Source organism: Nansenia antarctica (genome assembly GCF_963989245.1).
Source record: "Nansenia antarctica genome assembly, chromosome: 6".
Classification (NCBI taxonomy): Eukaryota; Metazoa; Chordata; class Actinopteri; order Argentiniformes; family Microstomatidae; genus Nansenia; species Nansenia antarctica.
The window spans coordinates 29,119,549-29,387,649 of record NC_137676.1 but is presented as its reverse complement, the minus strand read 5'-3'; the positions used below and the strand labels follow the sequence as shown (position 1 = coordinate 29,387,649).

At 45.4% G+C, this 268,101-nt stretch overlaps 7 protein-coding genes across 7 annotated transcripts; 2 read left to right on the top strand and 5 right to left on the bottom strand.

The window, feature by feature from the left end:
• Positions 1-1,780: 1,780 nt before the first annotated feature.
• On the top strand, positions 1,781-20,354 carry pcmtd2a (protein-L-isoaspartate (D-aspartate) O-methyltransferase domain containing 2a). Its single transcript, XM_080533163.1, has 6 exons — positions 1,781-1,953; positions 2,656-2,969; positions 4,727-4,829; positions 5,209-5,380; positions 6,009-6,132; positions 18,340-20,354. Exons 2-6 carry the CDS (start codon positions 2,663-2,665, stop codon positions 18,840-18,842), a joined length of 1,209 nt encoding a protein of 402 aa, XP_080389289.1. The 5' UTR covers positions 1,781-1,953; positions 2,656-2,662; the 3' UTR covers positions 18,843-20,354.
• Positions 20,355-24,546: 4,192 nt separating this feature from the next.
• Positions 24,547-70,433, bottom strand: asxl1 (ASXL transcriptional regulator 1). Its single transcript, XM_080533159.1, has 12 exons — positions 70,332-70,433; positions 57,161-57,243; positions 56,546-56,663; positions 55,448-55,604; positions 50,074-50,195; positions 49,555-49,639; positions 33,374-33,484; positions 30,242-30,408; positions 29,861-29,957; positions 29,238-29,343; positions 28,095-29,109; positions 24,547-27,807 (listed from the first exon to the last, which is right to left on the bottom strand). The coding sequence occupies exons 1-12, from the start codon at positions 70,386-70,388 to the stop codon at positions 24,694-24,696; spliced, it is 5,232 nt and encodes a 1,743-aa protein (XP_080389285.1). The 5' UTR covers positions 70,389-70,433; the 3' UTR covers positions 24,547-24,693.
• A 7,068-nt stretch (positions 70,434-77,501) lies between these two features.
• On the top strand, positions 77,502-78,968 carry LOC308159382 (zinc finger protein PLAGL2-like; the record flags this gene model as incomplete). Its single annotated transcript, XM_080533161.1, has 1 exon — positions 77,502-78,968. The coding sequence occupies one exon, from the start codon at positions 77,502-77,504 to the stop codon at positions 78,966-78,968; it is 1,467 nt and encodes a 488-aa protein (XP_080389287.1).
• Positions 78,969-85,435: 6,467 nt separating this feature from the next.
• LOC308160421 (myosin light chain kinase 2, skeletal/cardiac muscle-like) lies at positions 85,436-125,462 on the bottom strand (the record flags this gene model as incomplete). Its single annotated transcript, XM_080534336.1, has 15 exons — positions 85,436-85,516; positions 85,769-85,901; positions 92,960-93,112; positions 93,957-94,085; positions 96,701-96,771; positions 97,682-97,823; positions 98,259-98,368; positions 101,036-101,129; positions 101,871-101,976; positions 115,485-115,568; positions 116,237-116,375; positions 116,563-116,794; positions 122,402-122,525; positions 124,643-124,794; positions 125,437-125,462. The coding sequence occupies 15 exons, from the start codon at positions 125,460-125,462 to the stop codon at positions 85,436-85,438; spliced, it is 1,776 nt and encodes a 591-aa protein (XP_080390462.1).
• An 872-nt stretch (positions 125,463-126,334) lies between these two features.
• Positions 126,335-141,259, bottom strand: LOC308160420 (targeting protein for Xklp2-B-like; the record flags this gene model as incomplete). The annotated part of the gene is made up of 14 exons (XM_080534335.1): positions 126,335-126,445; positions 126,755-126,942; positions 127,418-127,529; positions 128,120-128,266; positions 134,611-134,784; positions 134,998-135,093; positions 135,329-135,548; positions 136,054-136,192; positions 136,322-136,490; positions 136,915-137,063; positions 137,300-137,409; positions 137,746-137,859; positions 140,607-140,724; positions 141,166-141,259. The coding sequence occupies 14 exons, from the start codon at positions 141,257-141,259 to the stop codon at positions 126,335-126,337; spliced, it is 1,941 nt and encodes a 646-aa protein (XP_080390461.1).
• A 1,564-nt stretch (positions 141,260-142,823) lies between these two features.
• LOC308159526 (trafficking protein particle complex subunit 6b) lies at positions 142,824-145,460 on the bottom strand. Its single transcript, XM_080533332.1, has 6 exons — positions 145,121-145,460; positions 144,883-144,950; positions 144,623-144,740; positions 144,435-144,518; positions 144,225-144,318; positions 142,824-143,094 (listed from the first exon to the last, which is right to left on the bottom strand). The coding sequence occupies exons 1-6, from the start codon at positions 145,199-145,201 to the stop codon at positions 143,063-143,065; spliced, it is 477 nt and encodes a 158-aa protein (XP_080389458.1). The 5' UTR covers positions 145,202-145,460; the 3' UTR covers positions 142,824-143,062.
• Positions 145,461-152,765: 7,305 nt separating this feature from the next.
• On the bottom strand, positions 152,766-178,664 carry LOC308160419 (solute carrier family 2, facilitated glucose transporter member 1-like; the record flags this gene model as incomplete). The annotated part of the gene is made up of 10 exons (XM_080534334.1): positions 152,766-152,987; positions 153,936-154,139; positions 154,765-154,866; positions 156,499-156,603; positions 162,696-162,883; positions 163,515-163,677; positions 165,129-165,369; positions 169,784-169,944; positions 174,450-174,542; positions 178,599-178,664. 10 exons carry the CDS (start codon positions 178,662-178,664, stop codon positions 152,766-152,768), a joined length of 1,545 nt encoding a protein of 514 aa, XP_080390460.1.
• Between the last annotated feature and the right edge of the window lie 89,437 nt (positions 178,665-268,101).

The following is a 268,101-nucleotide window of genomic DNA, read 5'->3' as shown; positions in this document are numbered from 1 at the left end:
ATGGAAATATGTCAATGCGCGGCTGACAAATCAGCTTGTAACGTTAGACACACAGCACATCGGCATAATAACGTTTTGTTGTTGTTGTGCTTGTTATAAAGAAAAGGTCTACAATGCATTGAAATGACATTAGTACATCAGACATTAGACATCAGACATGGAAATATGTCAATGCGCGGCTGTCATGCACAAATCAGCTTGTAACGTTAGACACACAGCACATCGGCATGATAACGTTTTGTTGTTGTTGTGCTTGTTATAAAGAAAAGGTCTATAATGCATTGAAATGAATGATACAACCCATTAATAATATTACATAATAACAACTGCTCGGATTAGATTGCGGGTGGAAATAGGTCAAAATGCGCATCATGTACAAGTCAGCCGAACGTTTGATAGATAACTTTACATATGTGTACCATCATCCGCTGTCAAACGCCACAGGTAATAATTGATTTATGACTGTACATCTCTGAAATGCTCGACTGTCATGCAGCGTTGCGTTACTGTAACGTTAGACACAGCACCGACATAAAAGCGATTTTTGGGTTATGCGTGTTATAAATAAAAGGTCTATAATGCATTGTAATGACATTAAACTAAGACAATAAGATGGTTATCATAATTTTTCAAATCTTTATTAATAAGTAATTACAGAGAATTAAAATGACATTTCCGCATTGAATAGAGCGACATAAGATTTCTGTAGATGATTCGCAATGCATCCTGGTATCAAGGGGTAGCGTACACCTAGCCCTTCGAAGCTAGTGTGGTCCTGGAATCGCTCGAAACGAAGTAATAGTTAGCCCTCCCCCTTACCCCTAGCCCTCGATGAAATATGAATTGGGACAGCCCTCGCCCTAAACGTGAACGCGCAAATCGAGCCAAAGGGGTGAAAACGAAGGGCTAGGGGTGAATTGGGATTGGCCCTTGGTACATGCTGACATGTTTAACCCTAACCCTACCCCTACCCCTACCCCTAACCCTAACCCTAGTTTTCCCACATGTACTGTATTCCCACATGTCCCGTAACATATACACATATTAAAAATAAGGATAGCATACCTATGTACAATGATAATAAATATTGACATGTTTGTACAAGAGAAATAAGTTACTGAACATCCTTTAAAAAACAAACATGAAAGAGCAAAAACAAACAAAGGAACTTTTGCAACTTAAAGCAAAAAAGGAGCAACTGAAAACTCATGACTCCTAACCTGTTCTTGCTGTATATATTTCAGATGTCTATTTTATAATTGTATTCTGTTGTATTCACTTTATTTTGTTGTTGCTGTTTGTCATGCTGCTTTCCCCATGGGGAACAATACATTATCTATCTATCTATCTATCTATCTATCTATCTATCTATCTATCTATCTATCTATCTATCTATCTATCTATCTATCTATCTATTGGCTTTTGAATACTTTTTTTGCTACGGAGCAGGTTAGTTCAGTGGTATAAATGACCTTAGTTACTGAGCAGGGATTCCTTTAAACCACACTCTCACTGGAATTCTCGAGATTTATCCAAATAAGCCTGGATTTTCCTTTAATGACATTGACGGAACACCCCCCAGGTCTGCGAGGAAACAACGCACACTTTGGTGTGTTTTGGTGAATGACGTCAGGCTGTCAGCTGGTCATTGTTTACATCCTCAACTCTGGTGACATGTCCTGAATGTTTATGGTGGGGGGGGAGAGAGACCGCCGAGGAACCAGAAGGGAACACCGACACGATTTCAACATCATATTTTTTTGCGAAATGGACAGTTGCTCTTACTCTTACGCACCGTCGATAAGACGTCACTTCCATTAGGTAGAAAAGCTGCTTCATGTTTGGATCTTCAGCGATCGTCTTTGTTTGATGCGGCCAGATCATTGAGCTGTTCTCTCTCTAATGTGCACCTCTGCAGAGCCCTCTATAGACGGCATATCAAGAGAGACGAAGGTAAATGGGGTTATTCTGAGTGACTGGCATCGCCGCCGGCTGTTTGTTGATTATTGATGTTGTGGAAGAGAAGTGGAAAAAGCGGGTTTTTTATAACGAAGCCTTCTAAACAAACTGTTGCAAAGAAGGTGTATAAAAACACCTGACATGCGTGTCAACTGCTGGAACTTGTGAACGACGCGTATGTCGCAGCAGTTTGATAGACATCGGACATGTTTATGTAATATGAGACATAAAAAAAATGCTCTTGTTATTCAGTGGCGCAGCTGTATTTTCTGTGTGCGTTGATTGGTGGGAAACATGACTTCTGCAGTTCCCCCCAGGAGTGACTGGTGGAGGCGCCGGTGTGGTAGCGCCACCGCTCGGTGGTTCATGAAAACGCGGTACTAAAGCTTGTTTTTCCACCAATGAATGTTGTATAATTATGACGAACAGCATATTATGAAAGACATGACATAAATGGTTTGTATAAGACCTGTACTTTTCCCCCTCATATGCGCGAAAATAGGACAAGAACGTCTTAGCCTCAACATGTGTCTTACTTGATTGGAGTGAGATGGTAGAATGTGAAAAGAAGGAAGATGAATTCAAATCTAGGAACTTGAACACTTATACCTTTAAAATCCTAAACCTGTATCCCCTTTATTAGTAGGTAGCAGTGTGTGTGTGTGCCTCAATCTTTGTCTCTCCCTCCCCTCTCAGTGAGAGGATGGGAGGTGCCGTGAGTGCCGGGGAGGACAACGATGAGTTGATTGACAACCTGAAGGAGGCTCAGTACATCCGCTCGGAACTGGTGGAGCGGGCCTTCCGGGCCATCGACCGGGCCGACTACTACCTGGACGAGTTCAGGGACAGCGCCTACAAGGACCTGGCCTGGCGCCACGGCAACATCCACCTGTCGGCCCCGTGCATCTACTCTGAGGTGATGGAGGCTCTGGACCTGCAGCCCGGCCTCTCCTTCCTCAACCTGGGCAGCGGGACGGGCTACCTGAGCACCATGGTGGGGCTGATCCTGGGTGAGTTAACCTGCCTCAACCCACTGTACTTCAACACTACCTCAGCACCATAGTGGACCTCACACTGGGTGAGAGGAAGGGAGACGTAAAGCTTCATGTTTTACTCGTACCACCGCCTTCATCACTTCAATGCATTCGTATAAACTCCCACTAAGTTGGCTCCCAAATGTATTGGTGCATTATTAACTCATAATAGTTTGAATTGTGTGAAGCGTGATGGTTATTTTTTTGCTACCAGCAGAAAACATCCTGTCTGTACTGACCCCCCCCCCCCCCCCCCCCCCCCCCCCCTGCGGTTGGGCATCGTGCTGTGAGAAAGCAGCTGCTGAACCAGCACCGTGGCCTGTCAGCCTCTCTGTTGTTGGGGATGTGCTGTTTCCATAGCCTTCTACATCGGCAGGGTTGAATTCAACATAGTATTATTATTCCACCTCGCAGAATTCTCCCACTTTATGGACCCCCGAACAGCTTGCGAGGTTATCTAGTGGGCAGTGTACCTGTCTCTGTAATCAGGAAGTTAGGAGTGTTGTGTTTAATGACGTCATCTTGCTTTAGTCCTTTTAAGACGTAGGGCTCCAGTTTGCTTCCGCAGCACTAAAATCCATGTGCTAATACCGTTTTGGTAATATGGTGACACATCACAAAACGTCCGCTAGGACCAGATTTAGCAGGGCAGTAAAGTGGGAGTGTCGGTGGCCTTGTCAAGGAGAGTTGGCCAACCGGTCCACGTCCAATAGCCAAAAATAGACCCTCATTCAATCATGTCGGGCACAGCAATTGTAGCCTGTTAAGGATAGTCCCCCCCGTTCCACCACTCTATAAATACAGTGCCCTGCGTAAGTCGTTTGCTCTATACTGCTACTACTGAATTTGAAATCAAACAAATTACTGTCAGATTTTCCCATTTCATTTGAGGGTATTTATATACTGGTTTCACCATTTACAAATGACAACCCTTTTTTATACCTAGTCCTTTTATTTCAGGCCACCGAATGTAAATGAGACATTTTGGCAATCAATTCCTTTTTTCCTTTATTACCCAGAGTCAGGTGAACTCATGGATACCATTTTGAATGTCTCGTCTACATGCAGTTTGAAGGTCGTTTCAGAACCATGGCTCAAAGCTGTTGTGCAATGACTGGACGTCTGCCTGGTTTAGTGTCATGTTTTTATTGCTGGTTCCAACCAGGCTAATATGTCATAGATGATACACAAACACACGCAAACACACACACACACACACACACACACACACACACACACACACACACACACACACAGTATTGTCTCCCCTCATCTGTGATCCCTGTCATTAGGAAGAACACAACAGTGATAAGAGCTGTGTGTTTATTCCCATTGTTCATCAACATTGTTATGGACATGAGAAAGCAGACTTAACAATAGTGGTCACATAACACAGTGACTCAGGTTAACATGAAGTTATATCTGACACCAGATATGATGATGATATGAATAATATGACCAATCATGATTTGGTCATCTCTGCATGACAGAAAATCAGATCTGAGCTTATGCGACAGACCAAAAAAAAAACACTGTCATTGTCATCAGCCTGAAGTCAAAACTTCAGTTCACACACACACACACACACACACACACACAAGCGCATGAGTCTCCCCCTCCTTTCATGACTTTTCCTAGATATGTGCGTTCTACCACCCAGTATCCTTACATTTTCAAAATCACATCAGGAGCGGCCTATCGTATTATTGACAAAACACTCCCTCTCCCCGTAGGTCCGTTTGGTGCGAACCATGGGGTTGAGCTGCATGCAGATGTCATCGAGTACGCCTATCAGAAACTGGAGTTCTTCATCAAGAGCAGTGACAGCTTTGACAGGTGAGAGAGAGAGAGAGAGAGAGAGAGAGAGAGAGAGAGAGAGAGAGAGAGAGAGAGAGAGAGAGAGAGAGAGAGAGAGAGAGAGAGAGAGAGAGAGAGAGAGAGAGAGAGAGAGAGAGAGAGAGAGAGAGAGAGAGAGAGAGAGAGAGAGAGAGAGAGAGAGAGAGAGAGAGAGAGAGAGAGAGAGAGAGAGAGAGAGAGAGAGAGAGAGAGAGAGAGAGAGAGAGAGAGAGAGAGAGAGAGATCGAGATCGAGATCTCTCTCTTCTGGATGGTTCAGATCAAACAGCTGTGAGTGTTGAGACCAGACGGTTTTAGAAACATTGTATTGACCTGAAGACTTTAAAGCTTTAGAATGATTCAGCATGGTGTGTGTTTAGGTTTGAGTTCTGTGAGCCCTCTTTCGTGTTGGGGAACTGCCTGGAGATCGGCCCAGAGAGCAGACAGTATGACAGGGTTTACTGCGGGGCGGGGGTGCAGAGAGAGCACGAGGACTACATGAAGAACCTGCTGAAGGTGGGAGGGGTCCTGGTGCTGCCCCTGGAGGAGAAGGTCAGCACACACACACACACACACACACACACACACACACACACACACACACACACTGTTCAGGTTCAGCATCAAACGTTAAGCAATCTGGTGAAAGGGCTAACAAAGTCGGCAACCAATCAAAATGTTTTTTTGACTCAGAATTTTATTTTGAAACACGTAAATACATTTCAACGTTGTTGAGAATCACAACACAAACTCGCTAGTCAAGCCAAAATACTGCAACGCAATGGATTGGGTGAGTAATCCCCCACTGCTACCTAGTTCACTATAACACTACTTTACATTGTTATCAGGCTCACAAAACAAGCTGTGTTAGTTGACTAGCAAGTGTGTCATTAATTTTCAACAACGCCGAAATGTATTTACATTTTCTTCTACAACAAAGTCTGAACATTTAATCAGCCCAATTGACCAGATTGTGTCACATTTAACTTAAAAAGCTCACCCCCCCCCCTCCCCTGCCACCCCCTAACTGAGAGTCATACACTTTGGTAAAATTGTTTCTCTCCACCCAAAGAGCAAGGCACTCTCTTAAAAACACAAACTGTTTCTATGCTACACAAACATCACAGGTACACACACACAACACACGAAACCTGTTCTTTTCCTACGACTTCCTTTTCAGTTGACCAGGATCACTCGGACGAGCTACAACAGCTGGGAGACCAAGAAGATCATCGCTGTGTCCTTCGCCCCGCTGGTGTTACCCAAACATCGAGACAACGGCAAACCCAGAGCGGTGCCTTTACGTAAGCCCCATCGATCACGCTCCAGACAACACTGTGCGACTCTATAGGAAAGGAATGGCGAGTTAGAATCCAGGGAATAGAGGGAGTTCTGTCACCCTTGTGGATGTTAGCGGAGGTGGTTCACTAAGCTAGCCTTGTGTGATGCGTATAGATTTGAGTTGGCTCATACTTGAGCTCAGTAGGCTAATGCGGTTATCATAGGAGGCTTTGTCAAGGTATTTTGTATAGCTTCAAATCATGTTTAGAAGATAATGCTAACTAATATTACTAGGGTTGCCACGCTACCTGGAAAACATGGAAAACATGGAAATTATTGAGCCCTGTTCCATACCTGGAAAAAGCATGGAAACTGAGCAAAATGTAAAATTAACATGGAAATCTTGTGTTGTCCTGGAAAATTGTATAGGCTTTCTAAAACCTTTAATAATGTAGCGAACAGGAACTGGTAGTGTAACTCGCCCCATGCGGGAGTCGAACCCCGTTCTCCCGCACAACCGCCGGCCGCGCTAACCACAACACCAAGAGAGTTAACTTGCTTGGTGGAGCTGCTAACGGACCTCACACAGGTTCGTTACACTATCCTCACCGTTCGGGAGAGCGTGCCCTCACGCTTCAGTATGCCAAGTACCTCATGTGGACACGGCTGGTTGTGCGGGAGATCGGAGTTCGACTCCCGCATGGGGCGAGTTACACTACCAGTTCCCGTTCGCTACACTGGTGTCAGAAGTGGGATGGGAGGAACACCATCGGAGAGCCGTGTCCACGTGAGGGACTTGGCATAGTGAAGCGTGAGGCCACGCTCTCCCGAACGGTGAGGATAGTGTAACGAACCTGTGTGAGGTCCGTTAGCAGCTCCACCAAGCAAGTTAACTCTCTTGGTGTTGTGGTTAGCACGGCCGGCGGTTGTGCGGGAGTTGGCTTGGAACTGTCTGTGGCCGTTCTAAATGGGTTTATCAATGTTGGTTGGCAAGCACATGGTTCATTGTTGCAAACAAACATCGATGTGCTTGCTAGCTAGCGCTTGGAATGTGTTGCTAATGGTAACGGCCAATAGCGCTATAGCTCTAATACTACCTGATATCCGCGAGTGGGGGGCGCGAGTTAAAGCGGTCATATCTCAGCGTAGGAACGTCGGATTTACTCAGGAAGTGGTAGAAGTTTGACTGGCGGTCAATGCAAATGTATGGGCTTTGCTACTTTAATAGGATAAAATAAGAAAACAATATTGCTTTTTAGCTATTAGGAGCCCAAATCTGATCTGACCTGGCCAGTCAGGCAAACAATTATATAGTGTTGTTGCCGATCAATGATCGACGTTGTTATATAGAAAACAATTTTATGAAATAGGGGTTGATTCATCAGAGCAGTCATACGTCATCTCCCTGTCATCAGCGATTTGTAGTTCTTCATTTGACTTGCCGTGTAAATCCCTAGATGAGAGTGTTACATTAGTTTTCTTAAGATAGGATAATGAATAAATCTGTTCAATTTAGCCTGTACAGTGACTGGTACTGTGAAATGCCCAAAATCTTTGCACAACATAAGATGCCGGTTAATAGAAGCAACATCCCACGGCAGCAAGACCTAGAAAAATGGCCTCATCTGAAACATGTCTACCTGCCACAGATAGACGCAGACGTGGAGATTTTGATAGGCATGAATGTTCCTAGAGCCTTGGAACCCCTGGAAGTCATCCGGAGTGTGGATGGAGGGCCTTATGCAGTCAAGACGATGCTTGGGTGGACTGTAAACGGACCTGTCAATAAAATGAGTACCAACAAGATGTTGAAACATGGGCAGAAGTCCTCTGAGAACATCCAGAGCTTCTTTACTGAAAACACTGTACCCATGAGGAAAAACCCCCTGCAAGTCCTTCAGCCATCTGCTGTTAACAAGAACCTGGGAAAAGTAATAAGTATGAGGAAGGCTGTCCCTAAGAGGAAACAGTGGGACCCTGAGCAGGTGAAGGGATCCAAGAGGGTAAAGGTTGAGGTCAAATCTACCCAGACTGAGAATGTACTAGAAGGACTCACACAGGAGGCCTATGAGCTCATGGTTAGAGAAAGTATCAAAAAATAAATAAATAAAGTGCATAGTCAATACAAAAATGTTATTTTTGTATTGACTGATGCACTTTATTTATTTATTTTTTGATATTTTATTTATGCATTTTCAATTTACAGGGATAGACAAGATGCACTTTATTTTTGACACTCTAAAAAAAGCATTTATGTGCACTGTCTATAACAGATTCTGTTTGTTAGAGGAAATAATAAATGAACATTTGAAGAGTCAGAAGTGTTCTCTTTGTTGTGTTAACAATAGTGAGATTTGGTGAGATCACTATGGAATATTAAATCATCAATCTTTGCTCACTACATAGCCTTTCTTACCTTCAGGTGTGCATGAACTACAGGTTATCAACTGTGAAATTATATCTGTTCTCATATCGGTTATCGGCCACGAGAAGCGGGTAAACATCGGTATCGGTATCAGTTGGAAAAAAATGCATATCGTGCATCCCTAGACATATATGTTGTATTGACTATTAAATAGTATTAATGCATTTAAACATTGAGACAAGAAGCTGTCTTCTGTACCCGCTCTCCCAATATCTCAAACTGTGACCCCCCCTCCCCAAGAAAAAGTTTCAGGCACAGGATTTTTTCCCACTTTAAGCCCTGAAAGTGTGTTCTGAGAAGGAAGAGGTTGAAGCTGCAAGAGCTTCCATGAAAGAGAAAAGACTGAATTACAAGAACAGTTCCAGAAGCATTACTCTAGGATTAAGACCCGGACCAGCTGTCTGCAGGCCTGTGACCAAGATTTGCCTTCTTCAGGAGTCGGCGGAGCTGTGAAGGCTGCACTTTTGGCGTAACTTCAGATTGATTTTATTTATTTGACATGACTTGGTTCACTCTGAAAGGATAAGTGCTAGTAACCTCTGTCCTAGACTTGACTTGACTCGACTCAAGAAGATCGGATCAAGATCTACAATGGACTAACGGACTATGAACTCCTTGCGCAAAAGAAAATTGTAATGTATTGTTCTCCTACATGGGTAATGTATTGTTAATTATTAATGTGTAATAACTGTAATAATTAGGGGCCGGAATGTAGGCGCCAGGTATGGGTTGTACTATTGTCTGTTGTTGTTTGTTGTTCGCTGTTGGATTGTGGGTCACGTGCAGGGATTCGAGTCACGTGGTGTTGGTGGTGCGTCAGTGTTGCGTCAGTGGTAGTATTGAAATCAGCTGTTCACCTGGTGGAATTGTGTGAATGGAAGGAGAGTGGGTGAGGTGGGGAAGTCCTACTTTTGCTGACCGCTTTTAACAAGTCACTGTTTGATCATCTTGAGACGCTGTTTTTAATGTTTTGTGATACCGTTTCACCCTTTGTTTTTATCTACAATAAATATACCAAACGTACCTTCGGAAACAGTGATTCATTGACAGCCAGCGCGTCGGGCAGGTATTTTTCCCCTACTTAGCCTCTCTGCGACAAAGTTCGTTTTTTGATAGTCGCCCAACATTGTCAGCCATTCTCCGTATAGTGGATGTGAAGTATGCTAGGGTGTCTTGAACCACATGTTTTGCAAGTAGGGGTGGGCAAACGATCAACATTTTTTGTTCGATAATCGTAACGAATTAACGATCAATTATCGATTAATCAATAAGGTTTTTTTTCATAAAAAAAAATAAAAAAAAACTAGGGCAGAAATAACAAACATGTTTTCCTTGGGGAAAAAACTTTATTTGTGTTGCTATTGCAGAATTGCACAATGCACACATTCATTCATTCACATTAACTAGACACTACAGTCAGATAACAATCCTCTTAAACAAGGCAGTGAGTAGCCTAAATTGTTTAACTTAAAAACACATGTTACATTATAAATAAAAATATAGAAAATAAGTAACTCACCATAGGAGCAGTAAAAAAAACTGTTACTCACAAATAGGAGGATGACTGAAAACGTTAGTGTCCTTAAGAGCGTCCAGCTTAACTTAAATTTAAACTCCAGCGAGAGACTGTAGGCGGCAGGCCTACTGGTTCTTGTTCAAAAAGATGATCATGTTAACATGTTCAGGGGTGAGAGACGAACGCAAAACGAACGCAAAACCTCCCGCGTATAAGATGAGGCATGATGGAGGGCTGAGAAGTACAAGGTAGCGATAGCGAAGGAGCAGTCAGGGTCGGGTGTGCGGCTTGCAGGTGGTATTTCATCGGGGTCGTCGTATTATATTTATAGGTCACTGCGCAGTGTTTGCAATGAACGAGGTCGCCTTTCAGATCAAAATGCTCCCACACCAAGCTTCGTTTCGCTCGCTTCGCCATTTTCCAAGCAGTGTGTGTTTTACCGCACAGCTGATTAATCAATTGAACATGCAAGGTGCCTTTCAGGAAGTAGTGGAGATCGCGCACCTATTACTGGAGGTCAGGTTACACTAACGTACGGGAACTTCCGTCATGCCGTATTGCGACAAAGACCTTATCGATCAATTAATCGATCATCGATCATCGATGCCCACCCCTATTTGCAAGAGAGACGATTCCTGCACTCTTTGCTGATGTGCCCAGTGCACAAGCAGCCAAAACAGACTCCATTCCTTTTCAGGAACTCCATCTTCTCACTATGAACTTTCCTCTCCAATAGAGTGCACGACTCCAGCGTGTGTCTGCCCTTGTTGCGGTAAAGGCAAGCCTTCTCAGGACCATCCTTAACCTTGTTTTTATGTTGACGACTGTCTCGCTTCTGTAGCCTCAGAACAGGAAGCCATATCCCTCCATCAGGACTTGGGGACCATCTGTGCCAAGGGAGGCTTTCATTTAACAAAATGGATAAGCAACAGTCGCCGTGTGCTGGCAGCAATACCGGAGGATGAAAGAGCAAAGGAGGTTAAAGACCTGGATCTGGACCACGATATCCTACCGGTTGAGAGAGCACTGGGGGTGCGTTGGTGTATCCAGTCTGATACCTTTAGGTTCAGTGTAACCTTTCAGGACAGACCATTGACCCGTAGAGGAATCCTTTCTACCGTCAGCTCTTTCTATGACCCTCTGGGAATTGTGGCCCCTGTGGTTTTCACAGCTAAAAAGATCCTTCAAGACCTGTGCCGGAAAGGGCTAGGATGGGACGACGTCATACCAGCGTCTGTTGTGCAGGAGTGGGTTGACTGGGTCAAAGAACTACATCTTTTGGAGGGCTTCAGCATCAGACGATGTTTAAAACCCCCTAACTTTGGAGAAGTAACCAGCGCCCAGCTGCATCATTTTGCTGACACAAGTGAGGAGGGATATGGTACTGTCACTTATCTGTTGTTGCACAATGACCATTCTCAGACACACAGCGCCTTCATAATGGGAAAATCCAGGGTGGCACCTTTAAAGCCTGTGACAATCCCACGTATGGAGTTGACCGCAGCAGTTGTGGCAGTTCGCATGGATAAACTGTGGAGGAAAGAGTTAAGACTGCAGCTGCAAGACTCTGTTTTCTGGTCAGACAGTACCGCTGTACTGAAATACATCAAGAACGAAACATCAAGGTTTCGCATCTTTGTAGCGAACAGAGTCACAGAGATTCTCAAGATGTCTGCATCACAGTGGAGGTACGTGAGTACTGTGCACAATCCTGCGGACCTTGCCTCCAGAGGTGTGAAGGCGGAGCTATTCCTCAAAAACGAAACATGGATATCTGGTCCTTCATTTCTCAGGCAAACAGAGGAAGCTTGGCCTGTCAACCCAGACAACTTGGGAGAACTTCCATCTGGAGACCCGGAGGTCAAGGGGTCAGCTGCCATTGTTTCTGTGGAACAAGAGGAGAATGATGCTGTGACGGGTTTGATCAACCGCAGCTCATCTTGGACACGTCTCACAAGAGTGATGGGATGGATCCTGAGGCTCAGAAACGTATTTTTGAATAACAGAAAGAGGAGAGAAGTCACGGCAAGTCTTGCTCAGTCTGCGTCAAATGCAACTCGACACAAAGATGTTCTCAACAAGGAGATGCATAATAAGCTCTGTCGTGGTTGTCTCTCGTTGGAAGAGATCAAAGAAGCTGAACTGGAGATAATCAAGTTCTGTCAAAGGAGAAGGTTCTCTGAAGAGTTCTCTTGCCTCCAAAAGGGAGAGTGCGTGAAAGGAAACAGTCACATTTACAAGCTCAACCCAATACTGGAAGATGGTGTGTTGAGAGTCGGAGGACGACTTAGTAAGGCTGCCATGCCCGAAGAGTCTAAACATCCAGCCATAATTGCTAAAGATCTCCATATCTCAGACCTCATCCTACGACAGATTCATCAAGAGGTTGGCCATGGTGGTAGGAACCACATGTTGTCAAGGCTGCGCCAGCGCTACTGGATTCCTGCTGCCAGTGTTGCCATAAGGAAGATCATATCCAAGTGTGTAGTCTGTCGTCGGTTACATGGAGCTGCAGGTCAACAGCAAATGGCAGACTTGCCTGGTGACAGAGTTTCAGCAGAAGAACCTCCCTTCAGTTATGTCGGAGTAGACTATTTTGGTCCCTTTGACATCAAGCGTGGTAGGAGTCTCGTGAAAAGATATGGAGTGATCTTCACATGTTTGACAATGAGAGCAGTACACCTTGAAGTCGCCTCATCTCTGGACACAGATTCATTTATTAACGCCTTGCGGCGCTTCATTGCGAGAAGAGGACAGATCAAAGAGCTACGCTCCGACAATGGCACCAACTTCATCGGTGCAGAGCGTGAGCTGAAACGAGCAATTGAAGGATGGAACCTGGAACAAATCAATGATGTGCTCTCGTTGAAGGGAATCAAGTGGACTTTTAACCCTCCTACCGGATCACATCACGGCGGAGCATGGGAGAGGTTAATTCGTTCCATTAGAAAGATTCTTAATTTCACTTTGAGGACACAGAGTCTGGATGAGGAGGGACTCCATACAGTACTCTGCGAAGTGGAATCAATTCTCAATAGTAGACCCCTCACCAAGGAATCCACAGATCCAAATGATTTGGAAGCATTAACACCCAATCACCTTCTGCTTCTCAAAGCCAAACCCTGCTTACCACCTGGTCTGTTTCACAAGGAGGACAGCTATGCACGCCGGAGATGGAAGCAAGTCCAATACATGTCTGATCTGTTTTGGAAAAGGTGGATTAGGGAGTACTTGCCACAATTACAGGAACGACAGAAATGGACAAAGGCCAAGCGGAATTTCATCCCCGGTGACATAGTGCTCATAGTGGATGATTCTGCACCTCGGAATTCCTGGATCATTGGGAGGATCACCGAAACAATTCCAGATAGAAGAGGACTTGTGCGACAAGTCCGGATTAAGACCCGGACCAGCTGTCTCTGCAGGCCTGTGACCAAGATTTGCCTTTGAGTCGGCGGAGCTGTGAAGGCTAATCTTTTGACATGACTTGGTTCATTCTGAAAGGATAAGTGCTAGTAACCTCTGTCCTAGACTTGACTTGACTCGACTCAAGAAGATCGGATCAAGATCTACAATGGACTAACGGACTATGAACTCCTTGCGCAAAAGAAATTGCAAAGAAAATTGTAATGTATTGTTAATTATTAATGTGTAGTAATTGTAATTATTAGGGGCCGGAATGTAGGCGCCAGGTATGGGTTGTACTGTTGTTCGCTGTTGGATTGTGGGTCACGTGCAGGGATTCGAGTCACGTGGTGTTGGTGGTGCGTCAGTGTTGCGTCAGTGGTAGTATTGAAATCAGCTGTTCACCTGTCGGAATTGTGTGAATGGCAGGAGAGGGGGTGAGTTGGGAAGTCCTACTTTTGCTGAACGCTTTAACAAGTCACTGTTTGAATATCTTGGAACGCTGTTTTTAATGCTACCACTGACGCAACACTGACGCACCACCAACACCACGTGACTCGAATCCCTGCACGTGACCCACAATCCAACAGCGAACAACAGTACAACCCATACCTGGCGCCTACAATATGTATGTGTGTGTATGTATATATATATGAAGATGTTATAGCTAGCTAGCTACGATTTATTATCAAATAATGAACAGCAAGCTAGATCCAAAACTAGGGCCGGCGGAGGAGGGCAAGTGTCACATTGGACAGACTACCAAAACAGAAAAATATCTTAACGACAGCAAGTGATGGATGTCAGAAATACATTATCTGGAGATTCAATAAGGTAGTTGTATATGTCAGGATATGGGTTAGGGTTATATGACACCTCAGGCCATTGGGTTGGGTCGTTCATCCACATGGATGGAGGCAGACTGAAAGGACACACATCAACCTCTATTTCATGATTTTTAAAATATATAACGACGTCGATCATTGATCGGCAACGACACTATATAATTGTTTGCCTGACTGACCATCGGATTTGGGCTCCTTATAGCTAAAAAGCAATACTGTTTTCTTATTTTATTGTATAAAAGTAGCAAAAACCATAAATTTGCATTGACCTCCAGTCAAACTTCTAACAATTCTACCATCCAAAAGGGGGCGTGATCATTCTGATGACAGGGAGATGACCTATGACTGCTCTGATGAATTGGAATCACCACCATCACCTATACGTTTTAGGGAACTAAGTTTTTCAGCCCAGTGGTGTTCTAGGCTGGAAATGAGTTCTAGTTTAATACATCTATAGCTACACTGAGCGATCAAAACACTGGTTAGACAGGTAACTATCTCTAAGCATTTAAGAGATGATCGCACATCTAGACTAGACTGCACATCTAGACGGCACATCTTTTAAATCAAGTAATGGCGCTTTTCCACTACAGGGCCGACCCGGGTACGGCACGGCTCGCCTCGGCACGCTTTTGAAAAGTTCCGGGTACAAGACGTTTTCCACTATACAGAAACGACCCGGGACTGTAGGAGGAGTTACGTGTCATAAGATTCCCCCCGCTATACAGATCAGCGGGGGGAAATGCAATAAGAATTATGTCAAAATGCAGCACTATCGTGCACAGATCAGCCTTACAACATGTAACGTTAAGTGCCTGTTACTTGCCGCTTTCAGTTCTAGTAGACTAGTTTAGATCTCGCAACCAGGGAAATGTCGACATGTGTTAAACCCCCGATTCTATTTTTATTTCTCCTGACACGTTGAGCACTGTGCTTTTTTTTTTGGTGAACTACCGTAATAAGCCTAAAAAAGTTCAACTGTTCAAAAAGTGCAACTTCTCTGCTTTCAGAAACTTTTTAGATTGGGCATATAGTTCATGAATTACGATTGTTTGAAGGAACGCTGTAAAATCCTGTCTGCGCCGGCAGCTCCGGTTTCGGAGCAAGACGCGAATCTATCGGCATTAGTCAAATACATGCTCACATCCAGTCATCCGCTCACTGCTCTCCATCAAAAATGGCACATCCATCAATAATATCAGATAATAACAACTGCTCTGATTAGATTGCTTAGATTGTTTAATACATCAACGGGGGGAAAAGCGAGATGAACTCGCGAGTATCATGCTTCCTCCATTGGACTGAGGAACAGCATAGGCACAGGACATCGCCATAATAGCGATTTTTTTTGTTTTGCTTGTTGTAAATAAAAGTTATATGATGCATTGAAATGACATTAAACTAAGATAATACGATGGTTAGCATAATTTTTCTAATCTTTATTAATAAGTTATTACAGAAACAGTAAGTGATATTTTCCGAGAGCGAAATCTGTTGTGTTATTTAAAGATGGCAGTTAGCGAAGAAATCTATTAACATGGGATGACGATTTCCATTGACCAATCAACGGTGTGCAGCGTCACACGTCACACGCAGCCTGGCAAAAAAGTACCTTTGGTACCTTTCGCTACCCATCCCGAACAATAACTATTTTAGTTCTTGTTCGGCACGGGTACCAGAAATGGCACGGGTACTTTTGGCAGTGGAGAAAGGCTAAAGACCAGGGCCGACCCGGGTCGACCCGGGTCGGCCCTGTAGTGGAAAAGCGCCATAAGTTGTCAGGTGTCCTGGGGATGGGAGTGGGCCGGTGTGGTGGACGGGCAGGGACGGAAAGTTTTAACGGGCTAGATATCATCACAAAACATGGTACCTGGAAAATCAAGAGGTGGTATGGAAAATGATTTCAAGGCAAGCGTGGCAACCAAGCTGCATTATATTTAATTTAATTTATATATATATATACAGTTAGGTCCGTAAATATTTGGACAGTAACACAATTTCCATAATTCTGGCTCTGTATGCCACCACAATGTATTTGAAATGAAACAATCGAGATGTAATTAAAGTGCAGACTTTCAGCTTTAATTCAAGGGGTTGAACAAAAATATTGTATGATATGTTTAGGAACATTTGAGCTCCTTAGAATAGAGGACTGTGTATAAAAATGTTTGTAAAATGTTTATACACAGTATTTTCAGGAGCTCAAAAGTAATTGGACAAATTAACATAATCATAAATAAAATGTTATTATTATTATATGTTTTTCAGATTTTTATCCCTTTTTCACCCAATTTGGTAGCCAATTGAACCCAACCTAGCATCCAATTATCCCCTGCCTATTGCGAAGGATCCGCCGCACGACCCCGTGGCCGGCAGTCCCAGAGGAGGCCGCCAGGCAGACTAGCTGACTGGCTCCTCGAGCCCAGCACCGTTATTCCGGCACCCAGGGGGCGGTGTTGTGCGACGGATCCTTGTCCGGAAATACTCCTATACCGCCCTCGGGAGCGGCCACCCAATATGCCGCTCCCCGTGTGTGCCCCAGCCATATCCGGATCTGGCGAGCTGGGATTCGATCCCAGTCCCCGGTGGGCAGCTTGCACTAGTGGCCAGTGCTTAGACCGCTACACCACCGCGGGGCACTAAAATGTAAATTTTTAATACTTTGTCGAGAATCCTTTGCAGGCAATGACTGCCTGAAGTCTGGAACCCATGGACATCACCAAATGCTGGGTTTCCTCCTTTGTGATGCTTTGCCAGGCCTTTACTGCAGCTGTCTTCAGTTGTTTGTTCGTGGGTCTTTCTGCCTTTAGTTTTGTCTTCAGCAAGTGAAATGCATGCTTAATCGGGTTGGGATCAGGTGATTGACTCGGCCATTGCAAAATATTCCACTTATTTGCCTTAAAAACTCCTGGGTTGCTTACGCAGTATGTTTTGGGTCATTGTCCATCTGTATTGTGAAGCGCCATCCAATCAACTTTGCTGAATTTGTTTGAATCTGAGCAGACAAAATCCCTAAACACTTAAGAATTAATCCGTCTGCTTCTGTCACATCATCAGTAAACACTAGTGACCCAGTGCCATTGGAAGCCAGGCATGCCCATGTCATCACACTGCCTCCACTTTTTTTTTACAGATGATGTAGTAAGCGTCGGATCATGAGCCGTTCCAAGACTTATCCATACTTTTTTCTTCCCATCATTCTGGTACAGGTTGATCTTAGCTTCATCTGTCCAAAGAATGCTCTTCCAGAACAGGGCTGGCGTTTTTAGATGTTTTTTGGCAAAGTCTAATCTGGCCTTTCTATTCTTGAGGCTGCACCTTGTGGTGAACCCTCTGTATTTGTTCATGTGAAGTCTTCCCTTTATGGTACAGTTGGATAATGATATGTCTACCTTCTGGAGACTGTTATTCACTTGGCTGGATGTTGTGAAGGGGTTTTTCTTTACCATGTAAAGGATCCTGTGATCATCCACCACTCTTGTCTTCCATGGACGTTCACACCTTTTTGTGGTGCCGAGCTCACCAGTGCGTTCTTTTTTTCTCAGAATGTACCAAACAGTTAATTTGGCCACTCCTAATGTTCCCGCTATCTCTCTGATGGATTTTTTGGTTGTTTTTGCAGCCTAAGGATGGCTCTGTTGACTGCATGTTGTGCGTATACACAGCAACATCTTCTTCCAAATGCCAATCAACTCAGACCTTTTACCTACTTAAATGATAAAGAAATAATGAAGGAATAGCCCACACTGGCCCATGAAAGAGCTTTTGAGTCCAATTACTTTTGGTCCCTTGAAAAAGAGGGAGCTACATATTAAAGAGCTGTAATTCCTAAACCCTTCCTTCAATTTGGATGTGAATACCCTTACCCTAAAGCTGAGAGTCTGCACTTTAAGCGCATACTCATTATATAACTGTAACTTGAAGATGTTTTGGTAAACAGCTAAAATTACGAGAATTCTGTCTGTGTCCAAATATATATGGACCTGTATATATATATATATTATATATATATTATTTTTTTTCACCTGTACCTCCTCAGTGGCCATGTTTGAGGTGCGGACTCTGCAGGACTTGGCTCGCATCGCCATCCGCCACACTCTGAAGAAGACGGTGGCGAGCACGGGGCCGCTACCCAGGAAGAGACCGGTCCGTCGCGGTGGCGGCGGCGGGGGGGGGGGGCAGCGAATCAGACTGAGGCGGCCCCCGCGGGGCTCGGCCCTGCTGTCCAACCGCTACGTCTTCATGAGCCGCATGATCCCCGGGCCCACGGACGACAACAACAACCGCTCCGGCTCCGACACCGAGGAAGAAGAAGAGGAGGTGGTGGAGGAGGAGGAGGGGGACGACTGCAGGGCGCAGGGGGGGGGGGGGGAGCCTGAGGAAGGGAGGGAGGAGCGAGAGAGGGAGGGAGAGGAAGAGAGGAGGAGGGAGGGTGGAGCCCTGCTGCACGAGGCTCCGGTCAACCTGCTCCGAGAACGGATCCTGAGCCTGCCCCTGCCCGAGCCTCTGAAGATGTACCTGCTGCACTACAGGGAGAAGTAGGGTAGGACCAGAGGCTGTGTGCTGTCTCCTTCCTCTAGCCCCTATCGCCCCCCCCCTTGGATCTAGAAGCATTGGTGATGCATAAGATATTAGGATAATGGCTCAGCTGAGTTTACACGATGTTATTTAAACGTAAACCAATCCTTTCCAATTTCGGAGGGAGAGTAGAATGAGGAAGGCAGCGAGTTAGCGAATGAAAGCAGAGCTAGGGAATGTATCCCCCATAGCCCTCATAACCACATCCACTGAACACTGGTTACCCAACCTTGCTCTCCAACACCCATTCACTCTTTATATCCCTCTTTACGCCCTTTGGGTGTGTGTCTATGGGTGTGTGTCCTCTGTCTTGAGCCAGAAAACTGACCCTTTTATGGTTCTACTCATAGTTCTCCCTATTTGATATTTTGTCTTGGATTTTTTTGTTTCTCTAAGAATCTAATCATGTGGATTGACAGGCAAAATGATTCGGTGTAGCTAATTGACCTGCACTTGCTTCAAGGCTTCAAGTCCTGGTGTATTGACATTTGCTCATGGACATTGTTCATAATGTCATTGTCTTCATATCCTCTTGTGATCTGCATTGAAAGTACAGTAGGCTATTTGTTGAGAGCAGGGTTGCATCATTCATTTTGCTGAAGGGGTCATTCCTGTAATGGGAAACGTCAGGAAGGCTACAGATCGGTGAGAAAAAAACTGTACTACATAATTCAGACCTGTTTGGTGAATTCTTAGTTCCCTAACATTAAACCCCCAATCTGGGATTTGTTCGTCCGCAAAACGGCATCCTTGCCACTTCTGTTGGGGTAGGTTTGGGGCTGGGGAAATGCAAACGCTCTTAATTACACAGTCCATGACAGCCACATGACATATTTTAAACATGTTGTATCTATACATTGTTTGTTTATGTCTTGTGTTTGTGAACAATGGAGAAATAAAACGTTAAATAAAACAATTTTGGATTACATGAATAGACTAGTTGTGCTTAGCTCATAAGGCTAAATTATATTTCTTCATCACTATACAGTGCCTTGCAAAAGTATTCAAACCCCTGCAGTTTTTTCACATTATGTTGCCTCAAAGACTGAAATCAAAATACAATTTAAATGTGTTTTTCCTGCTACATTGATAAACAGCTTACTGGACACTTGCATGGAAATGTACACTTGTCTCAGAAATTGATCTAAAAAACAAGCAAAAAACCTATTTGCAAGTATTGTGTTGATAATGTTGAAAACTAAAGTCTTCAGAGTTTTGCATTTTTAATACATTTCTGAAATGTTAAGATTTGTTTTACTTTCTAGGTCCTGTTGGTTAAATTCCAACTTGAGACGGAACTTAACAGGCTTGTTTGACTTCAAAATGAATCAGGCTAGGCTAGGCTAGGAAAGAACAGGTGAGGTACCTCCCACAATGAAGCCCTGGCTGCAATCTGAGAGAATTAACTGTGGGATTCACCGCGCCTCGCTCTAAAAACTACATGAGCAGCTGACATTTTTTTAGCAGGTGAGGCAGATTTTATCCACATCATGTAACAGGTATTGAAAGGCACTGATAGGCAACTCCTCAAAATGGATCCTTTCAAACATGCTCAATAACCCATCCCACACTTTCTTCTCCTAGTTCTTCTCCTAACATTGGATTTAAACATTAGGACATGTAGGTGCCAGCCAGATATTTGCGTGGGGAGGAGATGGATAGAGATGGATGTGTGAGAGGTGTCCAATAGAGGACACAGACCTAGGCATTCTGAGGTTGGCATCATTCCATCAACCTTAGGTGTGAGAACCTAGAATACAATTAGCCAACCTGTCGACTGTAAGTGGTTGGGTTTTCGGGGGTTGTATTAAATGTATCTAGCCATCCACAAAGGGTATGCGCTGAAGCAAACTGGGTCTGATGACCAAAATCTCCAAAGTGCGTAAATCAATCTGCAGAAAAAAAAGGGTTAGGGTTTAGAAATTCCAGAACTGTATGTATTGTACTGCAGTTAAATGTTGTTGCGATGCAATTTAAATGTTTATTTTAAAGACATTCTTTAAAGTTTATTCATAAAGACAGTTTATTGCAGGTGTATTCATATATGATATAGATATCATGTGATAATCATGTTCTTAAAGGTACAGTACGTAGGCCTGATAGGGCTAAAAAGCCATGATAAATTGGTAGCAATCAAGGAATGAGATCGCATCAGGTTGTTAGTAAATAGCACTGACAGCACGAACAAAGCCCTTTCTTAAGTTCTAGCATCGAGGTTGACCACTGGCCGTTACATACCGATTTGACGTGTTTGTTTTCAAGGATACACACATTTGCGCTTTTAGAAAATGTAGTATTTTACGTTTTCAATTTCTTTGGGTGGCCACAAAACACAAAACTACATGCTTGGTTATTACAATGTTTGAATGGCAAATGGAACATATTCATCTTGAGTGAAATGTTCAGTAGGGAGAACTGTAATCAAAGAAAAGGAATGCACATGTATTCACTAGTGAAAAGCCCAAAAAAAAAAAAACTTTGTCGGTGACGCTTTTCCCCATGTTTCAGTTATAAAACAGGAGCTCACCGTTTTGCAAGGACCATGCATCAAACTGTATGCCTTGATATTTAGCTGTGCCCTTCAACTGCTTCTTCATGTGTTGGAGCTGCCTCCATTGCCCCCATTCCAAATCAACTCCTTGCTCCAAAGGCAGTTGTTGATCTGAAAAGAAAGCATAGGTGTTCGCTCTACCGTGCTCTCTGATAGGTTGTTATTTATATCTATCCAATCATTTCAGATCTACAAGTAGGGGCTGTAGCTGGATTTGTTATTAGGCTTATGATATGATGGTATTGCTAATATGCTGTCATAGGGTAAGCCAGCAAATGTATTCACTTGTATGAGGCTGGGTGGTTTTAGAGAAACTATCAGTTTTGGTATTGTACTTCACACTATCATGGTAACATGATTTCAAATGTGCACTCTGCCAGATTTGAGGTTTTCTCAAAAGTTATTGGTACAGATGAATTTCGGGTGTGGTTTTAAACAGGTAAAAACGTCTGTGAAGACTTGGTGTTGTCTTGTTGATGCTGTAGTGTTGATGTATTTTCTTTTAATGTTCTGTCTGTTTTCAGTGCCAAATGTATCCAGCACCGGACGGGTCCAAATAGATGTTTGGTTCTTCAATGTGTCGATTTGTTAAGCGAATGTAAAAATGATCTGCATATAGAATAAATATGTACTATGTGTGATGAAAAAAAGACTGTAGCATTGAAGAAAAAAAACAAACAAAAAAAACCCACTAACCTTGACAGGTGTTGATTTTAAATAAACTGTATTTTGAGGTGTAAAACCAACAGACTACACTTGTTTCTGACTTCTGCGGCTTTGAAAATGTGATTGTGGCTAATTGTGAAATGAAAGGGCCACTTCATCACATTGTAACCTCATAAATAACAAGCACCTTACAAGTGCCCACATAATGTGAAAACAATAGTTTCTTATGTGATGCTGTCTAAAAGATAAGAAAGGGCCATAGGAAAACAACCACCTATGATGGGTAATTTAAAAACAAACAGCCAGGGATTCCCAAGGGGTTTCACCCCCAATGGTAGCTTCTGTCTCTGATGTTAGACATGCTGAAATGTGTATTAATCCATGTTCAGAGGCTTTCTTCTTAAATGTCACTGGCGGTAACCGAAACCTTATACTGTCTACTAAAAGTATCTACGACAAACGAACCACACAACTGTACATTCAATTTAGAGTAAAGTAAACATTTAGCTTAGCATGTAGCTTACAAGCTTAGTATAGCTTGTAGCTTATACTACCCCATTCATACTCAGAAACAGGACTCGACAGAATGGTCATACTGCGATCTATTTATAGGCGTGTTCAGTGTGCAAGATCAAGATACAGATAATTCAGGGGTGTGGATTAAGTAAATCTGACTCTTATTTCTCTGTGTTTAGCGAATTCAGCCTTATGTATGCAACAGCTAGCAACCTACCAAGAGGAATACAGGTGGTAAAGATGGCAGCACCTAAGGGTGAGCAAACATGACATCAGGTTACTGTCAAATTATTTACATTTATCTGATTAAGCCTGATTTTCATGTTTCCATGTAGGATGAATTCCCTGCACATTACCCGGGAAGCCCTTTCCGATTTTAGTCTCACAATTCAACAGAGAAGGTCAGGGAGGCCGGCAGTCGCGAAAGGGAACGAATTTACATTTCCAACCATGAACCACGTGGTTGAGCTACATATGAACCACATGGTCGACCCACATATGAACCACATGGTTGAGCTACATATGATGGCTTCAGTATGAATAGGATTCAGGACATTGACGTGTTGCTTACTGCATACATTTTACATAACAGTACGCTCTAAATGGTATGTAGTATGGTTAGTATGTAGCAGATACTTTTAGTTAACAGTAGACAGTGTGAGCTTTGGGTCAAAGCCAATATTATCTGTAGCTCGACCATGTTGTTCATGCTAATTGTTTCATTTTCACTCCTGCCCACCTCCCTTACCTGCTTCTTTGAATTGTGGGACTAGAATCGGAGAGGACTTCCTAAATAGTGTGCCGTGAATGAATACATGGAATTTGGCATAAAGAAAACAGCAAAGAAATATGTCATGGCATTTGAAAGACTTACTTACTTACTATTACATCACCCAGACAAATGCTGGCACCCGGACAGTATTTGGCATGACAGCATCATTGGACTCAACATCAGAACATTTGTCGCATTTCTTTAGATTCCTTTTTTTTCTTCTAATTTGCTATGAGCCATTTCTGGAATACCCACCTACGCAGGTCATTCAGCATATGCCACGAGGCTCAAAAACATGAAATTTAGTGTTAACTGTCTGGCAGAATCAGACTACCCCCAGGTTGACAATGTGCCCATTCAATTAAATGTTGAAATCTGTCAGCAGAAAGTTGCCCTGCTGTGTGGGTAATGTGAGACGCCTAGTAATTTATTTTACGGACAGATGGTAACTTTACAATACTAGCAAAAGATAGGTGTTACAGTAGCTAATTAACTGTAGGCCGAAACAAGTAAATTACTAGTTATTTAGCTGTCAAACTTATGTACTGTTAATTAACTGCCAGTCCAACTCACTTTTGCTAGCAATCGTATCCATGCCTTGAAGGGGTTTCAAGTTCTTTTTACATTCTACAGCGTATGAAGTACGGACTTTCACAGCATATTAGCATACCGGTATCTAAAACTAATGCCATAGTACAGAATTGACTTTGGTGAGAAAACGACTAAATAAAAGTAAGTATGAGAGAACAAAGCCACGTCATTTGCTTGCTTTAATGATTAAAAAAATATTTCTTTGCGAGAAAGAGACAAGAACAACAAGTTCTCTCCATGCCGGGCAGGAGAGGAAATCAAAACAAACAATAACAGCCACCATTTTCACACTGAACATGATGACGAGTGTGTCAAGATAAGATGAGGTAAATGTTTATATATATAAAATAAAAAAAGCACAATTCACAATCAACTGTGCCCAGTAAATTCACATAATATTAATAATAATAATAATAATAATAAACATCATCATCATAACGGCATTAGAAAAAATATGCAACAAAAAATACAGACCAATTTTATAATACAAGGCAACATCTTGCCCTTGTGACCCTGCCCCCCCCCCCCCAAACCTCCCCCTCCCACCCCCCTTCCCCAAGGGTCCCTGTACACGTCAAAGCCCAACGTTCCAACACCCTCGTCTTTCTCACTAACAAGTCCTGGGTGTGCGTAACACTATACACTGAGCAGGTATACTTGGAGGTGGTTTGTGGGTGTTCTATGACTTTCACTGTTGTTGGTGCAGAAAAACATCTCAACTATCTGACCACCAGGCAGGAGACACACAGTTTGGAGGGGCCGATGCAGTCGTCATGGCAGAAAGCGCCGCAGCCCTGACACATGATCATGGCTTTGAGGCGGCACGAGCACTTGAGGGCCACTTCCTCTGCCGCGCTGTCCGCGAACGCCTGGATGCTGAGCGCCGCGCTCTGGCCGTCCGCGCCATGCCGCTGGCGGAGCTGCAGGACGCCGTCGGCGATGCTGCGCGAGAAGCCGCTGCCGTCCACCACCGACACGTTGGCCGTGTAGCTGAACCCCGGGGTCCCCCCCCCGCCACCGCCTCCTCCTCCCAGCCCGCTGCCCGCCTTACCGGGCCTCCCGTACAGCTGGAAGGGAACCGAGGAGGAGGCCGGGGAGGAAGAGGAAGGGGAAGAGGAGGACGAAGGGGAGGCAGAGGAATAGGGAGGTTTGTTGTTTTGCTCCTTCTTGGCCATCATGTTCAGCAGTCCCACCATCGCCCCCCCTCCTCCTCCTCCCATCCCGCTCAGGTAACCGTCCACCGAGTTGATGGGCTCCTTTTTGGCCAGGACGACCCCGGCTGTCCCGCCCCCTCCCGTCAGGCCGCTGGAGGGGGAGGCTTTGGCGAGAGCTTGGCAAGAGGAGCGTGAGGTGGTGACCTCGCTCTTCACGCCGGGCGTGGCGGGCGAGGGCGAGAGGGGGTGATGGGGATGGTGCTGCTGCTGCTGCTGGGCTTTGGAGGGGTGCCAGTTGATCTTGACGGTGGGCACCACCTCGGAGGGACAGAGATCTCCGTGTAGGGGCGAGGGGGCATCAGGCGCGGCGGTCCGGCAGGGGGGCTGAGGAGGAGGGTGGTGGTGGTTGTTGAGGTGCTGCTGGAGGCCAGCTGGCCGGTCCGGAACGGCGGCGGCTCCCCGGGAGGGCTGAGGCCCCGGGGACTCTCTTATCACGGCCGAGGACTCGAAGGCCAAGGCCGCGGCGTTCTGAGAGTTGAAGTCCAAGCTCCGTCTGGAGGAAGCAGAGGAGGAGGAGGAAGAGGAGGAGGAGGAAGAGAGGGAGGTGATGACCGGCACGGCCCCCGGCGGCACGGTGGCGCCGCCCGGTTGCTGGGAGAGGTACTGCTGCATGGCCGTGGCGCGGGAGGAGGCCTCCTCGATCAGGCAGGCCATGCGGGAGGGCAGGCCCGCTCCGGGGGAGACCCCCCGGCCCACGGCAGACTTCTGCTGGTCGGGGGGGACAGAGGACTCCCCTGCTGCCGTGGTCTCAGAGGACCCCCTGAAGCGGGGGGGACCTGGGTTTCGGACCAGAGCGCCGGTCGTCTGGGGAGCTGCTCCCCTGGGTTGGGGATGAGGCTGTTGGGGGCCCCCAGGGAGTCTGTTGATCTCCAGCTTGCTGGCTGTGTGCGTCTGGGGCAGGACCTTCTCCAGAGAGAGGCTTCCCTGGAGCAGCTGGGTGACCAGGGGGTTGTTGGCCTCCACAGTGGAGACGGGCCGGGCTGCGCTGCTGGAAAGCCTTTTGGAGCATGCAGCGAGCATCGCAGAGGAGGAGGGGGGCGCCTGAGAGAGTTGTTTCGGTCCCCCTCTGCCGCACTCCTCCTCGGCCGCTTTGGAGTCGTCGTGGGCGTCCGTTTTGGCCAGCGCGCTGCCACCGTCTGTGGGCCTGCGGCCCCTCGGAGGCTGGCCGTCCGCGGGGTGGAGGTGAGCGCGACCGGGGTGGAGCGCCGTGGTCGGGCTGGGCAGGCCTCCGTTGGGGAAACGGGGCTGGATGACCGTGGGGCCGTGGTGGCCATGGTGGTTGGACACATGCGCCTGGATGACTGGCTGCTGGTTCTGCGCGGGAGGGGGGCTGCGGATGACCGGCTGGAGGCTGTGGGCTGGCAACGACGAGCTCCCCCCGCGGTGGCGGGGGTGGTGTTGGTGCGAGTCGCCGTTGCGCTGGGCGGCGGCCAGGGGGTGGTGGCACCAGTTGCTCGGATGGTGGTCCTCCTCCTGGCTCTCGTTCTCGCAATCCGAGGCCGTCTCGGTGGAGTCGCTGTGCGCCCCGGCCTCGTCCGTCTCGCCCCCCCGGCCCCCCAGGGAGGGGAGCTGGGAGAGGGAGGAGGGCGTCTCGGCGGGATCCGTCTGCTGTCTCTCCCCTTGGCTGCCCTCGCGGTGCTCCCTGGCCGAGGCCGAGGGGGGTGTCTCCTGTGGTCCCGCCACGTGGTGGGAACCGTGCTGGATGACCCCGCCGCCTCCGCCTCCTCCTCCCCCCCCCGCGCCCCGGTGCTCTCCCCTGGTCTGCTCTCCCTCCCACAGCTGAGAGGAGGGCGCCTGGGCCAGGGTCCTGATGACGTCCACGCCCTGGGCCCCGAATCTGGGCATAGAGTCTGGGATGGAGGTGGGGGCCAGGGGGGGCACGCTTTCGCCCCCTGCCCCTGCTGCCTGAGAGACAGCGCTGTTCAGGAAAGGAGCCCTGTCGTCACGGCGGTCCTCCCCCTGGCCCCGCCTGTGGAGGCTACCTACCGTGGCCTCCAGGGCCAGCGACCCTGACCCTGCTTTGTCTGAGAGCCCGTTGCAGGTGCCTTTGGCTGGCCCCTCCTCATCTCCACTGACCTCGCCGCTCTCTGTTCTGTCCTGGGTGCCGGGGAGTGGAGGGGTGGGGGTTTGCGGGGGCTCGGAGGAGGACAGGGAGGGGTTGGAGGAGGTGGACAGGGAGGGGGAGGGTGCCGTCTGGGGGTTGGGCACCGAGGCCCTTTCCGAGGGCACTACATTGGGCAACTGTAGTTGTGCTCCAGACGGATGAGCGCCCGCAGGCGATTCCTGCTCCTCCATTCCTCCTCCTCCTCCTCCTCTTCCTCTTCCTCCTCCGGGCTCGATAGGTCCTGGGTGCTCTCGCGTTCGTCTTCCACTGCTGCGATCCGGTACCCCAGCAGCAAGCCTGCCCCCGCCCGGCCCTGCCCCGTCCCCAGTGGCTGCAACAGCAGCAGCGGCCTCGCGCTGGGCCCGGGCCTGCTGGGCGCGGGCTTTGATGTCCGCGAGGGTCCGCGCCCCCGTCCCCGAGCGCCGCGACCCCTCGCCGGGGGGCACGATGCGGGGACAGATCTGGTAGGTGGGCGGCCCTTTGACCCAAGGCGGTTTGATTCGGGAGAGTTGAATCTGGGGGAGAGACCAAAAGAAAAAGGCATGTCAAATTCCTCATTGCAACTTGCTGTGACACTTGCCTTGGTTCCATACATAAGCCAAATTCTACGATATTAAGCCTCAGAGTAAGAATGTAGTATTAGTTGAGAAAAAACGAAAGACACAATCAATCAATTAATTAATTAATTAATTACAACTTGCATTACAGATGGTGGATCCCTGGTCTTAGGATAAAGGCTTGCCAGGCCATTTGCCTGCCACTGTTACAGCTACAGCAAGAACAAAAAACTCAAAGCTCATACCCGGATAGGTGGGACCTTGGGCTCCTCTGCTGTCGGCTGCGGCTTTTCCGAGTGGACACCGTCGATTGTGGTACGAAAGGACTGACGGTCGTCAAGCCGCGGCCTCTTCTCGGGGAAGCTGGCGAAGGCCTGGGGCTGGTCCGGCCTTCTCTTCTGCTCCTTGGGCTGGGCGGGGGCGGGGCTGGCGGCGGGGCTGCTCTCTCGGCTGCTGGTGGCCGTCCCCCCGGTGACGGAGGTGACGGCGGAGGCCCCGTCGTCCAGGGGGTCGGCGGTGGCGGCAGCGGTGGAGGAAGAGGAGGAGGAGGAGGAGGAGGACGAGTCCAGGCCGGCCGCGAAGGCCCCTCGCCTCTCGGAGGTGGAGGAGGGGGACGAGGATGGGGAGGAGGAGGAGGAAGAGGAAGAGGAGGAAGAGGAAGGAGAGGAGGTGGAGACGACGGCAGGGGCGGGTTCTTCGGGGAGCAGGCGGGCGGTGACTTCGGGCTCGTCGGTGGCGCTGATGGAAGCGGGGCTGGGCGGGCTGGGTGTCGGGCTGGGGCTGGGCGTAGGGCTGGGGACGAGGGTGGCCGCAGTGGGCCTGGGCTCTGGCACGGCGGCGGCGGCGGCGGCGGCAGGCATAGAGGCGGGGGAGGGCGCGTGCACTGGGGAGACGCACTCGGCCAGGACCTCCAGTTCAGAGTCTGCTTGGAGCACCACTTCTCCCTGCACGGCGGCAGCCTCCGCCAGGGGCGAGGCGGAGGAGATGGAGGCTGGGGCGCCGTCCGACACCAGCGTGCCCTCCGGCTGCTCCGGCGACTGCAGGGCCGGGGCTGTGGCCTTGCAGAGAGTCCGCCGGGCCCTGCGCCTGAGGTCGGCCCGCGAGCGCCGCCTCATCCTGCCGTCGCGCCGTCTGCGGCCCGCGCTGCGGCGCTTGGGGGTTCCGGACGCGGCGGTCACGTCACCGTCCAGCACGCTGGCGGCGGCATCTGCGGCTTCGCCCATCGTCAGCTTCAGAGACTCTTCTCTGGTCAGGCCAGACCTACAGGTCACAGAAGACAGCGTTAATGCCCCCTCACTACACACGCGACGATATGGAATAAGTGCATTTTAAACATCTCAAAATATTCTTCAAAACGGGTCAGTGAAATCACAAAGCCACAGTCGTACTTTTGCCCGTGATACTCCTCGAAGAACTTCTCCTTCCAGGCCTCTACCTTCTTCTCCTTCTCCATCTCCTGGCGGAAGCGGACCTGCATCTCGTGGGTGAACTCACCTAGGTTGAACATGTTTAGTCCAGATTAGTCCACACACACCTTTACATCAATAAGTAATAAGAACACCTACATCAAAAGAGAAGGAGAGAGAATCAAAATACACATTTGAATATTTGAGTCAACTTTCCCTTGAACTATCCTTGTTAAACATTTCTCTAACTGGGTGAAAAGTAACTTTATATAACTTTATACTGTGCTATAATGAATTGTGACATGTTGCTGACATCACAACATCAAAATTCAATGCTGGATTTTCTAACTGAAAAAGTGATTTGGGATTCAGAAATGCAGTGTTGGGTTGGCGTGTTTGAAAGGTGTTTCCAACATACCGTCAGAATGACTGTGGCCCTTTTGTGATGATGACAAAATAAGTTTGTTAGAAATCCCCACATTGCCTTGGTGAATTGACTGCAGCCAAAGTAGTCTAAATTGGTAATCATTGGAAGAAAATCTAAGAAAACTATCCCCATGTTCCTTGAGTTTGTGAGGTAATTTCAAGTGGAGCTTGGTACTCACCCTCAGCCAGCCTCTCTTTCCAGCTCTGGGAGGCATGAGTGAAAAACTCATTGTTGAGAGCTGAGCCACTGAGACGGGCCAGACCATCAGTACCAACCTGGAGTGGGAACACACACACACACACACACACACACACACACACACCACACACACAATGGGTGAGCTATAGATGATAGAGAAACCATGACAGCATATGGTCTGACAGATTGAGTGAGGAAGAGCTTAAAAGATTCATGTGTGTGCTTTTGACCGTCCCTATTGAAAAACTCCTGCATTAATGAGTGACCAATGATGAGACTGCATGCATGCGGGAGGCTGGTGCAGACAGAATGGGAATCAGACTTGTGTTTGGTACTGTTCCTTATCCAGACACACACTGACCTGGCGGTCCACCTCAGGGAGGAGCTGAAGGAGCTGCTGCTGAGAATGCTGCGGAAAGGCAGAGAAGGTGCGCATGTTGATGAGTGCGCGGATGTTGGTGTTGACCAGGATGGAACCAGGAGTCTCAAAGTCCACCTCCACCCCTCCTCTGCTCCTCTTCATTGGCCCTGCAGAAAAAAAAGAAGAAAAATACCTTTTAGCTCAGCAAGTGTCTAACGCTACAAAACGCCAGCTCTCCGTTCATTTGACCTAATAGCAAGCACAACCAGGCATTCCCATTGCCGGCCAACATAAACTCAAGCATTCAGTCAAGTACCCAGCAGTGAGCGCAGGCAGGCGTTTTAGTTAGGGCAGCCAACACCCTCGCAGCCAGTGACAGAACAGCCAGTGTTCACATGTTCACCTGTAACCTGATGCCAGCGTCAGTTTGCAACCCGTGGAGCATTGGCGTTCAGTTGGCATTAGAGACCAACACAGACTGCCGGCAATGTTGTCAACCAGCAGAAGGGCACTGGTTAGCGGTGGAAGGTTGGGCCTATTTTGTTTCTGCTCTGTGTGACTGTCTGGGTCAAAGTTGAGGTTTTGCACTCACGACATGTACACTACAGATGAGTTGACTGCACAGCATCTAGGCATTATGCCCAGTAGTTGTCTTCTACATGTGTACTACAACCACCCCGGTTACGCAGTTTGGCCTCTTAATTTGTGACAGATTCCAGTCAGTATAGTATATACCGTGTATATATACAGTGGCAAGAAAAAGTAAGTGAACCCTTTGGAATTATCTGCATTTATGTTTAAATTTGTCTTAAAATATGGTCTGATCATCTAAGTTACAATAATGAACAAATACAATCTGTTTTAACTAAAACACAAACGATTGTATTGTTCTTGTCCATACTGAATACATCATTCAAACATTCACAGTGTCGGTTGGAAAAAGTATGTGAACCCATAGGCTAATGACTTATACAAAAGCTAATTGGAGGCAGGAGTTAGCAAACATAGTCCAATCAATGAAACGAGATTGGAGAGGTGGGTTAGAGATACTTTGACTTGTAAAAAACACTAACATTTTGAGTTTGCTATTCACAAGAAGCATCTGCTGATGTAAGCTATGCCTTGCAAAAAAAGAGATCTGAGAAGATGTACGATCAAGCATTGTTGATTTGCATAAAGCTGGAAAGGGTTACAAAGCAATCTCAGGTCTGATCCGCAGCCACCGGAAGCACTTTTTTGAGGTTATTGCTGCCAAAGGAGGTTAGACCCGTTATTAAATCCAAGGGTTCACTTACTTTTTCCACTAGCACTGTGAATGCTGAATGGGTGTGTTCAATAAAGACATGAAAGATTAGAATTGTTATTAGCTTAAGATCATTGTGTTTGTCTTTGGAGGTGTGAGTTAGAGATAATATGACTTAAAAAAACACTTGGAGTTTGCTATTCACAAGAAGCATCTGCTGATGTGAGCCATGCCTCGCAAAAAGGAGATCTCAGAAGACCTACGATCAAGCATTGTTGATTTGCATAAAGCTGCAAAGAGTTAAAGTACCGTTATGTCAAAGAGTTTAGATATTAATCAGCCCATAGTTAGACAAATTGTCTACAAACGGAGATGATTTAGTACTGTGGCTACTCTCCCTAGAAGTGGGCGCCCAGCCAAGATGACTAAAAACACACAACACAGAATGATCAATGAGATAGAAAAAGAAGCCTAGAGCAACAGCTAAAGGCTTGAAGGAATCATTGGAACTAGCTAACATCTCTGTTCATGAGTCTACCGTACGGAAAACATTGAACAGGCAAGGTGTCCATGTCAGGACACCACGGAGGAAGCCGCTGCTCTCCCAAAAAAAACGTTTCTGCGTGCCTGAAGTCTGCCAAAGAGCACCTTGACACTTCACAACTCTACTGGGAAAATGTTTTGTGGACTGATGAAACTGAGGTTGAATTGTTCGGGAAGAACACGCAGCACTACGTATGGCGTAAAAAGGGCATCGCATACCAACATGAAAACATCATTCCAACAGGGAAGTACGGTGGAGGGAGCATCATGTTTTGGGGGCTGCTTTGCTATCTCCGGGCCGAGACAGCTTGCCATCATCAAGGGCAAATGAATTCCCAAGTATATCAAGGTATCCTACAGGATAACGTCAGGGTGGCTGTCTGCCGGCTGAAGCTCAGGGGAAGTTGGGTGATGCAGCAGGACAAGGACCCCAAACATGGAAGTAAATCTACTGAATTGGAGCGGTCCAGTCAGAGCCCAGACCTTAACCCAATAGAGATGCTGCAGAATGACCTCAAGAGAGCCGCTTACTCCAGACCTCCTAAGAATATGGCTGAGCTGCCAAAGGAGGTTTGACCAGTTATTAAATCCAAGGGTTCACTTACTTTTTCCACTAGCACTGTGAATGCTGAATGGGTGTGTTCAATAGACATGAATGATTAGAACTGTTTGTGTGTTATTAGCTTAAGCACATTGTGTTTGTATAGACTTGTGATTTGGATGAAGATTTTATGACCAATTAATCCAGAAAACCAGGTAATTCCTAAGAGTTCACATACTTGTTCTTGCTGCTGTTTCCCACTTGGGCATTAAGTGTCCTTGGAGGGCGTCTAAGCCTATACAGTCAAAAACCGCTTAACTAGCTAGATGGCAGCTGCATGAACTTTAATAGTCCCTGCATCTAGCCCTCTGTCACACAGTGACTGCAAGAAGCACAGGAACATTTAAACCCAGCAACTACAACAGATATTGATCTGCCTGTGCTTTAGTCTCAAACTTCTGCCCCTTCTCCACACCTAAAAAAAAAGGTGTCTGATAAATTACTGACAACATTGGTTTCCAGCTGAGCCACCCTCATAAATGTTCAATCTCTGAATTAGAGGAAGAGACTCTTGATACATCATCTGGAACACTAGGCTTCCATCACGTGATGTGAGAACGTTGCATTTTGTAGTTTATTCACTCCCAAAGCAGATCCAGTGGACTCAACGGGTTAATGGAGGTATTCCAACACCATCCTGATGCTAACTGATTAGACTTAGTGATAAGGAGAGGGTGGAGTTGGTGTTTTAGGGGTTACTGGGGGGTGGGGGGGCGGTTGGTGTTGGTGGGTCTCAGCCCTGTACCTGAGAGGAGGCCACGCATGCTCTTGAAGTGCTGCAGTTTCCAGCCCAGGTCGGGGCGGGCACGGAGTGTGGGGCCCCCCCTAGAGCCTTCCCTGCGCCTCCCAGCTGCTCCTGAGGGGGAGAGGTGGGAGGGTGGGAGGGGGGTTGATGGGGGGCTGGTCAGACACTCTTGCTCATGTGTGGGTGGAGACTGACAGACAGGGTGGGGGCGGGTCAGGAAGACAGGCCATGGGCGGGCGGGCGGGGAGAGTCAGCAGGTCCACAGATTAAGGAAAGCAAGGGGGAGCAGGCCAGGTGCCGAGGCTCGGTACACACAGGGAGAAGAGGGAATGGGGTAGGCAGTCATCCCAGCTGTGCATCTTGGACTGGGCCTTCAGGACGTATGCCGCCACACCATACCACCTCCAAAGCGTGAAAACACAGAGCAGAGTTGGGGGGGGGGGGGGGGGGCTCTAAGGGAGTGAGTGAAAGAGAGATATGTCTTGCACGCACAGTGACAGGCAAGAAACCAGGAGGAGGGAAAGTATTAAGAATAGCTCTACAGAGGTTACATAGGAAAGAGTGCGCACTGTTAGCATCGCCCACACACACAAGGAACAAGTTGTTTTTTTGGACTAGCTTGGCTAGTAACTCATAGATACGGTGTACAAGCTTGTATATGTATATATTAGGGATGCACGATATTATCGGCACCGATATTTATCGGCCCGATATTGAGGAATTAATGTTTATCGGTATCGGTATTTATTATAAAATTTAGCCGATATTTAACCGATAATATGAAGCCGGAAATATTTCTGCTTCCGGTTTCCGGTTTCCGCGCTCTGCTTCCGGTTTCCGCGCTCAGGCACGCAGTTTGTTTTGACGAGACGCGAGCGAAACATGCCTTCCCCGGTGTGGACATTCTTCACAATTTCTAAGGCAGATATTGCGTTTGCAATTTGCAATACATGTTCAACAAAAGTTCGGAGAGGAGGGCAAAGGTCTACGAGTTACAACACAACGAATCTAATAAGTCACCTGAAGAATCACCATTGCAAGCACGCTGTATGGAAGGAATATCAAGCACTCGTTGTAGCAGAACACGTTAGCCTAGCCGCGAAAAAAAAGCCATTGTGGATTTCATGAACTTACATGTAATGAATATACATGTAAACATACTGTATACTGTCTAAAGCTATGGTTAACATATACATGTAAACATGCAGTATACTGTCTAAAGCTATGGTTAACATGTACATGACATGTAAACATACAGTATACTGTCTAAAGCTATGGTTAACATGTACATGGCATGTAAACATACAGTATACTGTCTAAAGCTATGGTTAACATATACATGTAAACATACAGTATACTGTCTAAAGCTATGGTTAACATGTACATGTAAACATACAGTATACTGTCTAAAGCTATGGTTAACATGTACATGACATGTAAACATACAGTATACTGTCTAAAGCTATGGTTAACATGTACATGTAAACATACAGTATACTGTCTAAAGCTATGGTTAACATGTACATGACATGTAAACATACAGTATACTGTCTAAAGCTATGGTTAACATATACATGTAAACATACAGTATACTGTCTAAAGCTATGGTTAACATGTACATGACATGTAAACATACAGTATACTGTCTAAAGCTATGGTTAACATATACATGTAAACATGCAGTATACTGTCTAAAGCTATGGTTAACATGTACATGTAAACATACAGTATACTGTCTAAAGCTATGGTTAACATATACATGTAAACATACAGTATACTGTCTAAAGCTACGGTTAACATAAGATCTTTATGAACTTTGGCTAAAAAAAGCATTGTGCACTGTCTATAACAGATTCTGTTTGTTAGAGGAAATAATAAATGAACATTTGAAGACTCAGAAGTGTTCTCTTTGTTGTGTTAACAATAGTGATGTAAGTTAGATTTGGTGAGATCACTATGGAATATTAAATCATCAATCTTTGCTCACTACATAGCCTTTCTTACCTTCAGGTGTGCATGAACTACAGGTTATCAACTGTGAAATTATATCTGAATGGTCTTTATTGTCATTGATATAGTACAGGTACCAAACAATGACATTTGGGAGGGGGGCTCCCCTGGTGCTAGGAAAGAAAAAATAAAATAATAATAATAATATCGGTATCGGTATCGGTTATCGGCCACGAGAAGCGGGTAAATATCGGTATCGGTATCGGTTGGAAAAAATGCATATCGTGCATCCCTAGTATATATGTATATATATATATATATATATATATATATATATATATATATATATATATATATATATGTATCAGGGGAGGCTCCTCCATAGAGGTGGAGGAGGCCTGGCCTCCCCAATAATTTGAGAGAAGAGAGAGAGATTTAAAAAAGCAATAATTATATTTTTTATCAGACACACAACATACAATTCAGAACAATACTTCATCCATTTCTAATATTTATCCTGCAGAACAGCACTCATACACGCGTGTGGCGGAAAAAGGTACTACACGGAGGCCAGGCCTCCTGTCGGAAAGTGGTTTCTCATAGAAGTCAATGTAATGCAATTTTTTTCATGGCAATATGTGATTGGCCAAATCACTGAAAATGGGTGGGCACAGGAGGCCTGGCCTCCGTGTAGTACCTTTTTCCGCCACACGCGTATGAGTGCTGTTCTGCAGGATAAATATTAGAAATGGATGCAGTATTGTTCTGAATTGTATGTTGTGTGTCTGATTGACATAGTGTTTGAGTGCTTTTGACATGTCATTGATTGTATGTAGTATGTTGTGGTGAATGTTGTGAGCCTGAGCAGAAGGGACAATAGCTGCTGCAGGCGGACCAGAGATTCATGCCAATTGTTTTGTTTATTTGATGACCCATTGTGCAGGCAATAAAAGCTGCTTCATCCACCATCCTGAGAGTGTCCCAATCCCTTCAGTACCGCCAAACACAAATTAATAATTTTTAACAAAGACAGATAAGAAGAACAGGGAACATTCCATCGCGAGTGAAGCGAGCAAGCGGAAAAAAATTTGGCCTCCTCAATTCTGGAAGTCACCAGCCTCCACTGATATGTATGTATGTATGGATATATATATATATATATATATATATATATATATATATATATATATATATATACTGTATATAGATAGTGTGTGTGTATTTTATAGCCTCACCTCTGATTCACGATAGTTGAAGTAGGGCAAAGGATATATTGTTTTGGGGTGAAGTGCTGTGGTTTTTTAGTGAGTGCCATACATTGCTGCAACGCCGACTACTCCTGAACATGTGCGCTTCCTGCATTTAAACTCACTTTCCTGCTAAACAGAAGGTTGTTTACAAAACTCCCCAGAATGACCACTTAGTGTAATTCATTCATTTTCATTGGCCTAATAAGAATCTTTTCTCCTTGTATACCACGATGCACTCCAATGCTAGGTGTAAGCAGCCGTAACACTCACTTACACACTTTGCAGCCACAAATGCTAATATAGTTGAAGTCTGAAGTTTACATGCACCGTAGCCAAATACATTTAAACTCAGTTTTTCATAATTCTTGACATTTAATCCTAGTAAACATTCCCTGTCTTAAGAATAATAGTAAAGAGAATTACTTATTTCTGCTTACATTCATTACATTCCCAGTGGGTCAGAAGTTTACATACACTTAGTTAGTATTTGGTAGCATTGCCTTTAACTTGAGTCAAATGTTTCGGGTGGCCTTCCACATGATGCCATCTATTTAGTGAAGTGCACCAGTCCCTCCTGCAGCAAAGCCCCCCCAACAACATGATGCTGCCACCCCCGTGTTTCACAGTTGGGATGGTGTTCTTCGGCTTGCAGGCCTCCCCCTTTTTCCTCCAAACATAACGATGGTCATAATGGCCAAACGGTTACATTTTTGTTTCATCAGACCAAAGGACATTTCTCCAAAAACTAAGATCTTTGTCCCCATGTACAGTTGCAAACCATGGTCTGGCTTTTTTAAATGGCGGTTATGGAGCAGTGTCTTCTTCCTTGGTGAGCGGCCTTTCAGGTTATGTAGGACTTGTTTTACTGTGGATACTTTTGTACTTGTTTCCTCCAGCATCTTCACAATGTCCATTGCTGTTGTTCTAGGATTGATTTTAACTTTTCAGACCAAAGTACGTTCATCTCTAGTAGACACGTCTCCTTCCTGAGTGGTATGACGGCTGCATGGTCCCATGGTGTTTATACTTGCATACTATTGTTTGTACAGATGAACGTGCGTCCTTTCAGGCATTTGGAAAATGGTCCCAAGGATGAACCAGACATGTGGAGGTGTTTTTTTCATCAAGTTAATCACAATAATATTCTGTGATCAGATTAATCATGATTAATCATAAGTTTAAAATACTAGTATTTGCCCCGCGGTGGCGCAGCGGTCTAAGCATCAGTCTCTGGTGCAAGCTGCCCACCGGGGACTGGGATCGAATCCCGGTCTCGCCAGACCCGGATATGGCCGGGGCCCACAGGGAGCGGCATATTGAGCGGCCGCTCCCAAGGGGGGTATAGGACTATTTCCGTATTTCCGGACAAGGATCCGTCGCGCAACACCGCCCCCGGGGTGCCGGAATAACGGTGTTGGGCTCGAGGAGCCAGACAGCTAGTCTGCCTGGCTCTCTCCTCTGGGGCTGCCGGCCACGGGGTCGTGCAGCCGATAACGACAACCGATCAATGATGCGAACAACGTGAGCCAATTCATTGTCGCCTGCTCATTAGCCTAAACGAGCCACTCTCGCATGCTTGTTAACTCATTGACTGCCAAAGACGCCAATTGGCGTCTTATAGAATAGTAACGTTGACTGCCAAAGACGCCAATTGGCGTCTTCTAGAAGAAAAAAAAAAAAAATCGCGGGGATCGCGTTATTGACATGTTCTACACCTAGCGAGTGAATTTCAGACTTGGGTGTAATGTATTTCGGTCCCAGATGGGGGCAGTAGTTCGATAAAAGCCTGGAGAAGGAAGTGGCTTGCTGTGGGTTGTAGTAATGGCGAAACGGATCAGGGTATGTGCCAAACGCGGCGCTGAGCATTGCGGCGCGGAGCATTGCGGCCATCGCGCGACTCTTCAAACAGTTCAGAGTCGGATGATACAGAAAAAGTGCAGAAAAAAAATAAAATAAAAAAGTTCTGCAGAAAAAGCTCGTTTTCTCTGTTTATTGGTCAAAATCAGGTGTTTTTGCTGAAACCACCCTATGTTCTACGGCCGATTTCTAAACACTCAAAGAGGCTAGAAACAAACTTTCTTTTTCTGATGAAAGAAGAGAGTCTAAAGTTTTGGTAGATATGTTCAATGTTTATGTAGTCCGAAAAGTCAATATTTGGTGGGTCTTCAAAGTTCAGCGAAAATGCCCCAAAAGTCTGGCAGTGTGGAGCTCTCCGCTCTGAACATGGCTGGCAGTCAAAGAGTTAAACTAAAATATGTCGGCGGTATGTGTGGTGTTGTGTGCTTATAACATTAGGACTCCAGTTCCCAGTATGCACCGGGAGAGTTGAGCATGTGCAGTAGTCGCAGATACACAAATTGTTACCCATGTAGCCTAACCGGCAAGTTGGCATTTTGTAAATAAAAACAAGGTTTAAACCTACGCCTAGTTTAGAATAGAAATACAAACATAACAGTGTGGAAGTACTATAAAGTGTGAGTAATAATAAGGCAATTGAAGTTGCATCACGTTGCGGAGCATGGGCGAGTTTGAAAAGTTGACCGCAGAGAATGAGAAGAAAATGGCAGAGAAACGCCCACTAAGACAAACCACGATAGAGTGCTACGCATGTGCATGTCATACTCAGAGATAATGCCCGAAACATGCTCAAATCAATGGAAGACGCAGGATTACCAAGTCTGGGATGTATGGCCCACACGCTTCAGCTGGCTGTCCACGATGTAGTGCTGTCACAGCGCAGCGTAAGCTACATGGAAACACGCCGTGGGCCAGTTCAAGCATTCTGCCCTAGCAGAATATTCTAGATTGCAGAATGTCCAGTAACAACTCGGCCAGCCTATCAGAAGGTTTGTGGGGATTTTTAAAAATGGCTGTTAAAACACTCAGGCCTAGGCCTCGCTTTATCGGCTTTTATCAGTATTATTTTACGTGTTAAAGTTTCCAGATTAATCGCGAGTGTTACCGCGTTAACATTGACAGCCCTAAAAAAAAACTTGTGTTATGCACAAAGTAGACGTCCTAACCGACTTGCCAAAACTATAGTTTGTTAGCATGAAATCTGTGGAGTGGATAAAAAAAATAGTTTGAATGACTTCAACCTAAGTGTACGTAAACTTCCGACTTCAGCTGTCCAGCATCTTGCTTTGCATCATCCTTAGCTCTGAGGGCAAGACGAAACAAGATTTCTGTATCCGTAAAAAACTTCTCCTCAAAATCATTTAAGAATTGCCAATGGGGCTTACACGTTGACGGACATCACTCAAAATAAAGCGCACACACACACGCACACAAACCTCCGCTACACATTCAATTCGGAGAGCATATCCGAACACTACCAGTTTCTACCCGGGTCGGCCCTGTTCTTTGGCGCTTTTCCATTGACCGGCTCGGCACGGCTCGGCACGGCACAGTTTTATAGTTCTTGTTCGGGATGGGTAGCGAAAGGTACCTTTTTGCCAGGCTGCGTGTGACGTGTGACGCTGCACACCGTTGATTGGTCAATGGAAATCGTCATCCCATGTTCATAGATTTCTTCGCTAACCGCCATCTTTAAATACCACCAGATTTCACTCTCGGAAAATGTCACTTACTGTTTCTGTAATAACTTATTAATAAAGATTAGAAAAATGATGCTAATCATCGTATTATCTTAGTTTAATGTCATTTCAATGCATCATATAACTTTTATTTACAACAAGCATAACAAAAAAATCGCTATTATGGCGATGTCCTGTGCCTCTGCTGTTCCTCAGTCCAGCGGCAGTCAAATGCCGGTAGATTCACGTCTTGCTCCCTTTAACACATGTCGGCGTTTCCCTGGTTGCGAGATCTAAACTACTAGAACTGAAAGCGGCAGGTAACAGGCACGTAACATCCATATGCTGCATATAAAAATAAATATATTTGACTACCAGCAAGACACCGGAGCACTCGTATCTATAACGAACGCGGAGATTGTATGAGCCCCGCGTCAGTCAGCCTTTCCGTAGAAATACATCGCACCGTTATATATCTAACATTACATGTTTTAAGGCTGATCTGTGCATGACAGTGCTGCATTATGTTGATCTATTTATATCGATCTATTCTTGCCAATTCCTTATTACCAGTGGAAAGGGGGAAGGCTAAAACACTTTGAATGGAATAGATAGGACTTTCCGTTCAATGGAGGAAGCATGATACTCGCTCAGAGTTCATCTCCTTTTCCCCCCGTTGATGTATTAAACAATCTAAGCAATCTAATCAGAGCAGTTGTTATTGTGTAATATTATTGATGGATGTGCCATTTTTGATGGAGAGCAGTGAGCGGATGACTGGATGTGAGCATGTATTTGACTAATGCCGATAGATTCGCGTCTTGCTCCGAAACCGGAGCTGTCTACAGCGGATTCTACAGCGTTCCTTCAAACTATCGTAATTCATGAACTACACTGCGTTCAAAATTATTATGCAAATGATATTTTTCTCAGATTTTCCTAAATAGTCGATGCAAATGACAATCAGTATAATTTTCAAGTCATCAACCGTTAGAGTATAATTCAAATTGTATTGAACAAACCTCCCAATGATGACAGTATTTTTTTTTTAAATAAAAAACTCAAAATGCACTGTTCCAAATTATTATGCACAACAGAGTTTCAAAACATTTTATAGGTTGTAAAGAACTAAAAATGGTAATTTGATGAATTTAGGGTTAGGAGGTCATATTAGGAGGTCATATTTACTGAAATCAAAAGCTATTTCAAACAAAAACATCTTAACAGGTCAAGTTACATGTTAACATAGGACCCCTTCTTTGATATCACCTTCACAATTCTTGCATCCATTGAACTTGTGAGTTTTTGGACAGTTTCTGCTTGAATTTCTTTGCAGGATGCCAGAATAGCCTCCCAGAGCTGCTGTTTTGATGTGAACTGCCTCCCACCCTCATATATATTTTGCTTGAGGATGCTCCAAAGGTTCTCAATAGGGTTGAGATCAGGGGAAGATGGGGGCCACACCATGAGTTTCTCTCCTTTTATGCCTATAGCAGCCAATGACACAGAGGTATTCTTTGCAGCATGACAGTGGGCTCAGAAATACATGAAGACTAATTTCCAAACAGTCTTGTTTACTGATGAGCGACTCGTCGCTAAAAGGAAAAACAACACCAAGGGACTTCACGTTTCTTTTCTCTGAAGCTTTCAAACGTTCAGACGTTTGTTTTACAGCTTCATTATCGCACATAGACCCCTGACCCAGGGAATATGGTTGGGAATTCTATTAGAAGAAAAAAAAAAAACTAATAATAAACTAATAATAAACAAAATAATGAGCTATTTAAAGTGATAGCCTACAACATCGTCTACCATGGTTGAAATTGAGGACAGTGATAACAGCAGTCAAGAGAGCAGTGATGATGATGATTAAGCTTGTAGCATAAGTAAATGCTTAGGCTGTAACTTTTTGTTGAAAAGTTGATTTCAGTGTTTACAGAACAGAGCAGTGCTTAAAGAGATGTCAGTTGATTTCAGTGTTTCCTCTATATGCATTTATTGGTGGCGGGCCGCCACGAATGAATTTCCTCCGCCACGAATTGATTCAGTCCACAAAAAAAAAAAAAAAAGATAAAAAAAAAAAAAAAAAGATTAAATTGATTAAAATATATCTGATCCTAGATCAGCGCTATAATGGATGTTGACTAAAAGTGCACCTAAATCCACGCCCATCTCTCTCTAACCGCTGATCCAAAATCAGATTAATGACATTAGGGCTACTCCTGATTGGTCTAAATGTGAACCGGCATGAGAACCGTGCAGACTCAACCATCCCCGCTCAGCTTCCGAAATGCTCGGGCGCCTGTGTTTTCTCCTCGCAAATAACGGGCTAAAAGTCACCGGTAGTACCATCTAAAAGATACAAAAAGCTGATCTAGCTAGCTAGGTGCACAAATAAGATATCACGTTAAATAACAGCGACAGATGGATGGATTTTTCAAGAAAAAAGATGTCCCAGACACTTCAAACATTGCTGAAGCTAGCAGTGGCTATGAGCGATACGAAACTGCATGGCTGGGTGTCGTATTGCAGGATTTAAGTTTCTCTATATATTTCGGGACGAGGAGCAGCATGGCATGGTCGGACCTTCCCAGCGGTGCCCTCGGGAACGAACGGTAAGCCTCGTTGATAGTAACGTAGAAGTGGTCTAGTATGTTAGCTCCTCTGCTGGGGCATGACACCTGTTGTTTGTAATTGGGAAGTTCTGTTGGTGTGATTAAAATCGCCGAGCACAATAACTGCTGCGTCGGGATTAGAGTTTTCCACAGAGGAGATGTAGGTAATACTTGGGACATTGCAATTGAAATTGCGTTCAAAGTAAAACACACACACACGCAAATATTGACAGTAGAGCTTGGCTTGATAGTGTATATCCCCACTGTGCTGGGTCGCCTCCACACCTGGCACCACAGAGGCCCGTTAATAAGACTGCTGTCTGTGGATTAGTTCGAAAAAAATGTGTCCAATACAACGTTGTAGTTGTTTAGTACAAATGGGTCTAAAAATGTGTCCAATACAACGTTGTAGTTGTTTAGTACAAATGGGTCTATAGCAGCTAGGTAACATTAGTCCTGTATCAGAGTTGTGTTGTTGGGTCTTGTAGCAGGGTTAGCTATAGCAGCTAGGTAACATTTGTCCTGTATCAGAGTTGTGTTGTTGGGTCTTGTAGCAGGGTTAGCTATAGCAGCTAGGTAACATTAGTCCTGTATCAGAGTTGTGTTGTTGGGTCTTGTAGCAGAGTTAGCTATAGCAGCTAGGTAACATTAGTCCTGTATCAGAGGTGTGTTGTTGGGTCTTGTAGCAGGGTTAGCTATAGCAGCTAGGTAACATTAGTCCTGTATCAGAGTTGTGTTGTTGGGTCTTGTACAGTTGCTCAAAATGCAGATAAGAGAAAGTATAGGCTAATATCAAACAACAATCCTAGAGATGACTAACTCAAACGTACGCATAACTAAATAAAAGCAGGCCAACTAACGACAGCTACACGCCCTCAACTGGGAACATAAAGGATAAATGAATTTTGCAATCGAACGTGTCCTACAGCGACAGCTGGTCGTGCAAATGAGGATCTGGGAAGATTTTTGTAGCTTTTTTTAATTTTTTGCCATCCTCCCTCTAGTTTGAAATTCGGTCGTTGTTTTGAGCGCGCGTGCACAGGAAAAAACATTTGAGCGCTGCGCGCGCGCGGACAGACCTATCCGCCACCAATGGAAAAATTCCTGGAGGAAACACTGGATTTCATTGTGTTTAAAGAACAGACATTCAGTTAGTGCTTAAAGAGATGTCAGTTGATTTCATTGTGTTTAAAGGAGTCTGACAGACTTTCATGCTTAAAGAGCAGTCATTTGATTTTGCATTTGTTTCTTTTGTTTTGCACACAATCATTTGTTCGTTCATCTTTATTTATGAACAAATGTCGTTTTGCTAATATAAGTTATCCATGTATCCCTTTTTCATCCATCCTGTGGGACGGGTCGTGACTCGCGAGCTCGGGGAGCACCAAGCAGCATCCCTAGGTGCTCCTCTGAGCACTGGCTCCAAAAAGTTATGTGCACCCCTGGTTATCACAGTTGTTTACGTTTTGCAAGAGAGGACACTTTTCATCCTATCTAAACATTGACATCCTATATATGTTTTTTTGTGCCGTTATGGTACCGTCGGAGGGGTTACTTTCATGTATCGTAACGCTGGATATATATAACTGTGATGTCTATGTTGTAGCATAACCTCTTTTGTACAAGCTCTCTTTATGAGACGAGAAGGAACTTCATTACCCATAATCCTTAGTTGTGACGGCAACACATCACGTTGTTTTTTTTGGGGGGGGGGTCCTTCTCATCGTGTTCAACGTGGCTTTCTTTATGAGGATACGAGAAGGAACGTTTAAACTCCATTACCCATAACCCTCAGTTGTGACGTCAGCACGTCACGGTTTCTTTTGGGTCCGTATCGTCGTGTACGAAAAATCTAGGTTATTGTATTCTGGTTTTATGTTGAGTTTTTTCCATGGGATTTTAATCCTTTTTTGCTGTTTTATTTTTCTAAAGCCATTAGTAATGTGTCCCTCTTTACAAGAAGGAGAAGGCAGTGGAACTATTTGTTCCAACCTGTCCCTCCTGAATAGCACTGATAGAAACATCATTTTGAAGCCTTAGATAGGGTAAAAAATAAATAAAAATAAATAAAAACTGCTGTTATTATTTTTCTTATAATATCTCCCTTATGTTGTGCTGGATCTAGGTGAGTTAGGAGAACATTTTTCTGAAGGCTATCATTATTGCTATGGTTGTTCTCACATGTTTGTTATTTATTTATTTATTTGCTTTATTATCTTTTTCATTTGGTAATGCTAAGTTAAAGTTAGTTTGCTTGCATCTTTTGGTTAGGTCTAGGGTCCTCCAACCTCAGAGACACTCTGAGTATTGGTCCATTCTTTAGTGTTTTATGTTTTTTACTTTTTCAGGACCTAGTAATGGTAAAGGTAGTTTTTACAGGGGTATGGCCATGATTTCACTCTATATAGAAATTGCAATGGATGTCCAAACACAATTTTCACAGGGCAAATTTCTTCCCAACTGGGATAATGGATGAAGTGACAAATGAGAGAGACAGCGGCAGCACAACTTATAGCACCAGGCTTAGACTAAACCTGACACATGGCGGGAGTTGACACTAAATTCTGTTCATGGAACGTGCGGGGGGTAAATCACCCAATTAAAAGGAAGAAAATACTGACGCTTTTGAAAAAGGAAGGGGTTAAAATTGCACTATTACAAGAAACTCATCTCAAAGATATAGAACATATTAAACTTAAACGTGAATGGGTGGGACAGGTCTTTTTTTCATCTTTCACATCTAATAGCAGAGGCGTGTGTATCTTAATCCATAAATCGTTACCATTTAAGGTGGAAAAGTGTATCAGAGATGAAGGTGGTAAAAGGTCTGTTATTTGGTGAGCGTATTTCTATAATGAATATATACTACCCTCCCAATCATCCAACAGAGTTAATCACAAAGGCGTTTACTGAGTTTGCTGATATAGAATGTGAACAGTCGATAATAGGAGGGGACTTTAATTGTTTGTTGGACCCCAAATGGATAAATCACCATCAGAACAGTCCATCAGATTTGCTAGACAGAAGCTTTACGAATTTGGCAACAAACCAAGTAAATACCTGGCTAGATTGGTAAGTAAGAAAGCTGATTCCCAATGTATTTCGGCCATTAAGGATGCTGATGGTAAAAGGAGAACAGAAGCAGAGAATATCAACAAGGCGTTTGAGAAATTTTACAGTCAGCTATATAAAAGTGAGCAACCCGTGTGTAGTCAGAGGTTCTCTGAGCTTTTCTTTTCTAACTTGAATCGACCCAAATTTACAGATCTACAGAAGGAAACGCTTAATAAACCAATAACAGAACAGGAGATCAGGGAAGCTCTGGGTTCCCTACAATCAGGCAAAGCACCAGGCCCTGATGGACTGGGTTGTGAATTTTATAAAGAATTCAAATCATTACTTATACAACCCTTGCTTAATATGTATCACCACTCAATGGAGAATGGCTTCCTTCCCAGGTCACTAACAGAAGCCAATTCTTATTCTTATTCTTAAAAAGGGGAAGGCTGATGACGACTGCGCCTCCTTCAGGCCTATAAGCTTACTGAATACTGACCTTAAATTGCTTTCCAAGATCCTCGCTTTGCGTCTAGAAACAGTCCTGCCCTCCATTATAAATAAGGACCAAACAGGATTTATTACTGGCAGAAACTCATGTAATAATATGAGGAGGCTTCTCAACGTGATCCAGCTCTCCCAATCTGGCAATGTAGACTGTGTCGTAGTTAGCCTGGACGTGGAGAAGGCCTTCGACAGGGTCGCCTTTTGATACTAAGGGAGACACTAAGGGAGACATTGGACATTATAGAACTAGGATCACTAGGCCATTACACCATACTCGTGTTTTGAGATTTGTGTTGACAGGAAAATGGACCCGGGTGCTGATGAGGCACTGTCAGCTCCAAATAGCACCTAGAGCAGTACTGGAACCGGTACAAGGGTGTACCAGGACCACCATCAGGTTGTATTGCTGTCATCTTTATTGTCTCTATTGTGTTGTTGCATCATAACTGTGCTTAAGTTTCTCTTTGGCAGGACCTGTGACCATACTGGATGCAGAACGATGCAAATACAACACAAAATGTATGGACAGTGTGTACGCCGATAATATGCAAGGAATTTTTCCTGGATACATGGTGTACAGGTTTTTGCCCTTGCTTGCTTGCTTTGTGCCGGTGGTCCTGGCCTCCCCTGGTACTGGTAAGCAAACTGGCTAGTAGTCGCTCTATTGGTAGAGGGCTGAAAGGGAATTTTTCCTGGCTACATAGTATACAGGTTTTTTACTTTTGCCTGCTCGCGGCTCTGTCAGTATTGATTGATTGATTGACTGATTGACTGAACATTTTCATTGTGTGAAGCGCATTGAGTTGCATCTTGTAAGAAATGCGCTATACAAATAAAATTTGATTTGATTTGATTTTGATTTATCTCTTTTCCACTCTGGAGACACTGGGCTTAGGGGAGGCATTCATTGGCTGGGTAAAGCTACTATATAACAACCCGTTATCTGCCGTCTTAACAAATGGTAGACGGTCATCTTATTTTCGCCTGGGCCGTGGAACAAGACAGGGGTGCCCTTTGTCCCCCCTATTATTTGCGATTGCCATCGAACCCTTGGCGGAAGCTATTAGACACGCCCCTTCTATTTCAGGTATATCAGCTGGGGACAAGACTCATAAAATGTCCTTGTATGCCGACGACGTACTACTGTTTCTTACTAAACCTGAGGTCTCAATACCTGCAGTTCTTGATTTGATCAGTTGCTTTAGTGAATTTTCGGGCTACAAAATTAATTTCTCTAAATCAGAGGCTCTTCCTTTGGGTGGTCTCCGTGATATTCCCCCCCCAGTATCTTGCCCGTTTAGATGGGCAGTGCAAGGCTTCACATATCTGGGAATAGTGATAACCCCACTGATCCAGCAATTATATAAAGCTAATTTTACACCCCTGCTGAAGCGTATATATGATGATCTTAAAAGATGGATTTCCTTGCCACTATCTATGTTGGGTAGGATCTCACTAATTAAAATGAATATTCTCCCTAAACTTCTCTATGTATTTCAGATGTTGCCGATTATATTTTCTAGAAAAGTGATTAAAGAAATAAATAGTAGGCTTAGTACTTTTATCTGGAGAGGGAAAAAAACCTCGTATGAGTCTGGCTAGACTTATGAAGCCACAGGAAAGAGGTGGTCTATCGGTTCCTGATGTCAGGCTTTACCAACTGGCCTCACAGTTACGCTACATTTCTGATTGGATTCAGAATGACAGCGACTCTGTTTGGCTTGACCTGGAATCCTCCCAGGTCAATTGGCCATTAAGGGGTCTTTTGTTTACTTCAGATCAAAAAAAGAGTAAAACTTTTATTAGTGACAATATGATTATAAACGCAACTATTAAAGAATGGCGGAACATAAGAAAACTAGAAGGTCTAGAGGGACAACTATCCTCCCTCTCGCCAGTTTGGGGCAATATAGACTTCTCCCCTGGTGCCACGGATAGGGGTTTCAAGCGGTGGGACAGCAAAGGGATGGTTACTATCGGACATTTATATGATACGGAAATACTACTTTCATTTGACCAATTATGTAAGAAATATGACCTACCACGAAATGAGTTTTTCAGATACCTTCAGATACAAAGTTTTTTAAATAGCCAAAAAGACACTGGCCTCTGTCACCAACCCTCTCCGCTGGAGGAGATAGTCTCTGCTGGAAAGACGAGAGGCATTCTGGGGGTTGGGTATAGAGCACTTTCGAAATATGATAAAGGCAAACCTGCATTTACGCCCAAAGACTGGAATAATGACCTGAACATTAATACTGATGAAGCAACTTGGTCACTAATATGGCATTTTTTGTTATTGTTTATGGACAATGTACTGCATAACAAAGTGCAAAACTAGTTTTCTACTATTAATGGGACAATAACCTCCCCCACGGATACTAGTTGTTGTTGTTGTTATGTCCTGTTGTGTACATGTCTCTGTGAAACTAAATAAAAATATAAAAAAAAAAAGAAAAAAAAGAAGCACAGTGCTCAAAGTGTCAGGAGAAATAAAAATAGAATCGTGTCGACATTTCATGTCGGCATTTCCCTGGTTGCGAGATCTAAACTAGTCTACTAGAACTGAAAGCGGCAAGTAACAGGCACTTAACTTTACATGTTGTAAGGCTGATCTGTGCACGATAGTGCTGCATTTTGACATAATTCTTATCGCATTTCCCCCCGCTGATCTGTATAGCGGGGGGAATCTTATGACACGTAACTCCTCCTACAGTCCCGGGTCGTTCCTGTATAGTGGAAAACGTCTCGTACCCAGAACTGTTCAAAAGCGTGCTGAGGCGAGCCGTGCCGAGCCGGTCAATGGAAAAGCTTCATAACAAAGGGACATCCCAGGAACCTTCCCATACTACTACACCCAAATACAAAGGAGACAATTCAGGGGGCATTCTGAGATAAGCAGAAATGACTGAGGAACAGAAAAGCAACACAGCAACATCAACTCAGCATTAACACGGCATTACAGACTTCAACAACGAGAAAGGCTTTTGAATGGCGGGGTTGGGAAGGGCCAATACTGGCAGTCTAGACCGATTTTAATTCAGTTTTTGCTGATGTCTGTAAGCAGGAAGTTGCCCCGGTGTTTAAGACCATATTGTGTTGCAGTCTACCTTTACAGAGAGGTGGTTCAGGCAGGTCACTGTCTAAGACTGCAGCTGTGACAGGGTAGCGGCAAGACACCAATGAAAGGAAAATAGACGTTTGCTGAGGCAAATGATTGTGTGTGTGTAGGGGGGGTAGAGGAGGTAGTTAACAGTGACCCTAACCTGATGGAACGTGTTCACCGTTGACCTTCAGTGGCGTGAGGACCACGCGTGGCATCATCACAGCCTTCTTCCTCTGTCTCCCCGACTGCAGCAAATGGGGGAGAAGGACCCGGTGAGAGACACAGCAGTGGAACAACAGCCTCTTAATGCAACGTTACAGGAAACATAGGAACTGCCGACTATCTATGACCACAAACAACTGCAACAAACGGGTGATAAAGTTTGAGATGTATTAGGTCCAACAAATCTCTCTCTCAACATTGAGAAGTTTACGCTGAGTCCTTGAGTTATGGGCACATCTAGATAACTAAGAATTAAACCAGGGGTAGAAAAACACTCTGGCCAGCAATACAGCTTAAATCACGCCAAGAATACATGTGAGACATCAATGACACGACACTGGAGAAATAAAAGGTTAAATAAATAAAAACACAGACAGACAAACAAACAACTCTTAAAAACACCCAACGACCCAAAATTCTCAAATGAAAGCTTTGAAGTTGAGGTGCAGTACTGTACCTGTCTGGACCTGCTGAGCCGGGTCTGGGCCTGGGCCTCTGAGCGGGCCTGTCCTGACCTGCTGAGGCGGGGCTGGGGCTCTGTGGAGCAGGAGGCGCTGGAGGAGGTCTCATCCACCGACGCTGTGGGGGGTGACAGAAACCATATTACCATCTTGTTACATCATTTCCCCAGGCTTAGTTGTGGAGAAATAGTCTGCGGACCATTTTTGCGCAAGTACGGCAGTCGATTTTGGACTTTGGACTCTCTACCTGGTTTGGATATAAAGCTCAACGACCATGTCGTACCCTTCTTTGTGCGAAAGCACAACGCCACGCAAACAATGAAATGCCAAGGGTTATGGGTTCAGACTGCGTGTTTGGGACAGGTTGTTCTGCTAGCGTTATACTCTTCTAACGGTGGAGAGCCCCAATGGCAGGAAACACCCTTCTGATGGGACAATAAAGTTGCCTTTAAATGACATCTCCCCCCAAAGGGAGATTAAAACCACTATCTAGATAATGTTTGTTTGATAATGTTTGTGTCAACATACGGTACATAGACCGGTGTACAAAACATACCAAATACACCCACGGCGCTGTGCCACGCGGTGAACTTGCTGTGCCACTACGGTGCTCCTCAGTGAATTCAGCGTTTTAGCAGTATTTCTTGGCGCATTTGGACACGATAAATGCAAGTCGGGGTTTGGAGAATGCAATCCGGCGGCACCCTGTTCCAAACATCCTAGGGAGGAACCTGACACACACACACAGGTCTGTAACTGCCACCCTGTTGTCTCATATGATTCTTCATATTTCACAAGTTGGGCTTCTCCCTATCATATGCCTACATATGGTGTAGAAGTATTGGACGATGCGTTTCGGTTGGAATCCTCCTCTTATCAGGTGTGGCCAGAGGGCGTGCGTGGCCCTCCCTCCTGTGGGAAGAAGCGCTCCTCGTTCACAAATGAGGGTTGAGAACACGACAGGAGGGTTTAGAACACGTCAGGAGGGTTTAGAACACGACAGGAGGGTTTAGAACACGACAGGAGGGTTTAGAACACGTCAGGAGGGTTTAGAACACGTCAGGAGGGTTTAGAACACATCAAGCGGGTTTAGAACACGACAGGAGGGTTTAGAACATGACAGGAGGGTTTAGAACACGACAGGAGGGTTTAGAACACGTCAGGAGGGTTTAGAACACGACAGGATGGTTTAGAACACGTCAGGAGGGTTTAGAACACGACAGGAGGGTTTAGAACACATCAGGAGGGTTTAGAACACGACAGGAGGGTTTAGAACACGTCAGGAGGGTTTAGAACACGACAGGAGAGTTTAGAACACGTCAGGAGGGTTTAGAACACGTCAGGAGGGTTTAGAACATGACAGGAGGGTTTAGAACATATCAGGAGGGTTTAGAACACATCAGGAGGGTTTAGAACACGTCAGGAGGGTTTAGAACACGACAGGAGAGTTTAGAACACGTCAGGAGGGTTTAGAACATGACAGGAGGGTTTAGAACATATCAGGAGGGTTTAGAACACATCAGGAGGGTTTAGAACACATCAGGAGGGTTTAGAACACATCAGGAGGGTTTAGAACACATCAGGAGGAGGGTTTAGAACACGTCAGGAGGGTTTAGAACACATCAGGAGGGTATAGAACACGTCAGGAGGGTTTAGAACACGTCAGGAGGGTTTAGAACACATTAGGAGGGTTTAGAACACGTCAGAAGGAGGGTTTCGATCGATCGGAATGACGGACGGAGGTTGTATGAGACTCTCCCTTCTGGGGGGGGGCCACCCCTGGCTTGTGACCATCCATCGTCCTCTTGATCACATTCCAGAGGTTTTCAATGGGGTTCAGGTCTGGAGATTGGGCTGGCCATGACAGGGTCTTGGTCTGGTGGTCCTCCATCCACACCTTGATTCCAGCCTTGCTGAAACACCCCCAGATCATCACCGATCCTCCACCAATTGTCACAGTGGGTGTGACACTGTGTCTTTTAGGCCTCTCCAGGGGGGATATCCAATCAACGTCGCTTAAGGAAAATCCAGGCTTATCAAAATAAGCCTGCATTTTCCTTTAGTGACGTTGATGGAATACCCCCCAGGTCTCAGTCTAACCACTAGACTACCAGGTGTTGTGCAAAGGTGAACATTTAAATCAGAGAGATTGACCTTACTCCAGTCCTCTACGGTCCAATCCTTAGGGTCTTTTGCAAACCTCAGCCTGGCTCTTCTTTGCTTCTCATTGATGAAGGGCTTTTTTCTAGCTTTGCACGGCTTCTGCCCTGCCCCTGTCCTGCTACCGTCCTCGCCGTGCACTTCACCCCAGCTGCCGTTTGCCATTGTTTTTGTAGGTCACTTGATGTCATCTTACAGTGACATTTTAATGAGTTGGTGGACATCCCTGTCAGTGGAGTCGTTTTCACCCTCTGGCAGTCTGTAGCTTTGTTTTCCCCAATGTCTGCTGCTTGTCCTTGTTCTTAGTATGAACTACCATCTTTGAAATGTTAAGGATTGAAGTAACCTGACGCTCACTGTATCCCTTTGCCAGTAAAGGCAGAATTGAACCCTTCTTTTCAACTCGTTAGCATAGTCAATAGATATGTTTTTATTCCAATTACTTTTGGAATATCACAGTTTTTTTCCATCCAGCTGGTCCTATACTAGAAGATAGTGATGACCACAGCAGTTGTTTTTATACTTTCCCTTGTTAAATAAGATTACGTTCAGTTGATCACCTAATCAGTACTTCACTAAGTAGAATGTATGCCTGTGTTGGAATCAATACACTGGAATGGCTGCCATACATATAGAGATACTGATTTAAGATTAATTTGGAATGGTCTCTTAATTTCTTTCCAGGGCTGTATATGATAAACTTAATTTGTGGTAAATGTCTGTCTCTGTCTATCGTATGTTACGTTGAAAAATGTGCGAACTAATGCAACCTGGGTGTGCAATAAAACATCACTGTAAAACCCCCAAAAATGAAACACACAAAATGTACACACTGAAATGTACACACAAAAATGTACACACTGAAATGTACACACTGAAATGCGCACACCAACACCCAATCACTGATCTAGGCCACAGCTAACAGTGTCATGCTCACATGCAACCATGGCAACAAACACAACAAAAAAGCCATGTTGTTCAAGTTCAGGACACGTAGCTGAATTCTCTCAAGGGCATTCTGCCTTTATCTGAGACGAGCATTTGGTATGCTTCTCTTGTGGCAGGGGATGCAGACTAGGGATGGACGGTTTTTCGGTTATACCGAAAACCGGGGTTTATAAAAATAGAAACGGTTTTTTATCAAAACCGTCTGAAACCGTTTTTTTTTTTTTTTTTTTTTAGAAGAATAAAATAGAATAAGAATAAAACTGGAACATGTCACATGTTTGTCGTGTGTGAAAATAACAATGATACAGTCTGAATCTGCCGCGCAATGAGTGAGAGGTTTGGTCAGTTGTGAAGAATAACTGAGGATTAATATCTAATTGGGATTATATTTAAGGGTAACGAATCACTCTATGGGAAAGATAGTTGCCTTCAGTTATTGGTAGATAGGAAAGGTTTTTTTACAATTACTCGCTTACATTTAATAAGATCATTTTCGCTGCTCTCTGTAAAGCGCATTGGGTCACTTTTGTGAGAAATGCGCTATAGAAATAAAATGTGATTTGATTTGATATCAATCAATCAAACTTTATTTATGTTCTATAGCCCAAATCATGCATTGAATGTAACTCCAAGTGCAGTATTTACTAAACCACAATATAATAAAACAAGAGCTATACGGATCAAGAGTGTTTGTGCACAGCGCCACTGTGTGTGAAGGCGCTACTGAAAGTGATGACAGAACGCATGTCTCAGAAGATACGCGGTCACTTAGTGACGCAAAGGTAGTTCTGTATTTATCTCTATCTGTATTAGTACATTTATTTTGAAAGCTCTATTTTGACAGCTCTACCATGGGCACTTTTATTTTGATGGGGCATTCTTTGTTGATTGACTTACGACAGTTCAGGACGAGTCAGTCTCGCGGCATGTGGTTTTTATGAAAAGCTTTAAGTATGTTCACTGCATAATTCTAAGTCTAATATTTCAGTGATTATTGAGCAGTATTCAAATATTTAAATACATTGAGCAGCAGCTGAAACTTTGTCTAAGAACCAAGATATTGAGAAAGCAGTTCATTCAATGAAGACGCTGTTCCAAGAGATGATCTTCCGTGCAGGCGTGCACCCTGGATCAGCGGAGCTGGTGTGTTAAGTGTTCATGTGTTTTCATGTACTGTATGGTGTAGCTTACAAAAGTCTGCCTTTCCACTTATATTTGTGAAACTAAGTAGCCTAAATGTGTTGCGACTGTGCTTACGGTGTTTTAATGGTGTTCGACATGAGTGTATTGTAGCAGTAGGGCTCAATTATTTGAAATTGGCGCTCCTTTTATTTTATTTTATTATTATTATTTATTTTTCGGTTAACCGGAAAACCCCGGTTTTAGTCTTTGACGGTTTTTCGGTTTCAATAATTGGAAACCGTCCATCCCTAATGCAGACACAGACAAAACTAATACTCGTTACAGATTTGGGGCATTTTGCGAATACGATCAACATCGTTATCCATTAGCAGAGAGAATTTCTGTTCTATTTCAAAAGAATGACACCATCGGCCAGTTTAGCTGTAAACATGGGTGTGTGTGATGGGCCTGATTGACAGAAGGGCAGCAGCTCTGACCAGTAAGCATTTAAATGGCACTTCCAGTTGAAAGATCACGAGAATCAATCAACTACAGGTGAGTTCGTAAATACGCTCTGGAAATCTGCTCTTGTTTCAATGTCAGAGCGCTCTGAAATGAGTCGATTTATGAACGGCAAGTTAAAAAAGTCTTTACAAAGTAACTGGAACTACTAACTGTAAACATGGCGGACACCGACGATAACATTACCATCATTTCGCTGGCGGCCAACAATTTCATGTTATGGTGTTAGCATTAACCAGCATTGACAGTAGATACTCCAGACCTGGTAGAGACCGTTTTAATACACACCATCATTCTCTCCTAGTCCAGACCTGGTACAGACCTGGTACAGACCAGCTCCAGACCTGGTCCAGACCCTGGTACAGACCTGGTACAGACCCTGGTACAGACCTGATACAGACTCCAGACCTGGTCAAGACCTGGTCCAGACCCGGTACAGACCCGGTACAGACCTGGTCCAGACCTGGTCCAGTCTTAATACACACCATCATTCTCTCCTAGTCCAGACCTGGTCCAGACCAGTCCAAACCTAGTCCAGACCTGGTCCAGTCTTAATACACACCATCATTCTCTCCTTGTCCAGACCTGGTCCAGACCTGGTCCAGTCTTAATACACACCATCATTCTCTCCGCTGGCAGCTGCCGTCTCGGAGGAGTCGCCACTCTCTTGCTCCGCCCCTTCTGCTGGCCCTGCAGTTGCCGTGGTAGCGGTGGCGGCCGTGGGGGGGGCGGTCTCTGGCTCTCCAGACGCCTTGGTCCACTGGGGGGCGTTCTTCTGCAACGGGACAGAGGACACACAGCTGACAGGGAGACACGGTGACATGGGTGGGTGTGTGTGTGTTGGGTATGAGGTGTGTGTGTGTGTTGGGTATGAGGTGTGTGTGTGTGTGTGTGTGTGTGTGTGTGTGTGTGTGTGTGTGTGTGTTGGGTAAGGGGGTGTGTGTGTTTCATTTTTGGCAGCCTGGGTCATGTTCACAAGCTGGTGGTTAGGGGCCTTCAGATGGCCCACATCTCCAAGAAAAAGGCTAAACAGTTAGCAAGGTGTTGCTCCATATCTGCTATTATCGGTAGCCGCTCAATATGGAGACAGTGTTGCTTTTTGTACCCTTAGAGTAGATACTGTTTTACAGTAATGCTATTGTATCTGTTAACCCACATTTGAAACATCCTCTGTGTTAATATTATATGTGTCCGATGGTTGCTGTACAGTCACAAACGTAAATGAATGTCTCCCAATGAACTGATTGCACTGATAGTGTTTGTCCTTAATGTACTTTGTATTTATGTGGACATAATTAAAGCATTTCAAATGTGTGTGTGTGTGTGTGTGTGTTGGGTAAGGAGTGGGAGGTAGAGCAGTGCAGAGAGGGGTGATGTTTGTAATGTATTATTCCCACCGCTCGGGCTTCCAGTGCCTTCCTGTCTCTTCCTGTCCCTTCCTGTCTCTTCCTGTCTCTTCCTGTCCCTTCCTGTCTCTTCCTGTCTCTTCCTGTCCCTTCCCGTCCTTCCTGTCTCTACCTGTCCCTTCCTGTCCCTTCCTGTCTCTTCCCGTCCTTCCTGTCTTAACGGCCACGCATCACTTTACTGAGACAATCAGGTGATGACAACATGATGACATTTTACAAGTCAGGAACTTCTTCTGTCCCTTGCTGGGTAGGAATGTGAAGGGTGTGTGTGTGTGTGTGTGCGTGCGTGCGTGCGGTGTGCCCCCGGTACCTTGAGTGTGAACAGACTCATCCTGCCCGGCAGCTTGAAGAAGATGCTGTTCTTGACGCGGTCTCCTCTGACCTGGGAGTGCAGCATGGTCACCAGGCAGGCCAGGGGCGCCGTACCACTGAGGGGGGGGGGCGCAGGGAGGACGGGGGGAGAAAGAGGGGGAGAAAGCAGGGGGGTGGGCGCAGGGAGGACAGGGGGAGAAAGAGGGGGAGAAAGCAGGGGGGTGGGGGATATTGATATTCAGAGAAAACCCCAAAACACTTGTAATCCAAAGTTGTGTGTTCCGTTAGTGACCTCAGCCGTCTTACCTTCTGTTGTAATGGTGAACGGTGTTCAGATGGATCCAGGTGGAGATGTTGGAGGAAAGGGAAGAAAATTACATTGATTTATATACAAAATGTATAATAATCTAAAAAAAAAAAAAAATCCTTCGTCCCAGATATCCCCACAACTCTACTTCTACTGACTTATCCCAAAACACATTATGGGTAATATGCTTTGTATGCCATTACTGCTGGTAGGCTACATTTCTGTAGAGAGGCAGCAGGTGGGTAGGCGAATATTGAATGCTTGGCTTGTGTGTGTGTGTGTGTGTGTACTGCACTGTTTGGTTACCTCATTTCCTTGAGCCCCTTGGTCTGTATAACATGCAGGATCTGTTTGGGTGTCATTGGGGCGTCTGAGAAGTTCTCTAGGACCTGCAACACCAAACACTCAGTTACCAAACACCTCACTTTAACAGCACATGTCAAGGTACACTTGTACTAACCCTAACCCTTTTTTTTTCAGAACAGAATGGTAAAGACCAGCACCATGATAGCTCCATTCACTCCATTCATTCTCAAAACCGGTCCAGTTGTCCGTTGTGTACTCGTTTTGTAAAGGCGATACACTAAGCAAACAATACATGGCAACTTGTCCATTCTAAACACGGTGTTTCAGTCAAATAACATGTCAGCATTAGTAGCTAGCTAGAGGCTACTAGCCGGTAACCTAGCCCTATCAGTTCCTATAGGAAAATGGGACTTGTGAAGTTTCAAATGATGTGTCTCGATATGTAATACTTGCTGCAATACTGTACCCTGCACACAGGCTAACGACAGAGCACTTGGAAGGTAAACAGTTGTGTGAACAATTGCCAAAGTAGAAAGGAAAAAAAAAGTGAAATGTTCCTTTAACATTCGGTGTACGCTTGGCCTAGTAGGTCAAAAAAACAACCGAATGAAAATATTTGTACTCCGAGAGTGGAAGACGGTGCCTAAAACAAGCACACACTTATTAAAATGCTTCAAACACTTAAGCTAACCACCAACGCGTTGCCAGCAGAAAAGCATATGGCTTCAATCTCCCACTAAAGAAAAATAAGAAAACAGAACGCCCACAACACCAGAACGCCACAACCAGACCAAAAGTAGCACTCCAGGACGCAACATTCCGAAACCTAGAGCGGCAGGGGACGGCTAACCCTAACGAGCCAGGAAGCATCAACCATGTAGCATCCTTTACTCTAGTGGGAGGATAGCTGGTATCATGCTAACATGTAGCATCCTCGACTTTAGTGGGAGGATAGCTGGCATCATGCTAACATGTAGCATCAGGATAGCTGGCATCATGCTAACATGTAGCATCCTTGACTCTAGTGGGAGGATAGCTGGTATCATGCTAACATGTAGCATCCTTGACTAGTGGGAGGATAGCTGGTATCATGCTACATGTAGCATCCTTGACTAGTGGGAGGATAGCTGGAGTCATGTAGCATCCTTGACTCTAGTGGGAGGATAGCTGGTGTCATGCTATCGCGCTGCACTGGCGTGTTCTGAGCACAGGCTGGACCGCTGAGTGGGTGAAACGTCTCGCTTAGATGGATCTGAAACACCCCTGAAGTCCAACATCACGTCACCCAGCTGAGTCTACCTTTTAAGCTGGACACCACTAGCATCCGTCAACTGGGCCAGACCCCCTTAGGCTGGTGGGATAGCTATGCCACCTACACCACGGCTTACTAGCTCACCATAAGCAGCACCATTGTTCCATATACACACACATATATATATATACCGTATATACACACGCTCACACTATTAACGCAGAAACAATCCTTGTGGAGAAAAAAATCTTCAATTTCATTTTGCATGTGAACTGACATGTGATCTGACAACCGACGACAATACAGAATGCACTCTGGGCACTGTTTTCAATTCAACTGGACACACACCCTGCTTCAAGCATCGTTATTACAATGTGGGAAACCATAGCATTGCGCGTAGTGAAAGTAACCAGGGAGGCCGTTTTAAAGATATAGGCTTGGAACCCAATTGCTAGGAGATACAAACGGTATGCCTGAGAGCATTAAGCTTGGTTTTGGTTCCTTTCACCCACGCTTTTCACATTGCCGAACTAGTGAAATAGTATGTAAAGACCCATGTGTGTATTTTGAGGGAATTGTTTGGGTATTTGATATGCAAGTCTATGCACTACATGTTGACACAAACCATCACTAAGAGTGATTTTAATCTCTTTTTTTTCAGATGGGGCTCCAACATTAGCCTTCTGGGCTGTCACCATAGGAAGAGTATAATGCTAGGAATGTGGTATGTAGTAGGCCTACATTTAGCAGAGCAACCTGTCCCAAACACAGTCTGGTACACATAGCTGGCATGGGGATGGAGCGAGCCCTACTGCGTATGTGGAGATCATCAAATTCAGAGGATTTGCTCTTCGCTCTGAATCAAACATGTTCACAACTCGAGACATTATGCCATTACTGCGAACAGTGCCTATACTTAGGGGTACACACATCTTCATCTGTGGATTTAAAACCTACCCCCACTCACTTGAATATCCAGTGAGTGTATTTTCATTGCAATACTGCAAATGAAAAAAGACAGATAGGGTGCTTGACGTTCTGACAACCATCAGGCCTCTCTCCGTGTGTCATGACAGGATAGTCTACTCCAGCAACAACAATACAGAATGCACACTGGGCACTGTTTCAATTCAACTGCACACACACACACACACACACACAATATGGGACTGAGAGGAAGGGTATTTCAGTCAGGGAGAGAAGCATGCAGACAAAGCTTATTCGTGTGTGCGCGCTCACACACACACACACAAAGCTGTGTGATGTACAAACTGACTATTGACAGAACTGTCAGTGTCTCGTGACAAAAAATGAGGTTGTTCCCATAAAGAAGGGAAAGTTAACAACAGAATCCAGAGGGAAATCAAGGGGAAGTTAGGCCTGTCGGGGGCTCTCCTAGATCTCTGGGGAGGAGCAGTAACACAGACTAACTCATGAACACCATCACACGCCCGCCCACAGCACGAGAGCACACGCTCTCTGCCTGTCTCCATGTCGGAGGAGTGTACTCTATGTAAGCTCCAATGAAAACTAGCATACAATGGATTGAAGAGAGAATATCAACAGTAACATCCCATCCTAACGCGTAACATTCGAGGACCTTTGGGTGATACAAAAAAGCAGTTGACATTTTAAAAGTACGTCTAGAATCGCAATGTATTGTTGTACTATTGTATCGTGAGCCATGTGCCGTGACACGTATCCCATGGGTGAGATCCTTGAACCAGCCTTAATACACACCTGGGATCTCTGCGAGGGTTGGGTGTCGAGGGTGATGGGGGGGGGTTGTTTCTGGTCAGGGCCTACCAGTCTCTGAACCCAAATAAGACACTCATTGTTTACCATTCCCTTCCAAGTCTCCTCAACGCCTGCCTGGGTCGCTTTCAGGAGGAGGTGGCGGCAACGTGCGGAGCTAAAATTTACTGACAAAGTTGATTGCATGGCGATAAATCAGTAAGTAAGTAAGTAAAACTTGCTGATCGATAAGCTGTGAGTAGATTACTTACTCTACATGTCAGATAAGGAATGCCTGTTCTACCCAATAGATTTCTTTCTGAATTTCTTATATTTATCTAGAGCAGCTCTGGAGTTCCAGAGTGAGTAGTTGGGCCCCTCCTCTCCCTTCAAAAAGCTGCAATTAGCAAGATCTGACTCTCGTCGCCTACAGCCAGACACAGGCAACCTTCCCCACTCTGAAGGGAGGTGCTTTAAAAAACACGAGTTCAAAGACCTTCCTGTCCCGTATGTTTTAAACATTCAACTCCATACACAATGGCCACGTTTCCCTGGAAAACGTCACCAGAGTCCTGCATTTCTCTAATAACAAACCTGGAGTCTTGAAGTTGAAAACAACGGTCAACTCTAAGTTCAGTTGTCTCCACGAGAGCACACATCGATGCACAATAAGAGAGCTGCTATTTCTGGTTCTCCTCATTATCAATCCGTCTCTGGCTCGATGGAATTGGCAGGCTGTGAGAGATTGTGGTGATTTGTTGGAAGACACATGTGGCGTGGCGATCCATATTTCATGAAATCCACAGACATGCAATGTGGTTTTTTTGGGGGGTGCTTGTTTCAAGTGATGTGCGGTGTGTGCACCCCCCCAACTGATGCACAAGTCCACACATGCCCGTCTCTCCCTCACGCATCATCTCCCTTTGATGCAGAAGGGAATTCATGTGTATCTGTAGTTCAAGTAGACACAAGTCAACGCAGTCCAATCTGTGACGGTGACAAGGGCCCACACACTGTCGTTCGCAGAGACAACCTGAACATGGATTGAGTGAAAAAAATAAAATTAAACAGTTAGGACCAAAAAACTAGCTAGGGCTGCCACGATTAGTCGACTAGTCGCGACGACGTCGATTACCAAAATCGTCGCCGACATATTTGGTAATCGACGTCGTCGCATGTTTTTTTGGAGCTGTTTTTTTTGGGTTTTTTACCTTTATTTTACCAGGCGAGACAATTAAGAACAAAATTCTTATTTACAATGCCAATGCCTTATAAGCGATAAGCATTCGTTTTTCTTCCCTGAAGCTGCCACTGGCTAGCGTCTCCCAGTGTCTTTGATGTACATGCGCAGTGTCGGTCATCCGGGGCACATGTGACATCCCCGGAAAAACAAACAGAGAGAAATGTCTTCCCGTCCTCGTACCTCTAAAGTATGGGAGCATTTCAACCACAACGTTGAAAAAAGAATGTAAAATATACAATTTGCAAAGCTGAACTCGCTTATCATGGCAGCACGTCTATGATGCGCGAGCATCTCAAAAGGAAGCACGTTGTGGCAGATGACGAGGAAGACGATGGCTCGTCTCGGTAAGCTAGTTAGCTTGTTATTGGCTAACGATATCGTTACGTTAAAAGCCTTCTTACATTATTTTACGTTATGTGCTGTAACGTTGTCATCAAAGCGATACTTATCAAATAGCAAAAAATGTTGTCTTAACGTTACAGTGCTAAGAAGGCGCGTTCTACTATGGAAAGCAAAACTTTTGTACTCTGTACAAGTATTTATTTTTGTTTTTGTATTCTTTTGGTTGCCTAGTGCCTAGCCTACCTCATTTTACTCAGCAGTTTGCACTCTCTACTACTCTTTACATTACATTACATGCAAGTGATGCCAGAAATAAATCTGCAAAGTTCATTAAAATATCTATTTTTGAGTGAACAATCATTTTAATTGTCTTTATTTTTAGTTAGCACATGCCTACAACAACAACTAGGGTTAGCTAAATTTAGAAGATGATTTAGAAGATGATAGCTAAATAAGAGCGATTGAGTAATTGTGCGATAAGCTGTCATTTATGATCCGATTAGTCGACTAATCGTTAAAATAATCGGTGACTAGTCGACTATGAAAATAATCGTTTGTGGCAGCCCTAAAACTAGCATGGCCAAGCATTAACAGAACAAATGTTCGGAAATGTTGTTGAAGGCTTCCAAAAAGATTCTCACCATTTCATTTACATGTTAGACGTTTAGCATACGCCTATATCCAAAGCGATTATGCTAGTAGCACGGACATTGGCAGTTACAAAGCTAAAAAATACTTTTTAATACCTTTTAAAACATTTTGGACGGTGATGTGAGCTGCTACCGGGAGCCAGTGAAGGGTGCGAAGGAGGAGGCTGACATGAGAGAATTTGGGGAGATTGAACACCAGACGGGCGGCGGACATTCTGGATTAGCTGCAGAAGTCTGATGCGTTGCAATAGTCAAGGGTGATCACAAGTGTCTGGACCAAGAGTTGTGCTGCTTCTCTTGTGAGGAATGGACACATCCTTCTGATGTTGTAGAGGAAGAATCTACAGTCTTGGAGAAGGCAGTAGTGGTGGGCTGTGGTGGGCTGACATTAGGGCTGCACGATTAATCGATATCGCGATTTGAGATGATGCGATTAGCAAATCGCAAAGCCTGCGATTTTGGATACGTTATACAGCGCGCCGGATTCAACGTCAATGAAAACACACGCCCAACAACAACAACAACACTGCACGTGAAACGCCCACGTGTGAATCTGTGAAGACATTTCAGTAGCTAGCAACATTAATGGTGCGGATAAATCGCTTCAAAAACAACATCTCTGTTGTAGGGAAGTATTTCGGGTTTAGGATGACAGATGTGCAACAACAGCAGGTGTTGCGCACAACCTGTCGTGGAACAGTCGCTACATCCAGAGGCAAGGAGAGTTAAGTGAAAGTCCCGTAGCCCAGTCTAACGTTAAGCAAACTAGTGTTTTAGAGTCGTTTGCGGCTGTTACGCCGTATGAAAAGGGCTCATGAAGGCACCGTGAAATAAACAATTCCATCACGCACTACCTCGCTAAAGACATGGTGTCTATTAACACTGTGAGCAACGAAGGGTTTAAAAAACTCATCCAAACGCTGGATAAAAGATATGCGGTTCCCTCCCGCACGTACTTTAGTCATGTGGCCATCCCAGAAACGTATGCGGAATGTAGGAAGATACTTGAGACGGAGCTGAAAAATGTCGAGTACTATGCAACAACAACCGATCTGTCGGGCAGGACGACCGAACCGGATCTTAGTCTCAACGTGCACTTTATACATTACGACTTTGAGTTGAAGAGTTGCCTGCAAACGGTATACTGTCCTGCTTTATCTATTTCAATGTTTACAGAAAGGACCTATTATTCTTTACTGGACATTTTTATTATCACTTTATTTAACTTGATTGCAGTATGTGCAATATTTAGATGCTGCTCCAGAGCCATAATTGAGTAACCTTGTTTGTAGAAAGGTCCTATTTTATTTTCATATTGGAATTGTTAAAACATTTGGACACTTGTTGAGAGAAACAAAATCACAGCTGTTTAAAAAAAACATAAAATAAACATGTTGTTCCAATTCATATCTTTCAAGTTCTCATCCTTGCATTAGAATTAGAGCAGTTAACAGTTTGATGGTATCATGTGGTAATGCTCTCTGAAATTAGTCCATGATAGACAGATTCATCCAATGCAAAGTATTTTTGAAAGTGCCCGCCCTTTTCCAAACAGCTTCCAATGAAGCTTTCCTAGATGGTTGTGTGAAACAAACCATCTGAGTCAGGTTAGTAATGCTCCATCACATCTATTACACAGTGAATCTTAAACTGAAGCTTGACTTTAAAGCAACCCAACGTAAGTTTCATGTAAGTTTAGTTCTTTCACTCGTAACTCGGGCTGTGGGGCTGCTAGAGACGGGAGCCAATTTGTGCTCCTAAGTCCCCTGAAGACGTACAAACAAACTGCAAGTTGATACGACCTTCCTAGCCGGAGATATGGCCGCACTTTACAAAAACTTCTTTAAAAAAATTATAATCGCAAATTAAATCGCAATCGCAATATCTGTCAGAATAATCGCAATTAGATTTTTTTGCCCAAATCGTGCAGCCCAAGCTGACATCCAAGCAGAAATGTCTGCAAGACACGCAGAGAGACGTGTATTGCCACCTGTGAGTCGGGGGGTGGGGGAGAGAGGAAGAGTTGAGTGTCATCTGCGTAACAGTGGTAGTGTGACGAAATTACAGAGCCAAGAGATTTGGTATAGAGGGAGAACAGGAAAGGCCCTAGGACGGAGCCCTGGTGGACCCCAGTGGTGAGGGCTTGTGGAGAGGACAGTGATCCTCTCCACGTCACCTGGTAAGAGCGATCGGCCAGATAGGATGCTAACCCAGAGAGTGCAGAGCCAGAGATGCCCAGTTCTGAGAGGGCGGAGAAAAGCAGCAGGTTGAATGAAGCAGACAAGTCCAGAAGAATGAGAACAGAAGAGAGGGAGGAAGCTCAAGCAGAATGGAGGGCCTCCCTGACAGCAAGGACAGCAGTCTCAGTAGAGTGCCCAGCCTTAGAGCCAGATTGGTTAGGGTCAAGGAAGTTGTATTGAAAGGAGATAGGGAGACAGTTGATATGAGGAAGCATGTTCAAGGGTTTTAGATAAGGAGATAAGGGATACTGGTCTGTAGTTATGGAGAACAGATGGGTTAAGAGTTGGTTTCTTGAGAAGAGGCTTGACTCTGGATGTAGAGTAGAGAGGAATAGATTATAGTGGTATGGAACAGAAGGAGGTCTTTGAAAATGGTTTGGAGAAAGGGGGAGGGGACAGGATTAAGAGGACAGGTGGTTCAGAATATTTAACAGGGGAGAGGGGGAGAGAGCTGATAAACCAGAGATCGAGTGTAGACCAGTGGGTTTGGGAGGAGTGATCGCAGTGTTGGTGAGAGGTACAGAAAAAGAGCTCCTAATCATCAACCTCCTTTTCAAAGTACGGGACAAAGTCATCTGAAGACAGAAAGGAGGGAGGAAGGGGGGGAGGTGATTGGAGGAATGAGGAGAATAGTTTCCTTGGGTCCGAGGCAGAGGGTTGAATTTTGGAATGGTAGTAAGAAGCTGTAGCAGTTGATGCAGAGGCTGTGTAGTAGAGGAGGAGAGGGATATGGTTTTAGGTCATCAGGGAGGCCGGTTTTACTCCATTTCCTCTCAGCTGCCCGGAGCCCTATTCTACAAGCTTGCAGAATTTACTAAGGAGCGTGTGGAGATGATTGTGTTAGCCTTGAGGTCAGTGGACAGAAAGAGTCTAAGTATGAGGTAAGAGTGGACCGGAGAGTGGAGGAGGCTGCGTCAGCGGATAGAATGGAGATGGATTCAACAGAGGGTAGTGAGGATAAGACAGAGGGAGAGAGAGCCGTGAGGGAGAGGGTGCGCAGGGTGTGACGAAAGGATAGTGGGTAGAGTCTCACTGGGAAGTAGTGTTGTTCCGATACCGATACTAGTATCGGCATGGCCACCGATACGCACAAAAATGCTGGTATCGGTATCGGCGAGTACTAACAAATAATAACACCCGATACCAAACTCTTGTTCAAACGCAGCACGTTGCGCAGCACGAAGCCTGACACAGCCTTCCTAACACAGACATGCCCAGACATGCCCCTCTGCTGGAACGCTATTGGCCCAGAGCAGCTGCTCTCAACCAATGGCGTGGCAGCTTTTCACTATCGCGGAAAAACAAACACGCATGGAGATATTTCAAGGTGGATAGTCCGGTGTGTACAACGGCTAAATGCACAATTTGCGGTCTCAATGTGTTGAGGGGTGGCACTAAAGCTGCCAGTTTCAATACTAGCAACTTAATTAAGCATTTAAAGGCAAAACATATTAAAGAGCACGAAGAGTTTCTGTCATCTACTGCAGCTGCGACAGCAAGCAAGAGAACGGATGGACCAAAACAACAAACGCTGAGTAGCTCATTCCATAAAAAGGACCAGTGGGATGCGACGAGTGAAATGGCAAGAAAGATGACTGAGAAAATGGCTGAAATGATTGTGCTCTGTGACCTGCCCCTCTCCTTTGTTGACAATGTGGGATTCCGCCTTTTTATGGCTCACGCTGTACCTAAATACAAAATACCAGGTCGCAAATACATCACGGAGACGGCCGTCCCTGCCCTCAATAAGAAGGTGACTGAGCATGTTTCAGATAAGCTAGGAAAGGTGCAGGCCATCAGCTTCACTACGGATATTTGGACCAGCGACGTCTCCCCACTGTCCCTGCTTAGTTTAACTGCTCACTGGGTGGACTCCGATTCATACAACCGGGAAAGCGTTGTGCTGCATGCAAACGAGTTCAAGGGGTCCCACACTGGTGAAGCAATTGCAGAAGCAATTGAGAGTATGCTGCTTAACTGGAACATCTTCAGGTTTTGAGCAGTGCCAGACTAAGTGTTAGCAATAATTTTACATCGAGGTGAGTATGCGGCTCAAAAAACATGTTTTTTTGTTTTGTTTTTTCAAACGCCGTGGTATCGGATCGGTACTCGGTATCGGCAAGTACTGCACGGTCCGGTATCGGTATCAAAAAATGGTATCGGAACAACACTACTGGGAAGGGGTGGATTTGAGGGGAAGGGAGAAGGATACAAAGGATGATCAGAAACTGGAAGAAGGGTAACAGTAAAGGCCGATTTAGACTTCTGCGTAAAATCAACGGCGTAGCCTTGCGTAGTCCCGCCTTGCCTACGGCGTAGGTTGACGTGCACATCTCCAAAAATGTAAGAACGCGTCAGTTTCTACGCAACCGTAAGCTCTGTGATTGGTCCACTTGGTAGCACATGATTCCGACTCTCTCGTAGACCAAAATGCGGAAGCCATGACAGAAATGTCATTTACCTTTTCTGTAATTACTCATTAATAAAGATTTGAAAAATTATGATAACCATCGTATTATCTTAGTTTAATGTCATTTCAATCCATCATAGAACTTTTATTTACAACAAGCATAACAACAAAAAGATCGCTATTATGCCGCTTTGAGCTTTGAGCTCCGTTGAGTTCTAACCGGAAGAGGCACATGCGATGCCTAGCGATGTGACGGTGTAATTGCAGCGCGGGCTACGCAGAAGTGTAAAGTGCGAGATCTACGTAAGAGACCTACGTAAGCTACGCACGTAAATTCGACGCAGAACTTTAAATCGGCCTTAAGGTTGGAGGTATGGAAAGATTCGGTGAAGACAAGGTCGAGCCGATTGCCCGCCTTTTGAGTCGGAGGAGAGTGAGACAGGGTATGGTCGAAGCAGTGTGCCGTCCTGAGGGGATGAAGCTGAGAAGGACATCCATCTCTTCTAAGAAGTCGCCAAGCTGACCTGGGGGACGATAGATAACGACAATGTGAAGTGTTGACAGGGGCAGAAACAGCATGGAATTCGAGGGTGGATATGGACAGGTGTGAAAGAGGAAGGACGTTATGTGACCACTTAGGTGAGATGAGGAGTCCTGTGCCTCCCCCTCGACCAGAGAGTCTACGGGAAAGAGTAGGCATCAGAGAGGGCTGCGGAGTGGCTGTGTTTCCGGTGTCGTCCATGTCTCTGTAAGAGCAAGGAAGTGGAGGGACATGAAGCGGGCGTAAACTGAGATTGCCTCTGCTTTCCGGACCACTGGCTGGCTCCAAAGTCCCCCCGCGACAGTGAGGTCGAGGACAGTTGAGCATGGTGGGTAGATTAGAAGGGTTGCGAGGGGAGGTGTAGCATCTATGTGTCCTCCTGAGGGATGAAATAACAAACAAACAGAACAAACAAAAAGAATGGGGAGAAAGCACATTGTGATATTTCCCAGTATAGAGACAGAAGGTTTGTGGGCATTACAAGGTGTAGGTAGCGCTCAATACACTCAAGAGTAGTGAAAAATATTCAAATAGAATAAAAATACTTATAGTTTGGCCTTCCTCGATGCACTCCACAGATTGACTCCTTCGTCTTCGTGTCAGGAGGCTGTCACAGAGGCTGTCGCTCTTTGACCATCAGGATATAAGTGCATATTCCGTAATTGCTGATGCAGAGTTGCAACCCCTTCCACCTACCAATCAGTTAACGAACAGACAGACTTCACCACTCAGTTCAAATGTAGCCTATTTAGTTCTAGTCAAAGCTGAGTAGGGAACGCAAATACCTTGCAGAAGAGACGTTTCAGCCCCACCCACTGGAGATTGACAGCAATTGGTTTCAAGCAGATTGTTCTGAACAAAAACGAGGTCTCAGGGCTTCAGACAGGATAGCCACACTAGCAACACACTACCAGCAACACACTGAGTTAAACATGATTAAATTAATTGGACTCAGTCTGGAGACAGACTCCACCACTCAGTCCAAATGTATTTACCACAAGACTTTGCAGTGACATATGGGCCCCAGTTTATAAATACATGCATTGGCCACAGTCAAACCCATAAATGGCACATGGCTTTGTAGCACCGGATGCTGATACAGGCAGGGAACAGTCAAGTAGGGCCTGGCTCCTGAACCCGGCCCCGCCCTGAACTGGATCAATTAAATTCAAATGTCATCTATATAGCACATTTTGTACATTAATGCAATGTGCCTCACTTTCTGCATATGCAGTTTTATATAACTGCCAACAACCTATATGATGCTAAGTTCGGTTAACCGTGTCAATAGGTTAGGGACTGGTATCCGTGGTTTTACATTAAAACAAAATCACCTCAACCTCAACGAACTGGCTAATCAGCAATTACTCATAAAAAAAACATCCCCCTACCCTAATTAGCTTTACCCAGTTTTAGATCTGGAGGAAACACTATTGATACTGTGGTGTGAATTGCATACCTGATGCAGTCACCGTTGTCATATTCAAAGACACTTGGTTCCACTGATCACCCTGCTCGATTCACATCTTGGGGTTAGTGCTATACGCACTCCCTGGCTTTCTTCTCCATCCTGTATCTCTTACATATAAATGCTCTTATCCCTGTACCGAGAGAATGTCTCTGGGCGTCTGAATGCTCTCTGAAACATTATCAATCCGCCTAGACCCTCACAAAGAATAGGATGATCAGGGACCATCATCATACTACTCTGCCATGCATAGTGGGGGGGGGGGGGTGACCGTGTGAGAGAGGAAATATCTGATGTGAAAAAAGAAGAAGAATCTAAAGGAGGATGCGCATGGACTTACAATGATGCATTAGTAAACCTGTAACTACCGTAAACAACACCTAGTCACTGGAACAACCAGCTAGGGCGCGTTTGTAGTGGTGCTTATCCCAATCAGTTAGCGCGTCACTATGTCCACCAAAACACACCGACATCCATGCATCTCTATCTAAAGCAAGAACCACGTTAAGGTCGTTAAGATGGCTTTTTGCTACAGTGACTATGGGAGTTTCACTGTCAAACAATGGCAACAGCTCGCCTTGTATGTGGTGGTGTGGGGGACGTTAGCTAGCTACTAGCCACCTAGCTGACTCGCTAGCAAACAAAGGGTCAAACGGGGAAGGAAGGCGGGTCCGTGTGCTCCTAGTCAGCTCTACTACTACTACTACTACTACTACTACTACTACTACTACTACTACTACTAGTCAGCTCTACTACTGACTAGTAAGCTCTGGTCTGTCTGACTGTGGCTGCGTTCGTAAATGCGCCCTGAGAGCGCCGGAGCGCACACTGGGTTAAACGTCATAAAGGGTCCAGGTTATTTGATTGGACAAGAGGCATTCCACGAGTGCTGAGCAGATTACCAGAGCGAATTTACGAACGCACCCACTGTCAACAACGAACGTTAGCTTTGCTAGCCACCAGCCATGGGAATGGGCTGGTCAGAAGAATATAGATTACTAACGTAGGTGTGTGGCTCTCATATGGTGCATATGAGCATGCAGTTATTAAAATGAATCATGTTATTGAAAGCCTGCCTTGGTAGTGAACATCTCAAACACAACCCTTGCGTGCAGGACGTACAACCTAGCTAGCATAGCCACCTAGCGCGCTGCGAGCCGCGGTCGGCTAGCTCAGGTTAGCTTAGGCTCCGACACATCTTTGTTCGACTGCTGTGGTCGTTTCCCCTGACTAGTACCCCGCCGGTGCCTCACACGCAGATTAAAGACGGGTTAGAGAAGTCGATTATTACCATGCGAGCCGCCTCAGCCCACGTGCGCTCCTTCTTTCTCTTCTGTTTGTCCTTCATTTCCTCCCTTCTTCTTCGCGGTTAGCTTAGCTGTCCTCTCGGGGGCTGGGTGTCCGTCCGTGTCTCAGCTGGTTCAGGGCAAACTGAAGCTAAGCAACACGATCGGTGTGTCAGGAAACCGTGTGTGCGCTAGTGAGCTAGCTGTTGTTTCTTCCCCCGTGTTCACAAGCCTTTACTAGCTGGCTACCGCTGGCTATAAATGATCAATCATGTGTTGTGTCTCTACTCTAATGCAGTCGACCAGTGTGGTACGTGACTGCAGGGTGGCTAACCTAGTGAACACGCCGAGGGCAGGAACAGTGACCAGCTGAAAGCCCTGCTGTATGTGTGTACGACGGAGCGCCGCTTGTGTAGCCAGCTAGCAGACTGCAGGAAGCCCTCACTCTGGAATGCAAGGCGGAGAGATACACAACAACGAGGTCAAAGGTCAAACTCACTGCAGGAATGCAACACAAAACAACTCCCCCCTCTCTCTCTCTCTCTCTCTCTCTCTCCCTCAGTCGTCCTACAAATCATGCGATGCTATTAGGGGAGACAGAGAACAAGCCTTTGTGGCTCTTTTGCGCTTATTTTTTGAAGGGGCCCATAATGAGCCACAATGGCGTGAACTGAATATATGTCAAATGAATTATTTTGAGATTAGATTTCTTTCTGAGTGGATGGCTCTTCAATTGGGGGAAATACTTCTACTGGACAGTTGCCATGTCGGACTGAGCACATTTCTTAGGAGATTGTAAATGTTTTAAACATTTTTTTAAAACACTTTTCTGTCACACACACGCACAGTAATTAATTAGCATTCTTCTAAATATTGCTTGTATAAAATAATATTACACCAAGATAGGACAGGACACAGAGGGCAGGAGGTAGCACAAGGAAGGTTAGCAAGAAGGCCTGGCAGACAGGGCAGGACATTACAGTGAATAGGCATGTTTACATAAGTATGTTGTTAGATGTTTCTTGAAGGTGGCTAGGGTGTCACTATGTCTAATGTGTTGGGGGAGAGGATTCCAGAGCTTGGGTGCTGAGCAACTGAATGCTCAAACAACCATGGGGGTGGTAAGGCTGGGAGGGGGAGGTGAGGAGACCCTCTGAGGTTGTCGGCATACAGGGGGTCAGAGAGGTAGGATGGTGCCTGGTTGTGGAGAGCCTTATATGTGAGGAGGAGAGTTTTTAAGTCAATGCTGTATTTTACAGGCAGCCAGTGAAGTTTGATGAGGTTGATAATCCTAGACTAAAAAGCAATAGTTTTTCTATTGACAGTGATTGAGTCCAAGCCTGGGGAACTGAGAGTTGAATGCCAATTTCAGTGTGGTATCAATTCTAACACTCACAGGGAACCTAAAGCAGACCAATGTTTATTACAACGGTGTGTAAAACCGAATACACCTGTGTGCCCTGCGTGCATTAGATTGTATGAGTACCTAGTAAATTCTTGACCACCTGACCTGTCATATTATCAACATGTAATGCAAAGCTTATCCTCAAGGTGGCACTGCATGTGCCGCCACACTCCAGACAGTTAGCAACAGATTGGTTTACATTTGCTCTTTTAAAGCTGTTAATCCTCCTTTAAACTTTGTTAAAAGTTAAGTTTATATGGATGCTGGTTAAAGTACTGTGAGTATTATGGATTTACAACTTGTGTAGCACCACATGGTTTGAGAGAGTGTTATGTTGTCCTCCTGATGCTGGGGGATGGAACTACAAGAGAGAAAAACAAGCCAACAACTCCTCAGTATGTATGAGTTAAATGGAGGGTAAATCCCATATAATAATAATAATAATAATAATAATAATAATAATAATAATAATAATAATAAACACAAACAAGACACTTAAAACTAAAACTAAAATACAGGAAGGCCTGTCAAAAGAGGAGAATTTGTAAGCCTGATTTGAAGGAGGAGAGCGTCAGGGCTGTCTTGTGGTCCTCCGGAAGCTCATTCCAGAGGCAAGAGGCGGCAGAACAGAAATATATATTCTGATTCATAATTTATTGTCTATGCGAAGCACCTCTTTATGCCTGAGGGTGGGCCTTCGGAGTGCAAGTTCAAGTTGTCTACTATGCTGAGTAACCAGGGGTCCACAGGACTACAGATAGCAGAGACATGGTGTGAAATAGATATTATAGAATTTAGCATGCTAGTACTGGCTGTACACACACACACACACACACACACACACACACACACGCACACGCACACGCACACGCACACACACACACACACACACACACACACACACACACACACGCACACACACACACACACACACACACACACACACACACACACACACACACACACACTTCCCTATCTCAGCCCCCCCCATACTCCTCTTTTGTTGTTTGAATAACAGTGGGTCTACTGGGAATAATGTTAATAATGAATAATGTTAAAAGTGACACCTATACATCTCACCAGCCTTTATAAAAAATACATTTTGGTAGTGTGTACCTGATGCCTGTTGTACAAAGTGAAGTTATCTCTGAGCGCTGATCGTGGGTCAGTTTTGAGGCCAAAAGTTTGTCAAAGTGGTGTGACGTCACGCTCCCACAATGCACGCGCTCTACAACTTCAGCGCCGCGCAGGAGAGCCAGGCCCGAAAAAGAATAGGATTTAAAAAAAATTGGTAAAATTATTTTACCAAAGATCTGAGAGAAAGGGACCAATGAAGCCGTTCTGAAAGTTCTCAAGGTACGTTTTCGCCAGGTTTTGAGGTAAAGTTATCATATTATGGGCTGCCAACTTGATAGTAAAATCGACTCATGCTGCCAGACTTGTGAGCCCAAGTTCGATGACATAAACTTGCTGAATTGCCTTAAATTTTAAAACAGCAGTGATCTTGATTGTGTTTTTGTTTTCACTACTGTTGAAACTAATAAGCACATTTACGCAGCGTCATAGGCTATGATTCTTTCAAGAAGGCAGAAATGTAAATCGCGTTTTTATGCGATCACGCGTATTGTGAACGCTGCCTGCCTCATTTTCAAACATAATATGAATACGTCAGGTTTAATTAAGCTGATGTTGTGTGTATTCAAAATAACTACACTTCTTGTCACGTACAACTTCGGGTTTCATCGTTCATGTGTTCTGATGAACATATTTTCATAAACGACCAGATGAATGAAACGAATTAATTTGTAGTAGGATGTGATCATAGTTTTGGGGCACACTTGATTTGGTTCCCACTTACACAAACCCTTCGAACTACATTTATATTCTCGGAATTTGATGGGTTTTTTTGTTTAGTTTTTTTGTAGAATGGCCCTATAAATTAAACGAACAGCCTCAATACCAAATGTAGTCTCACCATTCCAGGTCCCACAAGATGGCACTGTCTATCCTGAATATTAGAGGTATTGTAGTGCAATACCCGAAGAGCTTCTATCTAATAGCCGAATGACACATTCGTCATATCAGTCTCATCTGTCCAAAAACATTTGTTCCAGAACTCATCTTTGTATTTACAGCAACCTCGGTTCCCCACCCTTTTGGTTTTGAATTAGGAGTGGTTATCTTTTGGTAGCTAGCTATAGCCTCTGTAGACTGTAACTTATTGGGCCAGTTTCACAGACAAGGCTTAAGCCTAATCCTGGACTAAAAAGCATCTTCAATGGAGATTTTACATTGAAAGTGTGATTTAGTCCAGGACTAGGCTTAAGCCTTGTCTGTGAAACCGGCCCATTGTGTTCTATTCTTATATTATTCACTCATTATTCAACATCAGAATGAATTTACAAGTAACAGAAACATCTTCTCTGACTGTTCACTTATATTAACAGAAACACAAAAATCTCTCTCTCTGTCTCTGTCTCTGTCTCTCTCTCTCTCTCTCTCTCTCTCTCTCTCTCTCTCTCTCTCTCTCTCTCTCTCTCTCTCTCTCTCTCTCTCTCTCTCTCTCTCTCTCTCTCTCTCTCTCTCTCTCTCTCTCTCTCTCTCTCTCTCACACACACACACACACACACACACAGCCGGGCAAAAGGTTTAGAGCACCTCTCCATTTTTCCAGTTTTTATTGTCATCAACACATTTTATGTCATCAACAAATCACTCAAATAAGTTGAATTGAGTCTGTCTTAATACAAGATCATAGTTTTATAATGTCATTTTGGAATTAATATCTTTGTTTGCATAGAAATCAATTACACACTGTGTGGATCAGGTTGTCATTACAAAGGAACAAAACTGCTCAGGAATGCGATCCTGAAACTGAGAACAGAAAAATGTACAACGTTGAATGGTGGAGAGGAAAAAGCACAGTTGATGGGACATCATTTCAGTCACTCTACAAAATTGATCTATAATTTTAATTAATACATAATAATAATTAATACATTTTAAAACAACAACAACTAAAAACTGGAAAAATTGAGGTGTTATAAAACCTTTGACCGGAAGTGAATCTCTATCTCATACAAGCCTTGTAGACATCTTAATAACAAGCATATATTTAATTCCTGGAAAAGTGAGATGATGATGATGATGATGATGATGATGATGATGCATTTTGACACGTCAATATATACAATACAGTACTAGCATCCTAATATGACATTGAAACTCAGACTGACAGTTTGACAGTTTGTGCAGTGAGATAACCTGTGCTGTTTGGTTCATTAACCAGAATGAAGGTGGGGGTCAGGACAGTGGGTTGAGAGGGGGCTGGAGGGTGGGGGTCAGGACAGTGGGTTGAGAGGGGGCTGGAGGGTGGGGGTCAGGACAGAGGGCTGGAGGGTGGGGGTCAGGACAGAGGGTTGAGAGGGCTGGAGGGTGGGGGTCAGGACAGAGGGCTGGAGGGTGGGGGTCAGGACAGAGGGTTGAGAGGGCTGGAGGGTGGGGGTCAGGACAGAGGGTTGAGAGGGGGCAGGAGGGTGGGGGTCAGGACAGAGGGTTGAGAGGGCTGGAGGGTGGGGGTCAGGACAGAGGGTTGAGAGGGCTGGAGGGTGGGGGTCAGGACAGAGGGTTGAGAGGGGTCAGGAGGGTGGGGGTCAGGACAGAGGGCTGGAGGGTGGGGGTCAGGACAGAGGGTTGAGAGGGCAGGAGGGTGGGGGTCAGGACAGAGGGTTGAGAGGGCAGGAGGGTGGGGGTCAGGACAGAGGGTTGAGAGGGGTCAGGAGGGTGGGGGTCAGGACAGAGGGCTGGAGGGTGGGGGTCAGGACAGAGGGTTGAGAGGGCAGGAGGGTGGGGGTCAGGACAGAGGGTTGAGAGGGCTGGAGGGTGGGGGTCAGGACAGAGGGTTGAGAGGGGGCAGGAGGGTGGGGGTCAGGACAGAGGGCTGGAGGGTGGGGGTCAGGACAGAGGGTTGAGAGGGCTGGAGGGTGGGGGTCAGGACAGAGGGTTGAGAGGGGGCTGGAGGGTGGGGGTCAGGACAGAGGGTTGAGAGGGCTGGAGGGTGGGGGTCAGGACAGAGGGCTGGAGGGTGGGGGTCAGGACAGAGGGCTGGAGGGTGGGGGTCAGGACAGAGGGCTGGAGGGTGGGGGTCAGGACAGAGGGCTGGAGGGTGGGGGTCAGGACAGAGGGTTGAGAGGGCTGGAGGGTGGGGGTCAGGACAGAGGGTTGAGAGGGCTGGAGGGTGGGGGTCAGGACAGAGGGTTGAGAGGGGGCAGGAGGGTGGGGGTCAGGACAGAGGGCTGGAGGGTGGGGGTCAGGACAGAGGGTTGAGAGGGCTGGAGGGTGGGGGTCAGGACAGAGGGTTGAGAGGGCTGGAGGGTGGGGGTCAGGACAGAGGGTTGAGAGGGGGCAGGAGGGTGGGGGTCAGGACAGAGGGTTGAGAGGGCTGGAGGGTGGGGGGCAGGACAGAGGGCTGGAGGGTGGGGGTCAGGGCAGAGGGTTGAGAGGGCTGGAGGGTGGGGTCAGGACAGAGGGTTGAGAGGGCTGGAGGGTGGGGTCAGGACAGAGGGTTGAGAGGGCTGGAGGGTGGGGGTCAGGACAGAGGGTTGAGAGGGCTGGAGGGTGGGGGTCAGGACAGAGGGCTGGAGGGTGGGGGTCAGGACAGAGGGTTGAGAGGGCTGGAGGGTGGGGGTCAGGACAGAGGGTTGAGAGGGCTGGAGGGTGGGGGTCAGGACAGAGGGTTGAGAGGGCTGGAGGGTCTCCCCAGCCATTAAAGAGTTGTTTGATGACTGTCAAATCTCAAGCATTAAGTCAAGTAAAATGTACTGTATGAAATAAATAGCCTACTCTTTACCTGCCAAGTACTTGAGCCTTATTCATGTAGCTACCCTGTTACAGTACTTCACCATAAAATGTGTTTGCTTAAAGAAGATCAGTAAATGAAGTCAGTTATTGACATTTCACTTTGTGCTTATGGTGAGAGTGAGTGACAGAGTGGTTAGGGTAAGGGTGTAGGTTAGGTGTTTGTACTACCAAGCGGTTAGGCTTAGTTACCTAAGCTTAAAGGTTAGGGCTAGCTATTGACAAAGAGTGGTTGTTGTGAGTCATTAACATCAAGTGGTAGACTGCATCTGTTAGCAATCAAATACTCCCAGAAGGTTCTACCCCAGAGTCGCTTATCATAATGTTGCACTTTGTCTTTTTCTCTTGTTTTTTCTTTTTTATAGGGCTGTGATCATGGAAGACCGCCACTCATATTCAACTTCTGCTCTGGCTGTCGTGGCGAGGTGAGACAGAGAACCCAGGCCACTCCTTTGGAAACACACACACACACACACACACACACACACACACACACACACACACACACACACACACACACACACACACTGGGACACACACATCCAGTCAGAGCCTTGGGAAGGCTGATTGTGTGACTCCTCTCCTCCCATCTGTTCGGCCCCTTCGGGGTTGCTATGGCAGCTGCTGCCGCGGAAACCTCCTGCCGGATAGAAGAAGAAGCTTGCGCTGCTGGAAAGGGAGCACGGACTGTCCGTCGTCGCCTTGAGAGAACACACAACGCTCAACAAGCCGCCCCAGGCGCTCCACACACCTCTCCTCTCCAGTGACGGGGGTCCCAAAGAAGGCCTCGAAAGTCGGGACGGTTCCACTCGTCATTCAATTACCCCATGAGTGTTCTGTCCGTCTGGTCAGGCTTATGGCCAGTCGCCTTCTGCAGAAGTGCCCGAGCTGCTGTCCCCCCCACCGCTAGAGGATGTTCCAACAGAAGGACCACCTAAAGAGTCACCTGCCCGCCAACCACCCCAACAACAACAACAACAACAACAGACCAGTTTTCCAGTGCCAGGAGTGCGGCAAGCAGTACAACACCCAGCTGGGCTACCGCCGCCACCTGCTGGCCGCCCACGGCCCCGCCGCCACCCGCACCTCCGACGAGCTCCCCCCCTGTCTGGAGGGCGTGGGGGGGGGGGTGGTGCCCTCCTCCCTACTGCTGGAGCAGCTGGGCGGCCACGCCTCGGACAGGCCTCTGCCCCCGCCGGAGGGCGCCGCCCCCCCTCCCCCGGTACGCGAGAGGAAGTACTCGTGCGAGCGCTGCGACCGGCGCTTCTACACGCGCAAGGACGTGCGCCGGCACGCCGTGGTGCACACGGGCCGGCGGGACTTCCTTTGCCCGCGCTGCGCCCAACGCTTCGGCCGCCGCGACCACCTGACCCGCCACCTGAAGAAGAGCCACGCCCAGGAAGCGGCGGCGCTGACGCCCTTGGCCGCGGACCACGCCCTCCCCCCCGCGGCCACGCCCAGCCACCCCGCCGTGAAGGAGGAGCCCAGCCCGGTGACGTGCGACATGGGGACCCCCTCCTCCAAGGAGCCCCTCCCCCCCGAGGCGGCCACCTTCCCCCCGCTGGACATGTACAACTCGTACCCGCTCCAGCCCGTCATGTCCAACCCGGGCCTCGGCCCCCACCACCACCACTCCTTCATGCAGGGCTCCCTGTCCACGTCCATGGGGGTGGGGGTGGGGGTGGGCCGGCACATGCCGCCGCCCCCCTCGCCCCACCACCACCACCCCCTCCCCCACCCCCATCACCACCTCCAGCCCCCGCCCCAGGCCCAGCAGCAGCAGCAGCCCTCCTACGCCTCCCACATGCCCAGGTACCAGCACGCCGCATCTACCTCGTACCCTCACCGCACTGACATCGAGAGCTTCCTCATGGACCTGCAGAGTGGCCTCCCCCCGCACCTGACCTCCTCCTCCGCCTCCTCCTCAGCCGCCTCCCCCCAGAGAGAGGTGCTGCAGCAGGAGGGCCAGGCCGGGGGGCCGGGGGGGGACCCCCCCCACCTGCTGTCCAGGAGCCCCACCCTCACCTCGGCCGAGCTGTCGTGCGCCGCCAACATGGACCTGGGCCCCCTCCTGGGCTTCCTGCCCTTCGGCCTGCCCCCCTACAGCGCTCACATGAGCATGGGGGGGCTGGTGATGGGCTACCCGGCTACCTCCACCTCGGCCTCGGCCGCCCCCTCCCCTTCCTCCTCCTCCTCCTCCTCCACCCCCCTGCACTCTCAGGCCCCCGGACCCTTCACCCTCCTGCAGCCTCCACAAGCCCACCCCACCCCCCAGGGCCTGGGACCCCACCACCACAACCAGCTACCTCAGGGGTTCAGCAGCCCTGGCATGAGCACTTCCTCCTCCCTACCTCGATACTATCAGGCCTTCCAGCAGTGAGCAGCTTGAGACTGTAGACTGACCGTTACCGCAACACGTCACCCCCCCCCCACACACACACACACACACACACACACGAGAGGAACGTCTCCAGAAAGACTTGGAATACATGACTGACAAAATGCATTCTCTTCTTTTGAAATGGGGGGGAGCGGGGGGGTGAATGGGAATGGTATTTTGCATGAGCCTTTAGTCCTTTAAGAATGATGCTAATTTAGCGTTTGGTGCTATTAATGCTAATTTGAGCACATTTTCTTGACGTGGAACACAACAAATCACCTCATCAGTATTACCTCATCAATTAAAAAAAAAAAAAAAAACTTGAGAGTAGGGAAAATATCTTTAAGCAACCAAAATCGAAGATGTTTTTTCCGGAACTTGTTAATAATGGTTGCACTTAGGAAAGGAACGTCCACATGTTTTTCTCTTTTTTTTTTTGACAATGATGGACACAAGTGCTACGTGACACCTGCCACTCATATCTTATTTGCAATAATGTGCATGAGAGTCACTTTCTTATGACAATGTTCAATGCTAGATATTTCACAACAGTTTCCATATAAGTTTACTGATGTGTCACGTAATACTTATATTTACACAGATACCAGAAATGCCTAATTTGTTACTGGATTGGGTTACACCATACTGCATAGAATTGACTATATCCTGTGTTCAGAGTTGTTACCTAAACATTGTCATAAGCCTTGAAATGTTGCACCTATGTCTTAAAATGCTACTGCTGTGCCTCTCTAGGGTGACTAATCTCTTGACTGGGTTTAAGCACTTATGACATTATGAAAGGACAGAACTGATGTCTTATGAAATAAGAAAAAATAGTTATTTTACCTCAACAAACAAGCGCTCCTACAACTTTGTGGGTTATGATATTTTTTGTAATCTTCTTTTCTAGTTACTTTCTTTGGCTCTTAAGTGCCATTAGGTCTAAAGTGAAAAATGTAGATTTTATGAATCTAAAGGTTGTTGTTGTTTTGCTACAACAGACAGTGACCCATAAACTTGCTACCTCTATCGTCTCCTATTAAAGTACATGGATATGTAACAATTTAGCAGTTTGACAAATGAAGGTATGGTAGATGACTTGGAAACCACCTCTCATCCTTCAACATTGCTGTTTTTACTCATTTACCAGTAGTTGTGTAACCTAACCTGATATATATCAGTTTATCCATGCCCATGATATTTTTATACTTGTTGACTACCTCAGAGAAGTGCAACTGGTTACTCTCCATGTAATTACAGAGAAAACAGTTTTATTTTTTTTTCAGTCGAACAAACGCACATTCTTTATAGCTATAGTTTTGTATTGAGGTTAGCCTAGTACATTGATGAAGGGATGCTAGCACAACAGCCATGTTCCCATCAAACATGATAAATGATGATTCTATCCAATTGCATTGTGGGGTTTGTTTGCTTGGAGCACTTCTGATGTGCAGGCATCACTTCCTCAATCTTGTTAACTTAGGACAATGTTCTAGCTGTTTGTACTATCACCCTATAGTGTAGAAGAAAGGAGAATGGCCGAACTGCTCTTTTCAACATTATCATTGAAGCGTTTTCCTATTGTTGTCAGAATGTAAAATAATAAAGTACTCTTTAGATTTGATTGATTTCTCTTTATTTCACAATGAACACCTTTACTTTAATCCAGAAATGCTAACTGGTTTTATGTTTACGCATAGATTATTTGTATTGAATGACTGGATCCAAAGATTGAGTAAACACAAGGATTCTTAATAGGACTGGTTGTTAAAATCCCTAAATATTCAGCACAACAATTGAGTGGAGTTGGAGATGTCCTCTTGGGTGGAGTGGAATTTGGCAATGATCACGTGGTGCCACCAGTACGACACATCTTCAGTTGTGGTCCCCGACCTCATTGGGTGTTTCGGCCAGTTATCACAAGACACCCTCTGCCGAGGTTGGCCCACCACAGGCTGATCAGGCCTGGGTGTGTGTCGCACGGTGGCACCACGTGGTCATTTGGGAGCCCATGTTGGGTCCCTACGTTTCAGCCACAGCCAGTGACTGCTCCGTTCTGCTGCAGTGGACAGTTCTCTGATTGCCTTCCGTTGGGCCTGTCCTCTGATCCCTACTGCCCTCAGGAGCCTTGTGGTGGAGCTGGCTACAAAGCCTCTGCAGCCCACCTCCACTGGCCACACCTTCACGTTCCAGCCCCGCCCCTCTGCTTCGACTGCTAAGTTGGCATACCGCAGCCTCTTCCGTTCGAATGCCTCATCGATGGCCTCCTCCCATGGGACCGTCAGTTCTACGATGAAGACACGCCGGCAGGACTTGGACCAGAGGACTAGGTCTGGGCGCAGGTTGGTCGCTGCAATTTCGGGTGGGAAGGTGAGCCTCTGGCTGAGGTCTACCCTAATATTATTCTGGAATGTGAGACAAATGTTCAAATAATAGTGAACTGGATTTTTACATGTTGAAAGACACCACTGCATCAACACCTCTTAGTCATGTTGAGCAATTTTAAATGAATTCTCTGCCAAGCAAAGTGTGCCACATCATTGAAGGTGACCCTCTCTGTCGTCAGATGATCTGGGTTGGAAGTTGCCTGATATCTAATATCCAAGCAAAACGGCCTGGCTCTGACCATGACTCCAGAATGTTTCGAGCATCATCACTGTCACAGAGGTTTGCACAAGGCAAGACAATGTTATTACTATTGTTAGATCTTGGTGGGATTGTCTAGAAACATATATGCTTATGTCACTCACACACACATACATACACACACATACGGTACACTCTATTCTCATGTCACTCAGACACATGCATACCCACTCACATACACACACACACATTCTGCTTCTTCCAGGTCAGCCTGATCTTCACGGTTAGCAGTGACGCCACAAATAGATAGATTCGGGGTTGTTATCTTAAGACCTTGGGCGGGGGGGGGGGGGGTGGTAGGCACCAGGGATGGTGAGCTCATTCACAACGTAACATCTGAGATAACATGAAAAGTATTTAAACCTGTCTGTATTTCATGATGTTCAAATGCTTGTACTGTACTGACAAAGTTATTCTGCTGTTGTCTTAATAAAATCTGTTAGTACTCATTGGACCCGTGTTGGAACATTCTATTCCTTGTCAAATCGTGTATGCTGCACACCTGATCTATCCTGAGATGACACAACGCATTTAAGATCACGAATCCTCAATAGATTGATCTATTCCATAATTTTACCGACAAGAAGATTCTTCACTATCCAAGGTTCACTTAATGTACTTGAAGCTTAAGAATGTCATGTCTATTTAACCAACACCTTTATTCTGAAGGGGAGTTTAATGGAGTTCTGCTTGGGGACAGAGGCTATCCCTGTATGCCATACTTGCTGACTCCCTACCCAGAACCAGCAACACAAGCAGAGATGGCCTTCAACCAAAACCAGGGCAAGAATTGAGATGTGCTTTGGGCAACTGAAGTCTAGGTTTCAGTGCCTGAAAAGCCTCCCGACAGGGCCTGTGACATCACTGTAGCCTGAGCAGTCTTGCAGCCTTTACCTTTATAAAGCTACCTATTTCACTTAATCCCCATGTCATTGATAGTCACGTTGTTTTTGAATTAACCCTTTTATTTAATAGCTTAGCATTTATCATTTAAGATTGTTTTGGTGTCAAAGTTGTTCTTTATTCATTCAGTCAAATCCTTTTGAAAAAAAGCTGTGAAGACAAGGTCATCGATGAAACCCCTCCTTCCTCTCCGGTCTTGTGCTGTCCGATCCAGTTGTTGCCATGACAGCCCTTCCGCCTTCATCTCCTGTTCTGTGGTTCTTCTCCAGGTGGTTCTAGGTCTTCCTCCTGCCTTGTGGGTTCCATGTTAAAGCCTGCTTTGCCATTGATTTGAATTGTTTTGTTTTCTGAGTGTGTGGCCAATCCAGTTCCATTTTCTCCTCCTGATTTGGATTTCTATTGTTTCTTGTTTGGTGAGTTCCCTCAGGTTGCTGTTTGAGACGGTGTTGGGCCAGTAGATGTTTGAGATGGTGTTGGATTAGTAGATGTTTAGATGGTGTTGGGCCAGTAGATGTTTAGATGGTGTTGGACCAGTAGATGTTTAGATGGTGTTGGGCCAGTAGATGTTTGAGATGGTGTTGGACTAGTAGATGTTTAGATGGTGTTGGGCCAGTAGATGTTTGAGATGGTGTTGGACTAGTAGATGTTTAGATGGTGTTGGACCAGTAGATGTTTGAGATGGTGTTGGGCCAGTAGATGTTTGAGATGGTGTTGGACTAGTAGATGTTTAGATGGTGTTGGACCAGTAGATGTTTGAGATGGTGTTGGGCCAGTAGATGTTTGAGATGGTGTTGGGCCAGTAGATGTTTAGATGGTGTTGGACCAGTAGATGTTTGAGATGGTGTTGGGCCAGTAGATTCCAAGGAGGCGTCGGAGGCAGTGGTTAATGAAGGTCTGTACTTTGGTTTTTGATGCGGCGATTTTGAGCCCAAATGAAGCAGCTGTTATCTCTAGTTTGTGTGATTTTTCCTGCATCTATTGGTGTGTGTGTGTGTGTGTGTTTGCTAGTATTTCCAAATCATCAGCAAAATCCAGATCTTCTAGCTGTTCGGTCAGGCTCCACTGTATGCCAGTTCGGCTGTTGCTGGTTACCTGTTTCATAGTCCAGTCTATGCAGAGGAGGAGGAGGAAGGGCGAGAGCAAGCATCCCACCACAGTCAGGTCCTCAAAGGCCTCTGATATGCATCCTTCATGGAGAACTTGGCATTGCATCCCTTGGTGCTCTTGATGATGCTGATAAATGTTGGTGGTAGTGCGCCATCAATTTCCACAGCATCTCTCGATCCACACTGTCAAAAGCCTTTTCAAAATCTATGAAATTGAGATAAACAGGAGAGTTCCATTAGATGGATTGCTCAATGATACCTTCTCTCTACCACTTTTTCACATCGTCTCTTTCCATATGGTTTCCACGTACATTCACCAGCCACCTCATTAGGCACAACTTGCTAGTACTGGGTTGAACCCCCTCTGTTGCCTTCAGAACTGCCTTAATTCATTGTGGCATAGATTCAACAAGGTGCTGGAAAGATTCCTCAGAGATGGAATGGTCCATATTGACATTATAATATTATGCAGTTGCTGAATATATTTGTGCCAAGAAAATATCCCCCATACCATTAATTAATTAGTTATGCCATTTAGCAGACGCTTTTAATCCAAAGCGACTTACAATTACGAATTACAGGGACATTCCCCCTTAAGTAACTGAGGGCTAAGTGCCTTACTCAAGGGCACACTAGTGGTGTGGTTTCAGGCGGGATTTGAACTCACAACCTTCCGATCACAAGTCCAACTCACTATCCACTAGACCACCACTACCATTACACAACCATTACCATATTTTCTCTTTTTCTGACCATTCTCTGTTACCTCTAGAGATGGTTGTGTGGGAAAATCCCAGTCTTTCTGAAATACTCAAAACAGCCCGTCTGGCATGAACACGTTCAAAGTCACTTAAATCACCTTTTTCCCATTCTGATGCTTGGTTTGAAATTCAGCAGATCGTCTTAACTATGTCTACATGCCTAAATGCATTGAGTTGCTGCCACATGATTGGCTGATTAGGTATTTGCGTTAATGTGCAGTATGTGATACAGTTGGTTGTAGAAGTGTTCCTTGGTTTCATCGTCTGCATTGTTGGTGGGGGCATAGCATTGTACTACTTGGAGGTTTATTTTCTAATGCGTAGTAGGAATTTAGCATCATCATTTAGATGATTCTTGAGTTGATCCCAGCTGATACAACGAATGGAATTGCAAATTGTGATCTCTTTTACAAGTACATACAAGTACAAATATGAACGTTTTTTATTGTTGCTGATTTTGACACAAGTGACACATCCCCAAATTATTCACACACATTGGCCAATTTATTGTAGATCATAATAATAGTAATATTATATAATCATGATAATGATCATAATAATAATAATAACATATTTTATTTCTATAGCACTCTCTCATAAACCTCACTAAAGTAAAAACATAACATTTAAGGGGGAAAAAACACAAAAAACTGAACATGCATCAAAAAGGCAACATCTGTTCTCATCACTGGTAGATTGTGGATGTGGGAGTCTCAGACGTCCAGAGAGGTCAGACGTCCAGAGAGGTCAGACACCCAGAGAGGTCAGACACCCAGAGAGGTCAGACGCCCAGAGAGGTCAGACGTCCAGAGAGGTCAGACGTCCAGAGAGGTCAGACGTCCAGAGAGGTCAGACGTCCAGAGAGGTCAGACACCCAGAGAGGTCAGACACCCAGAGAGGTCAGACGCCCAGAGAGGTCAGACGTCCAGAGAGGTCAGACGTCCAGAGAGGTCAGACGTCCAGAGGTCAGACGTCCAGAGAGGTCAGACGTCCAGAGAGGTCAGACACCCAGAGAGGTCAGACACCCAGAGAGGTCAGACACCCAGAGAGGTCAGACGTCCAGAGAGGTCAGACACCCGGTGCTGCTGATCTTCTTGAATCTGTTGGCTGCCGCTATTGCAATGTAGTTTTTCTGCCAGAAAAAAAAACATTTGACAATGTTCAATGTTCAAATGTACTCTACAACCCAGAGTGAGTAAGGAAGGTACTCTACAACCCAGAGTGAGTAAGGAAGGTACTCTACAACCCAGAGTGAGTAAGGAAGGTACTCTACAACCCAGAGTGAGTAAGGAAGGTATTCTACAAGTCCAAGCCTTCTTCAGTGTTTGTGGCTGAGATTCAAATAAACAAATGTGTGTGTGGCTGTCTGGCTGAGGACTCTGACCTTCCACAGTCTCTTGGCCATGTATTTCTTCAGCAGGACCTGGGACTTGAGCACAATGGCGCTGTGCTTAGCTTTCTCTGAGATGTTGTTGAGCCACGGGTGATTGAGACACTGTGCAGCGCTGAGTCGTCCACTGGCCAAACAAGACAACAGGGAGAACATGGATCTTAGACTTTACAGACATGGCCAGCATGGAACACTGGATAGCTAACAGGCATCAGATGATGCCTAGGATCAATCTCTGATAATGTTACATGCTGGGATCAAACCATTACCATTCTCAAGACGTTACTATAGGCTAATATCTAATGGGATCCTGGGGGTGGGGGTGGGGGCTGTGATTGGGCGGGTGGGTTGGAGATATGTGGCGGGAGGGACATTTGTGGGAGAAGGGGGAGGTGGGGGACTGTTAGGGCAAAGGGAGATTGGGAAGGGTGGAACGTTTATGGGCATTTTGCATTTGTACTGGATTTTTGCCATTCTATTTCTCTTTTGTTTAATTATATGTTACCACTCCCTTGTATTATTCCCTGAAATAATAATAAAAAATTGATCACAAAAAAAAGGGAGAACATGTTACTGTGGTACATGTTAACAGAGAACATGTTACTGTGGTACATGTTAACAGAGAACATGCTACTGTGGTACATGCTACTGTGGTACATGTTACTGTGGTACATGTTAACAGAGAACATGCTACTGGGGTACATGTTAACAGAGAACATGTTACTGTGGTACATGTTAACAGAGAACATGCTACTGGGGTACATGTTAACAGAGAACATGTTACTGTGGTACATGTTAACAGAGAACATGTTACTGTGGTACATGTTAACAGAGAACATGCTACTGGGGTACATGTTAACAGAGAACATGTTACTGTGGTACATGTTAACAGAGAACATGTTACTGTGGTACATGTTAACAGAGAACATGCTACTGTGGTACATGTTAACAGAGAACATGCTACTGTGGTACATGTTAACAGAGAACATGCTACTGTGGTACATGTTAACAGAGAACATGTTACTGTGGTACATGTTAACAGAGAACATGTTACTGTGGTACATGTTAACAGAGAACATGCTACTGTGGTACATGTTAACAGAGAACATGCTACTGTGGTACATGTTAACAGAGAACATGTTACTGTGGTACATGTTAATAGAGAACATGTTACTGTGGTACATGTTAAGAACCCATAGGACATGACAGAGCAAGTAACACAGTGAGACAGTGCCTATTCCACATGGGGTCGCCTGACCTGATGACTATGATTTTAGCTCCCATTAGCCCCTATTGGTTTCATCCTTTAGTAGAGATTTGTAAAGTGGGCCGTCAGTCCAAAAAGGTTGGGAACCGCTGCTTTAGACTATTAAAGTGTGTACATGGGCGAGGGGGAAAATAAATCATGATTATGGAAGAATAATTATTACCTTTTATTTTTCAAAGATTGTGGCTTTTTAAAGATGCTTTCAGTATTGGGGTCTGACTAGACGGCTGTGGGTTAGCCTCATGTAGCTATACCTCAAATCACATTGTTCTCAGGCCTCCTTTGGAGATCAGGCTTGGATTGAACTGGATGGAGAGATAGGAGAATATGCTTGCAGTTTTGTTGGATGTTATATTCCAAGAACCCTCCCCCAAACGCCCGTAGAATGATTGCTTGGTATTACTGTACATGTGTTGTCTTTTCCGACTCCGGTAAGGAGTTGTTGCCTATGCTAGATTGCAAAATTGAAGAAAATGGAAGATGGCTTGAATTTGAAGGAAGTTTTGGAGCTCTGCCTAAGCAAGGTATTTGAGTGGTTGAACGTGTCAAGAGGCGTCATTTCGAACAGGTTTCCATACCTTTGTAACTACTTTCTGCAAAGGGTTTCCTCAGGCTTTCCCAACTAGGAAATCAATGAGGTTGTCTGTTGGTAAACAATGTATGTGAAATATGTTGGTAGTTTGATGGTTAAGCCAATTAGGTGGTGGGCCGAACGCGTTTTTCGTGAAGTTTATCTTTTTCCATCTACAGAGTACACAATCTCTTACATACAATATTAAGTAATTCTCTGAAGTCTACAACAATTTGTTGGCAGCTGTAGTTATGACAGAGATTTTCACAAACTTATTTTTTAATCGTCTGTCTGCTCAGGGACATCGCTGGTCGCTCTAGTTGATAAACCAATCAGAATTCGAGTATGGCTTCATTAGCACCCCGAAATGTACCCTAGCAACTGACTGGATGTTAACCCTAGCAACCACGGGGAAATAAAGAGATGTGATGAATTATGGAGTGTTGTATGCATTTAACAAACCGAACGGACAATATTATAGCATTTTCAGATGCAAGTTGGACCAAATTTGTACATTGTTCTCTACAGTGGGTGAATCTTCACACTGCAGAAAGCCAAATTGCAGAAAGGGCTGTAAAAATATATAACCTAGTAGACAGTTACATTCCAGATGTGCCAGCTAATATTGGCTACCATAGACAATGCTATATAATAATAATAACTTTATTTGTATAGCGCTTTTCCTGCAAACGTTGCAGCTCAAAGTGCTTTAATCATTATATCATCTTAATTTAATTATTTTGTAACTTAAATGCAATATTAAAAGCATGGGTTTTTATAATCTTAATTTAATGATTTAGTCATTTAAAGGCAATATTAAAAAGATGGGTTTTTAGTCTTGACTTGAACATATTATCTGAGGTTGCATCCCTAATGTATATAGTATGCCAACATACGAAACATTGAAAGAGCCCACAAGAGAAGGGAAAAATCAGTACAGGAGGCTGCAGGTTTTTTATAGCAATATAAATTATTTATAAGAACAAGATGATATAAACAAGCTAAGATATGACATGAACATTATTAACAATATGATATAAACAAGCTAAGATATGACATGAACAAGATATGAACAAGGCATCAATGGGTCAGGGTCAGCCCTGCCAGGTCAGGTCCAGAAGATGTGCAGTGCAGTCCAGGGCTGAGCATCTGGGGTTACCTGGGTAAACAGATTAGGAGAGTTTTAAATAAACTAGGCTATAACGTTGGAAGCATTACTACTTTTACTATTGTTGTGGGAACAGTGAGGAAGATAGACATAGGGGAAATGCTGGTCTATAGTCTGGGACCCTTTCCTGCAGCAATTGCGAACATAGAAGGCTCTCTTGTGAAAACTGACAAAGCCAAATTAATGCACTTTCTAGAAGGATCAGTAAATCCACCAGCCACAGTTGAAATCCCTGATGGCTCAACCTGGGTGTGGGATGCAATGGCACTAGTACAGGCTATGAAACTCCAAGATACATTTGGAAGATTTGCCAACAGTGCACTAATGTACCTGATCAATGCAGCCAAAGTGAGTAAATCTAAAGTAGTGTCCCTGACACCTACAAAACACTGAGTATAAAGAACGCAGAACGAGGTCGACGAGCAACAAAAGGATGTCAGTTGACAACAATATATTCAGCTGACCAGAAGACTTTGGTCCAAGTTCTTGACTTGTGGCCAAAACAAAGAAAACCTACAACAGTTTCTTTTTGAGACATGGTCCAAGTCCAGGAAAGACCAAATTCAAGACATCACTTTGATTGTTGGACATGGGTCTGAGTGTCATGTGATCAGAGTCAACAGCAGTGGCACAGAACTTGAGGTTTTACCACTGCTCACACTGTTCTCAATACAGGAGGAGGCAGACACCTTGCTGTTGCTTCACTGTGAACATGCCTCACAGTATAGCTCACATGTTGTGATCAGCAGTCCTGACACAGATGTGTTTGTACTGGCTATCGCTTTCTGTAAGGAAATAGGAGCAAACCTGTACTTCCACAAAAGGGAAAGGGACAAACAAACACCATACACGTACAGAGAATACACAGCCATCTTGGTGATGAAGTCTCTGATGCGCTCATTGGATTTCACTGTTTCACCGGCTGTGATACAGTGAGTGCACTGCACGGCAATGGAAAAGTGAAGGCCGTAAAAACACTCCTGTACAACAAAGAGCATTGTGCTACTTTCCAAAAGTTGGGAACAGCTTTTCAACTGCCAACAGAGCTGTATGAGGAAATTGAGGCATTTACATGCGACCTCTACGACCACAAAGGCTGTAGGGATGTAAATTTAGATAGTTGTCAATGTTTAAGAGTGGGAAGTGCAATGACCGAAGTCTACCACTAAATAAGGATGCCTTGCACAAACATAGTCAGCGGGCAAACTACCAGGCAGCCATATACAGGAGGTCCCTTAAGAGCCAGCCAGACATCCCTCCGCCAATGAGCCATGGCTGGAAGACAGAGGGAGATTTCTTTGGGATTGACTGGATGTCACTTCCCCCAGCCCCAGTTTTAGAGCTTGTATACTGCTCCTGCAAAAAAACAAAATGTGTGAAAGGGAGATGCACATGCAAATCTAACAACCTACCATGTACAGACATGTGTCTGTGTTTGCACTGCGAAAACACATAACACGTTATAAATGTTCTCTAAACACTTGAATCTTTGTCTAGTCTCGTCAATTATAGGCAAGGCAAGTGAAGATACACTTAGTCTTGGGTTTTGTCTTACCAGCTCACCTCGTAAAAGTGAGACGATTGACAATATCAAAAACATGCTTGCACACACATATAACGTACTCACACACAAGTTAATGTTACTGGTCCCAATTTGGCACAATTATTACTGAAATAATTGAGAATAGACATAGTTGACATCATTGGTAACTAGCTTGTTAATTAATTAGCTTCACAATCGCGGGTGACGTTAGGTCGGGTTTTTCAGTAAAATAGCATATAGAACATGTTTGTATTGACACAACATGACATGGACTTGTTCATTAATATGTGATATGAATTAGTATGACATGCAAATCTTACCTGAAACATTACTTGACAGTAAAGTTATCCGAAACAACTCAGTCTTCTCGTCTTTCCGTTGTTTACTTCATAGTTCCGTATTTTGTAGGAATATCATTGGCAGACGTCAAGTCAGGTGACGCTTTAACAGGTTTTGATTGGTTAGCGGCATAGTAGCCCCAAGCATTCTCCTTATTAACTTATGAATCGTAAGTTTAGTTTTCATAAAACGTCATTCGAAAATAGGCTGCCAACAAACGGAACCATGTTCCAAAAAAAACATTTAGCTTATATGAAAAAATCAACTAGTCTGCAGTTGCAGATCGATCATTTCAAAAACTAAAGCAGATAGACAGCTTCGGCCCACCGCCTAGCCCTAAATGGTCATCTATCTAGCCGCTAATTGTTTCTTTATTATGCTGTGCATTTTGTCATTCTATGTTGTTTTTCATGCATTTTGTTTTAGTTAATGCATAGATCCAAAAGTTAAGAAGGGTTTTCAAATTATTATCATGAACATTTGTTTAAAGTTTGTGGCAGACGGCAAGGAGTGGTGAGGGGATATGTGTGATTACCTTCCTGTGTGACCTGGGGGGCATTCCATCAACATTGCTAAAGGAAAATCCAAGCTTATTTTTGATAAGTCTGATGAGACTTATCAAAATAAGGCAGGATTTTTTAATAAATCTCGCAAAATTGATCAAAATAAGCCAGGATTTCCCTTTAGCAACGTTGATGGAATTACGCCACTGCACTGTGGGATTACCCCCCTTCACTGTGGCATTACCCCCCCTTCCTATCCAACTGTTTTGGCTGAGGACCCGCTTTTGGAATACCCCTAGATCAGGGGTCGGCAATAGGCGGCCCGTGGGCCATTGCTGGCCCGTCACCAATAATATTTGGCCCAGCAGATTATTTTGAGAATCCACTTTTATTTTATTTTTTTACAATATCGGACCGACAGTCCCACACCGCGCCTATAATGTCCGAATAGAGAATCTACCTCCACCTGAATAATGCTTATTGTACTTTTATTCATGTTGAGAGTGAATGACACAGGGACAGACAATCAGGCAGCGGGGTGCACCGAAGCGCACTGACCCTGAACCCCTCAGAGTGAATCATAAGTAGGTGGACAAGGCGTGGTGCTGAAATAGCCAACATGCGGTGTGTGGTTTGAAAAAAATAACATCAGCTCATTAAATCATTCAAACGTAATGTTTACGTATGTGACTGCAACACACATATGAACAGTAACAAAGCAAATTCTGTTTAATTTTCTGAAAAACATTGACAACAAAATCGGCGCAAAGTGGTGGTAGGCCTATGCTCCTGAAACGACAGAGCAAACGCGCTATTAGGGATAATAAGTACAATGAGCCATAAGCCATTCATTCAAAATATACAAAATACAATTAGGTTATTAAATACAATAACGACAGGCTTGGTACTCACTTAATGTGAAAAGTGGCATCTCCCATCGGTCACTATTTGCTTGATATCTGGTGATATTGACGTCACTTTAATCCGCAGGCAGTTTATTTGTATTTTTATGCATCAATCGATTCCTCTCGTGCGTCTTTATCGCATTCATTGACGAAAAGGACGACTCGCATGTATAGAAAGGGAACATTGTGAGCACTGAAGATGTGAGTCTCACAACGGCAACTTTCCTCTTTAGACCTTTGGAGAGTGACATTATGTTTCTCTTGCTAGCTAGCAGGTTAAATGTTTAGCTAACTTCACCCGACACGCAAACAACCAATCCAATAATAAATAATGTGACCATGTCTGGGAGGAGGGGGGAATCATTCAGAATAAAAATATGTTAAATAATTATTAGAATAAGTTAGGCTGCGATACATCGTCAGTCCACATATTTATTATTCAAAAATATGGAAAAGGGTGAAACTACGTTTCAACGTTGTTGAGAATCACAACACAAACTCGCTAGTCAAGCCTAATACTGCAACGTAATGGATTGGACTGCTACCTAGTTAACTTTAAGACTACTTTACATTGTTAGCAGGCTCACAAAACAAGCTGTGTTAGTTGACTAGCGATGTGTACATTTTTCGAAAGAAAAGTCAAAGCATTAGAACGTGTCACATTTTTTAACAATCAATTACTTAAATTAGCCTTTGATTATGTTCGGGCCCGCTATCTAGTGGCTCAAATTTGTTTGGGCCCGAGGCCAAACCTAATTGCCGACCCCTGCCCTAGATAATGGACAAAGGCAAAAGACTCTGACTCCCCCCCCCCTCTCCACCGTCAACCAAACCTGAGACATTGATTGCTTCTAAGCCAGGCTAGCGACCCTCACCCCTTCTCCCTCACCCCTTCTCCCGGATCAGCAGGTTGGATATGAAGTCCCTGGCCTCAGCTGAGATGTGCTCAAACGCCTCCTCCTCGAAGTACCAGTTGACAGCCAGGACGTTGTTGAGGGTCTGGCTGTCATCATCGCCCAGGAAGGGGGAGAGGCCACTCAGCCTGCCGATGGGGCAGAGGAAACAACATCCACATACAGCCCAGTACCCAGTACACAGTGTTGGACAAGACACTGGCCTCCACACACCAGCATGGTGGGCCACAGCATTTAGAACTGATATGAAAGTGAAGGGAACATGTAGATCAGGCTCGTCCTGGGCCCTATCCACAAACACCCCAAGCTCCCATTCCCTGGACACTGTGGCCCTGAAAGGCTTTGATAGCTAGAAACTATGGCAATGATTTGAACTAGCCCACTATGGGCAGAGTGGAGCAACTACCATCTTTCTTATACAATCCCTTGCAAAGTATTCCCCCTCCCCAGCACTATTAGCCTTACATTTACGTATATACATTCAATTCAGATTTTCCCCACAGATCTACAGCTTGCTGGACACTTTCAAAGTTGTATAAATACAGTATAACATAAAAAAAAAAAAAAAAAATGCCTGGTTGCATAAGTATTCACCTCCTTTGTTGGCACCCGTAGAATTAGCTCAAATGATATGATACGATATCTTCAGCAAGTTAGACAACCACATTCATCTGAGTGCAGTGATGATAGTTCATGCAATTTCTGAATGAAATGAATACCCTTGTCTTAAAGTTTGTAGAGTCACTTCACAGGGAATCAGAAACTGTGTCTGGTCCTTCTAGGCTGACTCACAGCATATAGGTGACCACCCCCTCTAGGCTGACTCACAGCATATAGGTGACCACCCCCTCTAGGCTGACTCACAGCATATAGGTGACCACCCCCTCTAGGCTGACTCACAGCATATAGGTGACCACCCCCTCTAGGCTGACTCACAGCATATAGGTGACCACCCCCTCTAGGCTGACTCACAGCATATAGGTGACCACCCCCAGGGTCCACATGTCCGTTGGGAAGGACACAAAGTCATAGTTCACCACCTCTGGGGCCAGAAACTCAGGTGTTCCAAAGTTGACCCTCTGCTTGTCCCGTGGTCTGTATCTGGTGGGCAGAGAGGAAGGGCATCGATCAATAAGGTGTTCTTTGAGGGAAAACCGACAGCACAGCCAATAAATAAGCAACCAGGATATACAGATGTGTTATCTTTGCTTTTTTTTTTTTACACTCAGACCTGGGTTTAGTATTTCATAAAGGGCATATTTCGGTGTTGTTACTAGTGCCGGTAAGATTCAACACCAAGCTAATTCATGACAAAAGTGTGGCCCAATCCCATTTCTTATTTTCACCCCTACCCCTCTTTTTCGCATGCCCCTCGGAACAGAGTTACAAGGGGTAGTGGTTGAAATCTTCCCCTATGAAATGGGACGACCATGGCTGCCCTTTGCCCCCCCTTGAGGCCCTGTTTAAAAGTAGGGCTTTGGGGAGGGCCAGGAAGATCATGGCTGACCCCGCACACCCAGGACACGGTCTCTTCGGCCCGCTCCCCTCAGGCAGGAGGGTGCGGTCCCTAAAAACTGTGAAGGCCCGACATGCACACAGCTTTTTCCCCACAGCCATCCGGCTCCTAAATGCTGCTGGCCCCCCCCCCTGACCTGACCCCTATCTATCTACCCTCCCTCCACCCCCACCCAGAGAGCTTTGGACTGTCTGGATATGAACACTTGAACACTTGATCTCTGCACTTTATATTTATATTAATTATGACTCTTGCACTATGATGTTGGTTTGCACTGTCTTGTCCTGTCTTGCACCTGTCCTGCTGTAAACCGTGCTCTACTGTCCCAAACCAAATTCCTAACATGTTTACATGTCATGGCAATAAAGTCTTCTGATTCTGATTCTGACCCTTCAAGACCCTGATACGTCATCAGTGGTATCATAGAAAAGCATGGACGCTTGTGATTCATTCCCAACTTATACATTTCATGCTATCAATCAATCAAACAAGTCATCAAATAAAAAAGAACAATGCTTCATTATCAGGCCAGTTCATGACAGAATAGCGGTGCTCTGTAGGCTAGCAACCCTGCTCCTACCCTGCCAGTCTGCACTGATATTAGAGGAGCGGTAACAAATGTAACAACTTTGCTGCTGGACTGACATTTTGGGCGTCATATGCCATCAAAGGGGGGAAATGTGTCAAAATACGGGACTGTCATTCACAAATCAGCCTTAAAACAATGATGTAACATTAGCTAGGTAGCTATCAGCATACTAAGATAATCTGATGGTTATCACCATTTATATATCTTTATTAACGAAGGAAATAATTCTATTTGTGGTTTTCTTTTGTTGCTTGTGCGTTCGCCACTATCTTGCCGATGATTTGTAGGGCATTCTGGGAGATTTCTCATAACACTCAGTTTGGAGTGTGTGAAAAAAACTGGAGGGCTATGTAGCCCTACCACTTCGCCCTACTCCTTTATCCCAACAAGAATCAGGACACCCTACCCCTATGCGTGAACGTGCTAAACGGAGGGGTAGGGCTACATTGTAAGGACACAGGGTGTGATGGGACTGGGCCTTAGGCTGCATTATCAGTTATTGTTATTGTTATCAGTTATTATTAATTCAATGATCAACCTTTTCACAAGGCATTCTAGGATATTTCTCATAACATTCCATTTTGAGTGTGCCTCTGAAAACCTCAGTAGCACTACCAGTTCGCCTTAAGCCCAATTTATACTTCTGCGTCGAATTTACGCGCGACTACGCCGTAGCCTACGCAAGGGCTCTCCCAATTTATACTTCTGTGTTGGTCGGTCTGCGTCGCGTTGGTCGGTGTACCGTGTACTCATAGCGGCATAATATCGATTTTTTTTAATGCTTGTTGTAAAGAAAATGTATATAATGCATTGAAATGACATTAAACTAAGATGATACGATGTTTATCATAATTTTTCAAATCTTTATTAAGTAATTACAGAAAAAGTAAATGACATTTCTGTCATGGCTTCCGCATTTACGAGAGTCGGAATGTGACGCTACCCAGCGGACCAATCACAGTTCTTTACATTAAATATGTCTTATCATCATCCGCTGTCAAACGCCACAGGTAATCATTTATTTCTAAATAAACAGGATTGTACATCTCGTAAATGTGAATCGCGCTCCTTATGGGAAGGCTGTGCTTGACGCTTCCATGGGGCGCTCCGTTGGAACGGTGTACTCATAGCGGCATAATAGCGATTTTTTTATCGCAGTTTATCGAAGTTCTATGATGCATTGAAATGACATTAAACTAAGATAATACGATGGTTATCATAATCTTTCAAATCTTTATTAATAAGTAATTACAGAAAAAGTAAATGACATTTCTGTCATGGCTTCCGCATTTTGGCCTAAGAGAGAGTCGGAATCATGTCGGAATCATGTGCTACCAATCACAGTGCTTACAGTCTGCGTAGGCACTGCCGCGTAGTTACACTTTTGGAGAGGTGCGTGTCAACCTACGGCGTAGGCTACGCCGTAGGTTTTACGCAGAAGTATAAATTGGGCTTTACCCCTCTAAAACGGAGGGGTAGGGCTGAATTGTAGGGGCAATGGGGTGTATTGGGATTGGGCCTGTCTGTACCTTTGTACATCAAAAATAGAGATTCGGTTAAAAATCCCACCCAGGTCTTACACACACACACATGCACACGCACACGCATTACCTTCTGGCCAATCCAAAGTCAATAATCTTCACCTGATGTCCGTTGCGATTCACACAAAGGATATTCTCGGGCTGTGAACAGAGCATCAACTCATTTGAACAACTATGACAGCAAAGTTCTAAAGCTGCACTCTGGGTTTTCAAATACTGACCCAACAAGACTGAGGGCAAGGGGATTTGCAATTGTGTACCACTGTCTTCAATGAAACTGTGTGTGTGTGTTGTGTGTGTGCACATTTTTGTGTTTTGGTTGAAAACTTAACACATTTTGGCCGTTTGGCAGTTATAGATTTTGCTTTGTGATGATTGAAGTGTACCTGGCATTTGTGTGTGTTAGTGTGTGTGTTCCTGGTATTCTATGTGTTAGTGTGTGTGTGTGTGTGTGTGTGTGTGTGTGTGTGTGTGAGTGCCTGGTATTTGTGTGTGTTAGTGTGTGTGTGTGTGTGTGTGTGTGTGTGCGCCTGGTATTTGTGTGTGTGTGTGTGTGTGTGTGTGTGCCTGGTATTTGTGTGTGTTAGTGTGTTAGTGTGTGTGTGTGTGTGTGTGTGTGTGTGTGTGTTAGTGTGTGTTAGTGTGTGTGTGTGTGTGTGTGTGTGTGTGTGTTAGTGTGTGTGTTAGTGTGTGTGTTAGTGTGTGTGTTAGTGTGTTAGTGTGTGTGTGCCTGGTATTTGTGTGTGTGTGTGTGTTTGTGTGTGTGTTAGTGTGTGTGTGTGTGTGTGCCTGGTATTTGTGTGTGTTAGTGTGTGTGTGTTAGTGTGTGTGTGTGTCTGGTATTTGTGTGTGTTAGTGTGTGTGTGTGTGTGTGTGTGTGTTAGTGTGTGTGTGTGTGTGTGTGTGCCTGGTATTTGTGTGTGTGTTAGTGTGTGTGTGTGTTAGTGTGTGTGTGTTAGTGTGTGTGTTAGTGTGTGTGTTAGTGTGTGTGTGTTAGTGTGTGTGTGCCTGGTATGTGTTGCTAGGTAACCCAGATGGCCAGCAGCCTCACCTTCAGGTCCAGGTGCAGGATGTACATCTGGTGCAGGTAGTGAACCCCCTCACACACCTGCCTGAGGAACAGCATGGCGTCCACCTCCGTGAGCGGTGCGCTCTCGTCCACGATCCTATCAAACAGCTCCCCACCCTCAACACTGACACAAACACAGACACACACACACACACACACACACACACACACAAAACAGCTCTGTCAACACCGCTTCACCTACACACAGACCAGGGAGTTCAACACTGACGCATTTTAAGACTTTATTAGGGTTTACACTGTAAAGAGGGAGGGTTTGTGATGGTCTTCTCCTGTGTGGCTGTGTGACAGAGAGAGAGAAAGTGTGTTGTGAGTTTACTATGCAGGCTGGGAACTGTGAGTTTGTGTGTGTGTGTGTGTGTGTGTTTGTAGTACGTGCGTGTACGTTTGCGATGTTGAAACTAGACTGTTAGATCTGGGCAGACTGGCTACTTGAAAAGTAGATCTTGGTTAAAAAAAAGTCACCCCTGGTTTACAGTAAAGAATTTACATCAAAGAACCCAGAGTAAGGTTGGAGAAAGTAGAAACTGTAGTCATTTACTATTCCAGGATCAACACCACTTGGTTGTTTGTCTCAAAGGCGTCGTAGAGCTGGAGGATGTTAGCGTGACTCAGCTGGTTCATCACCTGCACCTCGGTAACGGCCATTTCCTGTCAGACACAGTGCACTGCAGGGAATATGAACACACCAGGGACGTGCCGTCCATATAAGCAGAGGTAAGCAGTGCTTACCCAACGAAAAAAGGAAAGGAAAGAAAATATTAAAATAAAAGTGCATGTAAACCGTTTGTTTGTTTTCATTAAAAGAGTCGTATTTTAGGTCCCAGGGCAGCAGGAGTCATTCATTTTGACGTTGCATTTTTAGCGCCACCTGCAGGAGTAAGCACTTCCTACTCTGCATTGCGTTGCATATAAGCACTCCTCTCTCTGCTTTCCCTTGCGTACATTCGAATGCGTGAAAATGTCTTTTTTATTTTTTTCCGATGCCTCAGCCCGCTGTTTAATGTGGCCATGGTAAGCATGCTTACAGCCAATAAGTAGGTATTTCATTCCGATAAGAGCTACTGATTGGCTATCATTTTCAAGTTCACATAACATTTCACACTACTTTCTCTCGCCCGGCAGAATAGTTTATGCTACCTAGCTCAAACGATCTAATCAATAAGGATAACTTGCTTTTTTAATTTTGTGAATATGGACATTACTGTCAGTGTCATCACTGGCCCTGATCTCAATTGAAAAAGAGAGACTTTCCAAACTGCAACAGGCGAGTGACTTCTACACTAAAGTGACAGAGGTGTTCCTTCGCAAGGAGAGGCGCATGGACCTCGTTTTCAAGTAAAGGTAAGATATCATTTTTAAATTTACGTCATGGCTTCTTTGCTGGTTTATATGATTGGCGAGGCTGGTGGCGATCTGTGCTTGTTTAGCTATATGGTTTGGGTACTACTGTGCTGCTGGCTATGGCTTCTTATTTAAGACTTCCTCTGCTTTTACCTTTGAATAGTCATGTGCCGTTGTGTTTGGAGAGAGAGCTGCTTAATCAATCAATCAGAGAGCTGGTTAATCAATCGCTGAGATAGGCCTAATGTCGCTCTCCGTGCCAGTGGTTCTGGACCAAAAGTGTTTGAGAGAGATAGAGAGGGAGGGTTTGTTTGTTGAGATTGAACGGCCCCACGGTGGTGTAGCGGTCTAAGCTCTGGCCACTAGTGCAAGCTGCCCACCGGGGACTGGGATCGTATCCCAGCTCGCCAGATCCGGATATGGCTGGGGCACACACAGGGAGCGGCATATTGGGCGGCCGCTCCCGAGGGCAGTATAGGAGTATTTCCGGACAAGGATCCGTCGCGCAACAGCGCCCCCGGGGTGCCGGAATAACAGGTGCTGGGCTCGAGGAGCCAGTCAGCTAGTCTGCCTGGCGGCCTCTTCTGGGACTGCCGGCCACGGGGTCGTGCGGCGGATCCTTCGCAATAGGCAGGGGATAATTGGATGCTAGGTTGGGTTCAATTGGCTACCAAATTGGGTGAAAAAGGGATAAAATAAAAAAAATAAAAAAAAAATAAAAAAGAACAATGAGCACCCCTGATATAGTCGAAACTGGCAACTGTTTTTTTTGTTTTTGGTAATCTGATCACAAAGTGACACTACAGTTTATTAGCGGGTTCTAGGGCATCAAAATTGCATTTCCTTGAAACTGCATTCACTGATAGCGTGTATGTGTAATTATGTGTATTTCTATATTTTATGCTTACCCAATCTAAAAGCTCACGGCACGTGCCTGGAACACACACAACACAAATGGACATAGTATCAGTGGCGGCTGGCCGATAGAGGGCGCTGGGGCGCCGCCCCCACCTTCACTTCCTAGTTCCCCACCTTCACTTCCTAGTTGCGATTTGTAAAAAAAAAATGTTTAAATAAACATTGTTTATTCACAAAATGCGGCTGATATTCTGTCGGCGCCTATCAGCATTCATTAAAAATCCTCCAATACAATAAACATTTTATCTGTGTGTGTGTAAAATTCACTGTTAAAATACATAGGGGGAGGCGTCGGGGCGCCGGTCAATGCAAGTCTATGGCAGGCCGAATACTTTTCGCTTACACGTGAGCTGTAGCAGCGCTCCAATTGGCTGTCTCCTATTTCTAGGCCGGGGCGCAAAAATGTGCGTCCTGAATATCCGGTTGTTAAGTCTGACGTCAAACGTGACGTTTTGCAATTTCCGGCTTTTACAAAAAAAGAAAACAATGTGGTGGTCTGTAAACTGTGCAGAAATGAAATGGCCTATCACAGGAGTACATCTGCAATGAACGAGCACCTCAAGAGAAAGCATCCTGGAGCTCTTTGTGAAGACAGCCGCAAGATAGCACCACCATAAGTCAGCGTTGTATTTCTGTTCACTTTTCCGGCCGTGTATGAGTGAAAAATGGATAGCTACTAGCTAATGTTACACAAGCAATGTAGCTCACCACAGTTTATATGTCTTGTCTTCTGGTGTTAGTAATAATATAAAAAAAAAAATCTATTGCCTCTAAAATCACCACGAACAGAACGGCGGAGGTACGGGTAAACGTGCGCGAGCACGCGGAAAAAAAATCGTGCACGCGGAAAAAAAATCACACGTGCTGTGCGAGCGAAAGAGGACCCCCCCGCCACTAATGTGAAAAATCCTGGAGGAAACACTGCTGTGCCCCACCCAAAATGTTTAGCACCAGCCGCCACTGCGTAGTATATTGTATGTATGTACGTGAATGGATGTCATTGTACCATGTGGAAATAAACGCCATTTCCAGACACGCACACACACACACGCAAACCTTTTCTTTGGCGTTTCGCGTCTTGATGATCTTTGCGGCCAGTCGTAGTCCAGATGATTTTTCTGTGCACCTGTGCACCGTGCCGAAGCGTCCACTAGGGGAGACAGAAATCTGTCTTCACTCTAGAAGTAGGTACTGAGGGCCTAGAAGTAGGTACTGAGGGCCTAGAAGTAGGTACTGTACCTACGTTCACACACGTTCACACACATTCAACTACAAACTATAGACAGCAATCCTTTACATTGAGTTATTCCATACTTATTCCATATACTCTAGTACATTTGTAATAGAGACGTTGCAAGAAAGGGTCGCTGTTTAACATAACATTAAGAGAACATGTATGTTTTAAATGAATGTGCAATAACACTATGTGCAATATGACAACCCTAGTCGTTTTATCTGTACAGTATAGTATAGTGGATAGTGTACATAGCCTTTATTTATATAAACCAGCTCCTTTCCCTTCTTGTTTTTTTAGTTTTTCTTTCTTTCCTAGCACCAGGGGAGCCACCCCTCCCAAATTTCGTTGTTTGGTACCTGTACTATAGCAATGACAATAAAGACCATTCATTCATTCATTCATTCATTCATTCATTCATTCATGTGATGATGGGATGAGGAGTCTCAATACAACATTACACCTCACTGCTACTTGCAGTAATCTAACAAGGTAGGTCATCAGCACTGATGTTATCCTGGTGAGGGCCGACGGAAAACATTACGTTGAATATTGAAGTTTAAGTGCACTTTGTTCCTGATGTCATTGTTATGAAATACTGAGTAAACATCAATGGAAACAGGATGGTAAAATAGATGACAGTAGACGTCAGCTCACCCCCCCAGCACCTCCTTAACGTGGATGATGAAGGCGTCAGATGGAGTGTTGGACCTCAATGATATAACACGGTGAAGGAAAGGGGCTGCCTGGGGGGTTATGGCATCTGAGAGAGAGAGAGAGAGAGAGAGAGAGAGAGAGAGAGAGAGAAGGGGGGGAGAGAGAGAGAGAGAGAGAGGGGGAGAGAGAGGGGGGGAGAGAGAGGGAGGGCGGGGGAGAGAGAGAGAGAGAGAGAGAGAGGGGAGGGGGAGAGAGGGGGGGAGAGAAAGATGGGGGGAGAGAGAGAGAGAGAGGGGGGGAGAGAGAGAGATATTCAGAGAGGAGTAGAAACAGAAAAACACTTTCTCTTATTTTGTAAAAAAAAAATAGAACATTTAACTTCCCCCGATTCCAACATATTTTGCCAGACTTTTAAAGACTTTGACAGACTCTGACAGACTTGAAAAGCTAGAAAACCTCTCTTGTATTTACTGGGGGGAAAAACTGAGTATGCCACATTGGCAGCTAAGTATTTGGCCTCTTTCCATATCATAAGAAGTGACAGTGTATTGACTGTTTATAGCTTCACATTAGTTACAAATTATGGCCTTATTGTTGATTCCGCTGATTCTTATTGTTGTTGTATTTTGTTGTTCTTGCTTATTCATGACAAAAAAAGCACAAGTTCAAATTGAGAGAGAGAGAGAGAGATAGTCGGAGTAGGCAACTAGAGATACCCAGGATCCTGCAAAGTAGCGTATTCTAGTTAAACCACTTTAATGGCAAACTTCCTGTAGCTAGCATAATACTTGGTCTCTTCGATCTGCAAGTGACTCAAAGCCTGGTCAGAGCCTTTTGCATATCTGTGATTCAAAGAAAATATTGGGGGGAAATGACGGAAGGTACTACATCTAGGGACTGTTCATTATGTCGTTGAGTTGGGGCTCCAAATGGAAACAAGGTTGAAAAGTGAATTAGTATTTATGAGTCTTTTGTCTGCACATGGTAAGTGAGCATCTACCTATGACGTTGTGGCAGCTAGTTTTGGGTGTGGCCTTGGCTTGAGGCCTGTCTACCGTGGCTGGGACTAATCTGATCTGGATCCCACTGGCCGGGCCTGGGCCAGTCCCTCTCACAACACTGGACTTCTTCCCAAGCAGAGGGGCCAGGGTTAGACAGCTCTTTCCCAGCGGAGGGGCTGGGACTGGGCAAACGGACAAGGACTTGATCCCTGTGCTCTGGAGCCTACGACCAGAGAGAGAAAACACTGCCTGAATAAAAAAGAAATCCCAATTCAAGCAATGATCCTCTTTATAGTGGGTGGCAATCTATGGGTAAATAGTTGTTTTCATTTCAAATTTGTGCTAAAGTTTGTTTTTCACTTCTAAGTTGAAGATAAGGGTCTATAGATTCGAGTGGCCCACCCACAAATAAGAAATAAGGCCTCTAGGGGGCGCTGTTTTTAGCAAAATTGCTATAACTTTTGATTGGATTGTCCGATCTGAACCAGTGAGATATGTATGGATTCAGCATCAAGAGTACTATCTGATAATACAAGCACATAGCTTATAGAAACATTATTTTGTCTGATATTCACAAAAATAGACTGTTGATCATTGAACTGATAAGCTAAAACAAGTTTTTGTGCATATTTAGGCCTAATATAGTGAACCACAATCACATTACATTTTATTTATCTTTTAATTGTGCCAAAATATGATCAGTAGTAACTCCTTTGAAATGTACTTGTTTGACTTATCCCATACAGCCTACATGTCAGTCTTGTAAATTGCTCTTGTCTTGCTACTTCTCACACTTGCACTTGCGCAGACGTGTGCATTTCAACTGTATGCATGCACTTGCACTGAGAGCAGGTAGGCCTACTCGTACAAGTGCACTTTATATTCAGGTGTCTCTCTTGGGCAACTCCCTCAGTCCAATCCTCAAGGGCCTTCTCGGTTCCACTGTCCTCGTAGGCTCGCTTCAGAAGGCTGTTCAGTACCACAACAGTAACTTGATGGCCGTATCTTGTTCTCATTGCATTGGATGCTTTCAGAAATGATGTTGCTGCTGCTTCTGACTTCACAAGCCCAGCTTCTTTCAGGGCTTCAGACCATCCAGACCCATGTAGAAGATCTCTAATGGTGCTCCACAAAGCCATTTCAATGTGGAGCCCACCAAGCATCACCACAAACTTGTCTTGTCTGAAGATGTCAGAGAATGTCCACTGCATTCGTTTTGCAAGGACAGAGTGGTTGGTCCACTACCATCACAGGGACTTGAGGTGGGCTGTGGGTTGAGGTGCTCAGTTGTCTTACCAGTTCCATTCCATGGCGATTCATTTCTGGGGTGGCTGCTTTCTCATGAAAAAGTGGCAGGAAAAGTGTCCAACTGCATCTGATCGAGCAGCGTGGAATGAAGACCACATTGCTGTAGTGGCATTTTCCGCATCAGAATCAACATAAAGGGTTTCATGTACTGCAGTCATCCATGCCTGTTCATGCTGTTTCTCTGCATCGAAGGAACTGGTCGCCACCAGCTGCACAACTTTTACTGGAGGTTGGGTGACAAGATTTTGGCCCACAGGTGGTACAAACGTGTACAAATGAGGCAGGATAGGTCCTCTGCTGCCTGCTCCTGTTTTCTGTGAGTCGATTCGTAGACATTCTTGGTTCAACCCAGGATTCTCTGATGTAGGAAACTGAAAGATTGAAATCCCTGTTCCATGGAAGGATGAGCTTGCAGTATGTGATGTGGGATTATGATCCAAGTTATCAAGGGCTGCAACTGTGAAGATTTGCTGAAGCAAATTAGTAGGACAGACTATATCTGCGTTGTTCCTTGTTTGCTGTGCAATAGCCTGTGCAAAGCTAACTTCAAGGGCGAGGACTTTCTTGTAAGACACACTCAGACGATATCTGTGTAGGAGATTGACCAACGTCTTGCTTCTTGTTAGCGAATGCAATCCGAGGGCAAGAAACACTGTAAGCGGTGGCTCACAATTAGAGTTTGCAGAAAGAGAGGTCATATTTAACATGGCCACCTGACTCACAGAGAGGGTCCTTCTGGAATTCTCTTGTTCTGGCAATGATTTGGGTCTTGCGAGGAGATGACGGAAGAAATACTTCATACGTTGTGGAACTGATGATTCTTCACAACCATTGGGAAATGAACCATCAAACCTGAATGGTGTCATGATCCACAACAGCCTTTCTGAGGATTGACGCTGCCATTAGTAATGTATGTGCTTCCTCATCTGGTGTTTGTGTTGCTTCTGATATGATCTTCCTGGCGGTCTTCGAGTACAAGGAGAACTCGGTTACGGATACCTTTCTCCTCTGTTAAATCCGGGAAGTGTTCAAGGACTGTTAACTTCAAGCGTGTCCGGTTCACGGTCTGCTGGATTCCATATTGTTCCAATTTATCTGTCATCATTTCTGTTAGGTCTTGCAATGCAAACCTCCTACAACCTCCAGCTATTTCTTCCTTTATGAATTGGAGCAATTCATTTTCTGCTGTGATCTCAGAGTTTTCACCCACTGTGTCTTCTCTACAAATTGCATTGTAACAGCGGTTGAACCCTGCGTAGCACTTCAGATGATACTTGGCTTCAATAGCAACCAGATCTCCTCCTGCAAAGAGTGCCACAATACGATCTTCCCCCAATGCAACTGCCTTGTCATGTATCGTTTGGGTTAGTTCTACTTTCTGGAAAGAATGGTCGTCTTTATTTGTCTCTTCACCACATAAAAGACAATGGTTACGATTAACAGGTGCACCAGTTCGTCTGGATCTTCGAGGATCGAAAAATCCTCTAGAAAAACTTTTTTTATATAATATTTTTTATTCCAGTATAGAAGATGTCATGTACATTGAAAAAGGCATGAATATTTTCAGTTTTTCTCCCTCCCCTCCACCCACCCCTCCCTCTCAAACATGTCTGCATACATATATGTGACACCGTTTCATTAAAAGGTCCTCATGTCGGGAATTGTGAAACCTTGCAATCGAGCCAAACAAGTCTTGTGAAAATATGTGTTTTCCGTTTTTTGGCATAGAAAGACAAATGAAGCGATGAAGAACCCACTCGATATCATAACCAATAGTTTTACATTCACTAAATACCTACATTTAGTTAGCAAAGTCGGTGGGGGGTATTAGTGTGGCAGTGTGTGTAGCCACACCCACCCCAGCTGTATTTAAGTAGCCATGTGTGTGTGGACCTGTTTGTTGACAAGTTGCTGAAGCTCTCGCTAATGCTATCAACAGAATTTCAAAAGCAGGCAGAAATATCGACAGTGGGCAATTAATGAACTCCTTCATATTGGACTATACATAATAGGAACTCCGAACGGGAACTCCGAACCTGACGATGACGAAGAAGACAATGGAATTTCAGACATTGATCTCCACATCACTTCACTATTCATGGCACAGTCGTCTGCAGACAGACCTTCTGCTGTGTTCTTTGGTAAGTTTTAGTGAGTTACATGTGTTGTTTACTTAGGATAGCCAAACAGTTATTTGTTGTTTTGTGAGTAAGGTAGCTAGCCTTTGTTAGCATCAGTTATCAAACCACTGAAACTGTGCTCACCACAATTATGCCACCCCTCTACAAAACTAATAGGAGATGGTGGGAGGAAGAAATAAGTTGTCAAAGATAAAACATAATGAATAAATACATTTGTTGCAGACCTACTAAACATGCAACATACTGTAATATGTTTCATGCACCATGTTAGTGTGTTTGTGTGTACCAGCTAGCCAAACAAGTGTTAGCTTGTTAGCTAGCTTTGTTAGAGATATAATAGATTACAGAAAAAGTAAATGCTTTTGTAATGAAAGGTAATGTCAAAAATAATAATGAATTCATTGATATGTAGATTTGCTGTAGAATAATACTGTGGATTGAAATGATTTCACTAGCCTACTTCTTACAGTACAAGTACAGTACACTGACAGTCTATGGAAAACCGACACTAGAGAAGTGTCCACACCTCTGACCTGAGATTTGTGTTACAGAATGACAAGGTGAGAGGTTCTGAGAGATGACACCTTGATGAGAGTCACCAGCACTTCAGGTATTTGTCAGTCATTGTATAGGCAATTCTATTTTATGAACATAGTAGTATTTTGTAAAAGTGGTGTGTTGGTAATAGTGGGCAATCATTTTAAATGTACTGTCTTCTTTTTTTATTACAGCTTTGATGCCCAGATGGGATGGGAAGGAACTACACCAAGTCCCACTAGATGCTTTATGGACTATAATGATAAATGCATACACACGGACGCAACATAATTATTTTCTACCATTCTATTGTATTGCTCAATTGTATCTTGCCAAATTTTTTCCATTGCCATGAATTTTCTCTTGTACTTGTAATGGGATGTAATAGACTTTTGGCACACATGGCAATAAAAAATCATGAATCTTGAATTATTATTATTATTTAACAATTTAAACATGTCAGCCCTGCAATTTTGTTTCCTGAGGTTTAGCTGACAACCCCACTGACAGATGACAGGTAGATAATGACAAGTAGTGTAATGGGGGAGTGGTTGTCTTGAGGGAGTGGTTGGGGTGGAGTTAACCAGCTATTGTTCCCACCCATTACCTCTGTGAAAAAACTCTGTGAAGACTTTGAGCCTGGTTTTCTCAAATGGTAATTTGGAGGGTATCAACATTCAAATATCCATGACTTCTTCAACTTGTATCAGATTTCAATGTATTACACATCATTTCAAAGCTTACAATCTACCCTTTCATAATCTGGAAAAAACAGAAAAATGGTTGTGCCCTACTTGCAGACTTTTTAACCATGCCCTGTCACATATAGATTTGCCCATCTAGACACACACATATAGACAAGTTACCAATGTTAACAACAATTTAGTGAGTAGATAAAAAACAAATATCTGTATGGTAGTAAAAAAACATAACAAATAAAATAAAATACTTCTTTACTCCATCCTGGTTAAGGCTTCTTTAAAACCATTACACATTGACAGAGTATGGAAAGATACTTTATCACTCAATAACTTAAATTGGCAATTAATTTGGCAAAACATATCCATTTCAATGTTACTCATATGACATACTTCACTCCATATCTGCTACATAAAATAAAGACTGTTCTGAAGGCCCAGAGTAAGAATTCGAATTAGTTAAAATAGGAGTCAGTTATATTTATTATTAGTAGTAGTTCACCCCACTCCCACCCCTTCAGGTTCCCACGTTAGTTATTTTCTATGAATGCCACTCGTTTGAATGCTGTGTGTGTTCTGTTGTGAGACGTTGCCGTTTTTGTGTTGCTGGATAATTGTGCAAGTTTTGGTGAACGCACCCTAGAATGTTCACGCGACGAAATGTTTGGTGCTCCTAACGGTGTGAGTCAGTTGGTGGTTTTGTAACGGAGAAGAGGGTTGCCTTTCGGGACTCGTGAGTGGCTAGGATAGAGACATGTTTCACCTACTTATATATACAGTATAAGCTCAATCATAAACCTCTAGTAAACCGAAGTTAAAGGTTGCTGTTGTGTGGACAGTTTTGAAGTGAACAACGAACTAGGACCGTGGGATGCGGCTAGCGAACGACGCTAGCCATCTCCGCTCCAATTCATCGTGAGTCTGACATGCACGTCCAGTCCTGAGTCGGGATATTCAGAAGACGATCCATCTGTCTACTAGCTACCTCTACGATCCATCTGTCTACTAGCTACCTCTACGATCCATCTGTCTACTAGCTACCTCTACGATCTATCTGTCTACTAGCTACCTCTACGATCCATCTGTCTACTAGCTACCTCTACGATCCATCTGTCTACTAGCTACCTCTACGATCCACCCCGGCCACGGCCTCCTCACCCTGCTTCCCTCTGGAAGAAGGTTGCGGCTGCCTAAGGCACTGAAGGCCCGCCACAGGCTCAGTTTCTTCCCCTCAGCCGCCAGGCTGCTAAATGACTCTGGCTTCCCCCTCCCCCCCGCCTCCAAGTCTTCCCAGGACTGAACATGCACTAGACCTTGTATAACTCTGCACTGCACTTTATTTACAGCACTATCCATGCACTGTCAGTCCTGTGTTGTCCTTTTTTGCCTGTTTTTGCATTTGTATTGCATAAATGCACCTTCTGTAATACCAAAGCAAATTCCTATATGTGTCAAGCATAATGGCAATAAACGTTATCTGAATCTGAATCTGAATCTGTCTACTAGCTACCTCTACGGTCCATCTGTCTACTAGCTACCTCTACGGAGTTTCCACTGAACTTTCCACTTCTCCCTCCATCCATCACCATCACCACACGTGCTACAACTCGGGCTACTGGTACCATTAGATAGGCTAGATATATTTCAATGTTAAATGTCAATCCTTTCAATGTTATATGTATGTGCATTTGTGTATGTTATCTGTATATATTAAATGTTGTAATTGTTCCATCTTTGATACCTGTCTCCCCCCCCTCAGTTATTTAGTCAGTGTCCACCATTTAAATCCAATTTAGTCTATATAGAGTGTTAGTGTTAAATTAGTGCCACTAAGGTTATAATAGTCCACGGGTGTGTATCCCCCCGATACAATTGGTCCTTCGAGCCGGATAAACTAGTGCCAACATGGCAAGCGGTGGACACTCGCCAGATAATTCCCCCCACCTACAGGGCACTAGTAGGCGCCAGCGCCAACCCCCTTCCCATCTACAAGACTACGTTCTAGATTTACCTCCCAGCCTTGATATAGGGACTGATAGTCAAAGCCTACCCGACAATAATCAAGTGTTAGCCCTGCCCCCACCTATACACAGTAGTGTAGAGCAGTGTTTTTCAACACATTTCTTACCTTGAAAAAATCCCACGGCACGCCGCCATCTCAAATGTTACAAAATGATACATAGTAGCCTATCATACGTAACATTATAAGAACTTGTCGTTATACTCACTCAGTGCGAAGCCTGGCCCTGTATGTTGGCCATGTATACGAGCCTTGCGCACAATGTGTCACTAGCAAGCAGCTTTGCATCATCACACTTCTCATCAGTTAAAACGGTTTTCAGCTCCTCCCGTGACTCAAACACGCGGGCGGCACTTTTCCGCGGGACAATCATCGGACCGCCGTATGGAGCAATAACGTCTTATGCTCCGCTCCCATCTCTTCACATAATGCTGCCAGTGGCGGCTGGTGCTAAAATGTTTGGGTGGGGCACAGGTTATGGGGGCATGCTCCACGGGGAAGAATATCAACTTTAAAATCTGGATTTATAGTCAATTTTAGCATGAGAATAGCTCTACCCCCCTCTACAGACCTCTTCATCCCCTCTACCCACCTCTACAGACCTCTCCATCCCCTCTACCCACCTCTACATACCTCTCCATCCCCTCTACCCCCCTGTACAGACCTCTCCATCCCCTCTACCCCCTGTACAGACCTCTCCATCCCCTCTACCCCCTGTACAGACCTCTTCATCCCCTCTACCCTCCTCTACAGACCTCTTCATCCCCTCTACCCTCCTCTACAGACCTCTTCATCCCCTCTACCCCCCTGTACAGACCTCTTCATCCCCTCTACCCCCCCTGTACAGACCTCTCCATCCCCTCTACCCTCCTCTACAGACCTCTCCATCCCCTCTACCCTCCTCTACAGACCTCTTCATCCCCTCTACCCCCCTGTACAGACCTCTTCATCCCCTCTACCCCCCTGTACAGACCTCTTCATACCCTCTACCGCCCTGTACAGACCTCTTCATCCCCTCTACCCCCCTGTACAGACCTCTTCATCCCCTCTACCCCTCTGTACAGACCTCTTCATCCCCTCTACCCCTCTGTACAGACCTCTTCATCCCCTGTACAGACCTCTTCATCCCCTCTACCCCCCTGTACAGACCTCTTCATCCCCTCTACCCCCCCTGTACAGACCTCTTCATCCCCTCTACCCCCCTGTACAGACCTATTCATCCCCTCTACCCCCCTGTACAGACCTCTTCATCCCCTCTACCCCCTGTACAGACCTCTTCATCCCCTCTACCCCCCTGTACAGACCTCTTCATACCCTCTACCCCCCTGTACAGACCTCTTCATCCCCTCTACCCCTCTGTACAGACCTCTTCATCCCCTCTACCCCTCTGTACAGACCTCTTCATCCCCTGTACAGACCTCTTCATCCCCTCTACCCCCCTGTACATACCTCTTCATGCCCTCTACCCCCCTGTACAGACCTCTTCATCCCCTCTACCCCCTGTACAGACCTCTTCATCCCCTCTACCCCCCTGTACAGACCTCTTCATCCCCTCTACCCCCCTGTACAGACCTCTTCATACCCTCTACCCCCCTGTACAGACCTCTTCATCCCCTCTACCCCTCTGTACAGACCTCTTCATCCCCTGTACAGACCTCTTCATCCCCTCTACCCCCCTGTACAGACCTCTTCATCCCCTCTACCCCCCTGTACAGACCTCTTCATCCCCTCTACCCCCCTGTACAGACCTCTTCATCCCCTCTACCCCCCTGTACAGACCTCTCCATCCTCTCTACCCCCCCTGTACAGACCTCTTCATCCCCTCTACCCCCCCTGTACAGACCTCTTCATCCCCTCTACCCCCCTGTACAGACCTCTTCATCCCCTCTACCCCCCTGTACAGACCTCTTCATCCCCTCTACCCCCCTGTACAGGCCTCTCCATCCCCTCTACCCCCCCTGTACAGACCTCTTCATCACCTCTACCCCCCTGTACAGACCTCTTCATCACCTCTACCCCCCCTGTACAGACCTCTTCATCACCTCTACCCCCCCAGTTTTCTCTACAATTTCTACAATTTTCTCTCTACAGTTTCTACACGTCAACGTGTACCGAAACACTTGTTTCCAACGTGGTCCTACGTTTCTCCTACACCAAGACACATACAAAGAGCATAGAAACATACAAAGAGCATAGAAACATACAAAGAGCATAGAAGATACAATCAGAATACAGTCTGCCATTCCTTCTCCCAGCATCAATTTGGTTTTCCTATCATGACTGAAGGACAGATGATTCACTTACTTACACAAGTTTGACTTCGGTAATAGGTCCAGTTGCAATATCATCAAGTTGGGAACAAAAGATGCCTCCTTCTAATCCATTTGTTCAATTTGTTTACAAAGTCCGGTAGTGGTTTGCTGTGTGATTTGCTGTATAGTAGTTCCATATTCCCCCTGCGTGTTGGTCGCACGGCAGCGGAGACGGCAGCGGAGACGGTCGCTGATAATTAAGACCAGCAGTAGAATGTTGCCAATAGACATATTACACAAAACACAAAACGAACAAAACAAATAAAAACACGAAGCAAACATTACTAGCCGCCATAGCCATGGTGAAGCAGGTGAACGAAGCAGGTGATCTGAAATGTAGGTTAGCTACGCCGGCCGTATGACATGACGTAAGCACGTACGATTCTTTGTGCATGTCCCAAAACCCCATAGACAAATGACCGAATGGCCTGAAGTTACCAAAATAGATTTTACATGCAAGTCTACGAGAACAGCCTAGTGCAATTTCGAGTAGAGTGAAAGTTGCCCTGAAAGGGGCGGGACTTGAAGCTGATTGGAACATACTCCACAGAACACTAGCTGATTGGACTATGATATACTCCACAGAACACTAGCTGATTGGACTATGATATTCAGAAGCAACACTGTCTAGAAGTCATAGAAGAAAAATCTCTCTCTTCTCCCTTTGGTGGGGCATTGTCCAATTGCCCCTAATGAACCAGCCTCCCCTGAATGCTGCATATAAGCGGCTTTTCAGAGGTCTTGTATTTACAAAGTTGACCATACGAACAACAGCATTCAACACATCAGATATCTCCGCTGGGAAGTCTCGGCAACATAGCTGCTGCTCCATCAGTGCAGACACTTACGCTCTGTTCCACTGAAGTCCTCCTTGTTCGACATACTCTGATGTGATCTGAAATATTTCCTCCCCTGTTGTTTCTTTTATGCAATGTCTTGCAAAAAAAGACATTTTCTGTGATTGAGTCTCCATCCACAAAGCGTGCATTGGCCAAGAGTTGAGCCAAGACTCAAGTTGCAAAGCAAACTGCCCACTGCCACGTATCTTCTCCAAAACAACACTTTCGATGTCTGCAGACATGTCAGCAATGCGTCTGGCAATCGTCTTAATCGAGAGGGGAACTTTGGCAATTTCTTTAATGACATCAGAGCTAAGCATCGTGTTCACATTGGCTTTGCAGTCCAGTAATATTAATGTCTCTTAGGGTGTGTTCTCACTAGAACATTTGCTTCACTTGGAATCAGAGTTTTTGATAAAATTCGCTTTGCTCTGCGTCGTTTAGAGCTGTGAGAACGTGCATTCGCAAGTTGCCTGTTTCTGTACTCTGTGTCCTTGTTTTGGAGTGACGGGTGTTTTGTTTGCAGATTGTGTTTAAGCTTGCTAGGGTCCATGGCACTGTTAATAGCTGTCCACCACAAAGCACAATGGAGTCGGTGCAGCAGGATCTTTCTTCAAATATTTATCCATCTTTGTTGTTAGCAGTGTCACTTAAAAATCAACAACGTCAGATTAAGCTATTAATCGCGCTACCGCCACCTACAGGCCTACCACCTATGCGCAACCATACGAGAGCTGTATGAAATCCTTTTTTTTTTTTTTTTTTGCGCCTTGATTTTTCAGGACCAATTAAGTGGAATTTGATCATTTCCCACGGCACATCTGATGATCTCTCACGGCACACTGGTTGAAAAACACTGGTGTAGAGAACCTAGCTAGACTAGACACTACTAGCCCAGTGCACGTTAGGGGACTGACAGAGCCCTACTGGGCCGAACTGGTTGAAAGTCACAGCCCCGATGAGAGACTCGGAGTGCACCAGGAGATGGGGAGGTCGCCCAGTCCGGGCAGCCCCGCATCGATGACATCAACAACATCCTCGAGGGGATCTGTCAGGGTGCTAGAGATACTAGCAACCTCGATAGCCGCTGCAGCCCAGAGAGAGGCGGGAGAGAGACTTGAAAGGATGGAAAGGGAGAAGGCCGAGCGTCAAGAAGAAGCGGAGAGCATTCTAATGAAGCTGCGGACCTCGCTGGCAAAGGGCGGGTTCGACCTCCGACAGTGGGCCAGCAGTGACCCCCGAGTCCTCCGTCGCCTCCCCCCAGAGGCCAAAGCCGCGAGCAGTGAAACATGGATGGCGCAGACACCAGGCGAAGCTCAAGAGATGACCTTGGGTCTAGTCTGGTGCTTCAAGACCGACTCTCTGCATTACCGACTAGGGCTGTCCCAAACGACTATTTTTCTCACGATTAATCTAGCGATTATTTTTTCGATTATTCTAGCGACTAATTTACCGATTAGTCTAACGATATATTTTTTTACTGTTCGATTAATGTATCACTTAATTTTCCACAAAATAATGTCTGTATTGTCTCTCTGTTTAACAGTGTCTTTATAAAGCACTCTGGGTAATAGCTGCTGCTCTTATAAAACAAAGCAGCGTGTGACATGCACATTACTCAGACGGCCGCCCCTTTAAATGATCAGCTAATGTATGGGGGCTGTCTGTGGTCCCGCAATTAAACACAGACACCTTTAATTCGGCGACCTGCTACTACTATTACTATTACTATTACTATTATTACTACTACTACTACTACTACTACTACTACTACTACTACTACTACTACTACTACTACTACTACTGTTTGACATCGGGGGGGACCCATGAAGCAGGGCTGTCTGGGGGTCCTTAAACATCAAACACTTAATTTCTTGCATTCTGGTGAATTGATATGCACCAATTTGTGCCCTTTCTGCATCAATTTATGGTGGAAATGTCATTATTTATGTAAAGGAAAACACAATATTCAGGCACCAGATGACCATTCAAAATATAATGTAATATAATGCAATATAAGGCTCTCAGGCATTCTGTACTTTCAAATATGTATTCTCCTTGAGCAGTCAACATACTATCAGCTATTTCACTAGCATAAACGAAAGCTAACTTATTTGCGAAACAGCGCCCCCGCCACCACGTCGGCGCAGTGCCGCAATTGCAGTTAGTTTTTAAAAAATTTGCGACGCACCGACGCACATTACGCAAGTCGACGTATTGACGCGTGTCGTCCCAGCCCTATTACCGACACACACCACCAAAGGCGAGACTCACACAGCCGGGAACAAGACACATAACCCGGAGGAGTGTCTACAGTACCCTGGCCAGCCAGTACGATCCCCTAGGCTACATACTCCCATACACCACACGGGCGAAAATGCTGGTGAGAGAGCTGTGGGCCAAAGAACAGGGCTGGGACGACCCCATCCCGGAGCATCTCGCTGACCAATGGAGAGAGTGGGAAGAAGAACTCCCCCTGCTCTGCGAGATCGCCATCCCCCGGAGTTACTTCACTTCGCGCTTCGGAGACCGCTTACGGGTCAGTGGCTTATCTTCAGGCTAAGGACAAGGGAGGAGAGGTCCACGTCGCCTTCGTCCTAGCCCGATCCAGGGTAGCCCCACGAAAGCAGCAGTCGATCCCGCGCCTGGAGCTCTGCGCAGCTCTGGTTGGCGCACAGTTAGCTAAGTTGGTGAAGGAAGAACTCACCTTACCTGTGCGTGATACCGTCTTGTGGTCGGACTCTACGACCGTTATCACCTGGCTCCAGTCCCAATCCTGCCGGTACAAGGTGTTTGTAGGAGTCCGAGTATCGGAGATCCAGGAACTGGTAGGAGCGGAGTGCTGGAGGTACATAGACACCGGACAAAACCCTGCAGATGTTATCACTAGAGGGACGTCCCTTGCCAGTCTTGTCCTCCCTAACTCTTACAACAACGGACCAGAGTTCCTCCGGCTACCAGAGGGGGAGTGGCCCACCCAACCATCCCTGATGAAGTGTCAGGATGAGTCGGAGATCAAGAAGTCCCTCTTCTGCGGGCTGAGTCAAGATCAGGCCCCGGAGGGCCCCAACATGGATGACTGCCTGACATTGGTGAGCCTCCAGAAGAAAACGTTCCTCTGGCACCACCCGGAGTTCCCCACTACTACCAACCTCAGTGCAGCTGACTACGAGGAAGCGGAGCTCCTGGTGTGGCAGAGAGCGCAGAGGGACTCCTTCCCAGAAGAAAGGGAGTGCCCTAAACAAGGAAAGCCAGTCGCATCAGACAGTCGAATCCTGACCCTAGCCCCGGAACTTGACGCCCAGGGGCTCATCAGAGTGGGTGGCAGGTTGAGAAGGGCCCCAAATCTATCAGAGGACACAAAACACCCTATCGTCCTGGGTACCCGTCACAGGGTGACAGAGTTAGTCATCCAGAAGTACGACCAGGTGGTGTGCCACGCTGGGGCCGAGCGAGTATTCGCGGAGATCCGGCGACGCTTTTGGATCCCACAAGGGAGAGAAGCCGTACTCAGGTTCCAACGGAATTGTGCTGACTGCCGTAAGTGGAGGGCACAACCTGTAATACCAAAGATGGCAGACCTGACCCCCTGCCGCCTCAGGGTCGGAGAACGGACTTTCCACTCCACCGGAGTGGACTGTTTTGGCCCCTTCAGTGTGAAGAGAGGAAGAGGAACAGAGAAGCGGTGGGGAATCGTTTACAAATGTATGACTACCCAAGCTGTACATATAGACCTCCTCCAATCCATGAGTACAGATTCCTTCCTCATGTCGTTCCGGAGGTTCCAGGCCAGGAGAGGGACCCCCTCGGTTCTGTTGTCTGACCAAGGAACTAACTTCCGCGGAGGAGATACAGAGCTGAGGGAGAGCTTCAAAGAGATGAGCGAAGAGCTCAGGACCCGTCTTCGGAGGGGCTTGGGAGAGGGAGGTGCGGTGCGGTCTATCAAGGCAGCCCTGTACACAGTCCTGGGAGCCCAGACCGTAGGAGATGAGGTTCTGGCCACCGTCCTCACAGAGATAGAAGGGGTACTGAACTCTAAGCCGCTCGGCTACGTATCCACGGACGTAGCTGATGTCGACCCCATTACACCGAACTACCTCCTTATGGGGCGGCTGGATCCTGCCCTACCCCAGGCTGTGTACCGGCAAGATGAGATGCGTGGGAGGAGGATGTGGAGACATAGCCAGGTGCTGGCCGATCAATTCTGGTCCCACTTTCTCTTGTACTACCTACCATCCCTTCAAGCCCGCCAGAAATGGGTCAAGGAAAGAGACAACCTGACAGTAGGGACAGTCGTAATGGTTGTGGACCAGTCGCTGCCCCGAGCCATGTGGCCAGCGGGTTGAGTGAGCAAAGTCATTGAGGGATCGGACGGGAAGGTCAGAGCTGCTGAAGTCATTGTCCAAGGGCGGACCTACACCAGACCTGTAGCGAAATTGATCGAGCTCCCTGCTTTCCCAGACTCCCAGGATGACGATCGACCCGACCCCTCCACATCTATACCTCCAACCTAGTCAGAGATCTACTATGGACAGTAATTGACTCAACCACCTGACGTGACATGACTCTGTGCCTTCTTGTTTAAGTTAACTAATTAGCCCACTAATTAGGGGGCGGCTGTTCTGAAGGCCCAGAGTAAGAATTCGAATTAGTTAAAATAGGAGTCAGTTATATTTATTAGTAGTAGTAGTTCACCCCACTCCATACCTGTCAACATTGGGATTTGAAAATAAGGGATATTTTCCCGAAAATAAGGGATATTTTCCCGAAAATAAGGGATATTTTCCCGAAAATAAGGGATATCCCTCCCCACCGTCCACAAACCATACCCCTTACATTTAGACAAGGGTAGACACAGTCAATCCTGACATCACCACTAGACAACCATATGATACCCCTTACATTTAGACATGGGTACACACAGACACAGTCAATCCTAACATCACCACTAGACAACCATAGGATACCTCTTACATTTAGACATGGGGACACACAGTCAATCCCAGGGCTGGACTGGCCATCTGGCATACCGGGCATTTGCCCGGTGGGCCGCGGCAGTTTTGGGCCGAGCCGACCGGCAAAAAAAATAAATAAATTTGTTTTACCAGCCGGCCCGGCCGAAAGCTACCATCGAACGGCCCATAAATCGAAAGCTACCATTGAACGGCCCATACATCAGGGACAGCGGCCCATTGGTCAATTTTCGATACAGACACTGGGCTGGCCCAATCAACAGAGAGAAGGGGGGGGGGGGGGGGGGGGTCAGGGGTCACGCACGCACGCAGCACCAGACCTCCGTCTCAGTTTCGCGGTAGTTTTGGGCCGAGCCGGCCGGCAAAATAAATTTAGTTAGCCTGGATAGTTACTAGATAGATACTGAGAGAGATGGAGCGCAAAAGCACACTAAAACGGAAGGGAGGCTGGGAAAAACTTAGGGAGAAAAACAAGAAGAAACTCGAGGCAGATGCTGCCAAATGTGTAAACATTAGGGACATGTTTGCTGCACTCTCAAGTTTACCACAGCAGCAACAGCAACAGGTTGAAGAGGAGGCTGGCAGGGAGGAGCGGGAGCAGGGTACAGATACAGAGGATAGAGAGGATACAGAAGAAGCGGGGCCGAGTCAGCCTGTAACCGTTGACCCGGTAAGGAAAATATAGGTAGCTGTGTAGGGGTGTAACGGATCGCCCCCCACGGTTCGGCACGCATGTGTACCGCGGATCAATTGCAAAATGTAACCAAGTAATAATATTACTTAATATTAGTTAATATCCCTTGTAAATCACAATGTAGAGTTGCCATGAAAAGATAGACGCGACAGTTGCGTGCTTTGTTTTACTCTAAAGCGCAATGATAGGTTGATAATGTAAAAAAAAATCTAGAACAACAAGGCTGCGTTCGTAAATTCGCTCTGGAATCTGATCACTGAGTACACTGGTCTACTTGCACTGGTACCATTGCTTACTGTATGTAGTCGTCTTTGTAGTGGTTTGGGGGAATACTACAGTTTGTCATATGACTGTACAGCACAGTATATAAGACGAGTATATAAGGCAAGTATTTTTGTGCTGGTGGGTGTGGTCCGACCGATTGGGGTGGGCCTGTCTGGGCCAAAAATGCCAGGGCCTAATTTTTGTCCCAGTCCAGCCCTGGTCAATCCTAACATCACCACTAGACAACCATAGGATATCCCTTACATTTAGACAAGGGGACACCTCTAGGGCTTACACACCGGCAGTTCCGAACGCCGGTTCGCGTTCGCGTGCCGAAACCTCCGAACGTTGGCGCTGTCTGGCGAACGAGCCACGAACGATACACTGGTATGAACGCGGGCTCGTTCGCCAGACATGCGGCTAGCGAACGACGCTAGCCATCTCATTCGCCAGACATGCGGCTAGCGAACGACGCTAGCCATCTCTGCTCCAATTCATCGTGAGTCTGACGTGCCCGTCCAGTCCTGAGTCGGGATATTCAGAAGACGATCCATCTGTCTACTAGCTACCTCTACGATCCATCTGTCTACTAGCTACCTCTACGATCCATCTGTCTACTAGCTACCTCTACGATCCATCTGTCTACTAGCTACCTCTACGATCTATCTGTCTACTAGCTACCTCTACGATCCATCTGTCTACTAGCTACCTCTACGATCCATCTGTCTACTAGCTACCTCTACGATCCATCTGTCTACTAGCTATGATCCATCTGTCTACTAGCTACCTCTACGATCCATCTGTCTACTAGCTACCTCTACGGAGTTTCCACTGAACTTTCCACCTCTCCCTCCATCCATCACCATCACCACACGTGCTACAACCCGGGCTACTGGTACCATTAGATAGGCTAGATATATTTCAATGTTAAATGTCAATCCTTTCAATGTTATATGTATGTGCATTTGTGTATGTTATCTGTATATATTAAATGTTGTAATTGTTCCATCTTTGATACCTGTCTCCCCCCCCCTCAGTTATTTAGTCAATGTCCACCATTTAAATCCAATTTAGTCTATATAGAGTGTTAGTGTTAAATTAGTGCCACTAAGGTTATAATAGTCCACGGGTGTGTATCCCCCCGATACAAAGACCATACCTTCACCTAACTGTACTCTTTGCACCCGAAATACAGTTGGCACCTTTTTTCATATGGTATGGGAATGCCCGGGAGTGGCTGATTTCTGGAGGACAGTTTGTGATGCATTGTCCCTCATCCTGAATGAATGAATGAATGAATGAATGAATGAATGAATGGTCTTTATTGTCATTGATATAGTACAGGTACCAAACAACGAAATTTGGGAGGGGGGGCTCCCCTGGTGCTAGGAAAGAAAAAAACTAAAAAAACAAGAAGGGAAAGGAGCTGGTTTACATAAATAAAGGCTATGTACACTACACTATCCACTATACTATACTATACAAATAAAACACTGTGCTGTACTCTATGCTATGCTATACCTATTCTAACATTTCCTATTCTCTGCAACCTTATGTACCCTAGGGTTGTCATATTGCACATAGTGTTATTGCACATTCATTTAAAGTGTCGCAGTTTGCAGGTCCAAACACATTCCACACAGTTCAAACCTAGATTAAAACATCAAACAAAGACGCATCTGGCTGGCCGGCCTTACAGCAGCCAAAAGGCTTATAGCTTGCAGGTGGAAGTCACCCCATTTCTTGACCACGCAGAGGTGGATACTAGACTACATAGACATAGCCAGCATGGAACACTGGATAGCCAACAGGCATCATGCTGGATTTTTGTTATTCTATTTCTCTTTTGTCATTTACATGTTACCACTCCCTTGTACCATTCCCTGAAGAAAAATCTATAAAAAAAGATGATATATATATATATTTAAATATATACATACATACATACAGTATATCTCAAAAGTGAGTACACCCTTTAGATTTTTGCAAATATTCTGTCATATCCTTTCAGGGGATAACACTATCTTAATGAAACTTTGATATAACTTAAAGTAGTCAGTGTGCTGCTTGAATAACAGTATAGATTTATTGTCCATTGAAAATTACTCAGTACACAGCTGTTAATGTCTAAACAGCTGGCAACAAAAGTGAGTACACCCCATAGTGAACATGTCTAAATGTCAAGCAGCACACTGACTACTTTAAGTTATATCAAAGTTTCAGTAGGATAGTCTAAAGGGTGTACTCACTTTTGAGATATACTGTACATACTGTACATATACTAAAAATAAAATTTACAAATAATTGGGGGGAAATAATATCATATGGAATTCTGGTAGATTGTACAAATTATGTAATAGGAGATTGCTGCTTACATAAGTCATATTCAGGCTCGTCAGATCATGAGCTACAATATATTCATAGCTAAGTTAGTGTCCATTTTATTTGGAAACGTCATGGTCTCAGAGGCCAAGGCAGATAACAAACTGCTTGGTTACAAAAGTATCAGTTTGTAGGAAGTGCTGTCAGGTTTTCAAAATATGTAATGAACGGTTGCCAGTGCAAGTAGATTTTTTTCGTTGAACCTCTAAGCGTGAACTTAATCTTTTCTAACTTTAGGAAGTGCATTATGTCTGTAAGCCACATGGCTATTGAAGGAGGAGTTGGAGATTTCCATCCTAGTAAAATTCTACGCCTTGCTAGCAGTGTAGTAAATGCTACTATATTAGAATCCTTGGTGGTTAGGAGACTGAAATCTTGTGGATAGAAAAACTTTTTATTGCCTTGTCAAGTGCTGTTATCCTATAAAGGTGACGACATGATTTGTGCCAGGATGCACGATTCTGCTGCGAGACTAGAGCCATTTACAAGACTGACATGTAGGCATGAGATTTAAGACAAACAAGTAAATATAAGGTGTTACTACTGACCATATTTTGGCACAATTAAAAGATAAATAAAATTTCATTATTGTTCCATGTGATTGTAGTTCACATTATTAGGCCAATATATACACAAAACCTTGTTTTAGCCCATCAGGTCAATGATCATCAGTCTATTCGTGTGAATATCAGACAAAATAATGCTTCTATAAGCGATATACTGTATTATCAGATATTACTCTTGATCCTGAATCCATACATATTTCACTTGTTCAGATCGGACAATCCGATCAAAAGTTATAGCAATTCTGCTCAACACGGCGCCCCCTAGAGGCCTTATTTTGTATTTGTGGGTGGGCCACTCGAACCCACATTTTTCTATTCTATAGACCCTTATCTTCAACTTAGAAGTGAAAAACAAACTTTAGCACGAATTTGAAATGACTGAGTGCTCAGGCACCCACTATTACTATGACCTGAGATACTCTTCAATTCGGTCTCCTGAATTGACCATATTAATAATAATAATAATAATACATTATATTTATATAGCGCTTTTCCCGGGGATCAAAGACGCTGACAATATGGGAAAAACAGAAAACACAGAAACAACAAGCAACAGATAACATGAGCACATAGAACACAGAGTTAACGATCAGGCACAGGGAACAATTAACGCAACAATGTCCAGGGGAGGGAGGGGGTGGCAAGGTTAGGGGAGATGGTTAGGGGTAGGGAAGGTTGTATGCATGTATGGGAGAACAGGTAGGTTTTGAGTTGGGATTTAAAAGGGGGAGAGTGAGGGTGAGTGGCTATATTGTGAATGGAATTGATCCCCAACCTTAGTGTGCAGCCTTGTTACCTCTGCAAGGAGTCTGGACAGCTGTGCAACTGTCTGAGGGAGGACCCCTGCATGGTTACCATGGGGACAGCCAACCCAGAGAGCTTGTGTGGAGCGGTCCCTTCGCTGCGGTCTCTCCCCTGCCCTGCACCGAGCTTCATTTGCCTGTTATCTTCAATTTGATTTCCTATATTTGATTTCAGAGGTTCATTTTTAAAACATCTCTCCAAAGAGCTAACATGGGTGTTAGCGATAACAAATGTGCCTTATACTGGTAACTGTGAGAGCAGTCTTGAATGACTGTTCTTTATTCCACTATACCGAGAGGATCGAAATGTCTTGAGACAAACAAGCAAAAAATGGCAATTGAATTCAAAGACATAGGTCACTTAAATTCAACCAGAGACCTAAAGAATAAGAAATCTACCAGTGTGTGAGATGCAGCTGTTAATGTAACTGAGTTTTACCTTTCTTGGGAGGAGTGGTAAGAGTGTGTTGTTTTGTGACATGGTGTCTGTTTGTCTCCACCTGATTTGAGGTCTCATCCTGAGGATGAGAGAGAATACAGCACCAGACAGAGACATGTCACCCTCACTTTCATACCAGACCACTAGGAAAATACTAAACATTCAAATGCTGGCATTAGCTTCCGCAAGAGTTCCGCAAGATCGAAATTGGCCCAATCCAGCCATTCACACAGAGCTTAAAAGGTAGTAGTCACTGCAGTGTCATGACCAACCAATAACAGAAGCCAAGATCTTTAGACATGAATATACATTATGTCAATAGAACAGATAACGTGTTATATACTGTATGTTAACCTTTATGTCACAAGGATGAATAACAAATTAAAGGGCACTTTTCCAGATTTCGATGGGGGTCCCGGTATTAATGGAACGGTTACCGTAGCTGGCTTGTTTTCAGTCCCTGCGGTTGTTATGGTCGTTGTCTTTTGAATGGCCGACGTTGATGGGACCACTACCGCTACCACTACCTCACTTGGTCTGTGGGACCTGGCCATTGATGGACCTCTGATCTCCTGGGGATTCCCTCCAATCCACTGCCCTACCTTCCCAGTGAGGAGCTGGGTCCTGGAAAGGCCAGATGTTATACTGTCTGGTGTCTCCATGGTTGGGGCAGCTGACTGTAGTGTATAAGGCCCCCTTCCATCCAAACCTACACAGTGACCAGACAAAACAGAATTACCCTCAACAGATATTGAAAACGTTCTCCTTCTCCAGTCTCTTTATCTTGATATCAAATTCAAAGTCAAGCCACTATGGACAAAATCATTGATATTTGTCCACTTCACAATCATTGCCCTTGTTCCAAACACATCAAAAACCTCTACTCAGGTAGTTCAGTCAGTTCACCGTTCTCATATCAGTCATTGAATACTGAATTATGGCTGAACCTTATTGAAGTGTTGCGATTCACACAATTCTGTTCTTAAGTGTTCTGTCTCTGGCTGCGTTAGTAGATTCGCTCTGAGAGCGCCGGAGCGCCCACTGGGTTCAATGTCATAACCCATAGTCTTGATACTATGGACTACACACTACACTAACACAGCTGTTCATCCCTGTCTAATGTGATCACTCTACCTTTGCACTACTGATGTTTACATTACTACCTTTGTACTACTGTATATTGCACATTGCCTCCTGGCATAGCTTTTTTATACTCTGCACATTAGATACTATATATAAACTACCTAACTGTACATAGCTCATAACTGTATATACCTCTAACTATACTGATGTTTACAATACTACCTCTGCACATACTGTATATTACATAGTTACCTATCACCACATCTTATTCTATTTATATCATGTTCTTATATCACTATTTGCACTTCTGGTTGGATGCTAAACTGCATTTCGTTGTATTGTACTTGTACTCTGCGATGACAATAAAGTTGAATCTAATCTAATCTAAAATAAAGGGACCAAGTAATTTGATTCGACAAGAGGCATTCCATGAGTGCTGATCAGATTTCCAGAGCGAATTTACGAACGCAGCCTCTGTCTCTCCTTTACCCCTTGCATCCTTCTCAAAACTCTATGGAGGAGAAGGTCAAAGGGCAGGAACCTTCGATGTTGTCCAACACTTTTTGAGAAAGAATTGAGGAGAGAATCGACCGCAGGTATGGTATGTGGGTAAACTACCCCTTTAAGTAGCCCCTAGACAGGCAGGAAGTAGGCTTATCTGGATCTGGGAAGCGGCCCTGATTGTTTCAGAGCAAGCTACTTAGTACTGGACCTTTGGACAGTCCCTCTAGGGTCCTCTGCATCTTTGCAACCTCCTTTTCCAACTTCTCTAGAAGTCTGGACTGGCTTGCCAGTTGTCTCTCTGTGGCCCCCTGCTGGTTGGAGTGCAGACTGCAGGTGGAGCAGATGGGGCAACAATCATTTCTTCGAGAGAAGATCTGCTCCAGTGTGCGAGCCAGCCAGGTGATCTACTTTGGCCTCTAGTACAGGCTGGTCTACAGTAGAGGTGGCTGGCGGAGACTTCATTGAACCCATAACGAATGACGACCGGGAGTCAACAGGCCTTCTCAAACAGGAGGAAGAGGCGGCGCTGACAAGCAGTCAACAAAGTGTTTCTGGCCTCTAGATGAGAGAAATGTAAGAAAAGTCACTATAGGCCACAAGACGAGCTCAGACACAACTGGTCAGATAGTTACAGATCAAAGCTTGCAGAAAGCCCAGTAGGTACAATTAGGTTGTCCTGTCCATGAGTGAACGGAGTTGTGTGGATGAGACGGTCCGGTTAGTCCTACCCAGAGAGAAGCCGCCGTGTGCTAGTTGGTTGACTTCTTTATCTCTACCAGTTCCAGCTTCGGATCCAGAAATAGGCATGTGGGTGGGGGTGCTGGTGAATAGTAGCAGATAACTGAGGCATGCATGGCAGGGCAGACAGAGACATCAAGAGCAGGATTCACATGCAAACTTTGACACAGAAAAAAAGATACTGAAAACACACTCCAGGCTCAATTTATTTGCCAAGCTTTTTTGTCACCTTTTATTTGAGCACACAACAATGTTTGATATTACCTTGATTTAGTAGTCACTGCTGGCATGGGACAACTTCGTACTAACTAGTTAAATCTGCCTTTGGTTTAAGTCATTCAATTGTGTGAATTGACATGTATTTAATGAATTGGAGGTCTATAAAGTATGGCTCTGCTGTAGAACACTGATCTCAGCCCCCTGCCTAAACAAAGGCTTCAAAAAGGAGGAAAAAGGTGATCTTCCAGCCACTTACCAGACCTCACTACTCCTAAGGAATAAGGAAATGCAGGGAGGCGCATCACATAGCAATTTGATGTCAGACATGCAATGACTGGCTGAGGTGCTGAATGTCAGTCTGGAGAATTTGAAATGTATTAGAGGTCAACACGTTTTCTTTTAAGTAATTTTTCTGAGTGGGGCAGTCCCACTCGTATAAATATATATATTTCTCATTTTATTGGACAGATACAGTGAAGACAGACAGGAAATAAGGAGATGGGCGAGAGGGCATGTCAGCAGAGCATGGGCCGAATTCGAAACCATGCCGACATGGGCATGTGTGCACTGTAGACCGCGGTGCAAGACCACTGGACACGTCATCTCATTTTAACTGCCAGAAAGCATGTCCACTGCTTGCTACATTGCAGCATTAACATCTTGTATGAAACAGTACGACAAAGTCTAGGGCTGCAACTCAAAATCATTTTGTAGTTATTTTTATTCAGCTTATAAAACACTTTCATATAGTAAAAACATACATGAAGTTGCCGCTACTTTCTAAAAACAAAACATGACTTAGTTAAATAAGTGAAATGAAAAGTAGACAAATGTACAGGGCATAAAACAGTCTGCAGTCAAGACTAGATAGAAACCCAAGAAAATAACCCCCCAAAATTAAGTAGTTAAAAATATAAACAATTAAACATCCATCTCCCAGCCATCACATTCGGAAGCGGTCTGAGAAGTTGGGAGTCAGGGGCACGGTGAGCGAGACCTCACTCTTCTTCAGAACCACTGGCTTATAGTGCCGGACTGGCTGGGCCTTGTGGACCTGTAGGGAGAGATTGAAAGTCTGGTTTCAAAACATCCTGTGCTTTCCTACGAATAGAAATAGTCCAAACAAAACGCAATATGGGGATCTCGGAACCTGTTCAATTTCAAGTGCATCCTAAATTAACTTTAAAAAAAGATTCAGCCAGCATCAATGAGAATAGTCTGCCCTCAAATGCAATGCTTCCATAATTCCTGCATTATGCATCGGTCCTTCCCAAAAGCAAACCAAGTCATTATCACGACATTGACGTAAGTCTCAAACTAACTGAAAACAAGTCGGAGCACCATCTCTTCCCAGTGACATCACCTGTTCTTGGCGTAGCAGTGCGGTCTCCTCGTTCTGCCGCTGCTCCGTCTCCCTGCGCTCCGCCTCCTCCATGCAAGCCCTCAGCGCCTCCTTCTCACACAACCCTTGCTCAAACTCCTGACGCTCCTTGGCCCTCCTCTCCGTGGACAACTGGAAGCCCTCTAGAACTGTGGAATTGTTAATGTCTTCTGAAGAGCCAAACGGAGGAGGGGTTTCCAAAGATAGGTGGGGGGGTAGCAGTGAGGGGAAAATGAAACATGAAAGGTGCGGTTAGGTGTGAGAAGCAGGGTTAACCAAACAAATCCCTGTGTAAAGTAGGCAACCCTGGTCCATCAGGAGTTTTCTGGCATGTTTTGGCTCCACACTTGCATACTGAAACATTCTGCGCTTGAGGTGGCTTATGATCCAAGAGGCAGCTGTGATAAAGACATTTATACAGCTGCGGACAGGATCCCTGTTCTACTATGCATTTTAACCAGAAGGTTCTGGAAGGAAGAGGCCCTTGTTTGGAGGGACTGTTGAGCCCCTGCAAGTGAAGGAGGGAACCATGGCTGAAGGGTGGGGAGAATGTAGGCATGTCTGACCAGGGTTGTCTAACACTGCCACCGTGTGAAAAGCAGAGGAGCTCAGGCTGTGGACACAGAGGTGGGTGTTCATGCTTACCAAGGGCCGAGCGGCTCGTCTTCCTGGGGAGGAAAGGCTCCTTGTGTGTGACCGTGTTGGGCCGGGCTTTAAAGGAAGCAGCCTCGGCCTGACGCTTCTGCTCCTCCTTCATCTAGAGGGAAGCAGCATTAGTGCGTTTCATTCAATTCAACTTTATTCACCATGTGCAGTGCACTAGGAACATGGTATTTACATAAAACAAGACGACAACACAACAATACTCAAGACAATTTATACAGTACTAATATGAGTGAATAAATATACTGTACAACTTAGTGCAAAAACATGTAAAGTGCAATGATCAGGAGTTATTGAGGAGGGCTATGGCTTTGGGGAAGAAACTGTTCAAGTGGCGTGATGTTTTTGACCTGATGGCCCTGTACTGCTGTCCAGAAGGGAGTCATTCAAACAAGCTGTGAGCTGGATGTGAGGGGTGAGCCACAATTTTGCATACTCAGGGCACTAATACAGGAGGGGAGAAGCTTCTGGGTCAAGTCATTATTTGACTAATATAAAATAGCTGCTGTACAGTTTCAAGTCCTCTTATACTGATAAGTATAATATTACACTGCATTTGGTTCTGGTTTCGCTATTCGGTCTCCCACATGAAAAGTTTAAACCAAACTGAATAGGCAGAGACCTTACTCATTTAAATGGAGATCTACTTTCTTAACTCATTTAAATGGAGATCTACTTTCTTACCTTGAGCTCCATGCGGTCATTCTTGACCGCCCCCCTCTCGTCCGCCATCAGCCTGAAGGGCTCAGGCTTGGTGGGCTCCGCCACCTTCTTCTCAGGCAGGACCACCTCAGAGAAGTCTGGCAGGAGCTGGGCCTTGAACGTCGGCACCTGGGAGGATCCAGAGGAACATCATGACACTGTCTAAAGCCTGGTACACACAAAGATAATCTGGCCCATTTTCAGGCATGAAAACAGGTCGGGGTGAAAAAGGTGAGAAGGATATGAGACCCGGATCCTGCTAGGGCAGTCGGAGACTGAGAGCCAAAAAAGATTATTGGGGTACCAGAAAGAGACACATCATACATGCGGGCTCACAAAAGCTCTCCCTCTCACTCTCCCTCACTCACACACACTCCAATAGGCTACGAGACCAGTGGCGTCATTTCAGCAAAAGCCACGATATGGCATGGTACCGAATGGGGGGGTAGAGGTGGATTTTTTCCTCCAAATCAGTTATGCAAGTCAATTTTAGTGAGTTGTTTCTGTACAAAAACGAAAATATGAATGTATAATTAAGTGCAAATAAAGTATCTTTACATGTTCACATGTAAACATACACATATGTTGTATAAGAAACTAGACAGACAACTTCTCATGAAATGCACAACAGTGCAGCTTTAATATAAGCTAGTACAGTGTTTCCCAAACTGTGGGGCGTGGGGGGTACTGCAGGGGGGGCGCGGAAAAAAAGAAAGAAATATATATATACCGTATTTTCCGGACTATAAGTCGCGCTTTTTTTCATAGTTTGGCTGGTCCTGCGACTTATATATCAATATATATAATTTCATACTGACCGACATGAACCAAGGAGTAAACATTACCGTCTACAGCCGACAGAGGGCACTCTGGGCTTGTGACAACTATATGCTCCTCCTATACCCCTGAAGAAGTTATCTAAAACATTAGCTTGTTGAAGCTAAGCAAACGGTAGCTTGGTGAACTTGCTTACTGGTAACTTGCTTGTTGGACTCGCTGGCTTGTTATTGTGACCCGTGCGCTCCTAGTCAAGGGATTACTGGTCCCTGAATGCAATTGATGACCTATTTTCCACGAGGAAAGCTGGTTCGGGGGAACCTGCCTGCCCAGACGGAACTTTTGCCGCAGGTTACATCAGAGACGCCTGGGACAACTGGCGTCTCGTTTGCTTGGCAGTCATGTCGATTGAGGACGTGGAAGATGTTTTCATTTTTGGATTTATGATAGTTGGACACATTGGACTCTGTTTGAGTGCTGCCATGATCTATCGGAAAATAGATCCTCCCTCCCCCCACCCATACCTACCCCCCCCCCACTCCTCCATCCCCCCGCACATGCCACCCCGCCACCACCCCCCCCCCTCCCTTCTCTACAGTATTCTGTGGACATATATGGCGCCGCACATGGCAGCTATGGTTTTACAGTTTGTTGTGTTCTGTCTGCACTGCTGTCTGTCCTGTGTTGTTTTGTTTGCATTGCATTTAGAAATGCTCTTACTGTAACGCCAAATCAAATTCCTATATGTGTATGCATAAATGGCAATAAACGTTATCTCATCTCATCTCATTACGGTTAACAGGAGGCCGGGGGTGAAAAGGAGGAAGTGGAGCGCCAGTTTTAGAAGTCCGAAATTCGGTGTGCACACCGAGTAGCAGCCACAACACGGCGCATTGTTTGTTCAGTGTGTTCGGGGGCTCTCTCTCATTAGCCATGTCACTGTTTCCTTGGAGCTAATAACCTAGCACGTAGCACACAGCACCTGATCTGCTAACTGAGAACAGCCTTTTATTACAACTGTGTAATAAACTTGAACTTTTTATAAGACGCTCTCAGTGCCTCTTTGTTGAGGGGAACCTGGAATTACTGGAGGTTACATTATGTTCATTTAGCCTATTCAGCCTCCCAGGTATGTTCTTTATGCTATTGTGTAGTTGAATAAACTTGCCTTTCCAGATTAAATGTCTGTTCTTGGTCTTGGATTTTGTGAAATATATTTCTAAATAAATGCGACTTAGTCCAGTGCGACTTATATATGTTTTTTCCTCTTAATGTCGCATTTTTTGACTGATGCGACTTATACTCCGGGGCGACTTAGTCCGGAAAATACGGTGTGTATATATACACGCGATCCATGTGCACCCAAGCTCAACACATATATCATACTTCCGTTATATATCGAAAAATACATATAAAACGGAGGTATGATATATATGGCAGTCTCACGCGCCTGTCACGTCTCCAGTACATTAGAACTTCGCATCCTTTGATACATATGGCGGGATGTAAGGATCTTGTAACTTCGCAAACAATGGCAAAATTGAAATAGTTTACTCTATGTTCAACTGCCGCGGCGAAGTTACAGATCCTTACATCCCGCCATATGCATCAAAGGATGCGAAGTTCTAATGTACTGGAGACGTGACAGGCGCGTGAGACTGCCATATATGTGCCGTTTTATATGTATTCATCATCATATTTATATCATTAAGGATCTTGACGGGATGTAAGGATCTTGTAACTTCGCAAACAATGGCAGAATTGAAATACTTTACTCTGTTCAACTGCCACGGCGTTGCCTTTAATATACAAATACAGGGCTTAAAGTGGGAAAAAATCCTGTGCCTGAAACTTTTTCTTGGGAGGGGGGTCACAGTTTGAGATATTGGGAGAGCGGGTACAGAAGACAGCTTCTTGTCTCAATGTTTAAATGCATTAATACTTTAAATGAATGTGCAACAATACTATGTGCAATATGACAACCCTTGTGTACATAAGGTTCAGATATAGGAAAAGTTAGGATATTTATAGCATAGCATAGAGTACAGCACAGTGTTTTATTGTATAGTATAGTAGTATAGTAGATAGTGTACATAGCCTTTATTTATGTAAACCAGCTCTTTTCCCTTTTTTATTTTACCCTTGGCCCTCGTGTTTAGTCTTTTTCCAAGCACCAGGGGAGCCCCCCCTCCTAAATTTCGTTGTATGGTACCTGTACTGTATTACAGTTTCTCAATTGCTAAAACACATTTCACAAAACTTTCCTCCATTTTCCCAAAACTCTAAACACAACACACTTTTCTAAAGCTACATAAGCAAAACCACACCTTCTCTCTTCAAAACTCAAACTCAAACCCTACCCCTAATCCTAACCTTACTGTAACCCTAGCACCCAACCCTAACCCTAGTTTTCCCACATGTATGATAGTCATGCATAAAAATAAATCTGCGCTCCCTGTCTAACGTTATATCTAACATTACATATTTTACATTACAGTAAAGGGCTCTGCACACAGCGTGCGATTTCTGTTGCGCATCAACGTTCCATTTTGAAGTTTGAATGGAAGTCTATGAGAACATCGCATTTACCCACACACGGCCCCGATTTTAATCGCACGGCGAACATTCGATTCCATTCATTTTGAATGGGACAAAGCACACGGCGTGCGAGTTTTGTCGCACTGCTTTGTCCCATTCAAAATGAATGGAATCGAATGTTCGCCGTGCGATTAAAATCGGGGCCGTGTGTGGGTAAATGCGATGTTCTCATAGACTTCCATTCAAACTTCAAAATGGAACGTTGATACGCAACAGAAATCGCACGCTGTGTGCAGAGCCCTTAAGGCTGATTTTGCATGATAGTCATGCATTTTTAGATATCTATTTCCCCCCTTTAAATGGCATATGATGTCCGAAATTTTACTAAAGTTCAGCCGCGAAGTTGTTGCACTGTTGTCCTATCGAGTTTTACGTAAATAAAGGTTTGAAAAATGTTACCGTATTCCCACATGTACAATACTGTACTGTATCACAACTCAATGCAAACACTACAGAGGATCCATTACACACAACAATACTCACTGAAAACAATGTTCAGGGTGTGATGTTCTTTAAATTTATTTGTGGAACTATACACACACACACACCACAATCATTTGCAACAAGTGTCTTACATTTTGAGTCGTTATGTTTAATGAATGAAGCCAGGTGTGTTCATTGTGTTAACAGTTTGCTGACTGTGGCAAGCATTTTGCATCACATGAGCTTTAATTTGAGAATTTGAGCAGAGTTTTTTGCAACTTGTGTTTTAGCAAGACAAAATGTGTTTAGATTTATGAGAAAAGGAGGATTGGGTTTTGTGAATTGTGTCTTCATGTGAAATGTGTTTATGGTTTTGGCAAATGGGAGCTAGTTTTATTAAATGTGTTTAGAGAACTGGTCATTTGGTTTAGAGAATTTGCTTTTGTGTTTTAGCAATTGGGAAAAACTGTAATGACAATAAAGACCATTCATTCATAATACTGTTTTATACTTAATAAAAAATAAAAATAAATAGATGTCTTTAAAAGGCCAAACTGATTGCATCACTTATTAAGCCACTATCACTATAACAATACAGAATAAAATATATACATGTCTTTAAAAGAACAAACTGATTACTTATTAAGCCACTATCACTTATATTCTCCTTCTTGGCACCACGTCCCATAAGGCTTCCCGTCACTACTCAGGGTTTTTCCTGGCTCAAAATGAGGCGGAGGTGGTACCAGTGGTGTTTGACATCGGGGGGGACCCATGAAGCAGGGCTGTCTGGGGGTCCTTAAACGAGCATCAAACACTTAATTTCCTGCATTCTGGTGAATTGATATGCACCAATTTGTGCCCTTTCGCCATCAATTTATGGTGGAAATGTCATTATATATGTAAAGGAAAAAACAATATTCAGGCACCAGATGGCCATTCAAAATATAATGTCATATAATGCAATATAAGGCTCTCAGGCATTCTGTACTTTCAAATATGTATTCTCCTTGAGCAGTCAACATCAACTATCAGCTGTTTCGCTAGCAAACACGAAAGCTAAGTTTGTGAAACAGCGCCCCCGCCACCACGTCGGCGCAATTGCATTTTTTTTAATTCTCCCGCGCCGGAAATCCGGCACTGTGCCGGAGTACTTTAAGCCCTGCAAATATTGTATGACCCTCAGCCTGCTCACACGGCGCGGCTCCACGGTTCTTTGGTGGAAAGGCATTTTTAAAACACGAAAATCTTCTGTCACTACCTTTTCCAGTTGAACATAGAGTAAACTATTTCAATTTTGCCATTGTTTGCGAAGTTACAAGATCCTTATATGTATCAAATGATGCAAAGTTCTAATGTAGCTACTGGAGACGTGACAGACGCCTGAGACTGCCATATATCATACCTCAGTTTTATATGTATTCATCATCCTATTTTTCGGGCATTTAGCTCATTAAACGGCGAAAATCACTGGCGGACCAGGGTTGCGATTCCATTTAATTTACAGGGAACTATGTGTGAAAGGGGCTAACAGCTTGCAAAATAGGCTGACAACGCTAACGTTAGTAGTTATCTGTACTTAGTAATGTTAGTACCAAAGTTAGCCATCTATCGTTAGCTAGCAATTTGTATTTTGTTAATGTTACATTCTTATCTCAGTATTTGCGACTTCAGTCCTTGCTTTCTCTCAGCATACAAAAACAGCGGCTGACGTTCCTGTCACCAATTTCTTCACCAAGGAGTTTCACGCGCACATTACAGTTTCAGCCCTTCACGCCTGCGCACCTGTTCGCTACGTTGCTTCGCTTTTCTGTAGCCTTGGTAGGGCCATCAACGGCCCATCAAAATGTTATCATTCGAACGTTCAACGTGCGCTCCAGACTAATGGGCCGCTCCCCACCCCCCCCAAAAAAAAAACTCATCGGAACTATATGATTCAGGGAAGTCACCTATTTTGGATTCAAAATGGCTAATTTCGACGAAAGGTGAGCGATTATCATGCCTGCATTTGGGCCCCATTTCCCCCCTTCCAACCAAGGACAGCAAACGGCCGATTATCGGATGGCTCTAAAGATTATCCTACAAGATTATCCTGTGGTGTAAGGTGTGTTAAGAGTCAATTTCTCCCGACAATCTGCTCAGAAAATGATCAGGGCTGACGATTGTTAAATATTCTATAAAGATTAAACGTGTTTTAGATTTAGAAAATCTTTGTGTACCAGGCTTGAGGCAGGTGTGGCTCTATGTTTCCAGGAGGAGTCTGGTGTGTGTGTACACATGGGGTTGGGAACAGGCAAGGACCATTGCTGTCATTTAGTAATCTCTGGTGCAATACTTGCCTGGTAGGTAGGGAAGGCATATTCTGATATTGCTCACTATTCATCCTGTAGTTCTATTGCTACTTCTGTATTCTACCAACCTTCATTATTTGTCAAGGCTTAGCATGAGCACCGAAGGTGCCGTACACTATTGGCAGGCCATTGGTGTAATATGCCATTTAGCTACACAAAGCAGTGAGCGCATACATTTCAGTATATGGTCCCAGTGGGAACCTTTGTCCAAGTCAGCACTGTCTTGAGCCCAGTCATCAGTTTCAAACATGTCCCCTGACCCTCACTTTATTCAGGGTTAGGGTTTACAACTGGTTCAGGTGATGTGTTGGGCGGACGACGTACCTCTTCATTTCGCAGGTCATCCATTCTCTTGTCTTTCAACACCTTCCTCTCCCTCTCCCGCTCATCGAAGGAGAAGGGGCATACCTCCACCTGGTTCTTCTCCTGGAGCCTGGGCTGGAATGGCACGCCATAGTGGGGAGCAGCGTGGGCTTTCATTGGGGTGAACACCTTCACCTGCAACCAGAGTTTGGGGTCAGATTCACTCACAACGTCAAATCAAATCTGTAGAGGTCAGTCCGAAAAAAACAAGAAATTAGAGCATGCCCATTTTGAAACAGCTCAACCCAGAAGGTGTGGGCCGTGGAGGTCCACACGAGACCACTGTTGAGGTCAGAAAACGCCAGAGAAACTAGTTTGGAAGTGAAACATCACTTTGTCTGCCCTCACCTCCTCCACCTTTCTCTCGATCCGTACCCTCTTCTTCAGGGCAAAGGCAGGGGATTCTGGGACTGTGGGATTCGCCAGCTTCTTCTCTGGGACACCCTGTCAACAAGTGTGGGGAAGAGACCATTAACGTAAGCATCCCAGCGTTATGGAGCATCTTCAGAGTGGCGTACGGTTGCAGAACTTTGAGAGAACCACGTCAGCCAGACAAATGACCTGACGTACAGTGAGGAGTCAGCTCTATTTAAAGCATGTCGATCTACAACAACTGACTTTTTGAAGGCATTCGATCGTTGGTCATGTGCCAACGTCAGGCCTGGCTAGCAGCACTCACCACCACCTCATCCAGGATGCGGAGGGGCACCGGGCGGGAGTGGAAGGTGAACTGCTCCTCGGGCTCCTCAGGCTTCTTGTTGGCCTGCCGCTCCTGAGCTCTCTTCTCCATCTGCAGGTAGAAGCCCTCAGGCTGGGTGGGCTCCTTCACCGCCGGCTTCTTGGGGTTCAGCGCCGCCTCCAAGATCTTCCTATTCAACTCGAGGGCTTTGAACTTGAACCTGGGGAGAACCACACAGGTTAGAGCACCCCAAGGACTGCCAAATCAGGACTGTCACAATCTGTAACATTGACATTTTGGTCTACCAGCCAAGGTGTCTGGTGAATGAGAATTCTGGCCGATTTTTCTTTTAACCAATATTAAAAAGGCAAAGGTCACAATGAATACATTAGCACGACTTCTGACACATTGAAAATGATTGCCTGCACAGAACAAACCTCCTGTAGGCTTTAAGTATCAATATTTTCCCCTGGATGTTATGTTGTGATCTTGTGCTCCATTTGGTGGGTGTTAATTGTTTACCCTTTCTCCATGGCTGGTTCACAACTAGACATCTGAACACATCTGTGTTCAAATCTACATTCACTGACCTGAAGTGCATAACAACTATGCACCCGTTTTTCCCCGACAGGGCTAATAAAACGACGACAACCAAGATCGAAAGACAGAAACGTGAGAAAACTGGGAGGCAGACCAGATGAAGCGTTGGACTAAACTACACGTACTGTTGCTGCTTCTGCAGCTCCTCATCCTCCAGCTCAGCGCTGCTCTTCACCAGGGTGGGCCGGGCCCTCTGCCGGGTCATCAGCTGAGGCGTGTGAGGGATGGTGTTCCTCAGCTGCTCCAATTTCACCGGAGACGGGCCTGGATAGAGGGGAAGGTGAGGTACCGTATTTCAGTTGGAGTGTCAAAAGATCTGTGTTGCCTAGGAATCCCCAGCCATGATCGGGGACACAGAATTGATGATTGAAGAAGCAAAATCAGAACACGTACCCTTATCCTGACTCTGCCGGCTGCGCAGGTGATAGCGGTCTGGGGTGCGTCTGTGGAACTGCTCGATCTGCTGGGCGTAGGGGACGTAGGCAGCCTCGTCCGCCCTCCGCTTGCCACCAGTCGACAGGTTGAAAGGCTTTGGCACGGTGGTGCCCTTTGACGCCTTCATCTGAGAGAGAAAAGTAGATCAATTCAGATAGGGGGGGACAACAATTACCCAAGAGGATGGCAATAAACTAATATAGTCCAAAATGTGGATCTCCACCGGCCACGCTGCAGTAATAAGCGACCAGTTAACTTTTTTAAGAATGAAAAAGCTGCGAGAGACAGGACCGATGGCAATCCAACAGCCTTCATTTGATTGAGAACGGTGTTTCCAATACACCGCGACATGAAGTCATGATTTGAATCATTGCAATTTTGTGTTTCAACTGCAATGCCAATGCCTATTTGAACCTGTACCCAAGAACTTCACTCCTTGTATCCGTATATTGATGTAATAAAAGCAATTCTGATTCTGATTTAGGGCTAGTATGGGCATAGCCCAAGAGCAGTTGTGGCAGGTGTCTAAAATATGGAGGTTGAGGTTCTACCGGAGAGATGGGGTGTTTGCGGAGCTGGGCGTTGAAGTCCATGGGCTTGTGGACGTCAACAGCAGGGCCTGCCTTCACTCGGCCGTCCGTACTGAAGTGGAACTCCTTTGGGACCGTGGTGGAGAGAACCAACTTCTTAGGGAGCTGGCCTGATGACACAAGTTGGAATATCTCTTTACAAAACAGACAAGACAGTTGCAACACTCAACTTTAATACCCAAATCTGAATTGAAAGCCTAGACATTTGAGGTGATCTCAGGGATTGGATAGGCATAAGCAATGCATTAGTAGTCAAGAAAAAAAACCTGTACCACCACGCTGCCTACATCCACCCAATCCCAGGGGTTGATGGGGGGGGCACGGGGGAGATGTCAGGGCTACTCACTGCCTGCCATAGCAGCCTTGTAGCTGGCCTCGTTCCTCCTTCTCTGGTCCGCTACTTCCTTGTGAAGGCTCTTCATGCGCTCCAACTCCTGTTGCTCAGAGCTCTTTTGCCTGGGGTAGACATAAGTCATTATAGAAACTTTTTAAAGGCCGTTGAGGTTTGCTGCACAGGCCAGCCCAAACATGGCCCCAATATTGTTTAAATTACATTTTTATATTTCACATTCTAACCAGCGGTAAATAAGTGGACCGTTTCAGTCCACATCAGGGTTTTAACAGAGTTTACTATTCATTAGAAAAATCACTCAACTCTTTGGCTAGCTGTCATAATGCTACCTCCCGTCTCCATTTCTATGTTCTCTCTGGTTTGTGACTCATAACGCATTATGTACAACATTTCTAAAAAGAAATCAAACCAGTCCATGGCCGCCTCTCTGCACGACTCACTTGGTGTTGTTAGCTGCTGCCCGGGCCTTGACTGCCTCCAGACGCCCGCTGGTACGGGCGCCACTCCTGCGGCCGCCACTCCTGTGTCTGACCAGCTGAGACGAGGAGGCGCTCCTGGGAAAACAAGCACAACAAGGGTCAGGTTACTGTATTCTACCCCCCCCCCCAAAAAAAAAAAACTTGATTAGAAGCATCTCTATTCAAAGCTGATTGCATACTCCTAAAAAAGAAAAGGTGCCACAAAATTGTACCGGTATGAGAGAATACAGTAATAAGACCATGTGTCCATTTCAAAAGTTCTGATGGCCATTCCAAGTCAGTGCATTATTGATAAAAAAAACAATCCCTTGAAAAGAACGTTTGCCACCACCGTGAAAGATAAGACACTGCAGATTTACCTGGACAGACGGACAGCTGTTTTTACAATGGATGGTTCAATGCTGTAAAGAGTAACAGTCAATAATAATAATAATAATAATAATAATAACTTTAATTTATATAGCGCTTCTCAAAAACCCAAGGACGCTGTACTGTGTCTGGCTCAAGAGGGTCCAAGTCTGCCATGACAACAGCAAACATGCACATCCTATAGTCTCAGGCGTTGGACAGAAGCAAATGTAAAGAGGATTGTCCTCCACTCTGATATAATACACCCACTGGGATCTTCACCAGGGGGAGCAAATAATATTCCCCTTTTCTGCCATGACAACATCCAAGAGTATGTTGGTTTAGAAACCAAGCCACACGTTCTGGTGATGATCCCAGATAACGGTGGCTGAGGGCAGGAGAGAGCCAGACACTGAGGAGGACAGGAGAGAGCCAGACACTGAGGAGGACAGGAGGGAGCCAGACACTGAAAACTGTACTGACCTTCTTTGCTTCTTGGAAGGTGGTGCGTTCTCGACGGTGGCATTCTTTTCAGGTTGTGGCACTCCTTTCATTTTGCGCTTCGACACCCTTTAGTGGAGAACATTTAATTTGTGTGTAACAGAGGTGTAATACAAAAACTGAGGTGACCAAAGCTTTGGGGGGAGGGAGAGTTCAAAAGGAGCCATTTGTTTATTCTTGTCCATTACATCTGAAAAACAATTGTATTTATTTCACAATTGTGGGGCTCCAAAAATGAAACAGTTTAGCAATAGCATTAGTCTAACAATTGTATGTACAATAGGCACATTGCCTACATCCCATATTCTGGAAATGTGGCTTGTGGAACATCAGGAGGGTGCGATTAACTCCAGGTTAGATCCAGATTTAAATCCGATCCGGGCGCTAATTTCAGCTTGCATTCGGTTCCATCAATAAGGCTCAAATAATTCGCTGCTTGGTTGCTATGCAACCAATCCTTTTGAGTAATTCTGGTCACGAGCAGACTTACAGGCTGGTTTAGGTAATGCGTGCGTCAAAAATGTCTCACAGGTGGAAACTACATCCCGAACGATAGTTCCTCAAGTGTCTTTTAGGAAATATTAGTTCCCACTTTTTACGAGATAGTTTGACCGATAGATAGATAATTTGATATTTTGAAAGTGTGATCGATGGATAGATATTTTGAAAGTGTGAGATATAAAAAAATAAATAATAATAATTGGTATGTCTATCAACTTGCATTGGCGTCATCACAGCGGTGTGTTTGGCACAGGGGTTATGGCAGCCAGCGAGAAGTCCGAAGGTTGCTGGTTTGAGACTTGATTTAATTTAATGTTTTTATTATTTTTTTTACATTTAACCGAAGCCTTCATGCAAATCGATTTAAACAATATATATACTGTATATCTTATCTGTCTGTTAATCATCTATCCATCAGTAATCATAAGAAAAAATAATCTATGCCAAATCCAGGGTCCAGTTAAAAGAACATAATTTACTACTCAGAAAGGCTTCAAACACCATTGTAATCGTGTTAGTTCTTGTAAATTAGCCTGCACCATCATTTTATAGCCTACATACTTTTTTAGATGAGATTTTAGATTAGATTCAGACAACAAAATGCAGTAAAAAGTGTGTCAGAAGAGGGATTTGAACCACCGTCTTAAAATGACGAATAAATACTATGGCAGCGGTCAATACCCTATGCCATGGCATTGTGACGGTACGACTGCATGTAGCCTGCTGCTAATATCACCACAGTAGTAAATATTAATTTATTAAAATATAAACGTATAACAATAAGTGGGGCTAGTATGACCTACGCATTTAATCGGTCAGCAATTTCGTGCCAAACCATTTCCCTCGCCTTGTTAATTGCGGCAGTATTGCACTATTTTACATCTTCATAAAGATCAATAAGTAGGAGTGCTGCGCAAAAAGTAGGACCGCTGTGGAGTGTAGTATCTTCATTTCGACAGTTCGACTCTTTATGGGGCTCTTTATGTCTGCGTGCACACGCCCATAGAGGATTTCTAAGCCAGTGTTCTGTGAACACTGATGACACAAGGCTGATCCTCGTTCGAGGAATCACCTGATGCTTGAATCCCAGTCACGAGTTGCCTGAACGCGGCTCTTATTTTAATCGCTGATATACTATGAATGAATGGTCTTTATTGTCATTGATATGGTACAGGTACCATACAACGAAATTTGGGAGGGGGGGCTCCCCTGGTGCTAGGAAGAAAAAAAAAAAAAGGGAAAAGAGCTAGTTTACATAAATAAAGGCTATGTACACTATCCACTATACTATACAAATAAAACACTGTGCTGTACTCTATGCTATACCTATTCTAACATTTCCTATCTCAGAACCTTACTAATCAACGTTCGTGGAATACCCCCAAGGTTAACTGGTAGAGCATCAACAAACTTTCAAACTAACAATCATGTCAGAAGAGCAAATGTTTAAGAAATGCAGTACACCGTCCTACCTCAGTGGTTGAGCAGGGGGTGCCCTGGCTGGCTTGGCGGCCACCTGAACTGGGCCACTGCTACCCCAGGAAGTTACAATGTTTGTGGCGGGCACAGATGACGTGCTTGGGGCATCTGCTGTGGGAGACAAGACAATTTCACATCAAATGCAACACAAGACCACTCGACCCCTGGTGATAGAAAAGCTGATTAACCACTCAAAAAAGATGCTAACAAAAAACTACAGCAGCAAGTCTTCTGATGTGCAAATGCAGCATTGCCCCTGTGCTAAAAGGTCAATGGTAAAGCAACTAGTTGATGAGGACCTACCAGAGCTCGACACCACCACCAGGGGAGCAACAATCATCTGGGGCAAGCCTGATTTTGGGGCAGCTCCACCAAAGGACAGGCCATTTCTCAAAGGGGTGGCATGGTGCAAGGCTCCACCCTCGCCACATTGGTCTGCAGAAAGTGACGTTCAGCAATATAAAATGACCATACGTGTGACTAATCTCCAAAAGCATGCTTGACATGCAAAGTATGACGCTTGCCAAAATGGCTCACAAGCAAACGTCTTACCAAACCAATGGTCTGCATTGTCCGCCTCCTCGGTGTCCAAAGACTGGAAATCCAACACATGGGACGGTGCATCGAATTCATAGTGCTCATCCATCTCCCAACAGCTGAGGTCTTAACCTAACCTAAACATCACATCGTTGTCATTTTCAAAGACAAAAACAAGTAGCCTAACTGCTTGAGTGTTCTAGTGTTCTCGCCTGGCTGGTTTGTAGCTGAACCGCCTCGCCCTGCCACGGAACCATCAATAACATCCGTAACTCATTCGGTTCAAGTGTTAGTTAGTACTAAGTCATTCGTAATAATGTGATTTAATGCATTTAAAACAATTTAGTTAACTAATCAGCCTACTTCATTCTGGAACCACATTATGCTACACAGCTAGTCTAGTTTAGTTGTTTAGGTCGCACACTACCACTGGTAGTACCGGACCGAGAACGCGCCTTCTTCAGACAACACTAATACGTTTATCCGAGACGGGAGGATAATGGTTTCCTTGGCATTGGTATCGAGTGACCGTGTAAGCAGGGCGACTAGTCAGCACAGTTATTATCTCATAGCAGAAGAAAACACATGAAGCAAGAACGCTAGCTACATGGCTAACTAACTTGACAAACAGCATACGGTAACGTTATCTTAGCTTCCATTAAAACGCTATTTGTAAACACTGACATAATAGTTAGCTACGGTATCCGTTCAAATGAAATATATTACCTTAACGTGTACTCAAGAAATATATTACCTTAACGTGTACTCAAAAAATGTATCACGGGAAGCGCCGTTGGACTGCAGTGTGAACATCAGATGAGGGACTGGCGCAAGTGACCGTTTAAATTTCCTCTCTTGTTTGAACCAGCCAATCCGCAGCCTTGTCTCACTGCTCGGTTAGCGATTGGCTTCTGTAGCTGATTTCAATGACGTAGTATCAAAAACACAAAATACTGTTCACAAATCCTGTCCAAACAAACATTTTTTTTTACATTATTTTGGTAACTCTACTATCGCGGGTATATCATATCTCTGTCATTTCAAATAATACGACTTTTAGATATTATAGACATTGACTAAGAACTGTGATTAGGTTACAGTGTAAATAAGTTAAGTGTTGTTGTTGTCATGTTTTCTGTGTGTAAATTCATTGTGTAATTAAAATGTGTTTGTATTAGGCTAATTGTTCTTGGATTCCTTATTCAATATGCTTTGTATTTATTTATTTTATCTAGTAAGGACTGTGGATTAAGGATTGTGAGATATGACTATGGTGGGCTAATAAACACACAAACAGATAGGCCTACTGGATATTTAGGTATTGAGAAAATCAGAAGGTACCACCAGGGTATTAAAATCCCATAGCTGAGAGACTGTTGGGCATATTCCAGAAACATATAGAAGAGTTTTAGTTTCATTCAAGTTACATTTCTTGTCTGTTAATTTCAATTGAAAGCGTACTTGTGAGCAGATTAATTAATTATGTCATTGCTTAAACAATATATATCATAGAAATCAAGTAATATTTGTACGTGAAAAAATGTCTTTTGATGCATTGGCTCGATTGTTTACATTTCAGTTGGTGCCCACTGTCTAAGCACACATGTCAGCAGCTTTAACAACCCATGAAATGATTTAAATCATGAATGAATTGAAGTCTATTGTCACCGGTCTTTAATCATCCTTAACAACTTCTGATATTCAGATACAATATGATAATAATAATCAACAACAACAACAATGATGATGATGATGATAATAATAATAATAATACAAATAAATTAGATGAAAACAAACATAAATCAAAGCCACAACACTGTCTGCATGCAGGGTACACTTCCAGCTTGTACACAATAGTTCAAAACAAAATCATCTATGATGGCTGGTTGGAGTGGATAGGCCACACCTTCTGCTACATTTTCTGGATCATGACCTGGAATTTACCTGTGATGAAATAAAGTAGAACAAGTCAAGGAAAATATGATTATCATCTTGCACTGTCAGGATATCACAGCTGTCATCACATACAACCAATAGACTTTTTTGAAAACGGGTCCCAGAGTGAACAAATCTGAAAACAGCACCCTTGGATTTCCGTCGTTACAAGCCATACACATCTTTCCTGAAACGATGACGCCATAGCCCCACCTCTCCCTTAACCCGCATGCGCTAACCCAGCCAACAACAACAACAACAACAACAACAACAACAACCATGCGCCTTACAGGGTTGTTGCGTTCGTGCTGCAGAAGCTATTGAGCTTGATTGGGCTTTTACAGCAAAATGTACTGCTCCTATACTACCACCGTCAGCAACAAATGGACATGGAGAACAGCTGTTCTTCAATATTGAATTATTATATTATTAAATGATATTAAATAATTCTTGTATTTTCCACCATTGTTCTTCTTCGTGTGATTGTTCATCGCACAAGTTTTGCACATGCTCCATTCTTCTTCTCTGTTTTTGGTGTAATTTGTGGCAGCGTTTCAGCATTTTCAGTGGTTTAGTTTGGACGCACATATTTCTTGAGACGACTTCGTGTTTAGCTAAGCTGTGTTTAGCTTTTTCAAAACGAAAAAGAAAAACACAGGTTCCGTCTCCGTGTGGATGTGGCCTTAGCATGTTCATTTGAAAACAGTGATCTAACTATGAACATAGCAAGTCTCATGACCCACAATACAACGTCAATGTTGTCTAATCAGGTTTGGGGTATTCAAGAGGTACATTTTTGGTAGATTGTCAAGTGGTTGAGTAATGGTAGACTAATGGTTTGAACCAGTCTGCCTCAAAACTAAAAGTTTACAAATGTAACCCCGGTTCTCTTAGGATGATGAGAGAGACCCCTCACTATGAGACACACACTCTTGCGTACCTTTCGGTGAAGACCCCTATTCAATCAAGCCAGGTACAGACCGTTGAGCCTTGCAGGTGATAACCACATCAGCAATTGGGCCATTTCAACCACTCACTCCACTCAACCACAAGCTCACTGCGAGAGGAGCAATGAGGTGAGGGGTGTACAAACTGGCACAACTGGCACAAACTGTCACACAGAAAAAAGACGTCCTTACAGGCAGGCATGACAGACACCTCGGCTGTCACAATGCTCTTCACTCCCAGGCTGGACAGCCCTCCTCTCACCAGGCCACAGGTTAGTGCCAAATACTGCAGGGACATAGATTTCCAGAATTATCGGTCAAAGACCATGGTTAGGGAAAGATTCAGAAACGTACAAAAGGAATTTTTGCAACACAGGTATGGATGTGAATATGCTTCCTCACCTTTGGGGCATGCTCCAAATACTGTTTACCAGCCGAGAGCTGAGTGAGTAACCGGAATTTGTTGTCCTGTAGCACATAAATACCCTGCAAACAAACCACAAATGACAATTAAGCTGAAGTATTTGGCAATATAGCATTTCCATGAGAGTTGCTTCATGAATGAAGGTCATTAGGAAGTGGAGTCTTACTTGGTGATTTGTTCTTAGGTTGTCAATTTGCTTTTTGAACACACAGGTCCAAAAGTCTTTGCATATGAATTTCATGATGTCCAACTCGTCTTTAAACCGTGCTGTGTCTTTGGTGAACCTACAGAAGAAGGATATCATCTGTCACCTAACTCTGAGTGCAAGAGCTAAGTTCTAAGTGCCATGGCTGGGAGTTAGCCTGTATGGGCTATATACACAATGGTTTGAGTGTAATTTAGAGAAGCAGGTGTACATCAACCAACCTTTCTATTAGTCCTTGACCGACTCGAAATCCCATATTTTCCAGTTTGGTAATACATCTTCCATTTTCCTAAGGGGGTAGGAGGGTGAGTTGAATGATTGATTGATTGAATGATTCGCCTGAGATAGAGGACTACCGTTACAACATTTATGGTAGCCTACGGTTAACTGGGTCTATGCGTCTTTTTATTTCATATACATAATATACACATAAAAATAAAGAATGAAAGAAAACCTTACCAATTCCCCGTGTTCATCTGATGTGTAGATGTACTGTATCACTTCATTGTGTAAAAACTGAAAAAGAGCTTCGTCCGCCATCCTGGACGGTTCCAACCTTGTCAAATACCACTAATTAATAACGGTGACACCACCCTAATTAGACTATTTATACTTAGATAGTTGTATTGTAATAAGAGCTCGGTCTAGATTTAGGAACTGTTAACCTCCTCTAAAGATCAAGACAAAATGAACACAAAACCTGATCTTAATTGCCAGAATTATACTGCGCTCTAATGTGAATTCGTATACAATCACACAAGGCCTAGCTAAATATAATCGCCCATAAAATAAGCAGATATCAATATTTTGCTTTTTCAGGTTACAGAGACTACCGGGGTCCTTAACCATCAACAAACCGTTGCCCAAAAGTATGCCTGAATAGAAAGCCTTTCGATGGAATCAGGACAATGATACCGTATCTTCCTACGGCTACTATTTCCCTTTTGGCAGCTACATTTGACAACACTTCTGTTCAATCATAGAATTGCATGTGTTAAATGTCTCTTCAGGTGTTCACATGTTCTACGTGGTAATAAGATATTGGCCGACTGCAACAATGTTGTAAAGACGGCTACGTCCGAATAGTTGTAATATGTCACCTCATCTGTCAGAGCGAGGAGGCGGGAAGCAAAGGAATCGAAGTCAATTGCAGTCGTCTCATCAGTCCTATGTGTGTGTTTTTTGTTGTTGTTGTTGCAGTATTCTATATTTTTCTTAGGCGTCAAACTCTGTAGGATACAGACAAATACCGCAGAAAAGATTGTTGTCCAATGAAAATAGACCAAACATATTTATTATGCATTCTAACCCTAATGAAAACGCCATATCATATGATGGTTTTGGGCATATTCTATCAACAGATTTCAGAGACCACTTGCTGCCTAATAATTATTTACAATCTGACAATTTATAAAGAGTTAATAACTTATCATTGACATTGCACAATGGACAATAAATTGATATCTATTCTACTGGCACTGGCATCACTGCTTCATGGTCGTGGTGGGATTTGACATGTGTTTATTGGTCGAAATTAGTAATGAAACACACTGTGATTTGATTTGTTATGTTATGTTATGTTTCGTAATACCAGTAGGCTACCACACGCAGGATGAACCTTCGGAGGACCACTCCAGAACTGCGGGCAGGCGTCCAGAAGCTCTAGCAAGGCGAGCAGTTTTGAGTTTGGCACCAAGAGGCAGAACTGTGGCTGGCCTGCTCTCCATAGACACCATCAGGGACACCTGAAACGTGGAAAATGTCTATTTTTAGTATAGAAGCTAAGATATGGTGTTATTAGATATTGCGTGTATTTGAGATTACTTGTTTCCCTTATAATTATTTGAGATATTCCTAAAATATTGCCTTTAAATGACTAAATAATTAAATTATGATTCTATAATGATTAAAGCACTTTGAGCTGCAACGTTTGCATGAAAAGTGCTATACAAATAAAAATAAAAAATCTTATTATGATGATGATGATGATGATGTAAGGACTGACGTTTTAATGTTCTTGAATGCAACGTCATGATAACGAGCGTCTCGAATTCGGGAATATGTATATTCAAGTTCTATGGTAGCGCAATTAAAAAACAAAAAAAACAATTAAACGGAGCCTATAAGTCGATCCACGCAACAATGGTGATCGACTGTGCGCACACGTTCCATCGCCACGTTCCATCGTTCTTAGATGATGAAACTTCGTTCCAGTATCTGTGAAAACGCAGCAACAATAAAGTTAGAATCCACAACTGTGCTTTCACTGACAACAGCAAAAACGCAGCTCTTCACAAAATGTCATACCATAAAAGACCCTTCATCAGTTCCTGTCTGCATCTATCTGAAATGGAATTGGAAATGAGAAAGGTGAGTAGGCCTAATTGTTTTTCTTTTTGTTAACTACTTTTTTCCCTGTGTGATTGTTTCCTCTTCTTTATTAGAACCATGGTACTATAGAACCACAAAGGCCCATAAAACAAGACTCCAGACAGCCCAAAATAAACTGGTTAGGCTTCTGCTAGGCCTCAACCCTAGGACACATCTAACCGCTGCTCACTTTTTGAGCCTTGATTGGCTACGAGTAGTTGACAGAGTGCAGCAGCTTGCACTGGGCCTGGTCTTCAAGATACGCTACACCACAAAGACACCCAAGTACCTGTCAACATACTTCCAAAAAGTGAACAACGTCCACACATACAACACCAGAGGAAGCTCCACGAACCACGTTCAACCGCGTTGCACCACAAACAAGGGGTTAAACTCGTTTGCAAACTATGCAGTAAAAATGTGGAACGCCCTTCCTATAATCTTAAAGGAGTGCAAAACACTGCCCACCTTCAAAACCACTCTCAAAAAACATTTACAGGAGGCTGCAATCCGGAACTGGACCCTCTAAATCAAAAATCAGATTAAAAGACCCGAACTACCCACTGTACATACTTTGTGTTTTGTCCCCCACCCCCACCTGTGGTGTATGTCCCCACCTGTCCTACCCGCTGTACATACCTTATGTTTTGTTGTATTGTTCTTCCCATGATGGATGTATGTTTATCTTGTAGATAGTAATAGTTATTTGTCTGTATTATCTTGTAGATAGTACTAGTTTTTTTGTCTGTCTTACATGTAACAATGAATTGTGAATCAAGGACCCCAATTGAAATAAGCCAGTGGCTTTCTTGGGTTTTTATCCTGTTAGTTGACCTTGTATGTAATATGTACTTTCATGTACCTACGTCTGCAAATCTTCTAATAAAGTTTTCAATCAATCAATCAAACCAATCCCCCCCAGAACCATGCATCCAAATTAATGAATGTAATGCTTGAGAAAAGAATAAGGTAATTCACATATACTGTATTTGATAAACTATAAATAGACTGTCCACTTCTCAGGTATCACCTATAGCATTTAGACCAGAGGAGGAGTCCCTGGTCTCCAGCAACAACAGGCCAGCCACAGTTCTGCCTCTTGGTGCCAAACTCAAAGCTGCTCGCCTTGCTAGAGCTGCTGAGCTGTGGGAGTCCATCCTGGTTGAGGACCCCAGCAACCCTACTGCCCTCAGGATGCTCCTGAGAAGGCTTCATGGAGGATTCAGCTCCTCTCAGAAGGCTGTGTCCTGTCCCAAGCCGCCCCAGCAGGTATCACAGTCTCCAGGCCTGTCCCAGAGTGCAATGCGGCATGCGGAGGGCAGTGTCAGTCACGTGCAGGGTCGCCTTCCCTGCCCCCTGACAGAGGAGGAGGGCCTGAGGGACAGTCCTGTTACTCAGAGAGTGAGCCGACTCAAGAGGGACCCTCAATGGGTCCTCAGGATCCGTGCATTCAAAGACCCCAGCACGCTCCCACCACCGAAGAAGAGAGGGAGGAAGATGTCTGCCAGTTCAGAAGAGACGTCGGGCAGCAGGGGGTGCAAGAGAGCAGCAAACCAGCCTGAGGAAGGAGACTGTAGCTCACCCAAACGCTCCCTCAGTACCTACCTAGCCCTCCCAGTGCCTAGCCCTCCCAGCCAGACAGTAGAGATCAATACCTGCCTAGTCCTCCCAGCCAGACAGTAGAGGAGATCGGAGCGTCACTGACACATTCTCTCTCTCTGTCTGTCTCTCTCTCTCACACACACACACACACACACACACACACACACACACACACACACACACAATAGTTAAACATAAAAATAAAATGATTTCACGCCCAACAATGACAATGTGTTTGTGTCCCTCTCACATCATGATCACACAACACTGACACTGGTTTCCATCCATGAATGTATACTTTAGAAACACACACACACACACACACACACACACACACACACACACACACACACACACACACTTATAGTATCACTATTATCTTTTGGATTTCTCAAGGAGACATGTCCCTAAACTTCATTCATCAACCATCTCTACATAAAGGAGATATAGTGAAGACAAGGAGGCCATGAATGTTTAGGTCAAACTGAAAAATAACAATAATATCATGACGACAGTAGGAAAAGACAAGAATCTGGTTCTCTGTGTACAGCTCTGTTTTATTGGTCAGGGATCTAGCTACCATACAACTGTTCTCAAGACACAGGGGAGACTGTGAGGACAGCAGCACGTCTTGGCACATAGATTAACAAAAGAAAAAAAGAAAAGAAATGAAAAAAACACCTGCCTCCTACTTACCAACCCCCCCCCCCACCACTACACACAGATTAGCCTTTTGTTTTTGGTACATAACAAACATTTTACAACTCACTCATAAAATAAGATATTTTAGGAGATAAGATAGGAGTGTCCATGCTTCGTACCTGATTAGTTAGATCTTAGGTGTTAGGTACCTGATTAGTTAGATCTTAGGTGTTAGGTACCTGGTTAGTTAGATCTTTGCGTTGGAAGGCAGAGGTGAGTGTGTAACACAACTACAGTATGTCTTGAATGACAATGTCTGTACAAATATGATATTTACGCTTATTCTGGTACATCTATACATACATACATACTGTACATCTATATCAACTTTTTATATGCTGCAAAAAAAATGGAGGGAACATTTAATCATCACAGTAAAACACCAAGTAAATTAAACTTCTGGGATATCGATCTGTCCAGTTAGGAAGCGTAGACGATTGTTAATCAATTTCACCTGCGTTGGTGGACAGGAGAGGAAACAGCAAGACAACCCTCCAAAAGGAAATGGTTTTGCAGGTGGTGGCCACAGATCATTTCTCTCTCCTTATCCTTCCTGGCAGATTTTTCTCTAGTTTAGCATTTTGCTAGTGCCCTTCACTACTGGTAGCATGAGGCGGTGAAGCTCCTCCAGGATAGCACATCCATAGTGCCATCGCAAGAAGGTTGGCTGTGTCTCCCAGCACAGTCTCAAGAGCGTAGAGGAGATACAGGGAGATGGGCCATTACACGAGGAGAGCTGGACAGGGCTGTAGAAGGGCAACAACCCAGCAGCAGGACCGGTATCTGCTCTTTTGTGTGAGGAGGAACAGGAGGAGCACTGCCAGAGTCCTACAAAATGACCTCCAGCGGGCTACTCATGTGCATGTTTCTGAACAAACTGTTAGAAACAGACACAATGAGGGTGGCATGAGGGCCCAACGTCCTCTAGTGGGACTTGTGCTCACAGCCCAGCACCGTGCAGCTCGACTGGCATTTGCCAGAGAACACCAGAATCGGCAGGCTCACCATTGGCGCCCCGTTCTCTTCACAGATGAGAGCAGGTTCCCACTGAGCACATGTGACAGACGTGAAAGAGTCTGGTGACGCCGTGGTGCCTGCAACATCTTCCAGCATGGCCGGTTTGGTGTGTCAGTGAGGGTCTGGGGAGGCATATCCTTGAAGTGTTCCCTTCATTTCTTCAAGCAGTGTATTATGTCACATGTCCATTCTTGTGCTCACATGTGTCAAAAACACAGACACATAGCAAGCACACACTCACATACCCATGACATGCATGAATGCACACAGTTAGAAAAACATGACATACCAGTGTATTGATGGAACAGTAAGTCTTAACTCAGTGGATTGACAGACTAATAGGTCTTCTATGCATCTTAATAACCAGAGGACATGAATTCACAGAGCAGTCCTCCTCTAGATTCCACAGCTTAAGGTAGAGTACATTTTACACTTTGTGAGCTTAGAATTATAAGGTTCTATCTCCGTTTAGGGCAGTTCAGAGATATTGAGCGTCAAAGTTTTTACATTCCATTATGTTTTGTGAGATGGAACCTTTGTATTTTATGAATTACTAACTAAAAAATTTCAACATTTTAAAAATAACACCACACAGGCATTAATAAACACCTAATGGATCAGATTATGTAAAAAACTAAATTTTGACCAAAATGGAGATAGAACCTTATAATTCTAACGTCACGACTTGCCAACAATATAAACGTATATCCATACACGACTTACTGTAGTAACAGTGACGCTACAGGAAGTCTTTCCTGTGTGGACCACAGATATAAATTATACCCATGAATTCATTTGAAAAGGTTAGCCTAGGAAGTCTCCTTTACACTGGCATGGATGCACATCTGATGCAGTTTAAATACATATCCCGAGGGATGAATGTTAAACAGAGCTATATGTTAAACAGATAGTGACATATAGATATTTCATAAATACAGTGCAATACGATTGGCCTATTTGCACTTACAACAATATTATCTCAAAACATCTGAGCAAATGAATCTACTTCTCAAGTGTATCTGTCATTGTTTGATATACAGCGTACAGTAAAACAATGACTGATTGAGACCTATGTCAAATGTACTTTCAAATGTAAAAAAAATACAACTTATTTTGAGTTGATTTGAACCCCAGAGAAATCAAAGATCTGGTCCTGGTGCTCATCAGATAATGGTGCGCTTTAAGTTACTGTTATGAGTTACTGTTATGGTCAATAAACATGTAAATTACAGTATAAAGCGATATTAATACAATCATTTAGTAAAACCTATAAATGCAATGTACTTCATGATTCATTCATTTCTCAAGGAGGAGAAACAGAACACTTTTAACAAAGACTGTTGCCTTTACATTGTTCTACTACTGCATTAAGTACTACTGCATAAATAATAGAAGTCAAATATTGACAGATATGTCTCCAGGATTAAGATAGTTCATATGCCACAGAGATACTGCTGCAAGCTATCATTGGGCCAATGTTGACTGGCTGGTGTCCAAAGATTGGACAAGAGTGATTTGTATTCAGTGTACTGAATATCATCAGAGGATCATCTAGATCTAGAGGATCATGACTGTAGGTGAGCTACTGAGACTCATCACATCTACTCACCACTGGTTGCTTGTTTTTACTGTATGAAAATTAAATTGCCTTCAATAAGTGGGATTGCAATCACAGTTTTTTTCAGTGTGTGACAATGTCTCCTTGATGAAATGGGGGGGGAGAGAGAGAGAGAGAGAGACAGAGAGAGAGAGAGAGAGAGAGAGAGAGAGAGAGAGAGAGAGAGAGAGAGAGAGAGAGAGAGAGAGTGAGAGAGTGAGAGAGAAAGCTCTATCCTTAATTTCCCTGGGAGGGATGTCCAAATAAATGTCCACACTACGGAGGTAAGGGTTTGTCTGTGTCCATTTGTGTATTTTTTTCATGGACAGAAATGTTCAGGTGGAGGAGTTGAACTTTCGACAGTCCGTTAGAAACGAGGAAGCGTTGTTGAGCTTCTAGGCTTGTTGAGTTATTCGACATCACACCCCGAATTCCACCAATCACATCAACATAGCAGACTTTTTTGTCTGTTTTCTGACAGACTAGTGTGGCCGGGGGGGGGGGGGGGCTTTAGAAATAAGCAATGTGCTGGTGCGTTCTAAGTGGTTGTGCCGGTGCAGATATAGGCAACATTATGTGTGAGTGTTTGAGAAACAACTTGAGCACAGTTGACAGGGGTCTTCTCTGTATAGAAAGGGGGGGGGTCGCTGCCCTCGGCTGCCCTGGCTGCAGCATCATGTCTATCAATAGTTGCAGTTGTGGTCTGACTTGGACAGCTCTGCTCTAGGAGGCCTGGGGGTGTTGTGGGGTGTGGGGTGTATGTGTGTGTGTGTGTGTGTGTGTGTGTGTGTGTGTGTAGGGGGGGGGGGGGGTGTCTTAGAGCTGAGAGTCAGAGAGGTTTAGACCCCCGAGGCTATGGAACTCCTCCGACGCAGAGTACTTATTATCCTGCCCCTGTCCTGCCGCCCCCTGGCGGAAGCCGGCAGAGATCTGGTCGAAGGTGCGTCCCTTGGTCTCAGGCACCTTGAAGTACGTGAAGACGAAGAAGCCCAGGAGCAGCACGGTGAAGATGATGAAGACGTAGGGCCCGCACAATTGCTAGAGAGAAGATTAAAAGCACAGAGCGGAGGAACGTCCATTAACAGTAGAACAGCCGTGCCTTTTTTACCTACTAAAAGAGCCGCCTCTTTACAATGCTAAAGCTGATATTTACACACAACGACCACTAGTTGGCCACCTTGTAAATTAGCCTGCTTCCTACACAGAAAAACGGCAAAATAGCTTTATACTAGCTTATCCTGATGTGATTTTGAAAATGTAAGGATACTGGGTGGTAGAACGCACATATCTAGGAAAAGTCATGAAAGGAGGGTCCTGAAATTTGATCGAGTGCAAAGATAACATTTGTCTTTACTCACAGGGGTCCAATGACCCCTCATGGCTGTTCTAATTGTGTTAAAAAGCCATACAGTATGTAGAGATTGACGTATGTATACAGTAGGTCTGTGTTCGATATATGGATTTGTCAACAAGGCAGAGTATGGTTGAGACAGTGGTACTGCCGTTTTCTTGGGGTTATTACAACCACCAGGGGGCGTCTTTGAGCAATTCGAATATTACTGTTTCTCAACGACACAAACATTGAAATATATAATATTGTGTATATAGGGAAGATCTCTATATAACAAAACGATATGTACGTTATGTCATTATAGGCCTAATCAAAGGGAGTCATTTATTCTAACAGTAAACTGAGGTGTTTATTCCCACAGTAAAGGTTTTGCATTTGTCTCTTTTACCAACGTAAAGCACTATCTGCCGCAGTACCGCCATTGAGGTATCCCACCACCATGATGACGACAACATGCACATTTGAAGAAACAGTTACCTACTGTACAGCGTTTACCCAGTTGTAACACACATCAGTTGGCTGGAGGAATACGCTTTGAATAGAACGGCCAGCTGAAACTCAACCTTAACAAAACTGTTTAAGAGAAACAAACAGACAGAAAATGGGGGGGGGGAGTGATTTTCCAGTCTCCTTACCTCTACGTACTGGAAACTCATGCCCACTATGAAGTTGGCTGTCCAGTTGGAGAAGCCTGCCACGGCGATGGCGGAGGGCCGCGGGCCCTGGGAGAACAGCTCCGCCGTGATGAACCAGGGGATGGGGCCGGGGCCGATCTCAAAGAACGCCACGAAGCTGAAGATAGCTGCGATGCTGACGTAAGACATCCACCTCAATCTGTCCTGTGGAACGCGGACATTGTCATTTTGAGGTGATGGTCAGATGAAAGTTCACTTTGTAATCAGTTTAACAAAGGTGGTGTAAGGGAAAGTAAAGGGATTCAAGCTCTGTCATCGCACACAACGTCATCGAGTACAACGAAATGTATTTATGCTCTGGGCAAAAGGTCAAAGCCATTGCCTGGAGCAATTAGGGGTTCAGTGCCTCTCTCAAGGACACTTCGACAATAGTGCTCTGAATCAAAACACGCGCAAAAAACAGCTGCTAATAGCTAGCGGCTAAAAAGGAACATCGCTCTGGTCATCTAACAGCATGTTTACCACATCGCTGATAGAACATCAACATGCTAAAAACTCATAACTACACATAATTAGATGATCGCACAGTCCTTGCTTTTGAACACGTCCTAAAACGTATGTTTGTTTACAAGCCATGTATCACTTACCCAGTAGCCTAGGGCAGATGAGGCAAGTATTTAGTGATCTTAAAACTGTTGTTTGTTATATCGAGTGGGCTCTTCAACACTTCAACTTTCGTAATATGCTTGAGAATTGCCGACATGCGGCCCTTTTCACCAGACCATGTCACAGTCGATTTTCTTATCATCATGTTCTGTCAGACACATACCAGCAGCGCCATGGCGATGGTCATCAGGACAGAGGAGAAAGCCATTCCTAGTAAGCCAATGAGATGAAGGGATCTTCTGCCTGCCCGCTCCACCACAAACAGCTAGCAGAGAGAGAAGAAGAGGAAGAGGGGAGGAAAGAGGATGGGAGTGTGAGTGAGAGTTTAATGTGGATGTGGTATGAAGTTAGAAATATTTGCATATACCCCTTTCTGTTTATATACCCCCTTTCAACACTTGTAGGGCAGAGATCTGGACTACTTACAGACTGAGCGAGGTCTATGAGTAATGCAAGAGGTCATTAGCCGGTTTTCCACAAAGGCATACACTGTGCGTGCCAAAGGTCAAATGCTTTTCCACAGTGATTCCCAGGCTTCAACATTTAAACATTAAGAACTAAAGCTTTTAGCCTCCGCAACGCCACTGGTCCTTATGAGGCCAAACAGGGTTCGGGGCACGGTTAAAATTGAATGAAATCATGCACATATTTTTCTAATCTTTCCGCAAGAACGTTGCCAACTTTTACTGCTTCCTAGATGACTTCGGTCAGGGGAACTGAAGACATCTCTCTCAACCCTTGATCGACACAAATCTAACAGCTGTACCCAAGGATTTGGACTTGTTGAACTCCAGGCTACAACCTAGTGTGTTCAGTGTGTTCAGTGTGTTCAGGGTGTTCAGGGTGTTCAGTGTGTTCAGTGTGTTCAGGCTGGTACAGTGTGTTCAGTGTGTTCAGGATGGTACAGTGTGTTCAGGCTGGTACAGTGTGTTCAGGGGGGTACAGTGTGTTCAGGCGGGTACAGTGTGTTCAAGTGTATTCAGTGTGTTCAGGCTGGTACAGTGTGTTCAAGTGTATTCAGTGTGTTCAGGCTGGTACAGTGTGTTCAAGTGTATTCAGTGTGTTCAGGCTGGTACAGTGTGTTCAGTGTGTTCAGGCTGGTACAGTGTGTTCAGGGGGGTACAGTGTGTTCAGTGTGTTCAGGCTGGTACAGTGTGTTCAGGGGGGTACAGTGTGTACAGTGTGTTCAGGCTGGTACAGTGTGTTCAGGCTGGTACAGTGTGTTCAGGGGTGTACAGTGTGTTCAGTGTGTTCAGGCTGGTACAGTGTGTTCAGGCTGGTACAGTGTGTTCAGGGGTGTACAGTGTGTTCAGTGTGTTCAGGCTGGTACAGTGTGTTCAGGGGTGTACAGTGTGTTCAGTGTGTTCAGGCTGGTACAGTGTGTTCAGGGGTGTACAGTGTGTTCAGGCTGGTACAGTGTGTTCAGGGCGATACAGTGTGTTCAGGCTGGTACAGTGTGTTCAGGGGGGTACAGTGTGTTCAGGCTGGTACAGTGTGTTCAGTGTGTTCAGGCTGGTACAGTGTGTTCAGTGTGTTCAGGCTGGTACAGTGTGTTCAGGCTGGTACAGTGTGTTCAGTGTGTTCAGGCTGGTACAGTGTGTTCAGGGCGGTACAGTGTGTTCAGGGGGGTACAGTGTGTTCAGTGTGTTCAGGCTGGTACAGTGTGTTCAGGCTGGTACAGTGTGTTCAGTGTGTTCAGGCTGGTACAGTGTGTTCAGGGGGGTACAGTGTGTTCAGGCTGGTACAGTGTGTTCAGGGCGGTACAGTGTGTTCAGGCTGGTACAGTGTGTTCAGGCTGGTACAGTGTGTTCAGGCTGGTACAGTGTGTTCAGGCTGGTACAGTGTGTTGTGTGTTTAGGTGGTTCTGTGTGTTCAGGCTGGTACAGTGTGTTCTTACCGACACCACGGTGAAGGCAGTGTTGACCACCCCAGCCCCGATGGTGGCGTAAACCGGCTGAGACACGCCCGCCTTCTGGAAGATGCTGGTGGAGTAGTAGAACACCTGCAGCGCAACACAACACACTACCATTATTATTAATATTTTCTTTTTTTCTTTTATTGATAGAGACAGTATAGATTATGACAGGAAGGATGGGTGAGAGAGAGAGAAGGGATGACAAGCAGGACATGTCCGCGGAGAGCCATGAAGCCTGATCATTTGAGCTCTTCTCGTGTGTGCATGTTTCCAGGCTGTTTGTATGCGTGTGTGTGTGCATCTTTGTTTCCAGGCTGTTTGTATGTGTGTGTGCATCTTTGTTTCCAGGCTGTTTGTATGCGTGTGTGTGTGCATCTTTGTTTCCAGGCTGTTTGTATGCGTGTGTGTCTGCATTCGTCAACATGTGTGTGAATTAAAAGTCTGTGTTATGGATGAAAAATGCGACACTGTCTAGTGTTTTGGTCCGCATGTCGGCAACCAATCAAAATGTTCGGGCTTCTATTTTGAAACACATAAATCCATTTTGACGTTGTTGAGAATCACAACACAAACTCGCTAGTCAAGCCAAAATATTGCAACACAATGGATTCAGTGAGTAATCCCCACTGCTACCTAGTTAACTATAACACTACTTTACATTGTTAGCAGGCTCACAAAACAAGCTGTGTTAGTTGATTAGCGAGCGTGTCGTTGACTTTCAACAATGCGGAAATGAATCCGCATTTTTCTAAAGAAAAGTCAGAATGTTAAATGGGAATCCCAACATGCGGACCAAAACACTAGAACGTGTCACAAATGAGCATGCATGAGTTAGAAAAAGAGTGCAATTGTAACTGAGTCTATTGGTCATGTCCACCTTTGAGAGTGTGTGTGTGTGTGTGTGTGGGTGTACATGTCTGCCTGTGTGTATTTTTTATTTTATTTATTCGTTTATTTAAAAAGGACAATGGACAGTCATTGACTCTCCCTGAATTAGCTGGCTAGCTAACAAACAAAGTTTGCCAACCAGGGCCCCTCACCCGGGCTGGTGTTCGGCAGCAGCCGGGGGAGAGGTCTGCTGACCTCGAACCCAGAATACTGCAGCTGAACACCGAAGGACTAACCCCCAGTAAGATCGACGTCATCGAACACCTGGTCAATACCACCAAGGCCCTCGTCATTCTCCTCCAGGAGACCCACTGCATATCAGCAGACAAGCTAGTTCTACCAAACTTTGAGCTAGCTGGGTCTACCCTGAGCAGGAAGCATGGCCTCGCCACGTTTGTCCAACAAAGGTTGAGCTGGACTCTCGCTGACCAATCCCCGGCTGACTCGGAGATTGAGTGGCTGTGCGTGGACGTTGCCGGTCTAAAAATCGTCAACGTCTACAAACCTCCACCCTCGCGAATCACACCAGTGTGTCTACCAGTGTTCCCCCACCCCTGTATCTATGCTGGTGACTTCAATTGCCAGCATGAAGACTGGGGCTACCGTACCAACTCACCCGACGGAGAGAACCTGGCTGTCTGGGCAGCTAATAACAGCCTGGCCCTGTTGTACGACCCCAAGGGCGCAGCCAGTTTCCGCTCCGGTCGCTGGAACACTGGGACGAACCCTGACCTGGCATTCGTGTCAGCGCTGACAACCGGCTCCCTAATAGACGTGTGCTAGGAAAGTTCCCGAGGTCTCAACATCGACCCTCACTGATAACAACAGCCAAACTCGTGGACCTTGTCCCGAGTGAGCCAGTGAAACGGTGGAACCTCCGAAAGGCCGACTGGAAACGCTTCCGCCTCCTTACCAACAAATCCACAAGGCACCTCCCATCGCCTTACACTAACAAAGTGTATGAGGCGTACCGGGACTTCTGCGGCATGTTGGTGAAAGTGGCAAAAAAATCCATCCCACGCGGACGTCGCAATAGCTACAAACCGTGTTGGGATGAGGAGTGTGAGAAGCTCCACTGTGCCTTCCTCCAGGCCCCTGCAGGAGCTAAGTCGGACAGGCCTTGCTGTCAAGACTCAACCGTAAACGACAGGAGCGCTGGGAGGAGGCTATTGATTAGATCGACTTCTCGCACTCCAGCCGTAAGGCATGGAGTACCATGAACAATCTCACTGGTAGGTCCAGACACTCCCCTCGTCACTGCCCCATCTCTGCAAATAAAATCGCATTACAATTCGTGAAAAGTGGGTCATACGAGGGCAAAGACCGCGAGTCGTCTCGACTTCTGCCTCTGGAGGGCCCCAACACCTAGCAGTGACTCCATCTCCCGTGAATTCACCCCGGAGGAGTTCGCTGCTGCCCTCCAGCATTTAAAGCCAGGGAAAGCTACGAGGCCTGATTCCATCTGCCCGGAGCTTATTCTCCATGCCGCACCCGCCTTGAAGTCCTGGCTGAGAGCGTTCCTCACTTCCTGTTTGCGCCAACTCAAGATCCTCAAAATCTGGCGAAGAGCCCTAGTTGTTGGGATCCCTAAACCGAATAAGCCTGAAGGGGACCCTAAGAGTTACCGTCCCATCTCTCTGTTATGCATCCCCTTCAAGATCCTCGAGCGTCTCATCTACGCCCGCATCGAACCAATTGTCGACCCGCTGCTCCCACGTGAGCAGGCCGGGTTCCGACGTGGGAGGTCGACCGTAGATCAAGTCACCCTGATGACTCAAGACATCGAGGATTGCTTTTCATAATAATAATAATAATTCATTGGATTTATATAGCGCTTTTCCGAGGCTCAAAGACGCTGACAATATAGGAGATACGGAAAACACAAAAACAACAAGTAACATGGAACACAGAGTCAGCGAACGGGGAGGGGGGGGGGGGGGGGTGGTAGGGACAGGGGAGGTGGTTAGGGGTAGGGGAGGCTGTATGCATATCAGGGGGGTGGCCGGGATGGGGGAGATGGCTAGGGGTAGGGGAGGCTGTAGGCATGGGAGAACAGGTAGGTTTTGAGGTGGGATTTAAAAGTGAGGAGTGAGGGTGAGTCTCTGAGTGGTTGAGGGAGAGAGTTCCAGAGGCGGGGTGCAGCTCGTGAGAAGGCACGGTGGGATTGGATGGGCGGATTATATGTGGCGCACGGAGTGGGAGGCAAACACCTCCAAACTCCGTGACCACATCCCAGTCGCCGGCCCTGAGCCCCTCGGGATGGACTTGCCAAGGCTATCCTGGGTGAGGCTCAATCGCCTTTGGACCGGCGTCGGGCGTTTCCGCTCATCAATGCACAGATGGGGCTTGGCCCCAAATGCGTCGTGCAAGTGTTGCGCAGAGGACCAAACCGCAGACCATGTTATCCTGGACTTCCCGGTGTACCACCCACCCAACGGGATGCATGGTCTGTCGGTATTAGATGACGAGACGATGACGTGGCTTCTGGAGGGGTGTCCAGAAATATAGCCCGGGTGAGCCCCTCAACCAGGTCTCGGGGTGGTAAAAGGGTAGCCACTCGGCCCCGAGCCTGGTGGAGTGGAGAGGAAAACAACAACCCATACGACGAAGAAGAAGAAGCTGGGTAGCTACATTACATCAGCAGTCCCTGGGCAGGTAAATCCACATGGGAAATACGGCCTCAGATGTTATAAACAATTTAAAACAGAACTACAGGACATAGAAATATCACATAAAACAGAACTACAGGAAATAAAAACATCACACTCAAGAAAACATTTACAACAAAAAAAGTTTGGGGTCTATGTGGTCAGTGGTCACATAGATCTATCAGCCATGATTTCAGTTTGGATTTGAAGCCTGTCAGAGTGGAACATAAGCCCTGTCCGGACGGCATATAAATTACCTCAGGACCCCGGCAATAAAAATTTTACCTGGGGGAATTCGGTAATTTATATGCCGTCCGGACCGACCATGTCAGTGATTTATTCCAGGGACCCCAGTAATTATTCCGGCTGGAATTACCTACTGTGTTTCAGCAAACCCTAGGGTCCCTGGTAATTTTATTACCGTCCGGATCGACATGTCAGGTTTATGATTTCGTGCGCGATATAAACACTAGCATTTCCGGTTTCGACGCTGCACATCATTACGGCTCTGCCTGCTTCACGTCGATCGTTACCTGGTACTAATTAGTTAGATCCCTACTAAAATATGGATGTGATTTGGGACTTTATTAATGACTCCCTTGAATCTCCACTATCGGATAACCAAACCACCTAAAAGGTTAATCGACGACGACGATGTAAGTGACGACGATGGACTGATTTCTTCTTCTGAACCAGTTCTAGCGAATTGACCTAACATTAGCTTGTAAACTGTGCAGTTTGCATGGTCTGGATCTAGCACTCTATAAATCACGGTGTCTGACAACACACAGGGATGAAGTTAGGGGTGGGAATCGCAAGGTAACTGACGTATTGATAACCGTACAATATTACCCCCCGAGAATCTATACATTGTAAGAGAAAATTCATCAACGATACATCCCAATATCTGTTAACTGATATTTCATAACGTGGTTCCAGTGTTAGCAGCATTCGGCAGAAACCTTCGTTTTCCACACCCCTGTACCGGCGAAGGTCCTTGAATGAATGAATGAATGAATGAATGAATGAATGAATGAATGAAAGAGCCCTCGGGGAGTTAAAGTTTGTTTTGAAATATAATCGTTCGAGACTTTAGATCTCGTATCTGTTTTTCCCCGCTTTGCGCCATTTCAGCCATTCATCTTCTTAATTTTAATAACATCAAAACATTCAGATAGAACATCGACATGCTAGAAACACATAACTACACATAATTAGATTATCACACAGCCCCAAACGCGAACACATCCCAAAACGAAAGTATTTACAAATTATGAGTATTTCGTGATCGTTAAACTGCTGTTTATTATATCGAGTGGGTACTTTAAAACGTAAAGTTTCGTGTTATGAAAAAAACGAGTCTGCGAGTGGTGTCGGCTGCGTTCGTAAATTCGCTCTGGAAATCTGATCAGCAGTCATGGAATGCCTCTTGTCCAATCAAATGACTTGTTGTTGCTACACGTGCGTTGTGTTGTGGGTCTGACAAAATATCCGGCGGGAACAGCTTCTTCTTCTGTGATGTTAAATGGCAACTTGCACGCGAAACGCAAACATGCATGGAGATCTTTTATTACCGTCCGGATCGGTCATTAAAATCACTAGGGTCCTAGGGTAAACAAATATTACCAGGGTCCTGAGGTAATTTATATGCCGTCCGGACAGGGCTATTGTTTCATAGACCTGGGGCCGGATTCACCAAAGTGTTCTTAAGATAATTCTTAAGACAATTCTTAAGAAAAAAGATAAGATGTTCCTAAGAATGTTCTTAAACGCTATTCACCACTTTTTTCTTAAGAATTGTCCTATGTCTTAAGAACTTCTTAGTTTTCTCACTTAAGAAGTTCTTCGATTTTGAACTGTGATTTTTACACCTGTGTGTCTCGCTCTCTCTCTCTCTCTTTTGAACTTATGAAGAACTTCCATCTAAAATGTGAATATAAAATAAATAATAGTAAGGACATTGTTTCAGTTACTTGGCCTACTTAAATAACATGTTCATAATGATTAATTAAGTAGTATACATCAAATACAACAACTGCCTCCTTGATTTACTTTCTGAGTACATTGTGGTGTAATCTAAGAATAGGCCTACATGTGACACAGGCTGAAAGGCCCATTTCAGTTATATCTCAAACATACAAACATGTGATAGACATTCACACATTCACACAAAACATTCACACAAAAGTACTCTGACCAACTTGAATTAACAATATGTGTTAACACATTGTCTAGGGCTAAACTAAATATTAATAAAATCAAATAAATGCAATACAAAATTGTTCAAGTAACACTTACCTTTCACTTTAGCTGCTTTAAGACAGGTGAGAGCTTCTCTTAAAGTTAAGAAGACATTTGAGAAGAAATCTAAGAACTTTGTTTTGGAGAATCTCATTTGTTCTTAAGTTCTATCTTAGGAAAAATCTTAAGAAGAAAGTTAAGAAAAAACTAAAGTTAAGATAAGATTTTCTTCGGGAATACCAAATCTTCTTAAGTTTTGTCTTAAGAACAAATTTGTTCTTAAAAACGCTTGGTGAATCCGGCCCCTGGACATTAAGTTCCAGAAATGTACAGCTCTGATGGTAAAAAGCCAAACGGACAAATTCAGTATATGTGTATGTCCTCCCCGGTTCCCCCACTCACGGCGTTGATGCCAGACAGCTGTTGGGAGAGCTGCAGCATGATGGAGATGAAGATGGGCTGGCGGTAGGCCGGGGAGCGGAACAGCTCCAGGATGGTGACGGTCTTCTCCTTCATCATCTGCCGGCTCTCCTCCCTCATCTCCTCCATGTCAGAGCCCACCTCCTCTGTCCCACGCAGCTTCACCAGCACTACGCAACACACACACACACACACACACACACACACCAGGACATAGTCAACACACACACACACACACACACACACCAGCACATAGTCAACACACACACACACACACACACACACACACACACACACACACACCAGCACATAGTCAACACACACACACACACACACACACACACACCAGCACATAGTCAACACACACACACACACACACACACACACCAGCACATAGTCAACACACACACACACACACACACCACACCACACCACATAGTCTTAACACACACAAGACGTTGATGGAATCCCCCCCTGGTCTACTACCGTGGTTATAGGGGATCATTACGCTCGCAAAGATGTCTGTGTTTAAGTACATTTGAGTGTGTGTGTGTGTGTGTGTCAGTATGCATGTGTGTGTGTGTGTATGTGTGTGTAGTATGTGAGTGTGTGTGTGCGTGTGTGAATGCGCGTGTGTGTGTGTGTGCATGTTTTGTGCATGTGTGTGTGTGTGTGTGTATGTGTGTGTGTGTGTGTGCATGTTTTGTGCATGTGTGTGTGTGTGTGTGTGTGTGTGTGTGTGTGTGTGTGTGCGTGTGTGTGTGTGTGTGTGTGGACCAGCCCGCTGAGTGTGTGTCTCACCGGTCTTGGCCTCGTCCTCCTGGTTGCGGTTGATGAGCAGGAAGCGGGGGCTCTCTGGACAGAGGGGCAGCAGGGCACACTGCAGGACCGCCGGCAGCATGGTGAAGCCCAGCAGGAAGGGCCACAGAGACGCGTTGCCCATGATGGACTCCATCCCAAAGACCTGTCCAGACACACCACAACACTTAGCTGCTTCCACCCCTCCCCCTGACTCTATAGAGGGGTTCTTTTCATTTTCAAATCCTGATTCTAGAGAGGGAACCCACAGAGGTGACCGAGTCATTGATTTCGCATGTTTGGTTGAAAGACAAGACAGCACATAGTCAACAAACACACACCACAGCACACAGTCAACACACACACACCACAGCACATAGTCAACACACACCACAGCACATAGTCAACACACACCACAGCACACAGTCAACACACACACACACCACAGCACACAGTCAACACACACACACACACCACAGCACATAGTCAACACACACACATCACACCACATAGTCAACACACACACACACACACACACACACACCACAGAACACAGTCAACACACAAACACACCACAACACATGGTCAACAAACACCACACTACATGGTCAACAAACACACACCACAGCACACAGTCAACACACACACACACACACCACAGCACACAGTCAACACACACACACACACACACACACACACCACAGCACATAGTCAACACACACACATCACACCACATAGTCAACACACACACACACACACACACACACACCACAGAACACAGTCAACACACAAACACACCACAACACATGGTCAACAAACACCACACTACATGGTCAACAAACACACACCACAGCACACAGTCAACACACACACACACACACACACACACACCACAGCACACAGTCAACACACACACACACACACACCACAGCACACAGTCAACACACACACACACACACACACACCACAGCACACAGTCAACACACACCACAACACACTGTCAACACACACCACAACACACTGTCAACACACACACACACACACCACAGCACATAGTCAACACACACCACAACACACTGTCAACACACACACACATCACAGCACATAGTCAACACACACCACAACACACTGTCAACACACACACACACACACACACCACAGCACATAGTCAACACACACCACAACACACTGTCAACACACACATACCACAGCACATAGTCAACACACACCACAACACACTGTCAACACACACACACACACCACAGCACATAGTCAACACACACCACAACACACTGTCAACACACACACACCACAGCACATAGTCAACACACACATCACAGCACATAGTCAACACACACACATCACACCACATAGTCAACACACACACACACACACACATCACACCACATAGTCAACACACACACACACACACACACACACACACATTCAACAAACACACACCACAGCACATAGTCAACACACAAACACACACCACAACACACAGTCAACACACACACACCACACCACATAGTCTTAACACACACAAGACGTTGATGGAATCCACCCCCTGGTCTACTACGTGGTTCTAGGGGATCATTACGCTGGCAGAGTGCTGACCTGTGCCATGAGGATGCCAATGACGATGCCCAGCTGGTGCAGGGTGCCCAGCGCACCCCGTAGAGAGGTGGGGGCGATCTCGCCCACGTACATGGGCACGAAGCCCGTGGAGAGTCCCGAGTAGAGCCCCACCACGAAGCGGCCCAGGATGAGCATCTCCCAGGAAGCCGCTGCCTTGGAGCAGCCCATCAACCCGGCCGCGATGAACGCCAGCACGTTGGCGGCGAGCATGGAGTTCCTCCTGTAAACAGAGAGAGAGCTAGAGTCAGACACACCACCTATCAGGGTTCCCAAACCTTCTGAAATCAAATCCAAGCACCTTTTAAGGACTTTCAAGGACTTTCAAGGACTTTCAAGACTCAATTCCCTCAAGACCCAACACGGCATAGTTTGAGACAGAACTAGTTGATGAGCTAAGTAAAACATTTTTAAATATAGATATTTTTTTAGAGAGAAAGAGAGAGAGGGGAATTCAAGCACTTTCAATGATCCATGTCTATTTTCAAAAACTTTTAAGACCTTGATTTCTTTTTCTCAAATTCACAAACTTTCAAGGATTTCAAGGACCAGTGGGAACCCTGTCCTATGGATGGGCTTCAGTTCCTCAAGACAAGAAATGCATTGCTTTTCGAAGTTGACAGACCTATATCAGGGTTCCCACGGGTCCTTGAAATTCTTGAAAGTTTGTGAATTTGAGAAAAAGAAATCACGGCCTTAAAAGCTTTTCACACATTCAAGCCTCTCTTTTTAATTGTTGTCTATGAGCGGATAGTGCCTATTGTATAAATTCTCATCTAGATCTGTCTCAAACTTTGCCGTGTTGGGTCCTTGAATTTGAGGGAATTGAGTCTTGAAAGGTGCTTGAAAGGTGCTTGAATTTGATGCTTCAGAAGGTGTGGGAACCCTGGCCTATACTTGCCAGGTCAGAGTTTTGGTTACACTGCGTGCAACTATAAACCTAGCCGAATGAAATGAAGCCAATGATCAGTTTGGACCCTATGTTTATATTGTTTATTGTTTATTTAAAAGGATCCCCATTAGCTTATGCCGTAGCAGTTTGCTAATCTTCCTGTGGTCCACATATAATCAACAGACAAACACCTCATACATTAATACAACATATAATACATTAAAGGGACAATGCGTGACCCTCCGCGACATCCAGTGGTGAAAACAAGACAAACAGATCCGGCAGCAATCAAACATGATATTTGTATTAATTTGCGTATAATGCAATGCACAAAAGCATTTTCCTGGCCTTAAAATGAGCGGGTGTCTTCGTGGAGGCCGCCATGTTGAATTAATTGTAAATCAATGGAACATTCAGCTTCACCCCTGGATGTCACTTAAAGTCACACTCAGTCGGTTCAAACATAGGCCTACAGATGAATGCCATATTCGATTCCAGTCAAATCCTCCAACCTCATCCCCACCACAAGATGTCGCCAAAACTCACACACTATCCCCCCGATACAGTAGTAAATACAACAAAATAAAATAAAATAAATAAAAAATTACAAAAAGGGCAAATATTATTAATCCATTAAAATATAAAGACCTATAAAGACATGATCCTAACGCAATCATCTCTTCTATGAAAAAAGGAATCAACCAAAATAAACAAAGTAAAATAAAACAGCTACCTGTCATCAGCCACTTTAATAGGTGCCTCTCTTTTTGAATAACCTTTTACTTTTTTCTTGGCGGATATCAAGAGGTAATTCATTCCAAATTGTACTAGCTCTATAAAGCACTGTTCTTTTCAAAAAAATTGTTCTTGGGTGGGCTTTCATAATGTCACCATTGCCGGCCTTCCTGGTATTATGACTATGAACAGTATTACAAAATACTATGTGATCTTGCAGGAACTCAGGTTTGTGTGTTCGCAGTGTATTGCTAAAAAATGTCACTGTGCCTGAGGCTAGCCTTTTCTCCACATTAAGCCACGATAGGCTAGACTGCATTTTATGAATGCTAGTTCTAGAAGAGCAACCTAGAACGAGCCTAGCAGCCCTGTTCTGAGCTACTTGTAATCTAGATAGTTCTGTTTTTGAGGCCGAGGCCCACACCACTGAGCAGTAATCCAGGTGAGTTAAAACTAGTGATCTACAGACTTGTTCCAGGATATGAGATGGTACATATGGTGCACATTGTCTTGTGATGTGAATGCCAACACCCATTTTCTGAATGATTCTATTTATATGCTCTGACCATGACAGGTGGTTATCAATGACCAAACCAAGTAACTTTACTTTCTTCACTTGTTCGATGGGTTCCTTGGCTATATATAGATTCAATTTAGGCATAGAAGCCAGTTTGTGCTTAGACCCAAAAACAATACTCTGAGTTTTGGATATATTCAAAACAAGCTTGTTCAATGTAATCCATTCATGCACCATTTCTTATTCTTTTGAAAGAACTTGATTGAGTTCGTTATACGTATTTGCTGCATAATAAATTGTCGAGTCATCGGCATACATCACAATACAAGAACTTTTTATAGCATAAGGCAAATCATTAGTGAAAGTAGAGAAGAGGAGTGGTCCAAGACAACTTCCTTGAGGCACACCACAAGCTAATTTGCTACTATTCGATAAGCTGCCATTATAGTACACTCTCTGTGTTCTTGCAAAGAGATAGCTTTTAATTAGGGTAATGGCAGGAGGTGTGAACCTGTAACAAGTGAGCTTTCTAATTAACAGCTCATGATCAATGACGTCAAAAGCAGCACTGAAGTCTAGCATCACTGCAGCCACTACCTTTGAGTTATCAATTTCTCCTAACCAGTCATCGGTCATCTGTGTGAGCGCAGTTGAGGTAGAATGGTCTTGCCTGTACGCATGTTGGTATTTGGTGGTTAGTCCATTTGACGTGAAATAGTCCTGAATCTGAACATAAATAATCCTTTCCATGACTTTGCTGAGTACAGGAAGAATACTTATAGGACGACTGTTGGGTCCACTGACAGTTGTTCTACTATCCTTTGGCAGTGGTATAATTCTACCCTCTTTCCACAATCCAGGACACATTCCACTTAATAAACATCTATTTAATATATGACCTATAGGCCCAGAAATGTGATTAGCGGCTATCTTCAATATCTTACTGTCTAGGTTGTCAGTACCCGCCGAACCATAAGCAGGGAGGGACTCCAGCAACTTCCTAACCTCCTCAGCGTCAACACATTGAAATTCAAATGAACAGTTCTTACCCCTCATTATTTCGTTGCTTATTAGTTTACAAGTGTTGGAATTGGTGCAGCACATGTTCTGTCTCAATTTGTCAGTTTTACTTGCAAAAAAATTATTAAAGTAATTAGCAATATCTAGTGGTTTTGTTAGGAAGATCCCATTGGCTTCAACAAATGAAGCACACCCATTGTTCCTTCTTCCCATGATTTCATTCAGAGTGTTCCAAAGTTGTTTACCATCATGTCTAACATCACTTATTCTTTGCTTATAATATTCCTTCTTTTTGGTTTTGTTCAATTTAGTTACCAGATTTCTCAATCTACAATAATTTAGTCTGTCATCTAGTAAACAAGATTTTACTGACACCCTTTTAGCTTCATCCCTTTGTTTCATTAAACATTTCATACCCTCATCAATCCAAGGGGCAGTTCTGGATTTCACTGTGAACTTTTTCATGGGGGCATGTCTATTAACTAGTTCCATAAAAACATTCATGAAAACATTTAAAGAAATCTCTGGGTCATCAGCAGTGTACACATCATTCCAATCTAAATTTCCAACATCATGTATGAAATTGTCTTCAATAAAACTTTTGTATGTCCTTTTGAATACAATTTTAGGGCTTGCTTTTGGAATCTTTGAAGGACGTAATTAACTGTTATTCACTTCACTTTTCACGGTAGAAACATTTATGTAATCCATTATCTACTATCTATTTAAATTCAAAGAAAACAAGCAAGGTGACCACCTGTGTTGCAATCTTGCAACCGTAAGTTAATACGTTTACAGTTTGGACCATTTAGCAGACTTATTTATCTAAAGCGGCTTACAATGACAGATTACAGACAGACACACAGACAGACAGACAGACAGACAGACAGGCAGACACACAGACAGACAGACAGACAGACAGACAGACAGGCAGACAGGCAGACAGACAGACAGACACACAGACAGACTGACTGACTGACAGACACACAGACAGACAGACAGACAGACAGAGAGACCAAATAGACCAGACAGACAGAGACAGACAGACAGACACAGACACAGACACAGACACAGACACACAGACAGACAGACAGACAGACAGACACACAGACAGACAGTCAGACAGACAGACAGACAGGCAGACTGACAGACACAGACAGACAGACAGACAGACTGACAGTCAGACAGGCAGTCAGTCAGACACACAGACAGGCAGACAGACAAACAGACAGACAGAGGGACCAGATAGACCAGACAGACAGACACAGATCAGACAGACAGACACAGAGACACAGACACAGACAGACAGACACAGACAGACAGACACAGACAGACAGACACACTGACAGACAGACACACAGACAAACACACAGACAGACAGACAGAGAGACCAGATAGACAGACAGACACAGACAGACAGACAGACAGACTCTCCCTGGAGACTGAAGAGGAGGTTCCAGTAGACGTATGTACCTGCCCAGGCGGTTGACAAACAGGCCCACGGAGAAGGAGCCGAAGATGCCCCCGATAGAGAAGATGGCCACCGCGATGGCCCACACGGTGACCCGGGAGGTGGGGGGGATAGGCTCTGAGTACCTACTTGTCCAGGTCTCGCTGATGAAACTCTCAATGACCTATGACACAACAACACAACACAGCGGGATTTACATCGGGAATTGGGAATTGAATGATTACAGAGACAGTCTCCCTGGAGTCATTTAAGGCTAAGTGAGGGCACACTAGTGGTGGTGGTCGGTGGGATTTGAACTCATGACCTTCTAATCAACAGTCCAGCTCACTATCCACTAGACCACACTAACCCAAAAGAACATACGTTAGTAGTAGTTGTTTTGAATCTTCAGACAGACACATCATGGGAAAAAAAGCCAGTTGCAAAGACCCAGAATGCAAAACAATCAACTTCACTTTTGACCCAAATAACCCTTCTATAGAAGGTTATACAATCGAACCCAAAATGGTTCTACATGGACCACCTCAATAATTCAAAAAGAGTTCTTCCACAGGTGACAGCCGAAGAACACTTTTGGGCCCCTTTCTTTTTTTGGCCAGCAGAGGGGGCTGGAGATCCAGGAAGTCTGCTTGTTCAGCACGTGAGGACTTCATGTTGTCAAACATAATTATGCCAGACTGCCGTTGATACGAGTCAGGAAGCAGGGCTCTCAAGTCTCACGCATTGGGCGTGAGACACACGCATTTCAACCCGTTCACACGCTCACACGCCGCGTGTGTCTCACGCCCAATGCGTGAGACTTGAGAGCCCTGCAGGAAGAGTAGAGTGTCCTTCAAAGAATGTGCCATAGGTCTGCAACTATGCCTCACCATAGCATACTGTTATTAGAGGATATAAATATCTATCAGTATCGTCTGTATGTGTGGATAAGGCAGCTACTTAAAGTATCTAAGCTTTCTGCATTCTTTACTCACCTTGCATCAAGTGTTGCTGATGGCTACAGGCTATGTGAATGACCCGCACAGTTGATGACTTCAGTTTAAAGGTGTAATTTGTGTCAAGGTCTGGTCAATTGGGCCGCAAGTCGGCAGCCGATTTAATGCTCAGACTTTTATTGAGAAAAATGTGAATACATTTCAGCGTTGTTGAGACATGACACATCGCTAGTCAACTAACACAGCTTGTTTTGTGAGCCTGCTGACAATGTAAAGTAGTGTGACTTAGGGCCCAGTGTTTTCCCTGGTCAGGTCGTTCACGTAGTCAGGCAAACTCCAGGCCCTACTGTGTATGAGAATAGAACAGTCAGCGTGTGTCCAGAATAAGCTCTGTCAAGGTTGCTGTTACACAACTTCCCCCTCCCTGCCTTTAATCCTGACAACTATGAGCCTGGTCTTTATTAGAGAACCACTAGAGATTTGAGACTGAGAAAGTGAACCAGGTCACAATGACAAACCATTGTCTGCTCTTCCCACTGTCTGTGGCTGGTTACGGCCCAGAGTAGATAGCCAGTATTATTGGTTACAATCGACGGACCTACGAATAGACCTTGGAGGCTGCTGCCTGCGTCACATGACATGGTATCAAAGAGGCTTGGACTGGCTAGGCTAACCAGCTGGACAAGCACGTGACACACAGACGTCATCATAATCTACACAACTCTACTTACAGTGGTCAGGTGTCCTCAGGTGTCCTCACAGGCTCACACACATTGGCGTACGTGCATGGTCACACACTCACTCACTCTCACACACACACACACACACACACACACACTTATGCTACCACACTCATAAACAAACAAACATGTAATAACGTCTTCTTCCCCTCGCACGCACACACACACACACACACACACACACGCACACACACACACACACACACACACACACACACACACACACACACACACACACATGTGACACGGTCTGGTGAAAGGGGTAACAAGTCGGCAACCAATCAAAATGTTTAAACCTTTATTTTGAAACACGGAAATACATTTCAATGTTGTTGGAAATCACAACACGCTCGCTAGTCAAACCAAAATACTGCAACGCAATGGATTCGGTGAGTCATCCCCACTGCTACCTAGTTAACTAGAACACTACTTTACATTGTTAGCAGGCTCACAAAACAAGCTGTGTCAGTTGACTAGCGATTTTCAACAACGCTGAAATGTATTAACGTTTTTCTAAATAAAAGCCTGAACATTAAATCGGCTGCCGACTTGTTACCTCTTTCACCAGACCGTGTCACATATATACTGTATATACACACAGTATATACACACACACACACACACACACACACACACACACACACACACAAAGCTAGGGCTCCATTATATCACTTAGAATACCAAAATGTCCATGTGTCACTTAGTCAGTGTCAGTAACGCTTTTTTATTGTGGTGATGTCACAGACAGGGAGGCCTCGTGTTTGTCCTTGTAAAAGGTGCATTGTGCCGCCATACAGTGTGCACCTCTAGACGAGTGAGCTGGGGCTCCTCTCACACACACATCAACCGACATCTGACTGTAAAACTCACAGAGTGAGCGGAAGAGTATGGAGGAAGAATATCAGGGTTTGCTAGTGTTGTAGTTTTATATCATTTTATACTGAGAATTGGGGTCTCTCTGCATACTGGGGAGTCTATCAGTATCGTCTGTATGTGTGGATAACGGCCAAGCTCCACCTGCTGCGTCGCGTCAACTCGCCATCGACGTTGCGTCAACTTCCCGTTGTCCAAGCTCCACCTGCTGCGTCGCGTCAACGTTGATATTCATCCGTAGTGTAATGAATGGGTTAATTCATAGTCAGGACAGCGCATGCGCCTAGAGAGAGTTCATGATACACCAGTAGGTGACTGACAGGTGTCGAGAGAACCGAAGTAAACTGGTTATACCTTTGTTGAACCCAGACTCAAGTGTCTTATTATTCTATGTCCAAGTGACATTACACGTATCGTAGAAAAGCATTGACGCTCGCAATTCATATAATATAATATTTTTCGACCTCAAGGATGAGCCGTTCGTCGTCCATTACTGCAACAAGAGTTCACCACAGGTGCGGTGATTGACGCCCCACGGCGCCAACGTGGGGCGTCTCATTGTGACGTCTGCGTCCATCCACCGTCAAAAATCAAAATCACTTTTTCAAGTGTTGCTGGTGGCTATAGGCTACGTGAATGACCTGCACAGTTGATGACTTCAGTTTAAAGGTGTAATTTGTGTCAAGGTCTGGTCAATTGAGCCGCAAGTCGGCAGCCGATTTAATGCTCAGACTTTTATTTAGAAAAATGTAGATACATTTCAGCGTTGTTGAAAATGACACATCGCTAGTCAACTGACACAGCTTTAGAGTGAGCTGGGGTTCCTCTCACACACACATCAACCAACATCTGACTGTAAAGAGCGGAAGAGTATGGAGGAAGAATATCAGGGTTTGCTAGTATTGTAGGTTTATATCATTTTATACTGAGAATTGGGGTCTCTCTGCATACTGGGGAGTCTAGCACTGAAGGCCTGTAAGAGATGGGCCAAGAACTGTGGCGCAGATGATTAGGATTGGTCAAGCAAGAGTAGTGACTTCATCAGGCAGGAAACTGCTAGAAAATGCTTGCCCCTCTGACAGGAAGGAGCTTTTCGTCTGCTACTTTCTCTCTGAGCTGCTGTAACTTTGCTGAATAAAAGGCCTCTTTGGAGTCAATTGATTTAAGCTCTTTGTGCTTTATAAGTTCTACTCAATCTACTAAGAATCAATTAAATTAGATTAAACACAACACTAGTGTTTGCAGGGACACAAATCTAGACAAACTGTACTGGAACACTCACAAGAGAGTAGACTGTATGGCTTCCAAACCTTGACTGAATACTGATTGAGCTTGCCTGGCACAATACAACCACTGGAACTGTCCCAAGGTGCAAACCCTGCCCCATCTGGCAGTCCAGCTAGGCTCCAGCAAACACTCAAGATAATGGACAGGGTGCTTTTTGATTGGAGCACGAGGACAATATGTAGACAACACCATTGATGAGGCGGCTGTGGCGCAGGAGGTAGAGCCGGTGTCTAATGATCGCAAGGTCGGCAGATCGGCGGTTCGAACCCCGGGTGGCCACCTGTCGAGGTGTCCTTGGGCAAGACACTGAACCCCAAATTGCTCCCAATGAGCGGGCCGGCGCCTTGCATGGCAGCTTACTGTGATTGGTGTGTGAATGTGTAAATGCGAGGCCGTTTGGAATAAGGCGCTATATAAGTCAGTCCATTTACCATTTGCACTAAACAGGCTTCCTAAAGGGTACCTTGGACATCTAGGAAAGTATGTATGCCATGAACCTGATATAGCATATTGCTATTACAAACACAGCCACTGGTGCTGCACCAAAGGTACATCGACACAAACACTCCCAGGTAGCACTTCACCTATGGTACACAGAAATTACAACTTATTCACTTACTTACATGGTAACATTCATTCATGACGTTCATTCATAACGTTCATTACAGGATAGAACTGCTTATTAGTTTCTTTGGGAAGCACCACTAGGCAGCGTTCGGTACACAGTCGTTACCAATAAAGAAGCTTTTGAAGTAATGACTGAAAACAGGATCACCTCATCATGTTCAGGAACATTCTAGTGTAAACTATGTGGTGACGTACAACCCACTCACCTGCTGAGGAGCATTGATGACCCCTGTGTTGTAGCCAAACTGCAGCGAGCCAATCACAGCGGTCCCCACGGCCAACATCAGCTGAGGCGTCACCTGGTGTTATGGACAGAGGAAGAAAACACACATAAAAGTCTTGTTGATTTAATTGATTCTTAGTAGATGGAGTAGACCTTATGAAGTACAAAGAGCTTAAATCAATTGACTCCAAAGAGGCCTTTTATTAAGCAAAGTCACATGAGCGCAGAGAGAAAGTAGCAGACAAAAAGCCTGTTCCTGTCAGAGGGGCAAGCATTTCATAGCAGTTTCCTGCCTGATGAAGTCACTGCTCTTGCTTGACCAATCATAATCTTCTGCTCCACAGTTCTTGGCCCATCTCTTACAGGAAGTGAAGGCCTTCCTTGAGTGCTAAATTCGCTCTAAGCACTAACCACTAGTGCAAGCTGCCCACCGGGGACTGGGATCGAATCCCGGTCTCGCCAGACCCGGATATGGCCGAGGCACACAGGGAGCGGCATATTGAGCGGCCGCTCCAGAGGGCGGTATAGGACTATTTCCGGACAAGGATCCGTCGCGCAACAGCGCCCCCGGGGTGCCGGAATAACGGTGCTGGGCTCGAGGAGCCAGTCAGCTAGTCTGCCTGGCGATCTCCTCTGGGGCTGCCGGCCACGGGGTCGTGCGGCGGATCCTACGCAATAGGCAGGGAATAATTGGATGCTAGGTTGGGTTCAATTGGATACCAAATTGGGTGAAAAAGGGATAAAATCTGAAAAACAAATAAAAAAATAATTATATATATATATATAAAACTACAACAAAACGTGACGTTAGAATTATAAGGTTCTATCTCCATTTTTGGTCAAAATTGAGTTTTTTTACATAATCTGATCCATTAGGTGTTTATTAATGCCTGTGTGATGTTATTTTTAGGCAGGGGATAATTAGGTCGCGTGCAGGGCCTCTAGGGAATGGCCTAGGAGGGTGAAAGTTGACATGGTACAATGTCCCATGAAGGGGAAGGAGTGTGTCAAGTTTGGTGAGTGTGACTCTTTCGCAGCCCCTTCCCTGGGCCCAAACGTACCCTTTTCTCCACAGACACACACAGTGGCCATATAAAGTCATGGAGGTATTTCAAAGTCCATATGGACCTGCTATGCTAGGAAGCAAGTTGCCTAATGGCATGAAAATGCAACATGTTGTACTTGTTGTGTGCCTGTACATGTGAGAAGATGTCTTTTTCCAAACGGCACTTCCAATCAAGCACTACAACTTCCTACAGTTTTCCGCTTCGTCGCGTGCAGGGCCTCTAGGGAATGGCCTAGGAGGGTGAAAGTTGAATTTGAATTACTGACTTTGAATTGCTCGATTTGAATAAAAAAAAATACTTTGAATCACATAATTTGAATTTGTATTCAATTCAGTTATTCAAGTTAAACAATACAAATTCAAATTATGTGATTCAAAGTAATTTTTTTAATTCAACGTCATTTTTTTAATTCAAATTGAGCAATTCAAAGTCAGTAATTCAGATTCAGATTCTAGTGGCACATATCTCTGGCCATAATCCGGGTCCTTAAGGAAGAGCAATCGAGCGCTGATTGATCTAACTCCTTTTTGGCCAATCAGCACCTTTCATACTACCCAAGTTCTATCAGCATGTTAAATGTGTGGTGGCCTGGGAAAACCCTTCACATGGTGGCATTTTGACATTTTCATTTTTTAATATTTCCATAAATTAGAAGTTCTCAGCTATTCATAACTGGTTGAATGACCGAGATAGCTAAGTTATGAGCATTTTAATGTATCATGTCAAAAAAAGTGAAAGGTAAGAAATGCTGCCCCCATGCTGCCCCCGACTCCTTTCTCCTCCGGGTCGGGGGAGGAGCCTATGCAGATCGGCCGGTCTCGTTTGTCTGCTTGTGATGCGGTGTTAGTCTGCTCGCCTCGTCGGTATGCGAGGGACAGATCCAATTGTGTGTGTCTTCTAGTTAAGATGTGTAAGGCGATCAACTTCTCCAGAATCGATTTAATTGAGTCGTCACTTACAAGCGAGTTCGTTTAATCTCAACGAGACGTCCTTGATATCACTTCTTAAGAGGATATGATCCAATCAAATATTAGGCACCACTACTGAACTGTTCATTAAGATAATATTTATTCAAGCACATCAGCAAGCAATAATAGTTCATTTCCATGGAAAAGAGTCTTTTCTAGTTTCACCTCTGCAGGCCTATCTCAGCTAGCCGTCAACAAGTTAACTGCAGTGGCTCCGCTAAAACAAGAGTCCCTCTCCCCTCCGTACATAGTCCTTTATACATTTGATTTAACATTTGGGGCTGGGTGGTGCCCCCCCCCCCCCCTATCTAGTAGTTTTCCAATTGTCCGTACAAAATCCGTTGCAGCTGCTCGTTAGCATGGCCTTCAACTTCTCTCTGTGTGGGTGCGCGAGAGTGTACTGTGTGTTATCAGCCGTGTGTCCTGTTGGCCTCCCGTTCCCATGGTGATATCGTACTTTGTATGAGCAGAGCATTGTGTCAGTGTCCTTATCAGAATGTCTTGTGAAAACACAACTTATTGAAGTTACACAGTAATATTAGGATTCAATTTACAAGTTAGAAGAATAGACTTATCATTAATCATTAGTTATGAAAGTACAGAAAAATAGAATATTATAACAGCAGGTGTAAAATGGTTGTTAGCACATAGGTAAAAATAAGTAATTTACAGGCAGTTTGAATCATAAAACGTTCTTTTAGTCAGGAGCTTGTATTTCTTCTTGTCGCTCAAAAACAGAACCTCTCTTTTGGCTTTGCGTGACCTTCCTATTGTTCTCAACTGACCGCATTCACATATTATTTAAATGAGCACATAGTACATGATTTATGACTTCTAGTTATTTTAATACAAATTCCCAACAAATGTTATTACTTTATGCTTATATTGTGAGCATCAGTAAACTGGCAATAACACAGGTGGAAGTATCGTCTCTCCTTTCGCTCATGTGTGCGTGCGTTGCTTAACTGAGAATGAGGAAATGAGGAAATGAGGAAATGAGAATGACCTTGTTTCTCTAGCAAACTACCCACCACAAAAACATAAAAATAAGTACTTTCTCTTTTGTTTTCTTAAAATGTTTATTCACCATAATGTAGTATGGAGTTCAAAGTACTAGAATACCACATAATATCAAAATCGCCAAAATCGCGATTTCCATCTATTTTTGCTCTTTGCCACGAACGAACGCCAGCGACATCCGACGGGTTTTCCCAGGCCACCACACAAATGTGCAACAAGAGGAGAAAAAACACTGGATAAGGTATACACCAACATCAAGCTTGCTTACAAGGCTAGACCGCTAGCTCATCTAGGCATGTCTGACCATGTGTCAATCCTCCTGATCCCAGCCTACACTCCCATGAGGAAAAGTGCTCCCATCACCACTAAGACCGTCAGAACCTGGCCAGCAGGGTCCGCTCCACTGCAGATCTGCCTGAATGACACCTCATGGCAGGAATATGAGCATGAGGACCTGGAACAGTTCACGTCGTCGGTTCTGAACCACATAGTGAACTGCACCAACTCAGCCACCGTGGACAAACGTGTCCGGGTCTACCTCAACACGAAGCCATGGATGACTGTGAAGGTCCAAAAACTGCTCAAGGAGAGGGACAACGCCTTCTCAGCGAAGGACACACTGCTGTACAGCACCACCAGGGCTAACCTAAAGCGTGGCATCCGGGAGGCCAAGGCAGACCACAGAGAGAAGATTGAGGAATGCTTCCTGAGCAACGACTCCAGGCGGGTGTGGCAGGGGGTTCAGCACATGACAAACTTCAGAGCCAACAGGCTCACAGCCGCGGAGGACGACCCCCTGCTGGCGGAAAAGCTGAACTCCTTCTACGCCCGGTTCGACGAGGGGCGAACGGAGGTAACCACAACACAAACACCACTCTCTCCAGCTCTCAGCAGCCTCACCCTCACAGAGCATGAAGTGAGACGCGTGCTGAAGGCGGTGGACCCCAGGAAAGCCTCAGGGCCGGATGGCGTCCTGGGACGGGTGCTGAGGGACTGCGCCGACCAGCTGGCCGGGGTTTTCACCAACATCTTCAACCAGTCCCTGTCCCAGGCCACCATCCCACCCTGCCTGAAAACCTCAACTATCATCCCAGTGGCCGTGGAAAATGGCCGCTTGAACTTGAGGCTCTGCACCGTCGCCATTATACTACTTTAATTTATTGCCACAAGTGATATTATTATATTATTATTACGAACCACCAGACCTAATATTAACTGGACCTATAAGCAAAATGCCAAACACACGCAAGACTCAACAACAATCAGGGTCTAAGGCTGATGCTAACATGCGGACCGAACAGTCCTCTCCAACCACCACGGACCCCGCAGCAACAGAGCTTATATCTAATGCTGCGATTTTCGAGCTCATCCAAAAACTGTCTGAGGACCAAACAAAGCATTTCACGGATATTCGTAAAGAGCTGTCGGAGACACGAAGTGCCGTGGCTGCAGTTGAGGAGAAGCTAGCCAACATACTTACCCGTGTGACCAGTGCTGAGGCTCGGCTGGATGTGCTGGAGGAAGCAGAGACAGAGCGCCGTAACAGCCCGCTGGCTCCGGCATCGGACATCGAGAGGCTGCACGCAAAATTGGTGGAATTCGAAGACAGGGACAGACGGGTAAACCTACGCATCTATGGCTTTCCTGAGGGTTCCGAGGAGAATGACGCCATATCTTTCCTGAAGGCTACACTGCCGGAGATCCTCCATGCTTACTTCGCGGGAGGCCTGGATTTGGAGCGAGCCCACAGGTCGCTAGCCCCACTAAAACCTGGGGCTCCGCCGAGACCTTTGGTGGTCCGCTTCCTGAGGTTCCAACAGAAAGAGCGCGTGAGACACCTCGCCAGGGGAATCGGAGATGTCCGCTGGCAGGACCACAAGATTAGTTTCTACCAGGATTTCTCCAAGGCTACGCAGGATCGCCGACACTCTTTCCTAGACTGCAAACGTTTGCTTCACTCGGCAAAGATTCCATTCGGCATCGGCTACCCTGCAGTGCTGTCTTTCACCGCACCTGGAGGGGCTAAACACTGTTTCAATGACCCGAAGAAGGCCATGCAGTGCATTAAAAACTTTTAAAAGGACACCATGGATAACATGCTATCTGTATGGCCAGTGAGCTTTTGTATTTGTTTTACTCCTCCCCCGGCTGAATACTGAACTTATTTTGGTAAGTCAATATGTATACTGCTGCTATTTCTTTATAAGTCTAGTCAATGTTTTGTATACGGTTAAACTGGGGAGGAGGTGGCTGTGGATGTCTTTCTACCCAGACAGCATCCCAGGACTCGCTCTAAGTATATTACCTCTGTACTGTCTGGACTGGGTCACATTTCATGAGTCTATCAGTTTAATTTAACCTAACTTTGTTGCGCCGTTACCACAATATCTGTCGCTTGATATCATTGTTTATTTGATTCGTATTCCTTTGCCTCTAGGCGCCAGTTATCTACCGTAGTGTATGGACATACTGAAAGCATGGGTGTATAGGTGTGATGAGTGGGGGATATGATGTGCGTGGACCAGGGTTTCCGTTAACCGGTAATTACCGGTCTTTGTCCGGTAAAATTTGTTGAAGTCCGACAAATTGAAAACTCGTCGGACAAAATGTCCGGTGAAAATAATTCCCTCTAAGCACAATTTGAATACAATTCGCTAAAGTTCACATTTTGTATTCAAATTGGCTTCGGGCCACCATTTTCAGCTGAGCACCAAACACACACACACTCACACACAACACTGCCCGAGAGAGAAGGACCCGCCCCCTTTAGTTAGCCTATAGGCTATAGGAATACTTATTTCCCCCACTGTACCACTCTGGTGTCGACATAACCTGAGTAAGGAACATGGACAACATCCATTAATACACCATTCAGTGTGTTTGGTGCTCAGCTGAAAATGGTGGCCCGAAGCGGAGCGCTTTAACTTTATCGCACAATAACAAGGATAACAAACGAAACTGACAACATTTACACTAAGATGGAGACAAACTTCAGCAATATGATCTAACAGCCCGTCTTCAGGACGACATACAGACCCGTATGAGCTTACAGGGCTATCCCCTAAGTATGATTTGACAGGCAGCTAAACGAAATGCCTTCCCAACCAGCGAGACCTGGTTATAGAAATGACGTTGTTTTATTGATAAAAAAAAGGGTAAAACTGGAAAGAGAAAATAGAAAAATCCCAAACAATTTAACAAACTTCAGTTAACGTAATGTGGAGTCCGTTCATTGATCGATGCTGTCTGTTCAGTTCCCAGTGAGGCGCCCGTTCAGCGCTGGACATAATGGCATAGCGCGCATGCGAATCATGTTATATTATTATATATTATATAGCTAGCATCTAATCGTATCGGATGAGAAATAGACATTAAATGGCATATATAGGCCGCTACACAACAGTAATCACCGCGACAAACAGCTATATTATATTTTAATATGATGACCGGAATAATTCACGTTTGTCCGGTAAATCGAAATCTTCCCGGCGGCAATTTTTTCTAACGGAAACCCTGGCGTGGACGTGTATGTGCGAGTGTATCAGTGCAGGTCGGTATATGGATGTGCCAGTGTATGGATGCACAGACGACTGAACGAAACATTACTATCTGCTGTTCTACTATTACTGTCTGTCTGATTTGGCCTAATGTTACTCTCAGTTGTGTTGTGCTGTATTGTGTTGGAGGACGCATAAAGACAAGTGTTACACAAAATTAGGCTACTTAAGGGGGACTACGGGAGTGCCTGGATGGGTGCACATTGTGTGCATGCACATCCATGGATGAAATATATATTATATTTTTCTTCGTTTTTTGTTTCTTGTTATTTTCATCCAAATATCCTTGTATCCTCACTATCCTCCTCATAACTAAAATCTGATAGACCTATTGACTGTGTTTTGTTGGTTCATAATGTGATTGCAAATGTCTAGTAGGAAACTGTTGTAGATATTAGATATCACCTGCTCTTAATGGCTGGTGATGGTGCTGCCTCTTTTGAGCGGCCAATTTCCTGATTCTAAGTTAACTGTCCGAATGTGGACTTATCAGGAACGTCGAGGAGCAATTTTCCTCCTCACTTTTCTCTTTTTGTTTAGTTTTTTGCTTGTTCTTTTTGTTGAGTTAGGGTTTTTCGGTTTTGGGGAATGCCTTCCTAGGGATCCAGGCTACCGTATCCTATTTGCTGAGGTGATTATGATTTATATTTTTACACTAACTAACCTATGACCAGTCTCAATCTAATTTCCATCAATGCTAGAGGTCTCAATATCCCACACAAAAGGACTACTGTTTTAGAATTTTTGCACAAGAAAAACATTGATTTCGCTATGGTTCAGGAATCACACCTTCTCCGCAAAGATGTTGGCCGTTTTGCAAATAAGTTCTATCACCCCATTGCTTTTTCTTCTTCACTTACCAAAACCAAAGGTGTGATTGTAGTCTGTAAGCGCAAACTAAAACTTGACATTATTGGCTCTTGGGCGGACAAGGAGGGACGGTTGGCAATTGCTAAGATACGGATAGATGGGCAGAATATTGCATTGATCTCGGCTTACGCCCCGAACAACTTTGACCCTGGTTTTTATGACCTTTTAACCAAAACCATCTTAGACCTGGCGGGCTTTCGCCTGGTCCTGGGGGCGGATTTCAATGCGGTTTGGGATAACAACATTGATAGAACAGGCGAAACTCAGAGCAGGGACCAACGTCTCGCCTCTGATGCTTTACGCCAGTGGGCAGCCCACACTGGCATGGTTGATATCTGGCGCCTGGTGAACCCTTCCATAAAAGATTATTCTTTTTTCTCGGGCAGACATAGATCCTTCTCAAGGATAGATTTTCTATTCGCGTCTAAAGACTTATTCCAAAATGTTCAAAACACTTTTTATATACCAGTTACATGGTCCGATCACAAACCTATATGCTGTTCGGTTTTCATAAGGGTTCAACCCCCCAGAGCCCCCAGATGGCGATTCAATTCCTCGCTCTTGCGTGATGAAACATACAAATCTCAATTTGAGAACAAACAACAAGTTTTTAGGGTTCAATAAGAACTCGGTATCTGACCCGAGAATTTTGTGGGAGGCAGTGAAGGGCTTTATTAGAAGTAATACCACCCTATATGCATCAACCCAAAAAAAGGAACGTACAGCTAAACTAGAAGCGCTTGAAATGAAATATGCTGCTCTGGATGCGACTCTACAATGCTGCTATAGCGATGCTGCTGCTTTAGAAAAAGTATTAATTAAAAAAGAAATTAACTCCCTTTTAAGACGCCGCTCTGAATTTCTCATGCACAAGACAAGGCAGAATTACTACTTTCACTCTGCCAGACCCAGCCACCTGCTAGCTATGAGACTTCGAGCTAATGAACATTTTGCTGACATTTTCAGCGTTAAATCCATAGATGGCACTGTTCTGACCGATCCCAAGAGCGTAAATGCAGCTTTTGTCTCTTTTTACAAGCAGCTGTACAGCTCAGAGATTGGCTTTGATAAAGCTGCATGTGAAAGCTTTCTGTCTAATGTCCATATGAAGCACATCACTGACAGTGAAACTGAAAGTTTAAATGCATCTATTACACAAGATGAATTGATGGAAGCAGCGTCAGATATGTGCAAGGGCAAATCGCCAGGTCCAGATGGCATTCCACCAGAGTTCTACCTTACTTTTTGGTCCTTGCTTAGCCCTCTGCTCACAGAGATGATATTGCATTCAGTTAAAGAAGGCTCTTTCTCAAGAGATGTTAACACTGCTCTAATATCCTTGCTGCTTAAAAAAGACAAAGACCCAGCTGAGCAGAATGTGCCAATTACAGGCCCTTGTCCCTCCTGAATGCGGATCTTAAACTTTACGCCAAGGTGCTGGCGCGGCGCCTTCAGGGTCACATGATGAAACTAGTCCATTGCGATCAGACAGGTTTTATTAAATCCAGATTAGCCTCAGATAATGTAAGAAGGCTCCTACATATCATAGATGGTGCCCAAAATGTACTTACTCCAGCTGCAGTCCTTTCGCTGGATGCAATGAAGGCCTTCGATCGCTTAGAATGGCCCTTTTTATGGGCAGTCCTAGGAGCAATGGGCTTCGGTACCCCTTTTATTGATATGATTAAGGTGTTATACACTAATCCATCAGCTATGGTAATTACAGGCAAGAACTGCTCCCCCCTCTTCCCTATATCTAGTGGCTCCAGGCAGGGCTGCCCATTGAGCCCACTGCTCTTTGTGCTCTCTCTTGAGCCGTTGGCGAAAACCATCCGTCAGTCACCCATGCTATCCGATCTCTATCAATGGAACACATCATCACATCTCTTTATATGCCGATGATATATTAGTCTATACGGATAATGCCATACAATGCATCCCACAAATTCTATCTATTCTCGAGCAATACGGTAAACTATCTGGCCTCAAAATAAACTGGCAGAAATCTGCTCTGCTACCTTTGAATCAAGCAATAACCAATGCCCATGCCCCTCTATCCATTCCAGTTGTCAAGAATTTTACATACTTGGGGATAGAGATTTTCCCTTCAACTCTTACAATAGCTAAACACAACTATGGTAACACATTAGACAAAATCATACTTGATCTGAATAGATGGTCCTCACTGCCTAATTCACTTCGTAGCCGAGTTTCAATAGTTAAGATGAACATTTTACCCAGAGTAAAATGTTTTAGCTCAATGCTACCTCTCCCTCCACCAACTCAGTACTGGAGTAAGCTAAAAACGGCTGTAACAAAATGTCTATGGCGAGGCAAACGACCGCGTATTAAGTTCTCTACAATGCAGCGAGACAGGAAAGACGGCGGTCTCTCCCTTCCAAATGTTAAACACTATTACTGGGCCTTTACACTTAGACCTCTGCTAACTTGGATACAACCTGAGGCTTTGGTGTCATGGCGGGCCCTGGAGGAGAGTCTGGTGCGTCCTCACTCACTCCAAGAGCTTCTGTACTCGAACATTCCCATCACTCACTGTCACTGTCGCCGGAAATTTGGTCCCATAGTGTCCCAACTGATTTCGACATGGAGGGCAGTAGAGAAACTGAGTGGTTGCCCCTTTGCATGGAATCCTTGCTCTCCATTGTTTAATAATGCCAGACTGCTGATTGGTGGCCATCCTATTCAGTTCTCTCGATGGAAAGAGAAAGGTGTCCAAACACTGGGAGACATCTACGGAAATGAGGGTTTACTTACTTTTCAAGAGCTATGCATAAAATTTGGTTTGCCATGTTCTTCTTTTTTCTTTTATTTACAATTGAGAGCTGCTCTGAAAGCCAGTGGAGTCTCTCTGCAAACTCCTCTCACACCACATCCATTGCACAAAGTCCTTTACAGCACTGATGGCTCTAGTGGCCTGGTTTCTAATCTCTATCGTTTTATTTCTAAACACGCTTACACACCCCTGGCTTTGGATACTATATGGAGGGCCGACATCCCAGAACTAGATTCAGCCTTTGATTGGGATAAGGTCTGGTCCAACATACTGTTAGCATCTAGAAATCCTGACCACCAGCAAATTCATCACAACTTCATACATAGAGTTTACCTGACACCCAAGAAACTTTTCTTGATGAAAATTAACACACATCCTACTTGCACCTTGTGCGCTAACAAGGCCTATGGCACCTACATGCACATGGTCTGGGAGTGTCCTCCAGTGGCTAGTTTCTGGGAGATGGTGGCCTCTAACCTCTCTGAGCTATTTGAGACTAATGTGCCTTACTCCCCCATTGCACTTATCTTAAACAATCTATCCAATGTGGGCCTACCTCTGATCAAGAAGCGAGGCTTACTAGCCGGAATTACAGCAGCTAAAAAGTTAATTGCCACACATTGGAAGCCTCCTCATACACTTTCTCGGAGAGTCTGGGTCCTAACTTACCTAGACATAGTCTACTTAGAGCTATCAACAGCCCGGATGCACGGGGCAAAACAGCCAATACTGGAGATGTGGAACTCAATTTCGTTGAGCCTCAAAAGCTTAGTATAACCACTTGATGTCACGGAAGCCCTCCACTCTGCCCAAGCTTCCTCCCTCTCCTCTGTTCTCATTCTCCTTGACCTGTCTGCTGCCTTCGACACAGTCAATCACCAGATCCTTCTCTCCATCCTCTCAGACCTGGGCATCTCTGGCACTGCACACTCCTGGTTTTCTTCCTACCTGGCGGGCCGATCCTACCAGGTGACCTGGAGAGAATCGCTATCTTCTCCACGAACCCTCTCCACTGGAGTTCCCCAGGGTTCCGTCCTAGGGCCCCTACTCTTCTCCCTCTACACCAAGTCTCTTGGCTCGGTAATCTCTTCACATGGGCTCTCCTACCACAGCTACGCAGACGACACTCAACTCTTCTTGTCCTTCCCCCCGTCTGATGTACACGTGGCAACCCGTATCTCAGCATGTCTCGCTGACATTTCAACTTGGATGGCTGACCACCATCTCAAGCTCAATCTTAACAAGACTGAGCTCCTCTTCATCCCCGGGAAAGCCTGCCCTCTCCAAGACTTCTCCATCACAGTGGAGAACTCTACTGTAACCCCCTCCCTGACAGCCAAGAACCTTGGAGTGATCCTGGATAACCGACTATCCTGTGCGGAGAACATTGCAGCAACGGCTCGCTCCTGCAGATTCCTCCTCTACAACATCAGAAGGATACGACCATTCCTTACCAGAGAGGCAGCGCAACTCTTGATCCAGGCACTGGTCATCTCCCGCCTGGATTACTGCAATGCACTCCTGGCTGGGCTCCCCGCTTCAGCCATTAGACCTCTGCAGCTCATCCAGAATGCTGCTGCCCGGCTGGTATTCAACCTCCCCAAATACTCGCATGTCACCCCTCTCCTTCGCACCCTGCACTGGCTCCCGATAGCAGCTCGCATCAGATTCAAGACCCTGGTGCTTGCATACCAGGCAGCTAAAGGGACAGCCCCTGCCTACCTGAAGGAAATGGTAACCCCCCAAACCCCTGCCCGCTCACTCCGCTCCTCCACCTCGGCTGGCCGACTGGCCCCACCTCCTCTACACAGCAGTCGGGCTGCCCCATCACGTCTCTTCACAACACTGGCTCCCCGCTGGTGGAATGAGCTCCCCACGGCTGTCAGAACGGCAGAGTCACTACCCATCTTCCGTCGTAGACTGAAGACCCATCTCTTCAGGTTACATCTTAACTGCTCCTCCTGAGACATCTTCTGACCCTCACCACTACGTCTCCTAAAGACACCCGCTTTCCCCTTTACTGTGTCCCTAAGAACTTCTATTGCCCCCCTTGTACTGTTTCTCAGTTTCTCCAGTAATAAAAAAAAAAAAAAAAAAAAAAAAAGTCTTAGTAGAAGGCGATAATAGGGAGAAGGTTTTTCCTTCTATCAGTGGCCCCGGGCCCGAGCTAGAGTACTCTTCCTGCAACGAATGGTGGACTGCTGATTCACATGCTTAGTATTCAAATGTATTGATTGTAAGTCGCTTTGGAATAAGGCGTCTGCTAAATGCCAAAAATGTAAATGTAAATGTGAATAGCCTGGATCCCGGGTGGGGGGGTGGGGGGGTGGGAGGTCGTCATTTTAATTTTGTTGTGGTTTATTTTTGGTTCTTGTTTTATTTTATTGTGCCGTGTTGTATGTGTCGTTATTGTTTATAATGTACCTGTCTTGTTGTCGAGTTGTTTAAAAATAAAAAAAGTTGATCACAAAAAAAAACTATCATCCCAGTCCCGAAGAAAAGCACGGTGAGCTGCCTAAACGACTACCGCCCGGTGGCACTCACACCAATCATCATGAAGTGCTTCGAGAAACTAGTCCGGGCCCACATAGTCACACGCCTCCCGCCCAACCTGGATCCATACCAGTTCGCCTACAGAGCCCACAGGTCCACAGAGGACGCCATCGCGACGACTCTCCACTCCACTCTATCCCACCTGGAGAGGGGAAACAGCTACGCGAGACTGCTCTTTGTGGACTTCAGCTCTGCCTTCAACACCATCCTTCCAGACAGGCTAGTGACCAAACTACTAGACCTGGGACTATCACACTCTATATGTGCATGGATCAAGGACTTCCTGTCTGACCGCCCCCAGAGGGTGCGGGTGGGCTCCCACACCTCCACAGCCCTCAGACTCAGCACTGGGTCCCCCCAGGGCTGCGTGCTAAGCCCCATCCTCTACAACCTCTACACCTACGACTTCACCCCCGTCCACCCCAGCAACTCCATCGTAAAGTTTGCAGACGACACCCCCGTGGTGGGCTGCATCTCGGGGGGGGACGAGGCGGCGTACAGGGATGAAATGGAGCAGCTGGGCAAGCTGTGCAAGGTTAACAACCTGCTGCTGAACCAGTCAAAGACCCAGGAAATCATCGTGGACTTCAGGAGGAAAAAAATCTGAGGTCCAGCCCCTGCTCGTCGATGGAGGGAGCGTGGAGAGAGTCTCAACCCTCCGATTCCTGGGGGTGCACATACAGGATGACCTGTCCTGGAAGACCAACACAGCAGCCATCATCAAGAAGGCACAACAGCGGCTCTACTTCCTGAGAGTCCTCAGGAAAAACCACATCGGACAGGAGATGCTTGTGACCTTCTACCGCTGCGCAGTGGAGAGCATCCTCACCTACTGCATCTGCGTGTGGTTCTCCAGCTGCACAGCCGCAGAGAGGAATGCGCTACAGAGAGTCGTGAGATCGGCCCAGAAGATCACCGGCGCCCCCCTCCCCTCTCTGGAAGAGCTGTACAACACACGCTGCCTCAGGAAGGCCTCCAAGATCTCCAGAGACCCATCCCACCCTGGGAACGAACACTTTGCTCGGCTGCCCTCGGACAGGCGGTTCAGGACCATGTTCGCAAGGACAAACAGACTGAAGCTCAGCTTCTACCCCAGGGCCATTCAGGCCCTGAACACAGCAAAGACCTAGGTTCTAGGCCCTGGACAATCTAGACAATTTGATGGCAGCTACTAGATTGAAATCAAGTGCAATACTGAAACACAACTGTGAACATTTCAAACCTGCAAACTGCGACACTTTAAATGAATGTTCAATAACACTATGTGCAATATGACAACCCTCGGGTACATAAGGTTCAGAGATAGGAAATGTTAGAATATGTATAGCATAGCATAGAGTACAGCACAGTGTTTTATTTGTATAGTATAGTATAGTGGATAGTGTACATAGCCTTTATTTATGTAAACCAGCTCTTTTGCCTTCTTGTTTTTAGTTTTTTTTCCTAGCACCAGGGGAGCCCCCCCTCCCAAATGTCGTTGTTTGGTACCTGTACTATATCAATGACAATAAAGACCATTCATTCATTCATTCATTCATTCATATTAGGTACATTAAATATAACACTATCACTAATCGATATAGATAGGTACATGACTTTCTATGCCAGTGCTACGTATATGTATAGCATAGTAACAACATTTTAGAAAGTACGTGATATCACAAGCACGAACATATGCATAAAAACGAACAGGGGGAAAAAAGTTTCCATAGTTGTCTTTTGTGCAGTATAGCCTAGGAATAAGGCAGATTGATACAAATAGACAGGGCGCAAATAATGAAGCCTCAGCATTGTCTATTTATCATCAAACCAGTGGTGTGGCTGGAGCCTATTGTAACTAAATCACTTTACCTTGCCTCCGGAGTCCATGGTGAGAGATCTGCGCTGTAGGTCGACAGCAGAAAACTAGAGTCTCTCAGGACAATTAGCAGAATCTGCAAGGTTATTGGAGCACACAAACAAATGCCGGACAAGCGATGTTCTGTGTATCCTCTATGCATGAAACCCACTGTTTACAACTCCACGTATTATTAGGCTACTACGTAGACCTATTAGGCTACTGATATGAAAGTTTAAAAAATAAAAAATAAATCCCCAATTCAGTGTGAGCGTTTAATTCTCCTGCCATTTGTTGTCTCGTGTAGTTACTTGTATACCGATCCGTTATAGTCTCCCATTGACTTGCTGTTGGCCGGTGGATTTAAGCCGGTTAATATAATTCAATCTGCCTGGATTGTGATTGGCTGTCAGGCCCGGCGGGCTGCACCTCCCGGAGGTGTGCTGGAGGGCTTGGTTGTAGCACGGCGCTGATTGGCTGTTGAAGCACTACAGATGACGTATTGTTGCATTTTAGACGTTTTTATTTATGATATTACATTACACATTTTTCCAGTTCAGTTCAAACGTGTTTGACTTTACAAAAGTTGTTTTCTAGGATACTTCTCATAAAAAAGCACTTGTTCATACTTAATACTATTTATATTATACATTCCAACCATGTTGGCTATTTAATGTACGGGCTATTTAACTTCAGCATGCCTTTTAGTTGAGTAATTGAAGAATTATAATTATTTTTCCGAAGCCATTCTCCTTCACCAGCTCTAGGCTATCTTAAATATTGTACATTTTCTTAATCAAACAAATAAGGATACTGGATTCCCCCCCCAACCATGTGGACAACAGGTGCTATAAAAATATGGGATATAATTAGGTAGGTGTTTCTGAATTGGCTACTCTATGTGGATCAAAGATATACAGTGCCTATAGAAAGTTCACCTGCCTATAGAACATGTTAACCTTTTCTTGGCCCAGAGTCTGGAATAGCAATACATCAAAGGGTCACTTCACAGATTTTGACCTCAAAATCATTGTCCAGATCACCTTATGAACGTGTGGGTAGGCTATGTGAAACAGCTTCCAGATGCCTTCTGTAGATCAAAAGCTAGGTATTGCTAGTTTTTAAGAATCTCTACTTTAGTTCAGCCTGGAGTCCAACAAGGATAGTTGGACTGTATACAGATTTTGGTGGCTCAAGTCTTGATACCAATTGACAGTAAAATGAGCATGCCCGGCGGACATTCTGAAGAAGTCGTACCCTCGTCATTTGTCAGTTCCTTTGCGATTGTAGTGTCTCACTCCTTTGTTTGGGAATGACACTTAAAGAGAGGGACAGCAAGATGTCCTCTGAGTTACTCGGGTTAGGGCCATGGCCACCGGTCTCCTGTGTTGTCCTCGACACACATCTAAAACTTACAGTCATATGTTGCTTTGAAAGCGTTAAATTGGTTATTTTGTTGATACTCTAGTCTCATTCTAGAGTCTAGTGTGCGTTAGATACAGTAATGGTTCTGTTATTACAGCATGGCATAATGTTCTCCCATTTAAAAATGTTTTTATGAGTGAGGCAGTCCCACTCATATTTTTCATTTTATTGGACAGATAGTGAAGACAGACAGGAAAGTAAGGAGAAGAAGAGAGAGAGAGGGCATGTCAGCAAGGCATGGGCTGGGTTGGAACCCGTGCCGACAAGGGCATAATGTGTGCACTGTAGACCACAGTGCTAGACCGCTGGACCACCCCAGGTTCTCCCATTTAATGTCTACTGTTCACATGCATCGTTCATAGTATATATCAGCTACATACTGTAGGCGATATGTGACAGGGCATGGTTAAAAAGTCCGCAAGTAGGGCAAAATCATTTTCCAGTTTTTTCCAGATTATGAAAGGGTAGATTGTAAGATTTAAAATGATGTGTCATACATTGAAATCTGAAACAAGTTGAAGAAGTCATGGATATTTTTCAGTGTTTCCTCTAGGATTTTTCACATTAGTGGCGGGGTGGTCAGTTTATGCGCGTGTAGACGAAATTTCACCAAAAACTAGAGGGTGACAAATATATATACGTATATTTTTAAATAGCGGTTAAGTCATTAAAGCCGAGCAGGTGATTTTATATAGAAGGTGATCAAATACCAACATATCCTACAGCTGCAGCGGAACATGCGGAACGCGCATGACACACACACACAGAAAGATCATCCGCTCATCGAATATGAAGTACACAAGAGTAGAGTAGGCTACACATGGAACCGGGAACGCACATACAGCACTGAACAACATCCGTAGAATATGAACTTGTGACTGACAGTCACATACATACATACATACATACATACACACACACACACACACACAATGAAAGATCATCAGCTCATCAATACGAAGTAGGCCTACGTGAGAGTACACGCACAAAACCGGCTAACGTTACTGTTTACACAAGTAAAATCACAGTGTGACAGTCAGATGGAGCAATCGGTAAACAACCAACAGCAAGGTAACTCAGTAACTCAGAGGACATCTTGCTGTCCCTCTCTTTAAGTGTCATTCCCAACAGCAAGGTAACCAAGGACCCCAATTGAAATAAGCCAGTGGCTTTCTTGGGTTTTTATCCTTTTAGTTGACCTTGTATGTAATATGTACTTTCATGTACCTACTTCTGCAAACATTCTAATAAAGTTTTCAATCAATCAATCAATCAATGCTATCAGCTGAATGCTATCAGCTGAGTTGATGACACCGACATGATCTCTGTTTACCCGTACCTCCGCCGTTCTGTTCGTGGTGGTTTTAGAGGCAATAGATTATTTTTGATCCCGCGCATATTGCTATGAATAGTTGGAAGCTAGCGTTAGGTGCTTGGTTAACCCATTAGCGGGAACATTACTTGTTTCACAAAATAGCCTGATTTAGTTGACCATGAACATCAGAGACATACATTACGAATGTTCATCTAAAATACTCTATACTGAGCACTGGTATAAGAACATGAACCAGAGAACAGCAGTAAATGCAATAACCCACAGTCGTCGCTGATGATGTTGCATTTTCGAGTAGGATACGTATGGGATTAAAGGGACCGGCGCCGGGCGAAGAGAGAGAGAGAGGAGAGTGATTTCCTGAAATCCAAATGTCCTGCGAAATTCGGACCAATCACAAAACTGTTTTGCAAGCGCGTCGCCTTGCGCCGCGCGCCTGTTGAGAGCGATTCAGTCTCGATTGCAGTACGAACACAAACAACGAGGTTAATTGCAACATTGTAACATATTGTAACTTACTACACCCTAAATCGTAACGAAATGTAGGTCTGGAAGCGGCCTAAATCTAGCTTTTTTTCTGTTCTCCGGTCATAATAACTGAATCAATTAGTGGCAGAGAAAATTCATTCGTGGTGGCCCGCCACGAATCAATGCATATAGAGGAAACACTGATGGTGATACCCTCCAAATCACTGAGCTGAGATATCCAACCTCAAAGTCTTCACAGAGTTTTTTCACAGAGGTAATGGGTGGGAACACCCTAATTAACTCCACCCTGGAACACCCTGGTTAACTCCACCCTAATTACTCCCTCAAAACAACCACACCCTCAAGACAACCACTCCCCCATTACACTACCTGTCATTATCTACCTGTCATCTGTCAGTGGGGTTGTCAGCTAACCCTCAGGTAACACAATTGCAGGGATGACATGTTTAAATTGCTAAATAATAATAATAATAATTCAAGATTCATGATTCATGATTCATGATTTTTTATTGCCATGTGTGCCAAAAGTTTATTACATCCCATTACAAGTACAAGAGAGTAAAATTCATGGCAATGGAAAAAATTAGGCAAGATACAATTGAGCAATACAATAATAGAATGATAAAAAATGATGTTGTGTCAGTGTGTATGCATTTATCATTATAGTCCATAAAGCATCTAGTGGGACTTCGGTGTAGTTCCTACCCATCCCTTCTGGGCATCAAAGCTGTAATAAAAAAAGACAGTACATTTAAAATGATTGCCCACTGTTACCAACACCACTTTTACGAAATAGCCTACTACTATCTTCATACAATAGAATTGCTTATACAATGACAATGACAAATACCTGAAGTGCTAGTGACTCATCAAGGTGTCATCTCTCAGAACCTCTCACCCCCTCATTCTGTAACACAAATTTCAGGTCAGAGGTGTGGACACTTCTCTAGTGTAGGTTTTCCATAGACTAAGTGTACTGTACTTGTACTGTAGCCAGGGCTGCCAAGTTTCACCAGAAGTTTGGAGTGTGATTTTTTGGCGGTGGAGCGACCCAAAACAGTGCACGTTTTGGCAGCGGCGGCCCCTCTCTCCCACCCAATTATTTGTGCTAGTTTCCTGCAATTTTACATGTTGTTCATAATAAACCAGCACAAGAAATGAAAAGAATTAACATTTTATAAAACAAGAAACAAATTCAGACAATATATAATATTTATGAAATCTTAATAAACAAATACAGTAGCCTACAGACTCTAAAAGAAAAATGGGCCCCATCAACAGGACTCAGCAGCTTGGTCAGCAGCAGAACCTGGCCAGAAGGGTCCGCTCCACTGCAGATCTGCCTAAATGACACCCCATGGCAGGAATATGAGCATGAGGACCTGGAACAGTTCACGTCGTCGGTTCTGAACCACATAGTGAACTGCACCAACTCAGTCACCGTGGACAAACGGGTCCGGGTCTACCCCAACACGAAGCCATGGATGACTGGGAAGGTCCAAAAACTGATCAACGAGAGGGACAACGCCTTCTTCGCAGGGAAGGGCACACCGCTGTACAGCACCACCAGGGCTAACCTAAAGTGCGGCATCAAAGAGGCCAAGGCAGACCACAGAGAGAAGATTGAGGAATGCTTCCTGAGCAACGACTCCAGGCGGATGTGGCAGGGGGTTCAGCACATGACAAACTTCAGAGCCAACAGGCTCACAGCCGCAGAGGACGACCCCCTGCTGGCGGAAAAGCTGAACTCCTTCTACGCCCGGTTCGACGAGGGGCGAACGGAGGTAAACACAACACAAACACCACTCTCTCCAGCTCTCAGCAGCCTCACCCTCACAGAGCATGAAGTGAGACGCGTGCTGAAGGCGGTGGACCCCAGGAAAGCCTCGGGGCCGGATGGCGTCCTGGTACGGGTGCTGAGGGACTGCGCCGACCAGCTGGCCGGGGTTTTCACCAACATCTTCAACCAGTCCCTGTCCCAGGCCACCATTCCACCCTGCCTGAAAACCTCAACTATCATCCCAGTCCCGAAGAAAAGCACGGTGAGCTGCCTAAACGACTACCGCCCGGTGGCACTCACACCAATCATCATGAAGTGCTTCGAGAAACTAGTCCGGGCCCACATACTCACACGCCTCCCGCCCAACCTGGATCCATACCAGTTCGCCTACAGAGCCCACAGGTCCCCAGAGGACGCCATCGCGACAACTCTCCACGCCACTCTATCCCACCTGGAGAGGGGAAACAGCTACGCGAGACTGCTCTTTGTGGACTTCAGCTCTGCCTTCAACACCATCCTTCCAGACAGGCTAGTGACCAAACTACTAGACCTGGGTCTATCACACTCTACGTATATGTGCATGGATCAAGGACTTCCTGACCGACCGCCCCCAGAGGGTGCGGGTGGGCCCCCACACCTCCACAGCCCTCAGACTCAGCACTGGGTCCCCCCAGGGCTGCGTGCTAAGCCCCATCCTCTACAACCTCTACACCTACGACTTCACCCCCGTCCACCCCAGCAACTCCATCGTAAAGTTTGCAGATGACACCACCGTGGTGGGATGCATCTCGGGGGGGGACGAGGCGGCGTACAGGGATGAGGTAGAGCAACTGAGCAAGCTGTGCAAGGTTAACAACCTGCTGCTGAACAAGTCAAAGACCCAGGAAATCATCGTAGACTTCAGGAGGAAAAAGTCTGAGATCCAGCCACTGCTCATCGACGGAGAGAGCGTGGAGAGAGTCTCAACCCTCTGATTCCTGGGGGTGCACATGCAGGATGACCTGTCCTGGAAGGACAACACAAAAGCCACCATCAAGAAGGCACAACAGCGGCTATACATCCTGAGAGTCCTCAGGAAGGAACACAGCAAGCAGGAGATACTGGTGACCTTCTACCGCGGCGCAGTGGAGAGCATCCTCACCTACGGCATCTGCAACTGGTTCTCCAGCTGCACAACCGCGGAGAGAAATGCGCTACAGAGAGTCGTGAGAACAGCCCAGAAGATCACCGGCGCCCCCCTCCCCTCTCTGGAAGAGCTGTACAACACACGCTGTCTCAGGAAGGCCTCCAAGATCTCCAGGGACCCAACCCACCCTGGGTACGAACACTTTACCCGGCTGCCCTCGAAAAGGCGGTTCAGGACCATGGCCGCAAGGACAAACAGACTGAAGAACAGCTTCTACCCCAGGGCCATCCAGGCCCTGAACACAGCAAAGACCTAGGTTCTGGGCCCTGGACAGTCTGGACGGATTGATGGCAGCTGCTGGACTGAAAAAATCAGGTGTAGTGCTGAGGCACAAACATGTACATTTCAAGCCTGCAAACTGCGACACTTTAAATAAATGTGCAATAACACTATGTGCAATATGACAACCCTAGTCGTCTATCTGTACAGTATAGTATAGTGGACAGTGTACATAGCCTTTATTTATGTAAACCAGCTCCTTCCCTTCTTGTGTTTTTTTTAAGTTTTTTTTTTTTCTTTCCTAACACCAGGGGAGCCACCCCTCCTAAATTTCGTTGTTTGGTACCTGTACTATAGCAATGACAATAAAGACCATTCATTCATTCATTCATTCATTCATTCATAAAGACCCTTGGTCATCATCTTATATACAGTGCATTGCTCATAGATGGCTATCATGTTATACGTATACCAGGGTTTTTCCTGGGTCAGAATGAGGGCTTTTGGTTGATCTTGTGCGCGCACAGCGCGCCCACATTTGTTTTGGAGGGACCCCTAATTGTTGTATTTGTATTGTTAATTGTAATTATTATTAATTATTATTATTAATGTACCTGGTTATGTTACAGTAGAGAAACAAAAAACAGTTACCAAAACTGAGTATTTACTAGCTAAGATTGGCAAAAGATTGGCATGGTGCAACCGTTAGTAAACAACTAGTTTGAAACTAGCTAGTAACAACTAGGGGTTTAGTACTAAATACCTGCATTTACTAATGACTTAAGCCAAATTGGTGCAACCCAGTCCAGTAGGCTACCAGATACGATGTTGTAATGTATGCACATTTGCTACCACGGTTGCCAGACGGAATTGACAATGTCCAGCCCAACCGGTCTAAAAGCTGCCGAATCCACCCGTCCAGTGTGACCAAAAGTAGCCCAATCTGGCAACACTGCTACGTTCTTGCAGCTCGCTTGAACACAGGTTCTTCCATCAGCGCTCGCCTGCCGCTTCGATTGCAGACTCAAGTTAACGCGCGTGCAGAAAGATGCCACGAAACTCATGTTCGGTAGCTTTCTTTCAAGGAATTTCAAAAATAAAAGTCCCGTAAAACAATTGTTATTTCTCGCTGTGAGAAATACAGGTGCGGCGTGAGAGTGTAGTATATTGCTATGTTTAGCATAGATCTGGGATTGATTGCTATTGCCTCCGTAGCATTACATCTTGACAATGTTATCATCGATTGACTAGTGTGGTCTAGTTGTTGTTGGAATGGTGAATAAAGACGCACGTTGAACGTTGCTCCAGAGACCAGAGTCATTATTATTATAAAGTGTATCTTGTAAGTCAGAGAGAACAACAAGACACAACATGGTGTCAGAAGATGTGACTTCTTCACAAATATAAGGAATTGCGAGGCGCCGTCGATCTACGCAGAAACTTTGTGGAGAACTATAGTTAGCTATCGACCCTGTGCGACGTTCGTTCGTAGTAGCTAGCGAGTGAAAGCAAAGCATGGAACAGTTCAAGCCTCCCGCGCCGCTCATGCTCTCTGGAAACGTGAGTGAGAATTGGCGTCGGTGGAAACAACGTTTTGAACTGTATATGATTGCCACTGGTGCAGATGATAAAGATGAGCATGTGAAAATAGCCATCATGCTGCACACCATAGGAGAAGAGGCATTAGAGGTATATAATACATTCACCATTGATTTTGAAGACCCAGCATACGAGACAATGAAAGAGATCATGGATGCATTTGAAGCATACTGTATCCCCAAAAAGAACATTGTTTTTGAACGTCACCAATTCTGGTCCCATTCTATGTCAGAGGGAGTTAGTGTCGACAAGTTTGTGACTGAACTCCGTCAGAAATGCAGAGACTGTGAGTTTGGTGCAGGTGAGAATGACACATTGAGAGACAAAATGGTGTTTAGCCTAACTGATCCTCGCATGAAAGAGAGACTATTGAGAGAGACAGACCTAACCCTGGACAGAGCACTAACATATGCAGAGCTGCAGAAGCTGCCAAGTCACAGCTGCAAGCTATGGGGACAGGGCACGCAGACGCCCCAGTTCAAGCACTGTCCAGAGGAACTACTAGCTACTCTGAGATGAGAAGAGGATACAGAAAACAAAGATCGTCAGGAAGAGCAAATGAGCAGACGGACAGCACAAACACATGCGGGAAGTGTGGAGGGACACACCCGCCCCGCCAATGTCCTGCCTTCGGGACCACATGCCACAAATGCAACAAGAGAAACCATTGGTCCAAAGTGTGTGGCGCACCACAGCATGGGACAGTCACAGCAAGGGACGTCAGTCAACTTGAGAGCGAGGTAGATTCTTTATTTGTAGGCTCAGTGTTCTGTGTTAGGGTAGATAAGATCACGCAGCAGACAGACAACGCGTGGTACACCACAGTCAACCTCAGAGACACCCCGGTCAGATTCAAGCTGGACACGGGGGCGGAGGCGAACGTGCTTCCAATGTGCATTTTCGAGGAGATACCGGGGCCCCCACGACTAAAGCCTACACAGACACTTCTCATTGCCTATGGAGGAGCACGCCTGAAACCGAAAGGAACAGTGACATTCACGTGTGAGACACCCAATAGAGTAAGAGCAAATCTAATTTTTTTTGTGACTGCACAGTCCACCACGCCCATCCTGGGCAGAGAAGCGTGCGAGACACTGCAGCTCGTGAGGAGAATAGAGACGCTTGCAGTCAAGGCACCAGCTACAAAAGAGGAGCTGGTGGAGCGGTACGCATTTGTCTTCAGTGGCCTGGGTGAGTTCCCCGGTGTGCACCACATACACACAGACCCAAGTGTGGCCCCAGTCGTCCACGGATGCAGAAAGATCCCAGTCAGTGTCGTGGACAGACTGAAAACAACCCTGAAAGAGCTTGTAAAAAAGGACGTCATAGCACCTGTGACAGACCCGACCGAGTGGGTGAATAGCCTCGTCATCACTGAGAAAAAGAACGGATCACTGAGGGTGTGTTTGGATCCTCGTGATCTGAATGAGGCAATCAAGAGGCAGCACTACTCGATACCAACCCCGGAGGAAGTCCAGAGCAAGCTCTCTGGGAAGTCAATATTCACGATCCTGGACGAGAAGGACGGATATTGGCAGGTGAGACTTGACGAGCCATCATCTATGCTGTGCACATTCAGTACGCCGTGGGGAAGATTCCGCTTTAAGAGACTTCCTTTTGGCATCAAGTCCGCCAGCGAAGTTTTTCAGCAGAAAAACTGTGAGGCTTTTGGAGACATCGAAGGAGTCCATATCATCGCAGACGATATGATAATCGCCGCCGCCACAGAAGAGGAACATGATGGCATCCTTCACAAGGTCATGGAGAGGGCACAGAGAGCCAACGTCAAGTTCAACAAGGAAAAAATCCAGTACAAAATCAACACCGTCAGATACATGGGCCACGTCATTACACCAGAGGGAGTGAAACCGGATGACACAAAGGTGACGGCCATCAACAACATGCCGCCACCAGAGGACAAGACAGGGCTGCAGAGGCTGTTGGGGATGACGAGGTATTTGGCTCAGTATATCCCTGATGAAGCTTCAGTGACTGCCCCGCTCAGACAGCTGCTGAGGAGAGATGCAGCTTGGCAGTGGAACCATGAACATGATGATGCTTTAATCAAGCTGAAGTCAGCCCTCACCAACGCCCCTGTGCTGAAGTTCTATGACCAAGCCATGCCTCTCACCATACAGGCTGACGCGTCGAAAGATGGACTGGGAGCTTGTCTTCTCCAGGAGGGGAGACCGCTGTGCTATGCCTCACGAGCTCTCACAGAAGCTGAGAGAAACTACGCCCAAATAGAGAAGGAGTTGCTGGCGATAGTGTTCGCAGCCAAACGCTTCCACCAGTATGTTTACGGCAACACTGTTACAGTCCAATCTGATCACAAGCCACTTGAAGTGATTTTTAAGAAACACCTGAGCAAAGCCCCAGCAAGACTACAGCGCATGTTGCTCCAGCTTCAACGGTATGATTTGAAAATAACATACACGCCAGGAAAAGACATGCACGTCGCCGACACCCTTTCCCGCGCGTTTGTCACCGAACAGGCCGACAGTGGAAAAGAGGACCTCTTCGAGGAGAGAGTGATCCACACGATGGAGGCTACTGCTGCCATGAGCTCAGACATGCTCAAGATGCTCAAAGAAGCCACAGCAGCTGACGAGACACTACAGGCAGTGGCTGAGAGACACCGCAGCGGCTGGCCCCAAAGACGACGTAGTGTGCCCGCCAGTCTCTACCAATACTGGCCTCAGCGGCACATTATCCACATCAGGGACGGACTACTGATGACCGGCGACAGAATTGTGATTCCTCAAGCCGCCAGACAGGTGATACTAGAGAGACTACACCTCGCACATCAAGGTATCCAGAGGACAAAGGCACAGGCCCGACAAGTCGTGTACTGGCCGGGAATGACTCGTGACATCGACAACGCAGTGGAGAGATGCTCTCCGTGTCAACAACTCCAACCACAGAACCAGAGAGAGCCCCTCATGTCACATGATATCCCTGAGATACCATGGCTAAAGGTCGGGGCTGACATCTTTGAGCTCCAGGGCCAGTCATACCTTTTCGTGGTGGACTATCTGTCCAAGTACCCAGAGGTGCTCCATCTACCTGACAAGACCGCTCACACAGTCATCCGCAAGATGAAAGCAGTCTACGCGAGGCACGGGATCCCAAAAGAGCTGGTAAGCGACCATGTTCCTTTTGCAAGTGCAGAGATGAGGGAGTTTGCAGCATCCTGGGGAATACAGCTCATTCACTCCAGCCCTGCATATCCTCAATCCAACGGTCTGGCAGAGAGGATGGTGAAGACGGTCAAACATGCACTCAAGAAAGCTTTGCAGACCAACATAGACCCCCATCTAGCCCTGCTAGCATTGAGAAACACTCCAATAACAGGCACAGATGTTTCCCCAGCTCAGGTGCTTATGGGAAGAGTACTACGAAGCACGCTGCCCTGCTCTACAGCTGTTCTACAGCCAGCTACCCCGAGAGGAGTTCATGCCAGGCTGAAAGATCTCCAAACCAGACAGGAGCACTACTACAACCGCAACTCACAGCCCTTACCTGAGTTTGCTCCTGGTGCAACGGTTCACATGGAAACAAGACGTGGATGGATGCCAGCCAGAGTCCTAAACCAACGAGAAGAGCCACGGTCATACAACGTGAGAAGCCCGTCTGGTGTTGTCTTCAGAAGGAACAGACGTCATCTCAGGCGTATTCATCCAAGTCTGCATCAAGAGAGAGATCCTGAGCCACTGGAGCAGCCTGCACCTGTGAGCCCGCTGGGAGGACCCCCAGAGTCACCGGATCATCCAGCTCAGCACCCGTCCTCCGGTGAGGGCGAGAGCTCCACTCCTACCTGCCGCACCAGAAGTGGCAGAGCTGTGGCGCTTCCGGCAAGGTATCAAGACTTTGAGATGGGCCAACACTGAAGGTTGTGCTCCACCAGGGTTAAGTACTGGTGACCTCTGACCCTTAGTTTAGTTAGTTACTAGATGATAGTTGGACACATTTAGAAAGTGTGTGGTATGTTTACAAGTTTGATTTTACTCCAAGTGAAAGTTCACAAGTTACTTGACAAGTTATAGTCAGGTCTGCACTGTTATTGTTTAGATCATACACATTAGTAGTGAGTACAGTGAGTACAGTTCTTAAAGAAGAAGATCAATCCATCGACTGAAGCCATAAGGCCCAGTGACACTTATTGTCTGTTTCATCTTTTCAGAGACTAATTTTCAGTTGACCCAAGAGAGACTTTTAATGCTTAAAAAGGGGGGATGTAGTATATTGCTATGTTTAGCATAGATCTGGGATTGATTGCTATTGCCTCCGTAGCATTACATCTTGACAATGTTATCATCGATTGACTAGTGTGGTCTAGTTGTTGTTGGAATGGTGAATAAAGACGCACGTTGAACGTTGCTCCAGAGACCAGAGTCATTATTATTATAAAGTGTATCTTGTAAGTCAGAGAGAACAACAAGACACAACAGAGAGCGTGAGAACTGGTTGAAATGCGTGAGTCTCACGGCGATTGCGTGAGACTTGGCAGCTCTGACTGTAGCTAAGAAGTAGGCTAGTGAAATAATTTCAATCCACAGTATTATTCTACAGCAAATCTACATATCAATGAATTAATCATTATTTTTGATTCCACACAACATTACTGTTCATTACAAAAGCATTTACTTTTTCTATAATCTATTATATCTCTAACAAAGCTAGCTAGCTAGCTAACAAGCTAACACTTGTTTGGCTAGCTGGTACACACAAACACACTAAAATGGTGCATGAAACATATTACACTATGTTGCATGTTTAGTAGGTCTGCAACAAATGTATTTATTCATTATGTTTTATCTTTGACAACGTATTTCTTCCTCCCAACATCTCCTATTAGTTTTGTAGAGGGGTGGCATAATTGTGGTGAGCAGTTTCAATGGTTTGATAACTGATGCTAACAAAGGCGCTATCTACCGTACTCACAAAACAACAAATAACTGTTTGGCTATCTGTTATGATGCGTTTTTGTGTGACTATATGCCAATTGTTGTGTGCCTATCAAATATTGCAATACTCATTGTTTAACCTTACACATGCTTTAAGTGTGCCCACTCTCAGTAGTAAACAACATTCTTAGGAGCAGGCACATACCATATCAAGTAACAGTGAGACCAGTTTAACTCTAAGGACATAGGAGCCTACCCAGTGGTCAGCAGAGCAGAACAGCATGAACACAGGATAGCCATGTATGGGAACTAATGTCAGTATTGTAAGTTACGAGGTAAAAGCTATTTCCTCTCTGAGAACTGTATATAAGCTGTAACAAACATCAGTACTTTGCTTGGCATCTCTTTATGCCACAGCCAGGCTCGGCACCAGTCGCAGCCAAGCTCGACATCTCCTATGTCGTAGCCATGCTTGAAGCTTGGACTTAACAGAGCATGCTGCCTTGGAAACATCTGTACATGGGAATGCAACCCAGATCTGCCTAATACAATGATTACGATTCAACCTTCTCTCTGAGTCATCAATATATCATTTCCGGCCACCTTGATTGATTGATTGATTGAAAACTTTATTAGAAGATTTGCAGAAGTAGGTACATATTACATACACGGTCAACTAACAGGATAAAAACCCAAGAAAGCCACTGGCTTATTTCAATTGGGGTCCTTGACCAAGAAAGATCTCCTTATATCACTATCCTAAGTAAACAACACAAAATCCTAGTAAACAACACACGTAACTCACTAAAACTTACCCAAGAACACAGCAGAAGGTCTGTCTGCCGACGACTGTCCCATGAATAGTGAACTGATGTGGAGATCAATGTCTGAAATTACGTTGTCTTCGTCATCGTCAGATTCGGAGTTCGGAGTTCCCGTTCGGAGTTCCCATTATGTATAGTCCAATATGAAGGAGTTCATTCATTGCCCACTGTCGATATTACTGCCTGCTTTTGAAATTCTGTTGATAGCATTAGCGAGAGCTCCAGCCTCCATCTTGTAAACTTGTCAACAAACAGGTCCACAAGCACATGGCTCCTTACATACAGCTGGGGTGGGCGTGGCTACACACACTGCCACACTAATACCCCCCCCACCCGACTTTGCTAACTAAATGTAGCTATTTAGTGAATGTAAAACTGTTGGATATGATATCGAGTGGGTTCTTCATCGCTTCAATTTTCATCCTATGCCAAAAACCGGAAAACAAATTTTTTCACAAGACTTGTTTGGCTCGATTGCGAGCTTTCACAATTGCCGAGATGCAGACCTTTTAATGAAACCACCGTGTCACATATGATATTGTGGGGAGTGTACCAGTGATATGGCTTCTGGTTAACACTAGGAAAGCTGTGAGGTGTCATCGGGCACCAGTGAGTACAAAAAAAATTCTACCTTTGCACTCGATCAAATGTCAGGACCTTCCTTTCATGACTTTTCCTAGATATGTGCGTTCTACCACCCAGCATCTTTACATTTTCAAAATCGAGTTAGTATAAAGCGATTTTGCAGTATTTCTCTGTGTCTGTGTATTTGCCTTGGAATTCGGCTGCAATTCTCTTTTATATCAGCAGAGGTAGCAAGGGGACACACACTGTGCTCAAACTTCAGGCTTTAGTGCTGAATTAGATATATAGTGGATAAGACTGATAAGTATGTTACATAATGTGTTTATATATAGGCTATATATAGCAATAGGGATACATAAGATATGTATATGTACAGACAGTTATGAAAATGATAAACTGTACAGTTGTCTCCCAATCCCTTCAGATTTGTTAGAGCTGAGGGTTATTTTTCACCCAAGTTCCATGCAATAGTGATAAGATATTATGATATGTGTAGCCTATGTACAGTTATGAATGATACACTGCACAGTATGTACCTATCAAGTTGTGTGGTGCATGCATAGCTACCGCAGCAAAGTAGTTCATCAACGAATATTATATAACAAACGGATATTTATAATATTGTATATAATGTATTTTTTGTATATCACTGTAGACCACGGTGCTAGACCACTGGACCACCTCAGGCCACCAGTAATAACCATAATTGTGCATTACTATTTACAATTAGTAGTCTCCTAATCTCGCTACAGTTTGAGCAAGACTGTAACTGTCATTGTTTCAGCCCATTCTTGCCTATAGACAACTGTACAATCATTCATATTGAGTTTATTCACCCAATAAAGTAAAGATGAATAATACTGCCCTTCACCTTATTATCAGATGTTCAGTTATGATTAGACCTGTGTCGGCAATGATAATAATACACAACAGGCAAGACGGTTGTAGCCTATATACGCAGAGTAATATTTGTAGATTCGTTTTCGAACATTAGATAGTTGATTTTGGCAACATTGTAGTAGCCAATTGCAGAGTGTACTAATTATTTTGTTTGTTTGAATCCTCACTGTGTTCATGTTGTGCAGTGAACAAACAATTGTTGGGTGAATAAACTGTCTCTTGCCGTGAAATGTGTACATCAAATAAAATGATGTCGGCATCATCAACGATATAACGAACGGATATTTCTGAGTGGGGGCAGTCCCAGACTATATTATAGTGAAGACAGACAGGAAAGTAAGGAGAAGAAGGGAGAGAGTATATTGACAATTGATAATAAGATATTGATCATGTATTTCGCTGTCGACCAAAATCGTTTGAAAAAATAATGAACATATTCAGCCATTCCATATAATAACATATAATATAGCAGTTGCAGGGGCTGACAGGCTGACGTTACCGGCGAATTTCACGACAAATAAACAGACTTTATCACTGTGAAGCTCATAATTATGATAACACAATATTGCAATATTTATTACCATTCTTTTATAATAATGATAATCAACTTTCATTCATTAGTAAAGCTCCCGCAGTCACAATCAATCTCCTCTCCATATATATCATTTAATTTGTAGTTAGTTTTCAGCTGACTCAAGCTTCATATCAGATTGTGCTAATAATTTCCCCACTTCTCTGCTTCTCTGCGCATAGGACATTTTTAGAGGTAGCCTAGTGATCTTGTCATTTTCTCTTCTTGTGTGACATCGCCATCCAGCGATTTTTGTGCGTCAGTACACACTCCCCCATTGTGAAGAGTGGTCGTGTGATTCGACACCTCGTCGCGCTAAAAGTAGGTAAAAAAACGTCGCTGTTCTAGTGTTAAGGAGGAGGTGTGTACTGCTGCAGCTGTAGATTGTTGTCAAGGTCAGGGCATGGGAGGTCAGACTAAGTCTAAGAACAAGCATCCAAGTCTTTCTGTTTACTGTTGATTGGGGAACAATGAACCTGTGAGCACGCTGCTCTACTAGGACGCTATGCTGCTTAAATGGAAAATGGACTGACTTATATAGCGCCTTATTCCAAAGCGCTTTTACAATGGCCTCTCATTCACCCATTCATACACACATTCACGACAAGCTACCATGCAAGGCGCCGGCCCGCTCATTGGGAGCATTTTTGGGGTTAAGTGTCTTGCCCAAGGACCCTTCGACATGTCGCCAGCCGGGGCTCGAAGCGCCGATCTGCCAACCTTGCGATCATTAGATCATGGCCAATTGTTGAGCTAGCTGTCATGACAGGGTTATTCCGCTTGCATGCATACTCTCTGGTCAGGTTGCCAGCAGCATGCAGTACCACAGCATACATGAATACACTAGCCACAACACAGAACAGATATTGAATGACCACTGTTTTCTTAGAAAGTATCATACAATGCTTTAGTAAACCGTACTCTTTCTAGTTTTGGTCGTCTGGTCAATTGGGCTGCAACTCGGCAATTGGGAAACCTTGCAAATGAGAAAAAAACGTGTCTTTGTTTGAAAATAATGTGCTTTCCGTTTCCAAAACAGCCTTCACCATGAGACACAGATTTAAACGGTTTGTCCTTGTAAGGCAGGCTTTCTTTTGAATGAAAGAGTGCCTCTGTTTGAATGGGATAGCGGAGCGAGCGAAGGCAAAGGCCATGTAAACCCTAATTTTTTTTCTACTCCAGTGAAGTTCCCATGGAGGAACAAGATCTGCTCTGGTGCCTGATGATCATTTGTTCCAGAGAGAGTAAATGGAAATGGGAAATGGACTGCACTTCTATATCGCCTTAGTCCAAAGAGCTTTACAACGGCCTCTCATTCACCCATTCACACACACATTCACACACCAATGGCAGCAAGCTACCATGCAAGGCACCGGCTCGCTCATTGGGAGCAATTTGGGATTCAGTGTCTTGCCCAAGGACACCTCGACATGTGGACAGCCAGTGATCGAACCGCCGACCTTGCGATCATTAGATGCCGGCTCTACCTCCTACCTACAGCGTGCATGCCAACTAGTGATGAGAAGTTTAGAAGTTGTTGGTGTTAGAAGTTCCAGACAACAACAACAACATAAAAATAATAATAATATAAACCCCCTGAAATGGACTTCCCTGATCGCTACCAATAGAACATCATTATCACAACTGCTCTAAAAAGACATTAGATCATTACAACTTTCTAAAAGAACATTTACCCTGTCTGTCTGCCTGTCTGCCTGTCTGCCTGCCTGCCTGTCTGTCTGTCTGTCTGTCTGTCTGCATGTCTGTCTGTCTGTCCTTGTAGATTAGATTAGATGAGATTAGATTCAACTTTATTGTCATTGCAGAGTACAAGTAACAGACAAGGAAATGCAGTAGCAGTCGAGATTCACACAATTCAGGGAATTCTCAGTGGTCAGCCTAGCCGGAGTGCGATGGCCAAGCCTCGCCCTGGGTGAACCTCCATCTGGACCAAGGTATTTCCCGTGCCAGGTAAGTATGAGGTGCGCTGTTTCTCTCATGTAAATCCATCCAGGTGACAGTGCACTAATCTGTGCAGTGGACAGAAGAGCCTACCACTTACTGTAATCCCCCCTGAGCACATCAGCAGCTATTTTTAAGGAAGCGCTTCTGAATGGGTGGGTACCAGGCCCTCTGACACATGATCGATGCACTGGCGAGGTCGAGTTTAATTGAGTTTAGTTTAGTTTAAAAAAACAGAGAGAGAAAGAAGAAATAACTACTGTGTATACATCATGTGCAGGGTGATAGACCAGATATACTTTGACCGAGTGACCCTTCTTACTGTGTGCACATCTTGTCGTCTTCTGACGCTGGTTTTCTCTGTGTACCATGTGGCACAAGACGACAAGACGACAAGATGTGCACACAGTAAGAAGGGTCACTCGGTCAAAAGATTTGTAGATGTGAGATGAAGAGATTTGGTGAGGGTGCATTCTCATTTTATGCCCCCAGATTGTGGAATGCACTGCCAGTTTACACTAGGGATGCAACCTCAGCACATATGTTCAAGTCAAGACTAAAAACCCATCTTTTTAATATTGCCTTTAAATGACAAAATAATTAAATGATGATTATATAATGATTGGAGCACTTTGAGCTGCAACGTTTGCACGAAAAGCTCTATACAAATGACGTTATTATTATTATTATTATTATTATTATTGAAATTGTAAATTTAGACTCTAAATTGAGTCAAAGTTACAAGGCAAAGTTTTAGAACTGTTTGGGAGGAAAATAACTTAAAAATGGTTTCTATCTGTGTAAATCCTAGTCAGTCCTTCACTGGAAACTACGGAACTATAACTATTTCTCTTTGCATTTTGATCGCTGCAATGGTAGGTGTCCCGTGTCCTACCAACAAAAACATGACATCAACACTCGTTGGTAACGATATTTAGCATTCTTTTCAGGGCTCAGACTGTTGACTTTCACCTAAGTGTTTTTGTATGACACACTCTTGGTCGTGAGGGCTGTGACTGTGTGTGTGTGTGTGTGTGTGTGCTGCTGGCTGATGGCCACCTTGACTTCCCTGGAGAGAAGAGAAGGGTCCAGCTGCAGACATCAAATCTATCACCCGGAAACGTGATGGACCATATTTGGTTGGAGCGCGTCATCGTAAGCGCGTCGGTAAGTAACCGCGAGAAACCGCGAGATTTTGAAGGATCTTAAAAACACGGCGACATTTTATAGGACATTTAATGAACAATAATTTGAACACGCAATTGATAAGACGAAGAAGAAGGAGAAGAAGAAGAAGAAGAAGAAGAATTACAAATACAATGGCAAATGCAGCTCAGGTGAGAATTTCGAAATATTATTAATGAACATGATTATAGTTTTCAGATGTGTATTTATTATTTAGGTTGTTGCATGTGTTACGCGGCTGTTTCGCACGTAGTTTTGTTCATCTGGCTTGGCTAATTGGGTAATCCTATGTGGTTTAGCGTTATCAGAGATATTAGAGAGATATGAGATTAGATTCAACTTTATTGTCATTGTTGACAAGTACCAACAACAAAATGCAGTTATGCATATAACCAGAAGTGCAAATAGTGACAAAACAAAGATAATGATGTACAGCTGGCAGGGCTAAAAAACGCCGCGTTGTCTTCAACCACTTAATGTAATTTAAAAGTTCACAATAGATACATTCTCAGATGTCTACCGATTACTTATCCCCCTATTTTTATTGCTTGTTTTCTTGTTTTTGAGAGCTGACTTTTTGCAGGTGCCGAGCTGTGGTCCCGAGCAGAGGGACGACTGGCCACCAACGGAGCTGTCCGTGTCTGACCACTGGGGGTTGGACACAACACTGAACACTACACTACACTGGACACTACACTGAACACTACACTACACTGGACACTGGACACAACACTGAACACTACACTGGACACTGGACACAACACTGAACACTACACTACACTGGACACTGGACACAACACTGGACACTGGACACAACACTGAACACTACACTACACTGGACACTGGACACGACACTGAACATGACACTGGACACTGGACACAACACTGAACACTACACTACACTGGACACTGGACACAACACTGAACACTACACTGGACACTGGACACAACACTGAACACTACACTACACTGGACACAACACTGAACACTACACTACACTGGACACAACACTGAACACTACCCTGGACACTGGACACAACACTGAACACTACACTACACTGGACACTGAACATCTGTCATTACGTGAAGCGCATTGAGTCGCATCTTGTAAGAAATGCGCTATACAAATAAAACTTGAATTGTTTTGATCCCTTGTACACTTTTTTTGGGCATTTGTGTTGCAACACACCTGTACATTGTGCACTCTACCCTAGGCCCTTATTTTACTCTAGACAGAAGGGTCGTAACACTTGTTATTAATTCCATTTGGTATACCTCAAACTTTCTTGCATTTCTGGTGTTTGCATTTTACATATTCTAAATATATGCTATCTACATGTCGCACTGGATGGGGTTAGTGCTGTTGACTCATCAGAAAGTAAAGACTAATTCACAGAGTGTATGAAGATTCCAGTAAGGGTTTTGTGAAGGAGCCCTAGTGCTGTTGACTCATCAGAAATATAATGTTTTATTTAGCTCATCAGTGGGCACTCAGCACCATGGACACCTCCAGCCCAGCACCTTGCACCACGGTTCCTGCCCTGCTCCATGGATTACAACGATGATCGCCTGACCCTTGCCTGACTCCACCAAGTCCTTTGCCTGACCCCTTAAACCTGTTTGACCTAATAAAGTCCCACACCTGGAGTCATTGACATTCTTTCATTTATATACAGTTAGGTCTGGAAGTATTTGGACAGTGACACAATTTCCATAATTCGGGCTCTGTATGCCACCACAGAGGATTTGAAATGAAACAATCAAGATGTAATTGAAGTGCATACTTTCAGCTTTAATTCAAGGGGTTGTACAAAAATATTGTATTAAACATTTAGGAATTGCAATCATTTTTATACACAGTCCCCTATTTTCAGGAGCTCAAAAGTAATTGGACAAATTAACAATCATACAGTAAGTAAAATGTTCATTTTTAATACTTTGTCGAGAATCCTTTGCAGGCAATGACTGCCTGAAGTCTGGAACACATGGACATCACCAAATGCTGGGTTTCCTCCTTTGTGATGCTTTGTCAGGCCTTTACTGCAGCAGTCTTCAGTTGTTGTTTGTTCGTGGGTCTTTCTGCCTTTAGTTTTGTCTTCAGCAAGTGAAATGCATGCTTGATTGGGTTGAGATCAGGTGATTGACTCTGGCCATTGCAGAATATTCCACTTCTTTGCCTTAAAAACTCCTGGGTTACTTACACACTATATTTTGGGTCATTGTCCATCTGTATTGTGAAGCACCACCCAATCAACTTTGCTGAATTTGTCTGAATCTGAGCAGACAGAATATCCCTAAACACTTCAGAATTCATCTGTCTGCTTCTGTCTTCACATCATCAATAAACACTAGTGACCCAGTGCCATTGGAAGCCATGCATGTCCATGTCATCACACTGCCTCCACCGTGTTTTACAGGTGATGTGGTATGCGTCGGATCATGAGCCGTTCCAAGCCATACTTTTTTCTTCCCATCATTCTGGTACAGGTTGATCTTAGTTCCATCGGTCCAAAGAATGCTGTTCCAGAACAGGGCTGGCTTTTTTAGATGTTTTTTGTCAAAGTCTAATCTGGCCTTTCTATTCTTGAGGCTTATGAATGGCTTGCACCTTGTGGTGAAACCTCTGTATTTGCTTGTGTGAAGTCTTTCTTTTATGGTACACATGGATAATGATATGCCTACCTCCTGGAGACTGTTCTTCACTTGGCTGGATGTTGTGAAGGGGTTTTTCTTTACCATGTAAAGGATCCTGTGATCATCCACCACTCTTGTCTTCCATGGACGTCAGGGCTGGACTGGGACAAAAATTAGGCCCTGGCATTTTTGGCCCAGACAGGCCCACCCCAATCGGTCGGACCACACCCACCAGCACAAAAATACTTGCCTTATATACTCGTCTTATATACTGTGCTGTACAGTCAAACTGTAGTATTCCCCCAAACCACTACAAAGACGACTACATACAATAAGCAATGGTACCAGTGCAAGTAGACCAGTGTACTCAGTGATCAGATTCCAGAGCGAATTTACGAACGCAGCCTTGTTGTTCTAGATTTTTTTCCCATTATCAACCTATCATTGCGCTTTAGAGTAAAACAAAGCACGCAACTGTCGCGTCTATCTTTTCATGGCAACTCTACATTGTGATTTACAAGGGATATTAACTAATATTAAGTAATATTATTACTTGGTTACATTTTGCAATTGATCCGCGGTACACATGCGTGCCGAACCGTGGGGGGCGATCCGTTACACCCCTAACAGCTACCTATATTTTCCTTACCGGGTCAACGGTTACAGGCTGACTCGGCCCCGCTTCTTCTGTATCCTCTCTATCCTCTGTATCTGTACCCTGCTCCCGCTCCTCCCTGCCAGCCTCCTCTTCAACCTGTTGCTGTTGCTGCTGTGGTAAACTTGAGGGTGCAGCAAACATGTCCCTAATGTTTACACATTTGGCAGCATCTGCCTCGAGTTTCTTTTTTGTTTTTCTCCCTAAGTTTTTCCCAGCCTTCCTTCCGTTTTAGTGTGCTTTTGCGCTCCATCTCTCTCAGTATCTATCTAGTAACTATCCAGGCTAACTAAATTTATTTTGCCGGCCTGCTCGGCCCAAAACTACCGCGAAACTGAGACGGAGGTCTGGTGCTGCGTGCGTGCGTGACCCCTGACCCCCCCCCCCCCCTTCTCTCTGTTGATTGGGCCAGCCCAGTGTCTGTATAGAAAATTGGCCAATGGGCCGCTGTCCCTGATTTATGGGCCGTTCAATGGTAGCTTTCGATTTATGGGCCGTTCGATGGTAGCTTTCGGCCGGGCCGGCTGGTAAAAAAAAAAAAAGTTTTTTATTTTGCCGGTCGGCTCGGCCCAAAACTACCGCGGCCCACCGGGCAAATGCCCGGTATGCCAGATGGCCAGTCCAGCCCTGATGGACGTCCAGACCTTTTTGTGGTGCCGAGCTCACCAGTGCATTCTTTTTTTCTCAGAATGTACCAAACAGTTAATTTGGCCAGTATTAATGTTCCCACTATCTCTCTGATGGATTTTTGTTTTGTTTTTACAGCCTAAAGCTGCGTGCACACCAGGTCATTGCGTTGCACCGGAAGTCATTCATCTCAATGGGGCAGTTGCGTTGATCCGTTGCGTTGCTCTGCATTGCGTTTTTGTCCGGCAGGGTGCGGTAATCAGTCAAAATATTTCAGCTTTTGCGTTGCGTTGGATCCGTCAAAACAACCGGAAGTAAACCGGAAGTAGTTTCTTGACCAGCGCTTTCCCTCAGATGTGAAATCCGCCATTGGCGAAATTCTTTAATTTGGCTCTACAAGTGTTAATATGTCATTTTATGAAGTTATTATATGTTTTCAGGCGAGAAAGTAACCATATATATTCACAAAATGTGTCCAGTTTATCAAAATAACCCGTTTATATAACTGATGTTAACATACTGACTGTGTCAGCGAATGCTATGCTATTGTTGTGCTAGGTGCATTGACTGACTGTCCGCGAATGCTATGCTATTGTTATGCTATCTGAATGGTGTACTAGTTTTCACTGAATAAATCGCGATTTCTTTCAAAGAAGGTAGCAGGTGTTTATGTCCATGTCAAGGAGAAGGTACGACTTGTATGACAGTAGTGTGATTAGGACATAAGTTGAGGATATTAGTCTACCTCTGATGCTAACTTGTATGGCATAGTGTTTGTGATGCTAACGGCGCCATCTTTGCTATCTCCTCCGGACATAATTACCGCTGTGTTGTTGCGTCTGCATCGCATGCGACATGCGTCAAGCCCATCCCACCAGGTTGCGTCAGAACGGTGGGTCACGGTTCGCGGTGTGCACGAAGCTTAAGGATGGCCTGTTTCACTTGCATTGAGAGCTCTGTTGACTGCGTGTTGTGCGTATACAGCAACAGCCTCCAAATGCAAATGCCACACTTGGAATCAACTCAGACCTTTTACCTGCTTAATTGATAAAGAAATAATGAAGGAATAAATAGCCCACACTGGCCCATGAAACTGCTTTTGAGTCAATTGTCTAATTACTTTTGGTTATTATATATAAGAGCTATAATTCATAAACCCTTCCTTCAATTTGGATGTGAATACCCTTAACCTAAAGCTGAGAGTCTGCACTTTAAGCCCAGTAAATTCTGTTGGAAATCTCATATAAGATACGTTAGGTCCAAAGTATCAAGGAGTATTGCAGTATTGTGCAGGGCAAAACATAATGGAACAGAGGATGTTGTATACTCAGGGGTGCACATAACTTTTTGGGGCCAGTGCTCAGAGGAGCACCTAGGGATGCTGCTTGGTGCTCCCCGAGCTCGCGAGTCACGACCCGTCCCACAGGATGGATAAAAAAAGGATACATGGATAACTTATATTAGCAAAACGACATTTATTCATAAATAAAGATGAACGAACAAATGATTGTGTGCAAAACAAAAGAAACAAATGCAAAATCAAATGACTGCTCTTTAAGCATGAAAGTCTGTCAGACTCCTTTAAACACAATGAAATCAACTGACATCTCTTTAAGCACTAACTGAATGTCTGTTCTTTAAACACAATGAAATCAACTGACATCTCTTTAAGCACTGCTCTGTTCTGTAAACACTGAAATCAACTTTTCAACAAAAAGTTACAGCCTAAGCATTTATTTATGCTACAAGCTTAATCATCATCATCACTGCTCTCTTGACTGCTGTAAGTTATCACTGTCCTCAATTTCAACCATGGTAGAGGATGTTGTAGGCTATCACTTTAAATAGCTCATTATTTTGATTGTGCAACAAAGTCTTTTTTTTTCTTTCTAATAGAATTCCCAACCATATTCCCTGGGTCAGGGGTCTAGGTGCAATAATGAAGCTGTAAAACAAACGTCTGAAAGCTTCAGAGAATAGAAACGTGAAGTTCCTTGGTGTTGTTTTTCCTTTTAGCGACTAGTCGTTCGGGACTGAATTGTCACGTGTCGGCGTGATAACCGTGCGATACGCGATACGCGGAATGAAAGTACAAGTTACGATACTTTCCGAATGTTTTCGTGAGGGGAGTCGCCGTGGTCGTTGTGATGGCGTTACGGGGCTTGCAGTGATGCAGCAGTCAGCAGGTGGATTTTGAGGAAGTAAATTCCTCTCCCAGCGCTCCCAGCTGTTGGTGCGCAAGAGCGCGTTCATGCCGCTGATCTTCCGCGCAGCATGCATTTTGGCGACGCATGCGCACTGGCGCACCAGTTATGTGCACCCCTGTGTATACTCTATATTGTTGTCTTGTCTTACCCTATTTGAGTTACTGTGTGGAGATATGGGGAAATGAATATAAAAGCACTTTAAACCCATTGATTACACTACAGAAAAAAGCTATGAGGATTGTACATAAGGTCGGATATCGTGATCACACTAATAACTTGTTCCTAATGTCAAAAATATAAAGAAAATATGAAGGAAAGCAGAAATATTGCTCTATTGCTCTATTTAAAAAAAGGTTTGAATTATTTTTAATGAAAAAGTATTACAACGGATGATACTGAAATATATGTATTAATTATTTGGATTATATAATGTAAGCATAATTGTTAAGTATAAACAGGGGTAGGACAGCTTCTTCCTACTCCTTTTCGAACAATTGATAGGACTGTACTCTACATATTAGTTATTTGTTATTTATTATTTTTATTTTTAAATCATGTTCGAAATAAAGATTCATTCATTCATATGCATTATATGACTGTAACTTGTGTATGACTGTAACTAATATGTTTTGGTAAACAGCTAAAATAACACAAATTCTGTCTGTGACCAAATATATATAGGCGTAACTGTAGAATCCATTGCTGGAAATGTGTTCATTTGGTTTCGTTTCCACCGTAGTAAGGCGATGACGTAGTCTATGCAAATATGCAGGCTCGGTATGATGACGCGCTCCAACCACTCTCCATCACGTTTCCGGGTGATAGATTTGATGTCTGCAGCTGGATATACTTGGAGAAGAACGTGAGCTCAGTTGAGGACATGACACCTAATCCAGGCGGTCATGTGACCTCCCCTAGGTCTCTCCCCATGCTGACTCACCCTCATATGATGAGAACCTGATCCATTTAACCTGCTACTATTGGCCCGAAGTGAGCCGAAGCGGGCCGTTTTAGCTACCCTTCACGAGCAGGAACTCCAGGGCCGAAAGGTACTTTTTTCTATAGTATCCATCTGCGCGCATCAAATCCATCACCCGGAAATGTGATTTCCGGGTTTTGGACCACGTCATCGTAAGCGCGTCGGTAAAAGAAACCGCGAGAAACCGCGAGATTTTGAAGGATCTTAAATGGATTTTAAAAACACGGCGACATTGTATAGGACATTTAACGAACAATAATTTGAACACGCAATTGATAAGAAGAAGAAGAAGAAGAAGAATTACAAATACAATGGCAAATGCAGCTCAGGTGAGAATTTCGAAATATTATTAATGAACATGTTATAGTTTTCAGATGTGTATTTATTATTTAGGTTGTTGCATGTGTTACGCGGCTGTTTCGCACGTAGTTTTGTTCATCTGGCTTGGCTAATTGGGTAATCCTATGTGGTTTAGCGTTATCAGAGATATTAGAGAGATATTAGATTAGATTCAACTTTATTGTCATTGCTGAGTACAAGTACCAACAACAAAATGCAGTTATGCATATAAGATGTACAGCTGGCAGGGCTAAAAAAAACGCTGCGTTGTCTTCAACCACTTAATGTAATTTAAAAGTTCACAATAGCTACATTCTCAGATGTCTACCGATTACTTATCCCCCTATTTTTATTGCTTGTTTTCTTGTTTTTGAGAGCTGACTTTTTGCAGGCGCCGAGCTGTGGTCCCGAGCAGAGGGACGACTAGCCACCAACGGAGCTGTCCGTGTCTGACCACTGGGGGTTGGACACAACACTGAACACTACACTACACTGGACACTGGACACAACACTGAACACTACACTGGACACTGGACACAACACTGAACACTACACTGGACACTGGACACAACACTGAACACTACACTGGACACAACACTGAACACTACACTGGACACTGGACACAACACTGAACACTACACTGGACACTGGACACAACACTGAACACTACACTACACTGGACACTGGACACAACACTGAACACTACACTACACTGGACACAACACTGAACACTACACTACACTACACACAACACTGAACACTACACTGGACACTGGACACAACACTGAACACTACACTGAACACTGGACACAACACTGAACACTACACTACACTGGACACTGGACACAACACTGAACACTACACTGGACACTGGACACAACACTGAACACTACACTGGACACTGGACACAACACTGAACACTACACTACACTGGACACTGGACACAACACTGAACACTGGACACAACACTGAACACTACACTGGACACTGGACACAACACTGAACACTACTGGACACTGGACACAACACTGAACACTACACTGGACACTGGACACAACACTGAACACTACACTGGACACAACACTGAACACTACACTGGACACTGAACATCTGTCATTACGTGAAGCGCATTGAGTCGCATCTTGTAAGAAATGCGCTATACAAATAAAACTTGTATATACAATTGATTTGATCCCTTGTACACTTTTTTGGGCATTTGTGTTGCAACACACCTATACATTGTGTTTGACCTAATAAAGTCCCAACCTGGGGTCATTGACATTCTTTTATTTATATACAGTTAGGTCTGGAAGTATTTGGACAGTGACACAATTTCCATAATTTGGGCTCTGTATGCCACCACAAAGGATTTGAAATGAAACAATCAAGATGTAATTGAAGTGCAGACTTTCAGCTTTAATTCAAGGGGTTGTACAAAAATATTGTATGAAACATTTAGGAATTGCAACCATTTTTATACACAGTCCCCTATTTTCAGGAGCTCAAAAGTAATTGGACAAATTAACAATCATACAGTAAGTAAAATGTTCATTTTTAATACTTTGTCGAGAATCCTTTGCAGGCAATGACTGCCTGAAGTCTGGAACACATGGACATCACCAAATGCCTGGTTTCCTCCTTTGTGATGCTTTGTCAGGCCTTTACTGCAGCAGTCTTCAGTTGTTGTTTGTTCGTGGGTCTTTCTGCCTTTAGTTTTGTCTTCAGCAAGTGAAATGCATGCTTGATTGGGTTGAGATCAGGTGATTGACTCTGGCCATTGCAGAATATTCCACTTCTTTGCCTTAAAAAAGTCCTTGGTTGCTTACACACTATATTTTGGGTCATTGTCCATCTGTATTGTGAAGCACCATCCAATCAACTTTGCTGAATTTGTCTGAATCTGAGCAGACAGAATATCCCTAAACACTTCAGAATTCATCTGTCTGCTTCTGTCTTCACATCATCAATAAACACTAGTGACCCAGTGCCATTGGAAGCCATGCATGTCCATGTCATCACACTGCCTCCACCGTGTTTTACAGGTGATGTGGTATGCGTCGGATCATGAGCCGTTCCAAGCCATACTTTTTTGATCTTAGTTCCATCGGTCCAAAGAATGCTGTTCCAGAACAGGGCTGGCTTTTTTAGATGTTTTTTGTCAAAGTCTAATCTGGCCTTTCTATTCTTGAGGCTTATGAATGGCTTGCACCTTGTGGTGAACCCTCTGTATTTGCTTGTGTGAAGTCTTTCTTTTATGGTACACATGGATAATGATATGCCTACCTCCTGGAGACTGTTCTTCACTTGGCTGGATGTTTTGAAGGGGTTTTTCTTTACCATGTAAAGGATCCTGTGATCATCCACTACTCTTGTCTTCCATGGACGTCCAAACCTTTTTGTGGTGCTGAGCTCACCAGTGCATTCTTTTTTTCTCAGAATGTACCAAACAGTTAATTTGGCCAGTATTAATGTTCCCACTATCTCTCTGATGGATTTTTGTTTTTACAGCCTAAGGATGGCCTGTTTCAGTTGCATTGAGAGCTCTGTTGACTGCATGTTGTGCGTATACAGCAACAGCTTCCAAATGCAAATGCCACACTTGGAATCAACTCAGACCTTTTACCTGCTTAATTGATAAAGAAATAATGAAGGAATAAATAGCCCACACTGGCCCATGAAACAGCTTTTGAGTCAATTGTCTAATTACTTTTGGTTATTATACATAAGAGCTATAATTCATAAACCCTTCCTTCAATTTGGATGTGAATACCCTTAACCTAAAGCTGAGAGTCTGCACTTTAAGCCCAGTAACTTCTGTTGGAAATCTCATATAAGATACGTTAGATCCAAAGTATCAAGGAGTATTGCAGTATTGTGCAGGGCAAAACATATTCTGGAACAGAGGATGTTGTATACTCTATATTGTTGTCTTGTCTTACCCTATTTGAGTTACTGTGTGGAGATATGGGGAAAAGCACTTTAAACCCATTGATTACACTACAGAAAAAAGCTATGAGGATTGTACATAAGGTCGGATATCGTGATCACACTAATAACTTGTTCCTAATACATAGTGAACTGCACCAACTCAGTCACCGTGGACAAACGGGTCCGGGTCTACCCCAACACGAAGCCATGGATGACTGGGAAGGTCCAAAAACTGTTAAATGAGAGGGACAACGCCTTCTTCGCAGGGAAGCGCACACCGCTGTACAGCTCCACCAGGGCCAATCTAAAGCGCGGCATCAAAGCGGCCAAGGCAGAGCACAGAGAGAAGATTGAGGAATGCCTCCTGAGCAACGACTCCAGGCGGATGTGGCAGGGGGTTCAGCAGATGACAAACTTCAGAGCCAACAGGCTCACAGCCGCAGAGGACGACCCCCTGCTGGCGGGAAAGCTGAACACCTTCTACGCCCGGTTCGACGAGGGGCGAGCGGAGGTAACCACAACACAGAGACCACTCTCTCCAGCTCTTAGCAGCCTCACCCTCACAGAGCACGAGGTGAGACGCGTACTGAAGGCGGTGGACCCCAGGAAAGCCTCGGGGCCGGATGGCGTCCTGGGACGGGTGCTGAGAGACTGCGCCGACCAGCTGGCCGGGGTTTTCACCAACATCTTTAACCAGTCCCTGTCCCAGGCCACCGTCCCACCCTGCCTGAAAACCTCAACTATCATCCCAGTCCCGAAGAAAAGCACGGTGAGCTGCCTAAACGACTACCGCCCGGTGGCACTCACACCAACCATCATGAAGTGCTTCGAGAAACTAGTCCGGGCCCACATACTCACACACCTCCCGCCCAACCTGGATCCATACCAGTTCGCCTACAGAGCCCACAGGTCCACAGAGGACGCCATAGCGACGACTCTCCACGCCACTCTATCCCACCTGGAGAGGGGAAACAGCTACGCGAGACTGCTCTTCGTGGACTTCAGCTCCGCCTTTAACACCATCCTTCCAGACAGGCTAGTGACCAAACTACTAGACCTGGGTCTATCACACTCTATATGTGCGTGGATCAAGGACTTCCTGACCGACCGCCCCCAGAGGGTGCGGGTGGGCCCCCACACCTCCACAGCCCTCAGCCTCAGCACTGGGTCACCCCAGGGCTGCGTGCTAAGCCCCATCCTCTACAACCTCTACACCCACGACTTCACCCCCATCCACCCCAGCAACTACATCGTAAAGTTTGCAGACGACACCACCGTGGTGGGATGTATCTCGGGGGGGGACGAGGCGGCGTACAGGGATGAGGTAGAGCAATTGAGCAAGCTGTGCAAGGTAAACAACCTGCTGCTAAACAAGTCAAAGACCCAGGAATTCATCGTAGACTTCAGGAGGAAAAAGTCCGAGATCCTGCCCCTGCTCATCGACGGAGAGAGCGTGGAGATGGTCTCAAACCTCCGTTTCCTGGGACACATCATGCGGGATGACCTGGCCTGGAAGGACAACACTAAAGGCACCATCAAGAGGGCACAACAGCGGCTATACACCCTGAGATGCCTCAAGAAACAACACAGCAAGCAGGAGATGCTGGTGGCCTTCTACCACGGCGCAGTGGAGAGCATCCTCACCTTCGGCATCTCCAACTGGTACCACAGCTGCACGGCAGCGGAGAGAAGCGATCTACAGAGAGTCGTGAGAACAGCACAGGGGATCACCGGCGCCACCCTCCCCTCTCTAGAGGAACTGTACAAAACACGCTGTCTCAGGAGGGCCTCCAAGATCTCCAAGGACCCGACCCACCCTGGGCACGAACACTTTGTCAAGCTGCCCTCGAACAGGAGGTACAGGACCCCGGCCGCTAAGACAAACAGACTGAAGGACAGCTTCTACCACAGGGCCGTCAAGGCCCTGAACACAGAAAAGGCCTAAGTTCTGGGCCCAGGACAAGTCCGGACGGATTGTATGGCAGCTAGTGCTGAGGCACAAACATGTACATTTTCAAGCCTGCAAACTGTGACACTTTAAAAAAATGTGAAAAAAATACTTTCTTGTGAAATATGACAACCCTAGTTGACTATCTGTGCAGTATAGTACAGTGGATTGTGTACATAGCCTCTACTGATGTAAACCAGCTCCTTACCTTCTTGTGATTTTATGCATCTATGCTTTTTCCAAAATGTGTTTCTTTTTCCTTTCCTAACACCAGGGGAGCCACCCCTCCTAAATTTCGTTGTTTGGTACCTGTACTGTAACAATGACAAATAAAGTCTATCTATCTATCTATAATGTCAAAAATATGAAGAAAATATGAAGGAAAGCAGAAATATTGCTCTATTGCTCTATTTAAAAAAAGGTTTAAATTATTTTTAATGAAAAAGTATTAGAACGGATGATACAGAAATATATGTATTAATTAATTGGATTATATAATGTAAGCATAATTGTTAAGTATAAACAGGGGTAGGACAGGCTTCTTCCTACTCCCTTTCGAACAATTGATAGGACTGTACTCTACATATTAGTTTTTTCCGTAGTTTCACCGTAGTAAGGCCGTAGTAAGGCGATTCATGGTTTACTCCTAGTGTATCCTTCTGCGCGCATCAAATCCATCACCCGGAAATGTGATGTACCATACGTCATCATACCGCGCCTGCATATTTGCATAACACATTTCCGGGTGATGGATTTGATGCGCGCAGATGGACCCTACTCACTTTTTTGCCAGGCTGCGTGTGACGTGTGACGCTGCACACCGTTGATTGGTCAATGGAAATCGTCATCCCATGTTCATAGATTTCATCGCTAACCGCCATTTATAAATACCACAACAGATTTCGCTCTAGGAAAATGTCACTTTCTGTTTCTGTAATAACTTATTAATAAAGATTTGAAACAATATGATAACCATCGTATTATCTTAGTTTAATGTCATTTCAATGAATTTTCAATCATAGAACTTTTATTTACAACAAGCATAACAAAAAAAATCGCTATTATGGCGATGTGCTGTGCCTATGCTGTTCCTCAGTCCAGCGCTTCATCATCCCCCTTCTAAAACTGCCATCTTCCCTTTCCATCCCTTATGTCATTTTATCAATGAACATTGTATTACTGTTATTTCAACATTCAAGCCTCTTTCACACATAGTTCCCTGTAACTTCAATGGAATCCCAAGCTGTGCCGTCCAGCCATTTTCGCCGTTCACTCATGAGTCAAATGCCGGTAGATTCGCGTCTTGCTCCCTTTAACACATGTTGGCGTTTCCCTCCTTGCGAGATCTAAACTACTAGAACTGAAAGCGGCAGGTAACAGGCACGTAACATCCATATGCTGTATATATAAATAAATATATTTTACTACCAGCAAGACACCGGAGCACTGTATCTATAACAAACGCGGAGATTGTATGAGCCCCGCGTCGGTCAGCCTTTCTGTAGAAATACATCGCTCCGTATATCTAACGTTACATGTTTTAAGGCTGATCTGTGCATGATAGTGCTGCATTATGTTGATCTATTTATATCGATCTATTCTTGCCAATTCCTTATTACCAGTGGAAAGGGGGAAGGCTAAAACACTTTGAATGGAATAGATAGGACTTTCCGTTCAATGGAGGAAGCATGATACTCGCGCAGAGATCATCTCGCCTTTCCCCCCGTTGATGTATTCAACAATCTAAGCAATCTTACATTTACATATTTTTACATTTTTGGCATTTAGCAGACGCCTTATTCCAAAGCGACTTACAATCAATACATTTGAATACTAAGCATGTGAATCATCAGTCCACCATTCGTGGCAGGAAGAGTAATCTAGCTCAGGCCCGGGGCCATTGATAGAAGGAGAAACCTTCTTCTACCACCTTCTTCTAAAACGTTTTTTTTGTTTTTTTTTAATACTGGAGGAACAGAGAAACAGCACAAGGGGGCGATATAAGTTTTTAGGGACACAGTAGAGGGGAAAGCGGACGTCTTTAGGAGACGTAGTGCTGAGGGCAGAAGATGTCTCAGGAGGAGCAGTTAAGGTGTAACCTGAAGAGGTGGGTCTTCAGTCTACGACAGAAGATGGGTAGTGACTCTGCCGTTCTGACAGCCGTGGGGAGCTCATTCCACCAGCGGGGAGCCAGAGTTGTGAAGAGACGTGAACGGGCAGCACGACTGCTGTGCAGTCGGCCAGCCGAGGTGGAGGAGCGGAGTGAGCGGGCTGGAGTTTGGGGGGTTACCATTTCCTTCAGGTAGGCAGGGGCTGTCCCTTTATGTCACTGGTTATTCCGCACCCTTGTGACCCCAGGTCATAGAGAGATGTTAAATCCATTCTATCTCGTCTCCACAGACTAATAGAACATACATCGACTCACATGTGCCCCTACTATCTTCACCCTAAGCTTTTTTTTTTTTTTGTACCCCTACTATCTTCACCCTAAGCTTTGTTTTCACATGTGCATCCACCCATGTCCCTTTAGCTGCCTGATATGCAAGCACCAGGGTCTTGAATCTGATGCGAGCTGCTATCGGGAGCCAGTGCAGGGTGCGAAGGAGAGGGGTGACATGAGAGTATTCGGGGAGGTTGAATACCAGACGTGCAGCAGCGTTCTGGATGAGCTGCAGAGGTCTAATGGCGGAGGCGGGGAGACCAGCCAGGAGTATGTTGCAGTAATCCAGGCGGGAGATGACCAGTGCCTGGGTCAAGAGTTGCGCTGCCTCTCTGGGAAGGAATGGTCGTATCCTTCTGATGTTATAGAGGAAGAATCTGCAGGAGCGAGCCGTTGCTGCAATGTTCTCCGCACAGGATAGTCGGTTATCCAGGATCACTCCAAGGTTCTTGGCTGTCAGGGAGGGGGTTACAGTAGAGCTCTCCAATCTAATCAGAGCAGTTGTTATTATGTAATATTATTGATGGATGTGCCATTTTTGATGGAGAGCTGTGAGCGGATGACTGGATGTGAGCATGTATTTGACTAATGCCGATAGATTCGCGTCTTGCTCCGAAACCGGAGCTGTCGGCGCCGACAGGATTTTACAGCGTTCCTTCAAACTATCGTAATTCATGAACTGTATGCCCAATCTAAAAAATTCAAAAAGCAGTTCTGAAATTCTGAAAGCAGAGAAGTTGCACTTTTTGAACAGTTGAATTTTTTAAGTTAGTTTTTAGGCTTATTACGGTAGTTCACCAACAAAAAAAAGCACAGTGCTCAACGTGTCAGGAGAAATAAAAATAGAATCGGGGCTTTAACACATGTCGGCATTTCCCTGGTTGCGAGATCTAAACTAGTCTACTAGAACTGAAAGCGACAAGTAACAGGCACTTAACGTTACATGTTGTAAGGCTAATCTGTGCACGACAGTGCTGCATTTTGACATAATTCTTATCGCATTTCCCCCTGCTGATCTGTATAGCGGGGGGAATCTTATGACACGTAACTCCTCCTACAGTCCCGGGTCGTTCCTGTATAGTGGAAAACGTCTCGTACCCGGAACTGTTCAAATGCGAGCCGAGCCGAGCCGAGCCGAGCCGAGCCGGTCAATGGAAAAGCACCATATGACACCTGAGGCCAGCCTTGATGCTGTGGGCGGGGGACATGTAGCAGGGTGGTGGGGGGCATGTAGCAGGGTGGGGGACATGTAGCAGGGGGGGGGGGGCATGTAGCAGGGTGGGGGGGGGACATGTAGCAGGGTTGGGGGGGCATGTAGCAGGGTCTCAGGTGGGGGGGGGGGGCATGTAGCAGGGTCTCAGGTGGGGGGGGGACATGTAGCAGGGTCTCAGGTGGGGGGGGGGGGCATGTAGCAGGGTCTCAGGTGGGGGGGGACATGTAGCAGGGTCTCAGGTGGGGGGGGGCATGTAGCAGGGTCTCAGGTTGGGTGGGGGGGACATGTAGCAGGGTCTCAGGTGGGGGGGGGGACATGTAGCAGGGTCTCAGGTAGGGGGGGGACATGTAGCAGGGTCTCAGGTGGGGGGGGCATGTAGCAGGGTCTCAGGTGGGGGGGGACATGTAGCAGGGTGGGGGGGGCATGTAGCAGGGTCTCAGGTGGGGGGGGCATGTAGCAGAGTCTCAGGTGGGGGGGGACATGTAGCAGGGTCTCAGGTGGGGGGGGGCATGTAGCAGGGCCTCAGGTGGGGGGGGGGCATGTAGCAGGGTCTCAGGTGGGGAGGGGCATGTAGCAGGGTGGGGGGGGCATGTAGCATGGTCTCAGGTGGGGGGGGACATGTAGCAGGGTGGGGGGGGCATGTAGCAGGGTCTCAGGTGGGGGGGGACATGTAGCAGGGTCTCAGGTGGGGGGGGCATGTAGCAGGGTCTCAGGTGGGGGGGGGACATGTAGCAGGGTGGGGGGGGCATGTAGCAGGGTCTCAGGTGGGGGGGGCATGTAGCATGGTCTCAGGTGGGGGGGGCATGTAGCAGGGTCTCAGGTGGGGGGGGGCATGTAGCAGAGTCTCAGGTGGGGGGGGGACATGTAGCAGGGTCTCAGGTGGGGGGGGTGGGCATGTAGCAGGGTCTCAGGTGGGGGGGCATGTAGCAGGGTCTCAGGTGGGGGGGAGGGGCATGTAGCAGGGTCTCAGGTGGGGGGGGGCATCTTCTTCTGTGGCTTCCGTCTTTCCACTTAATTAGGGATGCTAATGGCACTTGGAATGAAGGACTTCTTGAATATATTTCTAGTTGCCAGGGGAACTCTATAGCGCCTCCCAGAGCTCATGAGCTCAAACTGGCTGAATAAAGGATTGGAGCTGTCTGCCAAGATACTCCTTGCCTTCTTCCTTGTCCTTTGTGTGAGGAGTACAGTCAAGGATTTTGGGGTTTGCCCACTATCTTACTGGCATGTGACATAATTCATACATAACAATACACAACAAGGTCATTCATACATATCAAGGTCCCTATAAGTAGATGCAGGAGTACTGCACTTTCTGAATCAAGACACATGCATTTACATGCTGTCCTTTCTGGTCACATAGCCTTCACATCACATTGCATTGCCAAGCATATGAGCAGATGACAGCAGTGCTAACAAGCGACATATCTTGCGTGTTGGTGTTTGAAGTCGTCTCTGCATCTTGTGACAACGTCATTGCTGCATCTCCATACAAGATCAAACCAATGATCATTTTCATGATAGTGTGTAAAATACCATCCTAGTTTCTGATACATGTAATACAGACGAACAAAAATGTCAATAATATGGAAGGTAACTAAGGAGAGACTAGTTAGCTGCCTCAGGGTTAATTAGCTGCCTCAGGGTTAAAGCATGATTGCATTTGTGTAAACAGATTGAACAGCTAGGCCAGTGGTACTCAGAATGTTGTGGTGTTTGATTACAAAGTCCACAGTGGCTCACTGCTCACATAGAGACAGACCTTCCCTTCATCTGTGTTGTTTTTACTTAGTTACTCAGCAAAGGGCTTCCAATTACCATGACCTCACATCAAATGTTTCCTCTACCTCTCTAAGTTTTATCACATGATGAGAGATTATCACCAAATTGTAAGAAACACAACGTTAACAGGTTTTGCAGATTTTCCCAAACCAAGTAGGCTACCACATGCACTTTTTACTAGGTAAAAAAAGAGAATTGTGTTAATGCAGTATTATGACAAATGTATCTATCAAATGTGAATGAATGTCAAATCACATTTTAACAGTGTGGATTTGTGTGGATTTCATAGTTTCTGTTACCTTTAATTGCAGGTACAGTACATTTCTACATGGAAGAATCCAAATCGCTAGATTTTGTCTCATGATCGATTTGACTGACTGATATTGTATACAGTTTGCGGTTGGATCCCCATAGTTTAGAGACCTCATCTCCACATTCCTCTACTTCAATTGCAGTGAATGAGAATATGTAGGTGGAAGCAATATGCAAGATCCAGTGGAGGCTCCTCCATAGAGGTGGAGGAGGCCTGGCCTCCCCAATAATTTGAGAGAAGAGAGAGAGATTTAAAAAAGCAATAATTATATTTATTTTATTTATTTATTTATTTGACATATTATATTATATTAATATTATTTCCGTTTTGTTCATAAATCTGAATTTTTCCATGGCTAAAACCCAATATTGCAATTGTAAAGCACCTACAGGCCAGAATCCCTATCCGTTTCTATTGAAGGAGGCCAGGTCTCCTGTCGGAAAGTCCAGGCCTCCTGTCGGAAAGTGGTTTCTCATAGAAGTCAATGTAATGCAATTTTTCTCATGGCAATATTTGATTGGCCAAATCCCTGAAAATGGGTGGGCACAGGAGGCCTTGCCTCATCATGCATTGAGTCCAGGGCTGAAAGATTGACATTTTGTTCGTCCAATCACATGAACGCCAGTCACTTCAGTGCAGGACACGCTAGAACACCCATGGCTATTATCCCTGAAAATAATAGCTCATTTGGCCAAATACTTTTGCTTAAAATGACCTCGGAAGTCGGCGAGATTCTGGCGCGATTTATACATCGAATAGGTAGACAACATTTAGGATTTATTGAACAGTTTTATTTTTAATATTAATAATTAATAATTGTATGTAGTATGTTGTGGTGAATGTTGTGAGCCTGAGCAGAAGGGACAATACCTGCTGCAGGCGGACCATGACCCATTGTGCAGGTAACTTATTACATATGTTGTTTGAGTTCTATGTTTTGGTGCATTTTGTAAGAGTCCACTCGTGGTGTTGCTAGCATTCACGAGCTAGGGCATGGCTAGTCAGTAACGTCATGTTGCATTCCACGTGTAGTACCTTTTTCCGCCACACGCGTGTATGAGTGCTGTTCTGCAGGATAAATATTAGAAATGGATGAAGTATTGTTCTGAATTGTATATTGTGTGTCTGATTGACATAGTGTTTGAGTGCTTTTGACATGTCATTGATTGTATGTAGTATGTTGTGGTGAATGTTGTGAGCCTGAGCAGAAGGGACAATAGCTGCTGCAGGCGGACCAGAGATTCATGCCAATTGTTTTGTTTATTTGATGACCCATTGTGCAGGCAATAAAAGCTGCTTCATCCACCATCCTGAGAGTGTCCCAATCCCTTCAGTACCACCAAACACAAATTAATAATTTTTAACAAAGACAGATAAGAAGAACAGGGAACATTCCATCGCGAGTGAAGCGAGCAAGCGGAAAAAAATTTGGCCTCCTCAATTCTGGAAGTCACCAGCCTCCACTGGCAAGATCCCAATAAAGCATCTGGATGGGTTATTCATGAAATCAATATTCAGTCATGAATGGTGGAATGAGCTTCCCACAGCTGTCAGAACTGCAGAGTCACTACCCATCTTCTGTCGAAGACTGAAGACCCATCTCTTCAGGTTACACCGTAACTGCTCCTCCTGAGACATCCACTACCCCCAGCACTGCGTCTCCTGAGACACCCGCTTTCCCCTTTATTGTGTCCCCTATGACTTCTACTGCCCCCCTTGTACTGTCTCTATGTTCTCCAGTGTCTATATAAAAATGGTGTTTGAATTATTATTATTTTTATCACTGAGACTGCCAATGGCCCCTGGCCTGAGCTAGATTACTCTTCCTGATATGACTGGTGGATTGATGATTCACTTGCTTAGTCAAATGTATTGATTGTAAGTCGCTTTGGAATAAGGCGTCTGCTAAATGGCAAAAATGTCAATGTCAATGTAAATGTAAATGTAATGCCTAAACATTCAGGTAACAAGCACAATACTACCCTCTGACATGTCTGCACTGATGCACTCTCATTCTGCCTTTTGATTCAAAGTTGCACAGCCCTTTCATAACTATCTGTCAGCCAAGTGTCTCATATGCAGTTTCCACAGTCCGTGACCAGCCCGCTAACTGGATTATGCTGTGTGCTCATGGTTACGTTATCATGTCATGTACGTGCATGTCCCGTACAGTAATCAGATTATATAACCCAGAACCACACACCGTTATTCATCAACCACGTGCTGGAGCTGCTCTCACTGCTCTCATGAATAGAAATTATATTTGTTTATATTTTTCAAAAGTGAGCTTTGTCTGGAACCTGACTGATGATTTGCTTTGGGTACTCAGTGAAAAACACATCAGTCTAGTGAGTCCCAGGCTGCATAACTAGAACAAAAATCAATGTGTTCATATGCAGTAAATGCAGATCAATGCACATATAGAAAATAGTTCAAATTATTCAATATCAATCCCTCCCCTGAGGTGTGTAAAACTACGTACGACAGCGACAGTGTTTGAATTTTCTGATGTAAAAAGGATAAGTCCATTTAGAACCAATAAACTAGTGAACAAAATCCCATTTCTGAAATAGGAAAAATTAATAGGAAATGAAATGATGCCCTAGGTTGGGCGCTCACCCGCTCAGGCTTGGGGCCTTGGATTAGGCTGGTGGTCTCTGTAATAGCAGCAGGGCTCATGGTGGTCCTGCTTGTGGAGGGGGGTGGAGGGTCAGTGGTCCTGGGGGTGGAGGGTCAGTGGTCCTGGGGGTGGAGGGGCTGGAGAGTCAGTGGTCCTGGGGGTGGAGGGTCAGTGGTCCTGGGGGTGGAGGGTCAGTGGTCCTGGGGCTGGAGGGTCAGTGGTCCTGGGGGTGGAGGGTCAGTGGTCCTGGGGGTGAAGGGGCTGGAGGGTCAGTGGTCCTGGGGGTGGAGGTTCAGTGGTCCTGGGGGTGGAGGGTCAGTGGTCCTAGGGGTGAAGGGGCTGGAGGTTCAGTGGTCCTGGGGGTGGAGGGTCAGTGGTCCTGGGGGTGGAGGGTCAGTGGTCCTAGGGGTGAAGGGGCTGGAGGGTCAGTGGTCCTGGGGGTGGAGGGGCTGGAGGTTCAGTGGTCCTGGGGGTGGAGGGTCAGTGGTCCTGGGGGTGGAGGGTCAGTGGTCCTAGGGGTGAAGGGGCTGGAGGTTCAGTGGTCCTGGGGGTGGAGGGTCAGTGGTCCTGGGGGTGGAGGGTCAGTGGTCCTAGGGGTGAAGGGGCTGGAGGGTCAGTGGTCCTGGGGGTGGAGGGTCAGTGGCAGAGGTGCAGTCCAGAGGAAAACCTAAAGGAAAATGAGGGAAGAATCTGTCTGATGTTCCTGGTTCACAGGATCAGGACACTCCCTCTCTGTGTGTGTGTGTGTGTGTGTGTGTGTGTGTGTGTGTGTGTGTGTGTGTGTGTGTGAGACGATCAGATCATCCACCACTATATCTGCCATCACCTGACATTGATTCACCCACAACTATATCTGCTGTCACCTGACACTGAAGGCTCGCTGTTCAAACAGCCCAACGGACCTCCTCTACATACTCCACTTCTAAAGCAGGTGATATGCATTGAGCCAGCTTTTTAAAAATGTGACATCTAAGCCATATGCTTTTTAAAAATATTTGATATGATAAAATATTTACGAATATCTACATGCTTCCTTGCTACTGGGTGTTGAACACAGCGGTACTTAGTTCATAGATACTTCAAACCCCACCTGGGCCAGTTTGACCTATTATTGACCCAAAGCAAACACAATTCTGCAGACCACACACCTTGGACCTGTGACTCCCCCAATGACCCTGCCACTGCCCCCCCCCCCCCCCCCCAATACAATACTAAACATATATTTAGTTATTTTGCAATCAATGTCCGCATAGACTGTAGGAAGAGCCACCCTTGGAATCTAAATTCGGAATTCTTTTTATTGCCAAGTATATTAGCACATACAGGAAATTGACTTGGTGTGGTTGGTGCATAGGACATGAAGATACGAACAACAATATAAACAACAACAACAACAATGTAATAAACAACACTATATTTTTTTTTTTAAAAAGACAATGACAGAAAGGGGCAGTAGAACAATATGTATGTAGTAATGATGTATTATGAATTAACAAAGAAAACCTAAATACTGCACAGGGAATCTTTTGTTGAATGGGGAGTGAAGGTGGTTCAGAAAACACAGGGTCAATAATGAACATGCCTACTATGTGGAATGAAAACAAGGTTTCTCTTCTGTTATAATGAAAGAATGCCTGGATGAACATAAATCATTGTTCACACTCCTTCAGCTTTGTTTGTGGTTCATCATGTCTTTTGCACATGACATTTGAGCCCGTCATCAACCGGTCAGTAGGAGAAACTAACCAAAAAGAGGTGAGCAACCTTCTAAGGGGTAACAGAAGTCATACAATATGGAGTCATACAATAAAAGTAATAAAAAGAGTCATACAATAAAAGTAATAAAAAGCAATAAAAGTAATAAAAGTAGTCAAATAAAATCAAAGGAACAGCTCAGAGTTCACAAGTCAAGTAAAGAGCGGCTTGGTCCGAAAACACTGTAAACGTGCGCATGGTCAGGGAGCTGATATGGAGTGTGTTGTCTCTTTACAGCTCACAGTTGTGAACAGCTGTGAACTGGATATTCCAACATCCCATTTACAACTAGTTGTTATCACACAACTTGTTTTACATTGAGTACTGTTTTGACAAGATGTGTAATACAGTCACGATTGCATGAACATTTTACCATCACATTTCAATGAACAAACATAAACACTTAAAAAAACTAAACATTTTCACATTGATAATGACATTGTTAAGATGAAACTATTGATCCAAACGGATAAAGACCAATAAGTCAGGCTTCAGGTTCTGGTTAGACTCCACCAGGCTGGTGTCAGTCACTGCTAGCTTCAGGTCCTGGCTAGGCTGAAGCAGGCTGGCTTCAGAAGACCTGACCTCCTCACCAGACAGAAGCAGGCTGGCTTCAGAAGACCTGACCTGCTCACCAGACAGAAGCAGGATGGCTTCAGAAGACCTGACCTCCTCACCAGACAGAAGCAGGCTGGCTTCAGAAGACCTGACCTCCTCACCAGACAGAAGCAGGCTGGCTGCACTGGACTTGAAACCTCACCAGGGTGGAGCAGGCTGGTAACAGAACCGCTCTTCTCATGTTCCTCTTCCATCTCCAGCAGGAGTTGAATGGTAGCTGAGTCCATTGTCACTATGGGCTCCCACACCATGCCGTCAAGACCTGCCACACCTGAGGCTCCGGGCTAGAGGCTGGTACCCAAAGAGGGGGGTGAGGATGGGGAACGTTCATCCACCCTGAGCACACAGCTGTCGCAGGCTGCTGGAGCATAATTACCTCTTACCTAGTAGCTCATGGAGGGACTGCGAGATGGACTTGGCCTGGGGGAGCAGGCTGGTACTACTTACTGCTGCTGGTGTGATGACCTGACCAGGGTGGGGCAGGCAGATGTCAACTACCCACGCTGGCTTGAGGTGCTCACCAGAAGGCAGCAGGCTGGTAGCAGAACAGAACTGTTCATACTCCTCTCCCATCGCTAGGAGGAGCTGGAACGATAATAAGAATGTATATTAATTAATTTCCAAAGATGATTATACATTTTTATAGTATTAGATGTAGGATAGGGTGAATTCGGGTAATCTGGGACATTGGGTAATAACAAGATATACTTAAACATTTCAGTCAAATGACATCCATGCTGAAGCTATAGTAAAAGTCCTGTTGACTATATATGGTTAGAACAGGAAATATACACTCTGGATCTTAGGCCCCACAAGGGTGAATGTCCAGTTTATCCGAATTCACCCTAGACACAAAATCTCTCATTGTCTTGGAGAGGACTTCCTCTTGTGGTGTCCTACAGTACTTGTCCAGTTAACACCTGTGACCTTGTCTAAGGTTGGAATAGCTGTAGTCGGCATCTCCATCCTCCCTTTCATTCGTTTCACCTCCCTTTCTTTCTCTTCCATGATTCTCTCTCTCTCTCTCTCTCTCTCTCAACCTCTTCTATCCTCTTCATTGCCTGCATCTCCTTTCTCACCCATTCAATATCCTTTTCTTTCTCCTTCTCATTCCTGACTCTCTCACTTTCCTTCTCTACCCACTTCATCTCCTCCATCCTCTCTTTCACTTGTTTCACCTTCCTTTCTTTCTCCTCCAGGATTCTCTCTCCCTCTCCTCCTCTACCCTCTTCATCACCCCCATTTCCTTTCTCATCCATTCAATATCATTTTCTTTCTCCTTCTCAATCTTCTCCCTCTCTCTCTCTCTTGATCTCTGTTGGTCTTGATCTTTTAAATCTCCTCTCTCGCTGTTTCAGTCTCCTTCTCACTTCAACGTTATTGGCCATGTGCAGTGCACTAGTAACATGACTTGGTATTCTCCATGCTGAACCAGCTACAGTACTTACAACAACAAGACCACAACACAACAGTACTCAAGACACACAAAATGTTCAGTACCAATTCGAGTGAATAAATATACTGTACAACTTATTGCAAAAACATGTAAAGTGCAAGGTGCAATGATCAGGAGTTATTGAGGAAGGCTGTGGCTTTGGGGAAGAAACTGTTCAAGTGGCGTGATGTTTTTGACCTGATGGCCCTGTACCCCTGTCCAGAAGGGGGTAGTTCAAACAAGCTGTGAGCTGGAGGTGAGGGGTCAGCCACAATCTTACGTACTCTCTTCAATGATCTGGAGCTATGGAGGTCTGTGATGGGAGGCACGGGGCAGCTGTCCGTACGACTCTTTGTAGCTTGGCCTTGGATCGGGCAGACGCAGAGTCGTACCACACAGTGATGGAAGATGTTAGGATGCTCTCTTTGACGACCCTGTAAAACTGGACCAGGATGTGACGACTGATGTGAAGTCTCTTCTGGGTGATGTTGTTATCCCATTTGAGTTTGTTGGAGATGGTAGTGCCCAGAAACTTGAATTCATCCACGATTGTGACAGAGGAGTTATTGATGACCAGTAGAGAGTGAGTTGGAGCCTTTTTCCGGAAGTCCATAATCACCTCAACTGTCTTGGTGTTGTTGAGTTCCAGGTTATTGGCTGCAGATGAGGACACCAAGTGGCCGACCTCCCTCCGGTAGGCAGTCTCGTCATTATTAGTGATGAGCCCAACCATGGTGGTGTCATCTGCATATTTGATGGTCGTGACAGAAATGTCACCAGAGGTACAATCGTTGGTGTACAGGGAGTAGAGCAGGGAGGAGAGCACACAGCCCTGAGGAGCACCGGTGTTAACTGTGCGGGGCTGAGACCAGTGGCGGATTAACACATAGGCTGCAGCCTAGGGCCACCACCACTAGGGGGCCACCTAACATTGGATCCCAAAAAATTATTTAAAAAACAAAATAATAATAAATAATAAAATAACATAAAAAATCCTGAGGCCCCCCTATATTTTCTATCCTGAGGCCCCCCTATATTTTCTATAGTTTGATTTGAGAGAAATCTCACCAGTTTGAGTCAAGCAGGACGTATAGCCTAGGCTAAATTCGCCGGTCAAAGTTGCAAAAATGAAGCGGACGCACATTAGTGGGGCCAAAAAATGAAAAGAACTAATGAAAAAAGAACTAAATATAGCAAAGTTGCCCAAGATTTCCCAAAAAAAATTCGAATAATGCTGCTGCGCCTGCGACGACCAATGTTGTCGAGAATGAGAGCCACGAAACGGTTAGCTCTGGGTCGGGTGTCGCTAGCACTAGCAGCGCTGAGGCGAACATGGGGGGGGGGAGATGCAGGCTGTCGAGGCTGAGCGCGGAGAAGAGGCACTAACGTTACCACCACCAGCTGACAGTGACACTGATCCCGAGCAGAACAATCAAGAAGAGGAGGCAACACCACCACCAGGTCCAGACACAAATCCTACCACCACTTACAGCTCGGATCCTGGATTGTGGGATACAGTTGGTGAAGACATGAGAACATATTGGATTAAGATGGGGCCACAATGTTGTCAAAATAAAGATGCTAATGTCGCCGCTTCAGAAACACAGCCAAGCATCAGAAGAGGTATTTTTCAAAAACACAATTTAAAAGAAAACATTCAAATGGCGAAACCGTGCCTCGAGAATGGTTAATTTATTCACCTGCAAAAGGAAAAGTATTTTGTTTCGCATGTAAATTATTTGCAGACGGTGCTCATAAATCAGGACTCAAAACAGGCTACAATGACTGGAAAAACGCAGCAGTGTGTCTGGCTGAGCATGAAGGTTCCGAAAGCCACAGGAAAGCATGTGATGCGCTGTGCTGTTGCTGGCTGTATTGACTCAGAACTAAAAAAGCAGTTTGACAACGAGTGTGCTTATTGGACAGATGTGTTAAAGCGAGTGGTTGTAGTGGTGAAGTTTCTTGCAGAGCGAGGATTACCATTGAGGGGACACTGTGAAACCTTTGGCCAGCCTTATAATGGGAATTTTATGGGTGTGTTGGAAGTGATCAGTGAGTTTGATCCATTCTTGAAAGCGCACATAGACAAATATGGAAATGCTGGCAAGGGAACCACATCTTACCTCTCATCAACAACATGCTTAGAATTTATTGAATTGATGGGAGAGCATGTCCTAGCTGAGATAATCAGTCAGGTAAAAATAGCAAAGTACTTTTCAATCAGCGTCGACTCTACACCAGATGTTGCACACACAGACCAGCTCACATTCATCATACGATATGTGTCACCAGATGGATGCGTGGAGGAGCGTTTTCTCAAGTTTTTGCCAATTCAGAGTCATTCAGGGGAGTCACTTTATCAGTCTGTTCTTGGCGTTTTGGAAGAAATGGGCATTGACATCAATAACTGCCGAGGCCAATGTTATGACAATGCAGCCAACATGTCCGGCATTTACAGTGGTTTGCAAGCACGCATTAAGGAGATAAATAATTTGGCCGAGTGGGTACCCTGCGCAGCGCATGCACTCAATTTAGTGGGAGTTGCCAGTGTAAATTGTTGCCCTGTGACAATGGAATTTTTAAATTTTGTACAGACACTTTATAATTTTGGGTCCAAATCCACGGCGCGTTGGCAGATAATAACTGCGGGGCTAAATGTTATTGACAACAAGAGGCTGGAGACATTGAAAAGTTTGTCAGATACTAGATGGTCAGCACATGCACAAGCAACACAGACACTGTTACATCATTTATCAGCTTTGGCGAGGAGGTGTGTGTCCCCCTCCGCTCCAGGAAGTCCTTCAACAACGACAAGCCCTGGTTTTCATCCCAACTCAGGCGTCTGAGGTCAGAGAAGGAGGTGGCTAGGCGCAGTGGGGACGTGGACCGGGTCAAGCAGGCCAAGTACAGGTTCGCCAAAGCGGTGAAGGAGGCGAAGCATCGCTTTTCGGAGAAGCTGCAGCAACAGCTCTCTGAGGGGGATTCCGCCTCCGTCTGGAAAGGCCTAAAGACCATCACCAACTACAAACCCAGGTCCCCGCTGATGTCCGACAACCTCCCTCTCGCTAACGAGCTGAACGAGTTCTACTGTAGGTTTGAGAAAGAGAGGTTCCCGCCCACCCCCGCCCTCTCCCTCCACACCCCCCGGCTACAACCACCACCCCCGTCCCCCAGGGGGGCCAATGTCCCTCCTGCTACCCCCACCCTCCCCCCTCCCCCCCCCCCTCCCTCCCCCCTCCTCACCCGCCCCGCCCACCCCCACCCCCTCTCTCTGTCACAGTGCGAGAGGTAAACAGACTGTTTAAGAGGCAGAATCCCCGGAAGGCAGCTGGTCCGGATTCCGTCTCTCCCTCTGTCCTGAAGCACTGCGCCGACCAGCTGGCCCCGGTGTTTACCCACATCTTCAACGCCTCGCTGGAGCTGTGTCACGTCCCAGCGTGCTTCAAGGCATCAACCATCATCCCCGTCCCCAAGAAGGCCAAGGTCACAGGCCTCAACGACTACAGACCCGTCGCTCTGACCTCTGTCGTCATGAAGGTCCTGGAGCGCCTTGTCCTGGCCTACCTGAAGCTCATCACGGATCCTGTGCTGGACCCCCTGCAGTTCGCGTACAGAGCCAATAGATCCACGGAGGACGCCGTGAACATGGCTCTGCACTACGTACTAGAACACCTAGACACTGCAGGCAACTACGCCAGGATCCTGTTCGTGGACTTCAGCTCGGCCTTCAACACGATCCTCCCACACATCCTGGAGCACCAGCTATCCCTGCTGCAGGTGCCGGTCTCCACCTGCAGGTGGATCACGGACTTCCTGACTGACAGGTCTCAGCGGGTGAAGCTGGGGAAGAGCATTTCCAGCTCCAGGTCCACCAGCACGGGCTCCCCGCAGGGCTGTGTCCTGTCTCCAGCACTATTCTCCCTTTACACCAACAGCTGTGTCTCCCGCCACCCCTCGGTCAAGCTCCTGAAGTTTGCAGACGACACCACCCTGGTGGGCCTCATCTCCGGGGGGGACGAATCTGCCTACAGGGGTGAGATCGAGGGGCTGCAGTTTAAACAATCTGGAGCTAAATGCTCTGAAAACAGTGGAGATGGTGGTGGACTTCCGAAGGAAAGCAGCCCTGCCCCCTCCCATCACGCTGGGAGGTACCCCGGTGGCCTCCGTGGAGTCATGCCGCTTTCTAGGCATGACCATCTCCCGGGACCTAAAGTGGGAGCAGAACACCGAGGCCCTCACGAAGAAGGCCCAGAAGAGGATGTTCTTCCTCCGGCAGCTGAGGAAACTCAGGCTGCCGAGGTCCATGATGGTCCAGTTTTACACGGCCATCATAGAGTCCATCCTCACCCACTCCATCATCACCTGGTTCCCTGCTGCAACGACCAAGGACAAGGCCAAGTTGCAGCGGGTGCTACGTTCAGCAGAGAGGGTGATCGGCTGTCCCTTGCCCTCCCTCAACTCCCTGCATGACACCAGGGCTCTGAGGAGGGCAAGGAAGATCATGGCAGACCCCTTCCACCCCGGCCACGGCCTCCTCACCCTGCTTCCCTCTGGAAGAAGGTTGCGGCTGCCTAAGGCACTGAAGGCCCGCCACAGGCTCAGCTTCTACCCCTCAGCCGCCAGGCTGATAAATGACTCTGGCTTCCCCCTCCCCCCCGCCCCCAAGTCTGCCCAGGACTGAACTGGACTCACTGTAAAAACTCTGCACTGCACTTTATACCGCACTATCCAATGCACTGTTGTCTGTCCTGTGTTGTTGTTGTTGTGTTGTCCTGTTTTTTGACACGTGAAAAAAAAGTATAAACGCACTTGCTGTGGTGACGAAGCAAATTCCTATATGTGTAATGCATAGTGGCAATAAACGTTATCTGAATCTGAATCTGAATCTGAACAAAAGCACTACACCAGAACTATGCCAACATCCAAGAGTCACTGAAGAAGATGAGCGATGACCCGATCCAAAATAGCACTACTCGGGATGAAGCCACGACACTTTACACAAAGATGGAAAAATTAGAGAACGCCTTTCTGTGTTCTATGTGGAACACCATACTGCAGCGCTTTCACAAAACTAGCGAAGCTCTACAGGCAGTAGAGCTGGATGTATGTAATGCTGTTGATTTAGTCTACTCATTGAGGGATTACGTGGCCAGTCTTCGGGACGATTTTGACAAGTTTGAGAGTGCTGCAAAAAACATGTCCCCAACGTTGTCCCAATACTACAAAGCAGACACACAGAGGCAGAGAAGCCGAAAAAAACAGGCAGATGAATCCACTGAACCTGACTGTGAGCGATCAGGCTGAGACAACTTTAAAGTAACGGTTTATATCACTGTCATAGATCGACTCGTCATGGAACTAGAGAGGAGGTATCACTCATACAAAGATATTCAGCAGACATTTGGTTTTTTGAACAATATTCCATCCATCTCCATACTAGATCTTCGCACAAGAGCGGCTAATCTGCAGAAGAAATATGCAGGTGATCTGGAGGAAGATTTTTTGGATGAAATCAGACAATTCAGGGAATTCATTAAAGAAAATTAGGACACCTCAGCGAGGTCACTGCTGAAACTTATAAGAGGAAGGAAAATACAGGCAGTGTTTCCCAATGTTGATATTGCACTCCGACTGTTTATGACTCTGCCTGTAACGAATGCCAGCGGGGAGCGGTCTTTTTCTAAACTGGCACTTGTCAAAAACAAACTAAGATCCACAATGGGCCAAGAGAGGCTAAATCACCTGTGCCTGATGTCAATTGAGTCTGACATTCTGTGCACATTGGATTACACCAGCCTCATTAAGGACTTTGCTGCCAGAAAATCAAGGAAAAAGACCTTCTAAGGGTAGGACCATTTATGATTGTGTTGCCTTAATCTGGGCATCTATCTCTTATTTTGTGGATGTAATTTGGACTGTTGCTGTATTGATTTTGTGTCTCTCTCTCTCTCTCTCTCTCTCTCTCTCTCTCTCTCTCTCTCTCTCTCTCTCTCTCTCTCTCTCTTCACTCACTCACACACACACACACACACACACACACACACACACACACAGTGTCTGTCTCTCTCTCACACACTGTCTCACTCTTTCTCTCACACACACACACACACGCACGCACGCACACACAAACACAAACATACACACACACACACACACACATTGGGCTAGTAGAGTATTGATTAGGCCTACATATAGCCTACTATAGAGCACTATGTTTACATGCCAACTAATTAGCTAAATCATTTCTGTCATTTAGAGCTGAGGGGAGCAACAGAGAGACAGACAACAGGACAGCAACAGAGAGACAGACAACAGGACAGCAACAGAGAGACAGACAACAGGAGAGGACAGCAACAGAGAGACAGACAACAGGAGAGCAACAGAGAGACAGACAACAGGAGAGGACAGCAACAGAGAGACAGACAACAGGACAGCAACAGAGAGACAGACAACAGGACAGCAACAGAGAGACAGAAAACAGGACAGCAACAGAGAGACAGACAACAGGAGAGGACAGCAACAGAGAGACAGACAACAGGACAGCAACAGAGAGACAGACAACAGGAGAGGACAGCAACAGAGAGACAGACAACAGGAGAGGACAGCAACAGAGAGACAGACAACAGGACAGCAACAGAGAGACAGACAACAGGAGAGCAACAGAGAGACAGACAACAGGACAGCAACAGAGAGACAGACAACAGGACAGCAACAGAGAGGCAGACAACAGGACAGCAACAGAGAGGCAGACAACAGGAGAGGAGAGCAACAGAGAGACAGACAACAGGACAGCAACAGAGAGACAGACAACAGGAGAGGAGAGCAACAGAGAGGCAGACAACAGGAGAGGACAGCAACAGAGACAGACAACAGGAGAGGAGAGCAACAGAGAGGCAGACAACAGGAGAGGACAGCAACAGAGAGACAGACAACAGGAGAGGAGAGCAACAGAGAGGCAGACAACAGGAGATGACAGCAACAGAGAGACAGACAACAGGAGATGAGAGCAACAGAGAGACACACAACAGGAGAGGAGAGCAACAGAGAGACAGACAACAGGAGAGGAGAGCAACAGAGAGACAGACAACAGGAGAGGAGAGCAACAGAGAGACAGACAACAGGAGAGGAGAGCAATAGAGACAGAACTGAGGTGAGGTGAGCAACAGAGATAGTTCAGGATGATAACAACCTTTTCAGTGCATTTTTTATTCAAAGTCAAGTCAAAGTCAAAAGTCACTTTATTGTCCCATCACTGGGAAATTTGTATTGGGCTTGCACCCCACAGCAGCCAACAAAGAGCAACAGACAATACAGAATGTTAACACACAAACAGAAGGCAGCCTTGATTAAAACAAGAGTGGAAATAAAACGATAAGCAAGATATGTTCACATTCATCTGGTGCAGTTTAAAAGTTTAACAGAAACAGGCAAGCCCGGATTATCCATATATTGCATCGGGTGAACGCCCTGGGGCACCAGCCAATGGGGGGGCACCAAATTATTTGGACAATGAATAGACCTTTAAAATATTTTGGGCACATTTTAAAAATATAGGCTATATTTACTGGAAGACATCCACACAGGTACAAAACTAACGGTTATATTTCGGCTATCGTGTATAAAAAGATAAATAATTGCGAGTTCGGTGTAAGTGCCCCCCCCCCCCCCCCCCAGTTGTTGTGTCTTGTTGTTCTCTCTGACATACAAGATACACTTTATAATAATAATAACTCTGGTCTCTGGAGCAACGTTCAACTTGCGTCTTTATTCAGCATCGCAACAACAACTAGACCCCACTAGTCAATCGATGATAACATTGTCAAGATGTAATGCTACGCTGTTGTGTCTTGTTGTTCTCTCTGACTTACAAGATACACTTTATAATAATAATGACTCTGGTCTCTGGAGCAACGTTCAGCGTGCGTCTTTATTCACCATTCCAACAACAACCAGACCACACTAGTCAATCGATGATAACATTGTCCAGATGTAATGCTACGGAGGCAATATCAATCAATCCCAGATCTATGCTAAACATAGCAATATACTACATCCCCCCTTTTAAGCATTAAAAGTCTCTCTTGGGTCAACTGAAAATTAGTCTCTGAAAAGATGAAACAGACAATAAGTGTCACTGGGCCTTATGGCTTCAGTCGATGGATTGATCTTCTTCTTTAAGAACTGTACTCACTGTACTCACTACTAATGTGTATGATCTAAACAATAACAGTGCAGACCTGACTATAACTTGTCAAGTAACTTGTGAACTTTCACTTGGAGTAAAATCAAACTTGTAAACATACCACACTTTCTAAATGTGTCCAACTATCATCTAGTAACTAACTAAACTAAGGGTCAGAGGTCACCAGTACTTAACCCTGGTGGAGCACAACCTTCAGCGTTGGCCCATCTCAAAGTCTTGATACCTTGCCGGAAGCGCCACAGCTCTGCCACTTCTGGTGCGGCAGGTAGGAGTGGAGCTCTCGCCCTCACAGGAGGACGGGTGCTGAGCTGGATGATCCGGTGACTCTGGGGGTCCTCCCAGCGGGCTCACAGGTGCAGGCTGCTCCAGTGGCTCAGGATCTCTCTCTTGATGCAGACTTGGATGAATACGCCTGAGATGACGTCTGTTCCTTCTGAAGACAACACCAGACGGGCTTCTCACGTTGTATGACCGTGGCTCTTCTCGTTGGTTTAGGACTCTGGCTGGCATCCATCCACGTCTCGTTTCCATGTGAACCGTTGCACCAGGAGCAAACTCAGGTAAGGGCTGTGAGTTGCGGTTGTAGTAGTGCTCCTGTCTGGTTTGGAGATCTTTCAGCCTGGCATGAACTCCTCTCGGGGTAGCTGGCTGTAGAACAGCTGTAGAGCAGGGCAGCGTGCTTCGTAGTACTCTTCCCATAAGCACCTGAGCTGGGGAAACATCTGTGCCTGTTATTGGAGTGTTTCTCAATGCTAGCAGGGCTAGATGTCTATGTTGGTCTGCAAAGCTTTCTTGAGTGCATGTTTGACCGTCTTCACCATCCTCTCTGCCAGACCGTTGGATTGAGGATATGCAGGGCTGGAGTGAATGAGCTGTATTCCCCAGGATGCTGCAAACTCCCTCATCTCTGCACTTGCAAAAGGAACATGGTCGCTTACCAGCTCTTTTGGGATCCCGTGCCTCGCGTAGACTGCTTTCATCTTGCGGATGACTGTGTGAGCGGTCTTGTCAGGTAGATGGAGCACCTCTGGGTACTTGGACAGATAGTCCACCACGACAAGGTATGACTGGCCCTGGAGCTCAAAGATGTCAGCCCCGACCTTTAGCCATGGTATCTCAGGGATATCATGTGACATGAGGGGCTCTCTCTGGTTCTGTGGTTGGAGTTGTTGACACGGAGAGCATCTCTCCACTGCGTTGTCGATGTCACGAGTCATTCCCGGCCAGTACACGACTTGTCGGGCCTGTGCCTTTGTCCTCTGAATACCTTGATGTGCGAGGTGTAGTCTCTCTAGTATCACCTGTCTGGCGGCTTGAGGAATCACAATTCTGTCGCCGGTCATCAGTAGTCCGTCCCTGATGTGGATAATGTGCCGCTGAGGCCAGTATTGGTAGAGACTGGCGGGCACACTACGTCGTCTTTGGGGCCAGCCGCTGCGGTGTCTCTCAGCCACTGCCTGTAGTGTCTCGTCAGCTGCTGTGGCTTCTTTGAGCATCTTGAGCATGTCTGAGCTCATGGCAGCAGTAGCCTCCATCGTGTGGATCACTCTCTCCTCGAAGAGGTCCTCTTTTCCACTGTCGGCCTGTTCGGTGACAAACGCGCGGGAAAGGGTGTCGGCGACGTGCATGTCTTTTCCTGGCGTGTATGTTATTTTCAAATCATACCGTTGAAGCTGGAGCAACATGCGCTGTAGTCTTGCTGGGGCTTTGCTCAGGTGTTTCTTAAAAATCACTTCAAGTGGCTTGTGATCAGATTGGACTGTAACAGTGTTGCCGTAAACATACTGGTGGAAGCGTTTGGCTGCGAACACTATCGCCAGCAACTCCTTCTCTATTTGGGCGTAGTTTCTCTCAGCTTCTGTGAGAGCTCGTGAGGCATAGCACAGCGGTCTCCCCTCCTGGAGAAGACAAGCTCCCAGTCCATCTTTCGACGCGTCAGCCTGTATGGTGAGAGGCATGGCTTGGTCATAGAACTTCAGCACAGGGGCGTTGGTGAGGGCTGACTTCAGCTTGATTAAAGCATCATCATGTTCATGGTTCCACTGCCAAGCTGCATCTCTCCTCAGCAGCTGTCTGAGCGGGGCAGTCACTGAAGCTTCATCAGGGATATACTGAGCCAAATACCTCGTCATCCCCAACAGCCTCTGCAGCCCTGTCTTGTCCTCTGGTGGCGGCATGTTGTTGATGGCCGTCACCTTTGTGTCATCCGGTTTCACTCCCTCTGGTGTAATGACGTGGCCCATGTATCTGACGGTGTTGATTTTGTACTGGATTTTTTCCTTGTTGAACTTGACGTTGGCTCTCTGTGCCCTCTCCATGACCTTGTGAAGGATGCCATCATGTTCCTCTTCTGTGGCGGCGGCGATTATCATATCGTCTGCGATGATATGGACTCCTTCGATGTCTCCAAAAGCCTCACAGTTTTTCTGCTGAAAAACTTCGCTGGCGGACTTGATGCCAAAAGGAAGTCTCTTAAAGCGGAATCTTCCCCACGGCGTACTGAATGTGCACAGCATAGATGATGGCTCGTCAAGTCTCACCTGCCAATATCCGTCCTTCTCGTCCAGGATCGTGAATATTGACTTCCCAGAGAGCTTGCTCTGGACTTCCTCCGGGGTTGGTATCGAGTAGTGCTGCCTCTTGATTGCCTCATTCAGATCACGAGGATCCAAACACACCCTCAGTGATCCGTTCTTTTTCTCAGTGATGACGAGGCTATTCACCCACTCGGTCGGGTCTGTCACAGGTGCTATGACGTCCTTTTTTACAAGCTCTTTCAGGGTTGTTTTCAGTCTGTCCACGACACTGACTGGGATCTTTCTGCATCCGTGGACGACTGGGGCCACACTTGGGTCTGTGTGTATGTGGTGCACACCGGGGAACTCACCCAGGCCACTGAAGACAGATGCGTACCGCTCCACCAGCTCCTCTTTTGTAGCTGGTGCCTTGACTGCAAGCGTCTCTATTCTCCTCACGAGCTGCAGTGTCTCGCACGCTTCTCTGCCCAGGATGGGCGTGGTGGACTGTGCAGTCACAAAAAAAATTAGATTTGCTCTTGCTCTATTGGGTGTCTCACACGTGAATGTCACTGTTCCTTTCGGTTTCAGGCGTGCTCCTCCATAGGCAATGAGAAGTGTCTGTGTAGGCTTTAGTCGTGGGGGCCCCGGTATCTCCTCGAAAATGCACATTGGAAGCACGTTCGCCTCCGCCCCCGTGTCCAGCTTGAATCTGACCGGGGTGTCTCTGAGGTTGACTGTGGTGTACCACGCGTTGTCTGTCTGCTGCGTGATCTTATCTACCCTAACACAGAACACTGAGCCTACAAATAAAGAATCTACCTCGCTCTCAAGTTGACTGACGTCCCTTGCTGTGACTGTCCCATGCTGTGGTGCGCCACACACTTTGGACCAATGGTTTCTCTTGTTGCATTTGTGGCATGTGGTCCCGAAGGCAGGACATTGGCGGGGCGGGTGTGTCCCTCCACACTTCCCGCATGTGTTTGTGCTGTCCGTCTGCTCATTTGCTCTTCCTGACGATCTTTGTTTTCTGTATCCTCTTCTCATCTCAGAGTAGCTAGTAGTTCCTCTGGACAGTGCTTGAACTGGGGCGTCTGCGTGCCCTGTCCCCATAGCTTGCAGCTGTGACTTGGCAGCTTCTGCAGCTCTGCATATGGTTAGTGCTCTGTCCAGGGTTAGGTCTGTCTCTCTCAATAGTCTCTCTTTCATGCGAGGATCAGTTAGGCTAAACACCATTTTGTCTCTCAATGTGTCATTCTCACCTGCACCAAACTCACAGTCTCTGCATTTCTGACGGAGTTCAGTCACAAACTTGTCGACCCTAACTCCCTCTGACATAGAATGGGACCAGAATTGGTGACGTTCAAAAACAATGTTCTTTTTGGGGATACAGTATGCTTCAAATGCATCCATGATCTCTTTCATTGTCTCGTATGCTGGGTCTTCAAAATCAATGGTGAATGTATTATATACCTCTAATGCCTCTTCTCCTATGGTGTGCAGCATGATGGCTATTTTCACATGCTCATCTTTATCATCTGCACCAGTGGCAATCATATACAGTTCAAAACGTTGTTTCCACCGACGCCAATTCTCACTCACGTTTCCAGAGAGCATGAGCGGCGCGGGAGGCTTGAACTGTTCCATGCTTTGCTTTCACTCGCTAGCTACTACGAACGAACTTCGCACAGGGTCGATAGCTAACTATAGTTCTCCACAAAGTTTCTGCGTAGATCGACGGCGCCTCGCAATTCCTTATATTTGTGAAGAAGTCACATCTTCTGACACCATGTTGTGTCTTGTTGTTCTCTCTGACTTACAAGATACACTTTATAATAATAATGACTCTGGTCTCTGGAGCAACGTTCAGCGTGCGTCTTTATTCACCATTCCAACAACAACCAGACCACACTAGTCAATCGATGATAACATTGTCCAGATGTAATGCTACGGAGGCAATAGCAATCAATCCCAGATCTATGCTAAACATAGCAATATACTACAGAGGCAATAGCAATCAATCCCAGATCTATGCTAAACATAGCAATATACTACACCAGTCACAGACAAGTGCGCGATGACGCAGTGCCGCCAAACTATCAACGAAGAAATCAAAATGTACAGGCGACAACTGAGTGGCTCTGCCAAGCGAAAAATTAAGCAAGGCAAAGACTCCAGACATACGGCCACTCTTAAAAATGTCCCAACAATTGGGATTTTTTTTATTTCACCTAGGCCTAAAATTAGCACCGAAGTTAACAGTGTGTGTGTGTGTGGGGGGGGGGGGGGCAGCAGAGCGAGCGAGGGAGCGAGCCCATTCACAGCCACACTGGAGCAAGTCTTGCTGAATGTGGAGTAAGAATGGTTCATGTCATGACCTGGGGTTAGACTTGTCGAATTGCCGGGGACAAAGTTACGACAACGCCAGTAACATGTCGGGTAAATATAACGGCCTCCAGGCGCATCTTAAAAAAGCAAACCCCCTGATTCATTACGTGCCCTGTGCTGGACATTCCCTTAATGTTGTCGGTGTAAACACCACATTAATAGCCGTAAGGATGCAAGTGATTTCTTTGACCTACTTCAGTCATTGTATGCGTTTTGTGCAGCATCCCCTCACCGATGGAGCTGGATATTTAGAAATAAGGATGTGAACATCAGCAGGACTCTAAAACCACTGTCCAGTACTGGATGGAGTTGTAGGACTGACTCTACCAAAGCGTTGAGAGAGAACTAGTGCAATAAGAGAGGCCTGATAAGAATACGATTCCCTGCTGGCAATTGAATCCGAGTTGGTCAAAGAAATGGACTTTGAGGATTTAGTAAACGACTTTGCCTGCGTAAAATCAAGAAAAAAGAAGTTCTGCTAAAGGTAAGGCTTACTTTTGATTATTTCGGGTTAATATGACGCTGTGGCTGATTTGGGCAGGCTGTGTGATGCACAGGGCTATAGCCTACGTCTGATACAGCATCACGAAGGTGAGCAGAGCGGCAAAGAGAGAGGCGCTGTTTATTTCCATAATAGGCCTACCTGTAGTACGCTTCATTACGTAATGCGGACAGAAAATATGTTCTTATTCTTATATGCCTGCAACAGTCGTTATTGGACTTGGTTGGTATTGAGCTTGTTTTATTGTAGTATACAGTATGTGCATTTTCCCCCTTTGTTATGGTTTAGCATGTAGTCTCAGGCCATTTATGATGGAAATAATTAGCCTATATTTAGAAAGTCGTGTTGCATTGTGATGTGAGTTGCATTCAGATTTGAGCATCAGCCTGTACTGTAGTTATATTATGCTCTTGTAAATCTTTTACTTAGGGTTTTGTAACCATAGTAAATATCACACTTTCACTTGCAAAGTAGGAGGGTGTGTGTGTTGGGGGGGGGGGCACACATCAAGTCTGGTCACCCTAGGGCACCCTAGGGGGTTAATCCGGGCCTGGAAACAGGAATAAAATAATTTTTAAATCTATTTAGTCTAGCGCGGGGGACTCTGAACCTCCTCCCAGAGGGCAGCAGTTCATACTCTGCATGTAGGACATGGGAGGGATTCATGAGAATTCTATCAGCCTGTCTGAGAGTAGCCTGTTCAAAAATAGACTACAGGGATGAGTGGTCTTTCACCCCTATGATCTTCCATGCAGTCTGTATCAGTCGGACCAGTTTGGACCTTAGTTGTACAGATAGGTTACCAAACCAAGATGTAATGCCGTATCTGATGAGACTCTCTAAGACAGACTGGTAAAAGAGTAGCATACATTTTTGGTCAACACCATGAACTCTAAGACGGCGTAGGAAGTGTAGTCGTTGTTGTAATCTGCTACAAAGGCTGTCTACATGAGTGCTCCAGGTGAGTGAGTTGTCAATGAAAACCCCAAGATACTTGTAAGAGGCGACCTGAGAGATGGGTTGTTTGTGGATGACCACAGGCCTGTGGTCCCCAACACCTCTGGGGTCGAACACCATCTCCTCAGTCTTCTTAACATTTAAAACCAGACAGTTAACATCACACCATTTAACAAACCTCTGGATTTCAGAATAATAGTCAATTAGGTCACTGTCCTTTTTAATTAAAGCAAGGATGGCAGTGTCATCCGAGAATTTTATGATGTGATTGCTAGGGTAGGTGCTTCTGCACTCGTTTGTGTATAAAGTAAAGAGCACAGGGGAACTGACTATACCCTGTGGAGCACCAGGTGGTTATGGTTCTGGGTTCCGAAAGAGTGCCATTAACACTGACCCGCTGTGTGCGGTTAGTTAAAAAGGAGTGATACCATTTTATAATGAGGGGGGGGACATTAAGCCCATTTAACTTCTCAATTAAAAGGTGCGGCTGTATCGTGTTAAAAGCAGAACTGAAATCAACAAATAGGAGTCGGACATAGGAGGTAGGGTCCTCTAAGTGCTGAGATATGAAGTGCACCATGGCTGAGGTTGCATCATCTGTACCTGTATTACATCTATAAGCAAACTGAAAAGGGTCCAGAGAGCAACTGACTGCATTTTTCACTTTACATATAATGAATTTTTCAAAACATTTCATTACAACAGAAGTCAAAGCGACTGGTCGCAGGTCATCATTTTCCTTGCAGCTAGCCTTCTTAGGAACAGGAATAATGATAGCGTCTTTCCAGATGGACGGAACAGTGTGAGAGTCCAAAGACTTCTGGAAGATAGGACACCAGGCCTCAGCCAGCTCCTCACTGCAGGACTTTAGCATGAGCCCAGAGATGCCATCCGGTCCAGAGGACTTCCTAGGGCGGGTGTTAGAGAACAGTCTCTGTACCTCGCGCTGCTCAATGGTGATACTTGCTTCCAACTCAGGCAGCGCCTGAAGAGCCACTGTTTGCTCCATCGAGAAGTCGGCAGTCTCGAACCTGGCATAAAAATGGTTAAGTTCATTGGCTTTTTCACCCTCGTTTAGGACACTAAGGCACCTTTTAGCCATGTTAGTCATATATTTCATGGAGTCCCATAGTTTTTTTGTGTTCATAGAAGAGCAGTGGGATTCAAATGTCTCTTTCTGTTTCCTCTTGGCCCCCCTTAATTTGTGATTCAGTTCTTTTTGGATGTTCCTCATGGCCAAAAGATCCTTATTCCTGAATGCAATTATCTTCTGAACTATGCACTTTTTGATTTCCTTCGTGATATGGGATTTGTTGTTAGGGTACACAGTTATAGATTTCAGGGGTAACACGTTATCTCTGGAAAACTTTATATAATCTGTAATAGTGTCAGTAGCCTCTTCAAGGTCCAGACCGTGAAAGAGGTCCCAGTCGGTACAGGAAAAGCAGCCTTTTAGGGTTTCAATGCCATCATCATTCCAGACATGAACTGTTTTAACTTGGGGTTTGCTACTTTTAAGCAGAGATTTATACGTGGGAATTAGCTGGACAACATTGTGGTCGGAGTTACCTAACGGGGGTTTAGCCCTGGCAGTGTAGGCGTCCTTAACATTGCCATAACATTTATCAAGGATTCGTTCACCTCGCGTGTTACACTTAACATACTGCGTAAATCCAGGCAGCGCAGACTCAAGCTTACAGTGGTTAAAGTCGCCGGCAATAAAACAAGGTGCTTCAGGAGTGCGTTTCAATTGTCTGTGCACACAGTCTGCTATCGCGCTGGCTGCTCTAGCAGCATTACCACTCGGTGGAATGTAAACTGTACATAGTACAATATTACCGAACTCTCGAGGAAGATAAAAGGGCCTGAGGCTTAAACATACCAGCTCAATGTCAGGGTTGCAGACAGACTCTCTTGTAGTGAATTGGGAGCACCACTTCTGGTTGATGAAGACGCAGGTGCCTCCTCCTATACGCTTCCCGGAGTTTGAGTTCCGATCGGAGCGCACGAGAGAGAAGCCCTCAAGGTCCACAAGCGAGTCCGGTACGTCTTTCTGTAGCCAGGTCTCGGTGAAAACGAGCAGACACGAGTCCCGGTACTCGTGTTGGGCTCTGGTGTTGCATCGGAGTTCGTCGACTTTGTTCTTCAATGAACGGGCGTTGCAGAGGACCATAGAAGGCAGAGGTGGCCTGTCCGCTCTTCTCCGCATTCTCTGCCTCACCCCTCCGCGTCTCCCCCTCCTCCTCAGTCTGCGACCGTGGTGGTCCGGAGGCCGAGCCCACAGCTCCCTCGGTAGCCGGGGAGCAGGTGTGTCGGTGGAGCGCAGCAGCAGTAGTAGTAGGTCACGGGGATAGCGGAGGAACACCGGCGTGGATTCCCGACACGTCGGCATGGAGCGACATTGTTTAATAAGCTCCCAGACGATAAAAATAATGAACAGTAGTCTTGCTAAAACCATCATCGTGTTACCACACAGGTATGAATACAGGCTCACACAGCGTTAAACTGCTAAAAACACGATAAAACAAACAAACATCAGAACGAGGCAGCAGCGAGGCAGCCCGGGTCGCTACAGAGCAGCGCCACCGGAAGTCAGCGGATTATTGTTTGCATTATGTTATTAAAGCACAATGTGTTTTATGGTAAAGCATTATGAGTGGTGTGTGTGTGCAGGGTGCTCGTGAGTTGTGTATTTTGGGGAGGGGGAGGCTCGTGTATGGGGGGGGGCCTCACACAAAGGAGTAGCCTAGCGCCACTGACCACCGTAATCCGCCACTGGCTGAGACAGGTGAGGGCCCTGCCTGACATACTGCCTTCTGTTGGTGAGGAAGTCAGTAATCCACTGACAGATGAAGGGGTGGATATTCAGCTGAGCCAGTTTATTGTGGAGGAGGTCAGGAATGATGGTATTGAAGGCTGAATTATAATCCACAAACAGGACTCTGGCCTAGGTGTTCCGATTGTCCAGGTGTTGCAGAATATGGTGGAGCGCCAAGTTGACTGCGTTGTCTGCTGAGCGGTTGGGTCTGTATGCAAATTGCAGGGGGTTCATGAGATGGTCTGTGGAGGCTTTGAGGTAGGCAGAACCAAGCATGCAAATGTTTTCATGACTACAGAGGTGAGAGCGACCGGTCTGTAGTCATTCAAGCAGGTGATCTTGGGCTTTTTTGGCACTGGGATGATGACAGCTGATTTGAAGCATGCGGGGACTCTACATGAGTTTACAGACTGGTCGAAAATGTCTGTAAACACTGGAGCAAGCTCACTGGTGCAATGCTTGAGGGCAGCAGGTGACACCCTGTCCGGGCCACAAGCTTTCCTGGTGTTCTGGTTTTTGAAGAGGGTCCGAACCTCATGTTCAGTGATGGAGAGTGGAGCAGGTGAGGTAGCAGTGGTAGGAGAGGCAGAGTAGGTGGAGGGGGGGGGGGGGGACCTGAGGGGGGGGACCTGCGTGGTAGCAGTGGTAGGAGAGGAAGAGTAGGTGGAGGAGGGGGACCTGCGTGGAGCTTCAAACCATGTGCAGAACACATTAAATTGATCTCTCACTTAATCTTTAATCTCTCCTCTCTTCTTTACCTCCTTCTCTCTCTCCTGCAGCACCCTCTCTCTCTCCTCCACCTTGTTCTCTTTCCTCTTCATCTCTTCTAGGATATATATCTCTATTGCACCTCTCCTCCACCTCCTCCACCTCTTCCTCCCTTCTCTCTCTCTGTCATCTCTGGCACTTTCTGCCTCCTGTTACGGACGGGATGGCACTTTCCTGGGCGCCTCCTCGGCACCTCCCTCTGGTGGCCTATTGACGCCACTACACTCTCTGTTCTCCATCATCACAGACTGTTGCACCTGTTCATGTTTGGTTCACCGGTGTATTTATGTCCCCATTTCCCTGCGCTCCCTGTCGGTTAATCTCTCTATGTCTCCCAGAGTAAGTGTGTGTTTTAGCTCTGTCTCTGTGTATACGCTCCACGCAGGTTTTTGAGATGTGTTCTCCCTGTTGGTTTTCTTTAGCATATTGTCTTCCCCGTATCCTTTTGTTAGCCTGTTTTTGGAGAGTGGTTTTTCTTCTCTTTTGTTTTTTCGTGTTCAAGTCTGGTTGTTTATCTTTGCATTTTTTCAGCTCGGTAAAGAGAACATTGTTTTGCCAATCGCTGCTGACCGTCTGCTCTTTGACCGCACCTGGGTCCAGACTATACACCTGGGTCCACACTATACACCTGGGTCCACACTATACACCTGGGTCCACACTATACACCTGTGTCACTAGGGGAGTTCCGACTCCCCAACACCACCTACTGGTGAGTGACTGGATTCATTGGACTAATAGCTAATGCCTGTCACCTGTTGTATGTTTGTATGTGGCTATTTAGGTGCGTCCCTTTTCCCTGTTCCCTTGTTACAGCCAAGCTCAACCATGGCCATCGAGCGTTGCGTCTAGTCGATCACTTGTCTTACCCTTTGGAATGCTTCGGAATCCTGTTGTATGTATTACTGCTTCACGTATCCGATACCCGGAACGTTATTGAGCCTGGACTTGGTTTGCGTTATTGAAACCTTCTACCTACTTTGGAGCTCATTGCTCAAACTTTATTTTCCGTGTGCTTTGTTCTGCTCTCAGTTTCATAGTTAATAATTGCATACGTGCTGAGCCTTACTGCTCTCCTTTATGTTTTTCCTGTTTGAAAGTTTTATGTTTGAACCTGCGCACTATTGATCTCAGTAAAGAGAACCTTTATTTTATTCAATCTCCGTGTCGTTGATTACATACACCGCACCTGGACCCGACACAGTTGTATATACAAAACTTTTATAGAAACGTAACACACCTGGGTCCACACCAGTGGAGGCTGGTGACTTCCAGAATTGAGGAGGCCAAACATTTTTCCGCTTGCTCGCTTCACTCGCGATGGAATGTTCCCTTTTCTTCTTATCTGTCTTTGTTAAAAAATATTAATTTGTGTTTGGCGGTACTGAAGGGATTGGGACACTCTCAGGATGGTGGATGAAGCAGCTTTTATTGCCTGCACGATGGGTCATCAAATAAACAAAACAATTGGCATGCATCTCTGGTCCGCCTGCAGCAGCTATTGTCCCTTCTGCTCAGGCTCACAACATTCACCACAACATACTACATACAATCAATGACATGTCAAAAGCACTCAAACACTATGTCAATCAGACACACAATATACAATTCAGAACAATACTTCATCCATTTCTAATATTTATCCTGCAGAACAGCACTCATACACGCGTGTGGCGGAAAAAGGTACTACACGTGGAATGCAACATGACGTTACTGACTAGCCATGTCCTAGCTCGTGAATGCTAGCAACACCACGAGTGGACTCTTACAAAATGCACCAAAACATAGAACTCAAACAACATATGTAATAAGTTACCTGCACAATGGGTCATGGTCCGCCTGCAGCAGCTATTGTCCCTTCTGCTCAGGCTCACAACATTCACCACAACATACTACATACAATTATTAATTATTAATATTAAAAATAAAACTGTTCAATAAATCCTAAATGTTGTCTACCTATTCGATGTATAAATCACGCCAGAATCTCGCCGACTTCCGAGGTCATTTTAAGCAAAAGTATTTGGCCAAATGAGCTATTATTTTCAGGGATAATAGCCATGGGTGTTCTAGCGTGTCCTGCACTAAAGTGACTGGCGTTCATGTGATTGGACGAACAAAATGTCAATCTTTCAGCCCTGGACTCAATGCATGATGAGGCAAGGCCTCCTGTGCCCACCCATTTTCAGTGATTTGGCCAATCAAATATTGCCATGAGAAAAATTGCATTACATTGACTTCTATGAGAAACCACTTTCCGACAGGAGGCCTGGACTTTCCGACAGGAGGCCTGGCCTCCTTCAATAGAAACGGATAGGGATTCTGGCCTGTAGGTGCTTTACAATTGCAATATTGGGTTTTAGCCATGGAAAAATTCAGATTTATGAACAAAACGGAAATAATATTAATATAATATAATATGTTAAATAAATAAATAAATAAAATAAATATAATTATTGCTTTTTTAAATCTCTCTCTCTTCTCTCAAATTATTGGGGAGGCCAGGCCTCCTCCACCTCTATGGAGGAGCCTCCACTGGTCCACACTATACACCTGGGTCCACACTATACACCTGGGTCCACACTATACACCTGGGTCCAGACTATACACCTGGGTCCACTATACACCTGGGTCCAGACTATACACCTGGGTCCACACTATACACCTGGGTCCACACTATACACCTGGGTCCAGACTATACACCTGGGTCCACACTATACACCTGGGTCCACACTATACACCAAACCATTACAGTCTCCCTCTTGCATCTCTCCTCTATTTCCTCTGTCAGTTTCTCTCTCTCTCGTCCACCTCTTTCTCACTCCTCTTCATCTCATCTCTTGCTTTTTAAAAAATCTCCCTCTCCTCCATCTCCTTTGTCACTTTCTCCACCACCTCTACCCCTTTCGCTTTTATTTCGAACTGGACTCCCCTCAAAAATAATTTGAGTTATTTTCCTGTGTCTTTTGTATCCAACACTTTCCTCCCCCTCTATATCATCTTTAAGATTATGAACTATCTTCTTCTTCCTCTCCACTGTTTCTCTGTCCTTGTCCACCCCCCCCCCCTCCATCAAGCCAGCCTGGGCCTCTTTACGCTCCTGTGGACATACAGTGTACACACTACAGGTGGTCTCTAGAATGTCTATCAATGTATTTGGCAAGAGGGAACCTTTGTCTTTTCTGAGAATAACACCATTCAGTTGTCTCCACTCAACTTTGTGCATTGTCTATGTTTAGCCATCCTAAATGGGGTGAGTGGGCAGTTATCAAAAAGCCTAGCCCTTTGAAAATCCCCGATGGAGATGTCAGACACAATGATGGAATCGAGGAAAACATCAGGAAATATGATTGCGTTTGATAACCAATGTTCCCTCTCAAATATAGGCTATTGTGTTCCCAATTTCCCCATGTACTGTATATGCACCCTTTATTCAACATGTATATGCACCCTTTATTCAACATATTCGGCACAATTTATGTTGGGAATCATGTAGGCCTGTACAGTAATTAATTGTATTAATAACTGACTGATATTAATAACTGACTGATATTGTAATAACATTTTTACTGATAATGTAATACCTTATTACATTATTGGGAATTTATTACATTTCCAGGTGGGTCTTTTTTATTTAAATTTTTTACTGATAATACTTAACAGATAATGTAATACTATGTTCATTTTCAATCCAGAGTTCTAGATTTTGTGTTTTAAGAATCGGACTTGTGTACACTGGATTTAAGAATGTAAGAATGTTATTGTGGGGAACATGGCGCGTTCTGGCCTGCAGAGGGAGCCAGACTGCAGTTGGGGGGGGAATAATGGGCTGATTACGGACAGGTGTCAGTGATCAGACCCGTTATCCCACTGGTCTATTTAACCTGTGTGTGTTTGTTCCCTCGGGAGATGAGAGTCGGCCAGCGGGCCAAGTCCCGAAAGGGAGAGCAGCGGAGAGAGAGCGAGGGCTCTGCCGGGGAGCGAACGGGTCCCGAGAGGGGGCGTGTCGCCGAGAGTCGGCCAGCGGACCAAGTCCCGAAAGGGGACGCAGCGGGCGTGACGGCAGTGACGGCCGCACGCTGGACTTATTATTTATTCTTTATTATTTTGAACAACGGACTCAGAACGTCAGTGGCGTTGCTGAGCCGTGCTGGAGACAATAAATACCCATTCTGCAACTGTTCCTCTGTGTCGACCTCCCTCTGTGCCTAGAGACTCTTACATCTGGCGCCCAAACGTGGGGCACAGAGAGGGGGTCGGCACACACACCCAGAGGACCATGGACTCATCGTTCCAGGTGGTGGCGCACCTGGCCCGGATGCAGCTGGCGCAGGAGGTGATGGCGGCGGAGATGTTGCGGGGACAGGCGGAGCAGCGGGCCATGCTCCGCGAGCTACTGGACCGCACCGAGCCACCCGGGGGAGGTCCCCGGGTTCGGGCCCGAGCCGGAGGCCGTTCTCGACCCCCTCCCCGACAACCACCTGCCCCGACCGCAGGTTCCAGCCCCGGGCCCATCCCCGGCTCCGCGCCCTACCCCGACCCCGGCTCCGCGCCGGCGGGCCGGCGGGGCGCGGCCTGGGGTACGGCCTGGGGTGGAGCCGTGGCAGGAGCCACCAACGCCTGCCCCAAGGACGGGGCGGGCCACCGGGGGGAGGAACGCACACGGGGGGCCAACCTCCACCCCACAGACGGCCCCACGAGCGGTAGAGGAGGAATGCTGGCGATGCGGACGGCCTGGCCACCTCCGCCGGGACTGCCCCGAGATGGAGGTGGGTCAGGTAGTCTGCGTCGTCGGCAGTCCGACCCCTCCCCCGCGTCCAGGACAGGCGTTTTACATCCCAGTAAGGGTACAGCGCGAGACGCACCAGGCGCTGTTGGATTCTGGTTGCGAACAGACCATGATCCACCAGCGCCTGGTTCGACCCGGGGCATTGTTAGAGGCAGAGGCGGCGCTAGGGGGTGGCTACTGGGGCTCAAGCCCCGGATGTTTTCTGAAAAGCCCCGAATGTTTTACTTAAAAAAATAAAATAAAAAAAAATTTGAAAAAAAAACTCGTGAGTAACGTGCAGTACCGGAGTCCAACAGAGAGGCAGCAGCTGCGCGACATTAGCCTGAATACTGCGTAGCCTACCCTGCCCTGAAGAAGAAGTGATCTCAATCAGTGCCTGACTTGCAAAAGTGTAAGGATGGATATCCGAAAGTTGTTTTCAACAAAACAAGCGCCAAGAACTGTTGCAGCAGCCGTATCAGCAGCTGACAACAATGACATCACCAGCAGATGGTAAGTTGAAGGTTGAAGGCAAAATTTTCCGGCGCGCTCTGCGCGCACATTATATTCTCCCTCTGGGCTAAGCCCCGGATCTCCTACGATCCTAAATCCGCCCCTGGTTAGAGGCATCGCGGGTTGGGATAATGTGTACATGGGGATTGTCACCAGTATCCGGTGGTCACCATCGAAATTCGTTATGGGGGGAAAAAATATAGTGTCAAGGCGGCGGTTAGTCCGAGCCTCATGCACCCCCTAATTTTGGGTTTAAATTGGGCTGGGTTTCCGCAGGTATTAGGGAAAACCACGGGGGTGCGTGCACGACCGACAGGGAAATGTGAGGCGTGCGCAGTGCTCTGCGCTGATGCGAGGGCATCCGACGCTGCCGAGGAGCCGGAGGAGGCGGTGGGTCCGTTCCCTCCAGTAGCCGACTTCCCCCTCGAGCAGTCTCGCGACGCCACTCTACGCTCCGCCTATGACCAGGTGATCAGTGTTGATGGTGTGCTGGTACGGCCAGACGCTGTGCGCGCCCACCCGTATTTTGTATTGATTAGGGACAGACTGTATAGAGTGAGTCGTGACATTCGCAGGGACGAGGAAATGACCCAGTTGCTGGTACCTAGGAGCCGCCGGGAAGCTATATTCCAGGCGGCGCATCATAACCCTATGGCAGGCCACTTAGGATACGACAAAACACTTAACCGGATAATGGCTCGATTTTATTGATCGGGGATTCGGGCAGAGGTGCGGCGGTGGTGCGCATCCTGCCGCGAGTGCCAATTAGTCAATCCCCCGGCCGTGCCCAGGGCACCGTTGTGCCCCCTCCCCCTGGTAGAGGCACCATTCGATCGGATTGGGATGGATATAATCGGGCCATTTGAAGGTTCCTCACAGGGCTATCGGTTCGTGTTAGTCCTCATAGACTATGCGACTCGATACCCCGAGGCAATACCGCTTCGTACTATCTCTGCAAAGAGTGTAGCACAGGCGTTATACCAGGTCATCTCCCGGGTGGGGATCCCGAAAGAGATCCTCACCGACCAAGGCACTAACTTTATGTCACGAACACTTAGGGAACTCTACGGATTATTAGACATTAAGGCGGTCCGAACGAGCGTATATCACCCGGCCACTGACGGGCTGTGTGAGCGGTTCAATCGGACGCTTAAGTCAATGATCCGTAAGTTCATCCACGAAGATAGTCGTAATTGGCATAAGTGGTTAGACCCTCTGTTGTTCGCAGTGCGGGAAGTACCCCAGGCTTCCACGGGGTTTTCCCCCTTTGAGCTCCTGTACGGGCGCAAGCCACGGGGCGTCCTAGACCTGATTAAAGAAAGCTGGGAGGAAGGGTCTAGTGACAGTAAAAATGAAATACAATACGTCCTGGACCTACGAGCAAAGCTCCACGCACTGGGGGTTATGTCACGGGAGCATTTGCTCGAGGCCCAGGAGCATCAAAAACGGCTGTACGACAGAGGGACTAGACTACGCAATTTCGCACCGGGAGACAAAGTCCTCGTATTACTGCCCACGGCTAGCTCTAAATTACTCGCCAAGTGGCAAGGGCCGTTCGTGGTCACACAGCGAATTGGGGATGTAGACTACGAGGTAGTGCGGTCGGATAGAGGGGATAGCACGCAAATATACCACATTAATCTCCCAAAAAAATGGAACGACGTGGTCCCTGTTTCCCTGGTGACGCTACTTCCCGAGAAGGATGAGTTCGGGCCGGAGGTCCCAAAAACTAGTACTAGCGCCCCGGCCTGCTTAGGCGACCATCTCTCGGCGAACCAGCGGGCGGACGTTGATCAATTGCAACATAGGTTCGCAGATGTGTTCTCCCCTATACCCGGTCGTACTCGCCTCATAGAGCATCAGATAGTTACGCAACCGGGTGTTACGGTACGTACGCGGCCATACAGGCTGCCGGCTCACAAACGAGATGTGGTGAGCCGGGAATTAGACTCTATGCTAAAACTGGGCGTGGTCGAGGAGTCGCACAGCGACTGGTGCAGCCCCATCGTGCTGGTGACAAAGCGTGATGGGTCTGTACGTTTCTGTGTTGACTATAGACGGGTGAACTCTGTGTCTAAATTCGATGCCTACCCTATGCCCCGGATCGACGAGCTCCTGGACCGGCTTGGCACGGCTAAATATTACACGACATTGGATTGCACGAAGGGGTACTGGCATTATCGCTGGTATCCCGGGAAAAAACGGCATTCTCTACCCCGCGGGGTTTATTCCAGTTCACCGCGCTTCCGTTCGGGTTGTTTGGGGCCTCGGCCACGTTTCAGCGGCTGATGGACCGTATTCTGCGGCCGCACTCTGCGTATGCTGCCGCGTACTTAGATGACATTGTCATCTATGCGGACACCTGGCCGCAGCATATGCAGAGGGTGGCTGCGGTACTACAGTCGCTGAGGCAGGCGGGGCTGACGGCTAACCCGGCGAAGTGCGTGATCGGGCGGGGGGAGATCCGGTATCTGGGGTACATCCTGGGCGGTGGGGAGGTGCGACCGCAGGTGGACAAAACCACTGCGATCGCCGCCGCCCCGCGGCCCAGGACCCGGAAGGACGTGAGGCGGTTCCTGGGACTGGCCAGCTACTACCGGCAGTTTGTGCCGGGGTTCTCGGAGCTGGCCAGCCCCCTTACCGACCTCACCCGGAAGGGGGCCCCGGATCCGGTCCAATGGAGTGAGCTGTGCCAAGTAGCGTTCGATGGGATTAAGAACGCCCTCTGTGGGGAGACAGTCTTGTATGCTCCTAACTTTAACATTCCTTTTTCTCTGCAGACAGACGCGTCGGATAGAGGGCTGGGGGCGGTGCTGACCCAGCAGGTGGAGGGATTCGACCGTCCGGTGCTGTACCTGAGCCGAAAGCTGTCGGAGCGGGAGGGCAGGTACAGCACGGTGGAGAAGGAGTGTCTGGCCATTCGGTGGGCGGTCGGCGCCCTCCGGTACTACCTGCTGGGGCGCTCGTTCACCCTCTACTCCGACCATGCTCCCCTGCAGTGGCTCCACCGCATGAAGGATACCAACGCGAGGATCACCCGGTGGTACCTCGCGTTGCAACCCTTCAACTTCACAGTGGTTCATAGGCCGGGGGCGCAGATGGTCGTGGCCGACTTCCTCTCCCGTGATGGGGAGGGGGGGGAGTAGGCTATCGGCCGGTTGTGTTCCCGGCCTCGAACTGGCGGTGGGGGTGTGTGGGGAACATGGCACGTTCTGGCCTGCAGAGGGAGCCAGACTGCCGTTGGGGGGGGAATAATGGGCTGATTACGGACAGGTGTCAGTGATCAGACTCGTTATCCCACTGGTCTATTTAACCTGTGTGTGTTTGTTCCCTCGGGAGATGAGAAGGGCAGGAAGTACCTGCCGCACGGAGACGCACTGGGAGAGAGAGAGAGAGAGAGAGCCGCGGCGAGGACGCACGAGATCCCGAAAGGGGGTGAGGTGCGGGGAGCCGGGCAGACGGAGCGGGTCCCGAAAGGGAGAGCAGCGGAGCGAGAGCGAGGGCTCTGCCGGGGAGCGAACGGGTCCCGAGGGAGGGCGTGTCGCCGAAAGTCGGCCAGCGGGCCAAGTCCCGAAAGGGAGAGCAGCGGAGAGAGAGCGAGGCCTCTGCCGGGGAGCGAACGGGTCCCGAGAGGGGGCGTGTCGCCGAGAGTCGGCCAGCGGACCAAGTCCCGAAAGGGGACGCAGCGGGCGTGACGGCAGTGACGGCCGCACGCTGGACTTATTATTTATTCTTTATTATTTTGAACAACGGACTCAGAACGTCAGTGGCGTTGCTGAGCCGTGCTGGAGACAATAAATACCCATTCTGCAACTGTTCCTCTGTGTCGACCTCCCTCTGTGCCTAGAGACTCTTAAGGGCTCTGCACACAGCATGCGATTTCTGTTGCGTGTCAACGTTCCATTTTGAAGTTTGAATGGAAGTCTATGAGAACATCGCATTTACCCACACACGGCCCCGATTTTAATCGCACGGCGAACATTCGATTCCATTCATTTGACAGTGCGACAAAACTCGCACGCCGTGTGCTTTGTCCCATTCAAAATGAATGGAATCGAATGTTCGCCGTGCGATTAAAATCGGGGCCGTGTGTGGGTAAATGCGATGTTCTCATAGACTTCCATTCAAACTTCAAAATGGAACGTTGACGCGCAACAGAAATCGCACGCTGTGTGCAGAGCCCTTTACACTTATATACACTGGATTTAAGAATGTAAGAATCTTATATACACTGGATTTAAGAATCTAAGAATCTTATATACACTGGATTTGAAACAACAGAATTACTATTGGGTTAAATTGCAGACTTGCATATGTGCAGACACTCAGGGACAACTACATCCTGGTCTTACTGAGTGGGTGAATTACTTACCTCCTTGGGAGACCAGACCAGCTCAGATAAGCTTCTTAGCAGCACTGGAGACCCCAGGTTCTGAGCAGCACTGGAGACCCCAGGTTCGCTCCACAGATGTTCAACAAATCACTACCTCATGAAAACTACAACAATCCAACAAAACCTTTGGTAACTCTTCATTTGAGGAGGGTATACATATGCATTCATTCATTCAACACCTACATACGTACATACTACATGACACCTAACACAAACATAGGCCTAATGGTTATTATATCACTTTCAATGTCAAATTGACATCTTCCTCTATGTCAAGTGGTCAGTTGACATACTGTTATACTGATTGCATATTATGAGATTTACCTGTATAAATAAAGGTTTAATAAAAATGTCAGCATCAAAATGACAAAAATGCACTGCTGTATGAAGTTGAATCAGCAGGTGATTGGACAGGAGTAAGATCTAGAAATAGTCTGGTCACATCGTAACGTGATCAGATTTCTTAAGCGCTGTGTTCACGGCCCCATAGAATAGGATTGGAAGCCCAGATCTTTTTGGAGGCGATCTCCATTTCTTGACAAAACCATCATCAAAGACAACAGGATGATTAAAATGTAATTCAATATTCCCAGGAGGAAAATAGAACAGAGAACAAGAGAAAAAGCAAGACTTGAAAAAAAGAAAGACTGACTCCCTGGTAGAAACAACCGGTTATTACGGTGCTACACTACTTGAAACAACATTATGATGAGTAGCATGAGTAACTCATGAACAGGATTTTAAGTCTGCTTATAATGCTTTGAACGATTTGTTGAGCATCAGTTAACAATGGTTCATTTAACTTACTGTAAACCCAAAATATGTGACACGGTTTCATTAAAAGGTCCGCATCTCAGCAATTGTGAAACCTTGCAATCGAGCCAAACAAGTCTTGTTGTGAAATAAAAAGTTTTCCGGTTTTTGGCATAGGACGACAAACGAAGCGATGAAGAACCCACTCGATATCATAGCCAACAGTTTTACATTCACTAAATACCTACATTTAGTTAGCAAAGTCGGGTGGGGGTATTAGTGTGGCAGTGTGTGTAGCGATGCCCACCCCAGCTGTAGGAGCCATGTGCGTGTGGATCTGTTGACAAGTTTACAAGATGGAGGCTGAAGCTCTCGCTAATGCTATCAACAGAATTTCAAAAGCAGGCAGAAATATCGACAGTGGGCAATTAATTAACTCCTTCATATTGGACTATACATAATGCGAACTCCGAGCGGGAACTCCGAACTCCGAATCTGACGATGACAGATGACAACGGAATGTCAGACATTGATCTCCACATCAGTTCACTATTCTTGGGACAGTCGTCTGCAGACAGACCTTCTGCTGTGTTCTTGGGTAATAGTAGAGGCTATTAACAACTTTTGACTTCAGTTAATGCAACAAATGTCCCCATTGGCATGCAAGCACCTTAGGGTCATAGAATAACTTTTATCCAAAGACACAAGTGAGATCTTTTTTTCAAAATGGTTGCCAACAATACATCAGAGCCCATTGGCAATTACCACACCCCCTATATTTGCTACTGTTATAGCTATAATTACACATTTGGTGTCAAACTGTACATTTGTGGGGTCAGGGAATCCAATTTAATAGGTTTCAAGGATGAACCCCCAATAGTTTCCTTCTTACCATGACAATCTGGGGTAAAATATGCAAATTCCATAGAAAATTAAGTGTCATCAAGGTGATTTTCCAAATCTTTTATTTTAAATTGTTTTAAGAGGTCCAGTTACTTGCATAATTGTACATGTGTCCTTTAGTAGCATTATATTTAGACCAATCGGGTGCAACCTAAGCAAACCATGAAAGGATGTACAGTGCAAACACATCTGTAAAGTAGTGTCCAATGGTCACGGCACTTCCAGTACGAAGCATTTGGTCAGGCACAGCACCATCCAGCACAGCTGCAGTTGTCACTGGTCTGTGGTTTTGGAGATCTCTGGGAACAATGCAATCTAGAATCTCACTCTTGGCTCCATGATGCATTTCCCCTGTTTTCCTGAGTGAGTAAAGGTGGATGAGTGAGTGAAGGTGGATGGGGAGAACTTTCATGTGAGAATACTGCCTCATTGGTTTTGTGACCAGAATGAACAACCAACAAAAGTTGGGTCACGTTTGCTTGTTGGTCCTTCACAATAGCCACTTCTGTTGTTGTGTGGTTGGGAAAGTGGAGCCATGAACAACTTCAGCTTGGTGTGGTATGGGAGCAGTGAATGCCTCTTCTTGGGACCTGACCCGCTTATCCACAAACACTGTATCGCTTCATTCATGTCCTTCACCTCCCTTGCTTTGTCGACCACATAGTCGAATAGTATCTAGTACTGCAAATCAAGACTACCTGCCAATTTGAAATGAATCAAGAAAATTACCTTGTAGACAGCTTGAAATGTTGGATACTGTTCATGGTGCCTCTGTTCTTCTGACTTCTTTGTACCCTCAAATTCCTGGACTAGGCGTGCCAGCTCAGGGCGAATAATCTGCTCTCGGCGAACTGTGTCTAGGTCATCCAGGTTCTCTATGACGCCACCATGATTCTTCAGCCAATCAATGAGTTGCTCATGCATCTGGTCATGAGGGATCATGGATAATGCTCGCCTTGACTTCTGCCCTATGAAGTGACCACTTTGGAACTCCACAAACAGAGCAGGATGTCGCTCTTCTAGTGTTGCCATATTGTGGAGATGGATGGGCAGGTTCCGGGCATAGTGGGTATGATCCAGTGCAAATACCGATCAGCGCATCAGCGAATCAAGTGTCTCCATGTAGAGGGAGATGTTTGCTGAGCGACAGGACGTGACAAACTTACTTACAAAGGTACTTTATATGAAACACTAGGAAAATGTGGAGGAGCTGTACTCTTGACTAAAGAATATAATAATTGTTTAAAGGAGTGAGTGTGACGTGAACATGTCTTACCTGAAGAATGAGAAGATCCAGCTCCATGGACTTGAACCAGTAATGTGCTTGGGGCTGTGAGGCACACTGCATCTTGAGCCATTCATCAAAGGGCAGAGGGATGAGGCCCCTTAGCTCTTCATTGTCATTTGTTGCCTTCTCCACGTATTGATCATATGCCTGCTTCATGAACACATAGAGAGCAGCTACAGACACCTGATGCATGTACCGGGCTCTGCAGATGTGGTGAACACCAATGAAGGACTGAGCTTTGCCACTAGTTGAGATACCACTGTTGGTAAGCACTGTGGTCCATCCACTGCCTTCCAGCCAGTCTCCAGACACACTCCACAACATCTTCTCCGTATGCATTGGCCCCAATGTTACCAGGAAAGAATCCTCACCAAGCTCTGTCTGGGGGAACTTCCACTGAAGTTTATTGGCCAGGGTGAACAGTGGTTGATCAGCTACCATGACTGGTGTCTGACCTGGATTTAGATAATTCAAGGTTCTCTTTCCCTAGAAGGTTTCTGACTTTCTCCAGCCACTGGTAACCTTCAAGGATGTTGATGACGGGAGGCTGGATGAGGATGGCTGTTGGTATTTAGTGCAGGTACATACAAGACCTCATCAGTTGGCAGTGAAACATCTAGATCCATGGTTGTGTAGCAAGCTGTCAAGGTTTTCACACCCTTCTTCCCCATCATAGCTGGATCTAGGATGTCAGTGAGAAGTGGCTCTCTGAAGCGAAGTGCTGCTGAATGCTGATGCATGTTCCATGGAGGGCTGATGCTGCTGTTGTACCACACCAATATGTTCCCAGTGATTGATCACTGAATTGGCGATGTATGTGCTGTATATTTCCAAGTGGTGATATGACACACATAGTCCTCGATTATGCATGGCCTCCACCAGATGTCTGCTGCCAGTTTGAAGGTGTAGTTTCATTGCCAGATATAGCCATGCTGGAGTTTCCTTCTCTTTTTTATGCTGAGAAACACTGTCAGGCTTCTTGGATCTGTGTCTTACGGAGTTGAAAATGATTTGCTGCCCAGTGGATGTTGCAACCTGGGACTTCTCAGGTCCAGGAGGTGGCTGATCAAATCCATCAAGAAGCATGTGTAGGAATGATCTTAGCATGGGAGGGATCGGATCTGCTTCACAGAAGTTTGAGAAGGAACCTGTAAAAGCCTGCTTCATGGGGAGATACTCTTGCCAGAGGATTTTGATTGCGTTGAAGATGATGGACACATCGTTGCATATGTTTTTCTTCATCTATTTGCTTTGCTTCAATCTAATAATAAAACTACCTATACTACTACTAGCTATACCTAGTTAGCTAACATTAGAAAGGTCTGTAATCAATAATAAAGTTATACCAACCTCATGTGTTCATCTCAAATTCTGTTACATCTGGAACATTTGTCACAGCCACTGGTGCACATTAACTTGCTTAGGTTGCACCTGATTGGTCTAAATATAATGCTACTAAATCACACATGTAACATTATGCAAGTAGCTGGACCTCTTAAAACAATTTAAAATAAAATATTTGGAAAATCACCTTATCACACTTATTTTTGAATGAAATTAAATATTTTACCCCAGATTGTCATGGTAAGAAGAAAAATATTGGGTTTTCATCCTTGAAACCTTTTTAATTGGATTCTCTGGCCGCACAAATGTACAGTTTGACCATACCTGTCAACATTGGGATTTGAAAATAAGGGATATTTTCCCGAAAATAAGGGATATCCCTCCCCACCGTCCACAAACCATACCCCTTACATTCAGACAAGGGTACACACAGTCAATCCTAACATCACCACTAGACAACCATAGGATACCTCTTACATTTAGACAAGGGTACACGCAGTCAATCCTAACATCACCACTAGACAACCATAGGATACCTCTTACATTTAGACAAGGGGACACACAGTCAGTCCTAACATCACCACTAGACAACCATAGGAGACCCCTTACATTTAGACAAGGGGACACAGTCAATCAACCACCTGCTTCAGTGCAACAAGAATTGGGTTAACTAGTTCCTATGATTAAGTAAGTGACTACAGGTGGTCAGAATCAGATACCTGGTTGAAAGTAAAATACTTTGAACATCCCTGCATATATATACATGAAAACACAAAAGGGCATATCAATTCAGCACATTTATTTATACATGACTTGACACCATAATGTCAATGGGAAAAGAGCGGCGCAATGCTACCAGCGATCATTTCAAAACGGAGATAAACGAGGCTGCGTTCGTAAATACGCTCTGAAAATCTGATCACCACTCATGGAATGCCTCTTGTCCAATCAAATTACTTGGTCCCTTTATGACGTTGCACCTAGTGTGCGTTCCGGCGCTCTCAGAGCAAGATTACAAACGCAGCCCAAGAAACGAGAGAAGACAAGTAAACTCTGACATGGATATAACGATTGTGCGCATGCGCCAACGTCTAACAATGAAGTGTTAAATTATATTATATTATAGGTAAAAAATACGGGAGATTTACGGGAAAATATTTAAACGGGAGCACATCGGGAAAGAAAGGTAAAAAAACGGGAGAATCCCGGGAAAAACGGGAGGGTTGACAGGTATGAGTTTGACACCAAATTTGTAATTATAGCTATAACAGTAGCAAATATATGGGGTGTGGTAATTGCCAATGGGCTCTGGCCGCCAACAATACATCAGAATGTATTGTTGGCGGCCATTTTGGAAAAAAAAAAGCAGATCTCACTTGTGTCTTTGGATAAAAGTTTTTCTATCACCCTAAGGTACTTGCATGCCAAAGGGGACATTTGTTGCATGAACTGAAGTCTTTTGGTCTAACAGCCTCTACTATAAGTTTTAGTGAGTTACATGTGTTGTTTACTAGGATTTTGTGTTGTTTACTTAGGATAGATATCTCTTGTACTTGTAATGGGATGTAATAAACTTTTGACACACATGGCAATACAAAATCATGAATCTTGAATTATTATTATTATTATTATTATTATTATTTAGCTATTTAAACATGTCAGCCCTGCAATTTTGTTTCCTGAGGGTTAGCTGACAAGCCCACTGACAGATGACAGGTAGGTAATGACAGGTAGTGTAATGGGGGAGTGGTTGTCTTGAGGGTGTGGTTGTCTTGAGGGAGTGATTAGGGTGGAGTTAACCAGCTATTGTTCCCACCCATTACCTCTGTGAAAAACGTCTCTGAAGACTTTGAGGCTGGATATCTCAGTACGGTGGTTCAGGGGGTATAAACATTCAAATATCCATGACTTCTTCAACTTGTTTCAGATTTCAATGTATGACACATCATTTTAAAGCGTACAATCTACTCTTTCATAATCTGGAAAAAAACAGAAAAATGATTTTGCCCTACTTGCAGACGTTTTAACCATGCCCTGTCACATATATATTAAAAATATAAATTCTAGAGATTGGACATCTCACCAATAACAATTAATAACATCAATCAAAAGCAAAATAACTTATCCACATTTATCAACAATCTATTTCCAGTATAAATCTTTCACTTGATATCTACCAAAACTCAGATGTTTAAGCACAAGCCATGCTTTCATCCAACCTGCATGTGAAGAGAAGAGCTGTTTGAGTCTAAGTGACAAGCCGCTAAAGCGACCAGATGATTTGTATAGTTTCATCACACTGATGGTTGGTTCATTTTCCTGGTCCAATTTCAGACTGGCAGCCAATGCATCTCGGACAAAGATCACAGGTAGGAAAGAGCTGCATAGATCTCTGAACAGATGAGAAACCCTATTGAGTGTTCCTAACATGCTTACATCCATCTCAAGAGTGAACTTGATGATTAGTTCCAGAATGTCCACGGGCATCGTTACAAGGGATGCTATGTCAGAATTTGATACATTGACAGGGGAACTAACCAAAGGAATGTCAAGAATAGAACCACCATTAACCTCCACTTCACATGCCAGCCTTGGTGCGGTGTGTCTACTTGCTGGGATCCTTAGCATTTCCTCCTCCTGAATACTTTCTCTATAGGACCTGACAGCAATAAGGCTGACATAGTGATCTCCATGCCCTTCTGCAATGTGGCCAAGAACTAATGTGGGCAAGTCCTCGTGGTATCCTTCAGTGGGTGAAACAATTGAGGTAGCATCCATGCCAAGAGTTGAAACAATTAGAAACTGAGTGTGAGACATTTCAGCAGCTGGTTGGAGAGTGATGTGAACTCCAAAAGTCCCAGCTTCACCTAAATGGTTTATGTAGTCATCCCAATTACCATCTAGAAAACAAGACTGATGTACCATCAACAGTGAAAGGATTTGCAGCCAAGTCTGATACAATCTCTTCTCTTAAAGTTGCAGGTGACCGGAAGATTCCCAGGTTTGCTAACTGGTCAGCCATAGCTGCAAACTGGCAGTTTCCATCTGGGAGAGGATCAAGCTGCACTGTCATTCCAGAAGAAATTAAGTTTAATTCAACATGGTCTTTGTGGGTAGAGACAATGAGAACGTTTTTTCTAGTCTTCTTCTTGTGGCCATTCAGTTGATAAAAAGCGTTCCTTCTACATGTTTCCTCTCGATGTGTGATACTGGTGATGTCAACTGAAAACCATCTTTCTTGGGAGCTATCTGGTGTTTGATATTGAACCTTGTACTTGGACAACCTCAAATTTCTTTTGACAATGGTGCCAGGCATAACAGCATGCTTCTTAGTGACACGATGTTTAGTGTCCTTTATTTTTTACCAAACTCTTGTCATTGACACGGTATATTGAGACTG

Excerpts from the sequence above, each read along its gene's own strand:
- pcmtd2a (XM_080533163.1), top strand. The coding sequence starts at position 2,663 with ATGGGAGGTGCCGTGAGTGCCGGGGAGGACAACGATGAGTTGATTGAC. Across the intron at positions 4,830-5,208 it reads AGCAGTGACAGCTTTGACAG|GTTTGAGTTCTGTGAGCCCT; the intron begins GTGAGAGAGAGA and ends GTGTGTGTTTAG. Across the intron at positions 6,133-18,339 it reads ACCCAGAGCGGTGCCTTTAC|TGGCCATGTTTGAGGTGCGG; the intron begins GTAAGCCCCATC and ends GTACCTCCTCAG.
- asxl1 (XM_080533159.1), bottom strand. The coding sequence starts at position 70,388 with ATGAAGGACAAACAGAAGAGAAAGAAGGAGCGCACGTGGGCTGAGGCG. Across the intron at positions 33,485-49,554 it reads CGGTGAACACGTTCCATCAG|GAGCAGCTGGGAGGCGCAGG; the intron begins GTTAGGGTCACT and ends TCTCCCCCTCAG. Across the intron at positions 29,110-29,237 it reads GAGGAGTATCACGGGCAAAA|GTCTGGCCTGACCAGAGAAG; the intron begins GTACGACTGTGG and ends TGTGACCTGTAG.
- LOC308159526 (XM_080533332.1), bottom strand. The coding sequence starts at position 145,201 with ATGGCGGACGAAGCTCTTTTTCAGTTTTTACACAATGAAGTGATACAG. Across the intron at positions 144,951-145,120 it reads CAGATGAACACGGGGAATTG|GAAAATGGAAGATGTATTAC; the intron begins GTAAGGTTTTCT and ends CTACCCCCTTAG. Across the intron at positions 144,319-144,434 it reads ATTTGGAGCATGCCCCAAAG|TATTTGGCACTAACCTGTGG; the intron begins GTGAGGAAGCAT and ends ATGTCCCTGCAG.